This window comes from Peromyscus eremicus, chromosome 12, assembly GCF_949786415.1.
Source record: "Peromyscus eremicus chromosome 12, PerEre_H2_v1, whole genome shotgun sequence".
In the NCBI taxonomy this organism is placed as follows: domain Eukaryota; kingdom Metazoa; phylum Chordata; class Mammalia; order Rodentia; family Cricetidae; genus Peromyscus; species Peromyscus eremicus.
Genome location: NC_081428.1, coordinates 2,278,089 through 2,485,154, shown reverse-complemented (window position 1 = coordinate 2,485,154; position 207,066 = coordinate 2,278,089). Strand labels below are relative to the sequence as shown.

The window sequence follows — 207,066 nt, the reverse complement described above, 5'->3', positions numbered from 1 at the left end:
AGTTCTACAAATATCTGTGTAAAGTTTGTATGTTCAGAGGGTGAATGGCACACATTAGCGGGCCAGCCACTCAGGAATCTGCAGGGCAGCCTAGCAGACTGGAGAGATCCAGGTAAGCTCCAAATCCTAAAATATCTACTATGTGGCTTTGTAAAGAAAGGGGACGCAAGCAGGGTGTCTGCCCTCCCTGGGTTGCTTGCTAGCAATAGGTCTCCAAGGATTTCCCACAAAGCAGCCTTCTCCCTGGCTTCCAGAGAAGGTGCCAGTACTTTCTAAAGGCTCTAGGCAGTGTCAGCTTAGAGATCATTCTAAAGTTGCTAAAAGTCTGCATGGGTGTGACTGTAAGTCTGTCTTTCCATGCTCGTGAGCCACAAGAAAACTGGAGGGGAGGGAACGCCCTGCATGGGAGATTTTTCTTGGGGGATTCTGAGACCCAGGGGAACCTGTCACCTGAGCTGGGATGTGTGACTACGGTGTAGTGCAGGTACTAGAGGCTGTGGCCGGGACACAGTGGCTTACTCCCTGTCTTAGTCACTCTTCTGTTGCTGTGATGAGACACTAGGACCAAGGCAACTCAGAAATGAGAGAGTTTGTCTGGGGAATATGGTTTCAGAGGGCTAGAGTCCGTAAGCATCATGGGGGAGCTTGGCAGCCAGCAGGCAGACATAGCTCTAGAGCAGTGGCTGAGAGTTTGCATGAGGCAGACAGAGAGAGCTGAGAACAGCATGAGTCTTCTGAATCCTCAAAACTCACCCCAAGAAACGCACCACCTCCAGCAAGGCCACACCTCCCAATCCTTCACAAACAGTGCGACCCACTGGAGATCATATTCAAACATATGAGCCTGTGGGAGCCGTTCTAATTCAAACTACCACACTCAAGACAAGAACCAACTCACTTTCTCTCCTTTTCAGATGCCCAAGTCCCCCCAACGCCCGTGAGGGAACCAGATCCTGGAGTCACTGGGACTTTGCAACCAGAGGCCCCACATGAGCTGGTTATCTTTCCACAGGACACTCTGTGAATCCTCAGAGACAGGAGCCAGAATCCAAACAAAGGGCCACTCTGAAGTGACCTCCCCACCCTGGAAGAGGCTCTGCCCTCCAGGCTGACAAGTAAGTAGTCAGGGCAAGGCAGAGACAGGAGCCTCATGGAGAACTTCAGAGACGTTCTGATGCAGCTGTGGGTGGATGTCAGTCGCCACTCTGAAGTCCCACTGTGGCACAGAGCCTCAATGACTTGAGGGCAGATCTCTGAAGGAAATGTTGGCCTCGCCGAGGGCCGAGAAACTGTTGGCATTCTGAGTTCACGTGTCCACATTGGTTGGCATGGAACCTTGTGGGTAGCCAGGAGATCACGTTCAAGTCATTTTTCGGGAAATGAGGTGGCCCCCATCTTCCAGTCTACCCACCAGGAGAACTTTCTGGAATTTCACATACGCAAAGCCACAAGACTATGTATCAGTTATATGTCGTCTACTCCAAAGCTTCCCGCAAGAGAACCTAACAAAGTCACATGCTGTCAAGAATAAAATTATTCCACTTCCCACCCCCCAGGGGAAACCAGATAACTCTGCTTTTTCTAAGAAACTCCTACCCCAGAAGTTAAAATGGACCTGGAGAGATTTCTCATCAAAGCAATTCAAGACAATGACAGTTTCCAGCGTGACTGGAATTTCTGTAGTAGAAATGACGGATCCACTACTCGGGAACATGTTAATTGCCTTGGCTGCTTTCTCCATAGGCTTCCAGTAATTTTTGATTGTTTGGTTTTTTTTTTTTTTTAGAAAATATTGCACTGTGTTTTCCAGGGTTGTCATAGGGAGTTGGCATCATAGAAACTTCCTGGAGAAAAATTACTTCAAAGGCTCGTGTCTACAAAACACACACACACACACACACACACACACACACACACACACATGCACACGCACACGCACAATCTCACACACACACACACACACACACACACACACACACGCACGCACGCACGCACACACGCATGCCATACCACACCACAGGCATGTGCCTGAGGACTTAGCAGGAGGAACAGAAAAAAAAAATGAAGACGGAAATAGTGTGATGTGATCTGTAAATTTCTCTGGCACCTATGTGGGCCTTTACCATCTGCCAGCACACAGAAGTGATTGGCTTTTATTAAGACATTGTGATTATATACTACAGAAATACAAACCATATCAAATCCACAGCTAACGAACAGCTGACAAGCGATTGAGAGGCCGCTGCAAGGTGACACTCCTGATGGACAAGTTGGGGACAGTGCCAGAGAACACGTATACACAGAGGGCCTGGAAGTGTCTTTCCATGGAGATTACTGGTCAGTGCAGAAGCCTGATAACCAGTACCCAGAGAATTCTCATCAATTCTCAGCAGTGTCAACGAGAGTGACGACTGACTGACCCAACACCATTTAACAAGTATCTGCCAGTTCAACAGTGTGTGGTGCTCAAAAACCAGCATGTTCACAAACAGACACACTCGTAAAACCTTCAGTGGGCTCTCTCTCAACCGTAAGGATCGTCTGCCTGTTTGGAGCCAGGTGCAAAGAGAAAGCACACAAGTGTGCAATGATTGATAAAACAACACAGGATGCCACGCTGTGGGAAAATGCCATCTGCCCTCCGACTTCACAACCTAAATGTTTTCATTTCTTTTCCTGATGCTTCAATAAAGTACCCCGAAGAAAGCAACTCAGGGTGCAAAGGGTCTATTTCAACTCACAGTCCAAGGTACAGTCCATCATGATGAGGAAGTCAAGGCAGCTGCTGGCATTGCAGACAGCATGTTAACCCAGTACACTTTCTCCATTTATACAGTCCAGGATGCCCAGCCCAGCGAAGGTCCTACCTGCTATTAAGATGGATCTTTCCACCTCGTTAATGTCATCAAGATAATCCCCCAAGGCATGCCCAGAGGCCCATCTTCCAGGTGATTCTAGATTCTGTCAAGTTGACAGTTAACCTCACCGTTGCCCTAAATTGACAAAAGCATACAGGGAGTTTGAGGAAGAAAGTGTGTAACTGCAGACCAGTTTGTTCTTCTGTCATGGAGGAGAGGTGGCCCACAGCAGTGTGCTTATGGAGCAGGCATCCCTTCTGAGGCCAGTGTGGAGGACCTGAGCCCTTCCCTTCCTCAGCCTGGCTTCTGTCCACCACCCCTCTTCAGGCAGCAGGTTACACGCTCTACTTGAGGGCATTTCTCATTCATCCCTTGACTTCCCAGCTCTGACAATGCCTACTGTCCAATCTCATATTTAATTTTTCCTACCTTTTTTTTTCTTTCCTCCTTCCTGTCCCAACATTTTCTCCTTTCCCGTAGCTGCTTTTAGAAATTTACCAAGCTCACTTTTGAAGTCTTGTCTGCAACTCAGTTTCTTTCCATTGAGTCCCAGGCTCCAGTGGACATGAACAGGAAGGAGAAGAGAAGGTATAAGAAAGGAGGTGGAGGTGGAGCACGGAGACTCACACCTACGATCCTAGCAGGAAGATCACAAGTTCAAGGCCAGTCTGGGCTAACATAGAGAGACTGCAGAAAAGAAGGGAAAGAGAGAGGAAATAAAGAGAAAAGAGCTACTTTCAGCCTTGAGTATGTGGCCGGGAAAGATGGGTTCATGCAAACTTCCCAGATCTTAACCACACTGATTGGAGGTGATATGGTATCACTGATCCCAGAGGCAGGAATATGAATAGCATGAGCTAAAACAGAGGCAGCCACAAGGCGGACACTCTTCTGGACACTCGGGGCAGAACCCATCTCCAGCTTTCTAGTGCCTGCCTGTCCATGGTGGAGTCTCCTCCACCTTCATGCAGCATCAACAAAAACACGTCAGCGTGGGTTGGCACGTGAGAAAACTGTTCCCACGTGTGCATGCAGGCATGAGTGCTTGATGCTTGTGTGCCTGACCTGAAAAATCTCAACCCTCCTGCCTCAACCTCAAGGCTGGCCTTAGAGGTGTTCTCCCTCCCCATCTACCAGCCCTGCATCTTCCTGTACACCTGCCAGGATACATTGCTCTCTCACAGGCCCCCAGGGCTGAGACCTCTGGAACAGAGTCAATTAAGCCTTTTCCTTGTTAAGTCAGTTGTTTCTGGTGTTTTGTCACAGTAACGGGAAAATGACTCACACACATCTCAAGTCAGAGGAGTCTAGGACTCTACATGATGCTATGGAGCAGATGTCTTCCCCTGTTCCTGGAACTTCCACCACCACTGGATTGTATATAAGTGAGAAGTAAATTCTTCTGTACTAAGCCCCTGAAACACTTGGTTATTGGCTCCAGGGTTTAACCTCTACTGATTAATTTAAACAGTCTGCATATAGGAGTGCCCCCTATTGGTAGAAAATACACCCAGGACCCCCCTCGCCCCCCACCCCAGTAGGTTCTTAAAACCTTGGGAAGCACTGCATAGTATACACATTGTGTTTATTTTCTCTACACATCTATGACAAAATTTAATTCAGAAATTAGGCAGAAGACGTTAACAGGACCAGGGATGGAAAATGTCTGAGGGGTTAAGAGCACTGGCTGCTCTTCTAGAGAACCCAGGTTTGATTCCCAGCACCCACATGGCAGCTCACAACTGTCTGTAACTCCAGTTCCAGGGGATCTGACTTCCTCTTCTGTCCTCCGTGGGCACCAGCACACACATGCTACACACACATACATATGAGAAAAACATTCACATAAATAAGTCTAAACAAAGCAAAATGTTATGGGCTGGAGAGATGGCTCAGGAGTAAAGAATGCTCACTGCTTTTGCAGAGAATCTAGATTCAGTACCCAGCACCCACATGGTGTCTCACAGTCTGTAACTCCAGCTCCAGGAGCTTCACAGTCCTCTTCTGGTCTCGGCAGGCACTGCACACACATGGCACACACATCCATGCAGGCAAACACTCATACACATAAAATAAACTTTAAAAAAAAAAGCTAATGCTGAATAATAAAAGGAGTACTGTGCTGTTCTGAGTTATAGAAATGCTTCTCCCTTCAACATCTGCTTGTACTGTGGGTCTCATCAGCTTCAACATGTTTGCTTCTTTTTCTCTTTCCTTCTAAATCAAGATTCTCCTCTCCACTTAAATGGAGTGACATGCCTGCAGCTTCAGCTTGGCATACGGAATTGCCAGAATTGCTGCTCTTGTGCAGCATGAAATAAGGCTTTCCCTAAACACAAGCCCCATGACACACTGTGTATATCCACCAAGATGGCTGCTAGGTGGCTGCCGGGTAGGTAGCACATACCATGTGGATACCATGTGGCAGACAGAGGGTGACGCAGAACCCTGGTAGACTAAACAGGGTGACACAAGATTTCATCGCCCTGCTCAGAGTAGCACATGCCTTAAATGTCCGGCTTGCTCATTTCTGGAATTTTCCATTTCACATTTTACACTACTGTTGAGTTTGAGTAGCTGACTTGACGGAATAAGGCAGAACTAGTATGTAGAGAGCAGAGTTGGGGAGAGAAGAGAGGGGAGGAAAGGAGGGAGAAGAGAGGCAAGGAGAAGAGGGGAGGGAGGGGAGGAAGGGAAGGGAGAATAGAGGAGAGGAAGAGAATACACTGAGCTACCTAGAGAGGAGGAGCCAACACAGCCTTGTCTATCCCGTCCCATGTCTACCTTGGAGCCCCACAGGCTCTTCTTCGATGTGAGAAACAACCAGATCGAGTTTTGCAATTGCTGCTATTTTTAGCACATTACTATAGTCCCAGAGCTTCTGAAGCTGTGTGACTGGCCACAGTAGATGGTGGAAAAATACCATCAGGTACTATTTGGTGCAGAAGCAAGCTGGGTTGCTCAACAAGAAAAAGCCCAGTAAGCCGGTGCTCCTAGTGGGTCCTGGAAACCTTGTTTGGGTCGTGTGGTTCAGGAAGCCCGAGTACAGTCTTCCAGATGTGACAGAACAGCCTTCTTCTTAATGGTCCATGAGAACCCAGGGCCGGCAGCTCCCATCCCAAAGAGGGCAAGCAGCTTCCTAGTCCTTTAATTCAAGCTGTTCAGTTGAAATTCTGTGGCCCAAGACAATTTTGTAAATTTATATTTATTTATTCATTTATTTATTTCATATGCATGGGTGTTCTGCCTGCTGTGTACCATATGCATGCAGTGCCTACAAAGGGTAGAGGGGGGCAGAGGATCTTTAGGACTGGAGTTGCAGATGGTTGTGAGCTGCCATGTGGGTGCTGGGACTCAAACCTGAGTCCCGTGGAAGAGCAGCTGATCCTCGTAAACAGCTGAGCCATCATGACTCCGCCCCCAAGACACTTTTAATGAGTGGAGAAGGGACCACCAATGCATGGTATTTAACGCTTTTTCTGACCTGAAGTGATCAAGGGACCTTCTAAAACTAGATTAATAAAATGTACTGGGGCCCAAACTGCAGGGTGAAGTTCAGTGGTGGAGGCTGGGTCCCATGCCCAGCACTATAGAAAGAGGAGATCGGGGGGGGGGGGGGGGGGGGGGGAGAGAGAGAGAGAGAGAGAGAGAGAGGAGAAAGAGGAGAAAGAGGAGAAAGAAGAGAAAGAGGAGAAAGAGGAGAAAGAGGGGGAGGGGAGGAGGAAAGAAGGGGAGGAAAAGGGAAGAAAGGGGCAGAGGGAGTGAGGGAGAGGGATGGAGGAAAGGAGGAGGAAGGGGGTTACCGCCTGTGTTCCTGACCCCCGCCCCCCAGAGGAGCACTAAGGTTCTGACCATCAGTCTTGCACACTGACTGAGTTTTGGAGTCTATGGAGCATTTCTCAGTGACTCTGTCCTCTCTTATTCCTAACATCACCAGGAGGGGGCTGAGGGCTGCTGTCCTGCTATATGGATGAAGGAACTGAGGTTTAGAGAGCGCAAGGGACCTGCTGAAGGTTGTGGAGCTCCTTGGCATCAGAGCTGAGACATCAGTGTCAGGACCCCACTCCTACAACCTTATGCAGATGGGAAACTATTACACCTACGTGTTATGCTCAATTCGAGAAGCAAACTCATCATAGCTCACCGAAACAATCTTGAATTTTCTAGAACATTTTCATACCCTCCCCTCTCTGTGGCTTCTGTTTACACACCTCTGATATAGAACCAAGTCACAAGTGTTTTTCTTAAGTATGCTCTCTGGGAGCCCCTGGTACCACATGTGAGTCCATCTACTCCCGCACTACCCGAGCCCCAGTTTCCAGCCTCCGCCTCGAGTTACCAGGCACAAGCCCTTTGTCTGAAATCTCTGACTTCAGAGACAGAAAAATCACCCCAAACAGCCCCTCCCCACCAGATGGCCTGACTCTCAAAATCATGTCAGTATGGGTTCCCAGTGTGCTTGGCATCGAAGGAAAACACACAAGGGCCCTGAGATCAGCAATCAGCCAGGCTGCAGTAGGCATCCACAGTCAGGCAGTGGTCTCCAGCACCAACTCACACCTGACAGAACTGGCTGCTCAGAGGGCTGAGTCCAGATCTGAACAGGAAATCCACAGGATCGCCACCATGTGCATTCAGTGCCTGGGAAGGGCAGAAGAGGGAGTCGGTTTCCCTGGAGCTGGAGTTACACATGGTTGTGAGCCACCACGTGGGTGCTGGGACTTGAACTGGAGTCCTCTGCAAGAGCAACAAGTGCACTTAACTCCTGAGCCATCTGTCCACCCCTGGTTTAAATCATTGTCTCTGCTCTGTCTTTACAATAACAACTTCAGGGTGACCAAAGAAGTGAGTGAAGAAACTAATTCCAATCAATAAGCAAAGATGAATGACCTAGTGTGACACTTTGGAGCGCCCGATGGATTAAGGAAGGAAGCCCACGCGATCACAAGAAAACAGACCATTCCTGTGGAAGACAGCATCAGTGACATCATCTTGATGCTCCCCAACATTTGAACTTGAATCTACCCAAACCTCTAGCTCTAACTACGTCACAAGCATACATGAAAACCAAATGACATCCAAACATGCTAGAGACAATCACGGGGACATCAGCAACAATGTCAGATGCCCACATCTTCTACTCCCTGTACAGAAAACCACAGAGCAACCACATGGGCTTCCTCAATTTAAAAAAAATGGGATGGGAGTCAGCCTAAAAGAATGAATCAAATTTATTTGGATTCCAATATAAACAAACTATTGAAAAATAAAATTCATATGATAACCTGGGAAATATAAATGCTGGCAAAATACTCTGATATTTGAAGTATTATTTTTACATGAGAAAATGGTTTGTGATTACTTTTAAATTTTTTGTCTTTCTTATCTTTCAGTTCATGCATACTAAAGCATCTAGAGATAAAATTTGATTCCTGTAAACTGCTTAGAGATTCCTGGAAGGAGCAAGGCTTGGAAGGGAAGCGGCAGGCCAATCGGGTGATGACCGAGCTGGCTGGGTGGTCAGTGTGCGAAGTCCATGATCTTCAACTCGTACATGTTTTCACATTTCCATAAGGAAATGTTTTTTTTTTAAATCATGCTTTAAAATACTTTTCAGTGACTTGGAAAGTGCTTATGGTAAAAACAATAAATAGAAGGAGACACAGGGAAAATATCAATGACCAGGGTGCTCCAGTCAAATGTCCAACTTTTCAGTGTGTCTCCAGGTCAATTCATTCCTTCCTCTACTGGGATTCCCCAACTTTCTGCAATTTGTATATCTATCTTGGACAACTCAAGGGCGTTTTATTCTGATCTCTAAGAGTAAATGAGGTCAGTCAGTAAAGTGCTTGCCATGCCAACATCAGGACCGAGTTCAGATTCCTAGCACCCACGTAAAAGCCAGGCCTAAACAGCACACATTCATAACCCAGTTCTGAGGAGACAGGCTGGGCTGAGACAGGAGGATCCTGGGAGCTCGTCGGCCAGCATAGCCAATCAGTGAGCGACGGGTTCAATGAGAGGCTGGTCTCAAAGATAAGGTGGTGAGAAAGGAAGACATCTGACCTCTGGCCTCCAGGTGTGTGTCCACACACACACACACACACACACACACACACACACACACACAGAGTGGATGAACTGCAAGCCCATTTGAAATAATGCTCTTGAGCCTGGAGCATGCAGGGTAACACTGCCCACTGCACCCTCACACTTCAAACTCACCTACAGCCTGAGACAAGTGTGTCCCCCATTATTATCATGAGGCTCCGTATCATGCAATGAAAGTTTCACTACAGCAATGCAAAGGTCCAGTGACTAGACATGATGCCCCAGATGCCCAGAGGAGCAGAAACTGCCAAATGATAGAAGGTGCTTATTCTAGAAACTTCTGTGCTTGGGATAGCTCACACATTTCCCTCTTTGGCTTTGTTGAAAAAATATCATCTGGAAGTTTCCACACACTCACGAATGCAGACATGATCCTTCAGCGTGGTGACTGTGCCAGGTGCTCAGTGCTGGTTCCTCTGGCAGGTATTTCCTCAGATACCCAGAGTCCCACCGCTGCCTACAAGCAGAGATTTTGAGTAATTATGCCACTCAGCACCTACCCATGAGACTTTCTTCTAAATCGCAATCTCACAAAAGATAGGCCAGTTTTACATCGTGCACCAGCTAGAACGTTCCAGAAGGGTTGGAGATGCAAATAAACCCTTTTCTGCTCCTCCTAAAGCATTTACACTCTGGGAATGTCTGGCTGGATCTTTTTCTCCATCTATCAGATTGCTTCTTGGTTTTGTTCTGTTCTGTTTTTCCTCTTTTGCCTGAGGACGAGTTGATCTTTTAGTAAAATCTTAATTGGGGAGTTTCTTGGATTTCCTGTTTGGAGATTTTCATCCCAACATCTCCATATCACATCTGCACATGTGTGGCTCCTGTGGTAACCCATTCCTCCGCTCCCCAGTGGCTCTCAAATGTCTTCACTGGTCACCGCAAACCACCCTCCGGGGCTGGGAGATCCGGTTTATCGATGGGTAAGTAGAGACCCCAACAGGACTTGCCAAGAAACTGGCTGCCCTGCCTGTACCCCGACTCCAGCCAGGACTGGCTGTTCTTAGCAAGGGGGTGCCCACATCCACAGCCTGCACAGCCTGCTCCTGAATCTAAGGAGGTCTCTTGTCAACACCCTGCTCTTCTCTTCCTGCTCCTCCTTCCTCTCCTCCCCACCCCTCTTCTCTCTTATCCTACATCTTACTTTTATTCATTTATCTATTGTTTATTTTGGGGGGCTGGTTTTGTTTCTTTTATAATTCACATGTGTATATAATGTATTCTGATCACATTTATATCCTTTATTACCTACTTCCTGTGATTCCATCTCCCCTTAGTCTACTTTCTAGTGGTGTGGGAGCACATGCACTCACATACACACTCGTGTGTGTGGGGGGGGGGTGTTTAACTAGGATTGCTTACATAAGCACGGCAGAGGGGTTATTTACCAGATCTCCATTTCTTAACCATGAGTACATCTTCCCAGAACTCAGCTACCCCAGGAGCAGCAAGGGAATAAGTCATTTATAATATGTCAACCTGGTTCAAATAACTTTTATAAGACGATGTTGTGTGATATACTGTTTGTGTTCTGACAAATAAAGCTTGCCTGGAGATCAGAGGGTAGAGCTAGCCACTAGTTAGCCATAGAGGCCAGGCAGTGATGACACACACCTTTAATCCCAGCACTTGGAAGGAGGAAGCAGGAAGACCAGGAGTTCAAGGCCACCCTGGGCTACACGCAATTGAACTAGTCTAAAAGAGAAACAGCTGGGCAGTGGTGGTGCACGCCTTTAATTGTAGCACTAGAGAGGTAAAGACAGGATCTCGGCCCCCATTCAGTCTGAGGATTCATAGAGGTAAGAACTAGTGGCTGCTGCTCTGCTTCTCTGATCTTTCAGCTTTCACCCTGATATCTGACTCTGGGATTTTACTGATAAGACTAAATAGATTCATGCTTCAAGATGAAGTTTCCATTTGTAGGGAAAAACAAAAATTGTGAAACAAGCAGAAAGGCAGGATGGCATTCTGCAGGAGACAAATATTCTGTGTTTTCTCATTCGTGAGTCCTAAACTATTTAGGTTCGTAAGTCACACATGTGCAGATGACGTGAAAGTACAAACCAAAACTGCCTGAGGAGCAAAGTGGACCAATGGGAGGCGAAGGGGAAAACGGAGAAGGAGGGTGAGGTGTGGGTGGATGCGCACAAAGTGCAGTACATACAAGAATGTTAACTCTGTATGGAAAAACAGAGACCAGGGAAAGAAAAGAAAGAGACACATGTTGAAGTCTAAACACCTCAGATTGTCACCTGATTTGGAGATGGAGGCCTCTGCAGAGGACATGAAGTAAAATGAGACCCTTGGGGTGGGCCTGGCCTAGCCCACAATGATGGGTGTGATTTCCCAGACAGGGAAGGGTGTTGAGAGACTCGGAGGGAAACCCCTCAAGGGATGGGGGAGTAAGGGGCTGAGTAGATCTTTCCCCAGCACCTTCTGGGGCTCAGCCTTGAATTCAGACCTGTAGCCGCTGGGAGACAACGTACTCCCCATTCCTGAGATGTCCAGTTTATGAAACTTCATTACAACAGTCCCAGGACACTCGTATAGACTGAACTGTGGCCATTCCTTTGACTGGTCTGTGTCCATCACTCCCACATGCCAGCTCAGCTTGGCCTCCCAAATCCTGTCGCTGTTTTGGCAGTGACCCTTTAGAGCTATGGTGTCTGAAGAGCTTGTTCAACATTGGGTTGGTGACAAACACTTCGGCCACCTAGTCCAGTCTGAGTCTCATATGCACAACAGACACTTTTGATGTATCCCAAATATTAATGAGACACACGTGAACTACACATTTAGTCGTTGTGGCTCTGAAATTCCACTTTAATTGGGCATCTTCTATGTTACTTGGCAACCTCAGAAAGACGCACGCTTAGAGCCAAAAGACAGCCTGGGAGAACTTCCCTGAATCTGGGCCAAGACCCAGCACCATCGTTGGACATCTAATCACTTCTCACACCTACAAGAGGAGTGGAAACTTCATGGCCCCGGCAGAAAGCTTGAATTGGCACTTTCTAAGTAGATAAGCCATTTCTGGAGGCTGAGGAGATGACTCCATACAGTTCAGTCCTCAGCGCCCACATGAACAGGCAGGTGTGCACACTTGTGCAGTCACAGTGCTGGAGAGGCGGAAGCGGCAGGCTGGCCTAACTACTCCAGGCTGCGGTGAGAGACCCTGTCTCAGAGACTTTCACACAGAAGGGCCCAACTTTGACTCAAAACTCCGTCGTGGACATACTGGAATTCTTAGCCATTGCTGAGCAGGAGCCCTGCATTTTCTCTTTGCACAGAGCACTACAACTGATACAGCCACCCCCAGGACAGGCACATCTGATACTCACGCGGCCTTAGAAGACGCTGTCACTGATAGACCCCTTGCTCTGTCACTCTGCGCTTGGCTGGGCTCACTCCAAGTCGTCTTCAGCCCTGGCACCTCTTCCCAGCACAGGCTGGCATTTCAGGCTTACTTTTGCTTTGATTGAATTAGTGTTGGCTGGTTCGAAAGATCGGTTCTGTTCTGTGTGTGCTGCCCAAGCTGTTGTCTACATCTTCTTCCAACTTGGCCTGGGGAACACCCAGAAAAGAATCTGCTGCCTCTGGCACTGTGGTCTGTGGTTCGGGGAGGAATGATTGGTACACAGAGCAACTGGAAGGCAGGTGGAGACTTTCCTGGAGGCCCCTTGAGACAGCAAATTTGAACCCAGTCACTTTCCCACAGTAGTGACTCCCACACTGTTTGTGAGGAACCAGCCTCTCTGCCATCAGCTCATTTATTTTCCAGTCTGTAATTTTTTATCCTTTCTCATGCTTTCCTCCTCTCTTTCTCCTCCCCCTCTTTCTCCCTGATCCTCTCTGTCTGCCTGTCTCTGTCTGTTTCTGTCTCTTTCTATTTCCCTCTTTCTGTGTTTCTGTGTGTGTCTGTGGTTATGTGTGTGTGCTGGTGCGTGCGTGTATGCTGGTGTGTGTGTGTCTGTTTGTGTTTATGTGTGTGTGTGTGTGTATGTTTGTATGCTGGTGTGTGTGTGTGTGTGTGTGTGTGTGTGTGTGTGTGTGTGTTTGTATGCTGTGTGAGTGTGTGTATGTTTGTATGCTGGTGTGTGTGTGTGTGTGTGTGTGTGTGTGTAGAGCCCAGGGATCAACACTAGGTGTCTTCATCACTCCATCCCCACCTTTTTGAAATAAAATCTCTCATTAAACCTGAAGCAGCTGCCATTTCAGCCAGGCTGGCTGGCCACTAAGCCCCAAGGATCTATGTGTCTCTGTCCCCAAACACTGAGGTTACAGACACATGTTTTGGGACCACAACTGCCTGTCACCAGCCACTTGGGCACGCTCTTCTCGTGGTCAGTGCAGGGACATAAGAAGCCAGGACAAACCACAAAGCACAGGCTTGTCACATCTGTCTGTCACATCTGCTCACATGCTGGCAGCCCAAGCACTTCTCCATGAGAGCCATGGCAAGAGCCACAGGGAGAGGAGAGGACATCTACATACTCTGGACTCTCTGAAGACAGGCAGAGTCACCTTCCTACATATGACAAGTTGAACTGTACCCCCTTCAAAGAAAAAAAAAAAGGTATGTGGAAATCCTAATGTGGTCCTGGATGTCATGAAACTGTGTCTGAAGATAGAGTCCTTACAGAGGTCAGGGGGATGTGATAAGGTCACTGGGGTATATTCTGATCTCTCATAACAAGAGACATGTATACAGAGAGGAAACCATCTATTCACAAGGGGAGGGACCTTGAGTAGACCCTTCCTCCTGGCTGGGGAGACCCACAATGGTCTCAGACATACCCTCTCCAGGACCAAGTTAATAAATTTCTATGTGTAAACTGCCCACCCAGCCCATGCCATTTTATTTCCACAGCCTCAGAAACTTAATATACCATCGCAGTTGTCCAGAGGACCTGTAATTTTATCAGGTCCCAATGAAAGATCTATGACCTGCCAATGTCAATGGAGCATTTCCATGAGTTGTGGTTCCTATGGTAGCAGCTAACCCTCTGGCTCCAGGGCAGACCTGTGAGTCACAAGTCTGACTGGATGTCTCTCTAGCCCAACCTGCACCATGGAGGTTCCTGGCCTCTGAGAGAAGACAGCCCTGACTTGTCAGGCCAGCCCGATCTGCCTGTCTCCTCAGATCAATAAGGACAACTTAGGAGACACCTAGAATTCCACTTATTGACAACCAGGGCTCAGGTTGTTGACCAAAAACGAAGTCAAATAACAACAGTTGACTAGATAAAATGCTAAATTGTCTGAATTCATTAGTTCTGATGTTTCACAGAATTTCCCGAGAATTTTTCACAGTAATAGTTCAACAGCATTGACAAGAAGCTTGGTTTTGGATAGTCAAACAGAAAACAATCAGATTTCGTTGCAGTTTTAGTAACAACCTCATGGGTATCCATGCAGAGTTACCCAGGTTCAGTCACCCTGAAACATGAACTACCCTGAAATCCCAAACTGTTTGGGCACTGACACCATAAGTGGAAAATCCCATACCATGAAATTTTGCTTCATGCATAAAATTATGGGAAAATATTATACAGAGCTATCCTCAGGCTATATGTGTTAGGTTTATATAAACATAGCTTCATAGGTCTTGGGTCGCATCCTCCACCAAGACATTTCATTTGTTGTATGCAAGTATTGCAAAACCAAATTCTAATGTTCAGAACAGTTTTGGTCCCAAGCACCGGGAATAAAAGGGATTCAACCCGCACACACATGCATGTGTGGGCGCCAGAACACTTACATGGACTAGAAATAGATGTCATGTGCATACTGTGCATTAAAAATATTGCTTAAACCTTTTGTAGGTAGATAGATTAGATAAGTAGATGGATGGATGGATAGATAGATAGATAGATAGATAGATAGATAGATAGATAGATAGATAGACATTGTGTTAGCTTTCCATTATTGGGGAAAGTCCTATAAACGCCCCACTCACAGAGGAAAGGTTTCCTTTGACTCACTTTCGGCAGCTTCAGTTGGTTGTCTGTGACGCGTTGGGACCCGCAGCAGCACAAACGAGGTGGCAGTGTGTGGCGGAGGAGGCCTCGACTCACAGCCCTGCCCTCCAAGCCACACAGCCGCCATCTTCCTAAGACCAGCTGCGTCTGTTTGCACATGACCGTCACAGCTGTGCTTGTTGACTGCTGGTGTTCCTCATAGGGCGGGGAGGGTCACTGAACCCTCACCTGAGTATCTGGCGACTCTCCAACCAGCTGTATGCAGTTTTGCCCTAATTTCACATGGTCTGGAGGGGCAGCCTGAGGGGGGACAAGAGTATACGGACTGTGGGAGACTAGAGGAGGGGGCTCCATCTCTGTGGTTATGGGAAAGAAACCATCCACGCTGGCTGCAGACTTTCCAGTACGGCTGCTTTAAGGTCACCCACATTCCTGCAAGCAACCCTCACCCATGCTCTATAAGTAAAGCCCAACCAACTCACTATTTGCCCAATGGGGACACTGGTGGAATTGTACCTTGGTTTGTCGCTAGCACTTTAAAAGGAGGAATGGTATTATTGCCTTGTCACGCCCACCCTAAGGAGAAAGTTCTCCCAACAGGACTATCCACATCACACCAGCTGGGACACAGAGAGGGGTGGTCCAAGGTTTCAAACTCCACTCAAGGGCAATGTCCTAAGTCACCTAACGTCACCTTCTGCCAAAGGTTCTGCCACCCCCCAGTAACACCACAGGCTGAGGAGTGAGCGTCAACACAGGGGCCTCTAGAGCACACTTCAGACCCAAACTACAACATAGACAGGTGATAAGTGATTGACAAATAGCTAATAGACATTTGTTCCCCAAGTCTCAGAACATGTCTTCCTACCACTCATTGAAATTAAACCAACTGTGAGAAATGATAGGCCCAAGCTGGACATGCACCTGAAAACCTGGTACTCTGGAGGCTGAGGCAGGAGAATTGTAAGTTCCAGGACAGCCTGAGCTACATAGAAAACCCTGTCCCAACACACACATACACTTCACACTTTTAAGTTTTTGGGGATTTATTTATTTTATTTGTGGAAGTGTTTAGCCTGGATGTATGTATGAGTGCCACGTGCATGCCTAGTGCCCACAGAGACTAGTGCCCTGGAACTGAAGTTACAGCCTGTTGTGAGCCACCATGTCGGTCTGGAAGTTGAACCAGGTCCTCTGCAAGAGCAATAAGTGCTCTAACCACTGAACCACCTCTCCAGCCCAACACATTTTACACTTTTAATACACAGATTAGATAACTCTACCAATGAAATAGATTTCCTTTGTAAACCAGAGTGTTTCATTTGACACGTTTGAAAACATCCTAGAGGTCTGACGCCCAGAAAAAGGGGAAAGCCTCCTCAGTCACCACCAGAAGCTCTGCTCTCAGTCACACAGGAGGCAGCCCACCCACACTCAGGCAAGTAAGAGCAGACACCTGGAGGCTGGGGGAGGGGTGATGAGCTGGCTGCTCCTGTTCTCCACATTCGCACTTTATTATAACTGCATCGACTCCACGCCTTCCTTCAAGCAGAGGTGGCTGGTTATAAATGTCTTCTTCCCACATTGCAGTTTACAGGCAGCATGCAAACCCTAGCTGCAGGGCAGACAAGCTGGAGTGTCCTCCTTAGTAAAATGCAGAAACTCATGAAAACGAATGCCTTGGGCAGAGAGGCCCAGTCTGAATGCAGGGGGGAGGGGCCCCTGTGGGGACCTTTAGGACAAGTGTGCGTGTGGTTGCTGATTGGCTGTGACCCCATTTGATGTAGCGTCATTCCCAAGGAATCCACGGCAAGGCCCACTGGGGAACCACAGTGATGGCAATGGGCCAAGACTGCATCCAGAACCGTCAGTCCTGACCCACCCACCACTGGTATCAAAGTCCTGCCTCACCTGGGTCCCTGCTAAAATAACGCCTGGGGAGACAGGGTTTGGATATCTTCCCAATATGGAGGACAGCTGGACAGGTGGCCTGAGATGGTAATCCTCCTGGGCCAGCTTTAGATGTCCCCCAGGGGTGGCTAGGAAAATGTCCTATGGATCCAGAGACAGAAAGCGAGGCTGCGAGTGACAGTGGAGTTAAGTGGGTGCCGCCATGCTTGGTTGTGTGAGGGACAGAGACACACAGCTCCACTGACTCAGGATGGCCCCCTGTGTCCTACAACATGAGTGTATCCCAAGGGACCTTACAGTAAAAACTCCTATGCCCTCTTCTGCTACCCTCTGACCTCTTAAATCTCCCCCTAGTTCCCTGGGAGTGGCTGTCACAGTGTCGCAGGGCTGGGGGTTGGGATGTTTTCCTTAAGATGCTACCTCTGTCTACACTGCATGCTGTTTTGCAAGCTCCCTCTGTTCCCTTCAATCTTCTGAGCGTGTGGAGCCTGTGGGGGTGGCAGGACTGAGTCACACCTTGCATAAGCCTGTTTCTGTTCATGTTAGATGAGGAAGAACCAAGAAAACTACATGTCATCAGGCCTCCGCTACCATCTCCAATCTCTTAGGAGATGAGAGGTAAGGACTGGAAATGCTGCAGACAGACTGAGTCTCCAGCAAGGAGTTGACTGCAGCTAAACTTGCTGTCTTAGCTAGGGTTACTACTGCTGTGATGAAACGCCATGACCAAAAGCCTTGGTTTACGTATCCAGTCATAGTCCACAGAGGGAAGTCAAGGCAGGAACTCAAACAGGGCAGGAACCTGGAGGCAGGAGCTGGTGCTGAGGCCATGGAGGGGAGCTGGTTACTGACTTGCTCCTCATGGCTTGCTCAGCCTGCTTTCTTATAGAACCCAGGACCACCAGCCCAGGGATGGCGCTACTCACATAGTACTCCCACATCAATCACTAATTAAGAAAATGTCAGGCAGGCTTATCTACAGCCTGATCTTATGGAGGCATTTTCTTAATTGAGGTTCCCTCCTCTCAGATGACTATAGCTTAGGCCAAGTTGACATAAAACTGTCCAGCAAAATCAGGTGCAAGGGTCACTGTGAGATCCAGGACCCAGCTCTGTTAAACCTGAGCAAAGTCACTGATTTTATATCACATGGTTCCATTCCCTCCCTACACGCCTCCCTTAAATCCTCTTTGTTCCCTCTCTGTGTCCACATTTTGATTTCCTGGTCATGATAGCTTGAAAGAAAATGGCCCCCATAGGGAGTAGGACTGTTAGGTGTGACTTTGTTGGAGTGGGGACAGCCTTGTTGGAGGAAGTGTGTCACCGTGGGGTGAGCTTTGAGGTCTCCTATGCTCAAGCTATACCCAGTGTGAACACAGACTCCTTCCTGTTGCCTGAAGATCAAGAGGAACTCTAAGCCCCTTCTCCAGTATCATGTCTGGTGGCATGCTGTCTTGCTTCCTGCCATGATGACAATGGACTAAACCTCTGAACTGTAAGCAAGCCTCAATTAAATGTCTCTTTATAAGAGTTACATGGCCATGGTGTCTCTTCACAGCAATAAAAAACCCTAACTAAGACAGAAGTTGATACCAAGGACTGGAGTATTTCTGTGATAGGCCTGACTATGTTTTTGTGTGGAGGAATCTGGTCTTTGGTACTTTGGGTTAGGAAAGCAGTGGAATGCTTTAAGTGCTGCTTAAAGGGACATTCTAGTAGGAGCATGGAAGACAGCGGTGCTAAGTTTGATTTGAGCCTGGGGTGGTAGAGATGCCCATCTTTAATCCCAGCACTTGGGAGGCAGGGGCAGGTGGATCTCAGCGAGTTCAAGGCCAGCCTGGTCTACAAAGCAAGTTCCAGGACAGCCAGAACTATTACACAGAGAAACCCTGTCTCAAAAAAACAAAAAAACAAAAAAAAAAAATTTTAAAAAGGTGATTTGAACGTGAGAACTTGGCTCAAGAGGTTTCAGAGGAGAAAAATATTAGTATGTGACCTAGAAATCACTCTTGTGATATTTTGGTGAAGAATGTGATTGCTTTTTGCCCTTGTCCTAAAAGTCTGCCTGAGGCTAAAGTAAAGAATTTTAGATTAATTACGTTGGCAAAGGAAATCTCAAAACAGCCTAGTATTGACTCTGTCATATGGTTATTAGTGGTCATTCTTATGCAGATCTATAATGAAAAGGAGCAAGCTGAGAAAGGAAAAATGCAACATGTACAATTTAGGGAGAAAGGGGCACCAGGAAGTAGAATAGAGAGAGCTAAGTCACGTGTTTGAGGAGATAAACAGATTAAGAAACAGAATAAGGAGAGATGACCTCAGTGTAAGACCCCACCCAGCTAAGCTTCCATCTTGTGAAAAGGAATTAAAGAACAGCTTAGGTCCAGGAGTGGTGGTGGTGGTGCACACCTTTAATCCCAGCACTCAGGAGACAGAGGCAAGTGGATCTCTGAGTTTGAGGCCAGCCTGGTCTGTAGATTGAGTTTCCGGACAGCCAAGCTTAGGCAGTGAAGGAAACCATTGGAAACAGAAAGCTGGTGAAGATGTAATTCCAGCCCCAGCAAGCAGCAGAACTTGGCAGCTTCAGCCATGTGGTTCTGGCTTTAGAGTCAAGGACAGAAGAAAGGGGTTATGTGATCTTCCTCCAAAACTGAAGTAAGCTGCTTAAGCCAGGCATGTGTCAGTGGTGTCCCTGAATGGAGGCCATTGTGTGAAGCTGTGAAGGTGAAGCCTGGATTGCCTTGGAGAATCCTAAATGTTGGAGATGCCAGAGCCGTGGCATACTGCTGAGGAGAACTGCTAACAGAGTGGAACCAGCCCAAGAGAATGAAGTAAGTTGCAGTCAACAAAGCTGAATGAAGTTGGAGATCTGAAGAGCATTTTGACATCAGACATGGAGGTGCAGAGTTTGGAGTTTTGCCCAGCTGGTTTTTGGTCTTGCTTTGGTTCAGTATCTCCTCACTATGCAACATTTCCTCTATTTTAGAATGGTAATGTATATCCTGTGCCATTATATGTTGAAAGTATGTGATCTGTTTTTTTATTTTTATTTTATAGGGTATTATAGTTCAGAGATTGTATGAATCTCAGAAGAAACTTTGAACTTTAGACTTCTAAATAAGTTTGAGACTGTTATAGACTATGTGGACTTTTGAAGTTGGACTGAATGCATTTTTGCATTATGATATGACTACAAGCCTATGGGGGCCAAAGAGTGAAATGTGGTGGTTTGAAAGAAGATGGCCCCCAAAGGGAGTGGGACTATTAGGAGGTGTGGCCTTGTTGGAGGAAGTGTGTCACTGTGGGATAGGCTGTGGGGTGGGCTTTGAGCTCTCCTATGCTCAAGCTATGCCCAGTGTGAACACAGACTCCATACTGCTGCCTACAGATCAAGATGTAAAGAACTCTCAGTGCCTTCTCCAAGACCATGTCTGCCTGCATGCTGTCTTGCTTCCTTCCATAACAACAATGGACTAAACCTCTGAACTGTAAGCAAGTCTCCACTAAATATTTTCCTTTATAAGAGTTGCCATGGTCATGGTGTCTCTTCATAGCAATAGAAACCCTAACTAACACACCTAGTCTCTACCCACATAAATACTCACTCCTACATAAATACCCAAATATAATAATTCAAAGCTAGGATCTGCGTGTGAAAGCTAATGTGTGGTGTATGTTTTTCCAAGCCTAGGTTACTGAACTTAATATAATAATGTCCAGTTCCATCCATTTTCCTGCAAATTTCATAGTTTTATTTTTTCTTTACAGCTGAATAAAACTCCATTGTATATACCTGTCACATTTTTATTATCCATTCTTCAGTGGGGACGGTGAAATTCAATCAAAACTAAGAGTATATGAAAATGCCATAAGAAAACCAATTACTCTGTATGGCTAATTAAAACTTTAAAATAATAACATATTGGGGTAAAACTGACCACCAGTTATTATAAATAAAGTTTTATTGAGCACAGCTAAAATAAAACAAACTTTCATGAAAACTGTGGGGTGTTTCCATGGGCGATGATACCCAATGACCTGGGAAAGTCACTGGGTGCCAAGCACAACACACTTAGGCAAGTAGCCCACACTATACACCACTTGAATGGCTGCTGTGGCCTGCATGAACATGAGAGGTGGGAACAACCGTGGCTAAAGACCAAACAGAAGCTTCCTCCATGTGAAGGACTTCCATCTTCTACCTACCATCTGGCCAATGTCTCTGCTTGCCTGCCTCAGAATTACCAGAGATGCTAGGTAGAGAAACTGGCTCAGGCTCAGCCCCATCAGGACCAATAAGGAGCCTGGGAAGCTGGAGTTCAACATGCACTCACTCCCAAAGGTAGGTCCATAGCTTTCAAACACCCCGGGCACAAGGCCCCCATTCAGATCATCTTGGCTGACTTCTCAAAGTGTACTCCCACCCCCGTGATGGCAGCAGCACCTGGTACATGAGAGACTGGAGGGCAGTTCCTCACTACCCACTGCCCAGGAGAGCCCACATGGCCCAGAGCAGACTGTCTGCTCTCCACATCTGTCCAGGGCAGAGCACAGCTCTTTTGGCATGTGGGATCAGGAAGAACACGTTTAGGTGCGCTTAGCTGGAACCCCAGGAGTGCCCAGCACCTGTGTGCACTCTTTACCATAGCTGGCCCCCAACTGCTCATCATTTTTCAACCTCTCAATGACACAAAAGCAAAATTCATTCTGTAGAAAACATACCTGCTGGGGTTTACTCTGATCAGCTAGCGGTACGAGAGTCAGTCCTCTCAGGACGGCACAGGACAGTCACTTCAGAGTCAGACGGAGCGTGCTGTGTGGCTAACAGCATGGGCAGGTTAGGGGTTACTCAGAGTGTTTTCAGCTTACAGTGCTTTTACTTTAAGTGGGTTCTGGAGCTTTGATCGTGTTGTAAGCTGGGGACAAGCTCCCCATCGCTCACATACACACACAGGTTACTGCTTCTAATGATGGCTCAGAACAAAATTGGGGATCCCTGGAAGGTGCCTTTCAGGTTGGCGTGGACATACGTGTTTTCCTTCTAGTCCCAGCTGCCGTGAAGCACTCAGAGCCTCCCACACCTTTGCCACTTTCACTCCAGTTCTACTTGACCCCTACTCCTCCTCCCAGCCCAGGTCACACTCATCCTCTACAGCACTTTTCTGGAACTATGGCTCTCTCTCCAGACACAGGCTGGTGTGCTTGGCCCCCTGGGGCCCTCCTGAACTTTGGTCTCATTTCCCAGTGACAATGCCAACCTGGTGAAGGTGGACCAGCATCATCCATTGCTGTACTTTCTCTGGGGCGTGTGCATGCATGTGTGCATGCGTGCGTGCGCTCATGTGCGTGTGAAGGTGATGGGTCAAACTCTGATGCCAATCCTTCATCCCCATCCATTTTGCTTTCTTTGAGACAGGGTCTCTCACTGAGACATAGACCTTACCTATCTAGCTAAACAGACCCAGGAGGGATCCTCCTTTCTCTGCCTCCCCAAGACTGGGATTGCAAGCAAATGTCACCACACCTGGATATTTTACATGGATTCTAAGGACCGAACCCAGTCGTTCATGCTCACAAGGCACGCAGTTTACTGACTAGCCTGCCTCCCCAGCTGCCCACTGCTGGACTTCTTCCACTCCCTCAGATTCCTCTACAGAAGAGTTTCCACAGAGGAGGTGCTCAGTGTGAACTGGATGGCAGTGAGATGGGGCAATCACAGAAGTCCAGACTTCATGTTGCCACGTGGCTGAGAAGCAGCTCTTGGGATGCTCAGTCACTCACTGGTCCAGCACTTAGAGTGAGCTGTAGGTCCTTCGCAAACACAGGAGGCAGTGGAGCCCCCCGGAAGCCAAGTTCCATGACTGTCCTGCCCCCAGGGAAGTTTTCCAAACCCACTTCTGTACAGGGAGAGAAAGGTCAGGCTTCAAGCTCCACAGACATGAGTTCAAGCCCTCCTTCGCCACTTCCTAACATGAATATCACCATTAACCTGCAGGGGCCTCAGGCACGATTCATCGGGCTCAGGTCAGGAGAATCTGCCTCAGCACACCCAGGTCTTCCCTTTCCCACCATCCCAGGAGGACAGACACTGCCTGCGGGCTGAAGAGTCAAGGAGAAGAAGAGAGAGCCTCAGCTGTGGCCAGAGGGACCCCTTGCAAAGCAGTTCTGGAGAAGAAAGCAACGAGAGAGAAGGAAAAGAGAAAGGAGACTCTGGTCTGCTGCCTCAGCCCCTGGGAGGCAAACTAAGAAAGTTCAAAGCCAACCTGAGCAACATAGCATACCTTTCTCAAAAAAAAAAAAAAAAAGAAGTTGGTTTTTGTTTGTTTATTTGTTTTGTTTTTGTTTGATTGATTGATTTTTCAAGACAGGGTTCCTCTGTGTAGCCCTGGCTGTCCTGGAACTCACTCTATAGACCAGGTTGGCCTCGAACTGGGATCTGCCTGCCTCTGCCTCCCAAGTGCTGAGATTAAAGGTGTGCACCACTGTGCCCAGCTCAAAAAAAAAAAGTTTAAAAGGGAGAAATGAGAAGGGTTACTTTAATATTTTTTTCAGAAATGCAAATAAAGAATTGAATTGACAATCCTGTGCAGGGCTTCAGTCTGGTCCCCATCTACCCCTTTGCCCCAAAAGTAAACCAGAGCCCAAAATGCGGCCAAGGGAACTCGGTTCCAAAGGGATACCCACCTGAAGCTCACATTTTTTTCAAATTCTGTTCAACAGCAAAGGAGCCCGAGTCAGGGTCACAAAGGTGGATCTGTCACCGGGAATCTCCGCCAAGAGGAGCCACTGCAAGGGGTCCAGCCTGCAGCTGAGTGGAAACCAGAGAGGGGCCCTCTGGCCTGGGGCTGCTATCTAAGTCTGCAATTCATGAAGACTGAAGGAGACCGCTGAATGAGCCCTTTGTGGGTCAAAATCTCTCCATTGGAAACCCAGCCAACTAACCCCACAAAACTGGCTTCACAACTCCTCAGGAGGAAACCATCACCACCCGAAGGACTGAAGACTTTTGTTCCAGACCTGTGAACCCCAGAGACTCGGGTTACCAAGGGGTGACAAGCAGGGCCTGTTGAGCTCACGGCTGTCCAGGTGTGGAGAAGCCCAAAAAAACACACTAGCATTGAAGACAGAGCACTGAGAAGCCCAAACAGCCCCCTCCTAGGTTTTATTTACTGAAAAAGACACACAACCCACCACACCCAGTAGGACCAGACTAGAATAGAAAGTTGAACACCGACCGCAGATACCTCCCTCTGACAGAAGTGAGCCTTTTTGGCTTTCCTTGTGTCGTCACGGGAAGACAACGGACACACTGGTGTCACAAGCAGAGCATAAATTAGAAACACCCAGAACTTTGCAAGTTCACCACACCAGGACCCGGACCCCACAGATTCTCACCTGGGTGCAGTTTTTAAGGCCTTTCTGGGCAGAATAAGTTAAATGGTGTCCGTGACCCAAAATGTATCTGCCCTGGACCCTAGAACATTACTTGTTTGGACCAAAGATTAAGGTTAGGAGCACTAGCTGTCACTGCCATACAGCTGGGCTCCAAGGCCAGGGTCTTGATGAGAGACAGGAAGAGGATCAGAGCAGAGGCAGTGGATGAGGGGTTGAGACTGGATGATGCTGGCTCAGAATGTGGCAGCCCAGGGCCGCAAGTGCCAGATCCTCCCACACATTTATGGGTCCTGCACCACCTGGTCCTGTCTTTGGTAGGTGAGCCTGAAGAAAACCACACCTCAGTGACTCTAGGGATGCCCAAAATTCTAGGTCCATGGAGCCTCCAAAGATGAGGTCCGTCTGGAAGCCAGGGTGGCTGGAGCAGAGAAGACTCTAGAACTCTACATACATACCTCTGCAGTCAGCAACCTGGCTGTGCTCCAGGATCTACCTATAAAATTCTAGTCTGGGCCCTGCAGACTCTGGCATGGTGGTCTGAGTGGTGCACCATGCCGGGGAATGTTTGTAAGAGATGCCCATGCGCTCCTGATGTGCAGTCAGGAGTGTGAGCAGCGTCCAGAATATGAGACACTGGAGAACAGCACTTGGCTGGGTCCACACGGATTGGCCAGGGTAGGCTGCTGGGCCCCAGACCTGTGTCACCAGCTTTTCTATAGTCTGATGGGTCCTCTGTCTGGTTACCTGAGAATGCCTTGGGTATGTTTTATACTCAATCGAATGGTGTTTGGATCTGTGTATCCTGATGTGACGGTCAATGCTGCATTTGGACCTGTGTGTCCTGCGTGATGGTCAATGCTGTGTTTGGACCTGTGTATCCTGGTATGATGGTCAATGCTGTGTTTGGACCTGTGTGTCCTGGTGTGATGGTCAATGATGTGTTTGGACCTGTGTGTCCTGCGTGATGGTCAATGCTGTGTTTGGATCTGTGTGTCCTGGTGTGACGGTCAATGCTGCATTTGGACCTGTGTGTCCTGCGTGATGGTCAATGCTGTGTTTGGACCTGTGTGTCCTGGTATGATGGTCAATGCTGTGTTTGGACCTGTGTGTCCTGGTGTGATGGTCAATGCTGTGTTTGGACCTGTGTGTCCTGGTATGATGGTCAATGCTGTGTTTGGACCTGTGTGTCCTGGTGTGACGGTCAATGCTGTGTTTGGACCTGTGTGTCCTGGTATGATGGTCAATGCTGTGTTTGGACCTGTGTGTCCTGCGTGATGGTCAATGCTGTGTTTGGACCTGTGTGTCCTGGTGTGACGGTCAATGCTGTGTTTGGACCTGTATGTCCTGGTGTGATGGTCAATGATGTGTTTGGACCTGTGTGTCCTGGTATGACGGTCAATGATGTGTTTGGACCTGTGTGTCCTGGTGTGATGGTCAATGCTGTGTTTGGACCTGTGTGTCCTGGTGTGACGGTCAATGCTGTGTTTGGACCTGTGTGTCCTGGTGTGATGGTCAATGCTGTGTTTGGACCTGTGTGTCCTGGTGTGACGGTCAATGCTGTCTAGTTGGTATGACGCAGTTTCCAGGTTAAGTTAATTGAGGTGAGAAGACCGCCCCCTCCCCTAAACTTGGGAAGCAACATTCCATGGGCTTGGGTCTCAGACAAATGAAAAGGAAGAGCCAAGCTGAGCACCAGCACCCCTCTCCCTCGGCTTCCTGACTGTGGGTGCAGCATGGCCAGCAGCCTCCAGTTCCAGCAGCCATGGTTTTCCTGCCATGATGGACTGAACCTGCAAAGTGCAAGGGGAATAATTCCTTCCTCCTTAAACTGCTTTGGTCACGGGACTGAGAAAAGTAACCAACACGGAGATGAGGCCACTTCCTGCGTTCCTCTTGGAGAAGAAAGCAAATACCAGCATTGGTGCCCGACAGACAGGGGGTACTAGGTTGGAGCTGGTACAAATCTGAGGAGGTCTAAGTGGAGGAGGAAGGTCACTGGGGTGGGCTTTGACATTTACACCTGGTCTCAGGCCCTTCCCCTCCGTCTGTTTCCTGTGCACCATGAGGTAAGTGATCTTCACCGCATAGTCCCACCACCAGGGTCCTGCCTCACAAAGACCCAGCCAAGTGACCACGGACTGAATCACGCCAAGCAGTCTTGCTACATTGTTTTCAAGTTGTAACCAAGGTATTTGGTTACAGCAACAAAAAAAGTAACTAAAACGCTCAGTGACTGGGGCTGGAGATGTGAATCAGTGGGAAGAGCGCTCACTCCAGCACCCACAGGCCCCAAGTTTGATCTCGAGCATCACATAAGCCAGGTGTAATGAAACGGACCTGTAATCCCTTCACTGGAGGGGTGGAGGCACAAAGCCCGGGAGTTCAAAGTTGTCCTTGGTTATGTAACAAGTACAAGGCCAATCTGAAAATCATGAGACCTTGTCTCAAAGGAGAGAAGGAATTCAGTCGACCGGAGCCACAATGATCACCTCTGACTCTGACACTGTACTGCATGGCATAGGCTGGATGGTCCCTGAAATTCATACGCAGTCATCTTAAACCTGGCACCTCAGAAAGTGACGTTGTTTGGAGTTAAGGTGGAGTGACAGGTCGGAGAGATCCCCTAACCAATGTGACTACAGGAAATGGGAAGAGGGCACCGGAGGTGACCCCACCAGGAGAAGGAGCCCTGTAGGCAAGGAGGGGTCTCAAGAGCCCAGCCCTGCTCACCTGGACCTTGGACTCCGGCATGCAGGGCTGTGGATGGTTAAGCCCCGCGTTTGGGGCTCATTGCCTCAGCCAGGCTGGAGCACGGGGCACCCTCACATGGGGCAGTACCTGGTCCTTGTGACAATTTTATACATCTTGTTGGTATTATTCCATTTTGCAATGAAAAGAATAAAGTCTTTTAAAAAGGAGTTCGCTGGCCTGTCCAATGCACACATTCAGCTAATATTCAAGCTAGGATGAAGCTGGAGGCTGGTCAGCAGCAAAGGCTGGACAAGGACTCAGTGCTAGGTGAGCGGCTGAGGGATGCTCCCTCCCACAGGGATCCAAAGCCTTCGGTGCTCACAGTTTCTCACCCTGAGCCCAGAACAGGGGTTTGGAACCCTCTTACCGTTACCTTACCTAAGGGGTCTTTGTTTGATGGCTAAAGGCAAGAGAGAAGGTTACCGTGGTGACATCAGAGTCCCAGTGAGCGAACAGGCAAGGAGACCGCCAGGCACTGGGGAAGATGCTCTGTGGGAAAAGTGCTGAACGAGCATGAGTGCCTGGGTTCAGATCCCTGGCACGCATGTAAAAAACGCCAACTACAGCCTGCGGCGTGCACCTGTGACATACAGCTGTGACCCCAGAGTGGACTCAGGGGATGGAGACAAGAGGACCCTTAGAGCTCCCTGGCCAGCCAGTCTACTCAAATCAGTGAGCTCCAGGTCCAGTGTGAGACGAGGTCTCAAAAAAGAAGCAGCGAGTGATTGAGGAAAGATACTTGATGCTGACCTCTGGCCTCCACACACATGCACACACAGGAACATGTGTACACATATACAGCACACACACATACATATGTATACACACACATAAATGAGGAAAAAATAAGGGATGGTAGGTAATAAGGGTGTCTTATTTAGGGTTTCTACTGCTGTGAAGAGACACAGTGACCACGGCAACTCTTATAAAGGAAAACATTTAATTGGGGCTGGCTTACAGTTCAGAGGTTCAGTCCATTGTCATCATGGCAGGAAACATGGCGGCATGCAGACAGACGTGGTGGGAGCCAGTTACTCGCTAGTGGAACTGAATTTGATGCCTCCTCACATTCTGTTAGAAATGAGAGATTTTAGCATTTTTATCAAAAGTAGCTAATTTGATTTTCTGCACAGAGCAGCCGCGGAAGTAAAAACCGTCAAGTCTGCATTTCACAGAGAAAAACCCAGGCTCAGAAAGTCTCCACTCCGCCTTGCTTCAGATCTGTAAATCAGGGCTAACAGCTCCAGCCTGGGTGTCACATCCATGGGAGATCAACATCACTTCCATTACAATTTCATCACAATGAAAGAGCAAGTTGTATTGAACTAATAATAGGTAGAAAAATGAACACGAGAAGATGTCCCTCATCAGTGGTGACAGGGCAGTACACACGGGTTCCCTTCACATACGGAAAGTTCCAACTCCAAGCCCTCAGCAGAGCAATTGAGTGGCAGGGAGCCTTGTTGATGTTTCTCCTTTAGTTAATCCATATTTTCTATAGTGGGAAAACGTGAATCATTTCATAACAAAGTTACTTTCTTTAAGTAAAATTTAAAAAATATCCCAGGCGGGGCGGTGGTGGCACACGCCTTTAATCCTAGCACATGAGAGGCGGAGGCAGGCAGATCTCTGTGAGTTCGAGGCCAGCCTGGTCTACAAAGAGAGTTCCAGGAAAGGTGCAAGCTACACAGAGAAACTCTGTCTCAAAACACCAAAAAAAAAAAAGTCCCATCACTGAAGGGAGAAATTTTCTTCAGTAGTGTAGCCACTGATAAAGCGCCCATGCTCCTGTAATAAGCCCTCGTCTAGGCTCCTGCATGCACCCTGATGACACTCGCTGGGTCACCAAAACAAACAAGAAAAAGATATGAAAGTAGAAGAGGAACAGGTGGAGAAGAGGGGAGCACCAGAAAAGCAAGGTAATGGGAGTGCATATAAGCAAAATATATTCATGTATGAACGTGGCATACTGAAACCCTGATTATCCATAATTAATAGATTCTAATAAAGCAATTTAATCCCCTCATTGAACATAATCCCTAGAAAATAAAAATTAGAAACCAAACATAGGTCAAAAGTTCAGCCCCAGTGAAAAGAACTGTGTTTGAAGGGTGGCCTTTGACCAAAAACAGCAAACAAGGTCTACAGCTTTGCTTCCCTCCAGCCCCAGGTCCCAAGCTGACTGAATCCCTGACCCTACCTGCTGCAAAATGTAGACACTCAGCCTGGAAAGCATTCTGGTGTGGGGTGCTCCTTGGAGCAGCTGACGCTGGTGCCAGCTCACTCACTAAGTCTCTTTCCCCCTCTATCTCTCCCTCCGTCCCTCTGTCTCTCACCAGAGCTCCCATGAGAAGACTGAAGTGTGTGTGGTGTCCGTCAAAGGAAGCAGAACATCCTTCTACCTCCCTCATCCTCTGTGGCCGCGTAGTAACCCACGGTCCGTCTCAGAAGAACGTCTGAGTGTGTAGAGTGTAAACGTGAAGAGTTACAGCAGAAGCCAGGGACTTGCAGAGAAAGCAAAGCCTGGAAATGTAAGACCGGACATCGACTTGTTCGTGGTCCTTGAGGCTTTAAGTCCTGGACAGGTGCTGGCACGTGATGGAGGCCTTCTCATAGCATGTCAAGAGACAGGCCTCCCCCAAGACAAGTCTTGGTCTCTAGCACGTGGTGCTACGAGAGGCTCCTGGTAGAAGGGAGCCAGGCGCTGGAGGTGTGTCTTGAAGAAGACAGGGGACCCTGGCCCATTCTACCCCTCTCTCTTCCCCAGCTGCCCTGAGGTAAGCAACCTCTCCCTGTGTACACCCACCATAATGTCTTGCGCCACCACAGGCCCCAAGCGGCAGGGCCAAGCAACGGTGAACTGCAACCTCGTCAGTAGTGGATTGCTCCGGGGATTTTGTTGTGGTGATGGAAGCTGACAAGCAGCAGGTGTACTTGTTACTGTCCTGTTGCTGTGATAGACAGGAAGAAGGGTTCCAGAGGAACATCCCCGTGGCCAGGAAGGCCAGCTGAAGGACAGCTGTACAATGCAAACAGAGAGAGGGACCATGATGTTGGGTGAGGCTATAAACCATCAAAGCCCGCCCCTAGTGACAGACTTCCTCCAGAAGGCTCTGCCTCCTTCAGGTTCCGTAACCTCCACAAACAGCGCCTCCGACAGGGGACTGAGTGTTTAGACAATGAGCATACATATATATAAGCAAAATGTATACATGTAGGGGGGATGTGTCTCATTTAGATCACCATGCAGGACAGGGAAGGGTGTGAGCCAAGGAGCTGATGATCCTAATACTATTCTGACAGCCCACTATTGAAATAACCCACACACTTCCTGGGACAACTATTCCACCCATGAGGGTGGAGCCCTCCCAACAGAACCACTTCCTAAAGGCCACGCCCCTCAGTGCTTTTGTCATGGCAACTAAATTTCAATCTAAATCTTGGAACAGTGGAGGGGGAAACCAGTGAGAACAGTGGCGGCTGGACAGTCGCTCGGGTGAACAGTGTCTTTTGCAAAGATGTCCCGCCTCTGTGCCCAGACATGAGCCAGGGAAGAGACAAAAGATCTGATAGACCTGCCCTGAGGTGGGGCCCACCACACAGGTGCAGCCGGCTGCCTGCGTCTCCAAGGGATGCAGAGTGGCCTGTGTGGAGAAGGAAAGAGCCTTCCTTGTCACTCACATGCCTTAGTATGACATGGGTGTATCCTGCCTGCAGCTGGACGCAGCTTGAGTATGGCTCAACACAAAATCCTAAACCTCTTAAAACATGAGGATTTTTTTTGCCATTTAGTTTTTTATTCAGTTTCACACTTCTCCAGGATAGACTTTGTAGATGACAATGTTGAGTTGCAAAATCAGAAGGCTGAACACACCAGCTGGATCCTGTGTGGAAAATGGCCAGCATCCACCCTGTGTCCCAGAGTGGAAGAGACCCTGACCTAGAGGAAACACCCACAGAAAGGCCCCCCAGTTAAAAAGAACTGCATAGCAGAAATGAGGAAGGCCAGCCATGAAGGACATCACCCAGCATGGACACAGCCTTGTCATAAGTCACACAGAGGCATGCCGACTACAGATAGCTGGTCTTGGTGGCTACAACATCTGCAGCCACGGAGCCAGTTTCCAGTAGTGCCCGGGTGCTAGGGTGGAACACGAGCCTGTCGGGGAGTCATCCTGAAACAAAGTGAGGTCAGCTCTGCCCCACAGAGCCCAGGCTGGCTCCAGGTTCTTCATTCAGTCTATTAAAAGCCTCAAGTTCCCCACTGCATCCTGTTTCTCATTCAGAAAACGGGTTGACCTCAGGCACGCACTCTGTTTCCCTAGGTTGCGTCTGCTTTTTTTCTTGAATGGAATTGTTTGGCTGTTTGTTTTGGTTCCTCTTTGGGGATACCAAGAAAGCCATGTTCCCCTTTTCCTGGTATTAAAAGTGCGTCAGTGTGAGTACGGCAAATGAAAAGTGAAGACTAAGGAGTGGCCGCTTTGCTCCACCGGCTGGATCGGCAGGCATCTCAGGGTGCCATAGCTTATCACTGTTCTTTGTTTTTTGTTTGTTTTGTCTTATTTTTTTTCTACATTTTTCCAACTGTCCCAGAGTGTGTCTCTAAGTGGATGCGTGTCTGATGGTACATAACAAGAAGAGAAAGGAGACAGAGGCAATGTTATCTTGAAATTCATGAAAGTTGCCACTGGGACACAGAAGTGGGAGGAACACAAAGTCACCATCTGTGGCAGGGTGGGGGTCCAAGACCACCCAGAGCCACTGCGTCTTATGAGCAACTGCCCGGTAGAAGAAGTCAACTCTTGGTCATAGCATGGCTCTTTCATGATCCAAAACAGGGACACAGTTCAGTGGTTAGACCATTTGGTGCTTGAAGACCAGAGTTTGAACCCCCAGAACCCACATAAATGACAGGTGGGTATGATGTCCCACCTGTAACTCCAGCTCTCTAAAGGCTGACAGGAGCTCCCCAGAGCAGGCTGGCTAGCTAAACAGCCATATTTGTGAGCTCTGGGTTAATGTCTCAGTGAGTAACATAGAGAGCAATGGAGAAAGACTCTTGACATCATCCTCAGGCCTGGACATGCACACATACACAAATGCAAACATGCATATACATACGTATGCATACCATACGTGCAGACACATGAGAAGAGTAAAAGAAATGAAGAAACTAGCCACACACAAAAATAAAAATAATGGAGTGTAATGTCATCAGATGCCAAGAGGGTGCCAGTTTCTCCTCCCCAGCTTAGCTAGTTATACAGCCAGATGCTGTGAGGCCTGTGTGTCAATGACAAAATCCCTCACCATGGAAGGGTTAACTATGGCTTGAGGTAGAGGACAGTCCACCATGGTAAGAAAGACAGCAGCAGCAGGGTGAGGTGGCTGGTCGCATCGGGTCCACTTAGGAAGCAGAGATAAGCATTCTTGTCCCTCGCTTTCTTGTGGAGGCCCACAAAGGTTCCTAGTGAGATCGGAGCTTGTTTTACCCAGCAGAGCTGCATTAGAGGATTGCTTCACCATGTGTGTGGTTTCTAGGTGATTGGAAGGGTCTACTCTTGGCTGAGCTGGGGGAGGTCTTTGCTCCACTCCTTGGCATTCCTATAAATAGCCTTTTAGAAGAGACAGGAGGGGCCAGTGGATAATAATACAGGCCCTCCTGAGGCTATCCTGTGTTTCTGTTTCTTTCCCCTCTACCCTTCTATCTAAATCTCTTATTCCTCTCTCCTCAAGAGTTCCCTGAGGTAAAATGTGGGAGCCGGTCTCCCAGCTGGGCTCCCACACTTTCTTCTTTTTATTCAATCTGAAACCCCATCTTCCAGAAGGCCGTTCCTCATATTCAGGGCGAGTCTTCCCTCCTCTATTAAAGCCCCCTAAAACACCCTCACAGACATGCCAAAAGTGTATCTCCTGGGTGATCCTACATTTCTCAAGAATTGGCTAAGGCAAGATTGAGAGGTGGTTCAGAGTGCATGCTGCCCAAGCATGAGATAATGTCTGTGTTCTTTCTCCTACTCCGGATTCCAGGCTCTCTCGAACCCTTCCTCCCTGTGTGGCAGTCCTGCCCTGAGCTTCCAGCTTCCCTGAGAGCTCTGCGCTCCTCTTGAAGAACCAGAGATGCTCAGTCCTGCCTCTGCGCTCAGGGCCACTCTGGCATATGCTTCCTCTGCCCGTGTCCTTCTGTCACTCATCACTCCCCTAGGCCAGCATCTGTGGCCTCTGAAAGCCCAGAGCTTGCACCGACTCATCTCTGGCAAGAAACACTTCCCTGTCCTAGAGCCTAAAACATGGAGGAAATGAGGAAGACTTCCAGGCAGAGAAGTGGTGGTGAGATGGGAGAGAAAACAGACTGCTCAGGTGTAAAGTGTGTGTGTGTCTGTCTGTCTGTCTGTCTGTGTGTCTGTGTGTGTCTATCTGTGTATTGTGTCTGTCTGTGTATTGTGTCTGTCTGTGTGTCTGTCTGTCTGTCTGTGTATTGTGTCTGTGTGTGTGTGTGTGTGTGTGTGTGTCTGTGTATTGTGTCTGTCTGTGTGTGTGTGTGTGTATACGCACAGGCACATGTACGTGCTCATGTATATTCCTGCATGGGTACATGGAGACCAGGGTTCAATATCAGATGTCTTCCTCAGTCGCTCTACACCTTCTATTTTAAGGCAGGGTCTTTCACTGAACCTGGAGCTCACCAATTTGGCTAGACCAGCTGGTCAGAAAGACAGGAATGCTTCTGTCTCCACACTGGGATTTACAGGTGTACACACCACTCTCCTGGCCTTTACTTCAGAAACATGCCTGTGTGGCTTTGTCTTCTGGCAGAGGAGCCCGCTTGCAGAAAAATCTGGTCCCACGGAGTCCCAAGGCATACATGGGTCAAGCCACAGCATCACCAGGGAATATTCTTCCAAAGCAAGGTAAGTTTCTCCATGACATTTCTCTTTTCTGGTTACTAAGCAAGGACATCTCAGCCCCAAAGAATGCTGGCAGTGTCCCCAACAAGGAGCTGCAGGCTGACATGAACATGTCCAAGTATTGGTAAAAAGAATTACCCTTATTTATTTATTTAATTTTTTTTTTTTTTTTTTTTTTTGGTTTTTTGAGACAGGGTTTCTCTGTGTAGCTTTGTGCCTTTTCCTGGAACTCACTTGGTAGCCCAGGCTGGCCTCGAACTCACAAAGATCCACCTGGCTCTGCCTCCCGAGTGCTGGGATTAAAGGTGTGCGCCACCACCGCCCGGAATTACCCTTATTTAAAAGCAAAACCCAAAGCTAGGCACAGTGCTACATGCCTGCAGTTCCAGCTGTTCCAGCTACTCAGGGAACAGAGGAAAAATTCACAGGAGCGCAGGGGTTCAAGGCCAACCTGAGTAACATAGTGAAAAACCCCTGTCTATTGAGACAAAATTTGTTGTACCCCAGGCTGGCCTCAAAGTCACTATCTGACCTTGAACTTCTGACCCTCCTGCCTCTGCCACCAAAGTGCTAGGATAATGAGTGTGTACCACTGAAACTCACATAAAGGTGGAAGGAGAGAAAAGACTCCACAAAAGTGACCCTCTGGCCTCCACACATGAGCCACAGCACACACAACCCCCACACATGTCCCGAATGAAACACACAATAATAATAATTTTAATTTAAAAATCAGGAGATGGGGAGATGATTCAGTGGTTGAAGGGCTTATGCTGGCAAATGCTGAGGACTGAGTTCAAATCCCAGAACCAATATAAATGCTGGGTGGGTGTATTAGTCAGGGTTCTTTGGAGGAACAGAACTGATAGAATCCAGCGGGTGTTCAGTCCGCAAGGATGGATGTCTCCGCTGGTCTTCAGCAGATACCTGAATCCTGAAGAAGTAGGCTCTAATGCCAGCGAAGGAATGGACTTGCAGCCTGAGAGAGAGCAAGCAGGCAAAGAGAGCAAGCTTCCTTCTTCCACATCCTTTATGTAGGCTGCCAGCAGAAGGTGTGGCCGGATTAAAGGTGGGTCTTCCCACTTCAAATTATGTAATTAAGGAAAATCCCTCAGGTGTGGCCAGCTGTGTGGTTTTTAGTTCATTCCAGATGTAGTCAAGTTGACAACCAGGAAGAGCCATCACAGAGGGTGTGCAGCCTTTCTTAATTCCAGCCTCCGAAAGCAGAGATGGAGGCCCCAGAGCAAGCTGGCTATGGAGAGCAGCTATATCATTGAGTTCTGGGTTCGACTGAAAGACCCTGCCTCACTGAATAGTGTAGAGAGCGATGGAGGATGACTCCTGCTATGAACCTTGGGCTTCCACGTGCACTACACACACAAACACACATATGAACCTACCCCCACACATGCAGACATGAACACACACCCATGTATACCATATACATGCATATGAAAAAGAAAAAAGAAAAAAAAAGTCAAAACATAACCAAAACAGCCCTGGAGATAGACTGCAGTAAGGCCCCAAATTGGGGCGCTGGTGCTAACTACAGACTCAGTGTGCATGTTGGGTGAAGATGTAACCTGAGCTGGCCCAGGTGGTGTCTCTGACACTCAGCTGCCAGCCAAGCCCCTGCTCTCTAATTTGGGAAGTGAAAATGGCCTTCTGCTCAGAGCCTTCTCCACATAAGCCCTGCAGAAGATCAAAGGCACAGTGTCCAGCAGGCCCACCGTGGCCGGCATAAAGTCATGATTTGTAGTGTCTAGTCACAGAGCTTGGCTTTTTCCATTTGTTTGTCTTTGGTTTTTCATGGTTTTTGTTGTTGTTGTTGTTCATTTACTTATTTCTGAGACAAAGTCTCACATAGCCTAGGCTGACTTCAAACCATCATGTAGCCAAGAATGACTTTTAACTCCTGATCTTCCTCTTTGGGCTTCCACATGCTAGGATTATAGGTGTACACTACCATGGCCAGTATAGCACCTCATTCTTCATCCATCTAATATGATATGACATATGATGGTATGGTATGGTGATATGTAGTATGATATGGGAAGGAATGGTGATATAGTATGGTATGGTACAGCATGATATGATATGGTATATGGTACAGTATAGTATGGTATGACATGATAAGGTATGATAGTATAGTAAATCATAACATGGTATATTCATGGTATAGTTTGGTGACAGATTTGATGTGGTATATTATGGTATGGTATGGTATGGTATGGTATGGTATGGTATGGTGACAGTTATGGTATAGTATGGTATATTTTGATATTGTAAGCTATTACATCTGGACATGAACATTTCCACTGGTCTTAGAAATCTTCAAATGCTTATATACAGTGGAGTGCCTGATCCTCAGTGAGAGGCCAGCACCACACCCGTGGGTCCCAGACAGGCCCTAGGTCTCCAGGAAAAGCAGAAGCCACTCCCTGCTGGGTTCTGCGTGCCAACAGTCCCAACTCCCCTCCAGAGGAGTGTGCTGTGCATTGCTCTCCCTACAAGGGCAGGGTCAGAAGTCTTCCCAAGAGGAAGTGTAGCCTGAGCCTCTGGACTCCTGTCTCTGTCTTCAGGAAGCCCACACCTCACAAATCAGACTCAGGGCTAGGTTAGGGCCGTGAACCCTGAGTGCCAGGAACTCTGCTCGTGGACTAACACCAGCAAACGCTTGGAGTCACTTACTTCAGGGTCAACCCCGGACCTGGGGCAGCAGCAGCAGAAGAAGGCGTCTCTCGCTGGGGTCTGGGCGGACACTTTATAAGCCTATTTACTTCCTGCTGGCATCTTTACAGCTTTTCCCAGAAGACTGTTGCCATGGTAACAGATGACTTCACCTTTCAGCTGTTCAATAAGTAAAATGACCTTAAAGTTTTTTAAACCTCTTTAAGCTTCATTTCAATGATCCTGGGGGAAAGGGCCTCCATTGCACTGACCAAGTCTTTTAAGTATATTAATTGGCTGTTAGTAAAGTTTTCTAAATTAGACTCAAAATTCACAAAGCAGGTGATCCTATCCAGAGTCCACCCTGTCATTCTGACGAGAACCCGGCCTTCCCTGAGGCTCTCATCATTCTCGTCAACAGGTTTCTGCTTCCCAAGGCCCTCTGCTTGCCTGTAAAGCAGAACTGCTGTGGTGACCTGGGGCTTACCCCTGCTGCAGAGGCCACTGGCCCCAGCCCGTACAGAACCAGCAGGGCAAGGCCCCCTGTCTTCTAGAGGGTAGGACACCCAAGACTCCATCACCGCCGGCCTAGCTGAGTCAGCCTTCTGCTGTCTCCTCTCTCTTTACCACCCTTATAACACAAGGGCCACCTCATGCTGGGCACTGGGTACAGGAGTGGCCAAGATAAAGGCCCTGCCCTCCTGGGTCCCAGGTTGTAGTGACAGAGACCAGGCAATATTCAAATACACATGGAATATTATGTCATGGGAAGACAGAGCCAAGGGGGAAACTGGGGACCTGGATATCTGGGGAAGGGCTGCCCAGAAAGGGGAACCACAGTCCCGTCTTGGGAACAAATCCACAGTGCTCAAGAACACTGGTCAAGGAGACTCCAGGGACGTGAGCTCGGGAGACCCTCTGCTCGGGAGACCCTCTGCTTGGCACCCTGTGACTGGCTGTCTCCCACAGGCTTCCACTCCATGGCCTCCTTGGGTTTTTCTTGTCCCAATGACTCGGTTTAGCTGAACCTCATCTGTATGACACCTTGGAGTCTTAATCTCATGCTGGATTTTTAATCTCTAAAATTTTCTTCATTCTCTTTTATAGTTTCTGTACTCTGCCAAAATCCAAAAGTTTTATTGACCGTGTTAAGCATAGTTATTTTAAATCCACCATTTATATTCCCTATCAATATTTTTCTTTTACCTCTTGATACCCCTCAGTGTGAATCCCTCTCTTTCTCCCCACCCCCACATTGCCTTGTCTCTGACACCAAATTATTCAAGTTGAGTGACAAGGGTGGGTGAAGCCCCTTGCTGAGTAAGTATGAGGACCTGGGTTCAAATCTTCAGCACCCATATCAATAAAAAAAAGTCGTGGCTATATATGCCTAGAACCCCAGAGCTGGTGGGAGCCAACGACAGGAGAGCCACTGGGGCCTGCGGGCGGCCGCAGGTTCAGTGAGGGAGCCTGTCTCAAGGGGTAAGGCGGAGAATAAAACAGGACACTGGTTGCCTTCCTCTGACCTTCACATGTGTGCAAATACCACACAGATACACCACACACACATACACCACACATACACACACCACACATACACACACCACACACACACACACCACATATACACCACACATACACACACACCACACACACACCACACATATACACCACACATACACACCACACACACACACCACACACACACACCACACACACACACCACACACACACACCACATATACACCACACATACACACCACACAGATACAACACACATACATACACCACACATACACACCACACACACACCACACACACATACACCACACATATACACCACACACACACACCACACATACACACCACACACCACATAGCACTTACAAACTCATACTCAAGCCACACACACATACCCCACATATATACACACACATCACATATTTACACACACATTCACATCACACACACACTCACACTAAACACACACCATACACACACACATCACACACCACACACACAATAAATAAATAAATAAATAAATACATTTTTTTAAGAATTAAAAATATTCAGAAGCTGAAGAGATGGCTCAGTAGTTACAAGAACGAACTCTGCTCTTACAGAGGACCAGAGTTCAGTCCCCAGCACCCTTGTCTCTGCCCTCTTCTGGTCTCCGTCAGCACCTGTGCCCATGTGCCCATATGCCCAGGCACATACACATCATTAAGTATAAAGTCAACTCTTTAAAACACGCATATCCAGGAATATATCTTGGTCTGCTCTCCCAGGCAAAGGGAAGAGCAGGCTTTGCGACCTGAATAGATGCCAGTCTTCATCTGAGAAACGGAGGAGAAAGAAGGGGAGAGGTGTGGTCCTAGATGAGTCCGAGGAAGTGCTCGGATTGGTCTGAGCACACAGGAGGCTGCCGTGGAGCAGGGAAGCAGTAGGGTTTCTGGGCAAGTATTCCTTGCTGATGAAAAGCCATGTGAGGAGGAAGACCTGCCTCTAAGTAGGCCAGAGCAGCGTCTTTCAACCAGAGGACAATACAAAGCCGGAGCCCCAGCCTTCGGTGACATTCCTAAACCACTGAACTCCAGAAGGGCTGCTTCTGGGGTCTACAGCACCATGAGGGGCCGCGGGAGTGTGGGGTGCTGTTCTGTCTTGCTATTTAAGCCTCTTTGATTGGGGTTGCTCATAGCTTACAGTCCAAAACATCCCCGTGAAAATGAATTCTCACCTGCTCAGAAACTTCCTGTCTGCAGCTGGACCCCTCATCTCTGCTTTCCCTGAGCTGGTCTCTGATAAAGCCTTTCCCCGGGTTTGTAGATGGTCACCCTCTCCCTAGGATCGCCTGCCCATGGTTGTCCCCTGCATGGGTCCAGAGCCTACCCCTTCTTAAAGGGGCAGCTCTTATGTCTGATTAGAGGCCCTGGATTGCCTCATCTTAATCATTACCTCTTCAAAGATCCTGTCCCCAAACAGTGTTTCATGTTCCTGAGTAGTGTGAGTGTGTTGTGATGTGTGTGCAATCTGTGCGTGTATTGGATGGGGTGCAAGCAGGCATGTGCCACAGCATGTGTGTGGAGGCCAGGGAATGACCTCAGGTGTTGCCAGTCCTTATCATCCACCTTGTTGGAGACAGGTCTATTGCTTCCCACTATATACACCAGGCTAACTGGCCTCTGAGCTTCCTGAGATTGCAGATTCAGGCTACCCCACTGGGCTTCACATGGATTCTGAAGTCATGTCCTCATACTCCTGTGGCAAGTCCTTTTCCCACTGAGCCATCTTCCCAGTCCCCAGCCCATGCATCCTTATCACATGTATAATTTATAAAGTAAGGCTTTATGAGGGAGAATGGCTTGCCTCAGGTCACATGGCTAATGGGCACCCTACTGTCTCTGATGCCACAGGTTTCAGCACCAGGATTCCACAGCGCACTGTCCGCCAACCATCACCAGTGGGTATCATTGGATACAACCCACAATGAAGACACCCAGGCCCTAGAGACGCTGCGCCTGAGTAAGGGGGCCCAGGGCTCTGTGTCCTCACAGGCTCCTCAGCAACTGCCCTGTGTTCCAGGTGGAGAGACTCCTTTCTAAACTGGGACTGACATCATCTGTGGCACGAGTGTCCCCTGGACCAGCAACTACCCAGAAGAGACCCATTTCAAGGACATGTCAGAAAGGGCAGGGAGATGATTCGTTCCATGGGTAAATTACTTGCTGCGATTCACATCTCCAACACCCATGTGAGAGCCAGGCACAGCCAGGTATGTCTGTAACCTCAGCTCTGGGAGGGTGGAGGTGGAGACAGGCAGATAGAGCACGGTGGCAAGCCAGGCTAGGAAAAAACAAGCTCTAGGTTCAGTGAGAGACCCTTTCTCAAAAAATAAGATGGAACATGGTGGAGTAAACACCTGAGGAGTTCTGGCCTCCGTGTGTTCACCTGAGCACACACGTGCACACGCACAGGGAAGGGCAGGGGAGGGGACAGAGAGCACTAAGCATGGGCCGCTGGCTGCTGCTTGTTCTCGGAATGTTTACTATAAACACTATAAACAGAGATCTTGAAGTAAACATGGATACGCTCTGGAGGTTTATTTTTAACTTTGCTGGGAAGGTGGCCATGAGCTCAGTGACTCACTACAGTGTTCAAAAAGAACGTTTTCTCACACCCCCCAAATTATACCTTCTATGTGGAATCAGAATTTACTGACTCAGAAAAATATCCTTTATAGCACACGGTACAAAGAGCAGAGAATCACGCCTCACTCACGACTAGAAGCCAGTCAAGAGAGGTGGTCGGGTATAACAGCGCACAGCTAGCACCACCCTGAGGACAAGGGGTGTAAGTGATGCAGAGCACGTGAGAACTGTGGAAGACCGATGACAGGGGAACGCAGCCAGCTGAGGTCACCACCTTCCCAAAGCTCCACGAAGAAACAACAACGCTGACTCAGTTTGTCCTGGGCCTCTCTTGGATTTTCCAGCCAAGCAATACAGGCTGTGTTTGCAAGTCGCCCCAGAGTTTGGTTGGCAAAGGACGGTGCACCCTTGGACACGGGCTCAGGCAGCCAAGCGGAGATGCTAAACTCTGCATGTCTTTGTGTGGGCTGAGATCTGTTTTCTATGGATTACTACAGCACCCTACACCGTCCAAGAAATGTCAGACAAGTTGACCACAGCAATTAAGTTGTCTGCCATCTGCGAGGGGGATTGGCTTACAGCTTGCTGAGTTAAATATATTTTGAAAAGAAAAAAGCCAAGTTTTTCGATGTTTTGCCTATCTGTCAATCTCAGCCACGCTAGCCTTGGAGCATCTGAAGGGAGAATTGTTCTCCCTCAAGGAATGGTTTAGCGTTGGCATGCTGAAATTTCAGAACCCGAGGAGCACTCCAAAAATGAATTACTCCTTGAGAAACCCCACATCTAATCTTGGGGTTGGCAGAGCTAAAGCCCCGCTCGGAAGTCAGCCAGGCTGTGAGATGAAGGTATTCTATCATCACCCCAGATGGCAAGTTCTTTTCCAGAAGCGCCAGGCCTGAGTGAAAAGCCCAATCTCACACCCCTGCCTCTGTTTCCTCACGTCGAATGAACGTCTACATGTGACAGTCAGACCTACAGTGTAACACTCACAAAACCCTCTACCTCTCAGCTGCATTTCCAGGCTGAGCTGTGAGGTCGGGAGGGAGGATGGGTCTGGGACCCTGCTATGTGCCTGCCTGCAACCGTTCTGATCCATTGTGGTCGCCCAACTTTGACCAGAGTGACTCTTCCATTCTCCTTGGAGACAAAGTATTCCAAGACCCGTAAAAGCACTGTTTTGCTTTGTTTGTTTTGTTTTTTGGATGAGGAGTGTTTCCCTTCTGAGCAGTGTGCCTTCCTTACGTGATAGGAATTTCTTCTCATCCTAAGGTAATGGAAAGCCGAGTGTGGTGGCGCACACTTGGAATCCTAGCACTCTGGGGACAGCAGCAGAGGACTCAGAGTTCAAGGCCTGGATTACATAGCAAGACTCGGCCTCACAGAAAAGGACTAGAAGGGAGCTGGTGAGGATGGGTGGGTGGAGGCGGTAACGATGGCGGGATGCTGACAAACTGACTCCCTAGGAAGAACATCCAAGGCCCAATGTGCATCTGTGTCCTTTTCCATGGGGCAAATACTCTGACCACAGCCAATGTCAAGCCTTTGTTAGTTTTAACAGTCAGGTGGCTATATTCCTAAATACTCAGTAACCATTTCCCAGAAGCCGCGGGAGCAGCCTTCACTCAGAAGTGTCTTGGCAGAGAGGAGAATGACCACCATTCCCCACATGCGTTAGTAATTTGTGTATATGTGCCAATATCCCAGCCGGCACTGAGCAAAGGCCAGCAGAGAAGCTAGAGCAATGGAAGAGGCCTCTGCCATTAAGACCCTTGAGGACTGTGGCTGGGTTTTTGGTTTTTGTTTTGTTTTGTTTTTAATCTGTTTAGAATATTCTCTCCCCTTCTGTACACAAACTTAAAAAAAAAAAAAAAGCAGACTGTGCAAGGAAGATGCCGCCGTCGGGTGTCAGCACATGTGATGGGGGGGGGGGGGCGGAGCAGACATGATGGGCAGGGGGGCGGAGCAGACATGATGGGCAGGGGGCGGAGCAGACATGATGGGCAGGGGGCAGAGCAGACATGATGGGCAGCAAAGCCCTGCAGATGCAAAAGCAAAAGCTAGGCCTGATGGGGTGAGACATCCAGCAGGAGGGTGGGAGGACAGTTCTGTAAGCATGAGTTGGATCCCCAGGACCCACATGAAAAGCCAGGCCAGTTGGTGTGTGTGTCTACAACCCTGGCAGAGGGGTGGGGGTAAGCAGCTCTTTGGTGAGTTCCAGGACATAGCCTGTTATCCAAAAACTAAGGGGTGGGGTCTGCAGAGGTGTCTCAGAGCAGCTGCTCCCCTTGCAGAGGACCCAAGTTCAGTTCCCAGAACCCACATGGTAGCTAATGGCTGCCTACAATTCCAGTTCCAGGGAAACCAATGCCCTCTCTGGCCTCCTCGGGCATCAGACACATGTGGTACGCAAGCAAACTCATACACATAAAATAAAAATAAATAAACCTTTACAAAAAAAATGAGGTGGAAAGTAACTAAGGAAAACATCCAACATCAACCTTTGGACCTCTGTGTGTGTGTGTGTGTGTGTGTGTGTGTCTCGCACACACACATGCACATACACATGTACACACACAATCTGTGAAGTGAATTCAAACCCAGATCCCCACGTTCACACAGCAAGTGCTCCAGTGACTGAGATGTCTCCCTGCCCCTGTCTTACCCATCAGGCCTGGTCTTCAACTTTTCAGCACAAGAAAGTGACTTCTATTCAATGACAGTCCACACAGATTTCTAGAGCTTTCTTGCCCATCTGTCCACATACATGCACATATCACAGAAAAAGAGAGAGAACAGCACAAAGAAGTTAATTTTTTGTTCCATTTAAGGAAAAACATATTACCTGAAATATCAGAGGAAATGAATCCAAGGTATTGTCAACAGTCCCTTCCTTACAGCATTCCTGTCTGATTCTCACACCGTGTCCGGACACAGGTAAGGATGTCCCTTTAAAGATGGGGGAAATGAGGCTGAGGGAAGCCCATATTTTCTGAGGTCCCCATAGGAGAGGCAGGGCCAAAATCAAGTCCTGGTAGGAGTGCCATGGCTGGTTTCCTGGCCTTAGAATGTGCTACATCAGAAGGCAGGGAACTGGCTCAACACCCAATACAATGTTCGTGCAAGTAGCTGTGGGCTGAGAGACACACGGCTCCGCTGACACAGGAACCCATTCCATGTGGCTCTGAACTTCCAGAGAAGGCTGGCGGGTGGGTAGAAGAGTTCCCCTCAAGGTGACCATATTGAACTGAGGGAAACTTCCAAGTCAGTGAGAACCGAGGACTGAGGCTGTTGCTTGGGGACAGAGTGTACAGTTAGCATGCACACGGCACTGAGTCAGAGTCAACAATAACAGAAAACTCAGGGTGTCACTCAAACTAGAGTAGGTGCTCAGCATATCCAAGGCTCTGGCTTCCATCCCAGCACCACAGCAAACCATAATATTAATAATCAACCTCGTAGCTGATAAAGGGACCCCAGACCACCACGGACACGTAACCTCAGGTACAGAGTGGCACAGATGCATCTTCCAGGGATTGGCTCTCTGCGGAGTGGCCTTCACAATCAGACAATGGCACCTTGGGTAGGACAATCACGTCCCTGTGGATGTTGGAAGCTCATCTGAGTTTACCCCAACTCCAAGCGATGCCAGGCCGGCTCAACCATACAGTCGTTTCCATGGGCTCCTTCTCCGCTCTCACAGCTACCAGGTATGTGTGCCTCAGGGCACAGACTCCCAGGAGTTTACATTCCTATCCAGAATACAAGAGTCAAAGTGGCCACCTTGTATCCCCCAGAAAGAATGTAGTCATTTGGTGCCATGTGTGCATGCATGCACATGCATGCATGCACACACACACACACACACACACACACACACACACACACGTGTGAATGCGCATGCGCACTCAAAGGGTGAGCATTTAATGAATGCTTTGTTTCCTAGTGGCTCTGCACCCTCTGTCAATGAAAAATGAGCCCCCGTTCTTCTGAGAGATTGATCAACCTCCAAATAACACAAGAGAGCCAAACAACCACAGCCTGTTCCCCAGGCACGACACCTCTGCCCAGGGCTGCCCACTTCTCTGAATTCCACGTCTGCAGAGGCCCCTGTGTCTGGCTGCTCAGACAGAGAGAGCAAGCTGCTCACCAGGGTGTAGTGTCCTTCAGCATGAATATTATTCCTAATTCCACTCCACTAGGGGGCAGGAGAGTTCAGGAATGCCCAGGCTCTGGGGAGCTGGGCAGGTTTCTGAACCCCACTGGATTTTGTGCTGTAGCTGAGAAGTGTGTGTGTGTCCCCAGAGGACGCCTTAGATGACATCAGTGCTTCTTCAGTGAGCTTCACCAGGAATCTTAGTCTACTGTCTACTGCTACAGCAGGATACCTGAGATTAGATACTTCATAAAGAAAAGAAGTGTGCTAGCTGGGTGTGGTGGCACACATCTACAATCCCAGCACTTGGGAGACACAGGCAGGAAGATTACAAGTTCAAGGCTAGCATGGGCTGCAGAGAAGCCCTACTCCAAGAAACAAAAAGGTGAATGAAGAGGGAGGGGAAGGAAATGAAATTTTAAACCTTGCAAAAGGAACAGTCGATTACCAACATACCCATCTCCTAAAGTCACCCACAAAGTAGCAGAAGCAGGCAGCTTGAAGGTGGATTGTCCCACCTGTCCTAGAAGTCATCGAGGGCAGAAGTCCAAAGACACGGTGCCAGTCAGCACCAGAGGCAGGACATCTGGAGTCCCAAGCCGTCCTTGCCTTGTAGATAGACTCCTCCTCTGTCACCACGATCACCTGGATGTCCCCCTGAGTCTGCCTTTCATTGGCTAGCAGTCCTATTGCATGAGACACAGCTCCACGGTGCCCTCATCTTAACTGGTCTCGTCCACAGCAGCGTTATTTCCAATAAGGCACCTGCATGGGTGCGAGAGACTGACACCTCAACCCATCCCCTCGAGAGGCTGCTCCTGTGCTGGCAGGTGGCCCTCCCTCCGTCCACGCACACACTGGCACCACTACAGGGACTCTGTGGGAAAGGAGGGGGGAATGAAAGTGGGGAGGGAGAGGAGGAAGAGACATGAAATTGGGAGGGAATAATAGTGTGGGAGTATAGAGGAGGAATGGGGAGGGGATGGACTTGATCAAAACGCATATATGTGTGTATTAAATTCTCAACAAAGAGAAGAATTTGGGAAGCTTCAACATAGCCTTTTAAAGGAACTCAATTTAGCCCACGTCACCTACAAAAAGGTAAAAATGAGATTTTCACTGGGCCTCTCAATGGCAACAGGATGTAAAAAACAAACTATAAAGAAATGCATATTTTGAAAGAAAAGCATTTTGATCTAAAAGCAAGCATAAATCAAATTACTTCACACAATGGAGTAATAGCGCTATTCTCACACATTTATCATTTCAGAGAATTTGTTCCACAAGCTCTTTGGAGAAAATCCTTGGAAGGTTTAATATGGCCAGAAGGAAAGGAAAATGAATCCAAGAAAGAGACTAAATAAATAAAGCTCTGTGTACATTTCATCCAAAAAAATATGTTTTTAAAATTAACAAGTCAAAAATATTAGATTTTCAGGCTGGGAATACATCTCAGTTGGTAGAGTGCTTGCCCGGCATACCCGAAGCCCTAGGCTCAATCCTCAGCATACATGAACTGGGTGTGGTAGCGTACACCCGTAAACCCCACATCTGGAAGGTGAAGGCAGGGAGATCAGGAGTTCAGCTGCATGAGAGTCTCTCTCAAAGAAGAAAAAAGTAGTTTTCTGCTGCCTTGGGTCCTGTCCCCAGCAGAAGACCCAGAGGCAGAGGTTCGGAAGAGAGGGGTTCTGCTGGAGAAGGGCCTGCTGTTGGAGGTCAGCTCAGGTAAAGGGCTGGCAAGCAGGTAGGCAGCGAGATGGGAAGCAAAGTGGGAAAAAAACGACAATACCAGGATTTTTGTGTCATCTGGGGAAAAAAAGCAATGAGCTTCAAACAGTAAAATATGACACGGGGTGTAGAAATAGGGGACTTAGTGAGTTAGGGTGACAGGCAAAGTCAGATGAGAGTGTCCAACCTCCAGCTTCACATGCGGCCAAGGACAGCCGTGAATGTGGCCCAGCGCAGGATCATAACCCTACTCAAGACATTATGAGGGGTTTTATGATTTTTTTTGGTAAGTCCATTGTGTGGTTCTCCATTATGGATTCTGTAGATGACCACATCGTAAATGTTGGACATGTCTAGCTGACGAGCCAAGAAGCTAGACCCTGTGTGACCCTCTCAGCTTAAGTCAGGTCCAGCAGGCTTGTGTCCAGGGAAGGAGTGAAGGCCACATGCTCAGTAGGAGACAGCTGTCCCCCGATGGTCCACATGACATGGACTCCAGGGATAGATGCTTCTTACCATGACCCGACCCACCTGTCTACCAGCTCTCCCACCGTGAGGGACAGGTCACCTGAGGTTTGTGCGCACCTGGGCAGAGCGCTCCCCATGACCGTTGTTTTTTTAATCCCAAGCTTTAAATGTATCACGGTCTTTGACTTGGTGTTTCCATTTCCAGAAACTTCTCCCAAAGAAATGGCACAGTCAGCTTTGATGCCTACTTTCCCAGCGTCACTTCCCAAAGCAGAACCAGGCCTTTCTGAGGACACACTCCTGGCTTGTGACTGTATAAGGATGCCCTCCTGAGGAATCGGCCTGAATCTGGAAATAGCCCCGGAACAAATGCCAAAGCGAAGAGTCATGTCCCAAGACCGGGACCCCTGACCTTCTAGAATGTTCTTGATTTTGTGCAGCAAAATGGCATCTCTAACATAAGGGAACTGCCAACCTCGCAGGAGTCCACACAGCCCAGGACCGCCTCAATGATCTAGAAAAAGCAAACTGGAATAGCACCTGGCTTTGAAGCCTTAAAGCCCGCCCCCAGGGCATACTTCCTCCAATAAGGTTGCTCCTCCTAGATCTGCACAAACAGAGCCACCAGCTAGGGACTAAGCAATCAAGCACCTGAGTCTATGGGGACATTCAAACCACCAAGGTGCTGAATTTGGCCATGATCTATTGGCCATTGTGAATAATAATGCTGGAGTAACCAGTCTTATTTATGTGTAGGAGCATCAGCATGAATATGATATGTACACACATCCACATATCTGCACACATGTTAATGTAACTATGGGATACACTCTAAGTAGAAAAATCTTTGGCTCAAAAGTAGAATCATATGAATCATCAAATAACCAATTTTTTAAAAATAGAAGTTTACTGTAGCCAAGCAGTGGTGGCACGTGCCTTTATTCTCAGCACTCAGGAGGCAGAGGCAGGCGGATCTCTGTGACTTCAGGTCAGTCTGGTCTCAAAGTGTTCTAACAGAGGTGCTGCCACTTGCAGAGCAAGGCAAGTGGAGTGTTTAGTCCTGACGGTCCTAATGGTCAGCATGGTCAATGAAACTCAGCTTCAACGTGAAGCCAGGGCATCTACTGCCAACAAGACATGCACTGAGACGCTGTGAACCCAGGGGCTGGCTTCTTTCCTCTGCACTCCGACAGCCCTGGATTCCCTTTTCTTCCAATAGAAGGCTCCTTCATCCTTTAGTGCGGCTACCTTCTCCACAGAGCATTTGCTGCAGTCCGCACCCCACACCGGCTGCTCCTCCTGTTCTGTGGTGGTTAATATTATTGACTAGATTTAGAATCACCAAGGACACATATATTGGAGCAGGTCTGTGGAAGCATTTCCAGAGATTTAGCTGAGGAGAGAAGACCCACCCTGAATGTGGACAGCATCATCCACGGGTTGAGGTCCTGGACCGAACAAGAAGAAAGTGAGCTGAGCAACAGCGTTCATGTCTCTCTGCTTCCCAGCTGTGACGTGTAGTGGGAGTTCTTTTGTGTCTACCCAGCTCCTGCAGCCGCTCAGATCCAAGTAAACACACAGAGACTTATATTACTTATAAACTGTATAAACGTGGCAGGCTTATTGTTACCTAGTTTTTAATATCTTAAATTAACCCATTTCTATAAATCTATACCTTGCCATGTGGCTCGTGGCTTACCGGTATCCTTACATCTTGCTTCTCATGGTGGCGGCAGCTGGCAGAGTCTCTTGACTCAGCCTTCTACTTCCCAGAATTCTCCTCTCTGTTTATCCCACCTACACTATACTTCCTGCCTGGCTGCTGGCCAATCAGCATCAGAGCAACACATTCACAGCATACAGAAAGACATCCCCAAGAGTGACGCAATGTGACCAGCTGCCTCACGCTGCTGTCACCACAGCTACGGCCCTCCTGCCATCCTGCTTTCCCCACCATGATAGAGTCTTACTCTGGAAGTGTGAGCTCCGGGCTACTTGGGTCATATTCACCTGCAGCAACCACTTCTCCTCTCCACCCTCATAGCTGACTCTGAAAACCCCACTGCTACAGGGCAATGACAGGTACTCATGAGGCAGTCTGACAATGATTCTGAAGTTCTCCCTCCCCAGAAGAAATGTACCTGGCAATTGGAGGCTACAGGTGTCACATGATAGACACTTCCATCCCCTTTCATGCTGCCTGGGATTCAGAGACAATCTGACTTCCAGCACATACTATGGGCAGAGGATCTCTCTCTCTCTCTCTCTCTCTCTCTCTCTCTCTCTCTCTCTCTCTCTCTCTCTCTCAGCCTGTAAAAGGACCCCTCCACTTCACCCCATGGGCCTGTACATGGGCTTCCTCAGACTCCCACCATGCTGCTCTATTTCTGAGGCTTTTATAACTCTCTTGATAAATCTCTTACCCAAAAGGACAATCTGCCTAAGTATCCCCATAAGACCCTGAGAGCTCATAATTCACAATTTTGCTAACTGGCAAGAGTCCAAATTTCCATTCTTCATCAGCCTTCAACCTGCCTTTCTCATTAAGGTTTATTATCTGACTTTTTTTTTTTTTTTTTTTTGGTTTTTCGAGACAGGGTTTCTCTGTGTAGCTTTGCACCTTTCCTGGAACTCACTTGGTAGCCCAGGCTGGCCTCGAACTCACAGAGATTCACCTGGCTCTGCCTCCCGAGTGCTGGGATTAAAGGCGTGCGCCACCACCGCCCAGCTTATCTGACTTTTAATTTAAATAATATTCATAAGATCCCTTCACTTGGGACTGGAGAGATGGCTCAGAGGTTAAGAGCACTGGCTGCCCTTCCAGAGGACCTGAGTTCAATTCCCAGCAACCACATGGTGGCTCACAATCATCTATAATGAGATCTATAATGTAGACATACATGTTGGCAGAATACTGTATGCATAATAAATAAATAAATCTAAAAAAATCCCTTCACTTAGTGGCTTTATTTAGAAGTCATGATAGAGATATTAATTAGCCTAATTTCAACATTACGTGTCTCAGGAAATAGAGAAGTCCTAAAAGTAGAGAAGAAGAGATGTGGCATCAGCCAGAATATACATTAAGTTCATTATTGTTTTTTATTTTTGCTCTTTTGGGAGGCCCACCACCCAGATCCCAAATAAATCACATACACAGTCTTATTATTACTTATGAATGCCCAGCCTTAGCTTGGCTTGTATCTAGCCAGCTTTTCTTAACTTTAAATTAACCTACCTGTCTTTTGCCTCTGGGCTTTTCCCATTCTCTTACTTCTGTAAATCTTACTCTTTACTCCATGGCTTGCTGAGTGGCTAAGTACTCTTACTAAGAGTAAGAGTACTCTAAGCTAGTACTCTTACTCCATGGCTGATCCCTGATGTCCTCCTTCTTCTCTGGCTACTTCTCTTCCTCCCAGATTTTTCCTCATATATATTCTCCCTGCCTGCCGCCCTGCCTAGCCTTTCTCCTGCCTTGCCATTGGCTGTTCAGCTCTTTATTAGACCATCAGGTGTTTTACACAGGCACAGTAACACAGCTTCACAGAGTTAAACAAATGCAACATAAACAAAAGTAACACAACTTAAAATAATATTCTACCACAGTTCATCACCGTGTGTGAGCGCTTTTGTGGCCCCCAAATCAATTATAATAGTAATATAGAATGATTATTGATCAAAAAAAATGGGCAGGGCTGGAGAGATGACTCAACAGTCTCTCTCTCTCTCTCTCTCTCTCTCTCTCTCTCTCTCTCTCTCTCTCTCTCTCTCTCTCTCTCTGAGAGCCCACTGTTCTTGCTGAGAATCCAGTTTCCATTTGATTCAGGTGGCTCACAACCACCTGTAAGTTCAGCTCCAAGGGATCCAATGTGCTCTTGTGGCCTCCACACACACATAATTTAAAATTTTTTAAATAAATCTTAAAAATAAAAAGTTAGAGTTGGACATGACAGCGCACATCTTTAATCCCAGCACTCAGGAGGCAGAAGTAGTGGATCTCAGTGAGTTCAAGGCCAGCCTGGTCTACATAATGAGACTGTGTCTCAAAAACAAACAAACAATAATAACAATAAAACTAAAAGCTGAGCATGGTGACTTAGGAAGGCTGAGGCAGAAGGACAAGTTGTATCCAGCCTGGATAATTTAGGAAGACCCCGTTTCTTTAAAAGCCTGGGGGATGGGAGGTGAACTCAGGGGTAGAGTGATTAAAACCCATGAGGTCCTGACTCCATCTCCAGCACCACACCAACAAAAAGGCACCGGTTACAGACACCATATCCATTACAATGCTAATGGAAAAGTTAAAAACGTCGTGAAAACCTTTGACATGTGACTCAGAGGTTTGAAGGAAGCATATGCTCTTGTGTAAACGGCACCGAGAGAGTTGGTCATGGCAATATCATCCTTAGACTTTCAATTGGTGAGAGCCACGGTCACCCCAAGGTCACGTCCCAGTCAAGTGATGGGGGGTCCCTCTGCATGTCCCACCTTGCCTAGATGCCACAGGGTACAAGCAAGTCCACCGCGCACAAACACTCATGAGAGGAGAGAGCAGGGGAGGGCATGAGGAGGTGGAGCTTACAGGACAACGGGGAGTCCACCTCAGACCCCTTAGAAATCCATCACAATTAAGAATGAATGATTGCGGCGGGGCAGTGGGGGCGCAGGCCTTTAATCCCAGCACTCAGGAGGTAGAGCCTGGTGGATCTCTGTGAGTTCAAGGCCAGCCTGGTCTACAGAGCGAGATCCAGGACAGGCACCAAAACTACACAGAGAAACCCTGTCTCGAAAAACCAAAGGGGAAAAAAAAAAGAAGGACTGCAAGGAAAGCTGGTCTTCAGCTGCCACTGCAGGATGCTGTGGATATTTTCTTTAGCAGTGGGAAGCTACTAAACTGAAGATTGGCTTTGTATTTTAATTTAATGGGTTATTGCATGGTTGGCTTTTAAAATTTGCTTAATAGTATCCTTGACATATAGAAGCTTTTAATTTGTGTCAAGTTTATCAATATTTCCCTTTAGCTTCTTATTTTGTTACATTGTCATAGTTTAGAGCATGGCAGGAAAGAGCTTCCCATCCTAGATGGGCTAATATGTCATCCTTGTTGCCTCCCACGATAACCATATTATTACGGCCACATGTCCCATTTTTTAGAATGCTTCTTCCCCACCAGGGTAATTTGTTTATATAAACTATGTTGCTGCTGACTGGCTTGAAAGTAATTTGTTCACAATTTTGCTAATCAGTGACTTTTTAAGAGGAAGAAGTGAGATTTCAGCAAATTATTTCACCCTCTAATATGCAGCTCGCCGCACGGTCCTAAGATAAGCAATAAAACTTCACAGGAAGCTGCATTTTGGTGCTGCGTCAGCACCATTCATGTGTGCCCAATGCGCTGCATTCCGGTTCTAACTGCTTTCCTGACTCAGAGAAGTCCTTTTGTGATCTCAGGTGTTAACTCCGAGGTCACTCTGATGCTGACCATCTGTTTTCTTTTAAATAGAAAGCTATGATTGTGCCAACAATATCCATTCACTTACAGCCACCTCACCACACACACACACACACACACACACAAAGGCAAAATCATTGGGAAATCCCAATGATACCCACACCACCCTCTTCCTTCAGCACACAGTCAAGACAACCCACACTCTGAGCACAGCACTGTGCAAAGTGGAGGGACTGTTGGCAAACGTCACTTTGGAACCCGCAACCAGCACTGTAGAGGCCTCCATGTTTTATTTCCATGTTTGTGATAACAGCCTCTTCCTCTAGGATTCATCAAATGACCAGCATTGAGACTTTAAACATGGCCACCGGAAGAAGGGACACCTGGCAAGTTCTCTGGAATCTGCCACGCCCCATGCTCTACCCAGCCCGGCACTGACACCCGTTCACACCTGTGGTGGACATAAACCTCCGAGTAAACGTGATATGTACAAAATGGAATCCTGCTGATTCCCCCACCGCTGCTTCTCACGGCCACCAGGAGCCTCACCCTGCCTTGTCCTGTCTCCTAAGATAACGCATTCTTAAGCCTGTGCAGCCCGTTTCTGAGACCGGTCTCTTGACCACCCAGGTAGTTTATAAAGTCTTTCTGCTGACTGGCTTGAGAGCAAGTGTTCACCATTTCGCTGATCGGTGACTTTTTTAAGGGGAAGAGGTGTTTCCGTCAACCCTGAGTCCCCACTTTGGCCTGAGTTGCAAGCGAGCTCCAGAGAACTTGCAGGTTCTTCATTCTGGAAGGAGAGAAGAGAACTGAGAAGCCCCTAAGTCAAACCCTCTGAGGTGACCTCACTCCCTTGATGATCCTGATACCTTCCTCCCCAGACAGGGGTCTGTGCTCAGCCACTACCCCTAACCAAAGCCCAAAACTGACCAGTTTCTTTCTCTCTCTCTCTCTCTCTCTCTCTCTCTCTCTCTCTCTCTCTCTCTCTCTCTCTCTCTTTCTCTCTCTCATCTTCCCTGAGACACAAGTGTGGAGGCCCACAAAGGTTTCCTAGTGAGATCTGAGCTTGCTTTACCCAGCAGAGCTGCATTAAAAAAATTGCTTGACCACGTGTGTGGTTTCTAGGTGATTGGAAAGGGTCTGCACTTGGCTGAGCTAAGGGGAGGTCCACCTCTTGGCATTCCTACAAAGGGCCCTTTAGAAGAGACAAGCAGGCTGGTGGATAATGATCCAGGCACTCCTGAGGCTGTCCTATGTTTCTGTCTGTTTCTCTCCCTCTATCCTTCTATCTAAATCTCTTACCCTCTCTCCTCAAGAGTTCCCTGCTGTAAACTGTAGGAGCTGGTCTCCCAGCTGGGCTCCCACGAAAAGCATGCTGACCACAAGTATGACAAAACAATGTCAAGATTCTGAATGCTATCCCATCATGCCTGTGTGCCTGTCTGCACTGTGCCTAGCTGCAAGGGATGCTAGAAAGGCAGACCATAAGCAATCCAGAACTAAGGTTTCAGTGACTGTGGAAGATGGAACAAGGACAACTAACAATGTTTGACACTCTCATGACACAGCATAGGTACTTTGTTTAAAATTCTACCTACTCCCTGCTGCCCAAGTCAGTCACATCTTCAGTTATCTGAATACCCCTCCAAACCACTCAGTGGCAGGTAATCTTGCCTGACTAGCCTCCCAAAACTGACCCCTGAATCTCTTCTCTATCCCCATATTGCTCAACACTCCCACACCAACAGGGCAGAGGTCTCCACTCCCAACCAGTTCATTATGTTTCTTGCCATTAAAAAAAAATGTATTTGTACTGACCTCGCCTTCAGATATGCTCCTGCATCTTTCCTCCACTTACCCAAGTCCCTCTCATGCTGAAGGTCCAGGGAGCACCACCTGAGTCCTCACGCCCACTGCCTCGTATCCTTGGACAGACTTTTGTGGGATTAGGGACCAAGTGGATCTGATGCAGCAGGAACAGAGTCCAAGAGGCCAGAGTTCTGCATCTCCCTATGAGCCCAAGGCCATGTAGGACTCATTTCTCTCCAGGTCCTGTAGCTAGAGTTTTCCTGCCTGGCCCACAGTCAGGAAAAATCTCTGTCTACCCGCCAGTCCCACAGCCTCTCAGACCCAACCAAGTAAACACAGAGACTTATATTGCTTACAAACTGTATGGCCATGGCAGGCTTCTTGCTAACTGTTCTTATGTTTTAAATTAATCCATTTCTATAAATCTATACCTTGCCACGTGGCTCATGGCTTACTTCCTGCTGGAGGGGGGCGCTGTATCTTATGGGGACACAAAGAAAATTTTAGGATTATGGAGTAGTCCCTGAGGCTGTATTGTCTGAGCCAGTTGCCTTCAAACCATTCTGGATATTGGATCATCTGGGCCATGGTGTCATCCATTGGAGACCTTTCAGGGGGTCTTGGCTGGTCAAACCTGATGTATCTTAATCTGGAACAAATCCATAGCCTCTGGCTTTCTGTGGAAACAAAAGCAGAGCTTCCTTTCCAAAGCAACATATCCTTATATCCAGATTTTGAAGTCAAGGTACCTTTAAAATACGTATTTTGGCACAACTCAACAGCTTTTGCAATCAAATGTGTTTCTTCAGTTATGAATATCAAAGAGAACATAATCCAGATTCTCTGTGTGGTAGCCATCTTTACGTGGCTTATTTTTTATATTACCTTGAGCCTATTGCTTTAAACTGCAGCATTCTAAGACTGAAACGGCACTGTGGCTGCTGGCTCTGCCCACTTCAGCTTCCCAACATGGCAGTGGTACGTTTTCCTGCCAGCTCTGGGAGCCATCAACTCTCAGAAATAGTGGGTCTATGCTTCTATCAAAGCAGCGTGTAGCCCAGAAACCTCTTTATATATATATATATATATATATATATATATATATATATATATATATATATATATATATATATACTAGCAAAGGCTAAATCCACCACACAGCTTAATGTGCCACTTACAGAGGCCTCATTCCCGCCATACTGCAGGTCGAGCATGCACGCCAGGAACCCGCCATAGTAGCTCAAACACGCAGGCTGCTGCTAACTTGAAAGAGACAACTAGGAGCTGTTTTTACCTCCGTTTTAGAATCTTTTTTCTCAGGTTTTAGGTGGAAACTCTTGTCAACACGTTGAGCGCCATTTGTAGCTAGAGTTTTCCTGCCTGGCCCACAGTCAGGGCAAATCTCTCTCACCCGCCAGTCCCACAGCCGCTCAGACCCAACCAAGTAAACACAGAGACTTATATTGTTAAACTGTTTGGCCTAATGGCTCAGACTTCTAACTATCTAGTTCTTACATCTTAAATTAATCCATTTCTATAAATCTATACCTTGCCACGTGGCTCGTGGCTTACCGGCATCTTCACATGCTGCTTGTCATGGCGGCAGCTGGCAGTGTCTCCCTCAGCCTTCCACTTCCCAGAATTCTCCTCTCTCCTTGTCCCACCTATACTTCCTGCCTGGCCACTTGCCAATCAGTGTTTTATTTATACAGAACAATATCCACAGCAAGGTCCAGCCTTCTCCTACCAAATCCAAACAAGGTTAGTTATGGTCATGTGGGTCCCAGAATGCAGGACAGGGGCTGCCTAGACCCCTGTGGGGCATCAGAGAACCTCTCAAGAATTTCCCCACATTTATTCAAAGGAAATACCAAGAACGCAGAAAGCTCCCTGGCCTGCCTCCGTGTTTGGTGGCTACCTCAGTTTTCAGCTCGCTTTTCACCAAGACTATATACAAAAATCTGCTGGTATCAAGCTCTCTGATCCTCATGGTAACCCCACGGCCTCCATCCAAAGAAAGGGCCCCAGCCCCATGGCTGCCGTGCTATAAAGAAAGTCTACCTGGGTGACAGCCCTGGGAGCTTCTGTACTGTTGGGAGGTCTTAGTGCCTGAGATGCAGAGCTAGGAAAGCCAATGCTTGTGATGGGGAGGGCATGGAAGCTGGGCTCCTCACAGGACCCCAGGCTCAGGGTCACATCCATTTCCAGGCAGAAGAAGCAGAAACCTGGCAATGAAGCAGGCCAGGGGGGCTTAGCCATTAACACAAAGGTGAAGCCTCCTTGTGAAGCCACAGCAGACCACTTGGTGGAGGGAGGAAAGGCCAGCACTGCATGGCTGGACACAGAAATCCATCCAGGCTGCATGACCTGAGAGACTTCTGTGAGTCCCTGTAACAGGAGAAACTGAGGCAGCAACCTTGCATTTCCCCCACAGAGCAATTGCTGCTCAGAGAGCAGTCCTCCTGCTTGCCCTGTGTCCAACTGTGCTGACAGACCATGGCTTCTCCCAGGAAAAGATCATTCTCCTATCCGCAGAAACAACCATCCTGGGCCTCATAAAAACTGTGAGAGAAAGGGGGAGGGGAGCTTTCTATTTTTCAAAGTCAACATTCTTTTTTAACATTATTTATCTGTTTGTTTGTTTATGGGGTATGTGTACGGATGCCAGAGAATAACTTTTTTGGAGTCCGTTCTTCATCCCCACTACATGGGTTCCTGGTATCAAACTCAGGTCAGCAGTCTTCATGGCAAGCACCCTCAACAGACGTTCTTAAAGGTCTAGTACATACAGATGCCTTGCTGTGTTTTAATTGTTTACAGGTAGCTGTGGAATATTAATACAGTCAGACATTTGGGGAGTCAGGTTATAGCCTCAGATTGGGCAGGCCCGCAGAAAACCCTTTGTTGAGCAATACTGCCCCCTGGTGACCAATCTTCACTCACAATCTCTGTAGGGTGGGGGGGGGGGGGCTGCCTGGTGGCCTACAGTAACATATGACTTGTTCGCTTCGTACCTTTTAACACTCTTGTATGCCTGAAGGGAACATTTGTATGAAATATCATTCCTGAGTGGGAAAGACTTTGATTTAAGAACACTGTCATCGAATATTCACCACAGAGTTCACAGTAGCACTCGACAAAACGTGGGCTGCAGACGTGACGACAGCTTCCCTCCATCCCAGCCCTCACACCAGCCCCAGGAGCCAGAGCACGGCAATGTCCAAGGGACTTCAAGTGTAAATTCCTTCCAGCCTGGAAAGCCCACCTGGTGCATTGGTTCTGCAGTAACAAGAGACGGCTACTCAAAGCATTTGCGGGGACTCTGAAAACTGTCCACAGGGGGAAACGGACACATAACTCAGCTGAGGATGTGTCATTCTTGGCCTGAGTCCTCACATTTACCATATATCACCCAACCCAACAGCAATTCACCTCCTGTAAATGCCATGTGTTAGGCTGGGACTCCAGCCTCTGGCCACACACCTGAGGTCCTTCACAGGCAGCAACAGTCACACTGTCACACTGGGACTTTCTCAGCCCCGCTTCAGATGTGATTTGAATCTTCAGTTTACGGAGATCCCACATGATGCACATGAAAGTGGCCTCAGGCTCTCCTGGAGGGTGTCACAGCTTGTGGAACGCCAGCAGGTGTGTGAATCCCTGGGTCCAAGCTGAGACTTGAGTACATGGAATTCTAACACATTAATTCTCAAACTTGGCCATATATTACCAGAGGGTTGGAGAAATACAGCGTCCCACTTCCAGATATGGCATGTATGATGGGCACTGAGCATTTGAAAGTTCCCCAGGAAGTTCTAATACCCAGCAAAGTTCTGGGACCACCATCTCTGAGAAACAAAAAAAGAGAGTAGAGACCCTTTCTCACTGAGTCTCAATAAGCTGTGTGACTGCTTGATGTCGATATTTTGATCCTATGGGGTGGCTCTGTGGAAGCATCCACGTGCTGAGAGACTGCACTAAACAAAAAAAAGACACTAAGAGAAGATAGTGTGGCATGTCCAGTGGGGAGGTACAATCTATTCTCCAAGGTCTCTGAACTTACATTGACTGAGGTTGCCTTTCGGCCTGGATCCAAAGCTGACTGGGATGCCCGAGGGCAGACTGACTTCAAGATGCCTTCAAGTCCTCACAGCCTCAAGCCAGGGGTTTATCTTGAGAAAGTCAATGGAAGAGTCATGGCCATTGCCTGGAAACAGCATTGAAAATCACTGGCATTGAAAATCACTAACCTGGACTTTTGATTTCCAAATATTAGCAGGTTGTGGTCCTTGTCTTTTTAGGTGACCGGCTGCAGACATATTCAGTAAAGGACAGAGCATCAGGTTTTCTTAGTGTGCCTTACACAATGCAGCATCACTTGAGTGGTGGAAGACAAATGGACCACATCTCTTACCTAAAAGGTAAAGATCTAGGCTGGAAAGATGACTTAGTGGTTAAGAGAGTATATGAGGCTGGACTAACCCTAATACCTGAGATCTCACAGGTGGATTTCTGTCAGTTTCTGGCCAGTCTGATCTATACAGAAAGTTCCAGGCCAGCTGGGATACACACTAAGATTCTGTCTCAGAAAAATAAAATAAAATAATATAAGAGCATATACTGCTCTTCCTGAGAACCTGAGTTTAGTTCCCAGCACCAGTGTGGAGTAGCTAAGAATCAAGGAACGACGCCCTCTTCTGGCCTCCATGGACACCTGTACTTGTGTACACATGTCCACCCACAGATATACACATATATGCATAAATAAATCTTTAATTTTAAACAGGCAAAGATTGAATTTTTTGGAGTCGTACTGTATGCTGTTTACAAGATATACAGGAGACAACAGTCCATTCAGCAGAGGCTGGGCAGAGAGCTGCTGCTATCTGCAGAGACCACTGCCAGGCCTTCTCTGGTGCTCTTCTCTCCCACAGTGGTGTTACAGCTCTGAGGGAAAGGTATCCTGGCAGTCAGGAGCCAAGGAACACCACAAACAAACCTCATACAAGAGATTTATCAAGAGGGGAAAAACCAGGAGGGTGGCTGCCTCCGCTCAGACAAGCAGCAGCAGAGAATTAAACAGAAGACAGGGTTTATACAGGTCTGGGGAGGGGGTGCTTTCGAGAGTGGGGATTTCCAGGGTGGGGATTGGTGATTTTCAGGTCCTGGGCTTGGGCTTTTTACTCTGTAGGGCAGAGCTTGGCCACCTGCATCTGGAGGGTCTGGGTCCGACCATCCTGTGGCCACAGAGTATGTTCTATGGCCGAGCCTGGTGATTGGAGGTCCTCAAGGGTGGATCCTGACCACTTGCATGCACCTTGAGGTGCTTATAACAGCTTATCCTTAAACTAGATGCTCAGGAGGGGTTGCTGGAGAAATGATGGCCCCACAGTTGAGAGCACTTGCTGCTCCTCCAAAGGACCCAAGTTTGGTGCCAGAACCCATGTCACAACTGCCTAGAACTCTAGCTCCAAGGAATCCAACGCCCTCTTCTGGCCACTGTGGGCACCTGCACACACATACACATACATGATGACAGGCACACATAAATTAAAAAATAAATATTTGAAAAGTTAAAAAAAAAAAAGAACTAACTGTTCTGTGGTTGCCCCTGAAATCAACCTGCCATGTCCAGCTATTAAGGCCACAGGTCCTCATTCAATGAATAAGATGGGAGAATCCAATGGGACAATATACCAGTCTTTTCAAATCCCAAGCCTTGCTCATACCCAGCATAAGGATGTCTTCCTCACACCAAGGAATTCACCTTTTCTTGGTGGACACTAACTATGCATCCTACAATTTGTTCAATCCTGTGACTAACTTCCAGGATTTAGTACAGCTCCCCCCAGGCTTAGAGGTACAGACCCTACTTCAACCACAAGTCCAGAACTCCTATATTTCTGGCCACCTTGAGTGTTTGTTTGCTTGTTTTTTTGTTTTTTTAAGATTTATTTGTGTATTTTATGTATGAGTCTCTGTCTGCATGTACATCTGTACACCAGAAGAGGGCACTGGATTTCATTATAAATGGTTGTTAATCACCCTGTTGTTGCTGGGAATTAAACTCAGAACCTCTGGAAGAGCAGCTAATGCTCTTAACCCCTGAGCCATGCCCCCAACCCTTCACCCTAGTTCTTTTTTTTCCCTTTGTTTTTTCAAGACAGGGTTTCTCTGTGTAGTTTTGGGGCCTGTCCTGGATCTCACTCTGTAGACCAGGCTGGCCTCAAACTCACAGAAATCCTCCTGGCTCTGCCTCCCAAGTGCTGGGATTAAAGGCATGGGCCACCACTGCCTGGCTCACCCGGTTCTTGACACAGAAACTCTTAAGTCCCTTGAAACCATCTAAGGGTATTCTGTTCGTTTTTGTTTTATTTTGTGTTTTTGTTTTTTTCTGCTGAAGGGCTTCTCAGGAAGCTTCAGGATGGAGGTCCAGCATCAGGAAGAACAAGCCAGGATTAGACATTTGTAACCCCAGCTCCATCTCCATAAATACATAAATAAATAAATCTTTAAAAAAGAAGAAGAACCAGGTTGAAAACCAAATGTTTTTCTTCTTGAGTATCCTATAGTGCCTCCCAGTGGGATGCTTGTAAACACCATGTACATCCACCACTACAGCTTCATTCTTCAAAGCTGTTGCCTTATCCTTGGTCATTTTCCCAGTAGTTTGAGATGACTATCTTTAAAAAGTGTAGTGAGGGAGTTGGAGAGATGGCTCAGAGGCTAAGAGCACTGGCTGCTCTTCCAGAAGTCCTGAGTTCAATCCTCAGTACCCATAGGGTGGCTCACAACCATCTACAACATGATGTGATGTCCTCTTCAGGCAAGCATGCATACATGTAGACAGAGCATTCATACATTTAAAAAAAATTTTTTTAATTAATTAATTAAAGTTCGTGCTTGTTTTCTGCTGAGGGAAATCACCTGACTTCCTCACAGTGCCAGCCTTTTGGAACTGAGGTCCTCAAGTCCAATGATGTACAGAACAGAAAGCCACTGAAAGACGCAGGCTGTGAAGTGGGTGAGTCAGCTTTGTACTCTGGCAAGCTAGCTCTGACTGCTGTGTGGGAAACCATGGCGAGTTCCTGGTAGGATGCTTTTAGTAACAGAACACAGGAAACAGAATGATTCCCAAAGAAGATGAACAGGCTTTGTCATCAGGAAAAGGACACACACCTTAGGCAGGTTCTCTCACCTCCAAGACTTCAGCTCTGGGGTGCCTCCAGCCCCATGGCAGTGCGATGCCTGCCACTAGTGCCCATGCTCCAGACATCTTCTCTTACACCTGAAGAAAGTATAGCAGTTACTTTTGTTTATTTGGGCTCATGGCTTGGTCCAGTCCATCACTATGGGAAAGTAATTGCAGCAGAACCAGTGTGAAGTGGCTGGTCATGGGGCATTTGCAGTCAGGAGGCGGAGAGAGGTGAAGCCCTTGTCTTAGTTGGAATTACTGTTGCTGTGATGAAACGTCATGTCCAAAAAACAAGTTGGGGAGGAAAGGGTTTATTGGGCTTACACCTCCACGGCACTGTTCACTATTGAAGGAAGCCAGGACAGGAACTCAAACAGGACAGGAACCTGGAGGCAGGAGCTGGTACAGAGACCATGGAGGGGTGCTGCTTACTGGCTTGCCCATCATGGCTTGTTCAGCCTGCTTTCTTATAGAACCCAGGACCGCCAGCCCAGAGATGGCACCACTCACCATGGACTAGGCCCTCTCCCATGGATCACTGATTAAGAAAATGCCCTACATGTTTGGCTGCAGCCTGATCTCATGGAGGCATTTTCTCAACTGAAGCTTCCTTCTCTCGAAAGCTTGTGTCAAGTTACATGAAAGTAGCCAGCACAGCACTGAAGCTCTATGTTCTCCTTTTATTCAGCCTGAGACGTTCCCCAGGGGATAGTTCCAGCCACATTCAGGGCGCGTCTTCTCTATTTGGTTAAAGCATTCTGAAAACACCCTTATAGATGCACTCTGAGATATGTCCCCACAAGATCTGATCCAATTAATTGATGATGAAGATTAATCATCACAGAGAAGAGCCTAGACAATCTTCAGTTCCTCAACCACTAACACAAGCCTTCGGCTTCCCTCTGTTTGGCCCAATATTCTAATGTCCATGACACAAAAAGTTCAATGTATAGACTGATTTGAACTGATCCATATTGGTCCCACCTGACCCTATATCTCAGAATGTCTGGGTCCTGTTAGAAAGGAGACAGGCTGAGTGGTGGTGAGGAACGGCCCTTGAGGCCAGCTCCAAAGTACCTAAGCGAGTTTGCTCTTCATCAGATGTATTGGTATGCTCTGGCTGCCTGAACAGAATACCAGACACTGGAAAAATTAGACAACCAGTGCTAATTATGTGTCTCAATGGTAGACTACTTAAACATGGTCCTTTTCAGTTCAGAAGGTAGACACCCAAGGTCCAGATATAGGCAAGATTGGCTTCTAGTGATGCCTGTGGTGCCACCCCTGTGTCCTAACGTGGCCTCTGCTCTATGTGTGGAGGGGTCAGAAGTGTCTCACTCTTGGAAAAACCTCAGACCCACTGCATCAAGGGCCCACTCTTCCAGCCTCATTTGACCTTAATTATACCTTATCTTCAAATCCAGTCACATTGGCAGTTAGGAGTTTCAAACTAAGAATGTGAACCTATCCACCACAATAGACGATGGGTTTGGGCCGCCACCTACTTGCAGGGTTCTACAGAGTCCCCATTGCTGCAAGGAAGTCGTCAGGAGGCTGAACGCCAGCCCTCAGGCTTTGCAATGAATTCCCAGCCAGTCTGGTAGGGCCAGCAAGGCTACAAAACCCAGCAGTTCTAGTAAATTCCCTACCCAAGACGAGAGAGTTAGAAAAGTAAACGCCTCGTTGGTAATGAAGGGATTAGGCCAGATTACCTGTGACCCAGGTGCAGTGGCCACATCCCAAGAATTGTCCTTTTAAGATCCAAAACATCCATGCATGAGAACATGATCACTGGAAATTAAAAGAAAACCATGTCTATGACTATAGGAGGAGACTTGTTAGAAAGAGGGGGTTCAGCAGGAGTGGGAGAAGGTTAGAGAGGGTAATGGGGACTCCAAATAACCAGACTACATTGAAATTCTATACATGAAATTGGCAAGGAATAAAAATTATTTAATTAATTTTCTAAAAGAAAAATACGTCTAAAATGACCCCAATAGTTAACCATGGAAGAGGAAGTTCTAAATAGGATTGGACTTCCTGCTTGTAAAATGCAGATGTAGTACCCCAAAAAATGCATCCCCTATTACAGAATATGGGTGAGTCTTTCACAGCAAAGATGCTCTACGTCTTCATGTTTCCTCGATCACTGAGTGATCACTAAAAGCCACATAACACAGTCAATACTAGGCTGTCTTAAAATCTCCTTTGCCAATAATATTAATCCAAAACTCTCCAATTTAGCCTTAGGCAGATTTTTTTTGTTGTTTGTTTGTTTTTGGACAAGGACAGGAAGTAGCCACATTCTTTGCCAAAACACCACAGGAGTGGTCTCAAACCCAGTTGCTAATATTGTTCCCCTCTGAAACCACTTGAGCTGGTCTTCCAGAGTCCACAAGGCTCTCAGCACTACTGTCTTCCAAGTTCCTACTAGTATGGCCCATTAGGCCCTACTTACAGCATTCAATTGCTTTCCTAATCCACAGTCTTAAAGTCCACATTCCTCCAACAAGCAGCATGGTCAGGCCTGTCACAGCAATACCCCACTCCTGGTACCAACTTCTATCTTAGTTACTGTTCTGCTGCTGTGAAGAGACACCATGATGAAGGAAACTTATAGAAGAAAGAGTTTATTGGGGCATACTCACAGTTTCAGAGGGTGAGTCCATGACCATCATGGCAGGAAACTTGGCAGCAGGAAGGAGGCAAGGTGCTAGAGCAGTAGCTGAGGGCTTACATCTTCTCTGCGAGCTGGAGGCAGAGAGGGAGAGACTGGGCCTGTTGTGGGCTTTTGAAACTTCTAAGCCAGTGGCACACTTCCTCTAAGAAGGACATGCCTTCCGATCCTTCCCAAAACAGTTCTACCACCGAGAAACCAAACATTCAAATCTGTGAGCCTGTGGAGATCCTTCTTGTTCGAACCACTGCAGTTCTCATAGTTCTGAGGTAGTGTGTACGAGGCTGCACTGATAAAGCCGACGCAGAAGCTGTAGCTCAAGACACCTCTAACACGCAGAGAGCTCGCCTTAGCAACCAGGCCTTTACAAGCAGCCCCAAGAGAGACATGGCAAGGAAGGACCTTATTGGTTTTCAAGTTTTCCCAGTACTTGAGAAGGCTAATCCAAATAACCCAGGCCAGAGGCCACAATGCTTTGTTTCTTTCTCTTTTTAACCAGGTTCCAGGGATTTCCCAGACCTGCTTCTGTATTACAAGTCAAGCTGCATTGGGAGCATTATGAAATAAAATATGGGGAGGTGTGAGGCACTAACGCATCCCTGTATAAATGAACATTCATGACATGAGCGTGGCCATGTCAAGGACTCTAATGCCTCAGACTCATGAGAATGGTAAGGCTTCCCCTGGTCTAAGTATAGATGTTGATAGTGTATGATTAAGATATCAACCACAAGCCGGGCGGTGGTGGCGCATGCCTTTAATCCCAGCACTCGGGAGGCAGAGCCAGGCGGATCTCTGTGAGTTCGAGGCCAGCCTGGTCTACAAAGCGAGTTCCAGGAAAGGCGCAAAGCTATACAGAGAAACCCTGTCTCAAAAAACAAAAAGAAAAAAAAAAAAAAAAAAGATATCAACCACAGCTTCCTCCTCCTGGATAACTGCAGCCTGAGACTATCCCCTACAGAGACATCCCTTACAGAATTAACTAATCTACCTCCTCATTCAGCTGTATATAATAAAAGTGCTGAGTTTCTGGGTGGCTGGTACATCTCCATCAGAGTGCACAGCCCACCCAACCCCAGCTTTTCTGTGTCTGACATTTCTTCATTCTCCATAGCCTCAGTCAGTTCAATTCCAAAGCTGTGCAGGTCACTGGCAAAGTATGTACAGACGTATCAAATATAAATACTTCATAGATTAAAATCTTACATCCTAGCTCATCCAGTAGATTACCCTTTGTTTTATAAAAGGAAATGATAAGGTTCAAGAGACTCACTAGAGGACCACCCACCAGATTAGGGATTAGGGATTAGGGACCAGATTAGGGATTAGAATCCCTATGTCCATCTGTGGCTTCATATACTACACAGCCCTCTCTGAGCAAGGGCAGTATAGCCTTGTTCATTCCCAGCTAGAAGCATGCCCATCAAACATCAAGCTTATTGCCACTGTACATATGTCTACTCAAAGAAGCACAAAGTGTCCAGTGTTGATGGAAAAATACATGTACTCTTTAGTGAATCCCAAACAGCAAGTGTTCCCCATACCCAGGGACACAGATTCAGACCTTCACCAGCTGCAGCCAGAAACTGCATCTATCTGGCCTACTGCCATGTCCAGGACATCTGAACCGTAAACAGAAATGATGAGTTGGCTTGGTGCTACATCTTTAATGTGTGGGTCTTTATAAATTTAAATTTAATTTTTTTTGTCTTTTTATTACATTTATTTATATTTGTGGAGAATGGTACATATTTCCAAGGCATGTGTATGGAAATCAGAGAACAATTTTTGGGAGCCTTCCCTTCCATCGTGTGGGTCCTCGGGATTGGCGGGAAGTGTCTTTCTCCCCTGAGCATCTCCCTGATCTAAATAAAAAGTAGGGGGGGCAGCTGGAGAGATGGCCCAGCAATTAAGAGCACTGGCTGCTCTTCCAGAGGACCTGGGTTCAATTCCTAGCACCCACATGGCAGCTCACAACTGTCTGTAATTCCAGTTCCAGGGGATCTGACACCCTCACACCAATGCACATAAAATAAAGTTTAAAAAAAATAAAAAAATAAAAAGTAGGGAGATAGATCAGTGACACAAACATGGAGACCTAAGTGCAGATCCCCAGCACCAAAAAAAAGCCAGATGTCTGTCTGTCACCCCAACACTGTGGGGTGGAAGAGACAGGCAAGTCCCTGGAGTTCACTGGCCAGCAGCTAGCTAAACTGGTGAGCTCCAGAATCAGTGAGGGACCCTATTTTGAAAATTTGGAGGGACATAGAAGAAAACAGCAGACATCACTGGCCTCCACACCCACACAAACATGTGCATATACCACAAAACAGAAAAATACCTTTGAAATTTTTAATTTTTTTTTTTAAATTTTTATTTTGCAATGCAATTAAGTTCTACATACAGGCACAGATTCCCTTGTTCTCCCCCCTCCCGCCCCCCTCACCTTCCCCCCAGCCTGCCCCCCATTCCAATCTCCTCCAGGGCAAAGCCTTCCCCACAGACTGAGATCAACCTGGTAGACTCAGTTCAGGCAGGTCCAGTCCCCTCCTCCCAGGCCGAGCCAAGGGACCCTGCATAGGCCCCAGGTTTCAAACAGCCGACTCATGCAATGAGCACAGGACCCGGTGCCACTGCCTGGATGCCTCCCAAACAGATCAGGCCAATCAACTGTCTCACCCACTCAGAGGGCCTGAATGCTAATTATGCCTGAATGCACATGTCAAAAATGAGACTTAGAACATACACACTGAAGAAGGAATTAGAGTTGATCTTTACAAATCCCATTTGGGATTAGTTGTGTTGTGAGTACACTGTGTCACAAATTGTGAATGTGTTTGTGTCTTCCTGCAGGGTCAGAATGTATTGAATAAATGAGACTTTCAAAGTTGAATTATGTTTTATATGTAATCTTGGGGGGAAAAACAAGAAGGAGAGGTGTGTGTGGTGATATTTTGCTTGTGATCTAACAAATAAAGCTTGCCTGGAGATCAGAGGGTGGAGCTAAGCCACTAGCTAGTCGCAGGGGCCAGGCAGTGGTGGCACACACCTTTAATCCCAGCACTTGGGAAGAGGAAGCAAGAAGATCAGGAGTTCAAGGCCACCCTGAGCAACACAAGATTGATCCAGTCTAAAAAAGAAACAGAGCCAGGCAGTGGTGGCTCACAGTTTTGATCCCAGCACTAGGGAAGTGGAGACAGGAAGTGATATGGCTGGTGGGTGGAGACAGGATCTCAGCTCCTTTTCAGTCTGATTCAGTAGAGGTAAGATCCCTAGTGGCTGGCTGTTCTGCTTCTCTGATCTTTTAGCATTTACCCCAATATCTGGCTCCGGGTTTTATTAAGACCAATTGGGATTCTTGCTACAGTTATGGGTTAAGTGATATGTTTGTCCATCAAAGTTGACAAGTTAGCTTTAGCTATCAATGTGACACAAACCTAGAGTCACTGTGGAAGAGGAAACATCAGCTAAAGAATTGCCTCCATCATTTTGGCCTGTGGAGGCCATATCTGTGAAGCATTCTCTTAACCGCTAGGTAATGTAGAAGGGCCAAGTCCACTGTGGGCAGTGCCATCCCTGGGCAGGTGGGTAACTGACTCCATCCTATCACAAGGACACTTGCTCAGCTGTGTTTATAACAGCTGTGTTAATAATAGCTAGAAGCTGGAAACAACCTAGATGTCCCTCAACTGAAGAACGAATAAAGAAAATGTGGCACATTTATACAATGGATTATTACTCAGCTGTTAAAAACAATGACATCATGAAATTTGCAGGCAAATGGATGGAACTTGAAAAAAAAATCATCCTGAATGAGGTAACCCAGACCCAGAAAGACAAACATGTTATGTTCTCACTTACAAGTGGACATTAGCAGTAAAGTAAAGGATAATCATGCTACAGTCCACAGACCCAGAGAGGCTAAGTAACAAAGAGGGCTCAAGGGGAGTACTCAGATCTCCCTGGGAAGGGGAGACAGAATAGATTTTGTGGGTGCACTAGGGGCAGGTGGAGTTGGGAAGGGAGGGGTCAGGTGGGGTGAGGAATACTGGGAGAAATGACTGGAACTGGGGGCATTTCAGGGGCAAGATGGAAACCTAGCGCAAGGGAAACTCCATGAAATCTACAAGAGTAACTGCCATAGATACTTAAACAAACTCACATTTCACTATGAAGAGCCTGGACAGACATGTGGCTTACACCTAGCCTTCTCACCAGAAAGTGAAATGCATCAGAATTCCTGAGTGTTCTCCAGGCCTGGGCAGCATCTGGCTGACACATGGCAACATGAGAAGCAGGCAGTTTGTTAGTAACATTAAAGCCCCACATTCGACTACATGGAGACATTGCAACTCAGAGCACTTGCCAAGCCAACCCACCATGAGAGAACTCTGCACCCAACCATGACCTAGCCTATGAGAGGACACAGAGGTGTGCCATGCTATGTCATGCCTCACCTGGACCATGGTCCTGCCATGAACTAGCTCAGGCATAGTCTCTGGGGCTGGTGCCTGGCAGACAGGATGGATCAGATGCCTGCTCAATCAAGGTCCTTTGCCCAGGCTCATGTCTTCTGAACCCAGAGGCATTCTGGACCAAAAACAGAAATCCAACCTCAGCAGGGCCAGCCCAGAAACCAGCCTGGCTGCCAGCCCACCAGAGATCAGTTCTTCCTGGCCTGTGTAGGCATACAATGTTGTCAAATGTGTCAACCAGGCCTAGAAATTGGAACCCACTAGATTCTTGCTATGGAGGGTAGATACTACATACCCTGGGCCTGCCTCAGTGGCCCTTCAGAAACTTCTGGCCAAGCCTCTAAGACTGCCAGGCAGGCTGAGCTCCCCGAAGGCAGGCTTTCAAGTACCATTTTACTGCCAACATGCTAATTCTGCAGCCAACTCTCTGACTTTGAGCTTGTCTTACTCTTCAGGACACTTACTCTGCCAGGAGCATTCACCTGACCTGACCTGCTTCTGGGCCAAGGACCTGAGATTTCCTTCCCAGGGAGGCTGGAGGCTGGAACTCTGAACTAGCTCTGCAGAGCCTTCCGCCACAGACTGGAAGTTAGCACAGCAGAAAACCAATTCTGGGAACTTCTGAATTCAGGCACAGAACGACCATAAAATACACAGAACACGGAGTAGTTTGAAGACCGCATCCGTCAACATCATTTGATTAGCCAGCTTCAAGCTGGTCCTGCTGAATTCTGGGCTCCATGACCTGAGTTGCTATGACTCACACCACAGAGAACTGCTGAGGCAGGAGACCTGGTTCTTCTGGGCTAGTTTCTTCTCTGTAATCCTGCACTAACCACCTCATGGAAGTTTCTCATTTTTCTGGGTGATTCCAGCTTTGAAGGCCTCCAAACCCTGACATTCATGGGCCATCCGGACTAGGGTGGCTTTGTATGCACACAGGTGTCCCTATGAGTCAGCATCTGCTGCCATATCCCTGGAGGGTCAGGAAAGCCTTGGCAAAGTCATGTCTACCAGCCAGATCCACACTCAGGGCAAAGCAGCAGTGACCACGTAGAGTGAGGCTGATCCCGTTCCATATGGAACGGGATGTAATTTCCATGAGTCTTGGTGTTTCCTTGTTTGGAAAATGGGCACTTCCAGGCTTGGTTCAAGGATATCAAGGACTGGCAAGATAGCTCAGTGGGTAGGCACTTGCTGCCAAGTCTGATGACCTGAGTTCAAGCCCCAAGAACCACATGGTAGCAAGAAAGAGAGAACCAACTCCCAAAGTTGTCCTCTGCCCTCCATGTGGATATTGTGGTACACACATGCCCATAAACATGCATACACAAATACATAAATGTGACAAAAATATTTTTAAAAGATGGGCTGGGTGTGGTCACGCACACCTTTAATCCCAGCATTTGGAAGGCAGAGTCAAGCAGATCTCTGTGAGGCCAGCATGGGCTACATAACTATGTCTTTTGTTCATGGCCCTCCCAGAAACTGCTTGCTCAAGTCTCAGGAAACTGAAATTGAGGCCTGATCTCTGAGAGAAGACTGAGCAGCCTATTATGGCATCTGCTTGGTCCTTTCAATAGATGCACTAAGAGTGCTGTTTCTTCAAACTTCCACTCTCTTACAGTGCACGTAAAAATCCGTGCTTTCTTCCTGTTGACCCTTTTTCTCTTTTTTTTAAAAAAACATGTACTACCACCACCACCCATTCTTTTGTTAGTTTGGTTCTTTTTTTTTTTTTTTTTTTTGGTTTGTCAAGACAGAGTTTCTCTATGTAACAGCCCCAGCTGTCCTGGAACTAGCTCTATAGACCAGATGGCTTCAAACTCAGAGATCCTCCTGCCTCTGCCTCCTGAGTGCTGGGATTAAAGGCATGAGCCACCACCACCCAGCCTGTTGACCCTTCTTATGTCAATTAAATGTCTAGGGCCAGGGGCTAGAGAGATGCCTCAGTGGATAAAGTGCTTATCATACAAGGCTGAAGACCTGCATTCAGAACCCCAGAGCCCACATAAAGCCAGATGCAGTACCCAGTACCTAAAGTCACAGCACTCCTACTGTGAGATAAGAGACAGAGACAGGAGAACCCTCGGCTTGGGGACCAGCTAGCCTGGGGCACACAGCAGTGAACAAGAGACCCTGCTGGAGTTGTCCTCTGACCTCCACATGCACACCATGGTACTCAAATGCCTGCACTCACATGCACATAAACACAGTCACACACATCAGAGAGAGACTGTTTTAAAAAGAAAAAAAATTCCAGGTCCAGCTAGTCATCCTACAAGGAGAGGCAGCTTTGCTTGTCCTGCGATCTGACAGATCTATGCACCTACATACAACATCCACTCCACCGCATAGGCATTAGACAAGCGTCAGCTCCCTCCTCCCTGGTCCTCACAGTAGCTCCATGATGGATGAGGCTTCCACGAGTGATGATGGAGTTGCAGGAAGAACATTATTTATCCTTTTTCAGTTAACCAAAGCTGACACCTGGGGCATTGAAAGTCAGGGTTTCCCACAAGTAACTCCACAGAGCTGCTCCATCCAACCTCTTTTTTCTGCCCTCTCACAACCTGTAGAATCAAAAGCAGCACACAGGTCAGCTGCAGGTGGCTCCAGGCTGCTTTCATGAAATGCATGACTGTAATCAAAACATTCCCCACTTCTGTGTCGAGCGCCATTTCCCTGGAATTTCACTAAGAACAAAATACAACTCGTAGAGAACACTGGCCAAGGCTTTAACTTGCAGATGTGATTGTTTATTTAGGCAATGCCAAAGAGTTCTTGAATACATTACCAGAGAGGGTGCTGCCATTTCTCACAAGCAAAGCATGTGTGGTAACTATAGTTAATATGACAGAAAGAGGCCCCAACGTGAAGACCCAGTGCCAAGGCGTTCTAAAGTTAGATGAAACTGAGAAATGACAGAGTCAAGTGGGATGGAACGCAAATGAGTCCCTTCTGATATGGAAGGCTCGTCACTCAGTTCATCTCATCTATCCTCAAAGCCTGGTGGATCAAGGGAATCCCTACTGAACATCCACGCCTTCTGCACAAAGCCAGAATGCCAAGGAGTCATCCACAGTCTCCTTCACTCTCTCCTTTCATCTTTCTACACATCCCTTTTCTTTCTACTCTTCTCCTAGGCAAAATCAAAGCTGTCAGACTTGAACATAATTTAGAAATGAGTCTCCATTGGCATAAGAGAATCAAAATTTAAATGTAAATGCTTCTCTTGGTCTGTTTACATTACTGTAACAAAATACCTGAGGCTGGGTAATTTATAGCCAACAGAAATTTACCTGGTCATGACTCTGGCGGCACTAACATTTGGTAAGGGCTCAGTCTCTACTTCCAAGATGGTGCCTTGAACTCTGCATCACTCGGACTGGAGGACCACCACCCCCCACAAAGAAGAGAAGGGAAGAGTCAAGAGAGAGCAAGAAGGGACCAAGCTTTACACACCAGGCCCACTCTCAAGGATGGGGCCTTCAGGGCTGAGTGACTTCTAAAAGGACCCACCTTACCACCATCACAATAGCAACTGAATTTCCACAGTGAAGGACAAACCCTAGAACTGTATTTAAGCTCATTCTGCTATCTTTGCTTCATAAACCAACAGCATTCAAATTAGTAATTTACACCTGGGCAGAGTAATGCACACCTTTAATCCCAGCACTCGGGGAGGTAGAGGCAGGCGCATCTCTGTTGAGTTCAAGGCCAGCCTAGTCTACAGAGTGAGTTCCAGGACAGCCAGGATACAGAGAAACCCTGTCTCAAAAAAAAAAAAAAAAGAGGAGAGATCTGCTGTGGGATGTTCTATATGGCAAATGTGTTGCTCTGATTGGTCAATAAATAAATCACTGATTGGCCAGTGGCCAGGCAGGAAGTATAGGCGGGACAAGGAGGAGAATAAAGCTGAGAAGTGGAAGCCTGAATCAGAGAGACACTGCCAGCCGCCACAATGAGAAACAGCATGTGAAGATGCCGGTAAGCCACAAGCCATGTGGCAAGGTATAGATTTATGGAAATGGATTAATTTAAGCTATAGGAACAGTTAGCAAGAAGCCTGCCACGGCCATACAGTTTGTAACCAATATAAGTCTCTGTGTTTACTTGGTCGGGTCTGAGCGGCTGTGGGACTGGCAGGTGAGAGAGATTTGTCCCGACTGTGGGCCAGGCAGGAAAACTCTAGCTACAGAGATCACTTCTGGTTACTACCCATTTCCAACCACATTCCTTCCAATTCCCTTACCATCCAGTCAAGCAATTGGAGCATCCTGTGAACTGGCATCAGGTATTCACCCAGGTACATTACCCGATTCTTTGCACAGGAACAGTCACCATCCTTCAAAGATGTCCCAGAAAGGGGCTGTAGTGCTCCAGTATCTGCTTTGATGTGATAATTGTGTCACACGGAGCCCTCTGTAAGCCAGGTCTCCTCTTCATTGTCAATTAATGGTAGGGAACTTGTAAGTGGCCACAGGTGTGCAGAAGGAACCATGCACTGTGACATACCACCTCACCACAGTCCTCAAGCTACAGCACCACAAACTTCAAGGTTGATGCTGCAGTCGCTCTCAGAGTTAAGTCAGCCCAACACAGGGCTCCAGCTCCAGTGAGACCAGGTCCCAGGTGCTGTGGATATCGTTCTGTATAAATAAAACACTGATTGGCCAGTGGCTAGGCAGGAAATATAGGCAGGACAAGGAGAGAGGAGAATTCTGGGAAGTGGAAGGCTGAATGGGAGAGACACTGCCAGCCGGCAGCATGTGAAGACATCGGTAAACCACGAGCCACATGGCAAGGTATAGATTTATAGACATGGATTAATTTAAGCTGTAAGAACAGTTAGCAAGAAGCCTGCCACGGCCATACAGTTTGTAAGTAATATAAGTCTCTGTGTTTACTTAGTTGGGTCTGAGTGGCTGTGGGACTGGCGGGTTAGAGAGATTTGTCCTGACTGTGGGCCAGGCAGGAAAACTCTAGCTACACCCAGGTGTTACAAAGTTGCTTGTGGTTCTGCAAACACATTATGAACCGGTAAAAACTCTACTTCCATGGAGAGAACACTTCACTATCTGCCAGCAGTCTATGTTCATAAATGCAGCACACACAGGGCAGTCCCAAACCTAACATACAGGGAAAACTAAGAATGCCTTTAGCTCACTTCCAACCATTACCATGAAGAGTAAATTAACTGCGTCTAGAAATAAATGGAATGTGTAAACATCTATAGAAGGATTCCAGACCTGAAAAGAGGTGGAGATAGGAGAGAAACAGCATGTCTGCCCACTCAGCTTGTGTCTGGTGAAGCAGCATGGGTTTGTGACTCATACCTCAGTACCAACCCCAGGTACTGCGGAGTTGGGGACGCTCGCCACCTTGCAAGGAGCCCTGGCAAAGCTGACCTGAAAAGCAAATGGTCAGCAGCACTGACTGAAGAGGACACACATCTGTCAGCTGCACTGACTGAAGAGGACACACATCTGTCAGCTGCACTGACTGAAGAGGACACATCTGTCAGCACTGACTGAAGAGGACACATCTGTCAGCTGCACTGACTGAAGAGGACACACATCTGTCAGCACTGACTGAAGAGGACACACATCTGTCAGCTGCACTGACTGAAGAGGACAAATCTGTCAGCACTGACTGAAGAGGACACATCTGTCAGCTGCACTGACTGAAGAGGACACACATCTGTCAGCCCTGACTGAAGAGGACACATCTGTCAGCTGCACTGACTGAAGAGGACACACATCTGTCAGCTGCACTGACTGAAGAGGACACACATCTGTCAGCTGCACTGACTGAAGAGGACACACATCTGTCAGCTGCACTGACTGAAGAGGACACACATCTGTCAGCTGCACTGACTGAAGAGGACACACATCTGTCAGCTGCACTGACTGAAGAGGACACACATCTGTCAGCTGCACTGACTGAAGAGGACACACATCTTTCAGCTGCACTGACTGAAGAGGACACATCTGTCAGCTGCACTGACTGAAGAGGACACATCTGTCAGCTGCACTGACTGAAGAGGACACATCTGTCAGCTGCACTGACTGAAGAGGACACATCTGTCAGCTGCACTGACTGAAGAGGACACATCTGTCAGCACTGACTGAAGAGGACACACATCTGTCAGCTGCACTGACTGAAGAGGACACACATCTGTCAGCACTGGCTGAAGAGGACACATCTGTCAGCTGCACTGACTGAAGAGGACACACATCTGTCAGCACTGACTGAAGAGGACACATCTGTCAGCTGCACTGACTGAAGAGGACACACATCTGTCAGCTGCACTGACTGAAGAGGACACATCTGTCAGCACTGACTGAAGAGGACACATCTGTCAGCTGCACTGACTGAAGAGGACACACATCTGTCAGCCCTGACTGAAGAGGACACATCTGTCAGCACTGACTGAAGAGGACACATCTGTCAGCTGCACTGACTGAAGAGGACACACATCTGTCAGCTGCACTGACTGAAGAGGACACACATCTGTCAGCTGCACTGACTGAAGAGGACACACATCTGTCAGCTGCACTGACTGAAGAGGACACACATCTTTCAGCTGCACTGACTGAAGAGGACACATCTGTCAGCTGCACTGACTGAAGAGGACACATCTGTCAGCTGCACTGACTGAAGAGGACACACATCTGTCAGCACTGGCTGAAGAGGACACACATCTGTCAGCTGCACTGACTGAAGAGGACACATCTGTCAGCTGCACTGACTGAAGAGGACACATCTGTCAGCTGCACTGACTGAAGAGGACACACATCTGTCAGCTGCACTGACTGAAGAGGACACATCTGTCAGCACTGACTGAAGAGGACACATCTGTCAGCTGCACTGACTGAAGAGGACACACATCTGTCAGCTGCACTGACTGAAGAGGACACATCTGTCAGCTGCACTGACTGAGGACACACATCTGTCAGCTGCACTGACTGAAGAGGACACACATCTGTCAGCTGCACTGACTGAAGAGGACACACATCTGTCAGCTGCACTGACTGAAGAGGACACACATCTGTCAGCTGCACTGACTGAAGAGGACACATCTGTCAGCTGCACTGACTGAAGAGGACACATCTGTCAGCTGCACTGACTGAAGAGGACACATCTGTCAGCACTGACTGAAGAGGACACATCTGTCAGCTGCACTGACTGAAGAGGACACATCTGTCAACACTGACTGAAGAGGACACACATTTCTCTGCTTCACTTTGAGCAAGTAGAAGACCTTGTTAACTCAGCACCAATTTTTATCCACAGAACAACCAAAAACTATAGGATCACAGGTGCCCAGAACCTTTCCTATCTAGGGACCAACATCTACAGCTACTAATTTTTTTGCACCTAACTATACTTTCTATTGTAGAATATTATTTTAAGGTATGTTACTTTTGTTTATGTTGCATTTGTTTAGCTCTGTGAAGCTGTGATACTTGGACTGTCTAAAACACCTGAGAGTCTAATAAAGAACTAAACGTCCAATAGCAAGGCAGGAGAAAGGATAGGCAGGGCTGGTAGGCAGAGAGAATATATAGGAGAAATCTGGGAGGAGAAGTAGTAGCCAGAGAGGGAGGAGGACTCCAGGAGCCAGCCACCCAGCTACACAACCAACCATGGAGTAAGAGTAAGATTTACAGAAGTAAGAGAACAGGAAAAGCCCAGAGGCAAAAGGTAAACGGGATAATTTAAAGCTAAGGAAAAGTGGCAAGAAAACAAGTCAAGCTAAGGCCAAGCATTTATAATTAAGAATAAGCCTCCTTGTGAGATTTATTTGGGAGCTGGGTGGTGGGCCCTCCCAAAAGAGTAAAAAACAAACAATAACTTCCCAATATTGTTATAGCCTGTTAGTGTCTAGAGCTTTTTAAAAATGTCTATTGCCTTAAAAGGAAGGAAGATAGGGAGGGAGGGAAGGAGGTTGGGAGGCTGGCTGGAGAGAAGACTCAGAGACAAAGCACTGGCTGCTCGTGCACAAGACCATAGTTCAGTTCCTGGCACCCACATCGTGGCTCACAACCATCAGTAACTCCAGTTTCAAGGACCTGACACACTCTTCAGGCCTCCGTGGACACTGAATACACATAGTACAGACATACATGCAGACAAAATATTCATATACATAAAATAAGAATGTTTAAATTTTTTGTTTTTTTGAGACAGGGTTTCTCTGTGTAGCTTTGGTGCCTTTCCTGGAACTCATTCTGTAGCCCAGGCTGGCCTTGAATTCACAGAGATCCACCTGCCTCTGCCTCCTGAGTGCTGGGATTAAAGGCATGTTCCACCACTGCCTGGCTAAAAAATATTTTTTTAAGAAAGAAAATGATCAAACAATAGTCCCACCTAATAGATAACAAAAAAGGACTGGCTCATTAATATTTCAGTTGTAGACATGTCATCAGTAAGAAAAAAATAAAATTACAATTATGTTTTTTAAATTTTTATTGTGTTTATCACCCTCAAAACACCCCCAACCCAGAGTAAAGTACAAAACAGTAGTGGCTGCTCCCTGGAATGGGCAGGTCGTGGACATGGCTCACTGCCTTTGGGGTCACGTGTAAATGTTGCTCTGAATCTCATTTGTTGTCATCAATTTCTTCAGTATTTCTGTGCTTTCGGGAATGTTCTGGAAAGAGAAAAGGCTGTCACCAAATACACCCCAGCCCCCACATTCTCAACAGAGGAGAATGACACCAAGCATGAGCTGCCTTTCATCTTGTTCAAAGGTAAACAGTCAAGTGGTTCAGAGCCCCACTGGCCTGGCCAGCTTGACACAGCTCAGTCGGTTGAGTTTCAACTGAAGGTTTGTCCAGATCGACTGGCCGGGGGCATGTCTGTGGGGGACTGTCCTGATTGGCAGTTGATATAGGAGAGCCCAGATCACTATGGGTAGCACCATTCCCTGGACAGGTGCTCTGGGCTGCATAAGCCTGTGAGTGAGGCAACAACCAGCATCCCTCCATTGTTTCTGCTTCAGTTCCTGCTTGAGTTCCTGCCCCGACTTCCCTCCATGATGGACAGTGACCCAGAAGCATAAGCCAAGTAAATCCTTTCTTCCCCAAGTTGCTCTTGGTCAGAATACTTTATCACACCTTCCCTTGGCCAAAGCCTCCAACTCTGCTGACCTTCAGCATACCATCCATCACATGCCTCCACAACCCTCACATGGGTGCTCATGTTCTCCTCACATTCTGCACACTGCCTCTCTGCCCACTTCCCACCACTAACATCACCCACCTTCTGAAGCCAGTTACATGGACCTCTCTCAGGTGCCTTTCCTAAGGGTGACTCCTTATTCCTTCCCAGCATGCCACTCTATATGTTCCCAGCATGTGCCTGCCATCACAAGCCAGCACCTCCTCCTGTCTATGAGCTATCCCCAGGTGAGGCTCATGAAGCAAGGTCCCAAGAAAACTTCCATAAGCCACACACTAACTCAGGCCCACTGTATTTAGTCCTTGAGACAATGGCACTGAGGCCAAGGAGATGGCTCAGCTGAAGTGTCACGAGAACATGAGGAACTGAGCTGAGGTTCCCAGAGCTCGTGTAAAAGCCCGGCACACTGACAAGCACCTGTAAACCCAGTGCTGAGAGGCAGAGACAGGAGGACTCCTGCGACCCACAGGCCAGTCAGCCTGGCCTAATCCACAAGTTCCAGGTCTCAAAGAACAAGGTAAAGAGCAATAGAGGAAGATACCTGCCGCTGACCAACACCACACACGCACACATACCCCTACACACACTAAATTAGTTATTCTTCTAAAAGGGAAACATTACTCAACAGGGCATGGTAGCACATACCTCTAATCCCAACACTTGGGAGAGGCCAGCCTGGGCAGCAGGGTCAAACACTAACTCAAACAAAAGAAAACATTCTCCAGAGTGATCATCCCACCTGCCACAAGTTATCATAAGGGCAGATATAGGAAACATTAAAAAGTAATTTAAACTAGAAGTTTATTTCAAGTTGATATGACGAATGATTTTTAATCTCAAACAAATCTAGATGTTTACTGCGAATACCATCCACAGTTGAAACAAACAAGCCTTGCCTGCCGTCATGGACACAGCCCTCAACTAAATGGGAGACGGCAGCTGGCTGGACATATAAACCCACTGAAAGAGAAGCCAAATTTGAAACAACTTAATAGCAATTACTGCTCTTACAGAGGACCTGGGCTCATTTCCCATCACCCAGATCAGTGGCTCACAACAATCTGTAACTTCAGCTCCAGGATCCAACACACACAGGCACTTGCACATAAACTCTGACAGGCACACACACTTAAATAAAAACAATAAATCCATCTTTTAAAAAATCAATTATAAATTTTCAAATTAATTAGTTGCAGGAACATCTCAAGCAGCACACCTCTCTCTCCATAAGGACACGTGGGGTGTAACTGCATTGCAGTAATCTACACCAGGACCAAAGCAGTCACCACATCACAGAACACCTGGAACACCGAGGAACAGCAATTCTAAGCGCCTCACTGAGACGCTCCCAACATGCTGCTTAGGGTTGACATTGCCCTGCAGCACTTCCCATCATGCATTTCACTGTGACAACCTAGTTATGAATGGGAGAGCACTGCAGCCTTACCTTCACCAAGGATTTCAAGCTACTGGAAGAAACTACAGGCTTAAAAGCTTCAACAGTGACAAGGTCCAACTTCATCACATCAGTGTAGCACAGATACAGAACTGCAGGGATTTTCCACACTTGGCAGTAGCTCAGAACTACAAACACACAAAGGAAAAATGCTTATTTTCTATGACATGATTTTTAAGTGAAACATTTTTAAATAATAAAAGCTGTTTTGAAAAGGTCAACTTTCTGCCTCTTTTAATCAAGGCACCAACTGCCATGTTGACCCACTTATGGGTATCTTCTTTCAAAACCAATAATAATTCCTAATAATGTTTTGTAAATATTATCTTTATGCTACATTTCCTGAACATCCTATCATAATTGTAAGAACTAATATAATTAGAATACTGGCCACTTTGAGGAGGCACATGCAAAGAACATGCATACTATGAACTAATGATACTTTTCTCTACTAGTAAGTATAACATAAAAGGTAAAGCATTATGCTTAAAAATGCATCAAACAGCCGGGCGGTGGTGGCACACGCCTTTAATCCCAGCACTCGGGAGGCAGAGGCAGGCGAATCTCTGTGAGTTTGAGCCCAGCCTGGTCTACAAAGCGAGTTCCAGGAAAGGTGCAAAGCTACACAGAGAAACTCTGTCTCAAAAAAAAAAAAAAAAAAAAAAAAAAAAAAGAATTTTGGGGTTGGAGATTTAGCTCAGTGGTAGAGCGCTTGCCTAGCAAATGCATCTAACAAAAAAACAACTACATCTATGAAATATGAACTACTGAAAACAAATGACAATTTATTATGTCATAAAATGTGTGAGCAGTGGTGTGATGGTTGGTTGTGTCAACCTGACAGGGTCTAGAATTACCCAGGAGACAAGCCTCTGGAATGTCTGAGGGGTTGTCCAGATTAGGTCAACTGAGGGGGGCAGACCCATGTTAATGTGGGTGTCACAATTCCAAAGGCTGGAGTGTGGACTAAGAAAAAGGAGAGAGGGAGCTAAGCATGAGCATTCATGTTCTACTTCCTGACGGCAGATGTAATGTGGCAAGAAACTCAGCCCCTGATGCCACCATGACGGAATGTGCCCCTTTAACTGTAAGCCAGAACAGTCCTTCCTCCCATAAACCACTTCCGTTAGGAATTTTGTCACAAGAGAACTAAATCAAATGTAAGCGGCATGATAAAAACGTTAAGTATAAACCAGGCCTGGTGGCGCACGCCTTTAATCCCAGCACTTGGGAGTTCAAGGCCAGCCTCGTACACAGAGCAAGTTTCAGGACAGCCAGGACTGTACAGAGGAACCCTATCTCTAACAAACAAAAAACAAAAAACAAAAAAAATAAAAATAAAAATAAAGAAGAGTAACAACCAAGCTTCAGCATCCAAAACTTCTGACTTTGATAATTAAAATTGCCGATTTTCACATACCAACAGTCTGCATCTAACACTGGATTCCACTCTGCAATTGCAGAATCCAAACAGACAGGAGCTGTGGAACACCACAGCAAAGACTAAGCTGCTGTCACAACTGCATTGTGGGGAGTCAAAAGTTAAACCGAGTGTCCCACACATGCATGTAGACACAAAGGATCAACAGCAGTGCACTGCTAGCCTTCCACAGTCACTAAAACTACTCCAAAAAAGTTTACTAGTAAAGCAACAGTCATCCATAAAGCCTGTGACAAAGTGTAAAGGTTGCAATTTTCAGTCCCACCTGCTGCAGGCAGGTCATGCACAATGTTCGGCTGTTCCAGCAGGGGGCAGCAGGCAGAATCTTTGAATTTCTGAGTTTTTAGGGCTCTCAGAAAAGGAGAAGGAAGGCTGCAGGTAGACTCAGAGGTTTTATACTCTGTGATGTGTCGGCATGTGAGAACTGTTACCTTCATGTTCCTCCTGGGTCGGGATCCAAAAACCTAAGAGAACATGGATTTTATGTTAATCTTTCCTCACCAGAAACACTGCTCAGTGGCTCACCCCAGCAGCAGGGGACTGCACAGAGTGCAGAGTGCTGCCCTGTGACTCTGAGGTCTAAACAATCTTCCAAGTCACCGTCTTGTCTCTGACCTGAGAGAATGGCACTGCCCAAGAGCCATGTGATGCAGACTGGTGCAGAGATCACGGGTCAGAACAAAGTAGTGGCCTAGGACTGCCACCCTGAGTAAAGTCACAAGCACACTCAACGTCCCAACCCTCACCTGCTACTGAGGACACCTGAGCCAAGTTTCAATCACACAGTGTGCGGATCTGACAGGTCATCAAGGCTTCTTCTGTCTTTTACTTAAATTCGTGGCAAAAAGAAAAAACAACAACAAAAACAGTGAAAGCAGCTAGTTTTTAAAAGAAAAGATTTCTAAGATACTATATTTGCCCAAATTATTATTTTTTGTTTTGTTTTGTTTCCTCTGTTTTTATCTGTCTGTCTGCCTCATGGCCCTCCAACACTGCCTCCCCAATGCTGGGTTTACAAGAGCTGTGGTTTAAATAAGCAATGTACTCCATGGCCTCATGGATCTGAACACTCAGTCTTCAGTTGGCAATGCTGTTTGGGGAGGCTACAGAACATTCAGGAGGTGCAGCCTCGTTGGGGGTAGTGCGTCCCTGGGGCAAGCTTAGATGGTTTATGATTGGCCCCACATCCTGTTCTCGGTACACTTCCTGTGTGAGGATGAAATGTGACCAGTCAGCCTCCGGCTCCTGCCACCTGCCTCCCTGGCTGCTGCTGTGTGTTTCCACCAGGAAAAGACTTCATCCTCGGACGTGTAAGCCAAAATAAACCATTTTCTCCTCCACTTTGCTTTCTATGGATGTATTTTTCACAACAAAGAAAAGTGACTAATACAAGTGTGTGCCATCATGTCTGACTTGTTTGAAATACTTTATGGAATGAGAAAACGGCCACTAGTGCCAATAACAGAACGCTGCAAGTTCTGTGTCAGGTGTCATAAAGATTTACACAATTAACTTCACTACAACACAGCTTGTAAAAAATACATTACCTCTTGCAAACTGTTGCTGTACATAGCCATTTAAGAAAGAAAAGTCACAGCATAAGTTAACTTCCTTCCTACAGTAGCTCTGGCCTGAACCCACAGCACTTGACAATGTCAGGTTGTGCGTCCTATGAGGATTTGGCTGTCACTAACACAGCAAGTGTTTACAAAGAATATTCTTAAGGAAAACAACATTGATTAAAAACTTTGCTTTAACCCTCAAACGGTAGCAGATGCCTATAATCTCAGTAGTGAGGAAGTTGAAGCAGAACTGAGCAAGAATCTCAAAAAAGCAAATAAATAAAGTAAAAGGAAAAAAAAAGAAATACTTTGCTTTAAAAATGTGTAATCTAAGGACTAGAGAGAGAGCTCAGATGCTCAGAGTACTTATTCTTGCAGAGGACCTGGGTTTGGTTCCCAGGACCTAGATGGCAGCTCACAACCATTAGTGACTACAGTTCCAAGGGATCTGATGCCTCTTTTGACCTCCAAGGGCACCAGGCATACGCATAGTACATAGATATACATGCAGGCAAAGCACTTATACACATAAGATATTTTTATTTAAAAGTGCCTAGTTTGATATCTCTTCAAGTCTAGAATGTGTTCATGTTTTTCTATAGTACAAGGGTAATATTTTTATATAACCAGCATCCTGCAAAATTTAAAAGTAAAATTAAACGTTTTGATCTCCCCCAGAAAAATACACCATGTACCCTGAGTTTACGTATACATAATCAAAGAACAGCACGTAGATCTTTGCAAACAAACCTTCACTTCATGTAGTACATACACTGAAAGCCAACTGCTTTAAAATTGGTACACACCAAAATTCTTATTTCCAGTGAGTTTAATTTTAGTATCTATGTTCAAATGTACAGGATGTTTTTAGAAGCATCCTCCTCACAGTACAGGTGGAATAAAACGGTAACTGTTGAAGGCTCTCAGTATGCCAATCACCCATCTGATTGCTGCATCCTGTCTGCACTTAAAACATAGAATTTTGCTTCTATTAAAAATAAGTATATGCCAATGTAGCAACATTTGCACTATGTGAACTATGGACATGGTGTGTATTCCTAACCAAAATCCAAAACCTTTGGCCTGCCTAATGACAAGCCAAGTGGAAAATTTCATACCATGCAATTTCACTTCACAAACTTAAAATGATATAAAATGTTTAAGCTATATATAAACATGAACTTGTGTTTAAATTTGAGTCTTATCCCCAAGACATGTCATTCTGTATATGCAAATATTCCAAAACTTTAAAAAACTATAAAATATAAAACCTTTCTAGTTTTAAACATTCTTCAGAAGGCATATTCAATATGTAATATACAACTGCCCAAATTATACTTTTTCTCTAAAGTTCTTGAGTTCAATTTTCTAAAATGAGGACTTGTAACCACACTTGGGAGTGTGGCGGTGAGTGGTGGCCACTTACTCCAAGGCACTAGGCAACTGTAGCCTTACTCAAGGATATACAATCCTAAGCACAATGCTGGTTACCCTGCTAGGCTGGTCTTGTCTTTTCTTTTTTTTTTTTTTTTGGTTTTTCTAGACAGGGTTTCTCTGTGTAGCTCTGGCTATCCTGGAACTCACTCTGTTGACCAGTCTGGCCTCAAACTCACAGAGATTTGCTTGCCTCTGCCTTTCATGTGCTGGGATTAAAGGCGTGAGCCACCCAACATAGGCTGGTCATTTTAAGCACGATTTTTAAAAATTAAAAAAAAAAAAACCATACTCTGTGCTGGCTGGTCTTATCAACTTGACATACAAATGAGTTATCTGAAAGGAGGGAACCTCAACTGAGAAGATGACTCCATAAGATCCAGTTGTAAGGCACTTTCTTAATTAGTGATTGCTCAGGGAAGGCCCAGCCCACTGTGATTAGTGCCATCCCTGGGCTGGTGGTCCTAAAATCTATAGGAAAACAGGCTGAGCAAGCCAGGGGAAGCAAGCCAGTAAGCAGCACTTCTCCATGGCCTCTGCATCAGTTTCTGCCTCCAGGATCCTGCCCCGTTTGAGTTCCTGTCCTGACTTCCTTCAGTGATGAATAGCAATGTGGAAGTGTAAGCTGAATAAACCCTTTCCTGCCCAAGTTGGTTTTGGTCATGGTGTTTCACTGCAGCAATAGAAACTTTAAGGCACACTCCATAACAAACTCCTACAATGCTTTCTTAGGAAAACAAACAAATTCTTTCCTGTCTAATATTTGACTGCAAAAGTCCAAGTGACAAGACCCCAGGCCCCTGAGAGCACCCCACACAGCCAAGTCAGGGCTTTCTTCCTCTTACCTTCTCCAGCCACTGGAACTGCTGGTCCTCAGCAATGTAGCAACTACACTGACAAAGAAAAACCTGAAAAGGGAATTTCAAGAGTGCTCAAGTAAGATGTAGACACATCTGGCCCTGTCATCATATGAGCACCTCGTAAATACCAGTGCCTGACACTGCTCTATAGAGCCAAAACCCCCCAAAGGCCCATATGTTCACTCAAAGTGCCCAGAGTCTTCAGGTCATTAGCAATATGTCCTTGACGGAGACTGTGGCACTCATCTCTTCCTCTCTTTTGCCTCCTGGCCTTGTTTGTATTCAGCTGTATTGCCCCTGTACAATCCTGTCATAAGCAACACCCCTCTCCACCCCAGCAGACTAAAAGCAAAGGATCTGCCCCAATCACTCATTGGAACTTCCAATTTTTCAAGCCAAAATCAACCTTTTCTCTCTAAAGCTGAGTATTTTAGGCATTTGTTACAGCAATAAAATATAACACAGTAGTTTACTCATTTTGCTGACTCTCAGAGTTAGGCCTAAAATTTAGTTAGACCATTAGAAATTAATATCAAGACAAAGAATACACTGAGTGGCAAAGGAGCGCCCTAGCAGATGAGATCCTGCAGTGTTTACTATCTAGGACTCATGCCTAAATGACTATGTTTTAAGAATATTACGTCAAGTCCCACATACCAAGGGATTTGATTTCAGTTGATAAAAAACACAGAAAGCATCTGTAGGGGACAGATGGACAGTGTCTGCTGTTCTGCACCATTCATTCCAGAGCTTAGCACAACCAACTTCTTCCCAGACTCCTGAATTCATAACAAACGATGACAAAAATGCTGTGGGGGGAAAAATACATGTTCATATAAACTGGCATCTGGCTATGCAAACTGCATTTTCTACTCGTTACCCCAGAATTTAGAGCTGAAACAATCATTCAAAACTATCTAATTGAGGGCTGGAGAGACGGTTCAGATCAAGTACTGCTCTTGTCAAGTCTCAGAGTTTGGTTCCCAGCACCCACCCCTGGTGACTAACAACTGTCTATAATTCTAGCTCTAGAGGATCTGATGCCCTCCTCTAGCCTGTACTCTTGAGAAAACCCACATATAGACATATACACGTCACTAATTTTCTTTTAAAAAAATCTGTAAAAAAACATTTAAAGACTGTCTAATTCAGTGGTTCTCAACCTTTGTAATGCTGCAACCCTTTAATACAGTTCCTCATGTTGTGGTGACCCTTAACCATAAAATTATTTTCATTGCTACTACATAATTGAATTTTTTTGCTACTCTTATGAATTGTAATGTAAATGTCTGATATATAGGATATCTGATATGCAACCCTGTGAAAGCGTTGTTTGACTGATAAAGAGGGCATGATCCACAGGTTGAGAGCCACTGGTCTAACTGGCCCTCTTTGGAGGAAAGAAAACAGGGCCAAGGAGTGAAAGCCCCCACTTCCAGACAGTATTACAACCAGGGACTAGAAAGACAGCACAGAATGTGCACCAGTCTCACATCGTAACACCCTTCTAAATCATTTAGGCCTCAAAAATAAAAATAAAAATCCCAGCACCCAGGAGGCAGAGGCAAGTGAATCTCTGTGAGTTGAGGCCAGCATGCTCTACAGAGCAAGTTCCAGAACAGCCAGGGCTACACAGAGAAACTACCCTGTCTCAAAAAACCAAAAATAAGTAAATAAATAAGAAAGAAAAAAAAGAAACCTTAGGCCAGCAGACCTTTACATGAGTGAATGGCTACCTACTGGTCACTCACACAACCTTAAGTATTACGGCTACCTTACAAGGGTAAGGGCTCGTAACTATAGTTCCCAAACGGTCTCCTCAGAGCTCACAAAACCATGAAATTATAAAGGTACATGTACTGACATACAACACTGTTCCAACTAAACTCACATTGCTCTACCTTGAACCTACCGGGTCAATAAACGCATTCAAAGACCTTAGAACTGAAGCGCTCCAAAATGTTTGCAACTATTGCTAGACCACTGAAGACCCCAACAGACTGGAAGACAGGGCCTTGAACTATAATTCTGAACCTAAGTATATATCCTTTAAATCTCAATTTGTATGTTTATTACAAAGATGGAAAGAGCAGGCAACCTACTTTGCTTGAAATAAAATTCCTGTGACTTTTTAAGACAGGGCTTCATGGAGCCCAGGCTGGCCTTGACACTCCATGCTCCTGTCTACTGCCTCTGCCTTCCCATTGGAAGGTGCTGGGAATTAAACCCAAGGTCTGTGAGTGGTAGGTGAGCACTCTATCACCTGAGCCACAAGCCCAGCACCTGTTGTGACCTTTTTTAAATATCAACATATGGAATTCATGTGGAAACAAGTGCCCTGCTATTCCATTCTTCCAACAGGATGTCTAGTCTTGGTCTGGCACTTACCTGTTGCATTAGTTCCTACTGCAATTATAAACTTGGAGCAGGGGTGCTTTTCTAGGAGCGCAACCTCCAGAGATGTTTTTGTCTGTCTTTGGAGAAGCCGCACCTCCCTAACAACAAGAGATAAGACTAAAGTAAGCAAATATGACTACAATATCACACTGTGAGAGGTGATAGATAGGACGATAAGCAGATAGATGAAGAGATAAATGACTGGAAGATGCTATCTAGAGATGGATGCATAAATGGATGGGTGGAGCAGAGAGAGATGAGAAACAGATGGGGGCAGTCATGATATCTATTTAGACAGACGACAGACAGGTGCTACATGCACATCTATCCATGGATGGATGGATAAATGGATGGGTGATAGAAGATATAGGTAGATGGATGGGTGGGTGGGTGGATATCTGGTGTTAAGAGTGTCCTTACGAAGGGGTAAGACACATTTCTTCTTATAAAATAAATACTACAATCTTAAAGAGCAGACTCAGGCAATGACAGACTCAATCAACCAACGGGTAAAACTATGGCTAACAAACCTGACGCTGTCCACCTGGCACACCCATGCCAGCACCCGCCATGAGCTAGACAGAGCCCCAAAGAGAAGCATTTCAAACATTCCTGCCAGCAAAATGCTGAATGTGACCAAGACTCCAAACAAACGTTCAAACATTTAGTTGTGGCAAACGTAGATGAGGAGTGTACAGTTAAATGACTGCAGGGGGACACCATCAGACAAATCCGGGTTCGCAGGAGTGAAAAACGTGGCTGCTGAAAACGAAATGAACTGCCACAAGTGTCTGTAGCTGCCACAAACCACTGGAAAATAGTATATTTGAAAAAACTAGGTGAATCTGACTGTGGCCTGGTATGATTTGATAATCTGTTATTAGCATACTTAGGGTTGGGAAGGTGCTAAGTGGCCAAGTTCTGATCTCTGAACCCACCTAACAAACAGCCGGCAGTGGTGGTACTGGGGCAGCGGTGAATCCCTATGGCTTGGGGCACAGCCAGTGTAGAACAGTGAGCTCTGGATTCAGTGAGACGTCTCAAAAGAGAGGTGGAAAGTGCCACAGGACCCCCAACTTCAACCTCTGGCCCCCGAACACACACACAAAATAAGTGAATACGAATAAAAATAGCATGCTTAGGGAGAGGAAGCGGGGGAAGCCGTAACTGGCATTGTGTAGGAGAGGTGCGAGAGGAAATGAACGTGGTAAATCCTTGGCGCACGGGCCGGCGTGACCTCGTCTCTGTGTGTTTGGGAACAGTTCTGGAATACACAGAGCTTCTAGCGGACACACGATGTAACCTCAAGTGTGGGGTGGATGGAGGGCAAGAGCGCCACGGGGGAGTCGGTGTCCCCGCGCAAACGCGGGCCCGCGCCTGACACTCGCCCAGCGGGGAGGCCTTCCCGGAGCCTGACCTCTTCCGCGCCAGCTGCCGCCGGACCTCCCGGTCCTCCGGCGTGTCCCGCCTGTTCTGCTCTTCCTCCTCTTCCTCCTCCTCCGTCCCAGCTCGGCTTGGCGCTTTCACCACCTCACCGAAGAACGTGGCCGCCATGGCGCCTCAGCACCTCGCCGCCAGACGGCGCCTGCGCGCCTGCCTCTGGCCACGCCCCCGGAACCTCTTCCGCAGGCAGCCACGCCCCCACCTCGCTTCCGTGCGAGGCCACGCCCCCAGGCCCTCGAGCTTCCGGTTTGTGCCGGCCTCCTGCCCGGGACCCTGGCCCTCCCGTGCGCTCCCCTTTTCCCCGAGGACCCCGGTACGCAGTGCCCGCTCCACATCCCACGGCCCACGTGGCAGGGACCACCTGCTCGAAGAAACACGGGGCTGATGACTGCCAAGCGGATCCCGAGAACACGAGGGAAAATAGGAGGCTGAACTTTTAAAAACTTGGCCATTTTTAACTCATATACAGTGTTTTCTATTTTAATGACCTCTCAAGGACAGGCAGAATATGTGATTCTGGTTTGTGTGCTGGAAGACGAAAAGCTCCACCAAATACTGTTTCCACAGAGAAAAGCAGACAACCATGAGGGGAAAGGAAACTTTCCCTCAGTGAGAAATAAAAACACATTCTAAATTTACATGTAAGGAAATGGGGGGGGGGGGGTAATTGCATTGCACAACCTTTGGGTAAATATTTGGAAACCAGAGGGATGTTTTATTTTTGTGGGTTTTTTTTTTTTTTTTTTTTTTTTTTTGGTTTTTTTTGTTGTTGTTTTTTCGAGACAGGGTTTCTCTGTGTTGCTTGGTGCCTGTCCTGGATCTCGCTCTGTAGCCCAGGCTGGCCTCGAACTCACAGAGATCCACCTGGCTCTGCCTCCTGAGTGCTGGGATTAAAGGTGTGCTCCACCACCGCCCAGCAAGGACCTTGTAAAATAATCAAAATACTCAGAAAGTTGCTTAAAATTTCTCACAATGTAGAAAAAATAGTGTGTCAATTTTAACATATCTACATAAAAAAAAAACTCACTTATTAAAAGCAGATTAATACCAGCTAGGACACTTTATGTATAGCACACATACAAGATCACCACTATGGTGTCTTAAGAAGACTCCAGGGTTAGTTGACATAAGTGAACTACAGAATAAAAAGTGAAAAGGTGAATCATGGCTTTCTCTTTGTATTTTTAAGCTGTTATTTTGCTGGTGAGATATTCAATTTGATTTCTCAATCACATCATGAAGAAACTGTTAGCAGAAATCTGAAACATGATTGTAAGCCAAACAGAAGTGGTGGCTCATCGGCCAAGCTTTAAATTCTGCACACAGTTCCAAGAGCAATTTTACAAGAGCGTTAAGTTTTTAAAAAGCTTACTCCATGCAGTCACAATAAAGAGACCAAACACTTTAAAGGGTAAATAAAAATATGTTCCAATTAAATGCTAAACCAGAGAAAGATTCCATTATGAAAAGCTGAACAGGATCAGATGGTGACAGAAATTAGTCCAACAACAGCAAAATGTAAATTTAAACCTTCAATCCACATTCAAAATTCACATGTCTTCATAAGACTGAAGTATTTTCATCTCATGGCATTTCTCGAGGATATAATATATCCAATAATAATTTGAATGACATTTGTGACTGGACATTTAAACATTTCATTAAAGCTCAAAAAGAAAAAGTCAAACCCAAGCACCTAAAAATAGCAGTTCATTAGGAATTCCCTTTCTCACCTGTGCTAATAGCAACATACTGAAGATTATTTCAAATTAAGATACAAAAAGAACAAAGGACACACACTATAGGTTAGAATGCTCTGACTTACGTTTGTTTTTTTTTTTAAGCAGACATGCAACCAAGTTTCTCAGGTAATCGAGACACTTAGGCCATATATATAACCAGAAAATGTGTATTACTGTTAATGAAAAAATACAAATTCCTAGATCTCCCCCCCTTTTGGATTTACACATGCGAATTATGTCTAATGGTTACAGCTATTTTTAATTGGAAAAACAAACTGAGACCAGTTTCTCCAGTTATGTGTTAAAAAGACTTGACAGTACATTCACAAGTCACATCTGGTGACCTTAATGTCAACAACAAACTAAAGTCCACACTCTCTGTAGGCAAAGCATTTGTAGCTCAGTGACCAGATTCTGTAACACTATCAAAGGCCACAATGGAACCCAGCCTCCTACCACTGTCTTGTTGGTGAAACTGTAATGAACTCGCAGTGTTTAAATTTCTAACTTTTTTGGTTTTTCAAGACAGAGTTTCTCTGTGTAACAGCCTAGACTGTACTGAAATTTGCTTTGTAGACCAGGCCAATCTCAAACTCACAGAAATCTGCCTGCCTCTGCCTTCCAATAGCTGAGTTTAAAGGCATGTGCAACCGTTACCTGGCTCAAATTTCTAACTCTTAAGGTGCAGTAGAGAAACTTAAGAAATAGAATTTAACTGCATCACATAAAGAGATGACTGTTTGGAGTCCAGCCTCCTCATCTTTGCTGCCACATGGAAGAAATAAAAAGTGTAATAGTCACTTTCAGAGCTTTCTTAGAAAAATATATTCCCTGAATTAATTATACCAGGTGGTTATCATTCAGTATGAATTCCAATGTTATAAATAAGACATGAATGTCTTCCCAACACTCCTCTTCAGAAGTAACATCCCAGCATTGATTCCCCCAGTCCTTTCTGCGTTTGGTCCCCAGGGACGGACATTACAGGAATTAGATCCAGTTAATCAGTAAATAGACTTGACACCTCCTTTCGAAATGGCCTAATTTTCAAACTGTGAGGGTAAACTCTTAAAATTAGCATCCAGTTCAGATTTGGACAGTTTTTCAGTTCCCCCCCCCCCATATCCCATACATTTCCTGTTTTCTGTAAACAATCAAGCCATGTCAAGCCTTTGCTTCACACTTCACAGAAAGCGGGCCCTTCTGCCTTCTGACTACTCAGTCCACATCTACCACCTCCCTGTAATACCCTGTGCTGTGCTGGGCTGTGTAGGGCTGACTGGAAGCCTTCATCACACTTTGACCCAGAGTCGTGACTGTTAGAAAATTGTTCAGAAGGTGCGGGCAAGGCTTAGGGCTGGGAGTGGACTGCAGCTGCAGGCACCGGAGGCGCTGGCATTTCCGGGTACCCTTTCTATCTCAGTCACGGTTGGGCTTTTTCTTTGCAGGATCTGAACCGCCTAAGATAAAACACTTTGTTACTATCTTCTAGCTCCTTTTCGCTCTCTGAATGTCTGGTTGCATCATCCTCTTTATAAACACTCAGTAACTTTTTCTTAGCCAGGGCGGCAGCTTGTCGACGGGGCAGTTTCCTGCTGTTCCTCCTAATCCAGACACTCTCTGGTCCTGAGACTGTTCCTCTTAGGTTACTCATTATCTTTATTTTATTTGCAGCCACAGCAGCACATCTGCGGGGGACTCTCTCGGGGACCATTTGTGCTTTCAGAGCGACACTACGCCTCTGCACTGCAGCCTTCTCATGCACACATGGCCCCATTTTTGTATTGGGTTCTCTGTCTTTACCAACAGACTCTGAAAAATGAGTGAAAATTCATGTAAATACAGAAATCTTGTCACAAGACTGTACTATGTACATTCCTCAACAACAGTCCTGAACGAGTCTCAAACTTCATCATGAACAATTAAAAAGCTGGCTTGACAGGTATGAATTCCGTCTGCTTCCGTATGAGGACCACTGCCATTCCCAGTAACTAAGCTTGCAAACATGAGACAACCTTCAGCTTCATAAAGCTACTCACCTAGCACTACTTTCAAACGTCTAGACTTAAAGAGTAAACCATGTGTTTCAATTTCAGGGCTTCATTTCAAACCCACCTTCAAATATTTTGAAATATTTAATACCTCTGATGTAACTCCCCACCCTAGAAGAGAACCATCCCAACTGACTTCAAGGGCTCAGGTACACTTCCAAGATCAGGGCTTCCGTTACTTGCGTATTTAAATTGCCGAGTAGGTAACAAAAATAAACTGCACTGACTCTATGAAGTTTAGCATGGCCTTAATCCTAATTTCTTTCCAGTATTAGAAAATACTTTACCCAGTTGGGAAGACTGAAGCTCATACTTCAGACCTAGTTTATGGCAGATGCAAAGGAGTCCTTCCGCCCATGTGTGTATGGCTGTCTTAACAGCTCACAAGCACTGGCACCTGCTCTGTGGACTGTTTTGATGAGCTAAACAAATACTGTGAAGGGGTTTATCAGAACGTGGGCTAGGCAGAAAGCACACTAAAGATCTGGGCAGTGTTCAAGGGCAGCTGGAGAGCAGTCGTCTGCCAGACAGGGGAGCTCAAATCTTTTTGCAAAAGTATCAAAGACACTTCAAATTTCAAGTGCTGTGGCACTTTGGTGCATCTGCTATCAGCTAGGGTTTGGGGCTCTTATAAACTAGCCTGGATGGGAATGTGATGGCAGAGTGATATACAGACTGTAAATCACTTAAATAACAAGCAGGCATCTAGAGGACTTAGCAATGTTTGTTAAGTCCCAGAAAACGACAGTCTTTTGGTCATGTACTGTATCAAGCCAGCTTGGCCTGGATGCTTGCCCAAGTAACCACTTTCTGGCCTCCACAGGCACTGCATGCACACAATACAGAACACACACACACAGGTAGAGGACATTCATGTCATGTGAACGAGGAAAAGTAGAAACCTTTCTATCTACAAGACAGACCTCAAAGCATTGTTTTCTCCAACATCCACAATCTCTTGCAAAATAGGAGACACGTCCCTCAAAGAAACTTTGAACTTCCTCATGTAACTACAAGTGCTTTCACTAGGTCTGACAGGATTCATTCCCAGTAATATGTGTATTAGATAAAACCCCATCACTACTGAACATTGCTTCATCAGAAAATGACTTAGTTGCAGCAGTTAGTTCTTGTAAGGTGTTATGGAAGAACCTATGTGGACACTTTGTGAACAGAAAATATAAACTCTTAAAGATATTTTAATGTTTATTTCCAATCCAAAAAGGGGAAAGCTAATATTCTGCAGAAAAGATTTTTAAAATCTCTTAAAGTATATTTGAAGTTCAAACACTTATGCCCTAAGTAGGATAAAGTCCAGAATTCCTTCTACAGCAACTCCAGATGATAAAGTCCCAAGTGTAATCCCAAAGAAGACCTGAGGAAGGTAAGTGGCTGCATGGGAGCTCTTCAAGCACTCACTGCTGAGGGCACAAGTGAGTACTGAACATTTTAAAGAGAAGCAGGGCGGCAAGACGGCTTCATGGGTAAAGGCGCTTGCTGAACAAGCCTGGAGTTAAATCTAAGTTCCAACTGTGCAGCCCATGCAAAAGTAGAAGAGTGCACCTAGTCCACAAACCATCCTCTGACCTCCACACATCATGGCATGTGCACCCACACGAACACTGCAGACACACAACACAAAGCCATCCTGACCTCCACACATCTGGCATGTGCACCCACACATACACTGTAGACACAATACAATAAAAAACTTTTGAAGAAAAATATAAAATTATGTGGAATTACAAATTGAATGTGTGTGTGTGGGGGGGGGGGGTGCTGGAGAGATGGCTCAGAGGTAAAGAGCACTGGTTGTTCTTCCAGAGGTCCTGAGTTCAATTCCCAGCAACCACATGGTAGGTGGCTCACAACCACCTGTAATGCGATCTGGTGCCCTCTTCTGGCATGCAGGCATACATGCAGGGAGAACATTATATACATAATAAATCTTTAAAAACAAACAAAAAAACAAATTGAATGTGTTAGGCTGCCACTCCATCAGTGCATTAGTAACAATGGATTAATTAATGCAAGCTCTACCGTCCCTGGTGGTCTTGCACCATTCACTAAAATTCAGAGCCATCTCAGTGCCATGAGGCATTAGTTTCCTGAAAAAGTTTCAAGCTCACATTTACAGTAATAACACTTTACCTTATGACTGCAAACCCAAAGATCTGTGTTCTAAAATGGTCTATGGTAAGGAGACAATGGCTATCGACAGGGCTGTTCTAGCTTAAAGCATTACTCCCTCATTTCCACAATTCAAGGATTTTCACATCCCAAATGTATTCTGACTTCTCTTCCTAATTCCAAAGTAAAAGTCATTACTGTGGAAGCATTTAAAAATGCTTATCTGGCCAGCATCTCTTAATTGAAGTATTTAAATCAAATTTGACAAAATAAGAGATGTCCAACCCAAAACAGAAGTTATCATATTCCTGTGTGTTACTGGTATTATTGGTAGCTGTTAAACAGTGAATCCTCAGTGAGGACCCTACAGTTCTAAACTCTTCCCTCTCCATCAAATCTTTAAACAGAACCCTGTTACAGCTGGAGACTACTCTCTTGTCTGCACCTTTTCACCCTTCCAAAGCAGGAGCTTCCAGAAACATCCCGTAAACTGCTATTTCTCTAGATAATGACATAAAGAAGTGTCCTGTGATTAGGGCCCCACTTCCTGTACTGTAGGAAGGCTGCAATGGTGCAGTGGTATCTTCTGCAAGAGGATGGAGATGGTCTGAAACAACAGAGTGAGCCCATTCAGCAGTCCAGTGACTAGCCAGTACCAACACAACTTAGTTTTTCTTTGCCACTATGTCTCAGCTAGGTCATTATTACATTAGCTGTGCCCCATTCTTTGAAAACTGGTAACATCAAGATGAAAAAGTTGGTGGTTATTTCTCCAGAAATTTCTCAGCATCAATGATAAAGGACTCTCACTTAGGAAAAGCAAGGCTGTCAAGCACAAGGCACCCCAGTCACCTCGGCTCCCTTGCTCACTAGCAGCACTGCAGGCCACAGTGCCTTCTGCAGGGTGGGAGCTCTGACAAGAGGTTGGGGTGAGCTGCAAGGGAAGAACCTGGAGTGTTTAAAGACCCTTAGTGTAGCAGCCACATTTCTCACATGATTTTAACTTGAGACAATGTTTTAAAAAACTCATTTTAGCCTACCATGAGCAAGGCCCTGAGTTGCATTCCATGCACTGTTTTCGGTTTTTTGTTTAATATGTGGGAGACACTTTAAAGATCTGCCCATTGGAACTTGAACCACATAACAAGTCCCTATGATGATTGGTAGGAGTACTGCAGATGAGCCATAGCACAAAACCCAAGGACTTAGAAATTAAAAATCCTTTCAACTTTTACAACACTGATGAAAACAGACAAATGTCTAAACTACTTATGTGACTAAAGGATGGAGGTGGGGCTGCCAGAGTCCATGAAGTCTACAACTGATGCTGTTAAAACTGGACAGTTGAAATTACCACTTCTTTGCCAATTCAAAGGCTTTAATAAGCTGCATGTGGTAGCTCAGCCTTTAATCTCAGCACTGGGGAGGCAAAGGCAAATGCATTTCTGTGTGTTCTAGGCCAGTCAACACTCCACATTCTCTTGAGACAACTGTGTCTCAAAAAATAAAGGGCTGGAGAAAAGGCTCAACAGTTAAGAGCACTGGCTGCTCTTCTAGAGGACCTAGACTCCATTCCCAGAACCCACAGGGCTGGTCACAACCATCTGTAGTAACTCCTGTCCCTGGGGATCTGACACCCACCCTCTTCTGGCCTCTGTGAGCAGTGCACACACATGGTACAGACATACATGCAGGCAAATATACATATAAATGAAAATTTAAAATATGAAAATTAAAGGCCTTAATAATAATAAAAAATAAAGTTGTCTTTACCACATACTTAGGAAGTGTAGCAAGCACACTTATAAAATTTCAGTGGAGACTATCAAGTCTTGCCACATTATTTACATACTGTCAATGATAGAAGCGGTGAGACTGTAGAAACCAAGACTTTGTGACTCTGATTAACAAATTCATGAAGGTAAGCCTTGAGACACCAGTTAAGGAGGTAATTTTCCTACCAATGTGACAATATATTAGACACAAGCTTTGTAGATTATACAAGAAACTGTTAAAAAAAAAAAACCTTTAATTTTGAAAATTCCCAGGTGTCCTTAGGAACACTTGTAAGAATTTTAAAATGTTAATATGTAAGAAAATATAACACAGCCCCCAGCATTATATTCTTTACTCTTTACTCTTCAGTCCTTCCATTAGTGACAGACAATATGAGCTTCATGTAGGATTCACATTCACTAACCTAATTAGTGTCCACACACTGCCTCATTTTTTTCTCCCTTGCAAATTTGGTTTGGTCCATATGTTACAAAACACTGGCAAATCAAAAGTGATTCGTGTTTTTGCTTTATTATTCCCTGCTCTCCACAGCCAAAGGTGGGGGTCTAATTCCAGTAGTCACCAGCAGATGGTAGGCTCTACAAGGCTCCTTTACACTCCAGCACACTAGAGGAACTAAGATTTCTGCACCATGAGAAAAACTCAAGGATTTGGTAACAATTTTAAGACATCTGGAGCTGGTTACTTCAACCATTAAAGGAGAAAGCAAGAAGACCATTTTGAGCCTATGAATGTTCCTAGCAGAATCAATACAATGGACTGGAAAGGAAAACAAAAACAATCACATGCATCTTTAATGTTTTGCATTCTACTGATTTACAAACCTCAGCAGTCTTTTTTCAGTTGACATAATCAAATTCAACTGGAACTGGCAGAAGAGACTAAGGCCCAATTCAATGTTTATACCATACAATACAGTGATTTAGGAAAAAGCTACCACAGCAACTGGGAGTGTAGTGTGAACCCATCACTACCCTAAAAACGCCATCAACGAGGGCAAAGGTTGAGTGACACAGCTTACCATGGACAGCGGACCTTCTGGTGCACTGTATGGACAGACCTGTTTATATCTTCCTGTACTGTTCTCCCAGGCCGTGAAGTACTGTTTAAAACCATGTCTTACTCAAAACCAACTTCCCCTTTAGTGCAGCCTCACCACACAGAAGCAACCATTGTGTTGTGACTTAGAGCTAACCATAACTGCTGTACCATTTCCAGGATCACACTAACTTCAGGCATTATTTGATCAAAAGTTTTCCACTTTAAAAAAATAAAACAACAATGACCATCCTAGGAATTACCTGAAAATGGGATACATTTTCTTTTTATTCATAAATTACTACACATTTTCAGTACACCTTTTTAAAATAAGATATAGGGGGAAATGCTTTTAAATCTTTCTTAATATTCTTGGTAATATTAATATTTCAAAAAAGATAAAAATCAAACCTAAATACTTCAAACTTCTTTAAAAAATCATAAATGAATAAAATCATAGGACTCTGGACATACAAAACTGGAGTGGGGGAAAGGCTACTTTACATATTCACCACTGAATACTTCAAGTGCAACAGAAGCTGGAGCACTCATCTCTGGACCAGCTCACATTCACCGTGTAACCTTCTCAAAGGATAGACTGATCCTGAACATTAAAGTACATCTGTGCATTAAATCCCTGCGCATTTCAAACACTGAGTGCTCAATGTAAACATTTTAACTATTATTTATTAATCATCCTTAATGGTACTTAGGAGTATGTCACATATTCAAAGTTAATGTTAGAAATAGCACCATAACCAAAAAGGAGGGGGAAAAAAGAAAAAGAAAAAAAGAAAAACAAAACCCCACAAAAATACTTCGTCAAAAGCCTTCATCTCGACTTCATAAGTTGAGAGCCACTGTCAACCACACCCAAGGTCACCAGACCCACTTCTGATCTCTGATGGAACTTAATCTGATGAAACCAAAATACTGCTTTACACAATTGGACCAAAAAGGGGGGAAAGTTTTAGAAAGGACTGTGACTAGCCAATCAAAAACCAGTTAAAATTGAGTCTAAAACTGAGAACAGTTCTGTATATAAAACCCAAACTCTCTGAAAGAATTTATGTACTAATGAGTGTACTTCATATTTATTTATGGACTTTTGGTGCCTTTTTGGAGATAATGGTAAACATGGAGTTAAAATCCTGAGGGACGTAACAGGAATCAAATGTGTTTCGGGTCAATAGTCGAAAACAGCAGTGACCTTGTATCTACTCTATGGAAAGCATCTTATCTCCCATTGTGTGGTGGGAGAGTTCTCTACCCTGAGAAACAGTACCTAACAACCACGGCTGGAAATGTCCAAAAGCATCCTACCTCCTGTATGAGAACAGAGGAGTGTTGCCTACCATGTGAAATGGACACTAAGAACATGAGATGCTCTTCCTTATCTGCCACCTCAGAAAAACCCGAGAAAAAGGGGTAGCTTGTGTACGAAACCAAACATAACTAAGGTCAAAAATCACTTGAAGAAGTGTAAACTACAACATCCCTTTTGTGCATGGAAACTCAAGGGGAAACCCCCTGGGAAGAGCTACCTATAGGAGACAAAAAAGAATCAACCCACCAAAGAACCAGCTCAAAAACAAGTGTGCTATGGTACCCAGGGTGATGTGATGTTTCACTTCAGATGATTTCAAAACCACTGTGCCCCAAACATGGATCTCTTGCATATAGCAAAGGATGCTTACGATGCACTTGGCAGCAATAAAGTCAAGGATGGAGAGTAACATTGGACTGTTTTCCTACATAAGTAAGATTCACAATTGCACTCTTAACTACAGTTTTGACAGAGGAAAATCTACATAGAACTGAAATACCATTAGCCCGGTGCTCTCTTCTTAAAGAACACTTTCCCTAAATCTAAGGCACACAAACTTCTCTACTTCAGAGTAAGATTATGGAAGAGCAAGAATTTGGTAAATCCTAACGGAAAGTAAACCTTGGACAAAACCAAGTAACAATTTGTCAGTGAACAATCTAAAAGAAAATACTGTAACTACACTCTCAACTTAGATCTTTAAAATATGCACTCCAAACATAAAATAATTTACCAGTACTTTATAAATTCAAGTTTATAAACATTAAAGTCATCAGATTTTCCTTAAAAAGAAAAGAATAAGACCCAACAAGCATTTGGAAAGAAAAGTGGAAGCCACGTTAATAAAAATGACCAGATGTGGGTATAATGTATTCTACTCAAGTCTCCAGGGAAAAGGATTTTAAAAAAAAAAAAAAGTGGTAGGTGCCTTGCCTACTAATCATGGTTATACTTGCCATGATTATAATGTCAGTATGCACATAATATTTATCAAGATTTTGTAAACATAGGTCACGTGGATTTTTCTCCTACTACATGGCAGGGGTTTAGAAGCTACCACCTCTGGACAAAATCAGAAAATAACTGCGTGACACTGCTATTACAAAGTAATGCTCACGGGTTAGGTAACCAGGTTGTCTAGTGTTTAGCGTGTCTCCAACTCTTGCTGTATGTACTCAATACTGTCAGAGTATATCTGCCCCCAAAATGAAGCGTATTTTGGCACCTGTGCGAATGCTGCTTCAAAAACCAGCAAGTGCAAATAAAAATAACAGTCATGATTTAGTCACATTCACAAACTTTTCATAGAAAAATATAAATATATTCCCTGAATTGTCAGCCAGATTTCACAATACATTCCAGTCAGTCAGTTGGAGTGTGCTGGCTCTCAAGGTCATAAGGTGCGGTCACTGAGCTCTAGTGCGTTCTCTATGCTTCTGTCATCTTCCCCGTCATGGTATCTCACCGTTCTCCTACCCTGATTTCTTGTTTTTATTTTTGAGCGCCGAACAACTCTTTTAGCTTTTGCATAGTCCAAATCCTCCCAGTCATTGTCATCCACATTTAACCTAGGACATTTACTCTGCCTTTGATGTCTTGCAGTTTTGGACAGGTGAGATGTAAAGGTTTTACCTTTTCTAACCACTTTTGCTTTTCCTTTCCTTTTTCTCTTCCTTTGGGTTTTTGTGTTGTCAGTACAGTCAATATCGGATTCAGTTACTGATCCCAAATCAGATGATTTGGGACTGGTGCCAGGCATACACGCTGAACTCTCTGTTTGTCCAGGCATATCCACACTGTCTAACTCAGGGTGCGCTCTTCTCTTCACCCCAACCTCTGCTGATGCCTGTAGACTGTGAGTCACTTGGGCTCTCCTACTGAAAGAGGCTTTTCCGTATGTCCTGAGTCTTCTGCCATTCCACCTTCGTAACCCGTAATTCAGGTCTTCTTCAAAGTTATTCTCTGTTGTTGCTTTTTGGGCCAAAACTGACTCAGAAGACAAGCTGATCTCACTATCTGGGGTGTGGCTTTTGGGATCTTCCTGAGAAGGTCCAGCAGAGGAGCTTCGAGTTTTAGGAGGCGTGTTTATGCCCACACTGCCCATATGCCTGTTCCGTATGCTTTCTGTATGCTCAAAACTGGAACCTCCTTCAGAATCCAAGTCTGCACTTACAGACTGACTGGCATTTTTGGTACTACCTTGGAGTTCAGAATCAGACGGCTTGCCTGCAGTGGGTGCACGTTTCTCATCACCAGTCAGCATCTTCTTCGCTGTGGTACAAGCAAATCGGATGGGCTTTTTCCTTCTCCTCCTGCTTCGAGTACACACACTTTCTAAGGTGACATTTTCTGCATCACTTGTGAGCTTGATTTTATCAGCAGCCACACTAGCACTTCGAGTAATCCTTAAGAGACTGGTTTGTTCTTTGGGTGACTTCTTTATCACCTGTACATTGCTTTCTGAGTCACTGGAATAGACCCTTTTCCTGGAAACTTTTCTGCTTTGTCCATTCTCTCCAGATAGAGAATCTAAAAATTAAGATTAATTTTTTTAATCTTTGATATGAGTAACTGTTTCTAAAGTAATAATTAAATGCTGAATTCTTACTAACAGAGTGAGGTTATGTTAAATGGCAGGAAATGGGCTGGTCCTGACCACTGACCCTCCACCAGTGACTCTCCCAGCCCTGGCACTCTGCCTGAGTACAGTAGATCCCCACCAGTGACAATGTGAACAGGCTCAACAAAATTGTTTCATCAGCTGCCATCATTACTACCACTGAACCAACCCTACTGTTTCTTCTTCACAAGCAGTCACTACCATGGTGTGCCCATGTTCCTGTCTCTAATACAATGCCCCATTCCCAGTGTTCGAAGTGACTAACAGTGATTGTGCATGAGCGTGAGAACAGAAAGGATGAACAAAAGGCTAGCACAAATCAGGAAAATAGCTGGAAAAGGAACCTAGAAGAGGGAGACAGTCTATTACCCAAGGGAAAAGGAGGGTGGGGTAAATTGTGAACAGGTGAGTGTCTAGAATTACCGTGCGTATCGCTGTGCAATTTATCTTTCACTGTGCCGACATCAGAATCCACATCAGTCTCAGATCCACGCTCCAAGAGACACTGAGGTACAGGAACAACTTCACTCTTCAAGGCTTCAGAAACTGGGGTTCCCTCCCCTTTGTGACCTCTGCTACTCTCTCCACCTTGTTCTTCATAATCTTCTGAGTCACTCAGGATCTTGGCTTTCTTAAACAAATGTGCATTCTTGCATAATGTACTGCTTCCTGGTTCAGAGTCAGCTTCCTCAGAGACGCTCTCTGCCCCAAGGTTCTGGCCAGATGTTGCAGGGGCAGCAGTGCTGCTGCGTCCATCATCTGATTCGTGACATCTGGAGTCTTCCTCCGAAGACTCTATTGGAAGGAACTTTGTTTTGCATGTTGCTGGAGAATGGGAAGTGCAGCCATTGGTATGGAAATTCTTCCGGGCTACTTGCAAGTCACTGTCTGAGTCACTGACACTGTCCTGGGCAGAATGAGGTCCAGACACCACCAGTGCTCGGGGCTGGTCCTTTAGCTCTTCCGTGTCTGACTTAAGGCTCTGATCATCAGAATTGTGGAGCAGCTTCTTCCTGGCTGCAGCTGACGCATTGCGATGTGGCAGCTTCCGGCCAGAGCAAGGGCTTTCATAGCTTGAGTCTTCTTCTGCATCACTCATTAACTTTATCTTGTTGGCAGCAACAGCAGCACATTTCCGGAGGACCTTCCGGTTGTTTCCAGCCTTGCCTTTCAGATTTTCATCCGTTTCCACAGAATTGTTATCAGAATCACTTAAGTAGACTCTCTTCCGAGTGGCTTTTCTGCCACATCCATTTTCTAAAGAAACAGAACCTGGAAATAAAGTGATAGGATTAGGGAATTTTTCTCTTATTCTGGACAGTCATACTACACATGTAGGCCAAGCCGGCCTCTTTCCTAATGTCCTGCCTTAACGTCCTAAGGTGACACCAGACACACTAATTTTTCAAATGTTTCTAACAAAGATTTTCACATGTTGATGATTTTCCTTTCCAAATTAAGAGTTTAGAGACATTGATCACATCTAAAAGAATTCAAACATGTCAATCAACAATGATTAGTTAAATCAAGACTGCTCTCACTCACCAGCTTTTCTCTGAGCAGCTCTTGTTCTGGTCACCCTGAGGTTGCTGCTTCTCAATAAGCCACTTCGCAAGGAGCACTCTGGAGCTCTGGAGCTCTCTTTGCTTTCCTCAGAACTATTTGAAGCTGAAGAGGATGAAGAGGTAGCTATGAAATCTTCCATTTCACTTTCTAAAAAAAATAAATAAATAAAAGATGTAGTCTCCACATAAGCAAGTATTTGTTTCATAACCCAAATATTTTATACTACTAAAACCAGACTCATGGGGCTGGAGGAAGGAGCTCAACAGGTGGAGCACTTGCTGCACTTGCAGAAGACCTAAGTTCAGTCCTCAGGACCCACGTGGCAGCTGCTCGCAACTGCCTGTGACTCCAGTTACGGGGGATCAGATGCCCTTTTCCGGCCTCAGTGGGCACCCAGCATATGAATACATACAGAGAAAATAAACACAAAAATTTTTTAAAAAAATTAAAACCAGACTCTTAACATGCTTTGAGTGTTTGCATGCATATAATGCTTTGAAGAAAAGTGACTTAAAAAGAAAACTTTGTATTTAAAAAGTACACATCAGTATTCAAAATTAAGCCACACTTGTGTTTTCAAAAACTGACCACACTCTAGGCAAGATTCAGAAAACAATTTTAAAGCAGACTTCCATTTCAAACTTAATTAGCCCCCCTAAATTATTATGTCTTCTGTGACATCAAGAGGTTTATGCTAGAAGGTACAATCATTCTGGGTCCTTTGATCTGAAAACTCAGAATTTCAGGTCTCCAACAGCTCCGTGACAATATAGTTTTAACACATAAATTAAACTCACACAGAAAGGGCCCAAACAGTGGGAGAAAGGAATACTTTAATCAAAACAAATAATTTTTTCCATGGCCTTACATGTGTGACATGAGCATCAGACAGTGTACAGCCTTGTTTTATGTCAATTTAACACACAATAGTCATTTCGGAAGAGGAGCTTTCAACTGAAAAAATGCTCCCACCAGACTGGCCTGTGGGCAAGACTGTGGGGGAATTTTCTTAATTGATGGCTGATGTGGGAAGGCCCAGATGGCTGTGGGTGGTGCAACCCCTGGGCTCATAGTCCTGGATTCTGTAAGAAAGCAGACTAGCAAAGCCATGAGGAGCAAGCCAGTAAGCAGCACTCCTCCACTGCCTCTGCTTTGGTTCCTGCCTCCAGCTTCCTGACTGGAATTCCTAAATTGACTTCCCTCAGTGATGAAGGGTTACTTACGAGTTCTAAGCCAAATAAACCTTTTCCTCCTCCAAGTTGCTTTTGGTTATCAAAGCAACAGAAACCCTAACTAAAACCAGATGTGGTGGCAGAGGTCTTTAACCCAAGACCTTGAGAGGCAAAGGCAGGAGATCCCTCAGTTCCAGGCCAGCCTGAGCCACACAGTAAATTCCAGAACATTCAGGGCTGACTATAACTATAACTATGTTATTAGTTTGGGGGAGGGATGGATATATCAAGACAGGGTTTCTCTGTGTAGCCCTTGCTATCTGGGAACTCACTCTGCAGACCAGGTTGGCCTAGAACTCAAGAGATTCTCCTGTCTCTGACTCCTGAGAGCTGGTAGTAAAGGCGTGCATCGCACCACCTGGATATAAAAATAAAGTGGTCTTTATGAAGGCTATAGTGTAGCAAGGTGTCTCAGGAGAAAAACTCTGGCCTGGCAGAGGTGGGATTCAAACCCATGTCTTCAAAGACACTGACTGGAACCTAAATCCAGTGCCTTAGACCACTCGGCCACGATATCAGTGTCTATGTTTTGAGAAGGATGGTTGGAAGTGCTTTGGAACTTTTGGCTAGCAAAGCTGGGTGAACTGTTGTATAAACTTGAAGGATAATCTGAAAGCCTGGTTGTGGAGGTCCAGAAGGAAGCAAAGACAGTATGTTGGTATTTTGTGTTAAGACTCTGTGGCATCTGAAGAGTCAGCTGTGATTCACAAGAAACTACTCTTGTTACTGGGACAATTGATGACTGTCAGCTGGAACTGAGAAATTAGTAGTGATTAAGAAAATCACTGGGTGAAATCTCCTAGGAAGTGTTTCTTTCTAGTCACCACACTGAGGCTGTGGTCCAGAGGCAGTTAAGATGGTACCTTGTGCTGGCAGCTGAACTTAGTCAAGTTTAAGAGTCTCCCATGGGGGCTGGAGAGATGGCTCAGAGGTTAAGACCACTGCTTACTCTTCCAAAAGTCCTGAGTTCAATTCCCAGCAACCACATGGTAGCTCACAACTATCTGTAATGAGATCTGGCACCCTCTTCTGGCCTGCAGGGATACGTGCAGACAGAACACAGTATACATAATAAATAAATAAATCCTTAAAAATAGTCTCCCATGTGGTACTGCTTTTGGAAACATGGAGAGCAGCTGAGGCTTGGCACTGTGAGAGGCCATTGGTGAAGATGCACCTCAATTGCACCTGAGCCCCAGGAATGAAAAGCCATTGATCTGGACTGGAGAGATGGCTCAGGGGTTAAGAGCACTGACTGCTCTACCAGAGGTCCTGAGTTCAATTCCCAGCAACCACATAAGTGGCTCAAAACCATCTATAATGAGATCTGGCGCCCTCTTCTGGTGTGAAGGCATACATGCAGGCAGAGCAATGTATATACATAAATCAATCTTTGTTTGTTTTGTTTTTTGGGTTTTTTGTTGTTTTGTTTTTTGAGACAGGGTTTCTCTGTGTAGTTTTGGTGCCTGTCCTGGATCTCCATCTGTAGACCAGGCTGGCCTCGAACTCACAGAGATCCGCCTGGCTCCACCTCCCGAGTGCTGGGATTAAAGGCATGCGACATCACCACCTGGCAAATAAATCTTTAAAAGAAAAAAAAAAAGGAAAGAAAGAAAAAGCCATGGGAGAGAAGTTGAGGCTTGGCACCATGTGGTAGTGCCTGAGTCCCTAAAGAGAGCTCAGGAGAGGCTACTGTTAAAGTGTAGCCCAGCTGTGGTGTGGAGCTGACCTGAGCCTAGGAAGACAAGCTGGGCATGCTTCCGAGACCACCTGGAAAATAAGTGGATCCCAGGCATAAAGCTCTAAACAACTGCACTGGGAATTATGGTTTTGCTTTGATTTGAATATGAAGGTATGTAATTTATTTTTGATTTTAAAGGATCCCAGTTAAGAGATTTTGGAATTCTAGAAAGACTTTGGATGTGTTAAGAGCCTGAACGTTCCAATTTTTAAAAACCATTGGGACTTAAAAAGTTAGGGCAGTGGTGGTGCACGTCTTTAACACAAGCACTTGAAAGGCAGAGCCAGGTGGTTCTCTTTGAGTTCAAGGCCAGCCTGGTCTACAGAGCAAAATCCAGGACAGGCACTAAAACAACACAGAGAAAGCCTGTCTTGAAAAAACCAAAAAAAAACAAGTTAGGTTGTTTTATACTGTGACATTAATATTAACATGCCATCTTTGGGACAAATGAGAAAAAAAGGTTCTAGCTGAACAGTGATATGTTTGTGTGTCAAGTTGACAAGGAGTCAATTGTGCTAGCTAAATACAAGCTAGAGTCATTTGGGAAAAAGGAACCTCACCTGAGAAAACACCCCCATCAGATTGGCCTGCATTACCTCAGCAAAAGAAATCCTAAGATAGGGTATTCCAGTTTCCTGTTCTTACATACATGGAGACTTTATTCTGTAAATGTGTCCACTAACTGTGGTGGTTTGAAAGAAAATGGCCCCCAAAAGGAGTGGCACTATTAGGAGGTATAGCTTTGTTGGTGTAGGTGTGGCCTTGTTTGAGAAGTATGTCACTGTGGAGGCGGGCTTTGGGGTCTGATGTATGCTCAAGCCACACCTAGTGTCTCAGACTCCTATTACCTGTGAGTCAAGATGTAAGAACTCTCAGCTCCTTCCCTTAGCACCATGTCTGCCTGCATGCTGCCTTGCTCCCTGCCGAGACGACAATGGACTAAACCTCTGAAACTGTAAGCCACCACAATTAAATGTTTACCTTTGTAGGAGCTGTCGTGGTCGTGGTGTCTCTTCACACAATAAAAACCCCAACTAAGACAATAACATACTGTAAAGTGTGCCGGCCGGCCGGCTTGACCTTCTCCACAGGCCACTTCCTTGCCAATCACTGGATGTGTTTCTCAATACCATCAGTAGCACTAATGCAGTATTTGAGATCGCAAATGTGAAAAGCCATAAGTTATGGCCGTAAGTAATATACTCTCATCACACAACAACTCAGTGCAAAGCAGACATAACAAGGCAGACTCACTGAGCACTGCTATAAAGGGACCACATCTGTTCAGGGACATTACCAAAACAGCAACAGTGTGAGTAAAGGACAATGTACTACTGAGCTATCTGCTCTCAATGACTATCTGTACTCTTAACTCTCTTCTCATTTAAAACACACTTTGTGAAGCACAGATCTTAGCAGAAACATAAGTACATTATTTCTGTCTGTTCCTTGGTGTCAAGGCTGTGTGTTGTGCTGTTTCTAACCCACAGTAGTAAGTAGCGCTGCTGGCACACTTGGATGCTCAAAGCCAAGAAACGTTCAACTCCTCACCAGACAACTCAGAACCATTCCTTAGCATTTCAGGTCTATTTCTTCTCATTCTTTCTAATGACTCTGCTGAATCTGAAGAGTCCCCAGAAGTGAAGCCTGAAGAGACACCAGTGCTTGTCTTGCGGGTTGCAGACAAAGGTGCCCTACTTGAGGTAGACTGGGAAGGAGGACACATCAGCTGTGGAATTACTTTTGTCTGAGATTTGAACTGCTTCTGTTTGATATTTCTGGTAAAAGGTATGAACAAGAGAAACAATTATTAATAAAACATAAAAGTAAATTGCCAAAGAATACCCATATAAAAGCATATTGGTTCTTAACCTGAGAAAATTCACATAAACAAAATAATAAAATATTCACTATTAATGGTATTCAGCATAGATTACTATTGTAAATATTTCCTTACTCTAAATTTGACAGGTCTGTGGATAAATTATGAAATGATCCCATTAAACAGACTATTTACACCTAAGTATGCATTGTTTTAAGTGACAAATCTGGGTATTCTTTACATAGAGATTTTGGAAGTCCCAAAGAAGAAAAGGAAAAAGGAACAAAGAAAAATATTTAAACAGTGGCTAGGAACTTTTCAAATTTGGCAAAATACACTTCATACCCACAGAACTGGATAAACACCCAAGTAATACAAACTCACAAACTCCAAGCCTACTTGCTGGTGGGTTAAAGAAGCAAAAGGAAAATAATGTACATGTAAGAGAAGTTGTTCAGCAAGACCAGTAGCTAACGTGGTAGGTGAAGGGACAAGAATTCACTGTGCAGCTCAATTTTTTTCTGGGCTGCAGAAAGAGATCAGTGGTCCAGAGCACTGCCTGCTCTTCCAGAGGACTCAGGTTCAAATTCTCAGCACCAACACGGCAGTTCACAACCTTCTGTAACCCCAGTCTCAAGAGATCTACTACCTTCCTAGCTTCCAAAGGCAACAGACACACTTGTGATGTACATTCTTACATGCAGACAAATACCCACATACATAAAATAAAAATAAAATCCCCCAAAACATATTTTAAAAAATTACCTTCAATAACAAAGGTAAAATTAAAACACCACCAAGAACTCAAAAATAGAGAAGTATACTGCTGGTTCATCTGCCTGCTTTACAAGGCATTTTATAAGGATTCTTTGGGCTGGAGTGAGGAAAAAACCCACAACACCAGGATAACTCAACCTTACACTTTTATAACTGGACACTGAAATATACAGAGCCAATACACAACTTAAATTAAAAGTCGATTGCATGCACTGCCAGGCCCGCGCACCTCGCACTCCTGTCAGCCCCAACGACTCCATTACAGCCTTGCCGTTGCTTAAATCTTTGGCTTCGTCTAAGTTTCTCCTTGAATTTTTGACCAATTTTAAAATCAAAAGAGATTTTCTTCATTTTTTCTTCAAACAAAGCAGACAGTCTCAAGGTCATACTATAAATCTAGAAGGATGCAAATACATAACCAGAATTATAAAGTCACTCTGTTACAGTTTTACCTTATGTGTCACTGTGACTGGAGGAATAAATAAAAACCTTCTTTCTTTTTACCCTACCACCCGTCAGTAGCATCTGCAGGATATGGGGACATCCACATCCACTGACCTTTCAGACAATTAGTGTAAGAGAGCAACTCCACACTCCCCAACCAGGACACTTCTGTTGATATTCTCAGGAGACCAAATTTGGGGTCCCCCGCCCCCGGCCACTTTAACATTGGTCCTTAACCAGGTCCAAAGCACATTTCTCCTTAAGCTAATTTGGAAGTTAGTTCTAACACTGCTTTTAAGTATGTGTTTGGATCAGAGAAACAAAAGCATTTTTACACCAATCATTTTACAATTTGACTGGGATACCACCTAAATCTAAATATGAATAATAAAAATAAGGATGTCTTGCATCTCATATAAGAGATACATCCTCCACTTTCATGTAGCCCAGCCACTCACTATGCAGGCCAAGATGACCTTCCATTCCTAGCCCTCCTGCCATCACTTCTGAAGCACTGGGCATTAGTGTGTGACACTCCCTGGCTTACGCAGCACGGGGACAGAACCCAGGTCTTCATGCATGCCAGGTAAGCACTCCACAACGGAGTTAAATCCCCAGGCCAACAAATTCAATAATTATCAAGTCATTAAAATAAAATCAAACTGGTCTAAGCTATGTGATCTTGATCTACACATCCACGTTAAATCCAGAAATTAGTGTACAGGTCTAATACTCAAAAGTTTAGTAACAGGCTGAAAAATGTCTCAGCCAATAAAGTACATCCTTTGAAAGCATAAGGATCTGAGTTCAAGCCCCATAAGCACATTTAAAAAGGGGTGTGGGGCAATATGGTGGAACTGTCTTGTAATCCCAGGGAGACAGACATGACTCTCTGAGGCTAGTTAGCTAGCAAGCCTATGCGACTACTTAGCAAGTTACAAGCCAGTCAGAGACTCCTGTCTCAAAATTTTTATTATCCTATTTTACATTTATTTATTTCTGTTTGAACATTAAAAAAAAAAATCAGAAGACAACCTATAGGAGTTGGTTCTCTCCTTCCATTATGTGAGTTCTGGGAATCAAACTCAGGTTGCTGAACTTGACTGCTAACAAGCACCCTCTCCTGGAGAGCTACTCCCCAGCACTCTGTCTCCAAAAAAAAAAAAAAAAAAACTTTTTAAGTGAATGGCTCCTGAGAACACACAAAGCTGTCCTCCGGTTTTCATACACATGTACATAAATACAAGACTTCTGTGTTGGACAAAGCTGCTGCCGAAGCCCACAAAAGAACAATTTTTAATCTTAAAAGTATTCTCATGAGTATGACGTTATGTGTGAGTATAGTGGTGAAGTTTATAAATTAGACATGGTAAGAGATTACTTGCATCTACCGGTAAGTAGCACAGTTATAGTAATATAATAAAAGTTACATGAATATTGTTTTAATTGTCAAGAGCTGGCTAATGTATACAGTATGGATACTGTGGACATAAAGATCATTCATGTCCCAAATGGATTGTTGCAGAATGGCATAAGATATATGTAGCAGAGTATCAGTCATATATGATTATTAAAAGGAAATTCTACCCCAGAAAACTTAAAAAAGTACAGACTGTGAGCTCTAACAGTCTCCTATGTTTTTCTGTTCTGTAGACACAAGAACATTCAATTTGTTGCCACTTTTGTCTTTGGAAAACTTGATAGCTATTTCTAGTACTTTCTGAATTTGTTCTTTTAAAACTGAATAGTAACAACAGTCATCACAAGTTAACCAGACTCTCTGAGCCACTTTGAGTCTGGAATTTGATTATCTTGAGCATTCACCATGGTTTCATGTTTTCTCACTGGAAACTAAGCAACATATCTGAACTGAAAATAACAAGAGGCTAACAATGACAACAGGTTAAATATAAAAAGGGCATTTAACAACAACCAAAGCAAGCATAATACCTGATGAAGAAAGACTAAATCTTCAGCATTACTATTCAGCATTACAGAGAAGCACCCTGGGTCTCACTCACCCATGATCCAATTATATTAATGGACACTTCCACAAATAAGCTATCCTTACAATTCTGAAACTCACTCCATTTGGAATAGCATGATATAATCTCATGCCATTCTGCAACAATTCATTTGGGACATGAATGATCTTTATGTCCACAGTATCCATACTGTATACATTAGCCAGCTCTTGACAATTAAAACAATATTCATGTAACTTTTATTATATTACTATAACTGTGCTACTTACCGGTAGATGCAAGTAATCTCTTACCATGTCTAATTTATAAACTTCACCACTATACTCACACATAACGTCATACTCATGAGAGTACTTTTAAGATTAAAAATTGTTCTTATGTGGGCTTCGGCAGCAGCTTTGTCCAACACAGAGGTCTTGTGTTTATCCAGTTATCATACATATTCTGACTGCTACTAGCAAGTAGAAAAATACACACATCATGCACACTTTGTTAAAATAAAGCATGGAAAAAAATTACCTTTGATCTTTTGTTGGGTGTATATGCCTTTGCATTGCTAAATATCAACCGGATGTCTTTGCAAAATTCCACAGGGCTATCATAATTCCCAGCTTCTAGAGTTTCCCTTACTGTTCCAAAATCCATTGGCGTGTCTATAATATCTCGGTAATCCTGTTTTAAAAATGACAATTCACAGATGAACTTAATGCCTTCAAAATGTAAACACATAAGGAGCTGGGAGATGGCTCAGCATTAAGTGCACGGGCTGCTCTTTCCGAGGACCCGAGTTTCCAGCGCGCGCGCACACACACACGCACACGCACGCACACACACACACACACACACACACACACAAAGTGCAGCCCCAGGGGATTCAATACCTCGTTTCCCTGGGCAGTGTGAACAGGGTACACTAATACGTACGCAAACAGAACACACATAAAATACCCAAACACACAAATTTTTTTAAAGTAAACACCTGGACTTAGATCTCTATAATATTCAAAGTAACAGAAGGGAAGGAGGGGGAAAAAGATCCAAGGATTAGTATTTAAAAGTAGATCCAGAAAGGTAGGAAAGAAAGGTAGGGTAGAAAGTATCAAATATTGAAGATTTTACTTTTTCTTTCTCTCTCTCTCTTTTTTCTCCAGGGGTTGGGGGATGTTGGTTTTTTTAAGACATGGCTTCTCTGTGTCCTGGCTGTCCTGGAACTCTCTCTGTAGACCAGGCTGGCTTTGAACTCACAGAAACCGCTTGTTTCTGCCTTCCAAGTGTGGTTAAATGTGTGCACCACCACTGCCTACCTTACTTTATCTTAATTTATGTGTTAGCATGTGAGTGTAGTGCTCAAAGAGGCCAAAACAGAGTTTCAAACCCCTATGGAGTGACAGGTTAGTTATGAACTGCCTGACATGGTGTGGAAAACCAAATTCCAGTCCTGTGTGAGCACTCTTAACCATCTCTCCAATCCCACACATATCATCAAATGTCAATTCGTATTGGTTCTGAGACAAGGCATTTTACTTTTCTGCTTTATGGTCCTCAGTAATCCCAAACTGTAGAAGGCAGTGTTTGGTTCTTGGTCCTGATCACTGTCCACCTGTCCTGATTTTTACTGTTTAAAATAAGTGGGCATGCCTGTATGTAAGAATGTGCAGCATATGCATGTCTGCTGCCTGTGGAGGGCAATGGACCCCTTGGGACTAGAGTTACAGATCGTTGTGAGCTACTACTATGTGGGTGCCAGAAACTTCCGTTAAGAGCAGCCAAAACTTCTAACCTATGAGCCATCTCTCCAGCTCTAGGACATTAATTTTTTTCATATTGTGCCTACACATAGTGATGCCCATATACAGACCCCCTTTTCACCCTACAGTGCGCCACTATGTCTAAGTGAGTTACCGTGTCTACTACAAACCTAGTGGGAGAGAGATGAAACAAGTCAACATGAATAACGCCTGTTATCTTACTCTCTTGGGTTTCATCTACATCGGCAACCCCATTCTCTTCTTCACACACAAAGAAGGGGGGACCAATATTCCATGCAAGGAAACCTACTGGGTACTCAACCAAGTCCACAGGCTGTCTGAAGGGCTCAGAGTCCTCACACTGGAAGATCAGGATAAGCAGGGCCTTGCACTGCCTCCTCCAATCACTCTCAACACAGCTGGCGGCTCTGCTGCTCCTTTTGTTCCATTTGTGGACCTGAAAACATATTTGTAGGTTATTTCAGCCTGGGTGGAAAATAAGAAGAGAGCACATCCACATTATGGTATATGATATTGGCTACAAAAAAATAAAATAAACGGGCTCTTCTGCTTTCTGTACAGCATAGAAGTTTGGCTGTTTTCAACTTGTTATCTAGCTGGAAAAAGCTGAGTGCTACAAAAATCCAATCATGTTTTATGATGTTCTAAACACAGTTTTCTAAAATGAAAATTTTAAGACAATCAAGCACACTTTAAGAAAATATTAATGAGAAAAATTACAGTAAGATTAGATATGAAAAGTATTCCAATGTGCACAGCATACCATACCTAACAAGCGATTCTGCCAAATCTCTCTCTCTATGTACCCTATTTGCAGAATATCAGCTGTTACACTCATTTGAAAATGAGGTGGAAATTATTACACCTCAACCAAAGATGTCACAGAGCCTAGGACTGCTGTCACATGGGACAAGGTATCTTATACAGACCAATGTGACCACAAAGAAGACAGGTTAGTCAGAGACATAAAAGCTATAGTCTGGTTTGAATTAACTGAAACAGAATGCACAGGAGGAGGGAGAGAGGGAGAAAAAGAGGGAGGGAGAAGGGGGAGAGGGGAAGAAGGGAGGGGGGAGTGAGTGAGTGAGTGAGTGTGTGTGTGTGTGTGTGTGTGTGTGTGTGTGTGTGTGACCCTAATTTCACTGGTAGCCTATCAAACTTCTCTATACACATGGCAACATCTTACTTGTGGAATCAAGTATGTCATTTGCAACAGCAGATACAGCCAAGAAATGGACATAAGGAAACACTTGGCAGTTCAACTGGAAATGAAGCAACATGAAAATGACAAATCAGACAAGACAATTGCATGTCTAGCTCTTCAATATTGATTAGGACAATCATTGTACAAAAGAGTGAGCACTCGATTTGTTTGGCAGGTTTTTTGTTTTTGTTTTGTTTTTGTTTTTTTTTTTTTTTGAGATAGGGTCTTATTATGTAGTCCTGGATGGCCTGGAAGTCATTATGTAAACCAGGATGTCCTCAAACTCAGAGAGATCCGCCTGCCTCTGCCACCTGAGTGCTGAGATTAAAAGGTATATGCCACCACACCCAGATGATACTTGATTTTTGTAAATGTTAAACTTAAGGAGCATGTAGGTAAAATTTTAAATGACATGAGTTATAGTATTTCACCCATTCTGTTACAAATAGTCTGCTCATTTATTTACTACAGAAGCACTGAGTTCTCAATCTTCTCCCTTCCTCCTTAAAACTTCCTCTTTTCAACAAACCTCCTTACCAAATCCTAGCTGACCTACTTTTCCCCTTAAAATATCTCACCATTTTTTCTTCTCTATTCCAAGACAGTAACTATCTGTACCTGGGCTATACAATTACATGACAAATACTCTTGTCAAGTATTCAATCCACATTAAAATGAAACCAGAGACCACCTTATCCTCCAAGCTGTATTCACGCACTATGGCTACAACTGCTGCTCAACCTTACAGTTACAGCAAATCCTTGGATTTGGTGCTGAACTCCCCCAAAACATGAACCACACACAAGTCAGGCCAATACCCTAAAGGGCCCACAAACACATATGCCCTACTTCCTTCTTTGTGGGAGGTCCACATCTTACTCCATCTAAACTAATAATTCAGTTCCCAAAGCCACGCTCAACTAAACATTGCTGACAAAACCAGAATTTAGTGATTTTTTTTCCATTTCTCTTATAAACCAAACTAACTCACCTCATAAATATCCAGTATCATCATATAACTTAAAGGACAAAAGCTGTAATCCAGATGAATATTTGGTTTTGAACACAGAACACACAAATCCGGTAGCCATGCAGAGCGACTTACCCTTCTCCTTCCAGAAGACGTTTTAGGGAGATCACTATCGTCCTAGGATAAACCAGAGCACCTTACTATGGAGTTTTCACCAGATATCATCTGAGCAAAAGGTGTACCAGAGACATCACTTAACCATGAAAGTTCTCATCAAGTACCCTATTTTCATAGCTAATTGGAATATACCACAAAAAACGGTATTAGATGACCTACATTTTCTACTCTCGCTTTGAAATTAGCATTTGAAATTAATGTCATTATAAAGTTAAAACTTCATACCAAATCATCGGCATTCTGATCATCATTTTCTGATGTGTTAGATAGTTCTGATATATTTGTACACTCTTGATTCCTAAAAGTTAAAATTTTCACAATTAATCATATGAAGAATAGTTACTCCTGACAAGCACTCATTTCACACTAAAATGCAAACAGCTCCCCAGCCTAGGCACACCCAACCTTACAAATGACATGAGATTGCAACCAGTCCTCTGTGAAAGAAAATGGACTTAACATTCTAATTTAGAATAAGGACAACTTTTAAGTGTGTTCAAAATCAAGTTGATAATACAGAAATAATGATACTCTTAAGTGGCCTCTCCAGGCTGAACACAAACATGACTTTTGCTAACATTATCACACTAATACTGATACAGCAAATACCCAGAAAAGAGGAGATTTAAGACAGAGAAGAAACAAACCAAACCAAATATCTAAGTGTCAGTGAATAAACAAAGGAAAAGCTGCTAACAGGATGCTCCAGAAAAAAATGACCAAAATAGGCATGCTGCTTCCGGAGGCAGAGAAAATGATTCTGGAGGAGGGCTAACAACATCTAAATCCTAAGGACGTAGGAGAGAAATGATCTAGGAATGCTGACAGGAACCCACATCCCTCCATTTTAGCTAGATGGTAACTATGGCACTACTGTTTCTTCAAACCAGTCTTTCAGACGAGACCAGGCATGTTCAGAGTGGTAGGGCCTTAGACTAAATGAGTCTTTCAATGAATTTCTATAGACAGACACATGGGAAGGGAATTCAGTCTCTCATGAAAAGACTGAAGTTGGGTTATCTGTCCACACACTAAAGCCTGTGAGGGAGGAACTTAGGTCTCAATTCCCACATCAGCTTTCATGGAATTCCAAGAAATTTGCAAGGAAAGGAAATGTACAGAGTATTTTATACATGTCTACTTTCACAGAGTACAATTCAAAATGGACTAAAATTCAATCCTGTCATTAGAAGATGCCTGGAAACCTTAAACAAGCAGGCTACAAAATTAACTGACCAGCATTCAAAAAAATGATAAGAGTCAAGAAAAACTTAAGAGATTAAGACAACAAAGTAAACAAACACTGAAATGCAGCAATGAGTCTAGATTTGATCCTGAAACACAAGGACACTGGTATACAAACTACTAAAACAAACTTTGTATCCTGACACTTTTCAAGTGCACCACAGTTAAGTACTCAAGTAACTCAATAACAGGCATAGAGGAACATAAACTACTTCAAATTTGCTGGAGAGATGGCTCCTCAGTCAAGAGTATCCTGCTCTCCCAGCACCCACTTAGGGGCTCACAACCATCTCTAACTCCAGTTCCAAGGAATCCAATGTTGTCTCTCTGTTGATCTCAGACACCAGGTATACACATGATACACATATATACATGCAGATGAAACACTCACATACATGACTGTTTTACTTACTTCAAATTTTTAAATATATAAAAGTTGGGGGTGGAGAGATGGCTCATAGTTAAGAGCACTGGCTACTCTTCCCCAGGATCTGGATTATATTCCCAGCATCCACATGGAGGCAACTATCATCTGTAACTCTAGTGCATGGAGATCCAACACCCTCTTCTGGCCTCCATGGGCACCAGGCACGCAAGTAAGTGTACATACATACAAGCAGGCAAGATACCCATACACTTACGAAGTATTAAAAACTAAAACTGAATTGGTCACGTTCCTTTACTGAAATTATAATCACAAGTTTGCAAAGAAATGCTGCCTTAAGTAAAACATCAGATGGAAGAATTCAGGTAATAAAAACGGGAAGCTATGAGACTATTAAAGCACAGTGTGTTGAAAAGTCACTTTTCTACCACACATGAGATCACTTACTTAATAAATTTCAGAAGCTGGTCGGTTATTTTTTTAGCTGACCTTGCAATTACACTTTCAGGTTCATTAAATGTTCTTGCATTATGCTCTATATATCGGACTTCCCAAATCAGTGCAGACAATCGCCTTGAAAAGAAAAGTAACTTAGCACTTAAAAAAATGAAAATAATCAAAACCAGTAGAGTTAGCTTATTAAATGAATGAGACATATCCTCAAGTCAACACTAGTGAAAGGTTGTAATAAATCACCTTCTAATGCTCTCAACTCAACTCAGCCAGACATTACAATTATAATGGACAATGAATTGCAGAAACTAATTTAAGTAAACCACTTAAATCATTCTCCCCTCCCCTCCCCCACGACACACACACACACACACACACACACACACACACACACACACACACAGCCTTTCCTTTCCACCATGCCTATCAGTACCTTTTGAAGAAATTACGTTCTCCTGCACCCAAAACTCATGTAGCAACCATCAGCAACCTGCACCTCTCACTTATGCTGGTTACTATGGCCTAAGCTCTTCATGGTATTCTGAAAGGGGTGCTCGACCAACCTGTAAAATCGATTGACAAGTCTCATTCGAATTGTGTAAAGATCAGTTGGATAAGCCACCACTGTGCAGTACTTTGGATATGTACACAGATCCACCGGGCCTGCAAAAGCTGCAGCTATATCTGTAAGAGAAGACCAAATTGTAAGCTTTGAAACAGTAAGCTCGTTACCTACAGGTGATATTTAACTAGAAAATCATTCCTAAGAGAATGCTCCATTTAACATGACAAACCAAGAGGAACTAAGTGCTAAGAACAGAACCTAAATTATACATTTGAAGTTCTTTATGGGAAACTTAAAAATGAAACTCACCGAGGTTTAAAAGTTGATCTATGCCACTGATGATACGTTCACACTCCTCATCTCTTGATTTCTGGCCCCATTCACCATCTTGTGGCTTGTAGAGCAATTTCTCTAGCTCATCTGAAGTGACGGAGATACTTGCTCCCAACTCTTCTGGTGGATCAACTATGAATTCCATTTTAGAAAAAAATTAAAGGAGGAAAGGGGGGGGGATAAACCTCTAACATGTAATGTATATACAAGTTCAACTGAAAAAGATCCTATCTATCTCTACAGGCACAAAAAGATTTCAATTTTTCAACATTCTAAGTTATTCACTAGACTACAAAATTGTTGGAATTGTGATGTAAGAACAAATTATGATCTTGATAAAGTCTGAACAGAGATCATCTTCCTGGCTTCAGTCTATTCTTTCAAAATATAAAGTTCCAGGTACCACTTTTAAAAACAATAAAAACAACAACAACAAAAACCTGGGGCTAGAGAGATGGCTCAGCAGTTAAGAGCACTGGCTGTTCTTCCAGAGGTTCTGGGTTCAATTCCCAGCAACCACATGGTGGCTCACAACCATCAATAGTGAGACCTGCTGCCCTTTTCAGCCATGTGGGCATACATACAGGCAGATCACTGTATACATAATAAATAAATCTTTAAAGAAACAAAACCAAAAACTGAACCAGGCGGTGGTGGTGTGCACCTTTAATCCTAGTGCTCAGGAGGTGAGAGCAGGCGGATCTCTGAGTTCAAGGCCAGTCTGATCTACAGAGCGAGTTCCAGCACAGCCAGGGCTGTCCAGGAAATAAAAAAATAAAATAAAATAAAATAATTAAAAATTTAAAAAAAAGAAAAAACCTAACAAGGTAATCTTGACCCAGATGTTTCTGAAAGCAAATTGCAACAGACAATTGAAAGTCCAAAAAGTGATTTTTAAAAGCTCAAAACATGACTTTTTTTTTTTTTTGGGGGGGGGGGGGGTCCCACATGCACAGCTCAATTGGTAGAGCCCGCTTAGTGTACAGGAAGCTCTGGGTTTTATTCCCAGCACCTCATAATGCCAGGTGTGATGATGTGCACCTGTAATGCCAGCATTCATGAGGGGAAGCAAGAGGTCAGAAGCCAGAGGCCATCACAAATACAGAGCAACTTCTAGCCCAGCCTGGGCTACATAACACACACACACACACACACACACACACACACACACACACACACACGACAAAAATGGATAAAATAATCCCTGCAGCATAAAGGGCTGATTCCTTTATGTGAGAGAAGCACATCAATGAAGGTGGGGTGGGACAAGACAGAATGTGAGAATCCAAAATATTTATTCTCATTAGTATGAGTTTGAAAACACAGACTAAGTAGTACCATCCAGCCAGATGTGGTATGATATATATGCCTTTAATCCCAGCCCTCAGGAGACAGAAGCGGGAGGAACCTCAGAGTTCAAGACCAGCCTGGTATACATAGTAGGTTCTAGGACAGACAGGGCATACATCATGTTTTTTAGGGTACTATACTTAGGGTTCTATTCCAGAGGAAGGAGAGGGCCGGGGAGGGGAGAAAGGCTGGCCACAGATTTAAAATCCAATTCTAAACTCTAGCATGTACAACTTTAGACAAGTTAGGTAAGTCTTTAGCCTTAAGCTTCTCCTTTGTAAAGGTTAACACTAGAGCCACCCGGGTAAGAGGGACCGAGCTGATCAGGAGACTGATCAGCTGGAGAAGACACGGCTTACTTCTTGCCAATTTTACATACAGCACAATGTCTCTTCTGACCAGTAGACACTACTGTAAGTTACTAAACTCAAAAGAATAGCAAAAGGAAGCCAGTTACTGGCGATTTCACATTATTAAAAACGGTGAGGTTTTGGAAAGACAGGTACCTTTTTTAAGCTATGCAATTATTAATGATAAAGTAGTGAAAAAAATGTCAACAGCAGCTATTCTGCACTGCTCCTGAAGCAGAGCAGGGAAGGAACACTTCAATACAGCCTTGAAGATGGCCAAACGTAGGGACAGGAAACATCAGCAAACCTGACCAGAGTGCCAGGTAACGCCAGGTCCTCCTCGCACAAGCAGCGGCAAAACCGCCAGTGCTGGAGAAGGGACGGCATTTCAACTACCACAGAGACAGCAGCCAGGGGCAGGCAGTGCATCTGCTCCTTTTGTGGGTGAGCAGGACAAAAGTGGGCCATGTGACAGCTGAGCTGCTAAGACACCTACAATAAATACGGACTCCAAGACCTCCGACAGGACGAACAGGTATCAAACTACTTTGTTCTAGCAAAGCTCTGAGACTGTGGTAACTTCAGGACATTTATGAACAAACACAAACATGCCCTACTATGTACATAAGCAAGAGAGAAACCTGGGAAGACAAATATTTCCATAACTTATGATAAATATATACCATTGTCAGGAATTGGCTCCATGTCCCATGGGCTAAGTTTTTCAGTTTCAGTATTGTCCCACCTGTTTAACGAAGAACAAGAAGCACTAGTTAACTTTTCCCAAAAACAAACTGTACAGAAAGCAAGACATCAATTACAAAAGAATTATGAAAATTAGCCTCACTGCAGGAACTACATTTCCAACATTAACATTAAAAAATTGAGAAAGGCAAGGTAGTGGTGGCATACACATTTAATCCCAGCACTTAGGAGGCAGAGGCAGGCAGATCTCAAGTTCAAAGACCAGTCTGATCTAATACCAAGTTCCAGGATAGCTAGGACAACATAGACAGACCCTCTCTCAAAACACAAAAAAGTAAGAAAACAAAAAACAAAAAGAAAGTGCAAAAGCTTATGCAAGGGGCTAACAGGATTGCTCAGTGGTTAGAGGCACTGGCTACTCTTCAAGGACAATTGTTCAATTCCCAGCTCCCACAGGGCAGCTCACCACTATCGGCCACTCCAGTTTCAAAGAATCTGATGCCCTCTTCTGGCCTCCAAGGGGGTACCAGGCATGTGTATAATACCCACATACATAAAAATAAGTAATTAATTTAAAAAAACAAAATGAAATTGTAAGGTTTTTGCAAACATCAGAACTGCTATGCAACCTGTCCTCAGAATGAGGGGAGAACACATAGACAGCCTGACTGACTGTCAGATTTTATTACCCCAGAGCCAGCTAGTGGGAAAGGTGAAGGTTTTTCTAAATACTAATGACACAGTATCAATGCTGAGCTGTGACTCAGGAATATTAGACAGGAGCAAACAACAGGTGTGTTTCAGGTCTCTGAGACATTATAGAGGTCACTGGACTTAAATCATGTTCGTCACATGGTGATCTGAAACAGTAAACAATTTCTCTCTGTATACAAACCTAACAACATAACACTGGAAATGGCTGTCAGGATACTGTGGCTGATATGGCTCTTGACTCAATACAGTTCCAAACCACCAAGCATCATCAATAATAGATCGAAATCTGTCACCTATAAGAGAAATGATCGAGTCTGAGGTATGCATTTGCTGACATTATGTGTATCTTTTAATGAAATACCATAATACAAAGAACAGAGATCAAGCACCAAATTTAAGAAAATTCAAAATCCTCAGAGTTGTGGGTATATCACAGTGGGTCCTAAGGCCCTGTGCTCAACCAACATGTAAGGAAAGGGAGCAACTAGTTCTTTACTGTATGAAACTAAAATACTCTTGAGAAATGTATGAAATATTCAAAAAATTTGCAGTAAAATTATACCAGCTATGATTAGTCTTAAGATCACAGTTGTCACAACAAAATATAACAACATAAATGTGTGTTCTAAGTCTTTAAAAGTCACATGAGCAACAGGGTCTGGGGCCAGTGAAGTGGGTTAATGGATAAAGGCACTTGCTACCATGCCTAACTGCCTGCTTGAGTTCAATCTCCAGGGACCCTTAGGACAGAAGGAAGAGCACAGCCTTCCAAAAGTTCTGACCTTCACATAAGCCTCGTGGTATGCTCTCACCAACACATGCATGCTTAAATGACAAAATAAATAAATTTTAAAAGAAAAAGTTAAATGTTAGGTCTGAAAATACTTGAAAGCATTAAAAATGTATTATTTAAAAGAACTACATAGTCACTAATCAATCCTACTGTCTTACAATAATTCAATAGGAAAAAGCAGATCTTTGTAAAGGGCTTTTGCAGAGGGCTCCTCTACAAATCAGTCCAAGGATAGAATGGGTCTGTGGCCTAGCATGACACCCTCACCCACACACACAGTTACTAAATATTAAAATTTCCACTTGCAGTAGTGGTTCTAGACTATAAGGATTTAAATGTATCGTACAACAACCGTGCAATCTGACTTGACTTCAGTGGATACTAGCCATTCCATCTATGCTTTGTACATACAGCATTTTCTCAATCACACAGCATCCATCTATCTGACCCTTCTGTGAGTTCCTGGTTGACAGTATTCCAGGCCAGCCAGGGCCACACTGAGAGCCTGTCTCAAAAAATAACTTTTTAAAATAAATAAAAGGATAATGGAACAGTGTAAAAATGAGATCAATCAGCTTCCTCTATACACATGGACTGCAAAACAAAACCACTAGATTACAAAGGAAAACAAACAATGAGTTTTGAAAGATTTTTTTTGTTTTAATAAAATTTATTAATTTTACAGAAAAGTGAGCAAAATGTACAGAGAATTTTTTTATTTAAGAAATTTTTATTCAGTTTACATACCAACCACAGATCCCCCTCATTCCTCCCCCTACTATCCCCCATCTCCTCTTCCCAAAGGCTAAGGCCTCCCATGGGGTGTCAGCAGAGCCTGGTACATTCAGTTGAGGTAGGACCAAGGCCTTGCTCCCAAGGATAAGCAAGGAGTCCGACCACAGGTAATGGGCTCCAAAAAGCCAGCTCACTCACCAGGGACAGATCCTGATCCCATTGCCAGGGGCCCCTCAAACAGCCCAAACTACATAACTGTCTCTTGTATGCAGAGGGCCTAGTCTGGTCCCGTGCAGGCTCCACAGCCGTCGGTCTATAGTTTGTGAGAAGTTTTGAAGACTTTTAAATTTTCATTACTACTGTATATGTGTGTGTTGGGGGAAGGGTGTCCCAAGTGGGGGTCAGAGGACCATTTCCAGGAGTCACTCTCTCCCGGGACTGGCCTCTAGCTGTCACACTACAATACAGAGGGAGCACCTTTATCCACTCAGCCATCTTGCTCATCCAAATGCTTCTATTTCTTGTTTTTCACATTTTTTTAAGGGGTTGGGTGGGGAGCACCGACACTCAACACCATGCCCAGTGGAAAGAAGGGCATCAAATCCCTCGGAGACAGAAGTGTAGGCAGTTATGAGGTGTCTGACATGGGTGCTTAGAACTGAACTCTGTTCCTCTTCCAAAGGAATAATGGCTGAGCCATCTTTCCAGCCTATCTATGTCTAAAGTTTCCTCAAGATGTGTCACTTAACTCTACTTTGTTTTCAGAAGTAAAACAGTACTGTGGCACACAAATTTTTTTCCTATGTTTTTTGAGACAGGTTTTCTGTGCAGGTCTGGACGTCAAAGAACTCACACTGGAGACCAGTCTGGCCATGAACTCAGAGATCTGTTTGCCTCTGTCTCCAGAGCAATGGTATTAAAAGCGTGCACAACCAATTCCCAGCCCTGTAATTATTTTTTAACCATTAGATTGTTTTAAATCAGTGGTTCTCAACCTTCCTAATGATGTGACCCTTTAAAACACAGTTCCTCATGTTGTGTTGAATCCCAACCATAAAATTATTTTTGGTGTTACTTCTTAACTGTAATTTTGCTACTGTTAAGAATCGTGAAGTGGGGCTGGAGATATGGTCCACAGGTTAAGAACACTGGCTGTTCTTCCAGAGGTCCTGAATTCAATTTCCAGCAACCACATGGTGGCTCACAACCATCTATAATGAGATCTGGTGCCCTCTTCTGGCCTATAGGCATATGTGCAGGCAGAACATTGTATACATAATAAATAAATCTTTAAAAAAAGAACAACAAAAAAAAAAAACCCACAAATCCATGATTTCCAAACATGCACACCATAAGCAGAAGCAATACTGTATGTACGGCTAAAAAGTCTACATGGAATAGGTACTAATTAGCACAAATACTAAGCCAATATATTTAAAAGTCACTTATGCTTCTAGGAATTGTTTGTATAACCATAATTATAAGTGCTACAAAGAGCAGTTCAATGGTTTTTTAAAACTATATACAATTCAATAAGGACAGACTTACAAGGCTGCCAGTTTCTCTGTCTTGCTTCATCATAAAATTGACGCAACACAAGAAAATCGATAACATCTGGCATATCATGATATCTAAAAGAAAATTAAAAATCACCTCAGTGGAAAGCAACAATGCTCAAAAGGCACAGGCATTCTGTCATTTCAAGCTCCTGTGTCCACATGCACACAAGAGTAGAGTGCAGAGGGCAACCTTGAATGTCATCATCCCCAAATGCCACCCACCTGCTCTTCTGACAGGCTCTGTCACTGGTCTGCAGCTCACCAAGCAGGCTGAACTCACTGACCAGTGAGCACCAACGTATCCACCTGTCTCTTTCTGCCCAGCATGGTAGAACTCATGACTTTCCAGCTGAGCCATCTTATTTATAGAAGGTAAAAGGGGACTAGAGATGGCTCCGTTAGTAAAAGCCCTTTCAGGGCACTGTAAGGACCTGAGAGTTCTGACTGCCAGTATCCACACATAAGCCAGGTGTGTCAGGTGCCTACAATCCAAACGCTAGGAAGGCAGAGACACAAAGGTTCCTAGAGGGCCCTGACTGGCCAGCCTAACAAAATGGTGAGGTCCAGGTTTAGTGAGGACCCTGTCTTCTTTCTCAGTCTCCAAACAGCACAAGTGCAGTTTGCACTCAACTTGAATTGCACATCGAATACTCCCATGTAACAAATCTCTCACGGAGGCTCCAATCCTCTGCCTGTGTGACATCATCAAAGCCATCCAAGCAGCAGACTCCCTTGCCTAACTGCTTCCTGGCAGACCTGTCCACATAAGATGCATGATGAAGCTACAGGGGAAGGCCTACTGATCAGCAAGATGTAAAAATCTGCACCTAAGTAATTCCACAGAAATATAATAAAATACATACCTAATGGAGAAAGATTTATCTGTAAGTCTGCCAGTTGCTGGATCTATAAATGCTAGTTTGAGGCAACAGAGTGTAGGTGGTCCAACCTCATATCTTATTCCAACTATTTTGACCAATTCTTGATCCTGTAACAGACATTTATTTAGAAATTTTATTTTTATTTTTTAACTTCAATTGAGCACTACTGTAATTCTCAATGTCCTACTGCTAGACCAGCCAGCACCGAATCTGAGCTCCAGAAACGTCAGTGTAATTAATCTGCCACTGACTGCAACCATCCTTCCCATTCTCCAGAGAACAGACATCTCACATGCAGTCAGTGTACTCACTAGAAATCTAAGGAATTTTGGCGTGGCTCGGGATCAGCACAGGATAACCAGTTAATAATCTCACATTTTCTTGACCTACGCTTTCAATGTCACTTTCTTTTTGCATTTACTGTGTGTTTGTGTACATGCATGTGCCATGGCACCCATGTCAAGGTCAAAGCAGTATGTACATGAGTGGGTTCTCTCATCCCAGCATATGGGACATGGGGACTAAACTTAGATGCTCGAGCTTGCAGTGAACTCTCTCACCCACTGAACCGTGGATCTGTCTCCTCTACGTTCTACTGTAACTATGCACTAGACTCCAACATTGACCTACCCTGAGATCCATTTTTCTCCATGGCTCCTTATTAGGGTTCAGTTCATAAATGTTATTTCTTCTGACAGCTTCAATGTAAGCTTCATGACCCTGACGAAAGTAGATCACCTGCAAATTAAGTGTTTGTTCACTAGTAAGCCACTGAGCAGCAAGAGCTTCGCTTTCATATGCACACTCCCCAGTTTCTGTTCTCACCTCATCACCCATCTGAGGAACAAAAGGAGACCTGCGAAGTGTAGTGTCAGTTATCCAAACAGGAGGGTGAAACTCATACAAATGTTCTATATTTGCAAGCTCTGCTGGAGTCATCCTTCGCAAACTCTGCCAAGAGAAGACCATAAAACTTGGTAGAAAGGGGGCAACATACGCTACTTAATTGAAAAACAAATACTTCACCATTCAGAGTCCTTTTGTTTGGTTCAATACACAGAATATATTGTTCTTTTAAAAATTATTAAATGTGCCTGGCTCTAATCCTCCACTTAGCTATAGCTTCTAAAATCACCATGGAGCTACCTAAACCCAGCCTAGGACTCCCTCCTCCCGCATGCCCTTATAATCCACTAAAGGTCTTCTAGGCACAAGCTATTCTACTCAAGACTCCACTCTGAATTTGAACACAGCCTTGTAATAATAATTAGGAATCTCATTTGTGTTTTAGTATTTTGAGATAGGTTTTATGTATCCCAAATTGGCCTCCAACTCAGTACATAGCTAAGGGTGATCTTATACTTCTCATCTTCCTGCCTTCACCTCCTGAGTACTGGAGTAACAGACATGTTAACATCATGCCTGCCCTAGGTGGTGCTAGAGATACAAGCAGGGATTCAAGCAAGCCAGGTAAACAAGAAACCAAATGAACAATATCCCCAGCCCTACAGATCATCTCCTCTTGTAAGGTTCCCAAGCCTGGTGCTTTTTCAACAAAGCAGGCTCTCCATACTTCTTCTTTCCTATTCTTGAGCTCAGCTGAGACTCAGTGACTCACTCTGCTAAGTACAATGAATCAACTGCATGTGGCTTGGGCCACAGAGGCATCAAGGTGCACTTCCCTTGCTTTACTGCTGCACACTGTTTCTGGGGAAAGTCAGACAGCATGCTGTAAGAACACTGAAGCAGCTAGCTGAAGGGAAAGGCACATGAGACAAAGAGTTAAAAGCCATATGACCAGCTGAGCAGTGGTGGCGCATGCCTTTAATACCAGCAGTCTTGAGGCAGGGGCAAGAGGATCTCTGAGTTCAAAGCCAGCCTGGTCTACAGAGTGAGTTCCAGAACAGCTAAAGCTACACAGAGAAACCCCTGTCTTGAAAAAACAAACAAACAAAAACCCACATGACCAAGCTTGGGAAAAAGGGGGAGCCCCAAGATGCCCTGGATGTACCCAGCCAACAGACCTATGACTCAGGAAGAACCTACATTCCTGACCCACCAAAGTAAGAAATGAGAAATACCCCTTCTTATACCTAAGTGACAGGGAATGTGTTACACAGGAAGAGAAAACAAAAACAAAGATCGACATCTTTTAATAATGACATTGGCATGAGACAGTACCTACCAGGCACAAACAAAGGAAGAAATAAAACATTACTATAGTAATAAGAAAATATGAAGACAGAAAATAGGAAGACAGAAGGCAGTGGTGGCGCACACCTTTAATCTCAGCACTCGAGAGATAGAAAGCACATCTCTAAGTCTGAGGCCAGCCTGGTCTACACAGTGAGTTCTAGGACAGCCAGGACTACACAGAGAAACAGTCTAAAAAACAAAAACAAAAAAAGAAAACAAAAACAAAAAACAAACACCATCACCACACAACAAGAGGCAGGACCTCTGGAGTTTATATTCCTGGTAGCAAAGTCAAGTTCAGCTCAAAGCTATATATTAACACTACTCAGAACAAAGGAAACCTTACCTCTTCCAAAACATTTCTCTTTACTCCTTTGCAATAGACACAAGACATCAACAATTATAAAAAAGGAAAACCTTAAAAATATTTGTTTACAAAAATAAAATTCAAGAAGAGTTGAACTAAAGACAAGAGCCAGGCTGGAGCAGGGTAGCAATGGAGAACTGTTCAACGATTATAAAGTTTAACAAGCAAGACTCTGCAGAGGGTGAAATCTGCGAAGTCAGGGAGGGTACGTAGTGCACCACTACACGCTTCACTGAAGATCAGTGCAGAGAATTTACCTCGGTGTGAAGTTTAAGGGCCTGGGTTCAATCCCAGCACCAACAGAGACAAGAAATGCAAACAAACAAAAAAACAGAAAAGAAACAAAACAAACCTAGATGTGGAAAACACCACTGCCTAAAAGTAGAGGCCCATTATTTTTAAAGGTTTGTTTTTCTTACCTCCCTTCTAGGCTTGCTTTCTTTCTTTCTTTTCCGCCTTCTTTTTGGAGGAGATATGTTCTCCGTAGACATGTCATCCTCTGAACTACTGCAGAATCGGGTTACTCGACGGCGACAGGACGTCCTTAAAGGAGGCTGCAAGTTGATCCCTGTGTCAGCTGTCCAGTCAGAGTATCGAGATGAAGAGTCACTGCAAGAACACAATGTTTTAAATTGCACAGGACCATAATGTATGCAAACAGTTCACAGTAGAACCGAGGGAATAAGGAGAGAGCGTGGAGAGAGGAAAAAGAAAAGCCCAGGTTTCACTCGAACATCCTGCTCACACTACCAGCAAAGACCAACAGACCACATATCACAACAAAGATGGACAAAGAAATCCTCACCAGGGCTAAAGCAACGGCTCCACCAGATGCTCTTCAGGACTAGGGTTCAATTCCCAACACCTATATAGTGGCTCACAAATGTCAGGAACTTCGGTTCCAGGGGATCTAATGCCATCTGGCCTCCTTAGGTAATAGACACACACACAATACACAGACATACATTAAGGGAAAACACTCATGGGGAGGGGAGGAGGAGAGGGGAGGGGAGGGGAGGGGAGGGGAGGGAGGAAGGATTCATTCAGCAACAATGGGAAGAAGGAAAGCACATGGAATGTTGTTTAACAGCAACCCAAGCTAACTCCTGAAGGAGCTTCTTACTTTTTGTGGACCTGGGGATTGAACCCACGGCCTTGGGTGTGCCAGACAATTAGTTTACCATCAGAGCTACATCTCCAGCCCTTTTCTTTCTTTTGTCAAGTACCTTCTAAAGGAGAGCTGATGAAGTGATAACTTCCTCAGAATGCAAAGCACAGTCACTAAAAATCATTACAGAGGACCCTAAGAGCTCCAGCACCTCCAAGACACTGGTGGGTACTGATTCACAAACTCTACCTTGCAGCACAAACCACCAATGGAAACATCAAGTGAACCCAAGGGAAGCAACTCAATCACAAAAACAAGAGATAGACTTCTCTGACAGGCTAGCAATGAGGCAAAGGTTAGTGAGTCAGAGCAAAGGTTGTAACAGAAGCTCTCAGCCCACAATAAAGCTTCACCACACAGCAAGGGATGAGGGCTTTGCTGCATCTCTCAAGTGCTTCACAACGTACTCAGTTTTGTTTTTTGAGACAGGGTTTCTCTGTGTAGCCCTGGCTGTCCTAGATCTCGCTCTGTAGACCAGGTTGGCCTCAAACTCACAGAGATCCACCTGTTTCTACCTCCCAAGTACTGAGATTAAAGGCTTGTGCTACCACCACCCAGCTATAAATATTTTTATGTCATGGATGCTCCACAATTCAAAGAAAATTCTTAAAAGAATAAAATAGGGCTGGAGAGATGGCTCAGAGGTTAAGAGCACTGACTGCTCTTAAAGAGGTCCTGAGTTCAATTCCCAGCAACCACATGGTGGCTCACAACCATCTGTAATGAGATCTGGAGCCCTCTTCTGGTGTGTAGGCATATATGCAGGCAGAACACTGTATACATAATAAATAATAAATCTTTAAAAAAAAAAAAAAAGAATAAAATAATGCACATTCTTGTGCTCTAAGACACTACTCAGATCCCAGTCACAATAGAGCAAAGGAGACAAGAAACGAGGCAGAGTACCACAGAAAGAGACAACAGAGGTGGGATGATCTGTGTACTATGGATAGGGGGAAGTTTCTGGGCATGGCTAACGGGTTTGTGTGGAGGAAAACAACATGAGAAAAATGGAGGCTTAAAATCATACTGAAACCTGGATCCTATTTAAAGACATTTTAAAACATAATAAATAGGTAAGATTGCACACAGACTTGAAATACTCATTTTAAATGTGCTTCACCATGTACTCTTTACCAGGTGCTTAGTGTGCATTACCACACATGGTAAAGCATCTCAGGGCATCCTGAACAGTCCAGAGCTGGTCCAGTATTATTCTTTGCAAACGTTTCCGGAACAGCAGCTCCAGTCCTAGGCAATGACTACACTGATCTAGGAGATCAGGACGGAGACAGATACCTTGAACTCTCACTGTCACTCTCACTCCTTCTGTCACTTTTCCATTCATCATCTTCTGAAGAACAAGAACCTTCACTCTGATCACAGGAAGTCTCCTAGGTGTGAAGGAAAACAAACATTTGATCCCATAGGCTACGAGTCACAAAACTGCTGAATCATCCCAACAAGACTAGTACACCTAAGAAACTCAAGTCATTAGTAGAAACGTAACTAGATAAAACTTAAAAAGCAAACCATGTTCAATGAACCAATGGAGGGCTTTTTGAGAGGTTTTGTAGTTCAGGCTGGCCTCCAACTCACTGTGTAGCAGAGAATGGCTTTGAATTTCTGACACTCCTGGGATCACAGGTGTGCATCGCCAGTCTTGGCTTCCATTTATTATTTTATGTGCATTGGTGTTTTGCCAAGGGTGTCAGGTCCTCTGGAACTGGAGTCACAGACTGTTGTAAGCTGCCATGTGGGTGCTGGGAATTGAATCTGGGTCTTCTGGAAGAGCAGTCAGTGCTCTTAACCACTGAGCCATTTCTCCAGCCCCAGGCCCGGCTTCTAAATCTTTATTTTTATCAAGGTATTTTTCCAAAGAGGATCTGTGAGGCTGACAGCCACACAGTCACAGAAATGACGGATGTGACCTGGGCTTTGTGCTTCCGACTCCAGTGCTGAGTATCACGTACTGAGGTGCACATGGTGTATCTAAGTGCTGCTTGCTTTCGACCCTCAGACTCCAGTCCTGGGTACAACGTACTGAAGTGCACATGGTGTATCTAAGTGCTGCTTGCTTTCGACCCTCGGACTCCAGTGCTGAGTACAACGTACTGAGGTGCACATGGTGTATCTAAGTGCTGCTTGCTTTCGACCCTCGGACTCCAGTGCTGGGTACCACGTACTGAGGTGCACATGGTGTATCTAAGTGCTGCTTGCTTTCGACCCTCGGACTCCAGTGCTGGGTACCACGTACTGAGGTGCACATGGTGTATCTAAGTGCTGCTGGCTTTTGACCCTCGAGAAGGGACGGCCATAGCTTTCCACACTGCAACTTCCCATTATGCAACCTTATTAACCAAGTGACTGTCAGGTGCTTTCCCATTTAAAAAGGATTGTTTTTCTTACTACTCCATTTCAACAGTTCTTCATGTACATTGAATGCAAGGTTTTTTCTCAAGTATTTTTCCCACTTGTGGTTTTGTCTTTTTATCTCATAAGTTATCTTTTCTGGAGCAATTTTGAAATTTCAATTCAGTCAAAGTTATCAATTTGAAGACTGCATGTAAACTAACATTGCAGTCTCTGAAAACACTTATATTCGATCTTCAGCTTCTACAAATGTTAAACTCTTTTTTTACACTCAGTTTCTGACTCATTTTGAGCTGTTTTTTCCCTTCTCTCCACAGACAGGGCCTCGGCCTGGAGGATCAGCAACACAGGCATGTACCACCAGACGCAGACTGAGTGAACTCATGTGAAAGACTAGTTACAGAGTGGTAACTAGTGTGGGGTGTGTATGCCCAGCGATTACATGAGTACTCACTTAAGCACTGAGTTGTCTTTGCTGGACATCAGCAGACCACGGATCTGTTTGGGATCATGTTGTTTCCCTGATTGTTAGAGGAATTCTGTCACTGGTAAGATGGCCCACTGTAAGGAGCAGCTTGGCCCAGAGAGCAGAGTTTTTATTAAAGGGGACGTGACCAGAATACCCAAATAAAAACCCAGGTGGGGCGAAAAACTCTCTCTTAGAAGGTAGAGGAGCTGGCAGTGAGACACAGAAAAAAGTGGGGCTTGGAGAGGTTCCCCATCCCCCTTGGGAAAGGGCAGCAGCTGAGAGCTGGACCCCCAGTGGGAACAGTGGAGCAGCTGGTGACATGGCCCGGATTCTTCATTTGTCTTGTAATTACTGTGCGTGGATTTTGCCTATTAATAAAAGGTAACGCATTCCCCAGACATCCTGACTTTTATTGGTTCCTCTCCCAACACCACTGTGTTGAAAACTATAACAAGTCATAATGACAGCCACTGTCAGTTCTTATTTATGCTCTTCTGCAATTTTATGTTAGCTGTCCTGAATTTTTCTTTCCTCAAAACAGTTTGCCAATATATACAAAAGTAACTTGCTGGGATTTTAACTAGACTCATACTGATGATGACTGAAACATACTGACAAAGGTGTGAACCAATAAAAACACTCCTTTCGCCGGGCGGTGGTGGCGCACGCCTTTAATCCCAGCACTCGGGAGGCAGAGCCAGGCGGATCTCTGTGAGTTCGAGGCCAGCCTGGGCTACCAAGTGAGTTCCAGGAAAGGCGCAAAGCTACACAGAGAAACCCTGTCTCGAAAAACTAAAAAACACTCCTTTCTTGCTAATGAGAATGCAAATGAGTGTAGCCACTTGGAAAAACTGTCAGTTTGTCACAAAGTTAAACAGGCTCATCACACAATCCCTGGTTTTCAAAGAAGCTCCAGAGGTAACAGTTTATAAAGTTTCCAACAACTTGCAAACAGATGCTTACAGTCTGCATGTATAATTGTCAAAACTCAAACACCAAAGTGTTACTTTCAAACAATGGAATGCTGAACTACGGTAAAAATAAATAAGCTATCAAGCTAAGAGAAGACAGAGAATGTGTCAATGTGTGTTACACATTGACAAAGGCAAGAGTACAACTGAAATGAAAGGCAATACGACATGTGACTCTGACTGATATCCTAGACAGGTATTCACCAGAGAGAAGAGAAACCGTGTTTATGATACTCAGATGGGGTACATGCTCCTAAGTTCCAGGCACTCGAGGCTGAGGCAGAGGGAAACACACAGCTGGAGTCAAGACTGAGCAGCTTTGCTCTTGCTGCTGCTGTTTTCAAGGGGCTGAGGATGTAACTTAACTGGAAGAGTGCTTGCCTAGAAGCAGGAATCCTGGGTAATGTCCTCAACATCACTCAAGCCAGGAGAGGAGTCTGAGACAAGCCTGGAATACAGTAGGCACTGTCTTTAAAATCACTTACCAACAAACCTGACAACTTTAGTTCAAACTCCAACAAACACATACTGGGGAAAAAAAAAAAACAATCATCTCTCTCAAAATGTACCCTGAAGCCGGGTGATGGAGGAAGATCAGAGGCAGAGGCAGGCAATTTCTGTGAGTCTCAGGCCAGCCTACAGTCTACAGAGTGAGTTCCAGGACAGCCAGAGCTACACAAAAAGACTCTGGTTTTTTTTGTTTTTTTGGTATGTGATTTTGATAAAACTAAAAATCTCAGTCGGGCAGTAGGGCATTGGTGGTCTTTAATCCCAGCACTCTGGAGGCAGAAGCAGGTAGATCTCTGTAAGTTTGACAAAGCCTGGTCTACAGAATAAGTTCCAGGACAGCCAGAGCTACACAGAGAAACCCTGTCTTGAAAAACCAAGAAAAAAAAAAAAAGACAATCGAGGCCAGCCTGGTCTACAGAGCGAGATCCAGGAAAGGCGCCAAGCTACACAGAAAAACGCTGTCTCAAAAAACAAAAACAAAAACAAAAAAAAAGACAAAAAAAAAATCTCAGGCAGGCATGGTGGCAGGTGCTTGTCATCTCAGCATGCAGAAGGATGAAGTCAAGGATGGTAAGGCCAGCCTGGAAACACATCAGGAGCCTATCTCAAACTTCACGATAGAAACACAGAACAGAAAGGCAGATCAAAGGCTGTCCTGTCATCTCAGACACCTGGGAGGGAGCTGCCTGGGCTCAGGGACTCCAGGCAGCCTCTAAGGCACAGCAAAACATGTTTTCTTTCTCTGACAGTCATCCAAGGGCTGTCAAACTTGGGAAATGTCATCTTCTTCATCTATGGATCATTTTCACATAAATGTTAATTACATTCAAAAATAAAGAATTCACTCAGGCTGTGATGCTCACACCTTTAATCCCAGCACTGGACACGCAGAGGCAGATGGATTTCTGTGAGTTCAAGGGCGGCTTGGTCTACAAAGCGAGTTCCAGGATTGCCAGGACTACAAGAAGAAACCCTGTCTTGAAGGGGGGGGGGGGGGGGGGGAGTTAATTCAAGACCAGTGAAAAGTCTCAGGGGATAAAAGGTGCACTTGTCAGGCCTGATGACCTGAGTTGGATCCCCAGAACCCACATGTTCTAAGCAGAGCACAAGCACGACCTGCTACAAGTTACAATCTGACTTCCACAAACACACCATGGCATGCTTATACCTACATCTATACACAAAATAAATACAAGTTAAAAAATTATATTGTTTAAAGAAAAAAAAAACAGCAGATTTAGGACAAACTCAGCAGAATCTGTTGGCAAAGGCCTGCAAGCCAAACGATGCCTAGGAAGACTCTCCTGAAGATCAAAGGGTTTTAGAAGTGCTACTTGCCATGCCTAGACCTACCATGTCTACCATGTCTAGGGTCAATACCGAACCCCAGAACATAAGCACATGTGTACACGCAACAGTTAGACAAACCCATGTAAGACAATCTTCATGAAGGCCTTGTACTCACATGTCTAACTGAGCCTGAAGATTCATTGCCAGAGGATAATTCACCCCGGCCAGCATTTCTTCTACCATAATTTGCATATTTACGCCTACAAGTCCGTTGTCTAGACTGGGGCACCAAAACCACTGAATCTGACTGAAACAAAGAAACATGAGCATTATCAACAAAATGGGTACTGTATGGCATTAACTATAAATGGTTTTGAAGGAGACAAAGATTAGAAACAATTTTGTCAAATATTGTTTATTCCGAGTTATTTTTTACTTTTAGTTCCTTAGAGCACTTTAAAAAACCACATAGCTCATCTTTTTCATAACTACCTTGTAAGTTACCATGTCACCATTAATGGCATAAAGCCACCATGAACAGAGTTTCACAGGCTGGGATGTGACTAAGTTGGTAAATGCTCACCTAGCAAGTACAAGCCTCAGTCAGGTTCAATCCCCAGTACCCCATAGACCTGGAGTGCTGGCACAGACCTACGTGGCAGCTACACAAGCTATGACAGTTGGCTCCGTCAGAAAGACAGCACGCATCAGCTGAGGAAGGACAGGAAGAGATCCTGATGTACTGGTCACTAGACGTTATCAACAAGGATCCTTTAACACTACAAAACCGCGTATAACAATGAACACACACCCAACCAGAGACCTCAAGCTATCGATACTACACTTTTAGAAAACTACTAAAGTTTTTATAAAGAACACTGAACGTTAATTTTGTGATAGGAGAATCAGGTACCTTTTGTGAAAGCTGGAAAGACTTCTTTTTCCTCCCTATTACATACAGATTTCTCTCCTCTTCGCCTCTCTCAATGCGAAAATCTTCCAAACGCCTGCAAAATAAAGTGTGTGGTGACAAAGGCTGTTGGACTGACAAACAGTAAATCACTATAGCTTTAAAAACCATTCAGTTTATCAACCTTGAAAGGACACATGGAATGATTAAACTTAGAAGAAACGTAGAGCTGGGCACAGTGCCCCTCCATCACTTGGAGGCTGAGGAAGAGCATCCCCTCAAGGCCAAGCCTCACTCAGGCTGTGGAGCTGAGGTCCTACCTGAGACACACCCCCAAAACAAACTGCCTAGAACTTGACATTTTATGTACTTTTTACTTTTGAATATTATTAAAAACAAACCTCAGTGATACCTACTTATACTAAATACAAAAATATTCATTAATTTGGAGTGGTCTTATTAGGACCACTTCAACAGGCTATCCCATTTCAGTACTCTCCCATAATGTTCAAAGATTACACTTCCTTTCTGTAAATAAAATTAAAAGCAACATGTTTCTATGCAAATCATTCAACTCCAGTTTTGTATCTCACATTAAATAAAAACAGCAGTGCTGTTCCACTCCTGTAGTGCACAGAATTAACACTGCTCAGGAGATGATTGAAACAGGACCAATTTCAAACCGAGGAGCTTGTTACCATGAGTTTAAAAATGGCATTTTTCTTTTCTGTGGAAAAGACTCGGGTCTCTTGATTCTAATTTAAACACTACTGAAACATCTGGCTTGATGTTTTTAACATCTCGATGTAGGAAAGGCTGGTGTCTTAACCATGCTGCCTATTAACAATGTACAAGGGACAAAAACTGATTTCAAAGGAACATTTTTTAAAAAGTAAAACAATGGAGGGAGGGCTTTTTTTTTTTTTACTGGGTATGAGTGTCTTGCCTACACTTATGCATGTGCACCACATCTGATCCCCTGGAACTAGAGTTACAGGTGGCTGTAAGCCATCATGAGGGTGCTGGGAAGCTAACCCAGGTCCTCTAAAAGAGCAGCTAGTACTCTTAACCAATGAACCATCACTCCAGCCTGAGAGTCTGTTCTTTTTAAAAATCTGAATTAAAACAAAGCTTAAGAAAAGAGGGGAAAAAAAATTTTTTTTTTTGTTTGTTTGTTTTTCGAGACAGGGTTTCTCTGTGTAGCTTTGGAGCCTGTCCTGATCTCGCTCTGTAGACCAGGCTGGCCTCGAACTCACAGAGACCCGCCTGCCTCTGCCTCCCGAGTGCTGGGATTAAAGGTGTGTGCCATCACCAGCCGGCTTGAAAATAAATTTTTATTTTAAAGATCAAGAAAAAGGACTTGTCCAGTTTTTCACAGATCTATGTTACAACTGCATGATTAAGAATGTTAAGAGGAGGGCTGGAGACATGGCTCAGTGGGACACATGCAGGCAGAATACTGTATACATAATAAATAAATAAATCTTAAAAAGAATATTAAGAGTAAACCTCTCCTGCCGGACGGTGGTGGCGCACGCCTCTAATCCCAGCACTGAGGAGGCAGAGCCAGGTGGATCTCTGTGAGTTTGAGGCCAGCCTGGGCTACAGAGTGAGTTCCAGGAAAGGCGCAAAGCTACACAGAGAAACCCTGTCTCGGGGGGGGGAAAAAAAAAAAAAAAAAAAAAGAGGGAACCTCTCCTTTAAAAATATAAACAAGAGACCCGGATCACATTATTACCTATATCAATGAATCTAGCCACAAAACATCAATAGGTACTGACAAAATAAAACTAGGTTAGATGTTATTTATGTGCCTTATAACATAATTTACAACAGCCTTGCAAAAAAAAAGGTACAACATTTGAGAAAGCTGGCAATTTCAATACTGACTAAAACTTTGGATATATGAAGAACTGCTTATGTTTAAAGGTATGGTAAGAGAAAATAATGCTTGACTTTTAGGAACACATGCTAATTACCTAAAGACTACACTATGTGTCCTTATTTCTAAATAACACTGAAGGGAAATGGGTGTCTTCAGAGATGAAACAGAGTTCACTACACAACAATCCTGGGAAATTAAATTCTGAATTCTCTCCACAATTAAACTGCTCATCCATTACTTAAATGTACCTAAATGGTTATTCCTAAATCAAGAGGGATACAAGGTTATCTACAGATAACCACATTACAACATTCTCCTGACAGTGAATAATGTGTCCTTCAACAGACCTGAACATGCCTGGTGGTGCCTCAGGAACAACCACTCTCCGCTTCCAAGCCTGCAGGTCACGCTCTGTGGCAATCTGACTCCGGGGAGCATTTTGATGCATCTGACGAACACCCTCAACCTGCCCACTCCGGCGGAGACCGATGTTTGGAGGAGACTGCATGTCTAAACTCAGTCTTCTAAAACCTAGGAAAAATTATCAGGAAATATATTTCAAATATTGGAAAATTATTATTCACTTAACATACATGTGGTGGTTTGAAAGAAAATGGCCCCAAAGGGAGTGGCACTATCAGGAAGTGTGGCTTTGTTTGAGTAGGTACAGCCTTGTTGGAGGGGGTGTGTCACTGTGGGAGTGGGCTCTGAGGTCTCCTTGGCTCAAGCTATCTGCAGTGTAGCAGACATTTCACTCCTGTTGCTTGTAGATGAAGAGGTAAGACTCTTATCTCCTTCTGCAACACCATGTCTGCCACATACCGCCATGTCCCACCAAGATAATAATGGACTAAACCTCTGAAAACGTAAGCTGCCCAATTAAATGTTTTCCTTTATAAGAGTTGCCATGGTCTTGGTTGGTGTCTCTTCACAGCAATAGAAACCTAAGACAATAAAAATGCACTCCTCCTACTAGAACACATACCCCAATCCAGGAAGAGGGCACAATAAAAAGAACTTGTAAGCAGAAAAATGTTAACATAACTAAAACCACAATATAGAATACTTAACATTAATTGATAAACTTCAGTTTGAACTTTTACTTTCTGAAATTGTAAAGTATACAAAATGTATTCCATTGCATTTGTATTTCAAACTATTTTGCCTTTTGGGAAAACCTTTGTTAAGGACATATGCCCCAACATCGGGACGGCTACACAAGAGCTATGCTACAGGACCGAGGCTCTCAACTCTCACTTCAGGAGAGCCTGGCCTCTGTGGGCCTCACACACATGAGGTAGTGTACACACACAGCACATACACATTCTCTTACACAGACACACAAATTAGCATAATTTTAACATATTTTTCATTTCATTCCCACAAAGGGTTGAAGATGGACCAGCAGTTAAGAGTATTTGTTGTGCCCTGGGCACAAGACCCCCGAAGGGACCACCAGAGACACGAACTTACCGAAATGCAAAAGCAAGTTTTATTGAAGCAGTTCAAGCAGCGTCGACCATCCCGACGCAGCAGAGGCTAGAGGAGGTGCCCACCCCTCTGCAAGCTCAGGTTTTAAAGGCAAAAACCACTAGGTTACATCAGTTAGGGGTGCTAGTACGGGTACAATTCTGATTGTCTCAAGTTTTAGGGGCTTTCCAGAATTTCTGTGTTATCTAACTTTCAGTTTTAACCGGTTGTTTGTCAAACTTTTTAGACTATCTCCAGCATTGGGACATTTTATGGTTAATCAGTTGCTACCAGATGGCTCTTCAAACATCCTAACTTTGTCCTGGGACCTATGTCAGCAGCTCTGAGAATTTTGAAACTCAGGCCTGTTTCAAGCTGGGGGTAAGAGGCTTTGCTTGAAATGGGGGTGCTTTGGCTCTTCACATTTAATGTTCATCCAGAGGATCTGAGTTCTGTTCCCAGCACCCATGTCAGGTGGCTCAGACTGCCTTGAACTCTTAGGTAACCCTCTTCTGGTCCCCACAAAAGGCAAACACTCCAACAGGCAAGCGCGCATACCACATCAGGCAGCTCAGAACTACCTGTACCTCCACTGCCCTCTTTTGGCCTCCACAAGTATTCACACACATGCATGTAGTGGGACCTGTTTGAGTCATGCCCTGAAGCACTGCCCCTAGTAAGGTAACAGGTAACTGTTACACCTGCCTATGACCTTGAGGTACATGCCCCTGGGGCGTGGCCACTTAGGGACCATTAAGACCTGGGATGCATGTATGACGCTCTCTTCACTACCTCCTCCTCGTGGTTTTGGATGCTGGAAGAGATCAGGGCAGAGCTCTCCAGAGAACAGTGTTGGACCATGCCTCACCCTTCCAGGATCCTGCAACAAATTCCTTTATTCTGTCTTGTGAGTAACCCCCAAATAAATTCCTCCGGTCATTAAGCAGACTCCATGGATAACAAAATAATCTCAATATACACATGTACATACACGCATGCACAGGCACAAGAGTGTGACACGGCATGCACTCAACACAGACCCCTAAGTAATAATAAAAATGAACTTTACACATGAAGTACTAGGGGCAATGCCTGGGACCACTGGAGTGGAACTTGACAGGTAGGTGATGGCAAAGACAGCTAAGAGACCAGAAGACAAGGCAACCTCCTACGTGTTAAAAGCAGTCTAGTGCAATGTGTGGCCTAATCTTCACTAAAGAACACACCTTACATACAAGTATTTATATTAAAAATCACTGGCAGCCGTGTGTTGGTGGCGCATGCCTTTAATCCCAGCACTCGGGAGGCAGAGCCAGGAGGATCTCTCTGTGAGTTTGAGGCCAGCCTGGTCCACAGAGTGAGTTCCAGGACAGGCAGGACTGCACAGAGAAATCCTATCTTGAAAAAAAAAAAAAGAAAAAATAGAACAACCAAAAACAACTCATTAGTATGCAGTGATTCTTAGAATAGGACTAAAAAGGCAAGGTGCAGAAAAATGGGAACATGTTTCGTGCCTGTTCACATGGTAACCTAAGACACATCAACTTGTGTCTTAGTTTACCTGCTTACAATGTTTGACTTAAAAAAAAAAAAATCAATCTTAAAAAAAAAAATCAGACAAACCGAGACAGAGACACAATGTGTAAAACAGCAGGACTTGTTCCTTCAAAGGTACTATGCTTTTAATATAAAAGCCATCAAGGAAGACAACTACTGAATGTGGAACAGCTAGTATGAAATGGACAGTCCCACTAGGGGTTATCACTCTGCACTAGTCACCAGGTAGGTTTCTCAGCACACAGAATAAAGGACTACGTTCTTCTAGCTCACCCTTAAACTCTGATTTAAGAAGAAATTAAGTCTCCACTCAAGTAAGTTTCCCAAAAGATGTGAATGTCAAAACAAGGAGAAAGGCTGAAAGTACTTTTCTTTAAAAATACTGCTGTTTGCTCTCACGTAACATACAAACTCCATCTTTTAGCTAAGAGGGCTGACAGCCTTTCATTCCATTTTTTGAGTAACAAAGCAATTTTAGAACAGTAGATGCAGAACTACATTGCTCGTGAGTTTCTGCAATGTGTGTCCCTAGCGATGACTTCACTTCTCTTCATTTCAGTACTCTCTGCTAAAGTCAAAGATGCCACTTGTACTTACTCCCTCTTCGGGGTGTTTCTTCCCCATTGGAAAGTCCATTTGCAGTCACATCCTGATCCAGTCCCAGCCTCTGGTCTTGCTGCTGCTGTAACTGTCGAATCATCCCATCAAGAATGCTGGACTCAGGGCTTGCTTCACCACTGTCATTGGTCTGCAGGCTTATGATCTGTTCAATCACCTCCCCGTCACCTGCAAAGTCATCCACTAATCTGTAATCATGACGCATCGGAGCAGAACAACTACAAGCTTCACTAGACACATCAACGGGGCTGGCAGGAAGCTCAGCGGAGGAGCACCACCCAGCATTGAACAAGACCCTGATTCCAGGCACCCTGAACAAAGGAACACAGAAACAAAGCACTACAATACTTATTTCCAAAACATAACCTAGTAGGAGAATACCCTACACACAGCAGGTGAGTAATTAATTCAACAGAAGGATTAAAATCAAAGACTGAAGATACTAAGTCACAGAAAGTCTTCACGTGACCAGTGGACTTGCTGTAACTGCTGTGTACTGTGTCCTTTATTTGTACACACTGTGCTGCACTAAAAGCTGCTGTCCAGACCTGGGGTCTAAACAGCCAACTGCCTGGATGGTGGCCCAGGGACTAGAAGCAGTGATATTTCTTCTGTCTCGAGGAAAAAGAAGATGGTCTTTTGGTCTCCAACAAGAGACAACCAGTCTCTACTTGCCCCAGAGGTTTTGAGAGGTGTCTTAGTGGGTAGTGGAGAGTGGAGCATTTCTTTTCTTTATGGTACTGTTTTTAAAAACCCAGGGTCTTCTGAGGGCTAGCTAGGCCAGTGCTCAAATCACTGAGGTATTCCAGTGTAAGTAGTACCAGTAATTATTATATTAAGCTCACAACCATGTTTTTAAAGTACCTTTGTTTTTCAAACAATGCCTTTCAGAGGGTGGTGGTAAATGTTCATGGAGGGAGATCTTGTCTCAAAATCAAAGACTGAGAAAATAAAAGATGGAGTCTGTGACCTGAAGTGCTTCCCTGCCTGCCTAATCAAGACCTCAAATGAATCCTGAGACTAAAAGAAAAAGGCAAAAAAGTCACAAAGGGCCGGGCAGTGGTGGCGCACGCCTTTAATCCCAGCACTTGGGAGGCAGAGCCAGGTGGATCTCTGTGAGTTTGATGCCAGCCTGGTCTACAGAGCGAGCTCCACGACAGGCACCAAAACTACACAGAGAAATCCTGTCTTGAAAAACCAAAAGAATAAACCAACAAACAAACAAAAAAACACTAATCCTGCAAAACACTAACATTTGAAGACCTAAAAAGTATCAGAAGTGCTTGTATTATTCTTTGAATTTTTCCAAAATTTAATTTTTTTACTTTTATTTATTTGTGTGCTCATGGGCATACAAGCAAGTACAGGTGCCTACAGAGGCCAGAGGCATCAGACCCTCTGAAGCGCACATCACGCTGTCAATATGGAAATCTGGGTAACTATAAGTTGTTTCTTTCTCTCTTTCCACCATGTAAGCAATGGGTATAAAACTCAGGTTTATCAGGCTGGACAGCAAGTACCCTTACCTACTGAGCCATCTCTCCAACCCTCAAAAATCACCAGGTAACACCAAGGCAAACCCCAGGAAGCCACAAGAATGACCCCAGCTAAGACTCCTAACAATAGTGGAGAGGGTGCCTGAACTGGCCATCTAGGTAATCATTGGTGATCTACCCTAATTGTCATCAGAGATACTCTATCCAGTAACTGATGGAAGCAGATGAAGAGATCCACAGCCAAGCACTGGGCTGAGCTCCAGGAGTCTTGCTGAAGAAAGGAAGGAGGGATTGTATGAGCCAGGGGGGTCAATGATGGGGGAACCCACAGGGGCAGCTGACATGGGCTCATAGGAACTCATGAACTCTAGACCAACAGTTGGGGAGTCTCTATGGGATCAACCTAGGCCCTCTGCATGTGTATGACAGTTGTGTAGCTTGGTCTCTTTGTGGGGCTCCCAGCGGTGAGATTAGGACCTGTCCCTGGCGCTCAGCTGGCTTTTGTGAGTCTGTTCCCTATGCTGGATTACCTTGCTCAGCCTTAATGCAAGGAGAGGAGCTCATTCCTGCCTCAATTTGATGTGCCATGCTTTGCTCAAGCCCATGGGTGGCCTGCCCCTTTCTGTATGGAAACAGAGTAGGAGTGGAAGGGGACCAGGGGTGGGAAGTGTGGGTGGCACCAGGTAATCTCAGCACGCCTACTGAAGCAGGAGGATAGCTCCAATTTCAAGTCCAGCCTACTCTACACAGGCAATTACAGACAAGCCAGAGATAAACAGGAAAACCAGAAAGACAGACACAGAAAGACGGAATTTGCACTTACTTGTGGCCACATAGCCTAGCTGTGGAACCAAATGTTCGTCTGCTGAGTTTTCTCGACCTGGTACTAATCTCTGGTACTTGGTTGGATGAGGGTTTCCATCTACATCTACCAAGAATGGTGGGGGCATAAGATGAGGTGCCTGTTGTGTCTGCTCATCTAAGACATAGTTATTGGAATCTCTTATCAGTGGTCGGTAGTCAGTATGGAAAAACATTTGATCAGGAATCTATGAAAGTAAAGATCATGGAATGACATCTTGAGATTTTTATTTGTTACGGACAATAATATTAAAAGTATTTAAAACTAAAAGCAACAGGAAATTAAATAACTATTTCCAAACTACCTCTCCCAACTCTTCATTTTATACACTACAAGAAAACATTAAAAATTACCTTCTCATATGGTTTGCTGCATCCAAAACCAAATATCAGAAGATGCCCATGAGAATCTGTACAGGCAAAATGTTGTCCATCCTGTGAAAACTTACAGTCAAACACGGCTCCATGTCCTTGCCCTTCGATCTAGGAGACCCAGTAGAAAAAGAACATTATATTAACAAGCTGTATGTTTTAGCTCTACACGTAGGACTGTCTGCTGAAATATATGCTACATGCTCATGGGGGCCAGCACAGGCAGAAGGGGCACGGGACCACCTAGGGCAGGAGGTGCAGGGAGTTGTCAGCACAGCCTGAGTACTAAAAAACACCAAACCAGGTTCTTGTGCAAGAGCATTGGGTGAGCCGTCTCTCCAGCCACCATGCAAGCACTATAAAAGGTTTCAGATTTACTTTATTTTGTATGTGTGGGTGGTTGGCCTACACGTGTGTACGTGCTTGAAGTTCATGCCTGATATGTCAGAGGTCAGAAGAAGACACCAGATCCCTAAAGCTCAAGTTAACTGATGCTATGAGCCTTCACATGGGTGCTGCAAACAAAACCCAAGTCCTCTAGTTGGTTTACTAAACCAACAAGCTCTCAACAGCTGAGTCATCTCCAGCCCTGAGCAAACAACTCTGCTATAGAACCTTCTTTAACATGCATAACTGTCTACAATATATTCCATAAATATTATTCTTTCTGAACATTTTTTAAGACATAGGGTTTGCATCCGGGGCTTTGCAAATGTCAAGCAAACATTCTATCTATCAAATCCACTCATAGGCTTCTAAGTAAAAAAAATTTAAACCAATTTTACATTAACCATATAGTAGATGATATTAAACTAGAAAAGTCCTCAAAGACTGAATCATTAACACTCCAAATGATCAAATGAATACATAAAAAACAATTCAAAGTAAAAGTTTTTGGGATAGAAAGATAGCTCAGTGGTTAAGAGCACTGGCTGCTCTTTCAGAGGACCTAGGTTCAATTTCCAGCACCCACATAGCAGCTCACAAGTGTCTGTAACTCCGCTTTCAGGAGATCTGACACCCTCACACCAATGCACATAAAATAAAATTAAATAAATTATTTTTTAAAAGGGTGCCAAGTGGTGGCAACACACACCTTTAATATCAGCACTTGGGAGGCAGAGGCAGGTGGATATCTGTTAGTCTGAGGTAAGCCTGTTCTACAAAATGAGTTCTAGGACAGCCAGGACTATTACTACACAGAGAAACCCTGTCTTGAAAAACCATAAATGAATGAATGAATGAATGGTTTGATATATAAAAAGCTAATATCCTACAGGTCAACAATTAGAGTAGCAAAGTTTAGAATTTGAAAATCAAACTTTTCTAGAATTAAACCATTCTAATGACCAAACATGATTGAGGGTCACAGGCGTTCATACCTGTGCTCACCTCGCTACACTCACCTCACTGCAAACTCCCACAGTTTTCAGAGGCAGGTGGATCTCTAAGTTTGAGGCCAGCCTGAGCTACAGAGTGAGTTCCAGACAGACAAGGCAACAAAGAGAAATCCTATCTCAAAAAAAACCAGAAAGAACTCATGCACCCCATTAATTATCAGCACAAATGCATATTCATGACCATGTGAGCCAAGGCAGGAAGTGGCATCCCTTCTGCTCTGCTGCATACTAATCAGTACAGGTTAGCAAACAGGAAATAAAATCATTAAAGGGGTAGCAAGACAGCTTAGCAGGGAAAGCCACCTTTTACCAAGCTCGACAACCTGAGTTTTATGCCTGGACCCACATGATAGGAGAGAATTTCCGAAGTTGTCTTCTGACCTACATGTGGACACTGTCAAGAGCATGCTCCTATACATACACAACAAACAAACATATGCAGATAACCCCGTACTTCCCAACGTCCCACTATTAAAACATAGAATGCAGTACAACCCCCGAGATCCTTCAAGTAGCCCCCTGGCACAATCTGCCCCTTGTTCTCTATATCCCTGGCTAGAATACCCATCATAGTAAACTGGAAGGAAGTGGGGAAAGGGAGAGCTTCAGAATGGAAAGGGTCCTATCGCACACACTGGCCAAGCTACACCACAAGTATCCCAGGGTCATGCTATGCAACAAGTTTTCCAAAATGAGAAAACCAATTTCAGCAAAGCAAGCCTGAGGTTTACGTGTCCTACACAGTGATTCCTGGTGAGATACAAGCTGCAACTCTTCCACAGACCTTAATAAGTCAATGTCCTCCCACCCCTCAGGTCTATTATGTATTTAGGAAATCCTGTTCCATACCTAAGGAACAAGCCTGTGTGGTGTTTAGCACCAGGGAATCAAAAATCAAAGCCTCTGTGGTTGGAGAAATGACACACTAGTTAAAAGCCTTTGCTGCTCTTCCTAGCACTCTGCTCTTCAGAGAATCCAAGTTCAGGTACCAACACCCACGTCCAGCTGCCCACACCTGCCTGTAACTCCAGCTCCAGGCAATCTGACACTCTCTCTGGCTTCTCCATAGGCATCCAAATGCACATATGCAGACCAACACAGACATAAAATTAATATCTTGAAAAAATAAAACAAATTCTAGGCCTCTCAGATAGGCAGTGAGATAAGGGGGCCTCATTATACAAGGTCAATTACTCCTCGTATAGAGACTATTTAAATACAGTTTTCAAAGTGTGAATTAATATAGTTTTGTTTTCACAATTTAAATTCAAAATACAATATACTGGAGCCAACCACAGTGGCATATACCTTTAATCTCAACAACACTCATGAGGCAGAGGCAGAGGCAGGAGTTATCTTTTTGAGTTTCAAGCCAGCCAGGTCCACATAGCAAGTTCCAGGGCTACATAGTGAGACCCTGTCTCAAAAAAATAAATAAAATAAAATAAAAACAATGTCCTTATTCTTACTAAGTTGCTATTGTCTACCTAAATATTGCATTACTGTTGTATTTTTTTCATGACACAGTAATTTCAAATGTAATCCATGTGTGCGGACATGTGCATGTGTTTGGAGATAAGAGTCTCACTCATATCCCAGACCAGGTTGGGCTGGAACTGCTATTGAAGTCAGACCAACTTCAAACTTGTGGCAATCCTACCTCAGTTCTCCCAAATGATGGAACTGCAGGTGTGAGTTACCATGCCTGCCTCAAATGCTAACATCCTTACATGGTTTAAAAATTTATTTTTCGGGGGCTGGAGAGATGGCTCAGAGGTTAAGAGCACTGCTTGTTCTTCCAAAGGTCCTGAGTTCAATTCCCAGCAACCACATGGTGGCTCACAACCACCTGTAATGAGATCTGGTGCCCTCTTCTGGCTTGCAGGGATATGTGCAGACAGAACACTGTAGACATAATAAATAAATAAATCTAAAAAAAAAAATAAAATAAAATAAAAATTTATTTTTCAGGGTTTGTAATTATACATATATGAAAGGGTGTGGTTGTATATATGATGAGTATGGTACCACAGAGGTGGCTAAAAGGAGGGAACTGAACTTGGGTTCTCTTCAAAAACAGTATGCACCAGACTTCCTTACTGAGTTTTAATCCTTTTTGTGTGTGAAGGTAAGAATCTTAGTAGGTGTCCTGGAACTCACTATGAAGACTAAGCTGGCCTCAAGCTCACAGAGATACACCTGCCTCTGCCTTCCCAGTACTGGAATTAAAGGTGTATACCACTAAGCCTAGCCAGTTTTACACAGTATTGAAGAGATGGGTATACTTGTGAATTTTAAGACCACATAGAAAGTGTCCAAGGTTTAGGTGCTTTTTCCAATAACTGGAATAGAGACAGTTTTCAGAGATGCCTGAATATTACACTTTAGTTGTGTTATTTGAATTCTTTCAGCTAATGATAATAAATAAATTACTCCAGCTTAAGGTTATACATTATTCAGACTGCTGGCAGTGGTGGCGCACGCCTATAATCCCAGTAGAGGCAGAGGCAGGCAGATCTCTTGAGTTCCAGGCCAGCCAGGGCTACAAAGAGAAACCATGGCTCAAAAAACCAAAAAAATAGAGAAAGAAAAAGGAAGAAACTGTTCAGAATATAATTTCAAGGTAATATAAAAACTATAAACAAGGCTGGGCGGTAATGGCACACGCCTTTAATCCTAGCGCTTGGGAGACAGAGCCAGGTGGATCTCTGTGAGTTCAAGGCCAGCCTGGTCTACAGAGTGAGATCCAGGACAGGCACCAAAACTACACAGAGAAACCCTCCCTGTCTTGAAAAACCAAAGAGAAAAACTATAAACAAGGTGTGGCAGTTCACATCTATAATTTCAGAAGAGTCAAGGGTCAAGATGATCCTCAGCAACATAGGAAACTGGAGGCCAGCCTAAACTCACCCTCAAAATGGCTCAGAGGTTAAGAGCATGTACTGCTCTTACAAAGTACCAAGTTCAATTCCTAGCACAAGATATGCTCACAATTGCCTCTAACTCTAGCTCAAGTGGGGATCCAACACATCTAATCCACAGAACACATCTACCTCACAAACACCTAAACTCAATATAAAATCAGAATTTGTTGGTGAGGTTTGATGAAAATATATTTATAAGCATAAAATGATACAATAGTTTAATAACCCAAGAATAAAAAATATTTTACAGTGATAAACCCAATTAAGTGCCATTTTAAACAAGTATTTCTATCCAACACTGTCACTTGTTTATTACATTAAAAAACAACTGTGCAGCAGAATCTAATCATGAAACACCAGATGGCACTGACTGACATTCTGTAACATTTGCACATGCTCATCCTCAGTTACAGAGTAGCAAAGAGAAACAACCAAGTAGGCTACTGAGTGTTGGAGCCCATTTAGGTTTCCTAGTGGCTTTATCTAGCAGGTGCATAAAGAGGATGATGACCACCAGCCAGAGTGCCGGTGTTTGGAAGGGTCTACACTTGACTGTATGGGGGGTCTTTTGTTCTTCCCCTTGGCATTGTCAAAAAAAGCCCTTTGGAATAAAGTTCAGGGTTGAAGAATAAGGACCCAGGCCCTCCCAAGGCTATCCTGTGTTTCTGTCTTTCCTCTCATCACCTGGGTATCTCCTTCTATCTAATATTTCTCACTTCTCTCTACTCAAGAGTACCCTGGGTCGTAAAAGTGGCGGCTGGACCGCCACAACTGAAGATTAAGAGAGAGTGAGACAGCTCAACCATTTAATACGGTGCATAGCAATCTGTAGTGGATCCTGATTTAAGCAGCAACCTACCACTATGAAAGGCACTGTAACAACTAACCTAGACCTGGATTAAGCGCTGCCTTTTTCTCATATAATGGATATGTCCTAAGTTCTATAATACAATCCTAGTTTGGTTCTATAATCTAACAAATGACTCAGTTTTATACAGGGTTATATACTGACGGGGCTCCAGAGATGGCTCAGCAGTTAAGAGCACAGGCTCCTCTTCTAGGGGATCTAGTGTCCAGTTCCCAGCAGCACCCACATTGTGGCTCACAACCATCTGTATCTCTAGTTCTAGAGAATTTGCTGCTGTCTTCTGGCCTCTGTAAGCACTGCACACACATTATACACATGCAAGACACCTGCACATATAAAATAAACACACTGACAGGCATATATGCAGAAATAAAAAACTATCTAGGTAAAACTTATGAATATCTAAGTTTACAGAATGTCATGTACATATGTGTATGAGGCTATCAGACACTTAGTAATAAGCTTCTATTACCTTAATTTGTACAAAAGTTGCCACGGCATGTCAATCAACTTCTAGCTAACTCTCATAATGCATAAAAGCACAAATAAAAACCTTCACTTACCATATTAAAATAATGTTTCATCTTGGTGCCTTTTGTAATATCCCATATAAAAATGCTGCCATCATGTCCTGCAGACAACATAATTCTGGAATCAAAGGGATGTGTCTCCAAAACAAATACTTCATCAGCATGCCCCTTTAGTCAACAAAGTCATAGTATTAAGGACAGTTGGCAACTTACATGTTTTTAGTCAACAAAGTCATAATATTAAGGACAGATGGCAACTTACATGTTGGAAATTAATAAAAAACAATGATTTACACATGTATATAAAAATTCCCAGTCATTTGAATCATTTAAATAAAAATGATTTATACATTATATTCATAACAATGTTATAGTTTCAAAGAAATGGGGGGAGGGGAAGGTTCAGGGTCACTGACCTTTTGAGTTTGAGGCCAGGCTGTTTTATATAGGGAGTTCCAAAACAACCAGGGCTACACAGAAACCCCGTCTCAAAAGCAAAACCACAAGTTAAAGAGTTTTCTGAGATATACACCAAACTGAAGGCCAACCCAGACTTGATTAAAAAAACAAAAAAATCTGAGTTTGGCGTGGTGGCAAATATCTTTGATCCAACCACATGGGAGGCAGAGACAGATCGATCTCTATGAGTTGAAGGCCAGCCTGGTCTACAGAGTGAGTTCCAGGACAGCCAGATCTACACAAAGAAACGGTCTCCAATCAATCAATAAACAAACAAATGAATGAATAAATAAATAAATAGAAAAGTAAAAACAAAAATCACTAAAATAAATTTCTGAATTCTATTATATTAAAACTACCTACCAGTAAGTTATGAAGCAGTTGTCCAGTGTAAGAATTCCACACTTTGAGGACATGGTCATTCACAGCTGTAACAACAATACTATCATCCTGATTCCAAGCTATCATTGTAACTTTGGGTTTCATAAACCTCTCTTCTTCAGAAGATATGTCTCTAACAAAGCAAAGACACTGTGTAAACTCGCTTAGAAAGCACAGCACTCAAGGTACAGTCTCTCACTAATACAATGTTAACAAGGAAAACCTAAGAAGCTCAGCTGGCGAAATGCTTCTCACAGTGAAGTCCTGGGTTTGATCCCAGTACATAATACTCATGGCAGTGAGAAGCCTGTCATTCCAGCAGGTAGGAAATAGAGGAAGGAGAATCATAAATTCAAGGTCATCCTCAACTACATGAGGTCAAAGTCCAGTCCAGGCTACATGAGACCAGAAAGAAAAGACAACTAGGAGAATCTAATTCATGTGTCTATTTTATCAACACATAACAAATTATCTTGAAATAGGTCAGGGCAAAACTAGAGGAGCAGAGGATAACTTACAACAAGCAATACAGACAGTCAGGGCAGGTTTTAGGACACCACTGGTACTTTAAAAACTATCCTGCTCACCCCAAATCGACTGTTAACCTTTTTTTTTTATCATTTGTTTGTTAACACATGGTTTCTCTTTATAGCCCTGGCTGTTCTAGAACCCATTCTGTAGACCAGGCTGGCCTCGAACTCAGAGATCCTCCTGCCTCTGCGGGGATTAAAGGTATGTGCCACCACTGGTGGTCTGACTGCTAACTTTCTATCAACTGTTTCTCCAGAGAAAAACAAGGCAGAGAACCTAAACTGGAAGAGTATACAAACTGAGATGAGCCCTAGCATGCATGCATTAAACCACTGTTCTCTGCTCGTCCACCTGCTTCAAGTCTCTGCCTCTTAGACTAGGAAATGGACCTGTGTAGCAAATAAAACCTTTCAATGGTTGCTTTTGTGAGGGTATTTGATCACAGTGACACAAAGGAAACCAAGACATGGTAAGTGCTTTATAACAGATACCTTATTGAGAATAAAACACAAAAAGACAAACAACAACATACACCTTTCAAAATTCACCATATTTGTTTTTGTTTTGTTTTCTTTGGAGGGGAAAGTGAAACAAGGTCTTCTATGTAGCCATAAGCTGTCTTGGAACTCTCTACATAGACCAGGCTAACCTCAAACTCACAAAGATCTGCCTGCCTCAAAGTCACTTGATAATCGACAATTTTATCATGCAAAAGTTTCCAAGTGGACCGAAAATTTTTAATTTAGTAATAAAGTATATTTGCTTATTATGTTATCCAGTTTTAGCTCCAAGAAAGCTTCTATTTTTATTCATTTACTTATATATATCCAGAGGGAGCAGCCAACAGCAGCAGCAAGGACCAGCCTTGGGTACTGTGATGATTAGATTGTCTTCTACTTGTGAAGAGAGTCTCCACGCAAGCCTATCTAGATCCAGTGAGCAGGAAAGCATGCAAGAGGAATTATCTCTATTACCTTAATTGAAGTTGGAACATCTGCCCAATGTGGGCAGCACCATTCCCCAGGCACGGGATGACCCTGAGATCTGTAAGCTTAGAGGGGGTTCTGAGCTAGAGATACAGGCATGTGTGCATTCATTCATTCTCCCCTGCTCTTGATAGTGAATGTGAATAGCTGGTTAGAGGTCCTGTCATCATTTTCACAAAGGACTGTAAATTATAAGCCAAATAAACTCTTTTTCCTCTGGGCTGATTTGTGTCAGGGTATTTTATCCAGCAACACAAAGGATAGGACAGAAATATAGTAAATTCTAGCCAGGAGGCAGAGGTAAACATCGTTCTGTAATCCCAGCACCAGGGAGGTGGAGATGAGAGGATGAGGGAGTTCAAGGCCAGCCTTGGCTACATAATTCTAGACCAACCTGGACTACCAGACACCCCGGGGGGGGGGGGGGGGGGGGCATTAAAGCAGCTGCAGAGATGGCTCAAGAGTTAGGAGTGCTTGCTTCTCTTACAGAGGGATCACCTGAGGTCTGTCCCCAGCACTCACAACATACAGCTCACTACCACCTGTAACTCGAGCTCCAGGAGATCTCTGGCCTGCACAGGCATGCACAACCACATTCTCCCCTCACCCACAAATAAAAAAATACATTCCTTTTAAAATCTTTGTTATTTTTTTGTTTTGTTTTTGGAGACAGGGTTTCTCTGTGTAGCCTTAGCTGTCCTGAAACTCATTTTGTAGACCAGGCTGACCTTGAACTCAGAGATCCTCCTGCCTCTGCCTCCCGAGTGCTGGGATTAAAGACATGTACCACCACCCCTGGCCCTTAAAATCTTATCTTTAGAATGTAAATTTACAACACTGGAAATAATTTGGTTGGTTTTTTTTTTCTCCCCTCTAAACTGTAGTTTGTTTTTTTTTTTTTTTTTTTTTGGTTTTTTTTTTTCGAGACAGGGTTTCTCTGTGTAGCTTTGCACCTTTCCTGGGACTCACTTGGTAGCCCAGGCTGGCCTCGAACTCACAGAGATCTGCCTGCCTCTGTAAACTGTAGGTTTTAAATGCAAATCCTAAACAGAACAATCTAACAGTAAAAGTACAAAGTGAAGAATAATTCTGTCCACTTGAATGAAGGACACTTCTATGTATGCCAGTCATATTTTAATAGACTCTGGCCTGATCACAATGGGTTAATCACAGAATGGACGCATATGATGACATTACTGGAGGTGGGAAGGGTGGGAAGTAGGCCTAGTAGGAAGCAGTACATCACTGGGTGCATGTCATAGGGCCTATAGTCTATCCTAGCCTGTTTGTTCCCTTGTCCCTCTGTTCTCGGCCTCCTGACCCAACAAAGCACATACTGCTCTGCTCTGCCACATCCTTGTTCCATGATGGATTGAAGCTCCTCAAACTGTGAACCAAATAAACCCTTTCTCCTTTACTCTATTTTCTGGAAAATTTGGTCAAAGTAATAACTATACATGTGTATTTTCCTGCATTAATTCGGTTATGAGATTGAAGACTTTAGTCATAGTACGTAGGAGGTAGTTAAAACTCTCCCAATAAAATTAACCACACTGGGAAGTTCACCTGCGTTGACTTACCCTGAGATTCTGGTAGCCATATCCAGTAGGATGCTTCTCCATTCCAACTGTTCAAACCTCCATATCCGAGCTGTTCCATCTCTGCTTCCACTTAAGAACCTTGAAACATTCAGAAAAATCATCTACTCATATGCTAACTATCAAGGATTACAATTAACATTAAGTGAAATACAAATAATGATATACAGGTGTTATTCAAGGTCAGATTATTTAATGCAAAGCTAGATGAGGAAATCCACCCCCTTTTACTATTCTTTGCCTGGCCCTACAAAGCAGAACACACTATAAATTCAGTTGTTTCACAAATACACTGAGTTTTAGGAAGAAAATAAAATACAAGAGGGGGAAATGTACCTAAGAGAGGGTTAAAGAAAAAAAAAAAAAAGATGTGAGAGGATTAGCAGCTCCAGAAACTCTATCTCAAGCATGTCAGTTTTAAATTCTAACTCATAATATTTAAAACTACACTTTGGGGCTGGGCGAGGTGGTGCACGCCTCCAGTCCCAGCACCAGGGAGGCAGAAGGCATCTCTATGAATTATAGGCCAGGCCAGCCTGGTCTACAGAGCCAGGACAGCCAGGGCTGTTACACAGAGAAATTCCATCTCAAAAAACCAAAAAACAAACAAACAAACAAACAACCTAGGGCTGGAGAGATGGCTCAGAGGTTAAGAGCACTGGCTGTTCGTCCAGAGGTCCTGAGTTCAATTCCCAGCAACCACATGGTGGCTCACAAAATCTGGTACCCTCCTCTGGTGTACAGGCAGACAGACAGACAGAACAATGTATACACAATAAATCTTAAACAAAAACAAAAAACTGCACTTTGGGAAAGGAACCAGCCATATGATACAGGCCAGAAGGCAACTGTTAATATGAGTTAACAGACACTTGTTCGTGAGGGCTTTAAGATTTTTCTTAACCTACTCAGAAAAAAGTATCGTTCTTGGACTTCATTTTTTCAGGATTCAACCTCTGGTCCCAGAAGCAGCAAGTAACAACTCTCAAATCTCACACACCAGGCTCTATTCAACCACTCTATCTACTGTAAGTGCCTACAATGCACAAGGTCACAGAAGTATAGTCAACTAGAGGGCGCAATGTTTCTAAAACTGAGTAGCTTCAATGTCAGACAAAGTTAACTACGGGACGGCATCACGGCTCAATGGAGACCACCGTCTACCACGCACAGGGCCGACCACCACCAACACGCTCATATGGCAGTGTGTCCATTAGAATGAGTCCATCATTCCACGTGTCAAGATGTGTCATTACACCCACAAATAAAAATGAAACTGTAGATAATAATAAGGAGGAGAAAATATTTAGCAGCTAGAGCAGTAAGTAGTGTATTTCATTTGCCCGACAACATACACAAATGTAAACACATACTTACCGGTCACCATTGTTACAAAACTGGATACTATCAACTTTATCCTAAAGAGGAAAAAAAGCAAATATGAAAACTACTATCTACGTTACTTATCAATTCACTGAACAAGTCTGTGAGCTAAGAAATACATTGAGGGTCAGGAGTGGTAGCACATGCCTTTAATCTCAGCACTCAGGAGGCAGAGGTATATGGAATTCTGTTGAGCTTGAGGCAAGCCTGGTCTATATATTACAAGCTCCAGAACAGCCAGGGCTACATAAAGAGTCCTTTTCTCCAAAAATAAATAAATAAATACATTGGCTTAATAGCAAGGAGTTGACTTGGCCAGTCATTATAGATGAGTCATATCTATGGAAAGTCTATAGAGATTCACTAAGAGTACTAAGACCTTTTCAAGAGAACTACACTCACAGAAAGACTGGCTTACAAAACTGTAGCTGTGCTTAAATTACGCCTTGACTTAGATTGTAAGTAAAGAGATCAAAAGGCTCTAATGAAGCCAAAAGGATGCAGCATGATGCTTATCTATGTATAAAACAAAACCTTCTCTTTTAGCATGACCTGAACCTATTCATTAAATAAGCTCTGAATATGGACTGTTTTCCAAAAAAACCTTATTGTATGAGGGACTAGAGGAGGCTCAGTGGTTAAGAGCAGCCGCTAACTGTCCTTAAGGACATACAGTGTTTCACAACCATGTGAGTGGTTTCAGTTCCAGGGAATCTGACCCTCTCTAATCCTCCTAGACACAAGTGACTCAAACACACATACTTAAATGTATAAAAATTAATTTTTCCTTTTCTTTTTTCTTTTTTGAAACAAGGTTTCTCTGTGTGGACCGGGCTGGCCTTGAACTCTGAGATCCACCTGCCTCTGCCTCCAAGTGCTGGGATTATAGGCATGTACCACCACTGCCTGGCATAAAAATAACTTTTAAATTTAAGTTAAAAAATGTTTTTTATTGTTTGCAGCTTGTGTGACTGTGTATGCCCATATTTGTCCTTATGCACGCACATGTATGTGAAGGTCAGAAGTAGACACTGAGTGTCTATCTTACATTTTGAGTCAGGGTCTCTCACTGAACCTGAAACTCACTGGTGAGACTGACTGGAATGGGATACATGTAGGCCAGGCTAGCCTCAAGCTGCTCAATCTATAGCTAAGAATAACCCTGCACTCTGTATACTCTTGCCTCCACCTCCCAAAAGACAAGATTCTAGATATGAACCACCTTTGCAAACATACAAAGTCCCTGAATTTTAATATATTTTAGATATCTGGTGTGAGTCAGTAAAAACAGAGGAGGCTATCACACTGGGGGGGGGGGGGGGCCCGCAGCAGTAAAGTATTAGCCAGCATGTGTGTTACCCTGGGTTTAACCCCCAGCACTGAGAAGAATAAAACATAACAAATAATGATGTCTCAGAAATTCAACAGTGACTTCATACTTCAAAATCTGACTACTCGTGGATGATGGACACAGCTGGGCAGCTGCACCCATGAACACACAGTAGGTACAACAGCATGCACAAGATCTGTTCACGTCCAAACCAGACCAAACCCCAGCGTGGAGCAGGGATTTACCACAAAGTCCCGCCCCTAGCAGAGCAGCTATGAATAACTGTTAGCTGATAGGATAAAAGGTCAGTTTTCTCTATAAGGGTCTCCCTTCGTAAAGCTGACAGTGCTCCAGCAGAAGGCCAAACATCCAAGAATATTCAGGCAGACAAATTGGCTGTTTGGGTAGAAGAGTTGGAAGAGGTGTGGTGGGGGTGAATATTACCAAAATATGTACAAAATTCTCATACAATAAAGACAGATAGGTAGGTAGATAGGTAGGAAGGTAGGTAGGTAAGATAGATAGAATCTAATTATCATCACATATCTCTACAAATAAGTAGGGTAGGTCTGGAAGGACAGCTTATCAGTCAAGAGCATATACTGTTCTTTGAGAAGACCTGAAGAGAATTCCCAGCACCCACCCTATGTGCAGCAGGCTCCCAACTGCCTGCAACTCCAGATCCAGGGGATCCAATGCCCTCCCTTCTGATCTTCTCTGGCACCTGCCTCAAGGGGGCATATCACCCCACCCCAACAGACCCACATGTATATACACCATTGTTAAAAAGAAAAAAATTAATAGAGCAAAGTGGCATACACCTATAATCCTACTACTGAATTGGCTGTAGCAAGAGAATGGAGAGTTGAGAGTAACATGAACTGCAAAGGAAGACCAGATCCTGTCTCAAAAAGCCCCAAGTAGAGGGAGAAAAAGGCTATTTAAAATAAAAGTAATCTGTTAAACGAGAGGGAGAAAAAAAAGAAGGAAAAAAAAAACCTTAGTTAAATTAGTAAAATTGGCCTTAACAGTAAAAGAATTATTAATACATTTACAGAATTTTAAAAATGAATGCTTACAGTATGGCTCTCAAGTTCGGCGATTTTTTCAGGTGCTTCAAACCCCAAGAAATACATTCTGATTACATGATCAGTACTACCTGTAGCTAAAAACATACCACCTGAAATAAAAATGTTAAAAGTTTAAATGTGTAGCTTGTAACAAATACACCAACATAATATACTTCTACACATGTGAAAGTTCTCTTACTCCAAAATTAAGGTTATCACTACAAATCCATCCTCCAGCTCTTTAAATAAGCTTATAAAAGGTGGGCCATGGTGGCGCACGCCTTTGAACTTAGGAGGAGTTCGAGGCCAGCCTGGTCTATAGAGCGGGTTCCACAACAGGCCCCAAAGCTACAAAGAGGAAACCCTGTCTCGAAAAATCAAAAATAAATAAATAAATACAAAGCTTATAAAGCTGAACTCTTAGCTTTGGTGAAAAAGCTGATCCAATGGGAACAGTCCCTTATCTAAGCTTTAGGAAGTTCAACAAGGCACTGTCACCCTGAGCATCAGTCCCTAACAACTGTCTCCTGAACAACCCTTCAATGTAAAGGGTTCACTTGCAACAGTGTCACTTCTTCAGGGAAATGCACTGGCCTAGTCTATAAAATATGCCATAAAAGTCTGCTGTACAAGAAAAGAATAAGGGGAATTAATTTCATCAAAATTCTGTGTCAAATTTAAACAAAACTATGTCTAGGCAGGATATCAGAAAACCACGCCCTACACATGGCCACATGACACTAGGACCACTTCCAGGACACCATGAACCTTCCTGCTGGGAGTTCTCTTATATATCAGTGACTCTGAATAGTGTCAGACATCGCGGGGAGATGGGGAGAGGGAGAGAGAGGGAGAGAGAGGGAGAGAGAGAGAGAGAGAGAGAGAGAGAGAGAGAGAGAGAGAGAGAGAGAGAGAGAGAGAGAGAGGGCTGACCCTCACTCACAGCTATCACTCCCCTTTAACAAGCCTACACTCATGTTCTCAGGTGTCTTTGTTCCATTGAACCCAGTACTTAAAAATCTACATTAAAAATCACAAAGTAAACTCCAGAAATAATTAAATAATCATCATAAATTATAGCTAATATAAAGAACAGAAGTCATGGGTTACTTTTCTGATTGATGCTCCAAACAATAACCAAGTGATTTGATAAATGCTATTTTAAACTAAAGAAAAGCAAGCATCATGTGTTATCTTACCAACACTAAATGAAGAACACAGCATCTGAACACCAGGCCTTGGCTTTTCCGTGAACTTCAGGGGGCGTGGACTTTAAAAGAAGATGATATGCCTTTAGAATACATGGTAACATATTTAATTAGAGTACTGGAGAGTTTTATCTACGATTATTGAGTGTGCATGATGTGTGAATGTTCGGATACACACATACCATGGTGCCCTCACAGAGGTGAGAGGACAGTTTTCAGTAGTAAACACTGTGGGATCTGGGAGTGTAACTCAAGTCATCAGATTTCCAGAGCAAGTGCTTTTACCCAAAGAACCATCTCGCTGGCCCTAAAATAATGTTTTCAACATAGCATATTTAACATTACTAACATTTCTTGTGCTGGGATAGCTTAACTAGCGGACTATTTGCTTGCCTAGACAAGGTTTGGGTTTAGTCACCACATAAATGGGACAATGTACCATGTCAACATACTTCTATGCTGATTCGACTTCAATGATAGGCTTTTAGAGTCTTTAACAAAATACATCTCAGTATGAATCTTTAATTTTCATCAAAACTACTAAAGTTGGGGCTGGGGTATATTGTAAATCTAGATACACCAACATGGCAACAATAACATATATTTTTTCCCAGCACTCAGAAGCAGGGGCAAGCGGATCCCTGTGAGCTAGAGGCAAGCCTGATCTACACAGCAAGTTTTAGGTCAGCCAGAGCTGTGTAGTGAGACCATCTCAAAAAAAAAAAAAAAAAAAAAAAATTTGCCAGGCAGCAGTGGCGCACGCCTTTAGTCCCAGCACTCGGGAGGCAGAGCCAGGTGGATCACTGTGAGTTTGAAGCCAGCCTTGTCTACAGAGTGAGATCCAGGACAAGCACCAAAACTACACAGAGAAACCTTTTCTCGAAAAAAAAACAAAAACACAAACAAAAAACAAAAAATTGCATCTTTTCTTGAGACAGAGTTTCTTTGTGTAGCCCTGACTGTCCTGGAACTCGCTCTGTAGACCAAGTAGACTCACAGAGACCTGCCTACAGAGATCTGCCTGTCTCTGCCTTCTGAGTGCTGGGATTAAAGGCATTTATACTTTTTTTTTAACAAGTTCTCCACAAACTGAATAAAATATCAGCTTTTAAGTTTAAATGAGCATTTTAGTTCCTCAAGTACATTAGAACACTACTCTGTAGTCACAAGGCAACTTTGTAGCTCTTTAACAGCAGAGGTTCTGGAATCCAGTGCTACTGTCTAAATTTCTGATTATACACCTAACTCTCCATTTCCATCTTTTCTAAATCAGTATCTATTGTTTGATTCTGCTTACAAAAGTAAGCAAAGAAAAAAATCTTTAAGCTTTTCTGTTACAGTGAAGCTGATATAAAGCATATGCAGTAACAAATTAACTTCAGGAGAAAAATTTCCTTTTAGACCGTCACCATCACATTAAGGAGAAACTACCACATGAGTCACTCACCTGAATTTCAAGGACTCTAAATCCCACTGCCAAAAGCAAACAGTCCCATCAGCACCAGTGGAGACCATGTATCTTTGAGGTCCTTTGGCCATTGGGCTAAACTGAAAGTCAACAACACACATGAGTCCCTGTCTAGAGTCTCTCCTTAGTTACACTTAGCAGTTTCCAAGCTTACATCAGCTGACATGCTAACAACAGTGATGTCAGCACAGGGACAAATCTAAGAGTGCACACTAACTCACATATGATTCTGATGAATTTTCACAACAACAAGCAAACGAGAACAGGAGTAACTTTAATACAGTCAAGACCCAGTTTTAGGGCACTAAAGCATGCCAAACCTTAGCCTCAGGAACTAACACTATTCAGTGTAACTAGTACATAGGCATAATGACAAATGGAAAAACCAAAATTAGACCCAAGTACAAGGCATCCTCTGGGGGGAGGGGTGGTGGTGTCTGTCCCAGAACTTGATCTGTAAACCAGGCTGGCCTTGAACTCAGAGATCTGCCTGCCTCTGCCTCCTAAGTGCGGGGATTAAAGGTGTGCACCACCACCACCTGGTGACAACTTGATTGACAATATTGACAACTTTATTGATTTCCTATTATAAAGCCTCACTTTTTAATCTATGTGTAGTGTTTCTAGCAGTCTTAAAAGTAAGTCCAGTCTTGGGGTTGGAGAGGTCCTGAGTTCAATTTCCAGCAACCACAAGGCAGCTCACAACTGTCTGTAACTGTAGTCCTATGGGAACTGATGCCCTCTACTTGTGTGCAGACATACATGCAGATAAAATACTCATACATAAAATAAATCTTTTTTTTAAAAGATTTATTTATTTATTATTTATCCAGTGTAATGTCTGCATGTATCCTTGCAGGTCAGAAGAGGGCACCAGATCTCATTACAGATGGTTGTGAGCCACCATGTGGTTGCTGGGAATTGAACTCAGGACCTCTGGAAGAACAGCCAGTGTTCTTAACCACTGAGCCATCTGTCCAGCCCAAATAAATAAATCTTTAAAACAAGTCCAGGAAACTTTGAGCATTCCATTCCTAGAGAATGTTCTGCCTATGGTGGTAACTACACCTTTTTACATTTTTCAAAATGTAAATTACATTAAAGGAAAATAGGTTATGTAGTTCTTTAAAAGGCTGATGCTAAAACCTGTCATTATTCTTAGATAAGACAAGTTTTTCAACCTTTGTGTTCTGATCCTCAATCTAATCTTCTTATAGGCAATACCATAAACAATGGCCTTTAATGTCAGCACAAGCAGACAGGACTCAGTAAGTACATTCCAGCCAGGACTGTACCGAGTCCCTAAATACTGGTCGTAATCTCAACAAACTGAACAATGCTGTCACTGAATTTTAAGAATCCTCTCAATGCACCCATAACAAGAAGCACAGAACCTCAAGGGAATTTGCTCTGATAGCAGGTGGTCCAGTCAGTCCTGAGACCTGCTCAGCAGGCTGTAAGCACATGTGGCCCCACGTAACTAACAGTATTGTTCCAGGCAAAGCTAGCACTACTCCATGCTCCAGCACAGCTCAAATGTGTGTGTTCTATCAAAGAGCACAAGTTTCCTCCACTGCCGCTCCACTTCCTGTAGGTTCATCAGATCATATTAACTCTGACACCTAGCTAATTTTAATTAATTTTTAAGCTTAAAAGACTTCTTGGGGTGGGGAATGTATTTCAGTTGGCAAAGTACTAGCCAAACAGGCCCAAAGTCTCTGTGGTTTTATCCTCAGTAATTCAGTAAGTGTACTAGTACACACCTGAAATTAATTCCAGCTCTTGAACCCTGGAAGTGGAGGCTGAGGATACTAAATTCAAGGTCACTCTTGGTAACAAATCAGGTGGACAGCCAAACAAAGCTGTATGAGACTGTCTCAAAAATTAAAACAATAAGTAACCTTTTCCAAAAAATAATCTAACTACTGCCTAGAAATAATGGGCACCTAAAAACCTTTCATGAATTTCAAGATTTCTTCATATAAAAATGAATAGCTTTATTATACACCGTGGCACACAGGTAGAGGTCAGAGGTCAATTTGTAGGACTCAGTTCTTTCCTTCCCGGGATCAAACTCGGCAGCAATTGCCTTTTCCCAGTGAGCCATCTCTCCAGCTCAAAAATAACTTTTTAAGTATATGTCTGAAAATACTCAGCAGAAGCATCAAGTCATCTTTGATCACAGAACTTTATTCCAAAGCTACATAGAAAAATAGAACCATCTCTGTACTTTCAATCAAATCCAAATCAAAGGCAACAAAACATGCCATTAAAAGCCTTACAAATCTAATAATTTAATTCAACCTAAGAAACGTCATTTAAAAAATAATAATAATAATCAAAGGTTGGGTGTAGTGGCACACACCTTTGATGCCAGCACTCATGAGGCAGAGGCAGGTGGATATTTAAGTTCCAGGATGGCCAGAGAAACTGCCTCAAAAAACAAAAACAATCACAGAATAGCACCGTTTTCAGGTTCCCACTGAGCCAAGGGTTGTGAGGTGATGATCAATGGGTTCTAACACAGAGGACAGCAGCAGCTCTGACAGGAGAGCTGACGTTCCCACGCAACAGCCGTGTTAGAAACTTCGTTAAAACCAGGAATTCTCAAGCTCTGCCACAGCATATTAAAACATAACCCTCACACTCAGTGCTTAGCAATCTAAGTTGGCCCTGCAGGTCAACTCATGAATACCAAAGTACCACTGTTCTGAGTTAGAAAGCTGACTTAGGAGAAACACAAAGCAAGGTGATACAAACAACACAGGATGCCACAACAACATCCAAAACACAGACTACAAATGAGCAGCCTAGGTCCCTCCAACAGAAGAAAAAAAAAATAGGCACCAGGCGGATATCTGTGAGTTCGAGGCCAGCCTGGTCTACAGAGCAAGATCCAGGACAGGCACCAAAACTACACAAGGGGGGAAGGTAGGCAAGGAGGGTTGGGACTTAAGTCTTTCAACCTACAGCAGTGGTTCTCAACCCACAATACGTCACAATTTATAACAGTAGAAAACTACTGCTATAAGGCATCACAGAAGGTAATTCTATGGTTGGGGTCACTGCGACATGAACTGTGTTAGAGGGTGGCAGCATTAGGAAGGTTGAGCACCACTGATCTACGGTGGCCAACTGTAAGGTGTGCAGGCTTTGCTCTGCTTCCAATTCAAACTAAATAAAATTACTCTATCTGCATGACAACTAACAATTTTAACATTACGAAGGTGGTTTTTAAAAGGAAATACTATGTTTTAGAATTACAAGCTGGAACATTTACAGAAGAACTAACATGGGCAGAATTTGCTATAGAAACAAGTTGAATTGGTCAGGAAGGGCTGGCCAGCAGCTGATAGGCCACAGGGACCCAGTACATTTTTCTACACTTCATGTATGTTGAAAACTACTTCCCACTTATTGTAGGAAGATTTTTTACCAAATTTAATCAACTCATCAAAATCCACAAGTTTTAAACAGAAAAATAACCTATTGCTGGTTTGTAACACGCTCTCATCCAATTCAAACACAGACTTTTTAATGCAGTCAGTAACTCACTCTCCAAGTTCTGCATCCTGCCGGGTGGTTGGTTGGTGGCACATGCCTTTAGTCCCAGCACTCAGGAGGCAGAAGCAGGTGGATCTGTGAGTTCAAGGCCATCCTGATCTACAAAGTGAGTTCCAAGAAAGGCGCAAAGCTACACAGAGAAATCCTGTCTCGAAAAACCAAAAGAAAGAAAGAAAGAAAGAAAGAAAGAAAGAAAGAAGAGAGGGGAGGAGAGGGGAGGGGAGGGGAGGGGAGGGGAGAGGAGAGGAGAGGAGAGAAAAAAGAAAAGAAAGTTCTGTATCCTTACATAGTCTTCATCATTTGCAGAAATACATTATCACCTGAGCTAGAGATTGCTCAGCTGTCAGGAGCTCTCCATGATTCACTGCTCTTACAGAAGACTGGGCTCAATACTCAATACGCACATGGCAGCTCACAAGCCACCCTCTTCTGGCCTCCAAGGGCACTGCACACACAATGATGCAAAGACACAGATGCAAGCCAAACACCCATACACATAAAAATCCATTTTAAGAAAGACACGGACTATTCAGGTTTTTAAAGCACCATATAATCACATCATCTTACTATTTCTTAAGTCTTAGTGTCACTGGGCTAGAGGTTACCTGCAAAGATGTAATTGACCCCGTGTGTCCCTGCAGCACAGCAACTGGGGCGCAGGTCCTCAAGCACCACACCCTGATGATCTTATCACAGCTGCCTGCCGCAATCAGGGTGTTCTCATAGTTCACGGCCATGTCTGAAATTTCTGCAGAATGGCCTCTTAATGTGGACAACAAGCGGCCATTATGTGTTGACCAAATCTTTACCAAACAATCATCTGACCCCTAAGAAAAAGCAACACCCCAATACAATGTTAGCACAGCAGCCACTAAACTGAAATGGGGATGATACCACCCACATTAACTATTATTCCTTCCCTTTCCAGGCAAATACTGTAACTACTACTATCACCAGAACACAGAGATAGCGTTTTTTCTTCAAAGCACAAAGTCTACATGGAATCTACAGGGTCAGATTCTCCCATATACTATTTTCACAACGTTCTCTCCCAAGAATGTAGTGGGTCCAACCCTAAGTTCCCACTCCCCAATACCAGCTACAGGACCAAGTTAGTTCACCAAGCTACAAAGATCAATATTGGGACACCAGACATCTGAGTATGTTTTCAATCTGCTTGAAAAATTTTTTTTTCTTCTAAAGACACTGGAATGGTCACACTCTAAATTCTCAATCCCTTGAATACAGAAAGGTTGTTTTATATTGAATCAGTGAGTGATCCATGAGTCATCACTAATGATCTGGGATTTTGCTGGGGATAAGGGGGAATTTTTTAACTGATAAATTTAAGATTAATCTCAATGTAACTTAATCCCTTAAGTCTCAAATGGGGTAGAAGAGAAACTTTTACTTATGTACTTTCTATTATTTGAAAACCAACATAGCTAGAGACAGCTCTGCAGTTATTTTGAAGTAGGGTCTCGTGTAGACCCAGCAAGCCTCAAACTCACTGCCACCTCCCCAGGAGCTTTACAAGATTCCTCAATGTTTTGGAACCGCTACTCTCAAAAGAGCCCAGACAAGACTGTGTTGTTCAATCACTTGAAGTACTTACTGGAACAACAAAATTTTAGACCCTGCACCAGATCTCCATGATCAAAATCTCTATGGCTAGGAAGTGGCAGCCCCTCCATGCTCGTTAAGATGTGCTAGGACTCTCAAGATGCTACTGCACTCCAGGTGGTACCAAATCAGTTTAAGATGTTAACTCACTGTAAAGATTCTATGTCCTGTCCTATCAAACGCTACACAGTACACAGCAGACAGATGTCCGAGAATCCTCCTGTGCATCTTTATGTGCTGGTACATAGTTCCTGGGAACGCTGTGCTAAAAGTAGAACACCCTGTGAGCTGTTTTCCTCGATGTATCTCCACTAGGAAATAAAAACAATGGAAATGGTTAAGGGGGAGCCAATATGTAGAAACTAAAAAAGATCCCAAAACAATTTCTAGAGTTTGAGAAATCTAAAGGACTCACACTTTGTCCTAATTTTACTGTACTATATATAACATAACCACTATGATTATTTTCACTGTACTATAAATAACCACTATGATGGTCTTCAGTTATTTTTCATTACTTTAAGCCAACAAGAAATTTGAAATGTGGTACTTATTACTACTGCAGTAACACTCTACCAGCACTTCCACGGCATTTATAATGTCTTCATGAAATTCAAGGAACAGTTTTGGGGCCTCACAGGCCAACCGCACTCACCAAGACTTGGTGGGGAGCCATAATTCACAGGCATTTCAGGCGGTCTTCCTCTGTGAAGAGCAGCAAAGGCAGAGCCCTTCCACACTGTGTGCCTGCAGTCTTTAAAACGAAGTTTAGACACACATAAAATCTTGACAGTTAACCCAAAGAAAGATCTTATAGAATACTTACGTACATTGTAATAAACAGTTTATTCAAAGTTTTACCAGCTAGTATACTTTAACAGAAAAGCCTGGGGAGGTTCATTATAGCTAGTCTGGAGACATCTCAGGTACATCAGCAGGGACACTGACAACACAGCACTTTACAGTCCGCCCAGTGCTTCCCACATACATCAGCTCAGGAGTCCTCACAACAACCCTGTGAGGTAGGTGTTCCCACTAATTACAAATGAGGTAACTGAGGCTCCAAGGTTCCAGGACCTTCAAAGAGTTCCACTGTAAATGATTAGTAAGAGGGACTGTGATACCAAGTTAACTGTTTATTGTTCAATGAAAAATACCATACAACATTTAAAATGAGCAGTCTTATCACAACTGACCCCAGTTTTCAAAAGTGGAGAATTTTAAGAAGATATTTTGAACTTATCTGATGTATCAAAAAACCTTTGACTTGACTCATTCAGTTTAAAATTGGTTTGGCCAGTACTATTGCCTTGAACTCATCAGGAAGAATTAGTGAGTTCAAGTTAAATAGCTTCCCACATTAGGATAGAAGGCAGCTCTCTAGAGAAGAGCAAATACACAGTGTGTGTGCATGAGCCTTCTAAAGACACATACTGCCCAGGTCTAAAGGAGACACACTAAGGGAGCACACAGAAGAGCACAAGCCAACACAGGCTCACGCTCTGCGCCTGCTGAGCTAGAACAAGCTGCTTCACAAGTGCCAACAAGGAGAGGCATCGCACTAAGTCCACTGAGCTCGGGTACCCCACACTACCAGGCATGCCATGTTTTACATGAACAGAAAGCATCCTCGGGCACTAGCACAAAAACATGAGCAGAAATAGGGCCCCTCGCTGAAACCTCTTCTAAGTCTGCCAGTCCTCACACAAGCCTCATGACAAAACAACACAGAGCTTGAGCTTGACACAAGGAGAAAGAAAACGTGCTACCCAAGCAACTGCTGTCAAACAGCTCACGGTGAAAATAATGACAAAGATGCTGAAAAGGAGGTTGGGGACAGTCTCCTGACGAGATCCACAGTGCGGCAAGGTTATAGGGCACGAAGAAACAACTAAGGCTGGCAAGCGGGTCTGGCATGAAACAAGAAGTGGGGTGCTCATTCTCAGTCAAGCTTTGTACCAGTGGAGCATCTAAGAGGTAGCATTACATCAGCAACAGCTTGTAACAAAATAATCACAATGAAACTGAAGTCTGCTAAGATCAGAACCAACACACTTGCCCATTAGCAGTTTAGCCACATGTATACATAGAGCATATCACACACAGGTACTTAGTCTAAGTCAGTTATACGAAGCTAACAAAAAAAGTATAGCAATTCGGAACATCTTGCTAGCACATAACTTAGCAAAAAAAAATAAAAAATAAAAAATTTTAAAAAAAAAGTTAGTAAAAAAATAAAAGGAACCATGCAAGTTTACATTTTTGGTGCATGTTTTTTCAAGCTGCTATCATATTTTGTTTTTAAATCACTTTGCCTTATAACAAAGGACTTTCAAAATCTAAATATCAAAAGTAATAATTCTAGTATTTAAAGAGTTTATTAGACACATACAATTACAGCCATTGAAGTTATGAGTGAGCTACAAAAATGGAAAAATTAAGAGCTGACATTGATAAAACCTCAAACACATCTTAAATTCAAGCTTTTAGCTTAACATCTGTGTCTTTATCAATTTTGAAATGCAAAAGGACCCATTAAACACATGATAAAATTCAAAGATCTACACTAATTGCAGAGAATTTATAGTCCATGGCATTAGTTACATTGTTACCTTTCACAACGCTTACACAACTTCACAATTATAACATAAGCTATTAATACAAAGCAGAACACTTCTTCAAATTAAGGTACCTTTTGCTGTACGTAGCAAAGACTGCCTTCCTGCACCAAGTAAAGAAGTGACTCTTGAAATACTGGGTGGAATTTCTTTATCCAGCATCGGGCCGATGCGCTGGCAGATTTGTAACAGGTGATCAGGAGCCACATGCTTATTGGACAAGACCTGGTTGGAGAGTTAAGTTTTAATAACAACACTGCATACAGGAGTACTCAAACATGTTTTTTTAAATTCATAACAGTCTGTTAAAATGTGAACATCACAGTGAAAACTATAAAATGCAGTAAAAAAAAAAAAAGACACCTCAAACAGTAAACTGTCTATAGAGTCAACCTCTAATCAAAACTCCAAGATTTTTCTTTACAGAAACTGACAATTTTATTCTAAAATTCAATACAAATGACATAGAAAAGGCCAAACTAACTTTGAAAAGGTGCAAACAATACTCAGTCTCATGACTTTTTACAGAGGTATAATCTATAAACAGGACGGTGTCAGAGAACAGACACATCATAGGATGAACTGTGCAGAAAGAAACTGGCAGTTTCTGACAAAATGACAAATGCTGTTCAGTGCAGAAAACATTTTCCCAATAAATGGCGCTAGAACAAGGGCAGACACTATTTCTCAAAAACAATCAACCTTTAATGTATACCTCTGTTGTGCTTACATGTGTGGGAATGAACATGGGCCTGCTGAGTATCTCAACACTGATCATGTATAAATGAAAACTAAAGACTTATTAGAACAAAAAATGTAAACAGTAGATATGACCATCATACATAATAAAATTGTCACTTTATAAGTCACATTATAGACATACTGCAAAGTGATAGAAATACTGCAAAGCACCCATCTAATGAAGAACTTGCATCTAGAACAGATGGGAAAGGCTCCGAGTTCTCAACAGTACTCAGCACTACATCCAAACACTCGCCTTTCAGAATCCAATTCTGACCTAACGATTTGAGCAGACATCAAAGACCATGACCAGGTGGCATGGGCATGAAGACACCCAGAGAGCCAAGCAGTGAAGCACACTCAAGCCTCCAGGAGCCACTGCTCCTGTCAAGTAGACTAGCCTGGCTAGTACTAAAGACTGGCCAGATGGAGAAACTAGCCAGACACCTGTAAGCACTGGGGAGGCAGAGGAAGCTCAATGCCAGTCTCAGCTACACAGCAAGTTCAAGACCACCTTGAGCTATATGACACCCCATCCCAAAGAGCAAAGGCAAAAACAAAAATGGAGAAATGTCTGATGGGTATATAAGGTACTAGAACTTTTGAAAACAGTTCAGCCACTCCACTCCAAAGTAACAATATTTAAAACACATGCTCATAAGTAGGCACATTAAATTTTTAGTATTTTTAAGATGTCTGTGTATAACTGTTTTGCCTGCACGTCTGTCTTGTGTACTATTCATGTGCCTTCAGTTCAAAAGAGGGAGTCAAATTTCCCTAGAACTGGAGTTAACAACTAACCACTGTAGGTCAACATGTAGGTACTGGGAATCAAACCCCAGTCCTCTACAAAAGCATCAAGCACTCTTAGCCACTGAGTCATCTCTCCAGGTCCTACATGAGTGTTAACAGCTTCTTTTCAATTAAGGTATAAACAAATTTCCAGTCACAAATGAGTAAGTAAATATGCTATACAACACCAGTATAAGATATAACAATAAAAAGAAATTATTAAACCAAGCACAGTAGCTTACACCTATAATCCCAGAACTTAGAAGGCAGAGGTAGGCAGGACTCAAGTTCAAGATCAACTCAGGGTCTACATATCAAGTTCCAGGCCACAGGGTTAGAGCTGACTATTTTTTGTTTATTTGTTTGTTTTATGTTTTTTCGAGACAGGGTTTCTCTGTGTAGCTTTGGAGCCTGTCCTGGAACTCACACTGTAGACCCGGCTGGCCTCGAACTCAGAGATCCGCCTGCCTCTGCCTCCTGCTAGAAGTGACTGGAAAAGATGGCTCCAACACCTCTGCACATGTGGACAGCACTAATTCGATTCATTAAAAAGGAAAGAAGTGATGAAGGTGATAAGGGGAGGTGCTGGAGAGGGGAATCTAAGGAGCTGGGACATTGTATACGTGCATTCAAGAATCAAAGGACAAAGAAACTCAAATAATACAGAAGACACAACAGAGAGACAGGCTGTAGTGGCGCACGCCTTTAATCCCAGCACTCAGGAGGCAGATCTCTGTAAGCTTGAGGCCAGCCTGGGCTACAGGGCTAGTTCCAGGACAGCCAGGGCTATTACACAGAGAAACCCTGTCTTGAAAAACCTAAAAAAAGAAAAAAAGAAAACAAGGTACAACTGAGACAACTGTGCTTCAGAAGGCAGAGATCGCCTACTGCAATCAGAACACATCAGAAATGCAGGAAGGTACCAGGAGAATTCTTCACTGTCTTCACTGTGGTGACAACATTCAGCTCTTATCAAACTCAACACTTTTAAATAAGAGATTAGACAGAAGTTAATTACACCTCAATAAGGATAAACCACAGAGCAAACACAAAGAGAACTGGAGTTTAACTCATGAAGATGCACACAGTTAAATAACATGACTGTATCTGAAATAAAACTAAATGTTGCCTGCCTATGATTTTTTTATTTTTTTAAAATAATTTAACTTTAAAAAAAAAAAAAAAAAGATTCATTACTATGTATACAGTGTTCTGCCTACATGTGTCCCTGCAGGCTAGAAGAGGGCACCAGATCTCATTACAGATGGTTGTGAGCCACCATGTGGTTGCTGGGAATTGAACTCAGGTCCTCTGGAAGAGCTGCCAGATGCTCTTAACCTCTGAGCCATCTCTCCAGCCCCTATTTAACTTTATTTTATGTGCATTGGCATGAAAATGTCAGATCCCAAGGAACTGGAGTTAGACAGTTGTGAGTCATCATGTGGTTGCTGGGGATTGAACCAGGGTCCTCTGGAAGAACAGCCAGTGCTTTAACAGCTGAGTCATCTCTCCAGCCCCTCATTTTTATTTTTACGACAGCTTCCCTCTGTATCCCTCCCTGGCTGGCCTGAAACTTGTTAAGCAGATCAGGCTGGCCTTGAACTTGCCCCAATCCTCTGCCTTAGCCTCCAGGGTGCTGGGATTATAGGTATGAGCCACCACATTCCACTTCATTCTCACTAGCTATCTGTATTGGAATGCCCAGCACTTCTGGAATGATAAATCCCACTGGGCAGGATGAACCCACTCAGACTGGCAGGCACCAGCACTGTGGACATCAACATTTTCAAACTCTGGGGCACACTCCTCCAGAGAAACTCTGACACATGTAATTATAGATCTACAATCACCTCAACTATTGGTTAATGTTCGGCTGGGACCTCCAGCTCACTCCTGCTTGATCTGAAGAACCCCATTCCTCTCTCTCCAAACCCCACCCTCTCAGAGATCTCTGAACAAAGGGAAGGCACCAAAAAGCCCAGTTCTGCATTCTGGCAGCTGCAGCAGCTCCTCCCCTGAAGTTGCCAGCAGCCCAAGTCTCCGCCTAAGCATTCCAGCTTTTGGCCATACTTGGGTACAAACCCAGCTTGTGGAGGACATGTCATCACCCCCTGGCCTACAGGGTATATATGCTCCTTAGCTTTAGTTTGAGCGTGTGACTTCTCCTGCTTTGATCTCTGGCACTGGAGAACTCACCCAGAGTTGCTTTGCTCAATAAGCCTATTCTTTTACTTTTTCAATTCGGCCTGATCTGGCTTACTGAGTCAGTGGAGAAACGTATTATTGGGGTACAGAAAACTATTAGTTAACAATGGACTTCTGCTCTTAATCCAAATGTAAAACAGCCTGATTCCAACATAAAAATTTTCTTTATGTAGAGTGATAGAAAAAGCTATAGAAAATATCTTTCAACTTCTCAACTCATCTTTCCTACCACCTGGCAGACATTCCCACAAAAGACTTAAAAGATATATCTACTATAGTCTTCAAGTGTTTTTTTAATTAATTAGCACTTTATGCTTAAGTGTACGTAAGTAACTCTAAAAACTAATATAACTCACTCCTTTATTACACAGGCTTGAATAATTTAGTATTAAGAAAAATTATGGCCAGGCAGTGGTGGCGCACACCTTTAATCCCAGCACTTGGGAGGCAGAGCAGGCGGATCTTTGTGAGTTCGAGGACAGCCTGGTCTACAGAGCGAGATCCAGGAAAGGCACAAAACTACACAGAGAAACCCTGTCTTGAAAAACCAAAAAAAAAAAAAAAAAAAGAAAGAAAGAAAAATTATGGGCTAAAGTACTTGATGGGCTACATGTGACACTATCTCAAAACACAAAAACTGGTCAGAATTCACTCTCTGCCTCTTGCGTGTGGATGGCCCACACTTCTGCTACCAGTCCTTTCCAGCCTTGGTGGACTATACCCTCAAACTGTGAACCAAAATAAATCTTAAAAAAAAAACTTAATTAAAAACACCTCACAGCCAGGCAGTGGTGGTGGCACACACCTTTGATCCCAGCACTTGGGAGGCAGAGACAAGTAGATCTCTTCCAGTTTGAGGCCAGCCTGGACTACAGAGCAAGTTCCCAGATAGCCAAAGCTACACAGAGAAACCATGTCTCAGGGGGAAAAAAGAAAAACCAAGAACACCTAACACAACTGGGCATGGTGGCACACACCTTTAATCATAGCACTTAGCAGAGGCAGGCAGATCTCTTGTTGGGAAGCCAGTCGAACTATAGTGAGACATTCTCAACACACACACACCACCCAACAATGACAAATCACAATCTAGACAGACTCTAGTAAAACAAGTCAAATATTTCAGAAAGATGTTTTAATCTCAGCAGTTGTGCAGTAGACTTGTGTAAGTCTGCATCAGAGGCTGTAGGTCTGGTTTGCTTCCTTGGGGTGGGTGTTGTTTTGTAGCTCTGAGGATTAACAACCCAGAGCTTCCTACATGAACAGGAAGCACTCTACAGCCAAACTTCATCACTGCACCCAGACTATGAAATGATGCAAGTTTTGTTTTTGAGACAGTTATGCTATGGATGGAAGCCTGGATTGGCCTCCACTCAAGATTCTCATGCCTCAGCTGCCTGAGCTAAGATTGCAGGCAGCTGCCTCTATGCACGGACATGGATGTGACTAAGAAGCTGGCTAGATTAAGGAGCTGAGGAAATGGAGCAGCTCCTACTTCTCTCACAGCCACTGTATTAAGGGTATAAACACAGCAAACACACCTCTGAGAGGGTTTCATACGTGGCTGTACAACAGCAGCAGTGGTTTTTCAATGCGGAAATGTCGTATTGTACTGGAGTACATCTTTAATAAATGTGAGTATGTTATACAGGCTTTTAATGAGTACTTCTCGTGTTATCTTTTTTGCTAATGATTTATTACTTGCTATTTTATATTTGTTTTATAATACAGTAATGGGGTTAAATAAAAGCCAAGTTCACCCAATCATCTTTGAGTTCAAAATGGGCTGTACAGCAACTCCTAACATCAACAGCACACTTGGACCAGATACTGCTACGAATGCCAGCACATTAGGCGGCAGGGGTGCAGTTTTGCAGGTGGTTGGACAGATGGGTCAGCAGCAGAAAGAGCACTCACTGACTGCTCTTGCAGAGGGCCTGGATTCTGTTCCCAGCACACATAATGCTCAACTGTCCGCAACTCCAGTCCCAAAGAACCTAACGCACTCTGCTGACTTCTAAAGACACCAGGTATGTTCATGCTGCTCTGACATACATTCAAGCAAACTACTTATACACACAAAACAAAAATAAATACTAATAAAAAAAACGGTATGTTGCTTTACAAAGGAACTTTCACCTTCAGCCTTGAAGATGAGAAGCACTAAGGCTATTAAGTAGACAATAACCAACCAAGAGCAATCACGATAGACAGCTATCACACTTAAACTACAACAGCAGTTGGCAAAGAACTCTACAGGCATCTAGGAGGTGGTGGCGCATGCCTTTTGATCTCAGCACTCAGGAAGCAGAGGCAAGCAGATCTCTGTGAATTCAAGGCCAGCCTGACCTACAGAGAGTTCCAGGACACGTAATGCTATTAATGTTTGAGAAACCCTATCTCAAACACACACACACACACACACACACACACACACACACAAAAAAAAAAAAAAAAAAAAAACTCCTATAGAGACCTTCAAAAGACATTCAACATTTGAAGTTGGAAAAGTGAAAATGTTCCTAAGATATTGTCTATGCAGTGACCCAAAAAAAAAAAAAAAAAAAAAGCCCTTTGAACTGCTGTCCTTATCCTGAGTACAAACGAACCATTTCTCAAATGATCTGTGACATACAACAAACAGTGGACTGGTGGCAACCAGCTCACTGGACATATGAAGAAGTTTCAAAGCCAAACCTGCACCAAAAGACCACGGTCAGTTTGGTAATCTGCTGCCACCAGTCTGACCCACAACAAACCCATACATCTGAGGAGCCCAGAAAATGCATGAGATGCACAAAAAACTCAATGTCTCAACTGACACTGACCAATAGAAAGGACTCAACTCTCCACAACAAACGACCTCACATCTACAGCAGCATCTTTTGGGATGAACACATTGGGCTCTGAGTTTGGCCTTGTCAACTCAACTTCACTCAACTTCTTGACAACCAGCTACCACTTTTCCAAGCATCTTAACTCAGCAGTCAAAAGCACTGGCTGCTCTCCTAGAGGTCCCAGGTTCAATGCCCTGTACTCGCATGGTGGCTCACACTCATACTTAACTACAGTCCCAAGGCATTTGACACCATCCTCTAACTCTATGGTCACCAACCACCTATAACACAGACAAAACACACACACACACACACAAAACACAGTAAGTGAATCTAGCTGGGTATAATGGCACACGCCCTTTAATCCCAGTAATCGAAGGCTGAGGCAGGAAGATTTCTGAGAGTTCCAGCCCAATCTATATAGCAAGACTTTGTTCCAAAATAAGTAAATCTAAAAATGTTTGGTATTTTTGTTTTTTTGATGTGCATTGGTGTTTTGCCTGCATGTATGTCTGTGTGAGGGTCAGATCTAGGGAGTTAACAATTGTGAGCTTCCATGTGGGTGCTGGGAATTGAACTCAGGTCCTCTGGAAGAGTAGTCAGTGCTCTTAACTGCTGAGTCATCTCCCCAGCCACATAAAAATGTTTTTAATGTTTTTGGGGGGTTTGTTTTGTTTTGTTTTGTTTTTTCAAGACAGGGTTTCTCTGTGTAGCTTTGCGCCTTTCCTGGAACTCACTTGGTAGCCCAGGCTGGCCTCGAACTCACAGAGATCCACCTGCCTCTGCCTCCCGAGTGCTGGGATTAAAGGCATGTACCACCACCACCCGGCGTTTTTAATGTTTTAATCATAATGACTCCTTAATTAATAAAAGGCACTAAGATATGTCTGAATATATTTATGATGAATAAAATACTAACATTTACATGTACATGCCATGAGCACATGCACATACACAAATTGAGTATATACACAAAAAGTGTTTAAATGCACCTATACAGGCCAGGTATGATGGCATATGCCTTTAATCTTAGCACTTGGAAGGCAGAAGAAGGCAATCTCTGAGTTCAAGACCAGCCTGGTCTACATGAGTTCCAGAACAGCAAAGCTAAACAATGAGACCCTGTCTCCAAGTGAATAAATAAATATATGCATACATACACTTACATATACTCACAAATGTCCAAATTCTAAACTCTTTGGAAGATGTTTTGATCTTACCCTCAAAGTACGTGAAGTCAACTAAATCCAACAGTGCCCAAGCACGTCAATTACAAACTACAAAGGCCCAGCCACCATACTTCTAGCCTGTGAGGAAACATATCTTTACTGGGGCGGACACTTCACTGGACCATCTGTCTCTTTTATACAACAAAGTTCAGTGCAGACTCAAGTGCCCAGACATAGCGACACTGTGTTCAATGCAGTGCAAGGCTAACTGACAGACCGAGAACGTGTTTGGTACAGACCAGAACCAAATTATTTTGGGCTGTCTTTGGGCCCCTAAATAGCCATGTATTATTATTGCCATCTGTGTTTCACCGAAGATCTTCATGGCTAAGAGCTTTCTGGAATGTTCTAACAGACCCCACCTTTTTATTACTGTTGGGTTTTTGTTGTGTTTGGATCTCTGTGTAGCCCTGGATGTCCTGACCAGGCTGGCCTCAAACTCAAGAGATTCACCTGCCTCTGCCTCTCAGTACTGGGACTGAAGTCATGAAAACACCACCACCCTACATTGTTGTTGTTTTTGTTTTTTATTTATCAAAACAGGATCTCTCGGCAGTCCTGGCCATCCTAAAACTAGCTTTGTAGATCGGGTTGGCCTTGAACTCAGAAATCCACCTGCCTCTGCCTCCTGAGTGCTGGGATTGTAAGGGGTGTGCCACTATGCCCAGCCCAGCCTCCTCCACTCTAAAAGCTAAGAGTGCCACCAGATCACACCTCACTAGAAATAGCAGACTCCCCACTTTGTTGCAATCACCTCCTTGATGTTTCCTGTCATGGAATAGTCTTTTTGTACAGTGTGAAGATGTGTTGCTCTCATTTGTTTACTAAAGAGCCAACAGCCAATAGGCAAGAAGAGGTTAGAAGGGACTTGCGGACAGGGGAAAAAAGCCAGGGAATGAAGAAGGGTGTAGTCTAGAGAAGACATGGAGAAAAGCAAGATGAACATACCATGCTGAAAAAAGGTACCACCTCGTGGTAGAGTGTAGATAAAAAATATGGGTTAATTTAAGTTAAAAGAGCTAGTCAGTAACAAGACTAAGCTATCAGCTAAGCATTTATAGTTAATAAGTCTCTGTGTGTTTATTTGGGAGCTGGCTGGAGGGACAGAAACTTCAACCAACAGTTTCTACATGTATCAAAAAACTGCCTTTGTTTATGACTTTACACTGTTGCTATAAAAATTTCACGCAATTATTGCCACATTGGGAACATGGTATTTAGGGTAACTTAAATCTTTGTTCCCAGGCCATGGTTACTTCTACTCGGCTACAGGACGAAGTTTCTATTTCCTTTCAAGAAAGCTGTGTTTCTCCATCTACACCAGCCCACCTCAAGAACTGATAAAACAATCTTGTTCATATGGCCCATGGTTTAGACTCAGAATGATCAGCTGGGGCTGTAGCTCAGTGGGAGGGTACTTGTCTAGCACAGGACCCAGAGGTTAAACAGGAACAGACTTAGATACTCAACTGCAAGATGACACCATTTGGAGCTGAAGAGATGGCTCAAATATTAAGGGCACTTGCTCTTACAGAGGACCTGGGTTGAGTTCCTGGAAACCACATGGTGGCTCACAACCATCTGTTACTCCAGTTCCAAAAAGTTCCACGTCCTCTTCCGACCTCCTTGGATGAACAGGCACACATGTGACAGTACGTACACATGCAGGCAAAGCACTCACACTCATGACAATAATTTTAATGTTTTAAGTGTCACCTAAATGAGGGTCATTTCCTAGTTTTAAAATATTAGGTCAATTCAACAGGAAGACAAGAAAGCCTAGTGTGTCTTATACTTAGGAAATAAAAAAAAAAGCGCTAAAGAAATTCAACAACAACAACAAGACACAAATCCACAACCCTACTTAATATAGAAAACAACAAAACAAAAACCCATACACCAAGAAACAAATCCATGGCACTTTACCCTGAAGATGCAAACCCCAGTGGTCAGGTGAGCCTGTGGACACAAAGCAATTAGTCTCTCGAAGCAGCACAGCCAAGGCCACATGACTCGGTGTCACCACAACCCCCAGTCTTCAGTACCAAACACAAAGATGGCCTGCTGCTTGTCCATCCTTTAGTGACCCACAAGTAGGTACCTGTCAGCTGCTCTTGATTCAGATAATAGCATTCATAAAGATTTGTTGTCCTAAGACCCTACAAATGAAAACTAATTAAAATGACACCTATTCTACCTGCAATCTTACAGATACTGGTGACTTTGATCTCAGTAGGTAAAGGCAGACAGATCTCCTAGTTGCAGGCCAGCCAGAGCTACATAGTGTCTCAAAACAAACAAAATAACAAATACTGTTACCACATGAACACAGTATTTTTTTAATGATTTATTTATATTATGTATATTAGTGTTTTGCCTGTATGTATGTCTGTGTGAGGATGTCAGATCCCCTGGAACTGAAGTTACAAATAATTGTGATGCCATGTGAGTGCTGGGAATTGAACTTAGATTGTTGGGAAGAGCAGCAATATTCCCAAACACTGAGCAGACTCCAACCCCTACATACACATCTTTTTTTTTCTTTCTCTTTTTTTTTTTTCTTTCTTTTCCCTCCAGTTTTTTCAAGACAAGTTTTCTCTGTGTAACAGCTCTAGCTGTTCTGGAACTCATTTTGTAGACCAGGCTGGCCTCAAACTCAGAGATCTGCCTGCCTCTGCCACCTGAGTGTTGGGATTACAGGTGTGCGCCACCACGCCCAGCTACATGCACATCTTAAAGCCACTTCTTTCGGGAATATTATTAGACCTGTTATACAGAACAAAAAGCTGGGGTAGAAGGCCAGCAAAGTGGCACACATCTAAAATGCCAGCACTAAAGCAGCAGAAGCAGGAGGCTGGTCTACATCTCAAATTCCAGATCAGCCAGGACTACAGAACAAGACCCCTGTGCTGGAGGGAGGGAAGAAGGTGGGACAAGAAAACAGAAAGAGGAAGAAAAGGAAAGACAAAGTAGAGATTGGACAGAGATTAACTAATTTGCCAAACAACAAAAAAAACTCTCAAGAGGTCTGGAAAGACGGCTCATCGGTTAAGAGTATATGCTACTCTTGCAGAGGACCAGAGTTCGATTCCCAGTACCCGTGTCACACAGGCTCGTAACTGCCAGAAACTCCAGCTCCAGGAGATCCAATACCTCTGGCCTCTGAGGGTACCCCTGTACTCATGTGTGCTCACGTGTACACGTGTACACACACACACACTCTTAAAATAATAATCTTTAAAAATTTTTGCTTATGTGTATGGGTATTTTGCCGGCATGTACCTCTGTGCACCACGTGTCTTGTGCTCTTGGAGGCCAAATGACAGCACTGGATCCCTAAGACAAGAGTCACAGACAGTTGTGAACTGCCATTTAGTGCTAGAAATGGGACCCAGGTCCTAACTGAAAGAGCAGCCAGTGCTCTTTACCACTGAGTCATCTCCCATAAATATATATATATATTTTAAGAGAAGCAATTACTGAACAGAAGATTTCTAATTTAAAATCTAAGAAAAATGACAATGAGACCACCATGGCAGCACACTCGGCACTGGCAGGTCAGTCAGGACTACATAGGGTGATCAGTCTTCTAAGAGAATTTATGTAAACAATCAAAATCCCAAAGATAATCTCCTAGTGATAGCACAATGTAAGGATGAACTGATTTCTCTTACTGGTTATGGAAGACACTAGCCTATAAAAATGTTACTCAAGTACCCATGTGATGGCTTCTTGGAACATACACTGTGGGAGAAAACTGACTCCAACAAGCCGAATTCTGACCTGCATCTGCACACTGTGGCACACATGCACAGATACACAAAATAAACGAAAGATTTCTACTGTCATCCAATCAAGACTCAATCCCAATCCGCAGCACAATGAGGTGGAAGAGACCTCCTAATGCTCCGCTTTGCTTCGTTCCTAGATAGTCTCTCTACACAGCCCAGGTTGGCCAACCAGTGCCTTTGCCTCAGCATCTTTTTCTTTGTTTTTGGAGACAGCATTTCTATATGTAGCCCTGTCTGCCCTGGAACTAACTAGCTCTGTAAACCATGATGGCCTCAATCTCACAAAGATCCTCCTGCCTGCCTCCCGAGTGCTGGGATCATAGGTGTATGCCACTACTGCCTGGCTTTAGTCTCAATTTTTAATAGGCAAGGGTACTCTTGCTCCTAAATACAGGTCAGATTAACAGTACAGACACAAATGTAAAGTAAGGTGTAACTTTGTAAAGCTGTATTTGAACCACCTGGAAAGCTTATAAAATTACTAGTGCCCAGACATACCATAGCAGATTCACATTTGACTGATTTGGTGCCACTGTGGACATACAGAATGTGTGAATTCTACTAAATCATTGTTTTTAATCTGCATTGGTGCTTTGCCTGCATGTATGTGTGAGGGTGCCAGATCTTGGGGTTACAGACAGTTGTTAGCTGCCATGTGGGTGCTGGGAATTGAACCCGGGTCCTCTTAACCACTGAGCCACTCTCCAGCCCCCAACCAAATAATTCTTATCAAAGGATTGGAACCACCGAGGAAAAGAAACATGGGAAATACTTCCAGCAAACAATCAGATAAAGGCAGATAACAAATCTCTTGGTCTCTTGAGTAAACTATTAAAGGTTTTACTCAAGCCAAGCATTTGTGTTACACACTTGTAAGCCCAGTAAGATCAGGTGCTTGATCAAGGTCATCCTCAGCTATATATCAAGGCCAGATAGCCTGGACTACATTACACCCTGCATTAACCCACCCACCATGCAAAACACACAACCTGTGATAGACAGGCATTCACAAAGTTCCATTTTGACTGTGCTAGAGGCTGAACCTGGGTTGTATCCCTCAAAAAGAAATAGCTGATGGGAGGTGCACGTCTTTAATCCCAGCACTTGGGAAGCAGGCCGATCTCAGTGAGTTCAAGGCCAGCCTGGTCTACAGAGCTAGTTCCAGGACAGCCAGGGCTACAAAGAGAGACCCTGTCTCCAGAGAAAAACAAATAAACCAAAAAACAACAGTAGTAATACAACAGTAATTTAGGAATGTATAAATGTGTAGAATTTGCTCTAAAATATTCCAGTGAGACTGGCAAGATGGTTCAGTGAGTAAAGACACTTGCTGCCAAGCCTGACAACCTGAGTTCAATCCCCAAGACTCACATGGTGGAACAACACTCCTACAAATTGTTCTCTTAATTGCAACTCACCCACTTAAATGCCTCCCCACCACAACACACACCAAATAAATGTAATTTACAAAATAAATTACTGGAAAGGAGAGATGGTGCAGCAAGTAAAGGGACTAGAACTCACCCTAGAAGGAGAACCAGCTCTCCAAGTTGTCCTCTGACCACCACACACCTGCCAGGACACTCAGTGACTATCACACACATAACTCCAGCGTTAAAAGAATTACTTTACAGACTTGCTTAAAAGGCAACTCAATGGGGTGAGAGGACACAGCAGTGCAATTAATCACTGGCTAACAGGTAGTTCAATAAAGTTGAGAACAGATACAACATTCCGATTAATCAGTGGTAACAGGTAGCTGGTGAGTGAGTCAGCATTCCATTTATCTGTTGAAAGATTTCATTGATAGTAATAAAAATGGAATGCCTCAAACGGAAACTAACATAAACATAGCAAATTGGTAAACTGCAAACTGTTAACATGTACAGAATAATTCTAATTTTGTGTATACTTGAAATAGCACAAACCTAAATTCTAAAGAAAAAAAGGAGAGTATCTAGAAGTCTCCACAAAACAGTAACAACAATGTCCTAGAGCCAGTGAGAGGCTCAGCAGGTAAATCACTTGTCTGAGTCCCACTGCCCAACTCCCACAAGTGTACCCTGACCCCGACTCCTGCACCGTGTTCCCAACCACCAGGGGTACAGTGATAAGGGAAAGGGTACCCAAACAGTAATCAGATGGTAAGAAGTGATACTGCATGAGCCACTCAGAAAATTCAGATACCAGTACCTCAAGTGGGTTTTAAGAAATTCTTAGCAGCAAAAAGACAAAAAGAAAACAAACTCCTCTCTAGACTTTATAATGTGGCTTCTGCAGTAAGGCAAGGTAAGGCAAGCCCTACATTTGTTTCTTAATTTCTCCCCAGTAGGACTACAGTGTCAACAATAGCTCTGGAGTAAAACTATGAGACAAACTACTTAAATGTTCCCTAGACTTTCAAAAAGAACACCTGATGCACACCTTTAGTCTTAGCACTTGGCCTGGTCTACAGAGTGAGTTCCAGAACAGCCAGGGCTACAAAGAGAATCAGATGGACACAAACACACACTACAAGACATCTGGAGGTAGCTAGGAAGAGGGTGTGGCTCCAAAGTACAACTCTGCCCAGCTGGAACTGTAAATCAGAATCCTAGCCCTTGTCTGGCGGGAAGGACTGTGGTAAAACTCTGCCTGTGGGTACAGCACCAGGAGAGGCCTTAGATTCACACCCCAGCATGCACACACCCACCAGCCTTAAAACATCAAATCTAGGAAAACAAATTTGGCCCATTAGTTTTTTAGAAAGCTCTTGAAAATATTCACTTAATATTCACTTTAAGTGTATTACCTGTGTGTACATATGTGCATACATATGCTTGACAGTGGAAGGCAGATATCTACTTGTGAAAGTAGGTTTTCTCCCTCCTCCACACGGATCCCCAAGATTAAACCCACGTTGTTAGGATTGGCAGGAAGTGCTTCTAACTGAAAAGCCATCTCACCAGCCTGAAGCATTTGCTATTTAAAAATAACCCTAAAAAGACAAATTAAACAAACCAGCAACCCTGTTTTATTCATAGCTCCCAGTGTCACAGCTAACAACCTGGCTAAGCACAGAACAGGAGTGGACCCACTAGAGCACCTGCCCAGCACTACTGAGCACTCTGGGTTAAATTCCTAGCCCTGAAAGTTCAAATTGTTTATACTTAACTGCTCAGACACACGACAAATCCCCTGGCTGACTTCTTGATAACTACTCTAGGAATATGACGGCCTCCAGTCCTGGGTATGTGGGGGAAGCCAGTGTGATGGCACTCCCCTGTAATCCAGGCCCAGTACTGAGGGGCTCGAGGAAGCAGCACTCCAGTCAAGGCCAAAAGTCAGCTGTGGAGACTCGGGGGTCGTTCTCAACTGTCCTCTGTATACAACACTGCTCAGTGTGGGCTAACAAATCAAATTAGTTAACACAAATTTTTCGTCTTAACTCAAAATTGTAAAAACTATTTTCCTGGAACGTTTCTGTTCCATTACCGATAAACCAAACCCCAAACGTTTGTTAACTGGATAAAACTCAATCATACACCACAGAACGTCTAACCAAGTGTAGGGAGGAGAATGAAAAGGGAAATACAAGTTAACACACAAGTTAGCACTGAAGAAAACAAAGAAAGCCAGGCACGAAGGACTTTAGTCCCAGCTCTTGGAGGAAGAAGCAATCAGATCAAGTTCGAGGCGAACCTGGTCTACACAATGAGTTCAAGTCTAGCCATAGGTACATAATGACACCCAGTCTCAAAAAACAGATGACGGAAGAATGTCAACTGAAAGCCTGTTACTACTACATACAGCAAGATCAAGCGTGAGTCAACTTCCTAAGGCGGTCAACAAACACCGCTCGGAGAAGCAAAGGTACTACACTGGCCTATCACGCTGCAGAGGAAAAACAGTGGAAAAAAGAAAAACACGGCAAGGGGCCATCTCCACCTTCACAGACTGATGACTATTCCTAGGGAACAAGTGGTCCGAAGACCTGGGCGGGGCAGGAGAGGAGAGACCAATGAGAGCTCGAGTTACAAGTCGGCACGGAGGGCGCCGAGAGCGCCCCTCTGAGTGGCTGGCGGCGCACCTGGAGACCCGGCCGGGCCGCGCGCCAGGGGCGCCCCCGCCCGCGCTCGCGCCGCCCCCAGGACCGTTTTCTGCCAAATCTGCCCCCAGCCCCCACCGCGAGCCCTCGGGGATGGGGGTGGGGGTCAGGCCAGTCGCCCAGGGCTGCCGGGCCACCGTGAACCCCCTGGGAGCGGCCCCGCGGCGCCAGCACGGGAGCGGAGACCCGGCCGGGGACGCGGGCGAGCGCGCGGGGGACGCGGGCGGGCGGGCGCTGCTCACCAATTCCTCGTAGCTCCTGCTGTGCTCGTTGCCCTCCCAATCCAACCTCTTCGGCAACAGCTGGAAAGAGACACGAAAAGGCGTCCGAGTGACCACCGCGGCCGGGAGGCCGGGCGGGACGGGGACGCGGGGACGGGGACGCGGGGGCGGATGACCGACCTGATACTGCTCCAGCTCCTGCACCAGCACCTGCGGCAGAGACGCACGGTCAGACCCGGCCGGCTGCTGCTGCTGCGCCCGCCCGCCCGCCCGCCCGCTCACCCGCTCGCTCACCCGCTCGCACTCACCTGCGCCGCTCGGCGACACGGGCCGGCCGAGAGGTAGCGGGCGATGAGGAAGTACAGCTCTGCGGGGAGAGAAGACAGGGACAGTCAGCGGGCGGCCGCGCGGCGCCGGGCCGGGCCGGGCCGGGGGACGCGCGGCCGCGTCTTACCCGACTCGATGAGAGGCACCGGACGTCGGGCTGGCGAAGGCTCCGCCATGGCGGGGCGCGAGGCGGGCGGGCGGGAGCGAGCGAGCCGAGCCGAGCCGAGCCGAGCGTGTAGGCCGCTCCGAGGCCTGACCGGACCGGCGTACCCCCCCTCCCGGCTCCTCAGGCGCGCGCCGCCGCCGCCATGCCGCGCGCCCGACGCGTCCGCGGCAGGAAGTAGCGCGGGGCTCGAGGGGGTAGGGAAGCGAAGTAGTCCCTCCGGCGGGGAGCCGCGCGCGCGGCGTGGCAGGACGCGGGGAATGTGGCGCCCACCCCCCCGGCCCGCCTCCGCGTCCTGCGTGCCGGGAGCGTGAAGCGCAAACGAGGCCTGCGTCCGCGGAGCGGAGTGGGAGGTGAGGGGGAGGCGGGGACCGCGCGCGCGCGTGGCCCGGATCCCTGCGCGCGGTGAGGCGGCCGCCGGCCTTTGTGCGGCGGAGGCGGCGAGCCGAGCCGAGCCGAGCCGAGCCGAGCCGGTGCGGGGAGGCCGGCGGGGGGCGGGGCGGGGCGGGGACTGGGAAGATGATGGTCACCTGGGCCCGGCCTCAGGACCCCGAGGCTAGGGAGGAGCTGTGCGGGAGGACGGCGGGACCTGGAGCGCGCCGAGCTGCGGAGACTGCGTCACCACCTGCCTGGCGGCCCGTCCGGGCCCGCACCCCGGGGGGACGTCCCCGCGGAGAGGGAAAGATTCCGTGTGCGGATGACGGAGTCTGCGGGGTTCGGCCTGACCTGGCCGGGGACTCGCAGGGACGGGTGGGAAGGGCGCTGGGGCCACATGTGTCAATCCTTCCGGGACCTGAAGCTGGAGAGAAGTGGAAGAGTGCCAGACGATTCCCCTAATGACCACGCTAGGCTCTCGACCTAACCGGATCTGTTGCACCATGTCCAGGGTGCGCTGACTGAGCTCTGACGTAGAGGGGTGAACAGAACTAAACATGGCCATTGTTAGAGACTAATGCCTGACCCCAGCCGACCGGACTGTTTGTTCCAAAATAGCGGAGGACAGACACTGCCCCACGGGAAAGGGGACGCCGGTGTGGGGAATGGCTGGCGGTGACTTTAGGGTGGTGTTTGCAAACATAAAGGGTCTAGGGGGCTTTAGCTATGTCTCTTTCCCCGGGCAACCACGGGGTACTAGGGGGCTGCGCTTTTTTCCTTCCTCTGTGCAATGATCCCGCAGACCTATCAAGGTCATTCGTAGGAATCTTGTGACTAAGGCATTCTGATCAGCCATTCTCTACCCGCGAGCATAACCTCTGCTGCGAATGGAGGCTGAGCGAGGCAAGATTCACCGCCTGGACCTTGGACTGGCTCCAACTATCAGGTGTGTGATCTTAAGCAAATCACTTAACCCCTGCGTCTTAATTGGCCTTACCTGTAAATTGCAGCCAACAGTGCACCCACCTCATAGTGTGAGGATTTAATAAGCTAATTAGCATTTCCAGCATCTGAGTTGACTTTCAGGAATTACATGGAATACTGAAAGTACACATAAATACAAAGATGACCCACACCTGTTTGGAGTACCGCTCACTCAACAAACACCAAATAAGATAAAATGTTGGAACAGTAAGCTCCAGTGTTCCCATCAGAACAGTTTGGTGCCCTTTAGGGGAAATGTGAACTCTAATGATAAGATTTAGGGCACTGGTATAAAGAGCAAGTTTTCACTCTTCCAGGGATTTCATGCATTTGACCATGAAAGCCAAAGCTTCAGGCCGAGGAGGTCGCACCCCCGCCTTTGGCTTGCCTAAGTTTGATCCCGGGCACCACATAAACTGAGCACCTACTAATCCCAGCACAGGCAGCAGTGGGACGTTCAGAAGTTCAAGGACATGCTTAGCTACATGGCAGATTTGAAGCCCCAGGATACATGAGATCCTTAAAAAAAAGTTTTGTCCAAGTATCCAGAGTGACTGGTAGACAGAACCAGAAAGTTCCAACTGAATTGAGATAACTGGAAAGTTCCAATCAAGGAGAGGTGGCAATGTGAGACCAAGGTGCAGGAAAGTATTACTTAGTAAACCTGAGAGTTTTAAAAAGGAGGATGCCCTGGAACTGTAGCCGTAAGGATGAAGGGATGAGGTTGGGTGCGGCAACACATTAAAGAATCTCAGGTGTAACTAGTGGCACTTTTGCCACCACCATTGCAAAGGCTTACAAGCCATAGTTAAATTGTTGCAGATAGGGGCTGAAGAGACGGCTCGGTGGTTAAGAGCATAAGTTTGGTTCCCAGCACCCACATGGCGGGTTATAACCATCCATCACTCCAGTTCCAGGGACTTTGATGCTCTCTTCCAATCTTTTCAGATGATTCTCATGGTGCACATATGTACATGCAGGCAAAACAATCATTCACATAAATTGAGGTTTTTTTTCTTTTGGTTTTTCGAGACAGGGTTTCTCTGTGTAGTTTTGCGCCTTTCCTGGAACTCACATGTAGCCCAGGCTGGCCTCGAACTCACAGAGATCCACCTGCCTCTGCCTCCCGAGTGCTGGGATTAAAGACGTGCGCCACCACCGCCCGGCAAATTGAAAATTTTTTAAAGATGCATAACTTTGGAACACCTTATTTACATTCTGACTCAAATATTCCTTTGATACTATGATACAAAGCTCCCAAGTGACAAGATGGGGTTGGAGGAAGCATTACAAGGGAGCTTTAACCTTTGTTTTTTTTCCTATGTGTATATATGTGAGAGATAATTCCCAAGTGTGTGTGGATGCCTGAGAAGACCAAAAGGGCATCAGATTCCCAGGAGCTGGAGTTACAGGCAGTTCTGAGCCGCCCTGCGGTGGGTCCTGGGAACTGAACTTGGGTCCTCAGGAAAATCAAGTGTTCTTGACTAGTAAGCCACCCCTCCAGTTCCTTTAAATGTTTAAATTGACCAAGAAGTTATGTATTTCATTTTTTAACAGTATCAAAGTAAAATATATTCCCAAGTGGATGCAAGAATTGTTTTTTCCCAAATGCTGGTCATTGTCCGGATAATCCAATCTTGGGCAGACAGCATGGTAACTCTTACATGCGATCAGAGATGAGGACCTGAAAGATGAAGGCTGTGATGTAACTCAGTGGTAGAGCACTTATGCATGAGGCCCTGGGATTGGGGGATTGGTTCCAGCACCTACTGAAAAAGGAAGGAAGGGTAAAATAGCCCTGGTGGGATTACAGTTTAGACAGCTGTCAGAAAGACAATTTACAGGAGTTAGTTCTCCCCTTGGGTCCTGGAGATCGAATCAGATTGTCAGCAAGCAACTTTACCCACTGAGCCATACATATCTCACATACACACAGAGACGAATTTTCGCAGAATATCATCCCCATTCAACTCATATCGAGACTCTGATGATTCATAGTATGCCTGCAAGGAAGAAGAAGGAATGCACTATCATGCAGTACTACAGTGGTTCTACCTGCCAGACAGAAATCTCTAAACAAGACTAAAATTGTGTGTTTCTAACACAAGTGACTACAAGCCATACTGGAATTACCCCAAACAGATTACATGAAGAACTGAATTATCAAGAGATACTGGGAAAATCCCAACAGCAGGTAACGTGAAGGGAGTGCTGTCACCCATCTCCACTTTGAGATACAGCTTGGAACCCATTCCTTTCCTAGGCAAACACACTGAGTCCAAACAGCTGCATCAGCTGCACCAATCCACCAACTTCATAGAGACAGCAGGAGCCAGAGAACTGGAGAACAACCCAAGGGCAGTCATCTGAGGGATGCAAACCCAGGGGAGCCAGCGCCAGCCTGACTGAGTCAAGCACCGCAGAATCTCCCTCTACCACACAGGGAAACGGGTCTGAAGAGTAGGCTACACGGAGTGGCTCAGCCAGCGCATGAGATAGGGAAATTTGCAAGACCGAGTGATAAATGCAAGCATGTTGTCAGTTATCCCATATTAAGAATGAGGAAGCTGAGGCCTAGGGAGTTTAATAATTCCCCAAAGGGGTCAGTGAGATGGCTCGGGGGTAATGGCGATTGCTACCAAGCCTGACAACCTGAGTTCAATCCTCAGGACTCACATAAAGATGGAAAGAGAAAACTAGCTCCTGAAAGTTGTCCTCGGACCTGCACTCCATTACACACACACACACGTTTTTTATTTCCCTACAGCTAGAGAGAGAGCTCAGTAGTTAAGAATATTTGCTGTGCAATCATGAGGCCCCCCTAGAGTTCAGATTCCAGCACTCACGTGACAATCCAGACATCCTAGCTCCAAAGGATCCAGGGGGATACATAAAGCCAGATAAGGTGGTACATGCCTATAATCCCAGCAACCGGAAGGTAGATACAGAAAACCAGAAATTCAAGGGCATCTTTGATTACATAGCACGGGATAAACGAGCCCTTGTCCCAGTTAAAAAACAGTGGAGGTTGTCAGGTGGAGGTGGCACAGGCCTTTCATCCCAGCACTTGGGAGGAAGAAGCAGGAGGATCGCTGAGTTCAAGGTCAGCCTGGTTTCAGGGCACCTAAGGCTACACAAAGAAATCTTGTCTTAAAAAAAAAAAAAAAAAAAAAACCAGCGGAGGCAAATCCGTCTGACCACAGCAACCACACGTGAGAGGTGTTCAGGAAATGAAGGTTCAGTAGCAGAGCACTTGCCTAGCATGTGTGAATTCAACCCTAAAACTCCCTAACCCCGCCACCACCTCCCCCCCCAAAAGACAAAAACAGTAGGTTACGGTCTGGACATGCTGCTACAGGTTGTAATCCCTCACACAAATCACTTAACATGTGACAGTCAAAAGTTCCAAAACAGGGACTTGGCTCAGTCAGTATCGTACCTTCATAGCATGCACAAGGACAGGAATTCAATTCCCGGGACTGGCATAAACCAGATATGATAACGCTCACTCGAACTCCAGAAGTAGAGGCAGGAGGATCAGAAGTTCAAAGTCATTCTCAGCAGGCAGAAGTGTTTACCATGCAAGTGTGACAATCTGAGTTAAGCCCTGGATCCACACCCAACAGTGAAAGAGAATCAACTCCTAAAAGTTGTCCTCTGACCTCTGTAAATGGACAATGTCATAAGCACATCTAAATGTGTGTATACTCAATGATAATTTTCTTTTTAAGATTTATTTACTCATGTATTTTATATATACACCAGAATAAGGAATCTGATCCCATTACAGATGGTTGTGAGCCACCATGTGGTTGCTGGGAATTGATCTCAGGACCTCTAGAAGAGCAGTCAATGCTCTTAACCACTAAGCCATTTCTCCAACCACCAATAATTTGATTTTAAAACAGAGTTTCTGGTTTCTAGCTAGCCTGTACTCCCTCACAAGACTGTCTCAAAAAAGGAGAAGTCAAATTTTGAAACACTGAGAAATGAGATAGGGAAGTCTGTAAGCAATAGAGGTGATACCAGGCAATGGTGGCATACGCCTTTAATCCCAGCGCTTGGGAGGCAGAGGCAGATGGATCGCTGCAAGTTCGAGGCCAGCCTGGGCTACAGAGTGAGTTCCAGGAAAGGCACAAAGCTACACAGAGAAACCCTGTCTCAAGAAACAAAAAACAAAAAAAAGAAAAAAATTCGCCGGGCGGTGGTGGCGCACACCTTTAATCCCAGCACTCGGGAGGCAGAGCCAGGCGGATCTCTGTGAGTTCGAGGCCAGCCTGGGTTGGGCTACAGAGTGAGTTCCAGGAAAGGCACAAAGCTACACAGAGAAACCCGGTCTCGAAAAACCAAAAAAAAAAAAAAAAAGAAAAGAAAAGAAATTCCAGGTCTAATAATAGGCTAATGGAAATGAATTGGTTGTTTGGTTTACAACATGGTCTATGTAGCTCTCGTTGTCCCCGAACTTGCCATGTAGACCAGGATGTCCTCAGACTCACAGAGTACTGAGATTAAAGGCATGCACCAGCATGCCTGGCTCTATTAACTGAATTTAGGTTCATGTGGCAGGTGTTGGCAATGAGCCCACAAGGTCAGTCGAGTTCTGAGGGCCATGAAGTGGGACACACCATAAACAGAACCAAATCAGCACCTGGAGGTGAAATCAAGTACCCAAAACCTGGATCATTATTCATTCTACAACTACTACCTCGAAGGCCTTCTCCAAGGCAGGCACCCTGTGGTCAATGAAGGCTCCAGATTTCTATTGTTCTATAAATAAATCCCCTGGGAATGGGAGTTAATGTCTTAACAGATGTGCAGAAGAATTTGAAACAATGGAGGTATCTGACAGTTTTTGAAGCAGTCTGACTTATATAGCCCTAGATGGGCCTGGAATTCTCAATGTGGCTCAGGCTGACCTTGAACTCAAAAAGATCTGCCTTGTTAGCGTAAAGAAATGCACACTGCAAGACCGCGCGCGGGCCACGGCAATCAGGTGGGCGCCAGGCCCGGGTGCCGGCGAGGCCGAGACCCCTTGCCCAGAGGAGGCGCCGCCGGGCGAGTTCCGCGCTGGCGGGACCGGGCTGCCGGCGTCATGACCCTGTTCCACTTCGGGAACTGCTTTGCCCTCGCCTACTTTCCCTATTTCATCACGTACAAGTGCAGCGGCCTGTCCGAGTACAACGCCTTCTGGAAATGTGTCCAGGCCGGGGTCACCTACCTCTTTGTGCAGCTATGCAAGATGCTGTTCTTGGCCACTTTCTTCCCCACCTGGGAAGGTGGCATCTATGACTTCATTGGGGAATTCATGAAAGCCAGTGTGGATGTGGCAGACCTGATAGGCCTAAACCTTGTCATGTCCCGGAATGCAGGCAAGGGGGAATACAAGATCATGGTTGCTGCCCTGGGCTGGGCCACTGCTGAGCTCATTATGTCCCGCTGCATTCCTCTCTGGGTGGGAGCCCGAGGCATTGAATTTGACTGGAAATACATCCAGATGAGCATTGACTCCAACATCAGTCTGGTCCACTACATCGTGGCAGCAGCCCAGGTCTGGATGATAACACGCTATGACTTGTACCACACCTTCCGGCCTGCAGTTCTCTTCTTGATGTTTCTTAGTGTCTACAAGGCCTTTGTCATGGAGACCTTTGTCCATCTTTGTTCCTTGGGCAGCTGGACAGCACTGCTGGCCCGGGCAGTAGTGACAGGACTGCTGGCCCTTAGCACCCTGGCCCTGTATGTTGCTGTTGTCAATGTACACTCCTAGCTTGGTGGTCCAGGTGTTGAGGTACCTTTTTGCTGCCTCTCTCCAGATTTTAGTGAAGTAAACGGTGTTTGGAAAGTTAAAAAAAAAAAAAGAAATGCACACTGCAACCTTCCTGAATAGTTGTTAGGCCCCCAGCTGCTCACAGGCCATGGGTGCCGCTATCCCTGAAGCCCCTCCTCCACCCACTGTGGTGTCATCTTTCCTGTCAAATCTAACCAACCAGCTGTCCCTTCGTGCTCCTTGTTGCTGCCTCCTTCAGCAAATTGTTTCCACATTTAATCTCCCTCTCCAACTCCCGCCTCTCCTTAGTCACTGGCTTCTGTCCCCATTTGTTCCCACCAGCAGGCATCAGCCCATGTCTCTCCCCAAGTCTTTGAAATGTTCCTCACAGCATCAGAACAAACACAGTGTGGTGGGATAAGACCTTGGGAATTGGGGAGCTGGGTCCAGAATGGGTCTGTGTTTGCATGTCAGAGCTCTGTGGTCTTGGGTGCTTTTGGATGTTGCCAGAGACCAAACCCAGGGCCTCAAATGTGCCAAAGAACCACCCTACCGCTGAGCTGCAACCTCATCGACGGAGGAGCCTGCTTTTGACTAGTTGTTTAATATTATTTACATTCATCTGTGGAATCCTGGCGTGTAATTTTCAGAGTCAGTTCTCTCCCTCCACCATGTGGATCCCAGGGAGCAAACTCAAGTCATCAGCCTTGGCAGGGAAAGTCTTGACCAGCTGAGCCACCTCACCATCCCTGTTTAACGATCTTCAAATGAGGCTAGCAACTATAAATTAATGTTTATGTCCTGGACACCGCTGAGCCATCCACACACAGGTATAATTTAGCGCTCATGACATAGCTAGCTAGGCTGTGTGTACAGAGAGAATGCCTAGATGGGCACTGAGCAAAGCCCAGTTCATTCGGGAGGCTAAAGCAGGATGGAGGGGTTGAGACCAGCTAAGGCTATTTAGCAAGATCGTGTTTCAAAGCAAACAAGCAGGGCCAGTTAGAAAGACAAGCAGTAAAAGGACTTGCTAACAATCCGGAGCACCTGGGTTCAACCCCTGGGACCCACATGGTGGAAGGCAAGAACTGACTCCTGAAAATTGTCTTCTGACCTCCTCCACACACATACCATGGCAAGTATTCACACATACACACACACACACACACACACACACACACACACACACACACGTGTGCGCACACACACATTAAAAATATTTTTAAAAGTTTTTACAGCCTACTTTCAACATGATGTTCTTATATATATAAATAATCCCTGGCCTTGGGATGTAGCCGATTTGCTAGAGTGCTTGTCCAGCATGCACAGGTCCTGGGTCCAACTCCAGCACCCCATAAAATCAGGAGTGGTAGAAAATGTTTGTAATCCCAGCAGTTGATAGGAGGAGGGTCAAAGTTCCAAGTCATCTTGATTTTGTTATAAAAAACAACCTGTTTCAAATCCAAGTCTGGGCCAGGTGATGGTGAGGACACCTTTAATCCCAGAGGCAGGCGGATCTCTGTGAGTTCAAGGCCAGCCTGGTCTACAGAGTGAGTTCCAGGACAGCTAGGACTGTTTCACAGAGAAACTTTGTCTCACAAAACCCCTGAAAGGACCAAGCAGATGCCATAACTGGCTGCTCAGTCTTCTCTCAGAGATCAGGCCTCAATTTCAGTTTCCTGAGACTTGAGCAAGCAGTTTCTGGGAGGGCCATGAACAAAAGACATAGTCCTTGCAGTAGCTCCCTTTCTGCACGCACTCTGACTGCTCAAAGTTCAGCCAGATGTTTACTTTCTGGGGCCCCTCACCAACTTAGAGTTATGTGCAGTACGTGCTTAGCCAGCCAGCCCCCATGGTGGCTCAAGGACAAAGCCTGGGACTTGTGCTGGACTGCCCCCAAAGCAATAAATTGTAACCACCAACCAGTAAAAGAGAACAGAGATAGAAATAAACCAATCCGAGTTGCACCCATGCAAAACTCCCCCAACCCCCCTGAAGGGCTTGTGGATTTTGCCTTTAAAAAGCTAGCCACACAAAGAAAAAGCAAGTTCCTCCTGGCCTCACGACTACGAGTGAGTGCTTTGGATCGAGCTTCCCTGTCCGCGGCTTGTAAACAAACAGAAATAAACCATGCTGTTGCATTCTGAACCTAAGGTCTGTGGTGAAGTCTTTGGGGTCCCTATCTGGGCATAACAACCCCCCCAAAAAAAGTTTGGGAGATAAACTTGTTGACAAAGTCCAAAGGAAGGTTCTAAGTGCTATTTAAAAAATCAGTTCTCAGCCAAGCGGTAGTGGCACACACCTTTGATCCCAGCACTCAGGAGGCAGAGGCAGGCAGATCTCTGTGAGTTCAAGGCCAGCCTGGTCTACAGAGCAAGCTCCAAAGCTACACAGAGAAATCTTGTCTCAAAAAAAAATTATTTCTCTTCCTCCAAGACTTTTTTTGTTTGTCTTTTGTTTTGTTTTCAAGACAGGGTTTCTCTGTATCCTGGCTGTCCTATAACTCACTCTGTAGGCCAGACTGGCCTTGAACTCAAAGAGATCTGCATGCCCCTGACTCATGAGCACTGAGATTAAAGGCATGCACGCCCACCACCTCTTGGCTGCCTCCACGACTTAATCATTCCTCAATACAATTGCATAAATATACTTTTTAAAAAAATAATACACTCAAATTAGAAAAAACTCTTACTTTTGAGTGTGCATGTGCTAAATGTTTCCATATGCATGTGTTTGTGGGAATGTGGTCCATGTGTGTAAAGATCAGTTAACTTTGGGTATATTCCCTATTATTCTTTTGTTTTGTTTTGTTTTTTGAGACAGGGTTTCTCTGTGTAGCCCTGGCTGTCCTGGAACTCACTCTGTAGACCAGGCTGGCCTCAAACTCAGAAATCTACCTGCTTCTGACTCCAAGTCCTGGGATTAAAAGGCATGTGCCACCACACCGGGATTGTAGGCTTTAAACTCTTCAGCCTCTCCCATACTCTACACTTTGAAAACAGTCAGAGCACTGTGACTCAGACTCTCTTGCCCTCTGATTTCTTTCCAGGATCATCCAACAGGAAGCTAATGTGCAGATGGGAAGGCCGGAGGAAAGAGCTGCGCCTGATCACTGTTTTTTTTTCCTGAGGGTTGCAGTTCACAGGGTGTAAGTGGCAATCTCCTCTGGCCCTTGGGGACTTTGGCTTCTCACCTGGGTCAGCCAGCAAGCTTTGAGGGAACTGGGGTGCAGCCTGCTAGTCATTTCTGAAGGAAGACTGCCCACATCCTTGTCAGTAGCCTTCAGTTATGCTCTCTAGGCCTTTTGGTTCTTTGGAACTGTCACTCTTACAGTAGGTCTCCATAAATGATGCCCTGCACCTTTCCAGCAGCCACCAGAGTTCACTCTGTCCACTTCCTGGCACTCCCCCCATGCTCTGCAAGTTCTCAACTTGGAAGGAGCCACCCAGCTCCCAAATAAAACCTTCATAAAGATCCCTTCATAAAGCCTTCCTTGAGTCATTTCCCTCTGGTTAAGCTCAAAAAAAAACCTTAGGGTCACCTCCCCACACTCCTCAGAACATCACACATGCAGGTTATTGTAAACCAAACCTTCGGGCAGAGGATTCCTGGACTCTAAACCCTTCACACCAAGATGAAAGCTCTTTACATACAATCCTGCTTCTAGCTCCAACAGACAGCTTCTTCTTCCATCTGGTGTAGGCCTAAGCTCAGTCTGCCCCTCTCAGAATCCTTCAGCGGCCACAATTTGACCCAGGGGGGAGGCCCAGTCCTACAAGCCTGGCCTCTCCTGCTCCTCTGGGCCCTCCCTGGCTCTGCCTTCTGACTCTCTGCATTGGTAGCAGCAGAGGCACAAAGCTGCCTCAGGGCATTTTACTTGCCGTTCCTTCTGAAGGAATGCTCTTTCCCCAGGAAAGCCACCCGTAAAATGTAATATTTACAGTGAGGTCTTCCCTAACACCCTAAGATGAAGACTCAGCCTTACCCCACGCTCCCATTCCCCCCTCTTTTTCCTTTTTTGTTATTTTTGTGGAGGCTTGTTTTCATATTTTTTTTGGGGGGGGACCCAACTGCTGAGCTTACATATGTGTGCCAACATGCCTAGGTCCTGCATGCTTTTCCTCCATGGCTCTTTCTCTTTCTTTCTTTCTTTTAGATGTATTTATTCTATTTTATGGGTATGAGTATTTTGCCTGTGTGTTTGTGTGTATGTGTGTGTGTGTGTGTGTGTGTGTGTGTGTACCATATGTGTACTTGGTGCCATTGATCCCCTGAAACTGGAGTTACAGAGAGTTGTGAGCTGCCACATGGATGCTGGGAATTGAACCTGGATCCTCTAGAGAAGTACCCAGAGCTTCTAAAGGCCAAACCATTTCTCCAGCCCCTCCTCCACAGATCTTGTGTCCTCACCTCTATTTCCTCTTGCTCCTCTCTCTAACTGCCCCTCTCCTCCATTCTCTGAAGGCACAGACATAGACACACGTTGTTCACCAGGACCACTCCTGAGCTGTCCCAAAGCCAGACACACAATAAATGTGCATAACCTGAGGACATGACCACTCCATGGTATGAGAAGGTTTTACTGGAGAAACAAGACAGAGGACAGCCAGAGGTATCCGGAAGAGGCCAGAGCAGAGAGAGCAAGAAGCAGAATGGACGGACATGGCCAGGGCTGTGTGTGAGAGAGTGGAGAAGAGCAGAGGGTAGAGACAGAGAAAGCAGAGTGAGAAGAGCAGGGGCTGAGAAGAGTGAGATTAGTCAGGTGATGAAGCGAACAGCTGGGCAGGGGAGGTCAGGAGACTAGCTGGAGTCTTTGGGACGTTTAACAAGCACTGACTTGTGAGTAGGGATGGAGGGAGGCTGGAGCCTGGCACAGACCATGACATGCTGATAGGTGCCATGGGTCTGTTAACTGGAGAGCCGCACTTCCCTTTTCCAGAGGTAAGGAAAGGACAAAGGTGACCAGCTGAGGCCAGGTTAGGTCTCCTGCTTTTTTGTTGCTTTATCGAGACAGGATTTCTCTGTATAACCACTCTGGGGGTCCTGGAACTTGTTCTGTAGACCAGGCTGGCCTCAAACTCAGAGATCCACCTGCCTCTGCCTCTCTAGTGCTGGGATCAAAGGTGTCCCCACCACCGCCCAGCGGGTCTCCTGTTTTTAGGTAATATAAGACTAGAGAGTGTTGTGTCTCCTTGGGAGACTTTTTGAGGCTGAAGTGAGGCCAGCAGTGTGATCTTTCTTCTGTGGAGGCACAGTTTTGTCTTTTTGGTTGAGGGGAACCAGCTTCCAAGTTCCTGAGGAATGCTGGCTTTTATCCTCCTATAGTCCAGGCTGAGCTCATTTCTGGATATTGGAGCAGCCTTTCAGAGTTTGGACAATTGGAGTTTCTTTTGGACCTGACAAAATACATGTCAGATAGCCAGTGAAAGCGTGGGCCATGTTCTCAACCTTCACTCAAATCTTCAGGCCAGTGTAACTACTAGTTCCAAAGACAGCCAGTCAGAACCTGTTGGCCACTGATATACCTATGGCCACCCCCACGCCTGGGGTCATGAAGCTGGCCCTGCCCTGTAGAGTGCTCTCTGGAAGCCTTCTTAGGAGCTGCCATGGAAACCCCAGGAGGGAGAGGATTCCTGTGCTGTAGCGATAGGCCACAAGTCTTGGTATTTCCCAGGGACTTGCAGAGCCTCTGCCTGCTTCCTGACTACAATGTCAGCTTCACTGGCAGGTTTCCACTCTCCTGAGCCCTCACAGAAGACAGTGCACACTGCTGGCCTTGCTTCAGCAGTCTCCCAAGGGGGCACAGCACTCCCTAGTCTTAGGTTGTCTGAAAGCAGAAGACCCACTTGAGAGGTAGGTGGTAGTGCACACCTTTAATCACAGCACTTGGGATCTCTGTGAGTTCAAGGCCAGCCTGGTCTACAGAGAGTTCCAGGACGGCCAGGGCTGGTACACAGAGAAACCTTGTATCAAACAAACAAACAAAAAGCAGGAGACCTAACCCGGCCTCAGCTGGTCACAAAGTGAGCTTCAGCCTTAGGCGTCTAAACAGAACCAAAGCAAAGTCCTTAAAAAAGAGAGAGAGATTCCATATGTGTGAAGGCCAGAGGACAAATTGTACTGTCCTTCCACTATGTGGGCCCCGGGAATCAACTCAGAACATCAGCCTTGGCAGCAAGCACCCTTACCCACTGTCCATCTTGTCAACTCAAAAGGAAAGGATAGAAGAAAGGAAGAAGATGTCATGGGGTGGTCTTCCCAGGGTCACCCCCAGGGGACTTCCTGTGTGAGGATGGATTTATACAATGGGTGCCTCAAATGACATGTCTCCAGACAAGGCCTGCCCAAATCTGGTGAGAATGAACACCCCAGGGCCTTGGCTTGCTACAGGACCCCCACCCCCCACCCCCACACACACACACACACACACACACACACACACAGATACACACACACACACACACACCATACACACACACCACACACCACATCACACACACCACACACCACACACACACACACCACACACACACACACACACACACACACACACACACACACGCACAGCACACACACACACATTACACACACACACACACACACATGCACACCACACACACACCACACACACACACACACATACACACACACACACACACACACACACACACACACACACACAAAACTAGCAGAAAGCTTTTTAGCTTTTTAGCACAGTTCCGGCCACAGCCAAGCACAAGACTATTATAATATCAACTCCATGGAGGGTTTAGGGTACTGAAGCCTGGTGTAATGACAAACACCTTTAAGCCCAGCAGTTGGGAGGCAGAGGCAATTGGATCTTCAAGGCCAGCCTGGTCTATGTAGAGAATTCCAGGGCTACATATACATAGACCCTGTCTCAATATACATATCGGTAATGATATGAAATTAAGATGTTTTTTGATGCAAGGGTACAGAGTCTTGGGCTGTGGCTGTGGAGATAGCTTCGTCAGCAAGGCCCCGACCATGCAAGATTTCGGACCTGAGTTTGATGCCCCAGAACCCAGGGGGAAAAGCAACAGGTATGGATAGGATAGCCCAGGGCTGGGAAGGGTCCCTGGGGCTTGCTGGCCAGCCAGCCTAGCTACTTAAGCAGCTACAGGCCATTTGGGGAGAAAAGGAAAGGAAAGGTTAACAGCTACCTGAGCAGTGACTCCAAAGTTCACCTTTCGACTCGGGATGCACGCACGCACGCGCGCGCGCGCGCACACACACACAAGAATCCAGAGTCTCAACCTTGTCCTCTTCCCTTGCTGACTCGGGTGGAAAGTACGGGCCTGGAAGACCTGAGGCGCAGGATGCACTCCATCAGCCTGAAACCGGTTTTCTGGTGGTCTTCCAGCAGAGACTCAGCTCTTCTCAGTCAGGCAGTCTCCAAATGCTAAATCCAGAGCAACCCAGGCCTGGCAAAGCGAAGCCAAAGGCCTGGTGCCTGCACAGCAGAGGTGTGCACTCAGGACCTGTAGAGCCTGTCCCTGCCTGGTCTGGGACAGAGTCGGTGGGTTTCTCACAGACATTAAAGAGAGCGGAGACCTGCTCATTGACAAACCGGTGTAATCCTGTTTAACACAGGTGATGCCGGAATAAAGTTCACGAAACCATGGGTAGCTAATGTCACAGAGTCGGTTCCCGGTTCCCCGGGGCCAGCGAGGTAGTTCTAAAGAAGAAAGTGCTTGCTGTGGAGATCTGAGGACCTGAGTTCAATATCCTGGACCCAGGATGGAAAGAGAGAAGCCGCTTCATGAGGTTGTTCCCTGACCTCCACTCACACTTGTAGAATGTTCACACGCACACATACAACTTTTAATTACTATTTATTTATTTATTTATTTATTTATGGGGTTGTCACAGCACACAGGTGGGGGTCAGAGGACAGCATGCAGGAGTTAATTCACGCTACTGTGTGGCTCCGAAGAATCAAACTCAGGCCATCAGTCTTGGAGGCAAGCATCCCCACCCATTGAGCCATCTTGCCAGTCACAAACTATGGTTAAAAAAAAAATCAAGTATGCTCATTATAATTTGGAGGATTAATTTTCATAACAGATAAGAGATAAAATTTGCTAGGACAAGCCTCAAAACAAGATTTGCCAAAAATTTCGACTGATGGATACACATTCCACTGGATATAAAGTCTGCAGATAGCAGGTTCTAGTACGATCTTGTTCTTTCCTGTAAGTAAACAATTTGAGATCCCTGTCCCATGCTGGAAGACATACAGCTTCACTTTGAACCAGATTTGGTGCCCCATGACGAATGCTATTTCCTTAGCAGTTTTGGAATTACTAAAAAGTTTTCCCGAATTAAGAAAATTTAGCTTTTCTACCAAGAAGTAGATACTATACCACTGCTCCAATTTATAGACCATCTTATAGCTGTTCAGTAAGAAGGACCTGGGCTGGGCTAAGACCATAACATGTCTTCAGTTGCAGAGAACACGTGACAGTTGACTAAAATGGGAGACACAGTTATCTGCCCACTTGTTCTCAGGCTGATCCTTTCCAGAGCCTCCTAAATGCCCTGTGAGAGCCGCAGCCGCGGTGAGCACACCCAGAGGGGGAGAGCGGGCTGTCCTTGCTTTTCTCTTTCTTTTCCTTATTTCTTTACGTCTCCTCCCTGACTTTGTGTCTGTCTGTTTCCTCTCCCCTCTCTCTCCCCTCGTTCTCTTTTTCTTGTCTCTTTCCCGCTCTCCATCTCACCTGTCCATCCAGTTTCGGGAGTCTGTAACTCTCCACAGCCTCTTTCTCACATGATCCTTCTCTAGAGTTTTAATCATCTTCCAACAAGTACAAAACATCCCATCTTTTTGGAACACATCTGTTGCTAAAATTCCTTCCCCTGGGGTGACATAAACAATATCTAACCTTCCTTCCAAGGTCCCAGTGACAAACCAAAGCATGATTCTACCAAGGTTCACTCTGGGAGGCCAATGAGTTCATCGGGCTTCCTTCCAGAACACAGATGAAGGGTTACCTACGTGGTGGGGGAGGGGTAGGTACTCCTCCCCCAAAAGGCCACACTGGAACTCTTTACCAAAAGCCAAACAGATGAAGCTATCTCCCCCAGTCTTCCTGGATAGAAGAGCATCTAGCAGGTGGTAAGAAGTTGCTGGATATTCAGGTGGGAATCCTGGTGAGGGGATATAAACAATTATATGAGGGAATTATATGTTTATATCCCATGAGGGGATATAAACAACTATATAGGGGATTATATGTTTATATCCCATGAGGGGATATAATCAATTATCAAGCCCAGCTGGGACAATCTTTTGTGAGCAGGCACAGCCGAACACCCATGATGGCAGTTGTTTGGCTTGGAGGACAGTCATAAACAATAGCATCCCATGATACAGGGGCTTTAATACGGTGGTTTTTACATACCATTTCACTCAAGAGACATCAGAGCTTAAAACAGACCCTTATGGTTTCTATTTGTTTATGTATTCTCTTGATTGGGTTTTTGTTTATTTAGATGTATTTAATTAAATAACACTGATTATGGGGGACACATAGGAGCATATGAGGAGGTCAGAGGACATTTTGTGGAGTCATTTCTTATCGGCTATCTTTTCTGGTTTCTGGAATCAAACCTTGGTGAACAGACTTGCATCGTATACTTTCACCAACTGACGCATCTTACTGGCCCCTAGTTTTGTTTGTTTGTTTGTTTGTTTTGGTTTGGTTGTTTGGTTGGTTGTTTTTTCTGACATAGGCTTTCTCTGTAGCCTTGACTGTCCTGGATCTCGCTCTGTAGATGACCAGGCTGGCCTCAAACTCACAGAGATCCGCCTGGCTCTGCCTCCCGAGTGCTGGAATTAAAAGCGTGCGCTGCCACCGCCCGGCTCTTTTTCCTTTTTTTTTTTTAATTTATTTATTTATTTATTTATTTATTTTTTTGGTTTTTCGAGACAGGGTTTCTCTGTGTAGCTTTGCGCCTTTTCCTGGAACTCACTTGGTAGCCCAGGCTGGCCTCGAACTCACAGAGATCTGCCTGGCTCTGCCTCCCGAGTGCTGGGATTAAAGGCGTGCGCCACCCCCGCCCGGCTTTTCCTTTTTTAAATATTATTGATAATTTGTTCAACCACAGTAAATGGATTACTAAGCATCAAACAGACACTTGAGCTTATGAGACTACACAGGCTGGTTAATTCCCCACAGTCATTTATCTTTCTTTTAATGCTGGGACATGAGGTCCCAGAGCAGGCATTTGGGAGGGAAGGGAGGGACACCTAGAGGTCACAGACACCCAGGGGTGCTGGAAAAGGTCTCTCCACCTCCGACTTTGAGAATGTCAGTGTCTGACCTGGTCTGGAAGTTACCCAAGCCTCAGGAAAATCCAGGAGAGACTGGCCATTTCAGAGCAGTTTCTGGCCAGCTGGGGGCTTGATCCAGCATTGACCCAGGGACAAACAGCCATGAACTTGCACTCCACCAGTGCCTGGATGCCTCGCCCTGGGCTGTGAAGTGTGAAGTGTCATAGTCTCACTCTGATTTGCCTTTCCAGTCTGGTGTGAGTTGTGCATCATCACCCTCTGTCATTAACCCACATACGGAAGAGAGTTCTAGGAAACAGCACCTGCTCCCGGGGATGCTGCTGCTGCCTGTGTCCTGACAAGCTCGGTACCTCCCTTCATTTCACCTCAGAAACGTAAGTGATGATAGCTACTCATCAGTATCCATGAGAGTTACATGGACTGTGTTCTAGGAATCACCAAATGCTGGCATTACAAGCGTGAACCACCATGCCCTGCTCAGTCAGTCATTGGATCCCTTTATTAAATTAGAGGCTCAAAGAAGGTGCTTTTGACTTAAACTCATAAAAATTGTCTCTTTGAAATGGTGACAATCATTATATGTAAGCCAGGCTCCATAGTATGTGTTTGTAGTAACACTAGCATTTAGAAATGTCAAGGCCCCAGTCTCAATATATATATATGTAAATTTAAAATGAGCAATAAAGGTAGAATCATTTATCTAATTCTGTAGAACTAATGCTTACCACTATAGACCCAGGTATGCATATTATTTAGTTTTTTTTAAACATTCTATTTTTATTTTTTGTGGAAGAATGTTTTGCCCACATTTAAGAATATACACTATGGCCGAGCAGTGGTGTACGCCTTTAATCGCAGCACTCAGGAGGCAGAGCCAGGTGGATCTCTCTTAATTCAAGGCCAGCCTGGTCTACAGAGTGAGTTCCAGGACAGCCAGGGATACACAGAGAAACCCTGTCTTGAAAAACAAAACAAAAAACAAACAAGCAAAAAAAAGAATATACACTGTGTATGTGCCTGGAGCCTGAAGAGGCCAGGTCAGGAAGGGAGCTGTGGAGACAAACGAGGTGTGTGCTTTGCAGGTGCTGGGGACCAAACCTCAGCCCATTTCAAGAGCGGCAGGTGCTCTTAACCGCTAAGCCAGCTATCCAGCTCCTTTTTAGATTTTTGAGGAAAGGGTCTCGTGTAATCCAGGATAGCTTCTTAATTTAAAAGAAGAAGAAGAAGAAGGAGGAGGAGGAGGAGGAGGAGGAAGAGGAGAAGAAATAAAAGGAGGCACGACTGAGCCAAAGGGTTGAGGTTTTATCTTAGATAGAAGGGAGAGCACAGGCAGAGGCAGAGACATCTGGGAGAGTCTAGAGTAGACAGGACCAGCCAACTGAGCTGTGTGAGGAGAGGGAGCAAGAGACCAAGAGTGATGACCAAGAGGCAAAGAGGCCAAAAGGTTCAAAAGAGCCTTGTAACCCAAGTGGCTGTGTTATACAGAAATCAAAGAAGCTGGAGAAAGGGAAAGCCGGGCCCAGTCCCTGGGCTGGAGAAGTTCGGGTAGGGGGCAGGTACGCAGCCTGTGTAGACAAGGCACACAGGAAAAGTGGGATCAGGTGTGTCTTGCTTTTTTGTCAAGACTGTGTCTGGTGCCATTCCATCATAGGACCAGAGTATTTGAGACGGTGAGCTCCTGAGGGAGAAGGTTTATGTGAGGTCATCCTGTAGCTCCTGGTCCTAAGCTCTATTCCAGAGGATCTGAGAGGAAAAATGCTCCCCTCAAGGCACCCAGGAAGCAAAGACAGGAAGGAGCTTGGGCTCCTCAAAGATGCTCCCTAGATGACCTGACATCCCTCCAGGCTCTTCTTCCTAAAATAGTGCACACTGGTGACTAATCCTTGACATGTGTCTTCTGGGACATTTACCCAAACCTCAACTTCTAATGGATTAATTAATTATATTTTCTTTTTTTAAAAAAAAAAGATTTATTTATTTATGTGTATGGATGCTCTATCTGCATGCCTGCCCACACTTCAGAAGAGGGCACCAGATCTCATTATAGATGGTTGTGAGCCACCCTGTGGTTGCTGGGAATTGAACTCAGGACCTCTGAAAGAGCAGCCTGTGCTCTTAACCACTGAGCCATCTCTCCAGCCCCCCCCCTTTTTTTTTTTTGAGACAGAATCTTTCACTGTAGTTTCAAACTCCTGTCCCCTCCTGCCTTAACTTCAGGAGTGCCAAGGTTACAAGCATGACCCACCATGTCCAGCAACTTAAATATTTTGAATAAGTCCTCCCCTGTAGCAAGCTTTCTTGGACTGCCAGCCCCCAAATCATGAAATGGAGACGTATTATTAATTATAAATGCTTGGCCTTAGCTTAGGCTTGTTTCTAGCTAGCTTTTTTTTTTAAACCTAACTCATTTCTATGTATGCTGCCCCAAGGCTCATTTATCTCATCTATGTACCATCCATCCTACTTTCCTGCTTCCTGGGTGTCTGGCTGGCTGACTCTAGGCTGGCTGGCCCTCTTTTCTCTCTGCCCACCAGCCCTGCCTATCCCTCATTTGCCTACCTATTGGCTGCTTGGCTTTTTATTAGACCAATCAGGTGCCTTAGGCAGGCAAGTTGAAACAGCACCACATCTTTACATAGTTAAACAAATACTGCATTCCACAACACTTCCCCTTTTTCTCTAAATAAAAAGAAAGATTTTAACTTTAACATAGTAAAATTATATACAATAAGAACAATTGCATTTACAATATCTAGTCCATTTGCATTTGGCAAATTCAGAGAAACTAGTCCATTATTTATCCTATTTTAGTGAATCCAAAGTTCTGTACCTAATTTAACTTCTATCATACCTAAGGAAACCTGTAACTATAACTAACTAGTCTTCAACTCCATCAAAGACCCCAGAAGGATATATTACCTGAATAAACAGGAAGTGCAATGCAAGCCACTTCCAAACTATAGAAGCTACAGAGACAGCTGGCTGCCTGGTCAGTCACCCAAGGTTTCTCTGCAACTTGGGACATCCATCTTTCACCTATAGTCCTAGAATATCTGGCAGACTTTCTTTTTTTTTTTTTTAAGATGTATTTATTTATTACATGTGCATTGGTGTTTTGCCTGCATGTTTGTCTGTATGAGGGTGTTGGATCCCCTGGAACTGAAGTTATAGACAGTTGTGAGCTGCCATATGGGAACTGAACCCTGATCCTCTAGAATAGCCAATGCTCTTAACCACTGAGCCAACTCTCCAGCCCCATCTGGCAGACTTTTCAGCAGTCACTTTCCTATACATCCTGCATGTTCAGTGTGGATAGTATACTGTCAACAGTCAAGACAAGGACAGTTTCTTGCCCAAATGGCTAGCATTGCCACAATGAAAGCAAACTCCATATGGAGGTTCTTCAGTGCTCAGCATCCTTTTATGAAGTAGATTGGTGCTGCCAGGAGCAGACATGTCTTACTGTTATGAAAGCCTTGGGTTATTAAACATCTGAATTGCCATATTGTGTAGATCTCTGAAGCATTTGAAGATCACCTATCTATCTAAAATATATGTTTAACCTTGAAAACATACCTAATATGACTACAAGTTTGATTATTATAGATGACTAACTACTAACCTGCATTTATTAATTATACGTTACATTTTTTTGTTGTTGTTGTTTTGTTTTTCGAGACAGGGTTTCTCTGTGTAGTTTTCGTGCCTGTCCTGGATCTCACTATGTAGACCAGGCTGGCCTTGAACTCACAGAGATCCTCCTGGCTCTGCCTCCCAAGTCCTGGGATTAAAGCCATGAGCCACCACCTCCCGGCAGGTGGAGGAAATCTTAAATCATCCTAGTATAGACTCTGTTGTATGGTTATTAGTGGTAATTTTAATGAAGACTTATAATGGAAAGGAGCAAATTAAGCAAATAAAAATGCAAAATGTGGCCAGGTCTTGGTGGTGCATGCCTTTAATCCCAGCACTCGGGAGGCAGAGCCAGGTGGATCTCTGTGAGTTCAAGGCCCAGCCTGGTCTACAGAGTGAGATCCAGGACAGGCACCAAAACTACACAGAGAAACCCTGTCTCAAAAAACAAAACAAAAGAAAAACAAAAAGTTGAATAAAGGCAGTGGTGACTTCAGGGCAATCCCACACAGCTAGGTTTCCATCCTGTGGAAAGGAATTAAAGAAGAGCTTAGCACTAGATGTGGTAGTGCACACCTAAATCCCAGCACTCCAGAGGCAGAGGTTCTCAGATCTCTCAATTTGAGGCCAGCCTGGTCTACACAGCAAGTTCAAGGACAGCCAAGCTTAGGCAGTAAAGGTAACAATCAAAAACAGAAAGCTGTGAAGATGTAATTGAATGAGGGGTCATGTTCCAGCCCCAGTAAGCAGCAGAACTTGGCAGTTTTGGCCATGCGGTTCTGGCTTTTAGAGTTAAGGATAGAAGAAATGGGTTATGGAATTTGCTTCTGCACCTAAGAATAGTCGCTGGGGCCAGACATGTGTCAGGGGTGTCCCTGCATGGAGACCCAGAGAGGCCATTTCATGTAGCCATAAAGTTGAAGCCAGGATGGCCTTGGAGACCCTGAGATGTTAGAGACGACAGAGCCAAGGAGAGCTGCTGGCAGAGAGTGGACCCAGCCCAAGAGAAAGAAGTGTGTTGCACTCAACAAAGCTGACAGGAGTTGGAGATCTGAAGAGCATTTTGATATCAGACATGGAGATGCAGAGTTTGGAGTTTGCCCAGCTGATTTTCAGTCTTGCTTTGGTCCAGTATTTCCTCACTATGCTCTCTACCCTGTTTTAGAGTGGTAATGTATATCCTGTGCTATTATATGTTGGAAGTATGTATTATGTTGTTTGATTTTGATTTACAGGGGATTACAGCTAAGAGATTGTATGAATCTCAGAAGAGAATTTGAACTTGGGACTTTTCTTTTCCCCCAGACAGGGTTTCTCTGTGTAGTTTTGGCACCTGTCCTGGATCTCGCTCTGTAGACCAGGCTGGCATCGAACTCACAGAGATCCTCCTGGCTCTGCCTCCTGAGTGCTGGGATTAAAGGCGTGTGCCGCCGCCGCCGCCGCCGCCGCCGCCGCCGCCGCCGCCGCCGCCGCCACGACCACCACCACCCAGCGAACTTGGGACTTTCAAGCATTGTTCACTTTGTGATGGACTATGGGGACTTCTGAAGTTGTAAGAAATGAATTTTGCATTATGATATTATTACAAGCTTATGGTGGCCAGGGAGTGGAGTGTGGTGGTTTGAAAGACCATGGCCCCCATAAGCTCATAGAGAGTGCTACTATTAGGATGTGTGGCTTTGTAGGGTAGGTATGGTCTTGTCGGAGGAATTTTGTCACTGTGGGGGTGGGCTTTGAGGTCTCATATATGCCTAAGCCACACTTAGTACTTCAGCCCACTTCCTGTTGCCTACATGCCAAAATGTAGGACACTTAGCTGGTTCTCCAGCACCATGTCTGCCTGCATGCCACCATGTTCCACCATGATGATAATGGATTGAATCTCTGAACTGTAAGCAAGCCAAGCCAGTTAAATGTTTTCTTTATAAGAGTTGCCGTGGTCACTGGGCAGTGGTGGCCCATGCCTTTAATCCCAGCACTTGGGAGGCAGAGCCAGGTGGATCTCTGTGAGTTTGAGGCCAGCCTGGTCTACAGAGTGAGATCCAGGACAGGCACCAAAACTACACAAAGAAATCCTGTCTCAAATAAATAAATTAAAAAAAAAAAGTTGCCGTGGTCATGGTGTCTCTTCACAGCATTAGAAACCCTAAGACACTGTCTCAAAAAATAATAATGCCCACTCTCCAGTTTCAGCCCTGGGAATAAAT

The 207,066-nt window shown here is 44.8% G+C and overlaps 3 protein-coding genes and 2 long non-coding RNA genes across 7 annotated transcripts; 2 read left to right on the top strand and 3 right to left on the bottom strand.

Annotated features, from left to right (window-relative positions):
• Positions 1-52,808: 52,808 nt before the first annotated feature.
• Positions 52,809-54,052, bottom strand: LOC131922341 (uncharacterized). The gene is made up of 2 exons (XR_009382251.1): positions 53,840-54,052; positions 52,809-53,327 (listed from the first exon to the last, which is right to left on the bottom strand). It is a non-coding gene; the product is annotated as an uncharacterized LOC131922341 (long non-coding RNA).
• On the top strand, positions 53,942-64,897 carry LOC131922342 (uncharacterized). Of its 2 annotated transcripts, none has more exons than XR_009382253.1 (3): positions 53,942-54,110; positions 58,648-58,767; positions 64,718-64,897. It is a non-coding gene; the product is annotated as an uncharacterized LOC131922342 (long non-coding RNA). The 2 variants fall into 2 exon arrangements; XR_009382252.1 differs by lacking the exon at positions 64,718-64,897 and adding an exon at positions 60,750-60,861.
• Positions 64,898-77,150: 12,253 nt separating this feature from the next.
• On the bottom strand, positions 77,151-88,667 carry Psmg1 (proteasome assembly chaperone 1). Its single transcript, XM_059277486.1, has 7 exons — positions 88,450-88,667; positions 87,024-87,130; positions 85,293-85,444; positions 84,621-84,683; positions 81,045-81,243; positions 79,330-79,466; positions 77,151-77,352 (listed from the first exon to the last, which is right to left on the bottom strand). The coding sequence occupies exons 1-7, from the start codon at positions 88,584-88,586 to the stop codon at positions 77,278-77,280; spliced, it is 870 nt and encodes a 289-aa protein (XP_059133469.1). The 5' UTR covers positions 88,587-88,667; the 3' UTR covers positions 77,151-77,277.
• A 1,013-nt stretch (positions 88,668-89,680) lies between these two features.
• Positions 89,681-183,817, bottom strand: Brwd1 (bromodomain and WD repeat domain containing 1). Of its 2 annotated transcripts, XM_059277429.1 has the most exons (42): positions 183,747-183,817; positions 183,601-183,659; positions 183,473-183,502; positions 183,314-183,373; positions 167,464-167,614; positions 165,427-165,525; positions 164,922-165,082; positions 163,754-163,975; positions 159,564-159,664; positions 158,108-158,178; positions 156,918-157,018; positions 154,503-154,543; positions 153,108-153,206; positions 149,993-150,143; positions 149,204-149,338; positions 143,431-143,559; positions 143,039-143,264; positions 140,699-140,887; positions 137,422-137,605; positions 135,193-135,286; positions 134,455-134,586; positions 129,966-130,060; positions 127,918-128,107; positions 125,761-125,886; positions 125,566-125,673; positions 124,918-125,042; positions 124,044-124,126; positions 121,149-121,260; positions 120,232-120,293; positions 117,825-117,980; positions 117,514-117,634; positions 116,945-117,070; positions 115,093-115,165; positions 114,826-114,867; positions 112,806-112,952; positions 111,267-111,419; positions 108,548-108,714; positions 107,271-107,497; positions 102,726-102,893; positions 101,604-102,452; positions 100,193-101,089; positions 89,681-92,029 (listed from the first exon to the last, which is right to left on the bottom strand). In XM_059277429.1, exons 1-42 carry the CDS (start codon positions 183,793-183,795, stop codon positions 91,641-91,643), a joined length of 6,900 nt encoding a protein of 2,299 aa, XP_059133412.1. In that variant the 5' UTR covers positions 183,796-183,817; the 3' UTR covers positions 89,681-91,640. The 2 variants fall into 2 exon arrangements, with proteins under 2 accessions (XP_059133412.1, XP_059133413.1); XM_059277430.1 differs by lacking the exon at positions 89,681-92,029 and having other exon boundaries at positions 99,285-101,089; positions 183,747-183,816.
• A 6,306-nt stretch (positions 183,818-190,123) lies between these two features.
• LOC131922568 (BOS complex subunit TMEM147) lies at positions 190,124-190,944 on the top strand. Its single transcript, XM_059277388.1, has one exon. The coding sequence runs from the start codon at positions 190,234-190,236 to the stop codon at positions 190,906-190,908; it is 675 nt and encodes a 224-aa protein (XP_059133371.1). The 5' UTR covers positions 190,124-190,233; the 3' UTR covers positions 190,909-190,944.
• The last annotated feature ends 16,122 nt before the right edge of the window (positions 190,945-207,066 follow it).

Bases quoted from the DNA above. Each gene is read 5' to 3' on its own strand.
- Psmg1 (XM_059277486.1), bottom strand. From the start codon at position 88,586: ATGGCGGCCACGTTCTTCGGTGAGGTGGTGAAAGCGCCAAGCCGAGCT. The intron at 84,684-85,292 runs GTATGTGGGACT...TTCCCTTTTCAG, and splicing joins AACTGAAATCAAATCCCTTG to GTTTTTCTTTGTCAGTGTAG. The intron at 81,244-84,620 runs GTAAGAGGAAGA...ATGTTCTCTTAG, and splicing joins AGTTCCAGTGGCTGGAGAAG to GTTTTTGGATCCCGACCCAG.
- Brwd1 (XM_059277429.1), bottom strand. From the start codon at position 183,795: ATGGCGGAGCCTTCGCCAGCCCGACGTCCGGTGCCTCTCATCGAGTCG. The intron at 153,207-154,502 runs GTAAGTATGTGT...GAATGTTTCAAG, and splicing joins TTTTGTAACAATGGTGACCG to GTTCTTAAGTGGAAGCAGAG. The intron at 114,868-115,092 runs GTATGAAGTTTT...GGTTTATCCTAG, and splicing joins ATCAGAATGCCGATGATTTG to GACGATAGTGATCTCCCTAA.
- LOC131922568 (XM_059277388.1), top strand. From the start codon at position 190,234: ATGACCCTGTTCCACTTCGGGAACTGCTTTGCCCTCGCCTACTTTCCC.